This window comes from Microtus pennsylvanicus, chromosome 20, assembly GCF_037038515.1.
Source record: "Microtus pennsylvanicus isolate mMicPen1 chromosome 20, mMicPen1.hap1, whole genome shotgun sequence".
NCBI classification, from domain to species: domain Eukaryota; kingdom Metazoa; phylum Chordata; class Mammalia; order Rodentia; family Cricetidae; genus Microtus; species Microtus pennsylvanicus.
The window spans coordinates 16223126-16511483 of NC_134598.1; the positions used below are offsets into that span (position 1 = coordinate 16223126).

General features: G+C 42.2%; 5 protein-coding genes and 1 pseudogene across 11 annotated transcripts; 4 read left to right on the forward strand and 2 right to left on the reverse strand.

Annotated features, from left to right (window-relative positions):
* Positions 1-5987: 5987 nt before the first annotated feature.
* Positions 5988-42045, reverse strand: Caps2 (calcyphosine 2). 3 transcript variants are annotated; one of them, XM_075954204.1, is made up of 18 exons: positions 41980-42045; positions 39452-39563; positions 37467-37516; positions 35000-35045; positions 34789-34914; positions 33416-33589; positions 32728-32850; positions 28840-28907; positions 25666-25785; positions 20955-21029; positions 20200-20295; positions 20009-20102; positions 18200-18318; positions 17285-17361; positions 15246-15400; positions 10994-11119; positions 9109-9205; positions 5988-7016 (listed from the first exon to the last, which is right to left on the reverse strand). In XM_075954204.1, exons 2-18 carry the CDS (start codon positions 39527-39529, stop codon positions 6841-6843), a joined length of 1800 nt encoding a protein of 599 aa, XP_075810319.1. In that variant the 5' UTR covers positions 39530-39563; positions 41980-42045; the 3' UTR covers positions 5988-6840. The 3 variants fall into 3 exon arrangements, with proteins under 3 accessions (XP_075810319.1, XP_075810318.1, XP_075810320.1); XM_075954203.1 differs by lacking the exon at positions 41980-42045 and adding an exon at positions 41574-41788; XM_075954205.1 differs by lacking the exon at positions 25666-25785 and having other exon boundaries at positions 41980-42032.
* Positions 42046-44898: 2853 nt separating this feature from the next.
* Glipr1l1 (GLIPR1 like 1) lies at positions 44899-56769 on the forward strand. Its single transcript, XM_075954662.1, has 5 exons — positions 44899-45090; positions 45336-45578; positions 52388-52488; positions 54217-54302; positions 56690-56769. Exons 1-5 carry the CDS (start codon positions 44899-44901, stop codon positions 56767-56769), a joined length of 702 nt encoding a protein of 233 aa, XP_075810777.1.
* A 4211-nt stretch (positions 56770-60980) lies between these two features.
* On the forward strand, positions 60981-75071 carry Glipr1l2 (GLIPR1 like 2). The gene is made up of 6 exons (XM_075954516.1): positions 60981-61214; positions 65116-65367; positions 67082-67185; positions 68767-68852; positions 74684-74710; positions 74797-75071. The coding sequence occupies exons 1-6, from the start codon at positions 60981-60983 to the stop codon at positions 75069-75071; spliced, it is 978 nt and encodes a 325-aa protein (XP_075810631.1).
* A 19-nt stretch (positions 75072-75090) lies between these two features.
* On the forward strand, positions 75091-77181 carry LOC142838849 (E3 ubiquitin-protein ligase KCMF1 pseudogene; annotated as a pseudogene).
* A 3087-nt stretch (positions 77182-80268) lies between these two features.
* On the forward strand, positions 80269-121699 carry Glipr1 (GLI pathogenesis related 1). Of its 5 annotated transcripts, XM_075954027.1 has the most exons (7): positions 82604-82669; positions 93379-93879; positions 103715-103954; positions 108619-108731; positions 118585-118670; positions 121348-121374; positions 121460-121699. In XM_075954027.1, exons 2-7 carry the CDS (start codon positions 93706-93708, stop codon positions 121615-121617), a joined length of 798 nt encoding a protein of 265 aa, XP_075810142.1. In that variant the 5' UTR covers positions 82604-82669; positions 93379-93705; the 3' UTR covers positions 121618-121699. The 5 variants fall into 5 exon arrangements, with proteins under 5 accessions (XP_075810140.1, XP_075810142.1, XP_075810138.1 ...); XM_075954025.1 differs by lacking the exon at positions 82604-82669 and adding an exon at positions 80269-80447 and having other exon boundaries at positions 121348-121699; XM_075954023.1 differs by having other exon boundaries at positions 121348-121699.
* A 282-nt stretch (positions 121700-121981) lies between these two features.
* Positions 121982-133686, reverse strand: Krr1 (KRR1 small subunit processome component). The gene is made up of 10 exons (XM_075954022.1): positions 133549-133686; positions 130653-130825; positions 128870-129004; positions 128522-128647; positions 128357-128440; positions 127172-127228; positions 126179-126349; positions 123509-123586; positions 123335-123428; positions 121982-122513 (listed from the first exon to the last, which is right to left on the reverse strand). The coding sequence occupies exons 1-10, from the start codon at positions 133628-133630 to the stop codon at positions 122371-122373; spliced, it is 1143 nt and encodes a 380-aa protein (XP_075810137.1). The 5' UTR covers positions 133631-133686; the 3' UTR covers positions 121982-122370.
* Between the last annotated feature and the right edge of the window lie 154672 nt (positions 133687-288358).

Here is a 288358-nt window from a genome sequence, read left to right on the forward strand (position 1 = left end):
ACACACACACACACAGTGTGTGTGAGGGAACAATTACATTTCAGGAGCCTCACTCTTTCTTTACCTTGAATCCACCAAGTTCATTTCCAGTTCAGGGTTTTATTTAGCCACAGTTTCTTCTGCCTAGAATGTTCTTTCTCTTCCAGTTGTCCTGATTTAGGTTAAGTGGAATTATCTCCTCTGAGAAGATTTTCTCTGTCAGACTCTGCCCACACTGTTTGTTTTATCTCCTCTTCAAAGGACTTAACTAAAATTACCTTATTAATTTATTTGTTCACAGACTCTTTCCCCTATCCGAAGCAGGGGATTTGTGTTGATTGCTCCCAGTGGTATCTCCTGAACCTCGAATGTGGTCTGCCCACAATCCTACTCAATATGTGTGCACTGGGTGAACAACTGGATGAATTAGTTGATAAAACCTGACATCCCGGAGCCCTATCTGTGACTCAGAGGCTGGAAGCACAGTGTCACAGATATTTTCCTCTGAGAACCTGCGACCTCCCTGGGAATCTGCTTCCAAAGAACAGGACCTGAGATCATGTCTTTTGGGGTCAGAAAGAGGTGGGTTCTTTTTTTTTTTCTTCTCTTAGAAGAAACTATCAAAAATGTCCTATTCTGAGACAGGTAGATCTCTATCCATTAGTACCTACTCAAACATCACACACACACAAACACACACAATCACATACACACATACATAAACACACACAATCATTCACACAGAGAGACAGAGACAGACAAACACACACACAGACACACAGTGGAGGGGGGGGCGGTTTCAGATTCACATCCAGTTGCAATTCACTGACAGGTGAGACTCAGTTTTTCACAGTAGTTTCTGCTTCTGACTTGGAGATAACAAAACCACAAATTTGTCTCCTTCAGCCATGTCTGTACCAATCACTTTCTCCTACAAAACTACTATCTAAAATACTTTTCCTGCCTATTTTCTACCTGTAAGGAATCAAACCGATTTTGTAAACTTTAGGTTGTATTTGTTTAAGTCCCTGAATATTTGAAAAAAGGTGTTTTTAATATATTTGTTTTTATTCAAGTTCTTATGAACTTTTCCCCCTACTTGCTGTTCTGTAAGACATGATACCTTGGCAGTGTTAGCATATAAGGTTGTTTTGTTCACAAAGAAATAAATCAAGAATATAAAAAAAGACACAATCATAACATACATACAGAGGACCTAGGTCAGTCCCATGAAGGCTCCCTGGTTGTAGGTTCAACCTCTGTGAGCCCCTGTGAACCCAGGTTAGCTGAATCTGAGTTGTTTTGTGGTGTCCTTGAATCCTCTGGCTCCTACAATCCTTCTAGCCCCACCTCTACAGAGTTCCCTAAACTAGGGATTCCTAGCTTGGCTGTGGCTCTGTACATCTGTTTCCATCCGTTGCTGGATGAAGCCAGTCTGATGACAATTGGGCTAGACACCAATCTATCCGTATGGCAGAATATCATATATGTCATTAGGCATCATTACATTGATATTTTTGAGAGCTATGTTTGGTTCTAACCTAGGTCTCTGGGTCTACTGGCTCTCCAGACAGTATCAGGGGTGGGCTCCTTCTCCTGTCCTGGGTCTCTAATTGAACCAATCATTGTAAAGAATTGTTTTATCTATCCTGGGTTTTTTGTTTTGTTTTGTTTTGTTCTTCTATGAAGCTAAGTATTGTTCTTTCAAGGTCTATAAAGGAACTGTGTTGGGATTGCATTGAATCTGTAGATAGCTTTTGGTAAGATGGTCATTTTGATCCATGAGCATGCGGGATTTTTCCATCTTCTGATATCTTCTCCACTTTCTTTTTTCAAAGACTTGAAGTTCTTGTCACACAGGACTTTCACTTGCTTGGTTAGAGTTAAACCAAGATTTTTATATTATCTGTGACCATTGTGAAGGGTGTTGTTTCTCTGATTTCTTTATCTACCCATTTATCATTTGTATATGAAAGGGCTACTGGTTTTTTTTTATTGAACTATATATTTTCCCTACTCCCCTGCCTGATATTTTTTGAGTTAATCTTGTATCCAGCCACATCAATGAAGGAGTTTATCAGCTATGGTAGTTCCCTGGTAGATAGTCCCTGTTTTAAATTTGCTGCTTTTGAAGGGAAAAACCTGGCTGCCTTAAAACAAAGTTTTAATTTTAATTTTCTTTCATGAGTTCTGCCAATGAATTAAAACCTATAACAAGGATTATAAGAGACTCAGAAGGAATTGGTCTCAAATTATCTCTGCCTTAATGTTACTTTAGGCAGTAATTCATGTCACTGTCATTTGGGATAATCAGTAAATAAATAATAACAGTTTTTAATCAATCAATTATTTCAGGAAAAACAAGTAGGAGTAAACTTTGCATGCTGAACTGTGCACACTCTACACACACACACACACACACACACACACACACACACATATATATATATATATATATATATATATATATGTCTATCTGTGAATAGCTATATTTATTCAATCCGTACATCACTTGCCAGTGAGCATCTTCCCAAACACATGCAGGTAATCTGGAGAAGAACATAAGTTTGAAAACAGTATTTCAGAACTGCTAAGCCTGTCCTCCCTACCATATCAGCTATATTAAAATATTAATGCAAGTACATACTTTTCCTTGGTGGAATGGCCATCTGAAAGCTTTCTTAAAATTACTCTTTTCATATTTAGTAAAAAGTTCTTACTTCCATCTTCTCGGTAAGTGTGGATCTTGCATAAGTGACATAGTGAGTCGCCTGAGACGCACCCTTTTGATTCATATTAGCTTTAATATCATCTACGAATTCCAGGAAACTTGGTGTGCTGTTGCAAAGGCAAATGGCATTTCACTTCATCTTTAAACTAATTTAGCCGTGCCTCAGAAACCTCATTCTAACAAGATAAAAGGAAATGACAAATTCAGCAAGGTTCTGTGGCCCTTTCTCCTATATGTATAGAACTTGCCATCACATAGGAAAATTTTCATTCAGTCCTTTGAAGTTAATCTGAGTTCCTCATAACTGAACATCATGGTTTCTGAGAAGGAAACCTTAGTTCCATAATACCTAGCTAAAAATCTGAGCATGTTTATTATATTTTAATGGACAAATAGTTGTATATATTCATGGGATATATTGTTATATTTTAATTCATGTTTACAATGTAGACTAGTCAACATTCCATCACTTCACATGTTTACTATTCATTCATTCATTCATTATTTTTGTGACAGAGTCTCACTGCTGATCTCAGTACATAGCAAAGATTAATGAAGAATCAATCCTCCTACCTCTATTTTCTCTGTGTTGGGAATATAGGCATGTACAGCTGTGACAAACGACTTATTATTTGTTATTAAAAACATATTCAAAATCTATCTTCAGCAATTTTAGGTGCACAAGATGTCACATTTATTATAGTCACCATTCACTGAATAGCTCACTAGAAATCATTTCTATCTAACTATAACAGTTCACTCTGCATTGTAAATCTTCTTCATTTGCAAGGTGGAACTTGTGCGAACAAGCACATTTAGACTTCTTGCATTGTTTTTGCTAAATATTTTAATGCAAAATTGTTCAAGAGCAAGAACCCCAAATCAGCTGTTGATGGGGGTTTCTGTCCCGCCTGATCCCATAGCTGTTCAGTCCCAAAGAAATACACAGATGCCTACATTACTTATAAACTGGTTGGCCTGATAGCTCAGGCTTCTTGTTAACTAACTCTTACATCTTAAATTAGTCCATAATTTTTGTCTGTTAGCCACATAGCTAGGTACCTTATATCAGAGAGGCATTCTCGTCTTGCTTCCTCTTGGTCTGGGTGACGACTACAGACTGAGCCTTTCCTCTATATTTTCTGCCTGGCTACTGATTAATCAGTGTTTTATTAAAACAAGTGACAAATCTTTACAGAGAACAAGACCATTGTCCCACAGTAAACAGCTGCTACTCAATAAATCACACACGTTGCCTAATAACATTGGCATAACTCCTATCCCATGTGAGACACATGACTAGACACCAGGATCACAAGTATATGGTTGCTGCCCCTAAGGTATTTACCCATCTAATAGAAACACATAAGCAAAATGGCATTATAGTGTGTAGTAGCAGATACTATACTAATGATATACTTTGTGTGCAAGGGGGATCTTAGACAGCATCATTTTTGAGGTGGTACTAAAAGTCCGGAATGGATGAATTTGGATCTACTAAACAGAGATAACCATTTTGGATGGCAGTAACAGAGCATGTATGAAAGTATTGGATTTGAAATGTCAAAATCAAGTTAAAAATTTAAAGAATACATAAAAGCTAAAAGAATATGCAGAATTCTCTGAGTATATGTAGTTAAGCATCAGGAACATGTATTGTTTAGATTTTATGAGTTAGTTGGGAGATCAAACTTTTTTGAAAGATGTGGAATGTTGTGGAGTACTTTTATTCACTCCAAGATGTGAGGCATATGGCTCTGTAGGAGAATTCTTACTTAATATGCATGAAGTTTAATCCCCAATATAGAAAAAGAAAATAGTCACCCCAACAGCAATGTGTGTCACATGTTAAGATGGGAAGAGACAGAGTTGATGTGGAGAAATACACGTAAATATATTGAAAAGTGCTAAGAGTTTGGCCATGACCATTGAGGACGAAAGAAAGGACAGATTCAGAAGTAACACTTCATAGTACCTAAGACTGAATGGTATTAGTAGTATGAGAAGGACCTAGAGTATCTCCACACCCTCAGCAATTGTGTTGATGTCACTACTCAACAAATTTAATGACTATGTCACTGAATGGTTTATTTATCTAACATGCAGCAGTAATTGGTGTGGAGGAGGTGTGTGTGTGTGTGTGTGTGTGTGTATGTATGTGTGTGTTGTATATTTGCATGATGCAGACATGTGAGTGTTCACAGTGCACCCATGCAGAGACTAGAGTAAGATATCAGTTATCTTTCTTCCTCTGTTTCTGGGTCTTTCACTTTGGACTAGACTGGCTGGCCAGAGAGTTTGAGGGATGTGCCTATCTTTACTCTGGTTATGAATATCCTATGACTCTTCCGTTTTGTGAATGTCTACTCTTTCCATTAAAATAAAATCAAAAAGCCCTAGATATATCCCCATTTCCCTAACATTCAGTAAAAAGAAAGGTATATGAATAGAGACAGTACAATCAATTCACACTGCTCAATGATGTTACTGTAGTGAACTGGGGAAATGATTCTGTACTATCTTAGGCAAGTAAATGACAAATATCTAGTTAATTAGAAAATCTATTCATTACTCATGCAACAAAATCACAGTGTAAAACATTTTAAAGTTAATAGAAGGTATTTCAGAATCTTAAAGACTATTGGGAACAGGAAACACAAATTGTTGATGTTATGAATGCTTGAAAATGTCACTTCCTTCAGGGCTCTTCTATTAAACTGTATACTAAGTCATTTTTACTATACCAAGGTCTAAGAAGAATGTTGGCAGTGAAGCTAATCAAAATCAGAATGACTTACCCATATCAGAAACTCTAACAGAAATAGATGGATGGATGGATGGATAGATAGATAGATAGATAGATAGATAGATAGATAGATAGATAGATAGATAGATAGATAGAGATAGATAGATGATAGATAGATAGATAGATAGATAGATAGATAGATAGATAGATAGATAGATAGATAGATATAGATGATAGATAGATAGATAGATAGATAGATAGATAGATAGATAGATAGATAGATAGATAGATAGATAGATAGACAAATAGAAAAAAAGGTTCTCATTGGTAAGTTTCTTAACTGACATTTTTATTCCATGTTCTTTTCCCTAAAGTGTTAATTATCATTGATGATCTATATAAAAAACTAAAAACAATTTAAAAGTTATAAATCCATAACCCCAACATTGAGGACATTCCATCCAGGGAAAAGTGAAGAATGCAATTTACAAAGAATGCATGTAGAACAGAAAGAAATAAAACACCATATTTAGAAGAAAATGTTCTGAATGTTTATTGTACCAAAAGAGGTGTTTAGAATACTATGTCTTCATTTTTTGACACAAAATATGCTTTTAAATTTTGTCTAAAAAATATTGAATTGTCCTTGAGTTCTTCATGACAGTCTAAAAAAATATTTCTACATTCCAATATTTTCTACATTTTGTTGTTTATATATAAGTAACATTTGTATACAGATAATATGACAGTAAAAATGAAAAATATGGTATGCTTTTTACCACTTAAAAAAAGAGTAGTATGTAATTATGGAGACAAAAATATACCTGACAAATCTCTTTAAACGAACACTGTGAGGTAAACACTAACTGCTCAAAGTATAGTGCACAGAAAACACCTATAATCATACTGATTATGACACTGTTTTGTATATATGTTAATATTTTTGTATGTTTCAAAGAATCTGCACAGTTTCAGCCTTGATCTGAATCCCAAGTCATTACATACGTTGGCAACTATATTCTAGGAAAAGATCATAAGAAACATGAGAAAGGATAGGAAACTTGATTACTATATACAAGTCCTCACACAGTTTAATGAAGATGACTTTTCTATTAAGGCTAATTTTTAATGACTTTTCTAAAATCTAAGCATAAAGAGTAACACAAAGAGCCTGTCTTTATAAACATTTGGACAAGTAGACACGAACTTGTGCTTACAAACACATATCTACATCTGTTTCTAAGTAGGGCTTCCCAGACTCAACATTTTTGAAAAAGAATAAAAAGAATCATAGAAAAGTATACTACAAGATGATCACATTTTATATAAAATTCACCCTTTCTATAAAATATTTGGTGCCGATAAGTTTGTGCATTATTAAAGACTAAATCCCCCATGGAGTACATAAGATGCTAACAAAATCTTCATCATCTGTTATTCCTATACTTAGGCCTTCATAGTAATCTTCAAATTCACCATATGAAACTTCATCAGACTTGCTGCAGGCCTCTCTTAATGTCTCTAGAAAAGATGATTTGATTTCCTCCTCCGTTGAATGCCCTGCAGGAAGAGGAATAACTGTGAAATATTTTCCCTAAAAGTTCAGCAAAATGACGGATGATAATAAAGGGATACTTATTCATCTTATGAAATAATTTCAATAATTTCAAGTTGTATGCCAAACATTAACCAGAATTCATTTCTCCCACAATCTGCCTCTCTGTTCCTCCTCTTTCTTTCATACATTGATCTATTCTCAAGCTTTTAGTACAGGGAAAAAAAAGTTTTATAATAGTACACTGATTTAAAGATAAAAAGTCACAGAAAAATGGTCAGATAATATCCAAAATTAAAACAAATAAAAGCATGTATTAACAAAGCAAAAATGATGGCAGTAGGTAATTGATAATCTTTAAAATATTATTAAGGCAGAGGGCTGGGAAGATGACTCAGTGATCAAGGATGCTTGCTGCTCTTCCAGTGAACCCAAGCTTGGCCTCCAGCACCCACATTGCATGGCTCACTGTGGCCTGTAACTCCAGCTCTGTGGAATGGGACACCATCATCTAGCCTCAATACGTACGCATACCCACACACACAAATACAAATGCACATACACACATGTAAAAATAAGTTCAAGAAAAATATGTTGCTGTCATTTAAAAACATGCATGACAAATAGGTGATCATTTTATTAAAATGAAAAAAAGTTATGCAAAGATTATACTAGATAATAAAGTAGATTTGCGATTGTTAGTCAAAGCTAAATCTAACCAACATCTAATGTATAAGGAAACATAAATTTTCTAATTAAAACAAGTTTTACTTAAATTTATGCTTCAAATATCAAGAATTGTATAACTTCTTAAAACCTCCCACCTAGGAAATACCCGTCTCCCATTATCCGTGACAGGATTTGTTTACCTTGCTCTAACAGACTAGAAAGAGTTATGAAATTATGAAAGCATCTTTCCTCTAACAAATTACTTAAGAAAGTAAGAAATAGAGTATTTTTTATAACTTAAACTGTGAAGCCAAGCATGCGGGAGGCAGAAACAGAGGGAAGCCATGAGCAAGAGACCATCCTGGTATACGTGGCAAGATCCTGTCTCAGAATAAAGAAGAAGGAGGATGAGGAGAAAGAAGAGGAAAAGAAAGAGGAGTAGGGGGAGAAATAGACAACTTTTATCACAGAAATTGTTATGAATGTGTCATTAGATGCACGTAAATAATTAGAAATTAAAAGTCCACCAATAGAAGAATGTCTGTACACATTGCAATGTGTTTATTATTAAGTGGATAATATGTGGCAAATAAAACTAAGATGTCTCAATGTGGATTTACATGGAAATAGCTCCAAAACACACTGATCAGTCAAAAGCAAATTACAGAACAGTAACTCTAATGCAGCTTTCAAGTCAGAAAAAAAATCTGCAAACTGTTAGCAGATTATGAAAAATCAAAGAGTAAGGGCTGAGAGATATGTTACAGGGCTACAAGGTTTATTCTTTTGAAGACAAAAGAAAATGAAATTAAGGTTGTTTTCGTGGCCAAACACTGTGATAAGGTGTAGTCATAAATCAACTACACAAAAGAGTAAGAACTATAATAGGAAATAAGGACTTAAAATTACTTTAAGAAATTCAGTATGCCCTCCTCCTGTTTTTGAGGCAAAGTCTCAGTACGTGGCCTCATCTGCCCTCAAATTTGCACATCTCTTTCCTCTCACTAAGTGCTGTGTTCAGCCACACTAGGCTGGATATTGACAGATCCATAGGTGCCATTGTGTATGTAATTCCACCCCTAGATCAGACGCAAACCCTCCTCAATCCTCAAGGATGAATAACTGTATCAAAAGATGCAGTAGTTCTACAAGGGAGCCTAACAGAAGTTTTACCAAATCTCTTTTAATCCCCAATTCCTTACCTTCCAAACAAGAAACGAGAGTTCTAGCTTGATTATAACTGTCAAAGAAATCAATAAGTACAGACGAGAGAAGGGAAAATGACTCTAAAATCATTGCCTCAAACAAAATTTGTTTTATTTCCTTCCTGAATCCAGCTGATGCTTTGGATTAGTGTAATTTGAAGAAGGCGCTTTTATTATTAATAAGCACGGTAAAAGCCAAATGTATCTGGCATGTGATAGTTACCTGAAATCACATGTGGATGCTTCCTGGCACAGTAACACTTCCTTATGTCTATCACAGACACAATACCAGTTTTGTTGAAATCCAGTTTCATGAAGGCCTAAAGAAAGACAGGGTTTCTCTTGGTGAAATCGTTAGGTATGAGGAGCAATTGTGCGGCTGCTTGTTTCTGAACTGTAAACAAGACATTTTGAAGGAATTAAACAGGTGCTTGATTAAACGAGGAGGAAGGAGACTAAACCAAAAACTGGGAATCCCTCATTCAAGCATTTCATGTGTTCACTGTTGAGCATCCCGACCTACAGAAAGCAGACGATCCCACTCTCCTGCCGGGAACCAAAGAGTTGGGTCAAAGCCCTTGGCCACTTGCAGCGCCAGGACTCATGAAATTGATAAATGACCAAAACAAAGAGCTAGGAAGTTATATGAAGTTTTGTTTGATTGCTAGTTCAAAAGTGAAGCTACAAACTCAGTATCAAAAGAATCAATGAACAGATGAAACATTTATTTCTCAAAACATAACACTGACTTTCCGATTTCTGGTTCACTTACTGTCTTTCCAACCCAATGCAACTCTACATACTAAAAATACTAAGAGAGAAACAAGATACACAGACTCTCCAGTCTATCCAAAGCGGCAGCCTGTGTTTGCCAGGAGTTAAAACCAGACGCATCCTCATCACTCACAATATTTAATTCACGGCAACCTTGTACCAGCTCTAGATTCAATTGTGCCCCAAATTCCTTTCCTGAATTTTAATACTTAGATGCCCCAGAATAGGACTGTATGAGGAAGTGGGGTTTTTAAGGAAGTAATTAAGAGAAAATAGAATCATTGGGGTAGGCCCCAGTCCAGAATGATTGGTAATCGTTTAACAAAAGACAGCACAATGCACAGGGGAGCAGCCATGAAAAACAGGGGTAACAGCCACAGAGAGGCCTCAGAGGAAGCCAAGCGTGCCCACTCTTATTTGATTTCTATTCTACAAACTACAAGAAAGCAATTTGATAGACCAGTCTGATACTCAAAATTATCACCATGGTATTCAAAGAACAATTAAGTACTAAGTTATAGTATAATTTTTATTTTAAAACTTGGGGATCTGTGTATATGTGATGTATGTATAATGTGTGCATGTATGTGCGTGTGCAACACAAACATGCAGGGGGTCAGTCCTTTTATGGCACCTTGTTTGAGACAGGGTCTCTTTGTTGTTAGGTAATGCATGTCCAGGCTAGTCAACTGTGAGCCTCAAGGGATTTCCTACCTGTGCCTCTCGTCCTGTGGTAAGAGTACTTGGATTACAGACATGTGTTACGACCTCTACATTTGCACGAGAACTGAGGTCCTTCCACTTGCACTAGAGACACTTTACTCAATGATCTATGTCTCCAGCTCCAGGACTTATTCCAACTTAATAATGATCTTTGTTATTTTCCTTTTAACACTTTACATGCATCTCAGAAAAACCAGAGGAACACGTTCAGTCATCATCATAAAGGAAGGCTGAGCTCTGACACCGGAATAGTTGGGATTGCTAAGAATGGAAGCATCAGACGCAATCTCTCTACTAGCTCTGAGGAACAGCCAGCGAGGCTTAGGATTGGACACAGGAATATAGCTGGATAGCTAGTAATGAACAATACTAATCATTTATAAAGACAATTCAATTTAAGATTTTACTTTTCTTTCATCAAATCTTTTCTAGGACATATGATTTTGTTTTATTCTAGGTAGAATTGTACATATATAAGCTTGCTTACTTTAACTCTTACTAAACCCATCTAAAATGATATAATATGTTTTAAATGATGACCCATTAAAGATGCTAAACAATGGACCTAACAGTCTAATAAATGTAATAGTTTGAGGTCAGGTAACAGTTACCTTGCGAACAAATGATTTCCTATATTCATTCATTTCACCAAAAATGGCACGTTTGAATTCTCCATAATCAACCTTGTTCTTGCTGGGGCCATTGCTTTGCAGAATCAGCCAGGAAGACTCAAAATCCTAGAAATGCCCACAGAAAATGCCATCACGTGTTTTAGTTATGAAATTCACAGATCAGAGTTATTTTTTTTAACGTTGTCTATGGCCCTAGACAAGGTAACCTACTTAGGAAAAAAATTCAAAAAGTTACAGATAAACCCAGTAAATCAACTGTGGAAAGAATTCTGGGGTGAATACTTAAGCGAGGTTCAGGGCCTGTTCTGAATGACTGATAACTCACAGTATATGCTTTTGAAAAGTATGTTATTTGAGGGCAAAGAACTACTGAGGATTGAACCTAGGACCTCTTGCATACCATAAATCACTGGTCTACATTCTTAAGAATCTTATCATAATTTTTTGCTGATAAATAATAGCATATATTAGTAGCCTAACATGATATCTCAATGTACATATGCACTGCAGAAAGAACAAGTCAGGCTAAATATTATCTCTGACATTGCAGATATTTAGTATTTTTTGTAAGAATATTTAAAATCAGTTTTAGCTATCTTTACATATACAGTACATTATTCGTGATATTATTCACCATGCTGTGCAATAGACAAAACTCATCCTCTTATTAAAATGCTAATTCATGTCATCTGGTCAACCTCTTTCTTTCTCTCTATACACTGCACTCCCCACCATTCACCTTTCAGTGTCTTTTCATATAAAGTGCAATGGTTGCTGTGTACTTGGTTTTTGAATCATTTTGGTCTCCATTTTTAACTTATATCTGTGGCAATTTGAAAGCCTATTCAGGTTCTGAAATGCTGAGACTATTCATGGAGTTTCATCTGGTCTTGGGAGCATAGAAGGTTTGAATGACTTCCAAAGTATTCCCCAATTTCCACTAAATAGCATAATTCTAACTAAACACATTGTCAGTTTGTTCACTGCCATTCCCAAGTGCTTCTCTGACAAAAGTGTTACTTAATACATCCTTCTATTCCGTGATCCTGGCAACAAAAGAAATTATAGCATTCCTTTCCTGAACCTCAGATATGTTCTCAATGTTTTTAACAAACTTTAAATGAGAGTGTTACTAAAACACTCACCTTGGCAAATAAATACTCAAAAATTATTCTCTTCCACTTCCTAGCGTTTTCAAATAAGACGGTAATTAGAAAACTAAGGTTCTAATTACCCCATCCCCCCAGCAGCCAATTATCTGCACAGTTTTTACATGTAAAAATGTCTCATACATTACCAAGAAAATATGTGTATGTGCGGTTGAGTTAAAACTGAGTCTAAGTTTAACTTTTACAAATCATGAATACAATGGGCAGGAGACAAATGTGTTCACTTAACTCAAAGAATTGCAGACTTAAAGGGACCTCTAAAGGCTCAGAAAAAAATGTCTTCAAGAATTAAGAGGTGTAGACTGAGACAATGGGGATGTTCTATCGGGAACTCACCAAGGCCAGCTGGCCTGGGTCTGAAAAAGCATGGGATAAATCTGGACTAGCTGAACATAGCGAACAATGAGGAATACTGAGAACTCAGGAACAATCGCAGTGGGTTTTTGATCCTACTGCACGTACTGGCTTTGGGGGAGCCTAGGCAGTTTGGATGCTCACCTTTGGAGACCTGGATAGAGGTGGGCGGTCCTTGGGCTTCCCACAGGTCAGGGAACCCTGATTGCTCTTTGAGCAGATGAGGGAGGGTGACTTGATCGGGGGAGGGGGAGGGAAATGGGAGGCGGTTGAGGGGAGGAGGCAGAAATCCTTAATAAATAAATAATAAAAAAAAGAAAAAGAAAGAAAAAAATAATAAAAAAAATAAAAGTGCCTAAAGTAAAAGAAATATTAAGGCAATTTTAACAAAAGAATTCTAATAATTCAAATAAGGGCCTTTTTTTTGATAAGGAACTCAGGAAATAATGGCCAAGTCTTTAGGAAAATGATGGTTTCAAGTAGAAATTGCAAGATAAAACTGTGATAGGTTTTTTTGGGGGGCTTTAAGCTAAGATAACTTTTATCCAAATGGAAAATTATGAGATAGAAATAAAACTTTAAAAACTAAAAAAAAAAAAAGAATTAAGAGGTGTATCTTAAGTGACAAAAAATGCATATAACTAAGTCTACACAATGTTCAGAATGGAAGCTAATCCAGATGGACTTTTAACTTCACTGGGAGTATTTCTATATAAACTTGGTTCATTGTGGAGCATATCACTTTTTATTTAAAATCAGAGAGAATGGCTCTTTCTTTTCACAAACAGGTTCTATATACTTCTACAGTGAGACCCAGCCTCACCTCCTTCTGCATGTACCTATGACTGCACAAGCACCATGGACTCGAACCCTCTGGGGAACTAAGAGCCTTCAATTTAAATGCTTTCTTTCATAAATTGCCTTGATCATGGATTTTTGTCACAGCCACTAGAAAAGCAACTAAGACAGAAGTCTCGGGTCACTACAGTATTATTCACAAGTTATAAATATTTCATAAACATTTACAGAAACATCGAAGTAATACAGTACTTTCCCATATACACAGGGCCAGATTATCTGGACACAAGTCCTCTATCAGTTATAGATTACTTGTTTGTTTAACAAAAATATACCACAGATTTCTAACTTTTTATCATTGTTTTATTTTTCTGCCTATGAATGTAAGTTGTGAAGGTGAATGGCCCCTGAGTTGTTATCACTAGACAGGCAGCAAGATTTAATGTCTTCATCACAACCAACTAAAAGACAATTATGTCACAACACTGACATACAGTATCACACTGACACAGAATTTTATACTTGATAAAGCGAATCCCCATGTAATTTTTTATTTGCACTCCCATGCCTCCCTAAATATGGCTATTGTCTCAGAACTGCTCAGGCAAAGCCTTCAGTGAAAGTCAAAACACTTATGTAAGATTACACAACTAAGTGGCTCTCTTTTCTGGATAGTTACATGGAGTAAATACAGAAGACTTTTTGGGAATTTAAATTTTTGTGCTTTATATTAACAAAGATACATTATGGTGAGCTGTATTTCTCATCATTAATAAATATTGTATATGCTGGGGCCATGACACAGTCGGCAGAGCGCTTACATAATTACAGAAATATAGAACATGTGGCAAGATCATTTTTAGCAAAAGAGAAAAATGCAAGAGAATCTTGTATATGAAATGCTTGATCTGAATCACTCATAAACTTGTAACATACAAGCAAAATTTCCCAGTACAGAACACAAGGCGTTCACGTACCACATTTAATTTCTCCCACTCTTCTATCTACTTGCTCAAGCTATAAATGATTGGTTCCATGCTTGCTATGCTAGGTTCAGTTCAAGGTCCTAAAGAAAGATCAGGAGCAGGAGTCACCCTGGTCCCCATCTGGATGGGATGTGCCATTTTACTTACAGGCAGCTACAAAGAGCCGTGAAGAAAACAAAATGGAAGTTGCTATAGAATGGATTGGAGATCAGGTGGCAGATCTCTTCTGTAAAGGAAACCATGGCCTAAATGATGAGGAAAAAAAATTCTAGCACACACATATCTAGTGCAAGATTGTTCACATCAGAATGAGGAGTGTGTAGGAAGTGGGCCCCTGCAGCTTGGGGCAGAGCCACAGTTCATGCCTGGAACATACTTCTCCTTTCTACGAAATGATCATTGTCTGAGCCATGCTCACTCTTCATGAAGATCTGCTCTTGGCTCTCTTCTTGTCTGAGCCATGCTCACCCTTCATGAAGATCTGCTTTTGGCTCTCTTCTCTATCCCATCCATCCATTCATTCCTCATTATTCAAAGCCCAACCTGGAAGCATCCTCCTCCGGGGGTCTTGCCTTGGTCTTTCCCTCTCCTTCCTGCTGGCTTGGCTTGGAACTGAGTACCACCTGCGTTCCCAAAGCATCCTCTATTTGATGTACCTATTATTAATCATTTTCCTCATTTAAAGGTTACGAGAGTGGAGAGTATGTCATCTCAGAGGTTAGCACATGCCTGGCTGTTAAACACTTCACAAACAATAAGGGACAAAAAGTCAAAATTCTTAAAAAAAAAAATCAGTGGGAGTTGTGTTAACATTGATGGCAAAGCATTAAAAAGGAAACAAATGAGCTATTGGAATTTTATTAGAAAAGTGAAAACAGCCGTGCAAGAATGCACCCACAATAGAAAGTAATGTAAGGTACATACCTGTTCAGATACTTCTAAGTGGAAGGTTTTCAGAGCTTGCTGAAATTCTGCCTTTTCTAAAAGCCCACTGCCTTCCTTGTCCAAGTGTTGAAAGTGTTTTCCCAATCCAGTCAAAATCCGGACACCTCTCTTATGTAGCTGTTCCTTTAGTTTATCTGTTTAATAAATGGAGACGTGGAAACTATTGCTTCTGTGCACAAAGCTATCAAAATGCAGTTGTTTCTCGTTTAATAAAGCAAGTTAATAATAATGAAAATAAGGATCTTTGATATTCAATGAAAACTTTAAATTGGACTGAAAAGGGACTTTGGAAAGAAGAATGTTTTATTAAAGACAATGCCAGTACAACTATAGGTTCATAATCTGCCAAGACGACAGCACCACCATGTGGTGAAACTGTTACATTTTACATACAGATAAAATTGTCTTTACTCAGAATAATCTAAATGTTACAAATGAAATTCTAGTTTCTCTTGTTTAGACCCCTTTATCTAACTGCCCCATATCCTCACTGTCTTTCTTATTTCTTTATTTACACCAACTGAATTACAAAATTGATGCCAGGCAAATCACACACACATGCACATACAACATGCGCAGACATACACACGCACACCCCCGCACACATACACACATGCACACATGTGTGACATATACACACACATGCGCGCACACACGCACAAGTGCATATGCACACATACACGCACACAAATGTACACACACGCACACATACATACATGCACGCGCACATACATACATGCATGCGCACACATACTCACATGCATGCACACATGCACGCACACACACCCATGTGCACACACAACAGCTCAGAAATTTTTAAGTAGTTTGAAAGTTTCAAACTGGATCATGATGTGCATCTAGGTTTTGGAGTACTAGGCTGTCCACACATATTCACAATAACCATTCTTTTCCCAGAAATTCTTAGAGGTTACATGTTCTGGCTCCTAAATTCTCCATGTAGCACGGCTATTTCATTTGATGCCATCTGTATCCTATTACAATGAATACACTAGAAAAAAAGAAAAGAAAAAGTGTTTCTTGCCTCAGTAGTGACAAAAATTGTTTCTGTATGACAGAGCAGTCGGGGAAGAAATGGTGAAGGAAGAGCTGCAAAGAATCGACACTAAGTTGCATGTCTACTGGACAGCAAGATCTGTTCACAGACATCAGAACCCATTCTATAGATCATGACCTGGAGACATACAGTCAGGCACTGAACCAAGAGTCCCTTCAGGATGCCATCTGAGGCATAAAACTGGCATATAGTGGTTCATGCCCGTAATCCAAGAGCTCTGGAGTGGAGGTGAGAGGATTGCCATGAGTTCCGGGCCAGCCCGGTCTGCAGTGAATAAGTGAGTACCAATTTACCACCTAAGCTACAGTGTGAGCCTATATGTATGTGTGTGTGTGTGTCTGTGTTTCTGTGTGTGTCTATACATATATGTATAGTATTTCATACTTTATTTAGCTTATGATTAAAACCATAGTATCTAATATTTCTAAAATTACTGTTATAATACACATGCTTTTTATTTAGTATCGTTAATACAGAAAAGTCATGAAAATATTTTAATAGCTATTTTATTAGTCATATGTTTGCATGTCAAGATATATTTTATTAACTATTTACAATTTTTTTTGTCTGTGTGTGGGTACATGCACACATGCTTATGGATGATCACAGAGACCAAAAGAGGGCATGAGATCTCCCAGAGATGGAGCTACAGAAGGTTGTGAGCTACTCAGTGTGGGTGTTGTGAACTAAACTAAGGTCCTCTAGAGTAGCAACAAGGTCTTCTCTTTGCTTAATCATCTGCCTAGCCCCATAAAAAAATATTATATATTACATATAATGAAAAGATATACTTTTTTAGAATATATATACTTTCTAAGAAACAAGAATTATAAATTAAAGTCTATAAAACGTGGAAGTAATAAAAATGCTGTTTGAACTGATAACACAGAAACTAGTTGAGAGTTATAAACAGTATTTGAGAGTGGAGAAGAACACAGCATACCCTGGATGGCCAGCAGCACCTGCCGGTCCTGTGCCTCCTGGCTGGCCGTGTCTTCCTCGTGTTCCACAGAGGCAGTTCTGCAATGAGAACGGACGCTCTAAGCCGTGTTTCCCCACTCCTAAGATGCTCTCAGCAGACCTGGAGGAGTACAAGCTAGAGGAAATCCCACCTCTGCCCACTGCTATTGGTTTTATGGAGAATTAAATCCAGAGCTATGAAAGGGCCACAATCTCTGAAGACATTAGCGTTTACAACTGCTTTAACGTTTTCAAATACTTAACTGTAACTTCATTTTAAAAGCAGTTGTAGCTTGCAAAGTATAAACTGTAAAAACACTTTTATAGGCATGAAGTACAATAATAAGTGACAAATATTCTTACAACTAGACTGTAGACTGTGTTCTCTTATATATACATCAATTATTACCATTTTGATTATATGTAGGGTCAAGAAAACATTCAACAAGAAGAGTGTGTATTTCTATTACTTAAAATAACCCTTGATGTCATTGTTCGTTCGTAGCATTTTTTCACTATCTAGTCAATCAATTAATAGCATCACCATAGGGGCCATAGCTTTTCAGTGATCAAAGGCATCACACCAACCATGCAGGAAATAAGTTTTAATGTTAGTCTGACACCCTGTCTTTGAAAGCACAACTTTGATAGCATTTAGTAAAATAGCAAAAACAAATGAACAAATTATGCATACTATAAATAAAACAATTTTAATTTTACTGGTCATAACTGTTTCCAAACATGGAAGTGAATTTGATTATAATACAGAACATAAAGTAGATATATGCAGCTATTATTTGTAGATATAAACCTTAACTTTAGTAGGAGTGTTTTGTGATGGGAACACAAACTATAGTGATTTCACTTATTTTCAAAATGACAAATGCATTTGACTTACTTCAGAGAACTCAAAGCTATCTGATCAATATTTGTAATTCGAAGTCTAAATAATGTATTTTCTTTTATGCTCTTTGGAAGGCTGGGATGATCACAGCTCAAAAATGTCAAAGTTGCACCCTGAGGAAATGAACAAACAGATTTTTTAAAGCTAGAAGGCATCCAAAGTTAAAATACAACTCATTCTGATTGAAGGGATTTAATTTTTTATTATAATTGCCTTTGGATATTCTATTAGTGACCAAAATATAGTAGATTTGAAGAATAGTTAAGGACTACATGGTTCCAGCTAATACTATAGAAACATGAGCCAATTAAAAATAACCTAAAACAGTATACTTACTCCTATATAATAATCCACCTGAATAAAGGAGAATTCATATATTAAATAAGAACCACAGAAAATAATTACGTGAACTCCACTGAATGTGTGGCCATCCCTGTGGTGGTTAGTTCTGGCAACATAACATAACGCATAGTTGTTGCAAATTAGATTGGTACAATAAACAACCAGGCCAGCTCAAGAATATTTTAATGGTTATAAGGGGAAACTCACGCTATAAGAGTGGGAGGTCTGACTTTCCATCTCTCTGGTGGGAGCCGCACAGAGAGAGAAAGAGAGAGAGAGAGAGAGAGAGAGAGAGAGAGAGAGAGAGAGAGAGAGAGAGAGAGAGAGAGAACACCTGGGTCCTCATAGTTTTTCTTCCTGGGATCCAGGTAGCCACACCTTAACTAGATGTGATTGGTAGACAGAGCTTCCCATCACATAGTCATCTGGGTAAGGAGTCTCAAAGCAAGACTACCTTAGGCTGAACAATGAGCACGGATGGCAGGGGAAACTATCTTGTTAACATTGAGTTGGGAAGACCCATCCACTGTGGGTGTTATCATTCCCTAGACAGGGAATCCAGGATGTCTAGGACTGGAGAAAGCAAGCTGAGCAAATCACACTTGCCTTGCCAGTGCATTGCTCTCTGCGCCTGGCTGTGGACGTGACAGGACAGATTGCTTCAATTCCCTGCCACCTGTGATTTTCCTGTGATGATGACTGTAAACTGGAATTGTGAGCCAAGTAAACCTTCTCTCCCTTCTGTTGCTTTTATCATGGTATTTCATCACAGCTACAGCCAGGGGAAAAAACATAAGACAATCCCCAAGCCAGACCTCTTGGTTCACAGAAAGATGCTGTGTAGAATAGGGAACTCTGGGGGAGCAGAGAAAAATGTAGAGCTCAATAAAAATCAATTAAAAAAAAAGAACAGGGAACTCTGGTAGACTGATTGTACTCTTTCGCTTGGTCTTTGAATGATAGACATTACAAAACCAACTTTTAACCTGATTAGAGCATCAAAGTTTCAATGACAAAATTCCTACCAAAAATTCTTAACCCAAACAACAGAATTACTGTAACAATTTCAGAATTGCTCTCCTATACCTGTGACCAATGTAAGAGCAAATACAAACTCAATAAAAGAGGTTTCATTCTTCCTACGAAGAAAAATAAGAAAAAAAAAGGATAAAGGGGCTGTTTTCTTTTCCTCCTTCTTGGAAGAGTTCCTTTAGAAAATTAATAATTGCCATAGACACTTTCTTCTCCATTTGAGGTACATATAACTTCTTATAATATTATGCTTACGATTATGATTGGGATTTGTCTGGGAGGCAGAACCTTCTTGGGAAACAACCATTCGCCATTCACACAAATGTCTCTGCTCGCGAAAATAAACTGGACCCGCACCCCCGCTCCACACCAGAGCGATGCACATAGCCCGACACAAGGCGCGAAGTGCCAGCACACACTCAAACTTACAGTATAGAAATCGCCGAGCCGGTATTGCTTTCCTTTTCTGCGTCCACACTGATGACTATAAATGTCTTTCTTAATGAAAGGAAGCACATTTGTTCTAGAAGTTAAACAACAACAGCGGCAACAAAATGAAGGCATCCAGTTCCTCTTGGAAAGCAGTTCTCTAGGGTTCTTAACAGTGTTTCAAAGCCTACCTGTTCTTCCCGAACTTTCGATATTCATACACGGTTAGGGACTGGTCGTGGGTAAAGAAAAACCCGATCAGTTCTCTGCAGGCATCGCGTCCATTTCTAGCAAAACGATGTCAATGATTTTAAAATACGGTGATTTTAAAATTAAATATGAAACTAAGAACATTCATCTCAAGCAGCAATTACTTAAGTCTCTTGAATGTGTGGCAGTGAGTACGGGTCACACGGGTTTGTGGGAAACACACCACAGTTTGTGGAAAGCCCCGACTGAGATAGGTTTGGATCTGTCTATTATGAAAAGATGTAAGCTGAACAGCGGGAGAGTCCGGCTCTGTCACAACGCAGGTTGCTAAGCTACAGAGACTTAAGATAAAACGTTAAGCTTGCAAAATTTACAAGACTGAGGTAAAAAAAATTTAAAACGCCATCTTCTTTGTCATTGGCTCTATCAGCAATCTGTTAACTAAAACTAAATTAACCATCGGACATAAAAATTAACTTTTAAATGATTTAGAATCATCTATTCATAATACCCTTATTAATCCAATCTTTTCAAAAGTCTTACTTTTAAATATTCTTACTTAAAATATATATCTCACAGTGTCCTCTTTTATATAACAATAAAGCTATGGCTTAAATTTTTATAACCCCAAAATTCACATATTTCAGTATTAGTATAAATTTATCTAATCTTGACATTTCTATGAAAGAAGAGAATATATTATTATAAGTTAAAAAAATGATAAAGTGGCAGTTACCTTGATAAGACCCTCCCATCAAATTCTACTTTCTGAGAAAGGTCATTCTCTGTTAATGTGGAGGTGGTTCTTATCCTGCCAAAATACATGGTGTAAGTCATTGTTTTAGAGCAATCGCAATTGATACAAACGTCAAGTGCACAAAAGGGTCGTGGCAAGATTCTGAAAGGGCATAGATTAAAAATGAAAATGAAAATTCAGAGTATGAATATATAAAGACACAGAAGACATTGCGCCTGAGCTACGCCACTGTCTTCTCCTTCATTTCCTTTCCTTTGCTATTACACCCTTACTACATAGTCTGTGCTAGCCTGGCATGTGCTGGGGCTACAGACCTGAGCCTGCCCACCAGCTCAGAACCCATTTCTAACCCTGTTCTTGTGCCTTCCTCCCAGCATCTTGCTGGGTTTCTTACCACCTGCAATTGTGACCAACAAAAGCAGCCTTAACCTCACGTGAAAGATTCTTGTCCTTGTGAGATGGGAGGATGGGTAGAATTCCCTGCCTGTGAACTGTAAGGGAAGTAAGATGGCAGAATCTACAGCCCAGAGCTGTAGCACCATGAGCCGTATGACCAAAACAACATAGGCCTACTTCCAAGTCACTACGTTACTACACAGGAGGGCAAATGCTGACACCCTGAGCCCGAGCATTCAAACTGTCTGTAACAGCTGATTCTATTCCTCTCCAGGCGGTGGTGGCGCACGCCTTTAATCCCAGCACTTGGGATGCAGAGGCAGGCGGATCTCTGTGAGTTCGAGACCAGCCTGGTCTACAAGAGCTAGTTCCAGGACAGGCTCCAAAACCACAGAGAAACCCTGTCTCGAAAAACCAAAAAAAAAAAAAATGGTGAGAAAGAGTGCTGGATGAATGAACCAAGCTCAGGCTTTAAGGTCTATCAACTGTATGTCTTCATTCTCTACATTGCTGTAGAGAATTGCTGACCTTCTAAAGATTCCTAGCCCTAAAAGTCTTTAAAATATGAAGCAAAACTAGAATGGACGCCCTTGGACACCCTATACTTATGTCCTTTACCTTAAGGGATAAGAGTCAATGATAGCTAGGTGGGGGTGGCGCACACCTTTAGTCCCAGCACTCAGGGAGGCAGAGGCAGGTGATTTGCTGTGAGTTCAAGGCCAGCCTGGTCTCCTAAGTGAGTTCCAGACAGCCAGAGATACACAGAGAAACCCTGTCTCAAAAAAGGAAGAAGGAAGGGAGGGAGGGAGGGAGGGAGGGAGGGAGGGAGGGAGGGAGGGAGGGAGGGGAGGAAGGAAAGTTAATGATGTACCATTACTGTTCATCTAGCTCTATGAAAACTGCAGGAATAATGAAATAGCAACGGTATAATAGTAAGAATGCAGACAGCAGTCACTGGAAACAGTTCAAGCTTTGGCCCTCTAACACCTCTAACACCCAAAGAATAGAAGCCGGAGCTAGGAAACAAAAGTCTACTAACTCAAAGAGAGATTGGGAACGCAGGGAGGAGCCCTGAAGGCTGCAGCATCTCAATTCAGTGTAACCCACTGGAACTAATGAAGTCATCGAGCATTTGCTACGTTCCTGGAATGACTTCAAATGCTGGCAAAAGAGCAGCAGCAGCAGGACTGGCTGCCATTTATTGAGGACTTTGTAGACACTAGTCACCATCAAATCGCTTTAATATCCAGTGGCTTATTTAATGCTTGCAATAAAATTTAAAAATAAAATTGTGTGGTAAGTGCTACTATCCCTATTTAATAAACCTATTTATCGTGGAAGACAGGATAGGTCATTGCTTACATGACAGATTTGGAAACAACCTTGCTCTTATCATTACAATTTATGATTTCTTAGTCATGAGCAAAGGTGAGAGAGGTGAGGTAATTGCAACAAGGAGCCTGGAGTCATCGCAAAAGGATATAAGCAAATACATATTTATATTATGAAATGCAGAGTGCCACATTAGGTTTGAGGTGCCCACTAAATAGCACACATGCTTCCTTATGTAAGTTCTGAATCCGTTCAAAAAGAAGAATTAAGCACATTGAACGCTAGCTAAAGATAACTGTTTGACAACGTTGGTGGAAAGCATGGTTCAGGTATGCAGCAATAACAGGCTAAATGCTTGGCCCTAGAATTACACAGGCTAGCTGCTGCTTTTTCCTGGTGAAAAACCTATAAAGTGAGGCACAACAATGGAATGTGTGCATCTGCAGGAGACTGTCCCCAGAGAAAAGGGGACACTCCTCCTCCTCCTCTTCTTCTTCCTCCTCCTTCTTCTCTTCTTCCTCCTCCTCTTCCTCCTTCTCTGGTGAAAACAAAAGATTAGGAAGCCATGGATCTGAAAATCCTAATCAACAACCCCCATGGGATTTTTCTGAACCGGATTGCCTTTAAACGAGCTGTGTGTATTTGGTGTGAAGCAATACTTGGACAGGTGCAAGGAAACAGATGTGACAAAGTGTACCAACAATCTAAGAATAGGTTGGAAAATTGGTCAAACTCCACATGAGGACATCTGGATGAACAATGCACACGTGAAAATTAATGAGCATCATTAGTCTCCAATACGATGCAAAATAAAATCACCAATATGTATTCAGTATGAGAAAGACAATGGAAAAGACAGGCAACATCAAGGGCTGGCCAAAACGGACAGCAATTAGACCACTCACCCTGCCTCCGGCTCCGGGGTTACTATTTGCCAGTGTCATGTAGAGCTGAACGTGGGCATACTAAATGGTCCATAAAGGCAAAGTATTCACTCAGCATAAGGGAGTGTTCGTTTTTACCAGGAGGCATGCACAAGCAAGTTCTCAGCGGTATAATTTATGAATCACTAGGCATGTTAAGGTCTGTAAGTCATACGTTGTGATATATTCACATAATGGAATGATGGATAGAATGAGAAAAACAACTATAAATGACAGCATGGATGACATTCCTAAAGATAATATTGGGGAAAAGGCATCAGACATACTTCATTGAGAATCTTTATAAAACATCATTATATCGATGATGATGATGATGGTGATGATGATGATGACAACAGTAAAGGAGAAGAGGAAAGACAGACAAACAGATAGTATTGCCGGGGGTGGGGACTAGATCCTGGGCTAGAGAGGTGGCTCAGCTGTTAAGAACCTGAGCTGCTCTTACAGGGGATCCAAGTCTGAATCCCTGCTCCCACGCCGGATCTCTCATAACTGTGTGTTATGAGCACCAAAGGGATCCAATCTCTCTGCCTCCCCCAGGAACTGGCACCAGAGTAAACATACTCAGACAGAGATATGCATATCCACATAATAAAATTTAAAAAACTTTAAACCGTGGAGACCAAATTTTCTGATTTCTCTTTTTTTAATTTTAATCGATAGGGTTAGGACATAGTAGGAACAGGACACAGCAGTGAAGTGGAGAAGAATGAGACAGGGCAGTGGTACTGATGGGGGTATTGTTCATGCTTAGTGTCTCCATGTGGGAGTGGGACACATGAATATTGATCTGTTTGTCATGGTTCCTATATCATAATTTCAAATGTGTACACTGTTTGAAATTATGCCTCGTTGCAATTTACTTTAAAAGGAAACCACTTAAATATACAGTAGATATATTAAATATACAGTATGCATATTAGATATACAGTAGATAAGTGATGATTCACCCCCTCAAGATAGCATAGCCTAACACTCAGAACATGTGGAAATGTTAGCCATACATAATGAAAGAAACTTGGAATGTGATACTAAGTTGAAGATCCTACCATAGGGAGATTATCTGTGTTATTCAGGCAGGTTCAATACAGCCATCTGTGTGTGTGTGTGTGTGTGTGTGTGTGTGTGTGTGTGTGTGTGTGTGTTGCATGTGATAAAGTTTTATCTACAATGGAGTGTCAAAGTGGTGTGGTATCATAAGTTCTGACTTTGAAGATGGAAGAAGGGGCCATGAGTCCAAGAATAAAGAAAACCTCAGAAGCTGTGAAAGACATGACTAAGTCAGCTCCTTGTTTTTAGACTTTGTATCTCTAGAAGTATATGAATAAATTTTATTGTCTTAAAATACTGTTCACAGCAATGCATTGTTCATAGGAATGTGTTCCTGTGACAACAGGAATCTAGCACATTATCCCTCAAATATTTGAACGTATAAACAATAAGCTAAGAATGAGACAAAATGGTAAGGCAAACATTTATAGCAGTCTGAAAAGATAGAAGAGCTATTGTGTACAATAGATTTCCTATCAAATATGAGGCTGAATGTCAATTGTCAGCAAAGTCATTAAGTTCAGTGGGCTATGCCAAAGAACTGGAAAAATTCCCATTAATGGCCACAGTTAGGATCTAGTAAGACCCCTAGACTATGTGTCAAAGGCATGGTTAACCTCCTAGGGATCTAGAATGAAATGAACTAGTTAACAGGCAGGGCATGTCTGGAATGATGGTCCTTTGTATATTACATAAGTCTGATTTAGCCAGGGTATCATCCCAGGCAGAGGTGTCTAAATTACTATATTGCTCATTTTCACGTATATATTATCCTGAAAAATTGTGACTTTCCTTCTAAACTATAAATGTAGAAACTTGGAATGCAAGGACAGAAGGTAGAATAAAAATTTTAAGGAGATGGCACTGAGATCTGAAGTCTCAAAACTTTTACTGCTCTTTATATGGTTTCAAAAACAGGGACGTGTACAGAAATTTATTTTAACAATGCATCGTTAAACTTTGCTTACTTCGTTTCATGCAGAGTTCGTCTCCTAACTCGAAGTGGTGCCCTCTCTGAGTCTGGAGGGACATGAGAACTCTCTTGTTCCTCAGTGTTTAAACCTTGTTCTGGATCACTGATGACAGCCCTAGGCAGGAAGACACAAAATCTAGTGTCTAGCATGACAAAATGTGTGCTCACTTATTTTCAAGCAGTTGGAAAATGTCAGCCACCAGATGGCCATTTGTCCTGTTGTCATAAAAACACAAAAGTATAAACAGAAATACATGCAGATTCTTAAGGCCTAAGCTCAGAGCTTATATCATTTCTTTTGTTCATATATGACTTGTCTAAGTAATCAGTGACATCTTTCCTGCTGTGGTGGCTTGAAATATGGCCTCCATAGGGATGTAGGGGTGGACTTTGAGGTTTCCTATGCTCAAGCTACTCCCAGTGTGACAGTCTACTTCCTGCTGCCTGCACATCAACATTTAGCAGCTCCTTCTCCAGCACCATGTATGCCTGCATGCCACTATGCTCGCCACCAAGATGATAATGGACTGTCTTAGTTAGGGCTTTTACTGCTGTGAAGAGACACCATGACTGTGCAACTCTTATAAATGAAGACATTTAATTGGGGTGGCAGCATACAGTTCAGCAGTTCAGTCAGTCCCTTATGGCAGGGAGCTTTGTGGCATGCAGGCAGACATGGTGCTGGAGAAGTAGCTGAGAGTCTTACATTGTGCAGACACTGAGCAGTATCCTGAGTATAGGAAATCTCAAGCCCCACCCCCACAGCTGACACACTTCCTCCAACAAGGCCATATCTACTCCAACAAAGCCACACCTCCTAATAGCGCCATTCCCTATGAGATTTTTGGAAGGCAATGACATTCAAACTACCACATGGACTGAACCTCTGAAACTGTAACTTGCCACCTCAATTAAATGTTTCCCTTTATAAGAGCTGCTGTGTTCATGGAGTCTCTTTACAGCAATAGAAACCCTAAATAGGATACCAACCAAGTTTAGCCTGAAGACACATGGAAAAAAGTTACTTATAGCTACTAAATTTTGACATTTTATATAATCAAGAAATTATTGAATTTCCTGAGATTGAGCTAGGTAATTGATTAATGATTTCATCTGGCCTGTCTTCCAACTGTTTCACTCTAGTGAGTGAGTTGAGAATAAATAAATAAGATGTTAATAAAGAACCAATGAAAGCCAGGAGGAACTGAAACAAATTATCCAAGAGCTAGGAAGTGGCAACAAGAAGAAGGGTGGCAATATAAGAAATGAACTTAATTTCTGAGAACTGAGTCTTTGTCAAGTTGATATTGGAGTTGAGAAAAAGAAATGGGTCAAAGGCATCACTAAAACTTGGGGACTGAGGACTAAATAATTTCAAGAATGGAATTGCCATGGAGGAAAATTAAAAGAGCTGGTCATGTAAGAAAATTTAGATTAGAAAAAAGGGAAATCACAATCTTGAAGATTAATGATGCACTGGAATAGAGAAGAAGTTTGAAATCAGGAGGTGAATATGTTGGAGATGGAATTCGTTGACCATATCTAGTGACTATGGATGAACAAGAACTGAGAATAAGTGGCTGCAACAGGAACAGCCAAGTGAGGTGAGTGCAAGGCAGGCAAACAGAAGAACATTGCTTCAAAAAGATTAACGTTCTCAATGGGGACAAACACTGATGATGGGCGAAGACACTGAGAACCAAGAAGTCCCTTAACCAACGACATGACATCACCACTTCTCTTATGAAAAGAAAGAGACATCTTGCAGACAGTGACTTTGTAGAACTTGTCAGCACGTCAGACAACATATGGAAGGCCCTGGGTTCAAACTCCAGCACCAAATGCAGAAAAGAAAAAGAAAGAAAAGGAATAAGCTAAAGAAATGTGGATAGCCCCCAAATGAAGCATGTTTTTGTCACACTTCAATTTATTTTATGTATATTTCACACTGCTTTCTGAGGGATTTACAAGTTATTGACAATCACAGCCACAGCTCTCAACTCTACACCAGTCATCTCGGTTACCACAGTGACTCTGTGGGATATTCATTTCTAATGAATATAAAGATGAGATGCTCATCACCATTTGGAAACCATAGCAACTGGCTCAAGGGTGAGTCCTAGTTTCAGCAAGATGCCTTACTAATCTCCTTAAATGATATCACAACTTTGAAAGGCACGCTTTCTACGGGTGCTATGACAACAAACCAATGTCATGTGACAATCAATATAGATCAGAGGGTAACTCTAAATGATTCTACGGTGCCCAAAAGGAGCATACAAAAATCTAAGACTGAAATTTAAAAATGCCATCTTCTAATTTATAATGTAATTCAAATATTCATTAGCTGGAAGGAAATAATTAAGTGGTTTAAATAAAAATACTTAATAAAATCAATAAGGAGAATTTTTAACTGTGTGTGTGCGCATGCACATATGCATGTGCATCTGGGCCTGCATGCCTGTAATTACATGATCATGTGAGCACATGGGTGCAGGTGTGTGCTCATGTGAGTGTGCTACAAAGACCAAACTCTGGTGTTATTCCTCAGGATTCACCCTTCCAGTTTGGGGGGAGATGGGTTGGTTTTGTTTGTTTGTTTTTTACTTTGGAGACAGGGTTTCTTTGTACAACCCTGACTGACCTAGAACTCGCTCTGTAGACAAGGTTAGCCTTGAAATCACAGAGCTTCACCTGCCTCTGCCTCCCAGGTGCTGGGATTAAAGGTGTGCGCCACCGCTACCCAGAACACTTCTTGGTTTTTGAGAGTCTCTCACTGGCCTGGAGCTCACCAAGTAAGCTAGGCTGGCTAACAAGCAAGGCCCAAGGACCCACCTGTCTCCTTCCCCGCATGGAAACTACAGGCCACTTGCTCCCATGCCTGGATTTTTCACATTGGTTCTGAGGATTTAAAGTAGGTCCTCTTGCTTACATGGCAAGCCCTTCACAGGCTGAACTGTCTCCCCAGACTGAATGTTAAGTATTTCTACTCATCTCAGAGTGTTTTTAATTTTTTAAAGTCACTAAAATGACAGGACTGCTGTGAACAGAAAGTTTGGGAACTGCTATCAGCTAGACATTGGTTGACAAGAATATGGGTGCTTTGTATGAAAAAGATATTTTGTAATCAGTTTCTGAATACAGATTTGTTATGAGTAGCTAGTCTCACCTGGATAAGTGGTCTATCATCATTTGCTCCGTAACCATTTGCTTCTTCTTCTCGGCTGCCACGGTTTCCTGAGAAGATAAAATAAAAAATAACTTCATTACCCACAAAGCAGAACAGTTAACACATTATAAAATATGAATGTTTTTTCTGATTTTTCCCATAAGTATAGATGTTAAATTCCAATTAGTAAACCTTTTTTAAAAAAAAAAAAATGGTTTTTCAAGACAGGCTTTCTCTGGTTTCAATGTGTAGCTGTCCAGGGACTCATTTTGTAGACCAGGCTGGCCTCTAACTGACAGAGATCCACCTGCCTTTGACCCCAAAGTGCTAGGATTAAAGGCATATGCCACTACTACTCGGCTTGTTTTTTAAGACTTATTTATATATTTTATGCATATGAATGTTCTATCTGTATGTACACCTACATGCCAGAAGAGGGCACTGGATCCCAACATAGATGGTTATAAGCCACCATAAGGTAGCTGAGAACTGAACTCAGGACTTCTGGAGAAGCAGCCAGTGCTCTTAACCTCTGAGCCATCTCCTCTCCAGCCCCATTAAATCTTAACTTAACATTCGCTAAAATGAACGCACTAAAATTTCAGTACACATCATGATCCAGTTCCAACAAGTTGCCTTGCATTTCTCAGTCAGAACATCCTGGAAACCCCATCTCAACTTGCTGTAGGGAGATCCTCAACATGAACACTCACAGAGAGAGAGAGAGAGAGAGAGAGAGAGAGAGAGAGAGAGAGAGAGAACAAGAACTTCATCGAAACAAGTCACAGCAGAGAAGACAAACAATGGAAACCATTCAGTTTTCATCACAAAACTAAAGGCAGCTGATGAGGTGGCTCAGCGGGCAACGGCACCTGCTGTCAAGCCTTGTTCAATCTGAGTTCAATCCCCGGGACCCACACGATGAAAGGAGAGAACCGATCCCTGTAAGTTGTCCCTGACGCCCAGATGCTCACAGGGGCATATGCATGCCCGCATACACACACTCAAATATGCTAATTGATTAATGGAAAGAAAACTCATATCATAGAAAGAATACAATCGATTGCCTCACCCCCCCATACCCACATACATATATGGACAACACAAATCAAACTTAGTGGGTCCCCCCCCCCTCTCTCTCTTACACACACACACACACACACACACACACACATAACACATTAAAAGTTGGGAAAGGGATGTATGGTGGGAGATAAGGAGAGAAGTTGGGGGGATCAATAGGAGCAAATATGATCACATTTTATTGTCTGTGTATGAACTTCTCAAAGAAAAATTTATTTAAAAATTATAAAAATTGTCTTCCTGTTATTTTTTCACTTTCTAATTCACCTGAAAATATGTTTTGCTACATTTTAGGAAATATCCAACTGGGAGATTTTTTCAATTCCAGTTAGCTTATCAAGCAACTGCAAACGCTAAAGTGTTTCTTTTGAGAGACAGATAAAAGAGTCTCAATTTATGGAGTCAAATCAAAGAGTGTTGTGATCTCAGAATGCAGTTTCTGCATCTCTACTGCTCACGCCGATAAATAAAAAGAAAAATGATGGCCCTGTTTTAAAGAGAGGCTTTGCAACCTTAGTTTTATTTGAAGCAGACATAAAATAGCAAATAAGAATGAAAACAGATAAAAAGGAGTGTTACTGGGAGGAAGTAAACCTCCGACCTACTTGATGACGCCACTGTTAAAGAAATGAAATCCATTCATAGCCATTCAGATGGTTTGGGGTCGTGGCAAGTACAGTCTCCGTGGGACTTAGGTACCAGAGACACCTCTTTCAAGCACAGCTTCGGAGATAACAGAGTAGGACTCACGGGGACAGAATTTGGCTTCGTGAGTAGCTTTTGTTATTTTTAGGTGATAACCTTGGTAATGCTCCCTATCCCTCTAAACGTAAATAGGCACAGAGAATTGCCTGTGTGGTTCTACATACAGCGAGAACTGTAACAGATTCACATCCACCAACAAAGCCAGTCTCCCTATGCCACTATGAAATACATTGCATACAGATTGTGGATGACAGCAACCAAATGACTACAGCTTGATTATGGATCCCCTTAAATCTTGGTTCTCAACCTGTGGGTCATGACCATATTTGGGGGGGGGGGGGTGATTGCATATCAGAATGCTGAATATCAGATATTTACATTATGATTTATAACCAATAAAAAAACTACAGTTATAAAATAGTAATAGAAATAAATTTATAGTTGGGGTCACCACAGCATGAGGAACTGTATTAAAGGGTCACAGCATTAGGAAGATTGAGAACCTCTGCCTTAAATCACTAGACTTGTGTAGCTGGGTAAAGCCTGTTGCTTTGTTATTATTTAGACCATACAAACCACAACTTTCCACATTGTGGGTTGCCATGCTGGTATTTTGTCTGCCTTTATGGGATGTCTAAGATGTTAATCTCCTGGCAGTTGGGGAGGACCCAAGGACCTCACTTGTCAGCAACTTTTTCCAGTACTGCTGAACCCCCGAGAAATGTGATAATTACCTATTTATAGCAGGCCTGGCCTAAGTCAGATTCATCAGCCTAACTCATTTTGAAATAAATAAATAAATTTAGGTTTAATATTAATAGCCTGAAATGTGTGTGTGTGTGTGTGTTTGTGTGTGTGTGTGCGCGCGCGCACATATGCGTGTTCACAGGAACATCTGTGTGCAGGTAAGATGGTAAACTGGGGTATTATTCTTCAAATTCCATCTACCTGTTTTGGGTTTTGTTTTATTTATTTATTGAGTCTCTTACTGGCCGGGAGCCCCCCAATGAAGTTAAACTAGTGATTCTTAACCTTCCTAATGCTGTGACCCTTTAATCCAGTTCCTCACAATGTGGTGACCCCCCAACCATAAAATTATTTTCATTGCTACTTCATAATTGTAATTTTGGTACTGTTATGAATCACAATGTAAATGTTGAAGCCAGAGGTTTGCCAAGGGGGTGCACTGGGCTACACAGCCAGGCGACTGTGCCCCAGGATCAATGTAGCCCTACTGGAACCGCACCCAGCTCTGGCTATGTGGGTTCTGAGTTGAACTTAAGGCCTTGTGATCTCAAAGCAGGTACTTTCCTGACTAAGCCATTTTTTTGGTCACAAAGTCTAGAGCCTTAACTTTATTTAAAAAGAACCAACTTGACTCCTGGACTTTTCCATAGCCAGCCTAAATTTGTATAATATCAGTAGCTAATGAACTTTATATATATGTGAAAACACATACATTTTTGTATATGTATTGTGTTATATATTTATATATACATATATTATATAGAATTTTGTGTACACATACATATATACATATATTTGTGTGTATGTATTATGTATATTTGCGTGTATACATGTATACATATATTATATAGAATTTTGTGTACACATACATATATACATATATTTGTGTGTATGTATTATGTACATTTGCGTGTATACATGTATACAAATATTATATACATGTGTATATATGCATATATATATATATATACACACACACAGAAAAGGTTTGAGGGAGAAAGGCAAAGGGAGAAATGTAGTTAAAACATAATCTTAAACCAGAATATTAGGCTTTATTTTGTGGCAAGAAAGTGGTGCCAAATTCAGAGCATACTACCATAGTGGCCAACTAATATTTTGAGCAGAATAAACTAAATTTTCACAAATTCAATGATTCAAAAATATTTTCTTCAGAAAACATACCTAACACAAGTAAATTGTTTATAAAAACTAAGGGCTAAATTTAGATATTAATGTGTATTCCTCCTAGTCCAAATTCACTGCTATAACTCTTTATTCAATTACAACCATAAAATCTTGGGAGGGTAAATACCTTAATGACTTATCAAATAAAGGAAACTGCTGGTGGCTTACGGCATCTAATTTCCTTGTGCTGCTCCTTATATGGTGAGGGCTATCCACATAACCTTGCTGCAGGAGGGCTTTCCTATCCAGAGTCAGAAGGTCATCCATGCAGGCTTCTTCCCCCTGATCGCACTACACAAGGAAGGCAAAACACAAACCATCGGGCACGTATTCCCGAAAAGGCTGTTGGAGAATTCAGAGTACCAGCCAGTCTTGGGATGCAGGCTTCCATGTGTTCAGCTAGATGACCTCTCTGAGCCTCCTTTTGGTCATAAACTGGGAATAACTGTCGGTACTGTATCAAAAAATGACAAATGCTTATATATACCTGATATACAGTAGACATTAAGTAAAAGACAGAAATGATCGTAAACAACAAAGCAGCTAGTCAAGAACCTGCCAGGCTTTAAGAGTTTCTCCTCTTGGATTTCTTCTTACTGTCCATGTTCTTTGGAAGGTCACATATTTAAAAGTGTAGGAACCAAGTTTTCTGTACGAAAGATACCGACAGCAGCGCTTTTGGTTTGTCTTGAAAATTAACTTAGTGGATACACATAAAATACTTTAAATAGCCCTGACTTATTAAAATAAACGTTCAGCGTTAAACTTTCTAAATTGACAGCAGAAAAGATATTTCTAAGACACGGGCATTGTTCGCTTTAAGTTTCATGCACACTTTACAAGTTTCCCACGTTACCTTCTCATTCATCCTGCTTCCTGCCAGGTCTTGCTGGCTGGTAGCTTTCGCCTTTTCTGCGGTTCTCCGAATGTGCTGCTTGTAACCCTCCTTCATTTCAGCCGCATATTGCTCATATTTCTGCTTGTACTTGCCTGTGGGTGCTGGCAAATCCTCTGGGATGATGTCCTGTTCCTAGAGGCAACACACAAAGCACGCTGTGCACCCGAAAGCTGGGTCTCTCGTAATATTTTTATTGGTTCTTTGGGAATCTCACTTCATAAACCGACCACACTCACTTCCCAGTGCTCCCAGGTCCTCCCCACAACCCTTGTGACACACCCTCCTCCAACCCCCCCCCCAAAAAAAAGAGGAAAAAAAAACAAGTTCAGTTTGTGCTATCCGTGGTCAAACTCCCAGCGACCAGCCCCTTGACTCCTTCCACGCCTGCACCCACGCGGGAAGCCATCAGTCGTGGTGACCTACACTTCAACATTCTTCTCACAGAATTCTCTTTGATGGCCAGAAAATGGTATTTTGGCTTTTTGTTTCTTTGGGGTTTTTTGTTTCTTTGGTTGGTTGGTTGGTTAGTTGTTTGTTTGTCTGTTTTCCAGACAGGCTTTCTCTGTACAGACCTGACTGCTCTGGAATTTATGCTATAGATGAGGCTGGCCTCAAACTCACAGACATCCCCCTGCCTCTGTCTCCCAAGTGCTGGGATTAAAGGTGTGCACCAGCACCACTGTCTAGAAAAGTTTTTTTTTTAAGTAGTATTTTTCTTGTTGACATTGCTAGGCTTACCATTTACTTTAGCGCTTAGCTCTAAAGAAAACTACTGTAGTCTGTGTTCCAAACAGGAGGGACAATAAAATATCCAGCTGACAGAGCACAGACCACAGGGGACCTGACCAGAATGGGCGCGTGACCTCGGGAATCCTTTACTCTCTGCTCGGCTGAAGGTCTGCTCCAAAAGTGACTTGAAAGAATTAATATCAAGTTATTTTTTTTAGATATTTTATGTAGGTCATTGATTTTTTTGATCAAAACAGCCCTAGGAATTAGAGATTAACAACACTAATTAAAAGAACCGGCGCCCATTTCCAGAGTATCACCGTGTTTTATTCCCTACTATTTTGTGGCTGCTTGTCAAATTTTCGTGGTAGCAAAAGATAATAGAGTCAGTGGGTATTTGTTCTGACTTAGATGGGCACAGATACCGATATATTATATGTGTGTGTGTGTATACATATATATGTGTGTGTTGGGAATATATATGTATGATGTATGTCCAACTCTTGGAGAGTTTTGAGATGGTACAGGTATAACACAAAAGATGACTGAGGCCAAATTTAGAGCAATTGCCACTGTAACATACAGACTAAATGCATACTGACCACTTCGTTCAGATGATACTGTGTATATGGTCTTTGACATGGCGTAATCCAAGCCAGAGTCGAAGGTAACTGTGGTTGCTTGAGATGAGCGTGCATTGCACCACATGGTGCTTCTGAAAACTTATCCTAAAAAATAAAATGGAATGATAGTACATGCTCATAGGTGCTGATATTGTCAAATATTTATTATATTAAAAAAAGTTAAAATTACCTCCTCATCAGAGTCAACAAGGCTTCCCAAATCAAGTGGTGGAACCCTAAAAGAAATAATCTATGCAGCTCATAAAAATTTAAGTGAGTCTGTAATGACAGAAAAATCATTTTCAAATACATTATCTATATACAAAGTCACAATTAAGCTAATGGTATGTTGTCTACCCCTGCATAGCAAGAAGGGTTGTAGATTTTGATAAATGTTTAGTAACTTTCCAAATTGATTACGAACTAGTCATTATTTATAAAATAATAAATGAAATATAATAATAAAAGTATACAAATGCAGAATTAAATAAATTATATTTGGAACCAGGGTGGTGCTAAGGAGGTGCCTCAATGACCGAGGCATTTTCCAGGCAGGACAGTAGTTCAGAGGCCCTGAACCCACATAATATCTAGGCAGGTGTGGCAGCTGCTTGTCATCAGCACTCGGGAGGATGAGAAGGGCTCCCCAAAGTATAAAGCACACGCGCACACCACAAACATATACAGACACATGAGAAAGGAACAAAGGCAATAAGTATTCAAAGTCCACTGTCCTAATGGTTTCCTTGCTCTGCTATTGTGATGCCCTAGGGTATCTTGTGTGCTGTTGAGGTGAGCATGGAACAGGTTAGTAAGATCTATATCTGTGTCATGGTATAACTGCACACGTCCCTTTCCAAATCTGCTCACTCTAAGTCAGCCAGCCCTGGATTGTTTGCATGGAAATTAGCAAATACTAGGGATCAAGATTTGACTTACTATTTTGTTGACTTCTGAGACTTAAAAAAGTGGAGGCAGAAAATATTAATAATTCAAATAAAATGTAATACACCACGTATGTAGCTGTCTAGTGCTGGGTTACTGTCTTAATTAGGGTTTCTGTTGCTGTGACGAAACATTGTGACCAAAAGGCAAGTTGGGGAGGAAAGGGTTTTTTGGTTTAAAATTCAGCGTTGCTGTTCATCAATGAAAGAAGTCAGGACAGAAACTCAAACAGGACAGGATCCTGGAAGCAGAAGCTGAAGCACAGGCCATGGAGGGATGCTGCTTACTGGCTTGCTTCGCATGGCTTGCTCATCCCACGTTCTTAAAGAAGCCGTGATGGGCATCCCAGGGATGGCACCATCCACCATAGGCTGGCCCACCCCCTCTGATCACTAATTGAGAAAGTGTCTTACAGCTGAATCTCACGGAGGAATTTTCTCAACTGAGGCTCCTTCCTCTCAGATAACTCTAGCTTGTGATAAGTTGACACACAAAACCAGCCAGTACAGTGGCACAAGAGAATGTTCAGCAATATTATTTTAAGCATTCAACATTGGTCTCACCAAGCAACCACTCATAATATTTTATAGCAAATAAAAATATCACCCAACATTCACACTGGAATTGGCTCATCACTACAGCCATAGGCTGATTATAGATATCCAGAGAAAAACAAACAAAACATTCTGTGGGTACGAATTGCCTAAATGGATTTTATAATAGTTTACATAGTTTATGAGCTGTGAAAATTTCTTGCTATATATAATTTATGTAACAAAAGCTTTGACCAACAACATGCATTTAATTTTTATAACGAGCAAATGAAAATGTATAGTAAATATTTAATAATTTTTCACATCCACTATAAACTGTAGATTAACACACAACTGGAAGACCACTCTCTCTGACATGCCCCTTACTATTAATATTATCAATATTATCTATATTGTTTATTCAGTACATAAGCATAGCTTTTTAACTTAAACGTAACTTAAGTTTCATATCCAGCTGAAGATAAAGGTATCTACCATGTAGAAACAGATGAATTTATTGACCTTGCTTATTTTTAGTCTACAAAAAGTATTACTATGGTGTAATTCAACCTACCAAGTTACATGCCATGTAATCTAAACTACATGAAAAATAATTTTACTTTTCAAATGTATGAAACTATAATATATATGACATATTCTAAAAAAGAAAACTTTACTAATATCAATTACATTCTCAAATTAGTCAACATGACAATTTAAAATACAGGTATAGTTACTATTAGGTAACTTTTACTATGCCAATCACAAAAAGAAGAATGTCATACATTTCTTTAGAGTAAGTATACTTATTCTGATTTCTACATGTATCAAAATGCCCTATAGAATTCCTAAATTCATAGTTTTGTGATGTTATGTGTCATTTTAAATTAAGCTTGAATCTTAAAATGACAAAATGATTTTTAAGAAAGAATTTCTTTTTCCAGGAAATTGTGAGAACAGCATTAAATAAGAACAACAGAATATTGTCCATATCCCTACTATCCCATTGAAAGAGGCTGTTTTTTAAAAAAAATTCTGAAATGATAATATTCAGGCTTTCTCTATGCAGACTTTTCTGCAGTTCACAATAAAATATATGCATATGTAGTTTTTAACTACTCAAAAGTATCATAAGTATGTGCCGGTTCAGCAATGGAAATGTAAAGAAATGTAGCTCACACAGGTAGGCAGGAATTCTGGATTGCCCATGATCTGGAAGTCCATCCTTGCTTTAATAAGAGAGAGAGAGAGAGAATCAGTGTGCATTACACATTAAAAGATAAGCCATGACTGGATGCAATAGAGACAATTACATTTTCCCCCCTGTAAATGCCAGAGAAAATGTGCCTCCCGCGACTCTCATCATTGTAATGAAGATGAGAAGGAAATGATGGCTAAGACAATGACCACCTGCCCAGCACTGTCAGCTTGGGAAGATGGGTCCTCAAACAATGACAAGGCGAAAACAGCCGGAAAATTGGGATGGCTCCTGTTAGGTGAATACATGACAGGGAAGCTGTACCCATGAGACCTCAACGACGTGGTTGTTTAAGCAAGACCTGAAAAGCAACATCACCAGCTGTCAGGACGTTGAGGATGGAGGAGAGCTTTCCTGGCCCCACCCCTACATAAAGAGCTACAGGCAATTAATGGCTGGTTGAGAGAGAGAGAGCGATCCCTCTCCTCCAGGGAAAAGCCCCTGGATGAGTTAACCAATCCCAAGTAGTCAGTCCTAAGGACATAGACATATGAACAACTCTAAAGGGACTCAACGGGTTATATTTGTAAATTATATACATACATATATTACAATAAAGAGTAAGAGGCCATGTAGGAGGAAGTTTGGAGAGCATGGAAGGAGTTGGAAGGAACTGAGGGAGTAGAAACCAATATAATTATAGTACTCATAAATGAAATTATCAATAAACAAATAAAAATACCAGAGAGAGAAATTGCATTTAGTTGCTTCATGAAACATAGACAGCAGTGTCTTGAGAGTTAAGAAGGATATCTGGATGCCCTTCCTACACTACTAACATAAAAGCATAAGATTTTCTCTTCAAATACTTTCATTTGGATGGAAATACAAAAATAGCAAGTTGGTGACGGCTACATGAGCCACAGCTCTGTGGCTTGACTCTATCCATCACCAGTGTCATTAATGTCATTAATGTCTTCGCCTTTTTGCCTTTCAGAGCCCTGAACACAGAGAGTGGAGGTGTCAGTCTTATTCACTAGGTTTTTAGCCTACAGTTCACCATCTTCTCTGCTTTAGGGAGTCATGGTTTTCCTTTAAATATCTTTCCTACTTGAATTCATTACTGTTGGAATATCAATTCCATCTGTAAGATGAGAGGTTCCTTGAGCTAAGTCTTCATTTCATTGATTGTTGGACCTTTGGTACCCAGTACTATGCTAAGTGGGTTATGAGCACAAAATAAATAAGACTCAGCCGGGCGGTGGTGGCGCACGCCTTTAATCCCAGCACTCGGGAGGCAGAGGCAGGTGGATCTCTGTGAGTTCGAGGCCAGCCTGGTCTACAAGAGCTAGTTCCAGGACAGGAACCAAAAAGCTATGGAGAAACCCTGTCTCAAAAATCAAAATAATAATAATAATAATAATAATAAAATAAATAAGACTCAAGGGATTCAGTCATTGAAATTCCATTTTAAATGGTGTACAAGGTAGAGAAAGTTTAGTTTATGATATTTTAAATCTTTTGTACATGTTACACTATATCTTTTGTGAATACTAATACTTTTAGTGCATTTAATACATAAAATGATTATAGGATGTGTGATTAAGTATGCAGTTTAAAATGATGTACCAATTAACCATAAATCCACTAGCATGTAATAGTGGCAACACTGAAAAGAAAATGATACTTTCTTCTTCCTTTATATTTTCTCCTTTCTCTTATATTTTCTGCTAATATGTGGGGATTTTTTTAAATAACAATGATAAAGCAATAATCTTAAAATTAAAAAACTTAAAGCTAAATCAGTCTATTTTAAAACAATGATTACCTTCAAATTTGGTGGCCCCAGGCTTCTTAATCTAGGGAACACTGAGGCTAAATATTTGTGAGGGAAAACAGGAGGGAAAGACGGTAGAAGCAATTGAAGGGATCGTTCTATAAGAGGAAAATCCTGTGGCTTACATACTTGTAGTGAATTCTTTCGTTGAGAAATTAGGCGAGGTTGGTTCCTAGATGCAGCCACTCCTTTGACCTCTAAGTCCATTCAAATGTATGTGTTTCTCATGCAATGTGCTGCTCTTTTGAAGAGATAAAATAAATGCAAAATGGTCACTCTTACTCGAATTTTAAATAGTCCATACACAGTACACGTCCATACAGAGAAGCCGTTGTGTTTCATTGCCATGGCTAATAATGAATCATTTTTGATTTTATAAACTGAAATCAGGTTTTGGTGATGCAAATACATCGTGCTTCAAGGAAGCCTGCATGATATGACGTATGCCCAAAGAAGTCCTCATCTTGGTAGAATGAGGGAAGGTTCAGTAGACAGTAACTCTGATTATTATTTCACGTCCAGTGTAATCAAACCCCAATTCTTTTGTGCCCTATCTTTTGTGTTTTCCCCACTCCAGATCCTTCTCCTCTTTAAAAAAACCACTCACCTCAGGCCAGGAATCCTACTCTAAGAGTAAATTGCCATCCAGAAACAGCACAAATCATCAGATTTGAAAATAATCCTGAAGACACTTCAAATGGGTTTCTTTTCAGGAACCTTTCAAAAGAAGCAACTTTGGATGCTCTAATGCTCTAAGCCAAGCTCCTTTATTTGGTCATATTACAAAAGTGACTACATTTGGAGGGTAGGTTTGTATCCCACTGGTTCTGGCACTTGTCTAACACCTCCAAGGCCATGGGTTCGATTCCAGAACAAGTTACTGTATTCACCGTGATGGCTAGCAACTGAAAAGCTGTGGTGATTTTAATAAGAACTTCTCTCATAAGCTTGCATATTTGAATATTAGGTCCCCAGTTGGTGAACTGTTTAGGAAGAATTAGGAGGTGGACTTGGTGGAGGAGGTACGCCTCTAGGCTGGGCTTTGGAGTTCCAAAAGCCCACTTCAGGCTGAGCCTGATATAATCTCTCAGCTACTGCTCAAGGGTCATGTCTGCTTGCCTGCTGCCATGCTCCCTGCCACGATGGTCATAACTCACCCTCGGAAACTGCAAGCAAGTCCCAGTTAAAGGCTTTCTTTTGTAAGTTGTCTCTGTCATGGTGCCTCTTCACGGCAATAGATCAGTAACTCAAACACAAGCCGAAGTTAAGATGGAGACGACTTTCTCTCTGACACATTGCCAGCCTCCCAGCTTCACACCTTAGCAACTCTGGTTGCCATTCCAAATAACCATATGATGTTTTAAACCACTAGCCTTGGTTTGCAGTTAATAACAAGAGCAAATAAAAAAGCGAGAATGTCCTGTTCCTACTGTCCCCTGTGCTTCTCCACTGAGTTTTTAGTGTGGTATCGCAACCACAAAGGCTGGTAGTTACTGCCCTTCTTATAACATAAATTCTTTAATGAATACTTGTTGAGTCAATAGATAAATTAATGCATCATAAATGTCCATATACACTTGGTATATACCCATGTTAAATTCATTTCTCTATACCTAACTACACCCATCGCAATGCCAACATACAAGTCTTTCAGGAAACAATCCAGTAAAGTGTTTGTGGGACGAAATAGCATCAAATTACTCTTTAGTAAAACTGATTTGAAGCTTATAAAATCAATAACTCCAGTGGATGCCCACATTATATCTCAAGACTTAGGAGGAAGCCAAGAAAATGAGCAAATTCAGTCAATTAGGCATGAGCTAACTCAGAATGGCATGGCGGAGACGTGATTCGTTCACAAAAGTGATTCATCCCAATGCAAATAAGAGTGTTTAAAGGGAAATGTTGCCATAAGGGGCACACTGGAGTCTGAAGGATTAGCACCTGCCTACTAGCCTAGCCTCTCAGTTAGAGAATCTAACAATCTGGACAGAGCTTCAAAAGCTAAAATCTCCCAAGCCTCTGATTTTTACACTGAGCAAGCTGAGACCCGGACAGGTGACCGTCACTTGGCTTAACCCCATCTAATCTAGTTCATAAACAAGAGGAAAAAGATTAATAAATACAGTTTAGTACTTAAATTCCATGAGGGAAACAGACCCCACCTTGAATCCGTGGTGACAACCCACCCAAGATCTGAGATTGAACACAAAGTTGTTCCTAATTCAATTCAAATCTTACTTCACCATACCTGGGGTGTGCCAAAAGGAATCCACCTTCCACCTCACCTAGGACTCAAGGGGGACACGGAACAAGCCAAGTTGATTTGACCTAACAATGTTAGCTCTGTAAAGCCCAGACCCAGAAAAGAAGGGCTGGAAGGAGTATAAACCAGATTCCACCAAGAACTTCCTTCTGGGAGCTTCCTGTCGCCAGCCGAAAGGACAGTTCCCAGCAAACAGAGCCAGCGTCTCAAGTTGCTAGGCAACTGGCGCTGGTTCATTAAGCTTCCTCCCTGCCCTTTTCAACTTCCCTGTAAAAAAAGAGGCCTCAAAGCTACGTCCTTAGTTTCTGACTGGCCGCCTCTGGGTCTCATGCTGTGCCTCCCATCCTTCCACCCCGCCACTTCCACACCCTGCACTTTGGGGCGAACTCACCCCAAAGTCTAAAGGATTTCTGCTTTACCACACAACCTTCCAGGTCTGAGAACCCAGCTCTGCCCTAAACCCTGGACTGGAGTAAGAGCGCAGCAGGGGACTCACTCAAGCAAGCGTCTCCTGCATCAAGGAGAGCGCCAAAACCCGGCAAGGATCACAACCCTTGGTGGATTATTCATTTCCACGGTTTGAACATGGTTTCACAGAGCAACTACCAGATGTCCAGAGTCCAGGTTAATATTTAAGGAGAAAACAATATAAAAGCATCCTGTATCCCAGCCTATCACCAATTTTCTACCCAAATCTTAGCTATTTCTGCACCATGTCTGGCCCGCAGCTACCTGGCCATAAAGGAACAAGGTTAGCTGACATATTGATAAAATTCTACTCCGATAACAATTGGTGGTATCGTCACTAATGCGATGTCAGGACTGCAAACCTTGAGGCTTAAAATCGTTTCGTTTTGTTTGGCTTTTGCTGACTGCGGTAGCTTTTAAAAGCTAAGTTTCTTCCAAACATGGGTGTCAAAATATGCACATTAAAAACAGCTTTGGATTAAAAATTCAAATCTATTTTGAAGGCACAGAAACTCTACTCACTGGTGGTGATGCAGCCAGCCCGGCATGAATAAGGAGGGTATTGATCCCCAACACTTGAAAAACCTAATGGGATGGTTAAGCGTAGCACTCAGGAATCGGGGCAGAAGGCTCCCAAGTCTAAGATCAGTCTTAGCTACGTAGTGAGTTGAAGAACAACAGCTTGGGCTACAGGAGACAAAAGCAAAAGCAAACACAAAACTTAGAAGGATCCCTCTGTCTCACTACCTTTCCCCGCTGCTGGGGTTGTATTGCGCAGGTATGCAATCTTACTCCCTGGGCCATCTCCAGCACCTAGAAAATTTTCACTTGAAGCTCATGTGTTGCTTTCGATATTTATTTTCATAACCACTCAGTCTTTCACGTATTCATCATACACCAGACACACACAATCTGCTAACGTGCGAAGATTAGAAAAGGTAAAGCCATATGAGCCTAAGGATCACTGCCTTGTATCACTGACCTAATCAGTGATGTTTATTAGGCCCTTTGTACATGCAAAAGATGAATAAGATACAGTTTCTGTGGTCCAGAAGGTTAAACGCAAACAACCTAGTAGTAGCATGCTCGCTCCTTTATTCTGTCAACAAACTTTTACTGAAGGCGCAAAGGACCTGTTTTAGAGAAAATGAATGGAGAAAGTGAGGCCACTGTTTATGGGAAAGGCACAGCCTGATCGGCGGGAGCTACAGAAATGGAAGTAATTTCAATTAGCAATTGAATCAATGAAGAAATATGAACCCCTTCCTGTACAAACTGAAGAAAGATCAGGGGGAGACTTAAGAGAGAAAGGAGCATCCTTGTCAAGCTGATAGATGTCACTGAGCCAAAAAAAAAGGGATACACATAAATGGTACCAGTGTATCTTCCTAGTTGAGTTATATAATGGCAGAGGCATGTAGGTATATACACAAGCATGCACGTGGACCATTAGTCTGAGTCCATGAGAACACACATGCCTATATTTGTACCGGAGTGTGGGATGTGAGAGACCCAGCTTGCCCGTGTGTGTGACATCACAACAGTGCACGCAGAGAGCCCTCATCAGCAGATAATAAATCAGAAACACGTCCTCTCTCGCTCCATAGAAATTCTGTTAGAATCCTCGGATTTATTGCTACTGCTGTTGTTGTTTGAGTTTATGTTGTTTCTGTGTTCCTGTCATAACATAAATTTCTGCTAAAGGAAAAAAATGGTAACTGGTTTCATATAAATAAGTTTTTGGTGAATTGTTTGGCTGGTGAGGTTAGCTGATTAGGACAGAACATTCAGTGAGCATCAACCTGCATTTGCTTGAACTAAATGTCCCTGTAAATAACCAAAATATTTCATTCAACAACCTGAGTATTAGAACTACTGACCTAGAAATACTGAAAAATACCGTTAAATATTACAGAAAACTTGTGGTTTATCACCAAATAGCAGCAACTGACAACTAGATTTAAAGCATTAAAGCCAAAGGGAGTAGACTTATGCTTGGTTTTCAGGGAAGTGAGCAACCAACATACACTGTTCGAGCCATGGGTGTCACAATACAGATGATCTAGAATCTGCTGGCATCCATCCGGTAGGTAGATTCTAAATTATCAGAAGGTAAGAGTTTTGCCAGAAGAAATTCTTTGGCTGTAATTTTCCACATGGCTTATAGAATTTTCATTTTTCCAGCTAATCACTCGAAAGGAAATTGAAGCAAAATCCTGAATGTTTGACAAGGTGGTTACTGAACGCCACAGGGTTCGCCAGTTGCCTAGTCTATGTTTCCAGTGTCCGAAGAAAGGGACAAAATAATATGTACATTACTTTAAAAGCATATAAAAGCTAATCATGGAAATAGACTCTAAGAAACTCATAAATTATTTGCTCTTATGCCCCCAGCCTGACAGGATCTCAGCTCTTGACTAGCCCGGAACTCGATGTGTAGATCAGGCTGGCCTCAATCACTCTTACAGAGATCTCCCTGCTCCTGCCCTGCCTCCTGAGTGCAGTGATTAAACCGTCTGCTCCAACGTGTGCGGGAAAGTCCTGATATTTTGTTTGCATGGGCCTGAGTCTTTGTCAGCACCCTGTAACAAACATCCTCTTTCACAATCTAGATAGTTAGTTGATTAGAACTGTGCACCAGAGGGCGCTTCAGGCTTTCCCTGAGAGTGTAAGACCTACTGGCTCAGAACTCCCTGGGCGTCCGTCTCCATGGCAACACTGAAGGCAGGGAAGCAGTCTGCTGATCACTCCACAGCAGGCCAGCCTAATCAGAAGGCAGAGCCAGGGTAGAGTTTAATCCCTGTTCAGGCATATTCACCAGGGCTGTACTCTACGTCCTTCCATGGCCCTGACGAAGAAACTTAAGTGTTTCTGGACCCTAGGCCTATGTTTGGTAGTCAGCAAACTTTCCAAACTGGTCAAAGTTCCCTATGTGCCAACTATCTATGACCCGGGATTTATACACGAGTGTGTCGACCGCCATAACGAAATGCGAGGCAAGGTGACGCCCTCGGCAGCCAATATGCGATACCTGGTGAGACAGGAGGCGGGGTGCTGTCCAGAACGCTGCGTTTAAGCAGGAGAGGGCTCTTAAATCAACCGTTTGTTCTTTTTTGTCTTTCAACTGCATCTCATATGATCCCCAATTAATTACATTTTTAAAAATGATGCCTTTAGTAAAGAGCTAAAAATAGCTGAAATTTAATTTATTACAATTAGGATGATTTTATTGTAAAGAAATATGTATTAATCAATTTAATCTTTCTCTTTTTTTTTCAGCATTGGGACAAGGACTTAGCACAATTGGCTAAATCATGGACTAGAAAGTGCAAATATTCACGTAATCCCTGTACTGCAAAGCGATATAGGTGCACTGTGGATTTTGACTTTATTGGAGAAAATATGTATTTAGGGCCAATCAACAGTACACCAAAGGAAGTTATCTCTCTTTGGTATAGTGAAAGAAAATATTATAATTTTGAGGATATGACCTGTTCGAAAATTTGTGGCAATTATACACAGGTAGGTACTTAATGGGTTGTTAATTAGTTCTTGTGTTTATTTTAGTGACAAGAAACAGTTTTTGGTATTTTCGTCTATATTCATTTAAAAAAACACTCCATTTTATTGCGTATCCCATTAATTGAGTGTAGCTTTTATGATCTTTAAAAATGCTACTCTGTTGCAATTTTCTTTACGTTACTTACAAGAAATCTACTGTAACCCTCTTGTTCAGTCCTGTGGCTTTTCCACACCTACGACTGTGTTTACTTCTTTCCAGTCCTGATCAACTTTCCATGAGGTGCCGGGGTCATCTCCACCTTCCTTGGGCTTTAGAATCTTGATTTTACCATACTAAGTCTATAGTTTAAAACACATTTGCAAAATACAGGTTGCTGTTTCCTTCTCCCTTCCCTCTGCCTAGCACCTCGCTACCAATGTTGGAAGTGTGCTTGATCCAAGCCAGTTTGGTGCCTCAATTATGTTTATGGAATTTTTCTCTCTGTGATCATTTTGATAATTTTATTCCTGTGTCTTTAACTCACAATCATTTCTTCCATACGCCAATGTCACACGAATATGATTTAGTTTACTTTCTTTTTCTTTTAGACTTGAAAATATAATTATGTTATATTCCCCCATCCCTTTCTCCCCTCAATCACTTCTCCTGTCCCCCTGCTTGCTATCTCTCAAATTCATGCCCTCCATGTTTTTAATTGCTATTATATATGTATGTGTTTTCCTAAATACATAAATACAGTCTGTAAAATACTACTCATGTATATGATGTCAAGACTTGGTATTGCATAACGAATTTGGGATTCTTTTCTCAGGAAGACTATTTCTTCTACTCCTAGTGTTCCTTGCTTGCCTGTAGATCTTGATCTAGAATTGAAGTCCAGTGACATTCCTTACTCCCTCGTTAGCATATCTATAGGTGTCCTCTTTCTTCAGAGCTGGTTTAGGCATCTGTGTTGATGAAGCTTAATGGGTTTAGCTTACACTTCCTCTCCCACTATGATCCCTATACATTGTGTACAGGACCCTTGTGTACATGCATAGATGTACCAACTGAGGTTGGGCACCACATGCTCTCTGCATTGTAGTCTTCTGTACCGATATCCATCTATTGCAAGAAGACGTTTCTCGGATAAAGGGTAAGACCTATACTTTTCTGTGGATATTAAGATAAATGTGCAGAATGCAGCCAAAAAACTATGCTGCTTTAGGAAAGTGGCAGTTGGAGGTTCTCCTCCAAATTTATGATGTCACTCTCTAGGTAGCTGGCTGTGAGTTCCTTCTTGTTGATAGCACCTCATGTACTATTAGAGAACTGTTGGTTGCTGCCAAGGTATTTTTGAGATCTCTTCTGTATAATACCTTGTCACCTGCTATTAGGATACTTTGACATCTTTCCTGTTGCCTTCCCTTTGATTTCCTTCCCTTGTCTTACTGCTCCAGTTCGTACTTTGAACACGATGTTGTAAAGCAGAGGGGATAGTGGACATCCCTGTCTCATACCTGGTTTCGTTTTAGTGCTAAGTTTTTACCCACTGACGATGATGTTGGCTATACATTTCCTATTTGTGCCTTTTATCATGTTGAGGTACGTTCCCTCTAATGTTATTCTCTCTAGTCCTTTTTTGTCATTATTTTTGTATTAAAATAATGGATTTTTGTCAAAGCCTTTTTCTGCATCTATTAATACAATCCTATTATTTTTATCTTTAAGTCTATTTATGTGCTATATTACACTTATTGGCTTGTTTTGTTGAACCATCCCTGTATTTCCAGAATGGAGCCAACTTGGTCATGGTAGAAACCTTTCGTTGCTTTTGTATGTCTGCAGTCCATTTGCAAGTATTTTGTTGAGGATTTTTAAATCTATGTTTTGTATCTATGTTTTTTTTAAACATGGTTTTGATGTTACATCAGTTTTGGCTTCATAGAAACAATTTGGATATATCCCTTCTGTTTTGTTTTTGTTTGTTTATTTTTCAGTTTAAGAATGATTGGCTTAATGTAGCGTGATTCATAAAAACTCAGAGGCAGATGTTGGTGTTCAATCTGAAGATCAGAAAGGCAAAACAACCAGCCACTGGCTCTTACCTCTACTTCAGTCTCAAGCAAAGATCCTGCCCCCAGGAATCTCAGAATGAGACTGAGAGCTGTCACCCTCCCATCTTATATTCCTCTATAGAGTTGTCATTAAAAGCGTGCACCACTACCACTCAGTTTCTATGGCAAACTAGTGTGGTTATTGAGATTAAAACTGTGTTTTACCACTGCCTGGTCTGTTAGGATGACCAGTGGGGCAGTTTTACTCTCTGATCTTCAGGCAAATTTTATTTATTAAAATACGATGAAATGTCACTACATTAGATCTTCTTTGAAAATCTAATAGAATGTTGCTTGGAATCCACCTGGACTGTTTTAGTTGGAAGACTTTTGTGCCCTGTTTTAATTTCTTTATTGGTTATAGGTCTGTATAGATGGTTGATCTCTTGGTTAAGTTTGGTGGTTTGGTTGAATCTAGAAATTCATCCATTTCTTTTATATTTTCCAATTTAATGGAGCACAAGTTTTTATAATATTTCCTTATAATATTCTAAATTATAATGTTTCCTTATTCATTTCTGCTTCTTTTCATTGGAATCCCTTTTTTTCTTTCTTTTGATTAGTTGTGCCAAGTGATGGTTAATCTTGTGTCTGTCATCAAAGAACTATAGCTCTTAGATTTGTTGATTCTTTGTATTATTTTCTTTGTTTATATTTCACTAACTTTAGCTTTGATTTTTATTATATCTTGTTATCTGATTGTTTGGGTTTGGTTCGCTCTTAGTTCTCCTAAATGTTGACGTTGTATCATTAAGCTGTTTACTTGTATTCTTTTTTCTTGTTCCGCCTTTCTTTCTTTCTTTTTAGGAGAAATAATTTGTTGAGGAGGTTATTTTTTCAAAAGGTCAGAGACCACAACCTTCATGGCAGGGAGCATGATAGCAGGCAGGTAGACTTGGCACTGGAACAGCGGCTGAGAGCTCACATCCCATTCACAGAAACGCAAAGCAGAGAGCCGGCCCCATGTTTGTGCCATCTCACAATACAAAGTGTGCTTAATCCAATTTCAAAAATTCTCAGTCTTCTTCACATAAAGTTGAGTATTGTTCTTTCAAGATCTATGAAGAATATTGCTAGGATTTTGATGGGCATTGCATTGAATCTGTTAGATTGCTTTGGATAATATTGCTGTTTTTACAATGTTAATTCTTCCTACCCAAGAGCATGGGAGATCTTTTCATTTTCTTCAATTTCTTTCTTCAACAATTTAAAGTTCTTGTTATACAGGTCTTCCACTTATTTGATTAGAGTTATCCAAGATATTTTATGCTATTTGTGGCTATTGTGAAGAGTGATGTTTCTATGATTTATTTCTCAGCCCATTTATCATCTGTGTAAAGGAAGGCTACTGTTTTTTCAAGTTAGTCTTGTATCCTGTTACATTAATGAAGAGGCACATGAGTTGTAGAAGTTCGTTGGTAGAATTTTTGGGGTCACTTACGTGAACTATCATATCATCAGCTAGTAGTGAAAATTTGACTTCTTCTTTTCTGATTTGTACTGGTCTTTAATTCTTATGGATTGTTCTATCCTGAGCCTGGAGTATCTTCTCTACACATATGCTGTTTAATACTTTTGTGAGTAGATGGGAATCTCATCCCATGACAACAGTATTTTGACTACTCTAGTGTTGTTCCATCTAAAATCTCTACCTACCTTTTCTTCCTAGACTCTCAATTCAGATATCCTATGTGAATTCTTCAACTTATTTTTTATTTCCCCTCCCACACCATGATCTCAAGAGTCAGAAGGCAATAAGCTGACTGCAGTTGCATAGGTCGTATCTTTTTTGAATGGTTTAACTCATTATCTTTTGCTATCTGATGCCCAAAATCTTGAAAACACTATTTCTTTTACTTTTTCTTCTTATTTTTGTGGCTGTATATAGAAATAGAAATCTGTCCTGATTTCTGCATTTACATTTAGACATGTTCCAGAGGCTGCGAAAGCAATGGAGGAAGCTAATTTGCTTGACCAGACTCACTCATGCATCTAAGTTGTTTGGTGTCCTACCAAAATCACTTTGTTAGGTTATATCGTTTATTTGATTGTTTATGTCCTTGTTAAGGCAAAGCAGTTCCTCTGGGTATCCCCAGGGTGGAGCACAGTGACTGACTCTTATCTGCTGCTCTGTATCTGTCCTTTCAATAAGCCCAGGAATATCATGAATAGGTAGTAGTAGTATCAGCATCATGTCGAGCAAATAGTTTCCATCACTGATTCAGTGAAGAAGAAGCTCACAGTTGCCATGATTTATGAACTTCTATTTGCTTTTCAACAACAAGATGCTTTTATGTCTAGATGTTTTCCAGGACACCAGAGTAGATTCTGCTGATAAAGGTGAGTTTTTCTATTGCTCGTACAACTGGGAGGATGGGATTTGTATTCGGGCTTTTTTTCCCCCTGCCATCCAGTTCCCAAATAACCACACTGAGACTTTTTATTAAATATAATTGCTCGACCAATAGTTCAGGCTTGTTACTAGCTAACTCTTACATTTTAAATTAAACCATATTTCTTATCTACACTCTGTCACATGGCTCAGTAGAGCAAGTTCATCTCCTACTTCCTCTGCATCTCCTCAGGACTCATGAGACTCCTCCTCCTCCTCTTCTTCATGCTCTCTTTTTTGTCTTCCAGTCCCACCTAGCCTCTGTCTGTCCAGCAATTAGCCAGGCAGCTTCTTTATTAATTCAATATAGTCACACAGTGTAAAAGAATATTCTCCAGAGATCCAATGTCAAGTGTCCTGATAAAAAGAAGAAAGGCAGACACCTGAAAGACTGTGAGTGAGCTTTTGTACTTTCTCTTGTAGTCATGAAAAGAGAACACGTTCTCCAATATCCTTTACATCTTAAAACTGTTATGTCAGGCAGGGGGGATTGGTCTTCACTGCCATGTAAACGTAAACAGAATAATGGGATATTTGGTCTTCTTCACCAATATGTGATGAATGCTACTAAATAACTGGGAATAAATTTATTCCTTTTACTCATTCAAAAGTATGTCTCAATAAATGTTTCTATGCTTAAGGCAAACTGGTGCCTTGCATTTGTTATTCACTTATTTTATGAATACAACATATGTATAAGTTTTATATCTAGTCCATTCCAAGAAAGGACCACAGTTTAAAGCTATGTGCTATCAATATGTCTATCATTCTCAAACATAACAATATCACAATGTAAACAATACTTAGCAGGGCTGTGGAGATGGATGAATATTTAAGAGCACTCTGATGTGCAAGCAGAAGGACTTTGTTTTGAATACCTGGGTCCCATGTAACAATCTGGGCATTGCCATCTATGACTAGAATCCCAGGACCAGCAGGGGTTTGGGGGGAAGTATAGGTGAGACAGGAGGATCCCTTGGCTTCTCTGGCCAGACAGCCTTCAGCAGACTGAATGAGAGACCTTGCTTCCAGAGAATACGGTACAGAGCAGTAAATCAGGACTCTAACATCTTTTTGCTTATATGCGTGCAGAAACCCATGCACCTAAACATACACACAAGCAAACACCACACACCGCACACAAATACACCGAGCAAATAGAATTTTGTAGTACAGATACTAAGAAACCAGAGTCTAAATATTTCTTGAAAATATATACACTTGCCAGTGTTCTATTTCAAGAACTTTTTAATATTCAAAATGAACAGGATCCTTTAATACTTACCCTAATCTTATTTTTATTAAATGAGAAACTAGCTCAGAAGTCATCTGCCATCCTGAGCCAGGTATGTGTTGAGAAGCAAAGTTCATCTCTTGGTCCTCAGGTATCCATGCCTGTTCCTGAGCGTTGCTGTCTTCCAGGCAGTCAAATATCCATTCAAATATGTTTAGCAAAATAATGAATTACAGCTATACTTCAGCCGTGAGAAAAAGAGATTGGACTCTGAATCTGTGAAATAGTGTCATTTATTTGCTTAACAAAACTAGAAAGTTTAAAAAGTTAGAACGTCTATTTGGTTAATTTTTTTCACTGATTATTTCTTTTCTATGGAGGATATGTAAAATGTCTTCATTTGGAGAAGAGAAGATATTCAATTCTATCATTGACTGAGGAAACTGGAAATGTTCATCATTCTTTAGCTCTTGCTTATGGTCCATTTTCCCTACAAAGCTTTTACTTTTGAAAATAGTTTTTCTTACAGCTTAGAAAATATTAAAATTTGACAATCTTATGTTTGACCTTAAGAAAATGTTAAAATTTGACATTCTTATGTTTGACCTTATAATAAACTTCACATGTTCTTAAATCATATCTATCTTGTGACTTGACAAAGGTAACATTATCGTCGGAAACTTCAAAATGCACAATTTAGGAACATTTTTTTTCTGAGAAAATAGTAAATCATTGTTTTCATTCCTAGTCTGATTTTGATGTTTCTTGTAATATGCCCCTGGAGAGAATTAAAATATATTTTCTAAGTTATCTAGAAGAAATTATTTTTTAACAGTGTATTACATTATGATTTAGTTATTAAGATATCCTTTTGGTTTATGATGATTATTTATGAAAGAAAACCATTTATATTGCCCTTATGAAAGCTGCTTTAACAGAAAATAACTTAGATCTATTAGATACATCTAATATATATGTTAGATATTAGGAGAAATGTAATAAGTGTATATATGTACATATATATAGCATAATGAATTGTTTACATGGACTGTCTTAATACATTACTCTTAATTCCTTTTCTTATAGGTAGTTTGGGCCAATACGTTTAAAGTTGGATGTGCAGTTTCAAATTGTCCTAATCTCTTGGGAAGATCAGCTGCACTATTTGTGTGTAATTATGCACCAGCGTAAGTTGATTTAATTAAAAAAAAGTCCTAAGTTGATAACAAATGTTTACAAAGCTGTGTGTGATAGAGCACACCTTTAATTCCAGAGCTCAGGAGACAGAGGCAGTTGGATCTTTGTGAGGTCCAGGCAGTCCTGGTCTACATAATGAGTTCCAGGCCAGTCAGTGCTACATAGAGACCCTGTCTCAAAACAAAACAACAACAAAATGGCACAAATATTTACAAACAGTGTCTTACACTAGACCCTAAAGTATTTTTTGATGACATCTCCCTCAGCAAAACAAATTTTAGAAGTGAAAATAGAAGAGTGACAAAGTATTGCCTAAATGAAAAGCCTCTCCTCTCAGAGAAGTTATTTCTTAATTCTAATTAGGAGAGGCTGGGACGATGACTCAACTAGTAATCTGTCTGCCTTGAAAGCATTAGAAGCTGAGTTTGGTCCCTGACACCTACGTAAAAGGCCAGCACTATGGGTAAACCTAAAACACCAGCACTCCCAGTACCAAGGGCAGAGTCAGGAAGATGCCTGGTGCTTGCCGGTCCACAGGGTCATGGAAAGACTGTCTCAGAAAGCATGCTCCAGATGATTGAGAAAGACATCCAATATTGGTCTTTACACACATGTACACACACATGAACAGAGGCAAAGGTAATATAATATAAACTGCCATAAGATTACTGAAATGTAAAACTAAAAAGTCAGCAAACACCACTCTAATGAATGTTAGCAAAAGAACAAGAAAAAGAGCGATATTGTTTTCTTAAGGTTTCTTTCTTTTAAAAGAGAGAATGTCATTTTTAAATGTGCTATGCGTGGATTCTTGCTCAAATGAAAATATAAACACAATGAGGTCTAAAAATGAAATTTTAGAACTCTAACCCAAATATCTACTAATATAAAAGGGATATTTAAACAGGTGATAATGTGATTCTTCAAGAAACAAAAATTTAAAGATAGATATTTGTAAATAAAAACACAAAGAATAAATATATAGAAATGATTAAAAAAAGAAGGTAAGACATGGTATGAGGAGACAGAAATGTGATCTACCGCTGTTCTTGCTTCTGCTTTTCATTGAGCAGCTAAAATAAGAAGGACAAACACTGTCCCAACAGCTCAGGCCAAATACACTTTCTCCCAATGCAAAAAGATGGCTGCCATGCAACATCATTTTTCTTAAGAAGAAATCAAGAGGCCGGGCTGTGGTGGCACACGCCTTTAATCCCAGAACTCGGGAGGCAGAGGCAGGCGGATTTCTGTGAGTTCGAGACCAGCCTGGTCTACAAGAGCTAGTTCCAGGACAGGCTCCAAAACCACAGAAAAACCCTGTCTCGAAAAACCAAAAAAAAAAAAAAAAAAAAAGAAGAAGAAATCAAGAAAGACTAACAATTGATGAAAATCACAAAAGGGCAGTATCACTTCTTATAATTCAGGCTTTTGAAAAGAAAGAAGGGGCAAGAGGGGATTGGAAAAGATAGAGAAAAGGGAGAGAAAGATAAAGGAAGGGAAGAAAAAGAAAAGGGAAGGAAGGGAAGGAAAAATGAACAGGGAACATTTTGATGGCTTGTTAGTACATAGGAAACGGGTCTTCTATTGAAGAATAGTTGTTGCTGCTTTTTCTTTTTCACAGTCAAGTCGTGACTTAATGAAAGGCAGAAGCAGCTTGCCTAAATGTAGGTGAAAATTTAAAAGCATCATTGACTCGTGACTGGTCTCCCTTTTTGCAGAGGAAATGAGAAGAACACCAGTCCTTACATACAAGGGGAATTTTGCTCCATGTGTAAAGCGGAAGACTGCGTCAGTAATCTCTGCTGTAAGCAAAAAAGAAAAATAGTATTGTACTTAGACAGATGTGTTTCCATAACTTCATTACAATTTTACATGTGGTCCCTTCCGTTTCCAGTTTCTATAAGACTTGATTGTTTCTATGAGAATATAAAGCATTTTCTATAAGATACATATAAATACATTTAGTTCAGATAATTACACCCTTCACTATTTCCCCTTTCAAGGAAAAAGACAAAAGCAAATTAAGTACAACTGAGATCTAGTTTGCTGCTGTGCACAAAGTAGCTATTGGTTGAAGTGTCTATTTGCATTTGTTATAACCATGATCACTTACTTGTTATTACTAGAATATTCAATTATTTAGAAGTAAATACCAGGCCCCATCAGTCTTCCATCATCAGCTTTTTTTATTAATTCTATTTGCTGTTTGACAGCTTCTTAGCTCTATATTATCCACTCTCATTACTCTACACCCCCATTATCTCTCCCTCATCCCTATCAAACTCCCATTATTCCTACCAGTTCCTTCCTCACACTCAGGACTTGCACTTTTATTCTGTGAGCCATTTACTTTAACGAGAGTCATTATGTGACCACTGGACTGGAAATGCTCAATGGAGCCAATGAAGTCATCAGTGGGTACACAGTTGAAGGCAATGACTCCTCGTTCCCTGAAACTACCAATAGAAGATAGCTCAGGGGTAAGGCGTAAGGGGGTCCCTTGGCTCCTTCCTCCATTCTTCCTGAGTGTTGAAAAGACCGTTCTTATGCAAGCCAAAAAATGGTTCACAATGCCGAGAAGATAGATTCATGTCATGTGTTACTCAATCATAGAAAACTTAATTAAATCTGGGCTAGGGTCTATACAAGGCTTAATTGACTTCTGCTTCACCAGCTTCCACGGGTCTCTGGGCACGTGTACTTCCAGTTACTCTTTCTGTGGAGGGTTCTTAATGTGAAAATACCCAGCAGTTGAGAATTGCTGAAAACTTTGCTCTCCAGAGCACTTGAGCCTAGCCACTTAACTTTCTCTTTTCTTTTACCCTTCACAACTAAACAAGTCACTTGGCTATAATATGGGCATCTCGTAGATATCTCTCTCCTTGTCTTTTCACCTGGATCTTATCCTTCAGTCCTCTAAGGTTATCTGTCTAACACTGGAATGCTATTAAAAGCTCTACTGACTTCTCTCCAGCCAACCATCAGCCTCTGGCTAACAACAACAAAAGTCAAAATGTTTTTAGCCTTAATCTTGAGCCTAGAATCAACAAGTAGACCCAGGGTAAATATAGTTTATTGTATTGTATCAACTCACCCCTCTGTGGGTCTCCTGCCATGAGATCCACATTCCTCCAGTCTGCTACTTCAGTCAATTTCTTACTTTCCTTAGCATTGTTTTGTTGTGTATGATTATGATGTCATGGTTGTGCTTGATCAGAGCCTTTGTCTGTCACAAACTACTCCATCCAGAGATCCAATCGCTCTGACAAAGGGGATATAGTACCGAACCTTGAAGCTGGCTTCTTTTTTAAAAGACAGGAATATTGGCATCATTTAAATATGTAAGTGTTGAAGCAAGACAACTTGAGGAGTGATTCAGGGGACTAGATATGACAAATCATACAAAGTGATTTGAACACAAAGCAAAGGAAGGCATCAACAAATTTTAGCTGTCATTAGAAGCCCCTCATTATACTTTGCTGACTCAGTACGTATTTTCACAGTCCGAGGCATTCTGAACTGACCTCTTTTGTTCCTTCTACCCATTCCATTCAGAAATGAATGCAAGCTCTTCCTCCACTGATTTCTCTTTTCTGATAACCATGCTGGCCAAAGCTTAAAATCATGGAACATGGTAGGAAGTGAATTTTAAAAAAATCAGCGAATGGGGCAGTGAGCCAGCTAAAAGAGTGAATTTCTAACACACACATGGTCCTGTTAAAATTCAAAACTGAGGAGAAAATTTACATGTGGGAAGGAAGAGTTTGGGGCAGTACAGCAATTAAAATCGTATTTAAAATTTCACCTAAAAGAATTGAATTTTCCTCAGAAGCTTAAACTGGGCATAGTAGAATGCCAAAACAAAGTTAACTTTCTGTGGCTTTTTTCCTGTTTTAGATATTTATGCCTCGAACCCAGGAGGCATTCTAAAAATATGTATTGGCATGACACTATTGTTAGGCAATACCGTCAAGGTTTTAAATCCAGTCAAACTTGAGAGTTTTGATTTTGAAGTTCAAGAGTTTTGATTACCTTATTTTAAAAGCTAGAAAAACCAATCAATGTTTTCATCTTGTGTAACTTTTCTCCCTTTTATTAAAACTCCATAAATTATACGTGAGCATAAATATTTCAGTTATTTTTGCTTTTTGAAATTAAATTGAACTCTTAATTGTTGTGTTTTATTGACAGTTCACTTGACTGAGAGAGCAACTCAGCACAGAGCCGGTCATCTTCTCACGCTAGGTTTTATTCTTTATAGACTACTTTAATTGTTATTTCTAGTCAGAAGAAATTTCTAAATACTACAATAAAGACTATTTTCTGAGTAATTAGAACTCAAGATCTGTTTAATTCCCCGTTACATTTTCTACATTCTTGTCTAAAATTTAAATTCAACATCTTTTCACAGTCCGAGGCATTCTGAACTGACCTCTTTTGTTCCTTCTACCCATTCCATTTGGAAATGAACGCGAGCTCTTCCTCCACTGATTTCTCTTTTCTGATAACCATGCTGGCCAAAGCTTAAAACTTTTCAATTCTGTTGCAAAAAAGGATATATATATATATATATATATATATATATATATATATATATATATATACAGCTATATAGCATAAAAAATATATGAATATATAGATAGTAGATTATCGAAATTGGGAAGCAGGGGAATGAAGTTAAGGTTGTGGTTTTATTGGGGTTGTTTGCTGATAATGCACATGTGTGTGTGTCTGTGAGTAGGTGTGTGCACATGTGAAGACCAAAGTTCAGACCCTCAGCACCCATGGGTGCCGGGGTCGGCATGGAAGTCCACCTATTCCCACCATGTGGGATGTAGAGACTAAGGTTTTCAGAGCATGCTGGCTAACTAGATAGACTCCAGTCAGCAAGCTAGGACTTTAACTGAGAGGCCCTACCTCAACATAGAAGATGGAGAACAACACAGGAAGACATCTTAGCCAATGTCGGGCCAACAAACATGCACATGCACCACAAATGTACATCCACACACATGTGAACACACATGCACTGAAAAGAAAGTGGAACAGACTGAGAAAAAAGTCAACAAAATTGAAGTATGCTCCTACGATTCAGAGGACAAAGTCATACATTTGTGTATTTTTAGCTTTATTCTTTGTTTGTTCTCCTTAAACGAACATAAGTTAAATTTTCCAATTTTCATAAAATTTTAATTGTCAAGTTAAACTCCTACAAGAAAAAACTGATAATCTGAAAAGGCATATGCTTATTAAATAAATTGAAGAAATAATTAATTACCCGAACAGAAAGAAACAGGCTCAGATAAATTCACTAGTAAAACTTAACATTGAAGAGTGCCATTGTACATACACAGAGGCTGCTGGATCTCTGAATTTGAAGCCAACCTGGTCTCTAGAGTGAGTTCCAGGACAGCCAGGGCTACACAGGGAGACCTTGTCTTGAAAAACAAACAAACAAACAAAACAGAATGTTATTTTAACTGTGGTCTACATCTTTTGTAGAAGACAAAAAGAAATACTTTCAAACTCAATCTATTAGGCATTGAATTTTTGCACACAACACCAAAGACATGATCCATAACAGAAAGAACTGAGATAAGCTAAAAACAAACTCCCAAATTGCTGACAAGCAAGAAAAAGACAAAGTATTCTCAAAATCATACTTGATAGTGACTGTTATCCAAAATATGCAAATAACCTTTCAAACTCAAGAATTATTGCTAAACTTGTTAGAAAAAAAAAATGAGCCAAAGACCTTAGCCTCAATAATAAGAGAGGAAGGAAAGCATATTCAAAGACACTCTATATCCTAAATCGTCAGGGAAAGGAAGACTAAATGGAACAACTCCACACATCTATTAAAAACCTCCAGAACTTGACAACACCAAATGGGAACAAATCACATAGAGAAGCAGAAATTCTCATTCAACCCTGGCAGGAAGACAAAGGGTACAAACACACTGGAAAGCAGGCCGCCAATTTCTGAGTCAACTGATCATAAAGGCCTGTGAGGTCGCTCCTCAGGTCAAGGTACCTGTTGCACGGCATGGCAATCTGAAAGCAAGAATGGCGGAAAGGGAGAAATGACCCCCCAAAGTCATCTGACTTGCACATGTGTGCCTTCGCCACGGCACACGTGCTCGAACACACAGACACATAAACAGCAACAATAAATAATAGCAATTATAATCATATAATAATAAAACAATTATGAACACACTTCTGCCAGAAGACCGATAAGCATGTCTTTGCTTTGCCTGCAAAAGTTGACAGTCATTTCCATACAGACATCTTCAGACACGTTTGTAGCAGCCTTGTTTATAACCGCCCAAACTTGGAAGCAACCAATATGTCGTTCCTTCAGTGGATAATGGAATAAGTTGTTACACTGAGAAAATGGAATGTTACTGTGTCAAAAAGAAATAAGCAATCAAACCCTTAAAAACATGAAAGCAAATTCAGTGTAACACTGCGAGAAAGGCATCATGTGACCAGCTTACACATCGCATGGCGTCAACTGAACAACATCCTTGAAAAGACAAACTGTAAGAAGTGTGCTGCTGAGATGCTGGAGGGAGAGAGAGATGGATGCCTTGGAGGAATTTCTGAGTACAGAAACTCCTCTGTATAACACTAATATTATTCATTTTAATAGTGTGTAAGTGTAGCGATGAATCATTATACAGTTGCCCAAATCCAGAGAACGCACTGTATCCAAAATGAACCTTAATATGAACTATGAAATCTGGACAATAACGTGCCACCATGGGCTCATCAGGTGTAACAAACATTCACACTAGTGTACTTGTTTTGGTTTGGTTTGGTTTGGTTTGGTTTTGGTAGTACATGGAAGATTGTTAATGTGGGGAGGGTTTTTCACTTTGTTGCTTTGGAATACAGTCTTATGTAGTCAAAGCTGGTCTGAACTTCCTGTGTGACCTAGTCTAAAAGTCATAATTTCTTTGTCTTAGAATCCCGAGTTCTGGCATTATAAAAATATACGATCATGCTTAGCTCCAGTGAAGGATGCGGGAGAAGCCTTCATGTTTTGCAAACACAGAGATCATATTAGACACATCTGTACTTCTCCACCTACAAATTCCCTCTTAAAGAGCCTATCTTTTGTTAAAGAAATATCTAAATAAAGCCAAAAATTACCTTCAATATTCAGTGGCAAGATTGCTTCAGGCAAATTACTTGACTACCCCCCCACACACACACACACATACACGGTGACTTTCCATCTGTTTGAGGAGATACAAATGAGAAGCATTTCATAAAGTTATTATCTGACTGAGTTCATATTTTCCAACTATTTAAAATAGTGATAGACAAATTTGATGAGATAAATTTAAAATAATATTCACAAACTGCATTGTAATTTGCTGTTTGATAAATTATTTATAGCACTGGGTAGACTTGTTCCTACTTTGTTCAGCTTTTATGGCATCATGGGCTCTAACATATGGGAAGTATTAAAAAAATTATCAAGATAAGCAAGATGCCAGTAATGGCAGAGCTGCCAAGGAAATGGGGACTTTTCTTTATAATGGATCATAGGATTTGACCACCAACCGTTTTTATTACATTAGAGAATATTGCTGACAAACAGGGTGCATGCAAGGGTCAAAACACCTTCCAAAAAGAAAATCGCCTCATTCATATTTGAGAGGAAGGACTGTGTTGTATACCAGTCCTTGTCATTCGTTTAATAAGCTGCCTCGGTACATACACTGAAAGAATAAAGGTACAACCAAAATCATCCTGTGTAGGTTTACTGCCTTTTATCACGTGAATCAAAGATAATTTTTAACAATTCTTTTTATTTATTTATTTATTTATTTATTATGTATACAATATTCTGTCTTTGTGTATGCCTGCAGGCCAGAAGAGGGCACCAGACCCCATTACAGATGGTTGTGAGTCACCATGTGGTTGCTGGGAATTGAACTCAGGACCTTTGGAAGAGCAGGCAATGCTCTTAACCTATGAGCCATCTCTCCAGCCGCTTAACAATTCTTTATAGTTATGTTTGGATAAGACTTAAAGAGAATCTTATGTCCCTAGCAGAGAGAACAATAAAAACAATCACAACTCAATAGATAAGGAAGAAAAATGAGCTGGATGCTCGTCCCTAACACGTGAAGAATGCCTTTACACCATTATAAGGTATCTCGGACTTGTCAATAACTCAACACTTGGGGTAGAGACTAATGTCTTACCAGGAAACGACGACACGCCGTTCAGTGTCCAAAAAGAACTCTAGATAATGCTCAATAAGCATTGTGAAAAACGTACTCGTTTAACTCAAGTCTGACTTCGGTCAAAAAGCAGACATGGATCATGATTTTTTTTTTCCTCCCCGCCCACCCCCCCCCCTCCTCCTTCTCTTCTCACTTAAGAGCCCTCTGCCGACCCGTAGATTGGCAGGTCACCGGGGCGGCCTGGCGCATGTGCACTGGCTGGTCTTTGGTGGGTGAGCATGGAGCCGCGGCTGCCCTTGTCTTCAGTGGGGAGTGTTCCCTCGCGTCCCCTGACCCTAGGGGGTGTGCTGAAGCTGTGGCTGTGTGAGTTGTGGCTCCTACTGATGGGCTCTGGTTTGAACGCCAACTTCCTGCCTCATGAAGAGGATGTGGACTTTATCAATGAGTACGTGAATCTCCACAATGATATCCGAGGCTCCGTCTTCCCCGCAGGCTCTAACCTGCGCTTCATGGTGAGGCCGGAAGGCTGTTTCCCAAACCTCCCACCACCCAGGCCCCTTCGATAAAGTGTGGGGGAAACTGTCGCTCTGATAATATGATCAGTTCCTTGGTTTTACATAGGACCAAGTGTGGAAGAAGTAGGGGTACCCCTTAGAGGTGCAAATTTTAAGGGGCGACAATTTAAAAATGCTATTTTAATGCAATTGGTTTTTTTTTTTCTAAAAACATTAAGAATCGGTGCAACCTCATCAATAATCAAGCAAGTAACAAAACAAAGAGAGACTCCTTGGATCTGAACTAGTAGAAACTGAGATGCTCGGGGTAGGACAGATCCTATTTTATTTAAAATTTATTAAAAGATTGGATCTTTTGCCCATTGTAAATGTTTTCCCATTAATTCTGCCTTTATAAAACAAAACTTGTGCCGGGCGGTGGTGGTGCACGCCTCTAATCGCAGCACTCGGGAGGCAGAGGCAGGCGGATCTCTGGGAGTTCGAGGTCAGCCTGGTCTACAAGAGCTAGTTCCTGGACGGGCACCAAAGCTACAGAGAAACCCTGTCTCGAAAAAACAAAAAACAAACAAAAAAAAACTTGTTTATTAGGTTTTTTTCTTCCTTTTCTTTCCTTCTAGGTTTTCAGGGGTTTCGTTTGTTTGTTTTTATCACTGGTTTGATTTTTGCTCCCACGGGCTTGTCTTGGCCCCCTTGTTAGCCTGGATACTTCCAGGATCAGAAGGCATGGGGGCTGGAGGACTCTGTAATCAGCAGCTTCTAAAGCAGAGGACTTCAGGGGTCCTACTTACTACTCAGAGGGATAGGACCCGAGACAAACCTAGCCTTGGGAGGAGATGTGATTCCTCAAATGCCCAAAGGGTGATTAACTGGTTATTATCTAAAGACACATTATGATAAAAGAAAAGGACTTTTCTGACTGCTCACTGCCAGTCTAAATGGGCCTCTCGAACATCTGGGTAGGAAAACGCCCCTCATGAAAGGTGTTTGTTGTAAAGACTAGAAGTACTTAGAGTCTTTCTAAAAGGTAGATTGGCACAGTGGTTCCTTTGGCATTGCCCGCTCTCACCCCTTGAACACAGGGCTGTCGGCTCTCACATTGGATAGACAATCTTGTGTGCTTAACATTCCTATACTTCCAACGGGTTGCCTATCTGTTGGTAGTAAAAATGTTAAATGCGGGGCTGGAGAGATAGCCCGGTAGTTAAGAGCACTTGCTGCTCTTGCAGAGGACTTGGGTTTGATTTCTGCAGGCTACTGGAACCCAAGTTCCAAGGGGCTTCTTTGGACGTCAGGCATGCGGGTGGTGCCCGTATGTGCATGCAGGTGAAACATACATGTAAAAATAAAAATAAACATCTGTACAGAGTATTGAAGCTGTGATGAGGTCTACTTCCTTCATGCATATGCTTTTGGTACTGGCTTAGAAAAGGCATTACCAAATTCAATTTATTAAATTTTCCTCCACATTTGCAAATCAACAACAACAAAGAAGAATTTCAGGACTTACATTTAGGTCTTTGATCTGTTTGTGATTAATTTTTTTGATATGTTATAAGGGTCTAGTTCCGTTCTTTTTGCGTGGATATCCAACTTTCCCAAGACTTAGATTAAAGACTTAGTTTAAAGTACTGGGGTGTTTTTGTTTTGTTTTTGTTTAGTTTAGTTTTGTTTTGTTTTGCCTATTAAATGGTCTTGAGAGCCTGTGTATAAACCACTTTCCTGTGTGTGTGCAGAAATTTATTGCAGAGCTCTTTATCTCATCCCACAGCCTGCCAAGCCCTCTTCTGAGTTTATTTTCCTCCAGGACTTTTTCTTTAATTCTCTCCAGTGTCCCTTAAGACTCTGTTGGCATTACTTTTGGTGGGGGTCACACTACTTTACAGAATGTTTGATGTGGTGAAGGCATCTCAGTGTTAAATCTCCAAATCCCTAGCCATAGAAACCAGACTTTTCATTACTGTCTTCTTTGATTTGCTTTGGCAACATTCTATGCTTTTTAAAAAAAAGTTCAGTTTGGTTAAGGTTGTTATTATTTTTTAATATTATCATGACAGAATTATGTGCCCAAGTTTTCTGTTCAGATTGTTCGTTGATAATGTATATTAATTCATGTAATTGTGTATACTAATTTTATGACTTCCTGTTTTACTCAAATCATGTCTAAATTTCGTTGTAATCAAAATACATCCTTTAATAATTCTCTCAGTCAGGGTGTGAATAATGAGTTTCAGATTTCTGCATCCAAAGTAACCTTCATTTCTCACTCTGTAAAGCCTTCGCATTGGTTGTATATGTGTGTTTGTACATATGTGTGCAGGTATACGCGTGTGCATATTTGTTTGTGAGTATATGGAGGCCAGAGGAGATCGCACAGTGTCTTCCTTGGATGCTATCAGTCGAACTCTTTTGAGACAGCGTCTCTCACCAAGCTCAAAGTTTATTCTCTTTTTCTAGCAGCCAGCGAGGGACTAATAGGAAAATAACTTGAAAGGATGTCCAATTTTTTAAGTGTTTCTAAAAACTAATTTCCAAAACCTTTTTTTTAGTAACATTTTACCTTAAAACTTTCGCAGGTTGAGTTTGAGATGTCCACTGATGATTGTCAACTCGAGCTGTCTGTAAAGTAAGAGTGACCAGTGGAACGACAGACTGAGGACAGTGAGAAGGGCGTGGAGAATATGCGGCACTGGGGACATAGCTCTCAGTTCATGGTCTCGCTCTGTTGTGCTCGAGGGATAAGTCGTAATTGTGTTCTAAAGTAAAATGGCTGGCTGCTCCAGATGAGAAAGGAAATTTGTTTTAATATTTATTTATTTATTTATTTATTTATTTATTATGTATACAATATTCTGTCTGTGCATATGCCTGAAGGCCAGAAGAGGGCACCAGACCCCATTACAGATGGCTGTGAGCCACCATGTGGTTGCTGGGAACCGAACTCAGGACCTTTGGAAGAGCAGGCAATGCTCCCAACCTCTGAGCCATCTCTCCAGCCCGAGAAAGGAAATTTTAAGATGAAAACTTAATGAATAGAGAAAGTTGTCAGAAAGTTTGTAGGAAAGGAGTTTCAGGTATGCTATAGGTAGATTGCAATTGAATGTATTTATCGACAAGATGCTGTATGAATAAATTAAAATGTCAAAAGAGCTTGACACAAACTAGAGTGTGTGTCAGTGTGTGTGTGTGTTTGTATGTGATACTTGTGTATGTGTGTTTGTATGTGTGTGTATGCATGTGTGTGTGCACACGTACATGTGTGACGCTTCTGTGTGAGCCTGCAAGTGCATGCCCAAACAGGCCAGCAGAGGGCAGTAGGTGTCCTCCTCTCCACTCCTTAAAGATGAGACGTCTCCCTGAATCTAGTGTCGTATTTTTTTCAGCTTGAATGGAAGCCAGGAAGTCCTAGCAGTTCCTGTCTCTGCCCCCTCAGCACTGGAAGTGCAGCATCTTGAGGACCAAATGTACACTGACCTCTCTTATTATATCTGAAAAGAATATCCTATTTATAGTGAATGCTCACCAAATAGCTATTAGATGGATATTTTAATTTACTGGGCACAAAAACCAGAATATTAAAAATGTGTACTGTGATCAAACTGTAAATGTATTATATAATCCTGAAAAGACTATAGAAGATAGTATTAGAATGAATAGTTTACTCTCTCACTTGAATATTTCAGTTATAGATGTATTATTAATGGGCCTTTGTCTTAGGAAGTAGTCCTTTTATTTTTAATGGCATGAAAAGAAGATTTTCCTACAAATATTGCTCAGAAAACGAAAAGCAGAAAACACGTAAATAGTAAAGAGTTGTTCCAAGAGAGAAAACAAGAAAAAATATTAGAGCATTAAAACAACATGATTTTTAACTATCTTGTTTTCTCTGGTTTATTTTCAGACTTGGGATGTAGCTTTATCACGTACGGCTAGGGCATGGGGGAAGAAATGTTTGTATCAGCGTAATACTCATTTAAACAAAGCCTTCGAGTCCCATCCCGTGTTTAATGGTATCGGTGAAAACATGTGGGTTGGCCCTGAAAATGAATTTACCGCAAGCATCGCCATCAGAAGTTGGCATGAAGAAAAGAAAAGTTATAATTTTCAAAATGACACTTGCCTTGAGGATGAAAACTGTTCCCATTATATTCAGGTATCCGATTTGTATATTATCATTAAATTAGTAGATTTCTAAATTGCTTTGCCTAGTTTTCTGCTTTAAATTTATAAACTCAAATGATAAAATTACTCCTTTGTCTTAAACGTCCGCCATTCCAACTATTATGGGAAGAATACAAGAAATAAGCAGTGTCTGCATACCTGAATATCAAGGGGGTTGTTCCGAAACTAGCACATGGTAGAAATGCTGGGAGACTCTTAAAGAAGATAGTTTACAAATTGTTGACCATGAGCAAGCGTAAAAGGCGTCCTAATGCCCACAGATCAGTAGGTAGACTGTAGCTAATCGGCTGACTTCTAGTGTTATTTCCACCACCCATGCCCAGAACCCCAGATGTCCTCCTTACCCTCTAAAAAGTCTCAATCACCTTTAATTTTATGTACCCATTTCTATTATTTTACACAGTAACCAAAACACGGAGAACAGAGACCTTGTCTTTTTACCCACATATTCTCACAACAACATGACTCTGCGCAGTTTCTTCTCAGTTTATGTCAGAAATTAAAAAGATTTTGAATGAACGTGAATTTGTTTAAAACATGACATGATCTCAATCAGCTTACATCATATTCCATTTAAAACATAATTTTGAAATTATGGCTTTGAACTCCACTCTTTTTTTAACAAATGAATTCTTCTAAGAATTTTTGATCCATTCTTTTTTATTAGTTCCTCCTTATTATACATAGCAAGGCTAGACTCCTTAATATAATTTTATTCCCCTTCCTGTTACTATACTGTTTTCTCTTCTGTGATTCAAGCCGCCAAGACATTCTTGTCCCTTATATTGGACCTGGTAGACTTTGCTTCAACTCTTATATTTTATTATATTATCTTGTTATTTTTGCAGTAGTAGGAATAGCCCCCAGGGCCTCACACATGTTACTTGGCAAGTGGTCTCGCTTAGATTTTCGTCTCTTTTCTTTAATATATCACTATATTTCTTCAATAATTAAAATTTTACAACAACGTAAGTTGGTTAAAAATTAAGTAGGAGATAGAAATGGTTCCCCTTCCCCACAAGTTATGAGCCAAAAGAACTTTCTTCTTACTTGAAATTTTACTAATAATTGAGATTACACAGAGAATTTCTGGAATGTCTCTCATTATTCCAGTCCCTTTCCCCTTGTAATTCAGGGTCTGATTCTCTGTAATAGGGAACAGATATCCTCTAGGTCTTTCCTCATGGAAAGCCCATACTTTCTTTCATTTTGTGGTGCAGCTTCCTCTATAAGAGGAAAGACAGATGCTGGTGCCTTGTTACTCTCGCATCTTCCTGCCTGCCTGTAGCCCTATTATTTCTCTTTTCTCCCTTCTGCTAGAAACTTCCACCTCTACAAACTTTTCTTCTTCTCACTCTGATCTTTCTTCCTGACTGCCAAAGATGTAAAACTGTTCAATTTAATCGGGTATTGGCAAATTGCCTCTTCAGTGATGATTTCCACTGTGCATTGTCCTGCATCAGTGTTCTTCAGTCGTTTCCATCATAAGAAACTATGAGGATGTTGATGTAACTACATTTGGGAAATGCTCCCCGAGAACATGGCAGTGCTTTGCTTGGGTCGAAAAGCAATTTTGGATCATGCTTGAATTTCTTGGTTAAAGATTCTGTGTGGATGGAATATAGTGTGTATAGTGTAAGTACTGCTAAATGAATTTCACATTGCCTTTGACATGTTTATTTCAGCTTGTTTGGGACAACTCCTACAAAGTTGGTTGTGCTGTTACTCCATGCCGAAGGATTGGAAATATCCACTTTGCAGCACTTTTCATATGCAACTATGCACCAGGGTGAGTGATTTTAAAGCAATAATCCTTGCTTGTGATGTGTGTTTGAAAAGAACTCCGCAGCGTTACCCTCTGACCTCCACAGGTACACCAGGGCGCCCCATCTATGTGTGCGTGTGTATGTGTGCGCACAGCAATAACTAAATAAGCAAAATTTAATGTTTAAAGTTCTCTGAAGTTGTGTGAACTTAGCACATCTGAGAAGGGGGTAACTATGGTTAGAGGTTGAGGTGAAGAGTAGGTGTAAGTAGATAAAACCGAAAAAAGATGCCATGTTAAAGATCCTGGAATTGATTTGGGGAGTGGCAATGTCATTGGAAACTCATAAGCAATTGTCTGCCATAATCTCATTTTTACTTTGTAAGGAATGTTTTATTTTTATTACTCTAGGTGCTCCGTAGAGCGTAGACTACAGAGAGAGCATGTGCAATCAGGGTAACCCCTTAGTGCAGACACACACGGTGGTATCTGGAGTAGGGGCTTAGCACATGGACTGGTTTTCTACCGCTGCACACTAAATAGCACAAACACAGTGCTTATGAACAGCATTCCCTTGCTGTCAACTCTTAGGTCATGAGTTCTGCCACATAATGGCTGGGTTTAGTGCTTAGGGCCTCCGAGACAAAAATCAGTGTGTCTACTACGTTATCAATGGGGGCAACCTGTTCCAAACTCCTTCAAGCTGAATTCATCGAGAATTCAGTTCCTTGAGGCTTGTTGGACTCAAGGTTCCCATTTGCCTCCTGAATGTCAGCCAATGAATGAACATGCTAGCAAGCAGAGGGCAAGCATGCAAAAAGCAAAAGCTTCCTTTTTCCATGTCCAGCAGAAAGTGTAGTCCAGATTATGAGTGCATCTCCCATCCCATCCCAGGGTCCAGATCAAAGGTGTGCATCTTCCTACCTCAAAGGTCCGAACTAGAAGTGGATTCCCCCACTTTAAGCCAAGCAAAAATATATATGTGTGTGTATATATATATATATATATACATACATACATATACATATATGTGTGTGTGTGTGTATATATATCACAGGCGTAGCCACCCTTTCTGGATTTAGTTCATTCTGGATGGAGTCATATTGACCACCAAGCACAGGCATCAAAGTCTCTGCTGCCTAGAAAAGCTTCTTTGGTGAGAGTGAAAACTGCACTTTTCTGTGTGTGTAAGAATAAATCTTTAGACTGCGGTGAGAAACTACCCTGATTTAGGCAAGTGACAGCAGTAAGCTGTCCTCTGAGCTCCATGGCCTTGCCAGCCATAAGAACTCAGTGCACAGTTCCGGCCTGGACTCCTTCCTGTCAATCAGGGCTGCAGCCCAATTAGGTGGCTGCTATTGGACACCGAGGTTAGTCATCTAACAGCATTGTGAATCAAGTTTCAATGAACACTGATATGCAAATATCTCTGCCCTATATCTGCTCAAAGTTGAGTCTATTTTCTTAACGAGGTCATCTTCCTCAAATTGTAAAATATGGGAAAAATGTTGTTCAATTGGCATAAATTAATAATGTAACATAAATTTAATAAGCATTAAATGGCATAAAAACTGAGTGTTTTCTTACTTTCTACTTTTTTTCTAGAGGAACGCTGACAAGGAGGCCTTATCAAGCAGGGACAGTTTGTTCTCGGTGTGACAATGCCGACAGATGCACAGACTTTCTATGCAGTAAGATAAAATAAATCCGTAAGATGTAAGACTGTAAGAGAGCAGAGTGGCTGACACTCACTTTATTGTCCTGTTATTATTGATCCCGACTCTAATGTTGTCACTGTTCTGTCGCTATACTGTGCACCTATAGGTATTTCCAACTGCAGAGCCTTCTCTGCTCTCCTTGGCCCCATTGCTTCCTGTAAGGAAACATAGGTGTCTCAGGGTTAAGGAAAGAGAGCTAACAGTTACTCTCTCAAAGAACTTCACGTGGTCTGTCAACATGAGAAGGATGCAAATAGATCCATATCTATCCCCATGTACAAAACTCAAGTCCAAATGGATCAAAGACTTCGATATAAATCCAGCTACACTGAACCTCATAGAACAGAAAGTGCGGAATAACCTTGAACACATGGGCATAGGAGATCACGTCCTAAATATAACACTAGTAGCAGACACTGAGACCAACAATAAGTAAATGGGACCTCCTGAAACTGAGAAGCTTCTGTAAAGCAAAGGACACAGTTAACAAGACAAAATGCTAGCTTATTGAATGAGAAAAAAAAATCTTCACCAATCCCATATCAGATAGAGAGCTGATCTCTAAAATATACAAAAAAAAAACTCAAGAAATTGATCATCAACGAACAAATAATCCAATAAAAAATGGGGTACAGACCTAAACAGAGAACTCTCAATAGATCAATCTAAAATAGCTGAAAGACAGCTAAGGAAATGCTCAACATCCTTAACCATCAGAGAAATGCAAATCAAAACAACTCTGAGATTCCATCTTACACCTGTAAGAATGGCCAAGATCACTTCCTAGCTCTCCTTCTGGCTTTGTGTGTGACATAGACAGGAGACTTTGTGTTGTTCCCGCTCGGTTCACCGCACATTTGTTTTTAGTCTTTAGAGGTGGAAGGTCATTTTGTTATCCCCTCCAACATCAGAGACTCTTCCGTCATTTCTAGTTTGTTACTGAGTCCTCCCACATTACATCGTCGCGGTTGTCACTGTATTTCTCACTTCTAAATATCTTATTTGGTTCCTCTCTAAAATACAGCTGACATTTTCCGCCTGGCCTTTCCTTTGAAGGGTGTTTTCTAATAATTTCAATATCTGTTTTGTCTTGTCATTGGTGATTATTACATACCTTTCTCATTTGAGTTGAAAATTTCATGACCAAATTATATCCCAGAACTTGGAATACTTCATTATAAAATATTTGTTTCTTACTTAAAAATTTTATGTAGGATATTAATATTATTCTCTTTTGAAATTAAAATATAATTATATCATTTTATACTTTCCCTTTTCTCCTTCAAGCCCCATCCACCCCTGCTCGCTCTCAAATCCATGGCCGATATTCGCTTTAATTGTCATGACAAATACATATATATGTGTGTGTGTGTGTGGTGTATGTATATTTGTGTGTGTATATTACTAAATACTTAAATATAGTCTCCTCGGTCTATATGTTACTTGTATGTATATGACTTCAAGACTGGCCACTTGATTTTGATAAAGAAAATTGAGAGAATCTTCCCTGAGGAAGACTGGTTTCTCCTGCTTTCAGCATTCCTTAGTTCTTTGTCTAGGGTTTCCTACTCCTTCAGCCAAAAGCAGAGTCCTCTTCCGGGTTCTGCCCAAACCAGAGAGTCCACAGCGCTGGAGGAAGTATTGCGTTTCAGTGGGGAAGTACTGGAGATGGGAAAGCCAGTAGACACAGCAGTTCATCGGCACTTTGAAGCCTGAGGTTCTCTCTCAGTCTGCCTTCAGATAGTTGCTCATCAGAGTTATCATAATGCTCTCCCATGAATCCTATGCTACATGTATAGTTTTATTCTATAATGGGCAAGAAAAGTTAAAATATGGCTTCTACCATCTTCTTTAGAACCACAATTGTAAATTCAGTTCCTAAGCAGTGATTTAAGTTCCACTGTTCCGCTTTCTCTTTAAAAACCACTGGGAAAGCCGGGCGGTGGTGGCGCACGCCTTTAATCCCAACACTCGGGAGGCAGAGGCAGGCGGATCTCTGTGAGTTTGAGGCTAGCCTGGTCTACAAGAGCTAGTTCCAGGACAGGAACCAAAAAGCTATGGAGAGACCCTGTCTCGAAAAATTAAAAAAAAAAAACAAACCCACTGGGAATCAGAAGGAAGAAATAAGTATGTTTTGTCGTCATTAGAACTGAGTTATTTCTCTCACTGTCCTATATATGTCCAAAGGCCATTGGGTTTCAAGACTGTGTCTGCAGTTGTAGATCCCAAATCCAAAGGAAGACATTTTCAAGCGTCAGATAGAAGACCCGAGACACAACCTCCCAAGTCCTTTTCTCACCCAATAGGGCCAAACCACAGAGCCTGGACTCAACCTCTCATCGACATTTTTCCACCAATGAGAAACATAAGAGCCCACCTGCAGTCCAGAGAGTAATGCTCTTCAGCTTTAAGTTTCTCCAGGATGTACAGATGTTCCTTTCTGAGGAAAGGTAAGCTAGTAATTAACCAAAAATGGTTACTACTAATTATTGGTTAAGATGGGGTGATGCCTATGGTTTTGTGTGGCTACTAAGAGCAGAGAAAGGGCAACAAAACCAGCAATTCTCTCTTTCTTGAGTAACCACTAACGCTCCTGTTGCAGCAATGTCTTCGGAACTAGGCGATCTAGTTCTCCTACAGCTTCCAAATATTGCAGTTGTTCTAATGAATGGCAAATTCTAAAACTATGCAGAAGATAGCGTTCGTAGAATTCTTGATTCTGGTTTCAGCTCTACAGTAAAGATTGGGCTTTGCACAGGTGTTGCAGTAATTCCACACTGACAAGGTGACATTCTCACTTAAGGGGAAAACATCGATTTGTCTTCAACTTCCGTACTGTACGTTCAGAACAAAGAAACAGTGGAATGAGGCCTATTTTGCCTTTACATGTAGAGAGTTAACCAACAATCTATACATAGCTAAACTTTGTACACAATTTAAAGACAAATAAACATTTTTTTTCTGGGAGCAGCAGGAACTGTTGATACGCAGTTCACATGAGTGCTTCCCCAACAAACTCCTGAAGATGCTGAGGGTGGGAGAAGTTGCAGTGAAAGACATTTGTAAGAATTACATTATAATTAATAGACTTTAAAAAAACTGACCATTGTTATTACCAAGAAAAGGTAAAAAAAATAGCAAGATGGAAAATGGCATAATTAAGCCAGATGTGGTGACGCACACCTTTAATCCCAACACTTCAGAGGCAGAGGCAGGTGGATATCTGTGAGTTCAAGGTCAGCCTGGTCTACAGAGCTAGTTCCAGGACAGCCAGGACTGTTACACAGGGAAACCCTGTCTCAAAACAACAAAAGAAAGAAAATAAAGAGGAAAAAGGAGAGAGAGATAATTAACACAGTGTGCATATATGAAATTGTGAAAAAATAAAACTAAAATATAAAAATTATGTAATTAATAAAATGGGAGAAGATACAGATTTTGATGTTCATATCCTTTATATCCAAGGACCAAAATTAAGACTTAAAAGGTGATAGACATGGGCTTTAAAAAAGGCTGAGTGATCATTTTGCTCAATTGCCAGGAAGATCAGTGGTCAGGAACCTCAGTAGTCAGGAGGCTCAGTGGTCAGGAACCTCAGTAGTCAGGAGGCTCAGTGGTCAGGAACCTCAGTAGTCAGGAGCATCAGTGGTCAGGAACCTCAGTAGTCAGGAGGCTCAGTGGTCAGGAACCTCAGTGGTCAGGAGGCTCAGTGGTCAGGAACCTCAGTGGTCAGGAGGCTCAGTGGTCAGGAACCTCAGTGGTCAGGAGGCTCAGTGGTCAGGAACCTCAGTGGTCAGGAGCATCAGTGGTCAGGTGGCTCAATGGTCAGGAGCCTCAGTGATCAGGAACCTCAGTGGTCAGGAGGCTCAGTGGTCAGAAAGCTCAGTGGTCAGGAATCTCAGTGGTTAGGAGGCTCAGGAGTCAGGAGGCTCAGTGGTCAGGAGCATCAGTGGTCAGGAGGCTCAGTGGTCAGGAATCTCAGTGGTTAGGAGGCTCAGGAGTCAGGAGGCTCAGTGGTCAGGAGCATCAGTGGTCAGGAGGCTCAGTGGTCAGGAACCTCAGTGGTCAGGAGGCTCAGTGGTCAGGAACCTCAGTGGTCAGGAGGCTCAGTGGTCAGGAACCTCAGTGGTCAGGAGGCTCAGTGGTCAGGAACCTCAGTGGTCAGGAACCTCAGTGGTCAGGAGGCTCAGTGGTCAGGAACCTCAGTGGTTAGGAGGCTCAGTGGTCAGGAGCATCAGTGGTCAGGTGGCTCAATGGTCAGGAGCCTCAGTGATCAGGAGCATCAGTGGTCAGGTGGCTCAGTGGTTAGGAGGCTCAGTGGTCAGGTGGCTCAGCAGTCAGGTGGCTCAGTGATCAGGTGGCTCAGTGGTCATGTGTTTCAGTGGTCAGGAGGCTCAGCAGTCAGGTGGCTCAGTGGTCAGGCAGCTCAGAGGTCATGAAGCTCAGTGGTCAGATAGCTCAAAGCCACCAGTAACTCCAGTTCCATGAGACACCACACCTAGCCTCCCTCACCCACATGAACTAAAACCTTTTCTTCAAGAGCAGATAAACAGTGTATCTACAAATAAATTTAAATTTGTCTAAGTATTTAACAAACTACAAAAATAAAAGAAAAATGTAACAAAAGGAAACTAATGGTGACAAATGAAGAACAGTGGCAAGGAAGAAGATGCTGTGACATCGCTGCCTCTGCTAACCGGTCATTACGTGCATCACCCGTGCGGCTGAAGAGAACCTGCACACCAGATAGAGCAGGATTCCTTTTTAAGGATAATCTGATTAGGAGCCGCCTCTTAAACTGTGAAGGACCAACACCAAGATGCTAAAATGACAGCGAAGGCACAGCAGAGTTCAGGAGCCTAAGAAATAAACTCTAAACTTCACCATGGAGATGCTACCAACGTAAGACAAAGCCCTCATTGGCACTGCGCTGTCCCCCTGTGCCCACTAGTGACCCTCTCACTGCAAGTCGAGAATGATTGGCCTAGAAAAGAGAGTGGCTCCAGGTGGGAGGGGAGGCGGGGAGGAAGTAGGAGTACAGGGAGGGGAAACTGTAATCAGGGTTATTATGTGAGAAAAGAATCTGTTTTCAGTAGAAGGAAAATAATGATCTGACCCTCTCCACCCAGTTAAGCAGAAGAAAAGGAATTTGTCTACTTTCAAATGTAATTATCTCATTGAAAAAAAAAAATAACTAAAGTCAGTGAATCCCAGGTGGTGGACTTGACCTTGCTGTTTCAGAAACGAAGATGAAACATGAAGAAAACTGAGAATTACATGAGAAATGAGTAGATCCATATTACTTTGGAATAATATAAATGGGGGCGGTGCCCTTAGCCGGTCGAAGTGGAGTGTTTAGCTAAGGTGACACAATGCTTTGAGGTGTCGTCAGTCCTAGAATCCATATCTCCTTAGCTCTGTGTTTCTCTATCCAACCAGGCTGGCTTCTACAGAAACAATAATGTAGTATGCTTGGCTACTAGTCAGAACAGGACGTCAAAGACTTTAGATCCGTGGGTCTCAACCTTCCTAATGCTGTGACCCTTTAATACAGTTTCCCGTGTTGTGGTGATTCCCAGCCATAAAATTATTTCCATCACTACTTCATAACTGTAATTTTGCTACTGTTATGAATCTTGAGCTAATATCTGCTATGTAAGATATCCGATATGCGACCCCAGGTTGAGAACCACTGCCTTAGAGTCTAAGAGCGTGAAGGATGGTCGCAGTGTTGTTGGGAATATTCTTATAGAAGTAGGGGGAAAAAATGTATGCATTCCTTTACAGACTCTTTCTCTTTCTAGGTAACGCAGATCGTGACCAAGCTACATGTAGGTATTGTTGTCCTTTATTTCTTAAACAAATTCGCCATTTCCACATGAAATCTCGCGTTCTTCAAGTTCTTGTGTATTTACAGATTACCAGTTCTGGTACCCACCGTGGGAAGTGCCCCGCCCACTTGTGTGCGATCCTCTGTGCTTGTTCACCATTTTCCTGAGAGGGGCGTGTTTCATGCTGTGCGTCATCGTTGTCTTCGTCATACAGTCTCGATTTCCAGATGTCTTAGCCGAAAAGCAGATGCTCTCCGACAGTAGAAGATTCTCAACAGAGGAGGAAATGAGAAGCAAGGAAGAAGAAGGCGAGATGGAGGGGACCAGTGAGGAAGGAGAGGAAGAGGAAGATGAAGGCTAGAGAGAGGATCACCTAACAGAAGCCAAAGCCCAATAGAAAAGAAAATACCAAAGCACTGAAAATAGAATGCTGAACTTTAAGAAGAAAATATACAAACCTCAACTGTAATAGTTTTCCATTTTTCTACACTTACTTAACAAATTTAAGTTGGAAAGCACAAACAGTGTGAATTGAAAGCGTGCATTGCACAGAAAATATTAAGCTCTTCAAGACAGATAACCACAACAACAAAAGGTTGACTTAAAAGTTCTTTATGGTATCTGGTAAAAAGAGGGAATATTTATATTTCCATTTCTCTGTGTAGCCTTTTTATATGTGTTAACAAGTATCTGAAGTATTAAGTTAATGAAATCACCCACATAAATAAGGTGCTTAGAACCACTCCAAGTTTACAATAGTCATTTGATAAATATTAGCTTGTTCTTACTATTATTATTATAATTAACAGTAGTAGTGTATGTGATATTTCCATGTGATATCAAAACATAAAGTGGTGTTTATGTATATTTGTGAAACAGTTTCCTTGACACAGTTAGAAGATAAGTGTATAATTCCTACTTCGTGGTCAGTAATTCATCAAAGACTTTTGGCGGTTTTTGTCTTATAGGTCTAATAAATCCAAAAACAATTCATTGTAAATAAGCAATATGGCTATTTTAAGTGTATATGATAAAGTGCACTTCAAGTAATTATTTACAGTTAGAATGTTTAGATTCCCGACCAACTGCCGCCCCATCGCAGCCAGACGCGGATGCTGCAGGAGCACTCCCCTGCCCACCCCGCCCCTGCAGCCCAGCCAAGCCCAGGAGTTGAGTGGGAGTTGGCTGCTGGGCCCAAGAGCAGCCATAGGAGCCCGCCATGGGGACACACTGTTGGCCGGCTGGGCCCGGGAGGGGCCACACCACCACCATCTGAGCTAGGATGTCCCGACATGAAGGTGTCAGCTGTGATGCATGTTTAAAAGGAAACTTTCGAGGTCGCAGATACAAGGGTTTAATTTGCTACGATGACGATCTTTGTGCATCTTGTTATGAAAGCGGGGCAACAGCAACAAGGCATACAACTGACCACCCGATGCCGTGCGGATTATTAACAAGGGTAGATTTTGATTTGTACTATGGTGGGGAAGCTTTCTCTGTAGAGCAGCCACAGTCTTTTGCTTGTCCCTATTGTGGAAAAAACGGGCTACACGGAAACATCTCTTCAAAAACTTGTTACTTCTGAACATGCGGAAACATCAACAGAAGTGATTTGTCCGATATGTGCGGCGTTACCTGGAGGCGATCCTAATCATCTCACGGGTGACTTCGCAGCTCTTCTGACACTTGAACACAGAGCCCCTAGAGGTTTAGATGAATTGAGTGGTATTTTGCCCTGGCTGGGGGCTGGGAGGCCCTCGCCCTTGCAGATCAAACAGACACCTTTACCGTTCCACGGGCGGGCTCTCCTCTTCACCGATTTCCTACTCTCCAAGCAGTAAGGAAGCCATGGATCCTATAGCTGAGCGGTTATCTCAGTTATCAGGAGTGAGATGTTTTGAAGGAGGACAGCTTAACTCTTCAGGGCCCTTCTGCTTCTCAGTTGCAACAATTGCAGATGCAGCTGTGACTTGAGCGGCAGCATACGCAGGCAGCGGGGCAACAACGGGGAGACAGCTCGCAACGCCGCCGGTGCAGGAACACAAGCTGCATCACCACCACAATCACACAGTCCACAGCCACAGCCAACACAGCCAGCAAGGAGAACAGCCAGCAGGCTCTCCAGAACTCCCAGTCCCTATTAACAAGGTTGAATGATCCCAAAATGTCTGCAGCAGAACGCCAGTCCATGGAAAGCGAGCGCACAGACCGCGGCCTGTTTGTCCAGGATCTCCTTTCTGCCCGCTTTTATTTTTTAGTGCCTGAAGAGAGCTCGTCCTCACATGAGGATGCTTGTATTCAAGGGTCAGGTAGAAGATGGCGGATTCTGGTGCTAGGGGCTGTGTAGATATTATGCCTTTAAATGTTGCTTCAGAAAACCTAAATTTAAAAAAGAGTAATAATGAAAATGAGCCTCCACCACCTCCTCTTTGATGACCTCCCCACTCGCAGACAATGTCCTCTGTGCTGTATTTGCCAATAAAAGTGGACAACAGCTATCCTGGGTTTGTTTGGTGATTTGGTCCCATGTGTCTAGGCTGAGAGAAAGAAAGATAAACTTCTGTAGTGGCCTTTTTCCTGGGGATGGGGAGAGTCCCTGTTCTCCAGGAGGTAACCCCTCACCTGTAAGTATTCTCTGTAAGTCAGCCCGATAAATTCCTTAGTTCCCCCAGAGTAAATTTTGGTGGAATTTTACCTTGATTTGTCCTTGGGACCTTAAGAGGAGGGGTAGGCCTTGCCTAAGTCTCCCCATGGGAAGTAATTTTTAGCAACACTCAGCTTAGAGAGCAGGATCGGACAATGCTTGGCTAGATATCAGGATAGGACAAAACTCAAGGAGTTTGGTAAGAGCAATATGGTGTTGTCCCTCGTACAGGGAATGAGATAAACAAGTGAAATGAAGTTAATTTGGGGGACAATTGGAGGAGAAATTTTGACATGGTGGTTTGTTTGTCCCTATAGGACTAGTGAGGATAGTAGTTGGGACATGAATAGGGTAGAGAGTAATGGAAAAACGTCACTACAATCAGGCCATCTGGGCAGAGGCCCTCTGTAGGGGAAATGTTAGGGTGACAGTCTTATAGGTATGTTCTGGTATACCTGATTGACGGGTGAGGTCTGCCTTGGGTGTATAGGGATGCTCTGAGAACAACCGAAGGGCTGAGACAGACATCGCAAGGCCTGTGAGCATCATATCAGGGGCAAAACTACCCGCCAGTAACTGCAGAGGAAGCCTGGGTGCCGCTTTCTCAAATAAGGTCAATGCGGGTGTCAGGAGGGAACTGGAGCCAGAAACGGATATACGGTCGGACTCTCAACTCCTGGCCTCTGACTTTGCAGGTAAATTGGATGAGAGCAGAGGGAAAATGGAGGTATTTGCCTGCTGCCTCTTACAGCTGGGGCCAATGGCGGAAGATGGCCCAAATTATAGAACCTCTCTTAGGACAGCAAAACCTGTGGGCAGAGTCGGGTAGCTGAGGAAGAGAGTTACCTAGAAGTAACAGAAGGCTCTCCTCCTCCGTCATACCTACCTTTCGTCAGGAGAAAGAGAAAGCATAAGGTCCAGTATGCTGACAGAGGCCTAGCAGTGGTCTGGAGCCAGGGACTACGGTAATCCAATGCCAGGAGCTGCTGGCTCTGGGGAAGACTTCCAAACAAGCAGTGGAGAAGCCCCTCGCCCCGCAGTGTGATGCTGTGGGACATGCAGGCAGATAGGGTCAGTTTGAAAGCTGAGAGATATAGCCCAACTGTCCCTTCCTGAGGAAAAGGCTTCACAATCTAAGGCAACCAGTCCCGCATACAAGGCTCATACAAGCCTTTGTGACGAGTGCTTATCTTAGCTGAGGTCCTCGTGAATATCAGAGGCAGGAACCAATAGAAAAAGGACAGGCACTACTTAAAGAACTAAGTATGGGAAGTGGTGTTTGATGGCCAGGTCACAAACCTGGTCAAGACTGTATCTATGGGAGACTAAGAAAGAAATTAAACCAGGGCCGTGAGAACGGTGTAAGACATGGGTCGCAGTGGAGTTTACCGGGACCTGCATGAAGTGGGTCAATATAACCATTTCGGATCCGCATGCAAAAATATAAAATGTTCACGAGGTGCTAAGGCCATAGGAGCAAGTTGAGAGGAGAGGAAGCCAGGCAAAGTGCGCCTTCACATTTTCCAACTACAGACGTAGCTGGACTTGCACCTAGCCAGAATCCTTAGCCACAAAAAACTGGTGGGTAACAGAACCAGTTGGTCAGCTTATGGAGGGCTCTAAGGCCAGATCAGCGATTCATTCCAAGAGTAAAGGGGACAGGTGACCAAAAAGTGCAGGCAGTCCCTACTGTACTCCCCCTGTTGTCTGAGGTTTCTGTTCCACCCAGTACTGCAGAAGTGCAGGCCCAAATAAACACACAGAGGCCTATATTAACTATAAAACTGGTTGGCCTAGTAGCTCAGGCTTCTTATTAACTAATTCTTACATCCTACATCTTAACCCATTATTCTCGTCTGTGTTAGCCTCCTGGCTTCATACCTTTCATTGGCAAGGCATTCTCATCTTGCTTCCTCTCGGTCTGGGTAACAACTGCAGACTGACCTTTCCTCTTCCCAGCATTCTCCTGTTCTCGTTGCCCTGCCTCTACTTCCTGCCTGGTTGTTCCACTTAAACTTTCTGCCTGGCTATTGGCCAATCGGCGTTTTACTAAAAATAATACAAGCGACAGGCTGAAAGACCATTGTCCCACAGCCGGTCTCTCAGGATGAGACCCTTCCTGGCTACTCCCGTGAAGAAATGGCCAAGGTCACCGGTAGTTTTAAACTTCTGTAATAACCTGACATTCCCAGGGACCAATGGACGTTAAATTGCCTCACCAAGGATTAGCTCCACCCTCCCACTCTTCGTTTTGGGGTGGCTTGGGACTTTTCATCATTGTTCTGCCCAGCCTCTGTATAAAGGTCTTCTTACATGTGGCTGGCATAAACGCTAAACTTGGAGCGTTTTCCTGAGTCGGAGACTCCGTTAAGAGACAGACAGGCCAGTGAAGAAGTGGAAGAACCAAGCATGGGGACTTAGTTCACAACCAGCCCAAAAGGCCAGGCCAGGTGTTGCTGTGGCATTCTCCGCGTGGTTGGGAAAGATGCAAGTGATAGCCATCAAGGTAATTGGGAGAGGTTCACAGTAGCCTGGGCCTGCAGATGTTAAAGGGTATGTAAAAGGTAAAAGCGTGCTCCTAGAAGCCGAGAGGAGATGAGTTAAAATGCCAGCTGGTTTTTATGTCAGCTTGACACAAGCTAGAGTCATCAGAGAAGAAAGAACCACAATTGAAAATATACCTCCCTAAGATTCGACTGTTGGACATTTTCTTAATTAGTGATTGATGTGGGAGGGCCCAGTCCAGCCCAGCCCAGCCCAGCCCATTGTGGGTGGAGTTCTGTAATAAAGCAATAAGCTGAGCAAATCCTTGAGGGGCGGAGTTTGTAAGTACCTCCTTCCTCTGGGTTCCTGATCTGCCTGAGTTCCTGCTCCGATTTCTTTCAGTGATGACCTGTGATATGGAACTGGAAGCGAAACAAACCCTTTCCTCCCCAAGTCACATTTGGCTGTGGGACTTCACCACCGCAGTAGTCACGGAAGTAAGACCATTGGGAATCTCGGTGTTAGGAGTAAGTTACTTTCCTCGGCATTGCTGACCACAGAGGCTTTAGCGGCGGCTAAAACAGTAAAGGCTTTGCCACAGCTGTCATGGTAAGACTCCATCGCTAAAGAGATTGCATGCTTTGGCTGCCAGACTTGGAGAGAAAAAGCTAGGACTGGGATCGAAATGCCTCCCTCCTAGCTAGCTCCTGTGACACCAGAAGTTGCTAAGGACCCTGGGAGAATCAAGGTCAGAGGTCCTGTTCGACTTGGGTCCTGGATACTTCCCAACAAAAGTGCTAGGCAACGCGTGTCAAATAGCACCATGGTGGCCCGGGTGTTTCTGAGTAGACCTAGATTTCTGGTTGGGCTTAAGGACAGCGTCACGGGGGAATGTCACATCTGGTACCTGGTACAGGGAGGCCAGGGGCAAAGGTCTGTGACCAGGGAAGCCATAGGTTTCCGTGGAGAAGCTTATTTGCCACCTAAAGTCCTTCTCCACATTTGTTTATAATCATTGTTTGTTACTGCAGTCTAAATATTTGGAAATTTTTGTGTTCCTAATTTTCATCCTTTTCCTCACTCCCCCTAACTTGCTAACAGCTGTGAGGTGAAGGCAAAAGGAAAGGGCACAAGGGTTTGTTCCCTCATTGGATTTAGAGAACAGACATCTGTCACCACCCTCTGGAAACCTTGTGGAAGAGGAGGGCAGAGAATGCAAGAGCAGGGGGAAATGGTGGGCATGTTGGATGTGTAGGACTCTCTGCAATCAAACAGCCGCCATCTTGAGGTATTCAGGTGCGCCTGCTTGCAAACGGTCATCCCAGCTGGACTTGTTGACTTGTTACCTGGCCTCCTACAGGGTGAGGAGGGTCAGGAGAATCACCTGCGTACCCTGTCCTCTCCCTACCACGTGCTGTATGTTTCTTTGGCCTAACTGTACAAGTGCCCTGGAAAGGGGCTAGAGATAGCAGGACGGAGAAGGGATTAGCGTAAAGAGGGATCCATCAATACGGTTATGGGAAAGTCATCTCTACTTGACAGTTCTGGTGTGGCTTTGGAGGAGAGCTCCCACCCTCTAGCAAGTAACCCCTCACCTATGCTCAGTTAAGGAAGCCCAATAAGATTATCAGATCCCCAGGGTGAACTTTGGTGGAAGCCTGCTTTGGTTTGTCCTTGAGACCTTAGATGGAGGGTTATGTCCCCCCCACACACACACAGCATCTGCTAAGTTAATATATTACAAACATTTTGTTTAATGACTAAGATATTTGTAAGTCCAGTACAGGGGTTGATAATAAATGCCTAGTAAGGGGAATAGAGTCCAGCACAATTGGGCCCTGAGGGTTCAGCATCTTATCTCTCCACAGTTATGGAGAAGTAGGCAGGGGTGTCAACACAGATCTAGCTGCTTCAGGGAATTTCAGCTCACTTTGACAAGGAAGGGAAAGCGCTGTGACTCAGGAGCTGATGTCTCTGGGCGATGATTTCAGTGTTTCTCAGCTCCCCTTTGCCCTTAGATAGGACAGGGCAGTAAAAGAAGCCTCAGATTGGGTCTTCTCCCTCAGTCACTTCTGCCGGGTTCTGAGCAGACCCAGGAGTTGAGATTCTCTGAAATGGCCTCTGCTGAGAGAAGACCTTGTCCAATGGTAGTACTCCAGGGCACGTCAGCGTGACTGCCACACACAACTCCCCCCCCCCCCCAGAATCCAAGGAATTTTCTTCGTCTGGTATTTACAGTGAGGATCTGGTATCATTCCTGGAGATAAGCCGAGAAAAGCAGGGCTCCTGGGCTCCCTTGATTGGGTTCGCTGAGGTTGTCTGTTTTAACTACGATTTTCCTTATGTCCTTGGACAATTGTATGAATTTACACAATTAGCATTCTGGTAACTGGCACTCCATCACCCTCTCCTATCTCGCTCCTACCACCAACATCAACTTCCCTCTTCCAGACAAGCCCCCTTCTCCCGTTCATGATGTTTTGTTCCGTTTTGCAACCCCCTGAGTTTATCCTGTGATCATGAGTTTGGACCTGACCGTTGGTCCTGGGTCCCTCCCCATCCTAGCATCCAAGCCCCAGAGTATAAACAACTGGAAACAATTGCTGAACCCCCCCCCCCCACCTCACCCCTGACTGCCCAGAATCTACCAGTAGCTTATAGTTCATCCGGGAGAGGGGGAAAAGAGGAGGGACAGGGCCTCATAAGCCTCTCCCAGCCTGTGACTAATGACAGGCCCAATCTCCTGCAGGCTGATGAAGGTTTAGTCACTCAGAGCCACTCCTTGGTTCCCGTTACAGCTTTCTCACCCTGTGGCTGCTCTCCACGCTCCAGTAAGTTCTCAGTCTTTCTGTTTGGTTCTCTCTTTCATCTGCAGATCAAAACTGGCTGCCCCTGTCCTCTGTTCCTTTGTAGATCCAAAAGGAACTGCTGGCTTTTCAGTCTGTTCAGCTTCTTTCCTTTTAGGGAGGAGTAGTAACTTCCAAGGGTTTTAGGGAAGTCTCTCTTTTGGCCTTAAACAAAAATCACTCTATTTGGTTTTATAGTTAATTCATACATTATGTAAAAAGGGGAAATCAGTGAGTCTCAGTACAGCTTCCAAGTGCAGGAAATTTGCTCCTTATTTATTCAACTGGTTTCTGTGCCATCAAACCCAGCATGGGAAGCAAAGCGGGCCACCACTGACTCCCAGCTGTCACTCACTTCTTAATTTGCTCCCTCTGTGGGAACCGGCCTGCAACCTCTTTCTTTCACAGCTATTGGTTTTGGTGTTTGTTTCTTAAAGTTCTTTTCCCAGACACTTTGAAACTCTCCCTTCCATCCCTTGGCATGAAACATTCTTTCATTCTAGCCAGGACTGTATCTTAAACAGTTGTATAATTTTTTTATATTTTATACAATTATTAAGGCTTAAGTAAATGCTTGATGGCACCAATTGATGTGTTAACATCGAAGTGGCCGATGCATAAGAGTTCCTCTCTTCTAACACTAACCTTGATATCCTAAACAAAACTGAAAATCATTATTTTAAGCATCTAACAGTTACTAAACTATTCTTTTACAAGTAGACTATAATTTCAGTTTTAATGTGAGCTGATCTGTCAGTTTATGTAACTCAAAAGCAAGAAAATAATTTTGCAGATAAATGAGGAAACCTTTTCTCATCATAAAACCCCAACACTGGACCGTAAGTGATCCCTGTACTGCTGTGTCTCTGTTCTGTCAGAGAGCGATAGGAATGTTTGGTTTTGTTTGTTTTACCTCCTGGAGTCCAGAGTGGAGCCCAAGAAAGTCTTTTCTCTTAATAAATCCTGTTCTCCATTCTGTCATAAGGAGGTATCGCCCTCACCCTCCAAATCAGGACTAGGTACAGTGTTTACTAGAACTACTGAACCAAAGTACAACAAACGAGATGACTGACAAGTGTGTTCATGCTCGTTCCTGAAGGCCGGAACCCTGGAGTCAAGGGCTTGGCCAGAGTATGCGCCTTCCGGAGCTACTTTGCCAGCTGGTGCTAGCCCCAGGAATTACTTGCCTTATGGCAAAAGTGTCCACTTTCTGCCTCCATTTTTCCCATGACCCCTTCCTCCTGTGTCTGTTTTCCTGGCTCTCTTCTCCTCCTCCCCATGTCTGTCTTGTTTCCCTCTGTGTCTCTGTCCTGCTGCTCCTGTGTATCTCCTCCTCCTCCTGTCTTTCCTTCTCTCTCTGCCTCTCTCTCTCTTTCTCTGCCTCTCTCTCTCTTTCTCTGCCTCTCTCTCTCTTTCTCTGCCTCTCTCTCTGCCCCCTCTCTCTCTCTGCCCCCCCTCTCTCTCTGACCCCCCTCTCTCTCTGACCCCCCTCTCTCTGCCTCTCTCTCTCTTTCTCTGCCTCTCTCCCTCTCTTTCTCTGCCTCTCTCTCTCACTGCCTCTCTCTCTCTTCTCTGCCTCTCTCTCTCTCTCTCTTCTCTGCCTCTCTCTCTCTTTCTCTCTGGTATCTGTCTGGCCCCCTCTCTCTGCCTCCCTCCCTCCCTCCCTCTGGTCTTTGTTTCTACCTCTATATCTCTCTGTCTCTCTCTCTCCCTCTGTCTATGTGAGTGTGTGTGGGTCTGTACTCCTAAAGAGAGCAGTTATACTGGGCAATACAACCCAATGGTCTCCTTTTAACTTGATTGTACCTGCAAGGCCCTCGTCCTTCTGTGTTAGAAGAGATCAGGATTTCAAAGTTTTGAAAATTTTGCTGGTTAGTTTTGGCCAGCTGACACAAATTAGAGACACCTGGAACAAGGGACCTCAACTGAACTGCCTTCTCTATCAGATGAACCTGTGTGCATGCCTGCAGGGGCATTTTCTTAAGGACTGATGTGGGCGGGCTCACCCCTTGGCAGGTGTTCCTGGGTTATCAAAGGCAAGCTGAGTCAAGAGAGTAGCATGCCACATTTCTCTTTGCTGTCTGCTTTAGCAGTTGGGGCCTCCAGGTTTCTGCGTTATCTTCCTGGGTGATGGACTGCAAGCTAGCTGTATGAGGAAAACAGCACTTTCTTACCCAAATTGCCTCCTGGTCACGGTGTTCTCGCAGCAACAGAAAGCCAAGTTCTATCACGGGGTTTAGCTCGGGATGTCGATGTCTCTCTGAATAACTGTTCTGCAAATAACTCATTTTTCTACACACTACACAAAGCAGAAACTCTCTGTTGTAAACTCTTTCCTTTTGTATGCCTGCCTGCCGTGAGTCAGGTGACCCTGAGATAAAAACATAGGAATGGAAAGGTCACAGGCCTGTAATAAAGAAGTCAGGATACCAGGGGAGCTGAAAACGCTGCTGGTATCATATTACTGCATTGCTGGTTCTGGCTTGCCCTTGGCAGGCTTCTGACTTCTATGCTGGCTTGTCATTTAGCCACAGCGAATACGTTTTCTTGCAACTAACACACTTTTTCTCCCTTTGAGAACAACTTCTAAAGAACGAAAGTGACAATGAACCTGTCTATACTTTGAAGACTGTGTTAGTGTTTAAGTATGCAAACATTCTAAAGTCTGTTGTGCTTATTAACAGTTCAATATGGCATGTCCTGTGAGCTCCGAACAAGCAGATGACCGCTTTTTAAAAATAGTTAGTATACATTTCAATTCTCCCTCACATACACACCCAGTACAGTTTTGACTGAATTTATTATGTAAAACCGTTGTTATGCTGATGTATGATCTTTCTATGCCTAATTTGTTCATGACTTTTATCATGAAGGAATGCTGGATTTTAACAAACCCTTCGTCTGTGTCTGTTGAGATTGGATTGTGTCCATTCAGCTGAGGTGTTGTTCTGTGTCGAACCATTCTTGCCTCCCTAAAATGAATCAACTTGGTCGTGTTGCATTCCTTTTTGATGTTTTACTGAGTTTGATTTGGTAGTAATGTTGCTGGGAATTTTGGCATCTTTTATCAGGAATATTGGTCTACAGCGACAGTTCTCCGCCTGTGGGTTCCCACCCTTTTGGGGCTCAAATCAACCATTCACGGGTTGTCTAAGACCATCGGAAAACCCAAATATTTTACATTAGCGTTATGAAGTAGCGATGAAAATTTTATGGTTGGGGGTCACCACAACGTGAGGAACTGTAGTAAAAGGTTGGAGCATTAGGAAGATTGAGAAACCACTCCTCCACAGCTTCCTCATGTGATTTTCTTTGGTTTTAGTAAGAGGGTGGTGCTGGACTAATTTAATAGGTTTAAGGGAATCTCTCTCTTTCCAGTTGTTGGAAATAGAGGAAAACTGGCCTTAACCGGAGGGATCTTCACTAAGAAACTTCGGGACATTTCTGTTTGAAAGGCGGTTACAGGAACCACAGAAACGGCCTAGTTACCTGGGACACTACTAATGACAGTGATGTCTAGTCCTGGAGTGGAACTGGGCGTGTGTCAAATTCCCGGATTCTGTTGTTCTTCAGTTCCTGTTTCTAAGTTCGCTTGAATTTTACTTACTGTGCATGGCTATCTTGCCTGCAAGTGTACATGTGTACCACATGGGTGCCTGGTGCCCGAGGAGGCCAGAAGAGAGCATCAGATACCATGGAACTGGGTTACAGACAGTAGTATCAACCACCATATGGGTGCTAGGATTAAATTTGGGTCCTCTAAAAGATCACCCAGTACTCTTAACCACTTAACCATCTCTCCGTATCTCTCTGTGTGTGTATGTGTGTGTGTGTGCATGCGCATATGCGTGAAAATACTGGTATGACGTGTTAATAATTGTTGCATGCTAGCTCTGGGTTTGCGAAATGAAAAAATAGGTTAGAGTTGATGATGATAGGTTGAAAAATAATTTGAGACGCCTGAAGCCACCACCAGTATGGTGGCAGGCAGGGCAGACATTAGGCACCAAGGAGGAGAATGTTACAATGAAATGACAGAAATTGAAGGCGAAGCAAGTCTAGTTGGTAAGGCCCAAGCTACATCTCCACAACTCATTTGTTAAACCATAGAATAGAGTTGGACCAGGAGAGCACTAGATAATTCAAATAGAAAGATTTTTATAGGCCAATGCCGAAGTCTTCCAGGACCATAAAAGAGACCTGTGGATAATGATGTTAAGTGTAGTATTTGGTATGAAATGAATTCCACATATCTGAAACACTCCCAGGGCAGGCCTGGTTGTGGTGGTCTGGAAGCTGCAGTGGGAAGCTGGAAGCCCAAGATACAAATAATGAGATAACACAATTTAGCCTAGCTCTTTAGCAGGGAAAAGATATCATCAGGGGAAAAGAAGCACAGAGATGTCAAGTAGTAATTTCCCGATGTCATAGCCCAGAAACACTGGGAAGAATAGAAGAAAGCCACCAGTCTCTGTATTAGTACCAAGGTCCGAAAGCTATTTCTGCTATGAAAAAGGACAACTTGTGTTTACTTATTTCCTTTCTTTTTTTGTGTGAACGTGACTTAGTTTTCTAACTCTGGCCCTTAGAGTCTTCATCCAAAATGTGCCCATCACACGGTATGGTTGGCGAGCGCCTGAAATACTAGCACTTGGAGAATATGGGAACCAAGAGCTAAAAGTCATCCTGGCCCCCTAGCATGTTCAAGACCAGCTTGAGCTACAGAGACCTTATCTCAATGAAGTAAAATAAAATTAGATAAACGTAAAACACTACACCTATTCTACATGCTACAGTACGATTCACGAGCCGGATAAGGGGCTGGAGATTGAAACATACAAATGCAGAGAGAGAGAGGCATGGGTCATCCTTGAAACAAGAATATCCCCTTTGTTGTCAGTTTATCTAGTGCTCTGGCCATGCCCCGGCACTCGGGATCTTTCATCTGCAGACCCACCAGAAACGACTCCCCTGCAATCAGGGTCTCGTGCTCAGAGCAGCTGCAGGCTGCTCAGAGCAGAGGAAAACAAGTTGTTTACAGGAAATTCAGGGTCTGGGGGAGTCCACAGTCCCCAACAGATAAGCATTTAAAAAGTATAATGTACCTGTGTAATTCCAGGGGCATAAGGAAGAAAACATTAATAGAATATATCAGGCTATAGTGTGGCGAGTCCACAGTCCCCAACAGATAAGCATTTAAAAAGTATAATGTACCTGTGTAATTCCAGGGTCATAAGGAAGAAAACATTAATAGAATATATCAGAAGATAATGAGTGTGGGGCTACAAGGTTTTAGAGAAAGAGGAAGTTATGTTACCATGGTAACTTTACAGCAGCTCTCAACCTTTAGCAGGAGAGCTAAGTTTCCTGTACGGTTTTACATTTGTGCAGTGGTCTTCTCCGCCACTGAGAATAAAGTAACTGCCGAGGCATAAGTCTCCTCAGTAGATTTCACGGGAGAAAGTTGACAGCTCCCACAGGCAGATTCTCTTCTTACAGAAGGACGGAAAACGTCCAATGTGTATGTGAAACCCGGTTACCTGTATTTCAGCTTCAAAGGATTCATAGAGAAGTGAGAAACAAGAGACTACCAACGCCTTTTAAATACCTAAAACATACCAGTGCTATGGAAAGTCTAGAATATATTTGTAATAATTATAGCCATGTTGGGGAGTTTAGGTGTGCCTGCTATTCACCCTCAGCATAGTCTGAAGAAAATATCTCACAGGTTTATGTATTGCGGCTGCGATAGCCAGTTGATAGATTTCAGGAAACTTATTCGTAAGAAACTATTGGAGGGGGGCTGGAGAGATGGCTCAGAGGTTAAGAGCACTGGCTGTTCTTCCAAAGGACCGGAGTTCAATTCCCAGCAACTACATGGTGGTTGACAACCACCCAGGGAGGAGGGGGTCATTAGGGGTCACGCCCGGGAAAGATACACTTTTGTCCCCTGACCCTCTTCCTAGCTCACTGCTTGCACAAATGGTACGCAGCACTGTTCCTCAACACTGTATCCACACGCGTCACCTTATCCTGGCCTAGAAACAACGTGGACTGAACCCCTAAAACTCTCCTTTGAGGTGTCTTCCTGGGAATTTTGTCGCAGCAATGGAAACCCTGGCTGATACAATGACCTTCAAATTCGTGTTTTAAGCCGCTGTTTCAGTGTGAGCGCTGGTCCTGGCACCCGAAATGTTGATCTGGGAGCGCTTCTTCTTGGGGTGCAACCTCACAAATCCCAGGGCGAATGTGGAAGTTCCAGGTCAGCCCCATCTCTGGGAAAACTGTACCCCGTGATCAGCTAAAGTCGGGAAGTGATAAGCTAAAACTAGCCTGCAAAAAGGAGACGCTAAGTATTGACAAGACTCCTTGACCAAACCCCTCGGGACACGCTAAGTACTCAGCTGTGCTAGGTAGGCCTTCATCTGTGGCCCTTTGCTAGGCCTGAACAGACCAGCTTTTACAAAAAAAAAAAAATGCTTTTCTGGCAGTCTAGAGAGTGTGTCAATCTTTCCTATCTTGATATCTGAACTTCCTGTCTTGACGTCAGCACTGTTAACTCTGCTGTCCCCTTGATGTCCTCCACTTCGTAACTCTTAATTCCTCAGGGGTCTTTATTATGTTTGAAGTTGAGCCTAGTTCTATCCTGAGATTTATTTTCCTCTGTTGGACCCTAGCGTCCAATCACCGAGGAGGAGGAGTCGCCCCAAGAGACCATCTCTCATATCACAGCTGATGTAAAAGCATGAGGATTTTATTAATTCTCTCATGACAGGGTCTCCCAGCAGTCTGGAGGCTAGAAGAGCCTGAATGTCTGGTACAGGCTATTTTTAAAGGGAAAAACCACAGAAGGAAGGGGTGTCTGGGGGTTGTTCTTTAACTATTGTGATTGGCTTATTCAAAAAGGCTATTACCAATAATTGGCTGGAGAGTGGTTGCCAGATCAGATGAGGTAAAGGGAAACTTCTGAGGGTCACTTTGCCCCTTCCCAGGGACTAAGTCAAAACATCAGTAACTGGGACAACACCTAAGGCTTATCTTGCCCCTATTCAGGGAGATGGAAAGTTCCCAACATCTCAGTACGTGCATGTATAGCTGTTCTGTCCTTGGTTCCCAGGGGAGGAGGGGAAGTACTGAGTGTTGTCAGAAATGGCTTCAGAATTGTCTTAAAGTTCTACACCTCTAGTTGTTTCCAAATAAAATTTATTCTGAGCCGGGCGGTGGTGGCGCACGCCTTTAATCCCAGCACTCAGGAGGCAGAGGCAGGTGGATCTCTGTGAGTTCGAGGCCAGCCTGGTCTACAAGAGCTAGTTCCAGGACAGGAACCAAAAAGCTACGGAGAAACCCTGTCTCGAAAATCCAAAAAAACAGAAAAAGAAAAAAAAATTTATTCTGGCTTCTTCTATTCACTCTACTGTTACCTTCCAATATGATGTATATATAAGTATCTTTATTGTCTATTAAGATGTCATCTTTATAAGTACACACTAATATAAATTAGTGTAGTTCTAAAGGTAATTTCACATTATTCTCTCTCTATAAAGATTTCTACAGCATTATTTATGAAAAACTTTAAAAGAATTTGAATATGTATATATAATAGCACACAAATTATGGTGCATTCATCTGTAGAGAATACAGATCATGAAGTATTTATAAAGAGTTATTGTAACCGGGGGCTGGAGAGATGGCTCAGTGGTTAAGAGTATTGCCTGCTCTTCCAAAGGTCCTGAGTTCAATTCCCAGCAACCACATGGTGGCTCACAACCATCTGTAATGAGGTCTGGCGCCCTCTTCTGGCCTTCAGGCATACAGACAGAATATTGTATACATAATAAATAAATAAATATTAAAAAAAGTTATTGTAACCGATAGCATTCTTAAACTATGGCTATGAAAAAAAATGATACAAAATGCATAAAATTATGGCCTCCATGAAACCTTTGAATGTTTAAATCATATTTTTTAAAACACAGATATGTGTTCAAATGTGCATGTACACACGACTGAATTAACAGCAGTATGTTAGAGAATCTTGCTGGCTATGGTAGCTCACACCTTTAATCCCAGTACTGGGGAGGCAGAGGTGGGTGGACCTCCGTGAGTTCAAGACCAGTCTGGACTGTTAGTAAATTTCAGGACAACCAGGGCTACAAACTAGAGAGACCCTGTCTCAAAACAAAAGATAGAAGCCAGGTGTGGTAGCTCGTGCCTGTAATCTCAGCCCTTGAGGCAGGAGGATGACAAATTTGAGGCCAGCCTAGACTAGAGAGTAAGACCTTACATCAGACGGGAAGACCCCCAAAGTCGGAATTCCTGGTTACAAAGATGAACTGCCCAGCTTGAAAGGGTGGTGACTGAATGAACGTGGGAGCTGAAGAGACAGTCTCTCTCTAGAGCAGTGCTTCGCAACTTTCCTGATGACTGCCATCCTTGAACACAGTTCCTCATGGTGTGGTGACCACCACCCCCAACCATAAAATTATTTCCATTGCTATTTCATAACTAATTTTTCTACTGCTATGAACCATAGTAGAAATGTGGTTTTTTCTGATGGTTTAGGGCAACCCTGTGAAAGGGTCAAATGACCCATGGGGGTCACGACCCACAGATTGAGAATCGGTGTGCTGGAGGCGTTTGAGCCCAGGGCTTTCCAGAATCCAATTAGAGAGGGTAAGAGTAAGTAATGAGCCTTAAGTCATTTCTTCTCCACCCTCCCCTGCAGTGACAGTTACGATACAGGAGGGTACTAATACCCTTTCATGTGTGTACAGGTTTACCATGCCCTGTCTGTGTTAATTTGCATATGACTCTCCAAAATAACGTTTGTTTTCTTATTACAAGAGATAGTGTATTTCCACTGTAAGAAAATGAATAATCAATAAAAATGCAGAAAATTAGAAACAGAATTTGCTAAAACACCACTGTGGCAAAGATTAAAGGCATGAATCATTTCGGTATTGTGCTGGCCAGGTTTTTGTCAACTTGACAGGAGCTGGACTCACCGGGGAGAAAAACCCTCCAGTAAAGCGTGCAGCCATCAGACCAGCTGTGAGCAAGTCCATGGGGCATAGTTTTGATTTATAATTGGCATGGGAGGGCGCAGCCCACTGTGGGCAGTGCCACCCCTAGGCAGGTGGTCCTGGGGACTATAAGAAAGCAAGCCAAGCAAGGCAGTAAACAGGATTTCTTCTTAGTCTCTGCTTCAGTCCCTGCCTGGACTGCCCTCACTAACTGGGTGTGGTGTGAAAGTTCTTAGGTTTCTAAGAACTTGAGGAGTGTACTAAGCTGTTCAAGGTCTCACAGCTAGTAGCTACTCACTACAGAGAAACTCAAACGCCACCCCCCACGGCTTCCTCCCTGCCTCCTTCACCAAGCCCGCCTATGTGTGTACGTGTCTCAAAATTCTACTTTTGAATTCTTCACAGTCTTAACCACATCATAAACCCTTTCCTCCCGCAAGTTCTTCTGCCCCATGTTTGGTCCTTGCAACGGAAAGAAAATCTAGGGCAAGTTTCAAGATAAAAAGTCCTGGGAGCTGCATGTGTGCAAGGGGGGTGGGTGCTCAAACAACCATTAAATTTGGCACTGAACTTGCTTTTCGTGCTGAAAGTCACCCCACCTTAGTCCAGTATATTCATACTGTAATTTGTATCATTAGTTATTGGTCACTTAATAGTTTTTTTTTTCCAGATAAACTTTAGGTATTGCTGTCCATGTCTTAAAATCCTTTATTTTACTTAATAATGGTTTCAATACATATAGTGGTGATGCTGGCAAGTTTATCAGTAAATACCCTTAATTGTTTGCGTTTATTATTACTGTTATCTCCTAACTGTGCATACCTTGTAACTTCGACTTTACTACTACGTCCGGATGGGAAACTGTCTGTTCTCAGCGCTCATAATAAACTGGTAAAGCAGGGACCACTGTATTCCCACCACTGTTTGCACAGAGGATTCCAACAAAAAAGGTTTGGCAAAAACCATTTGCAAGTCCTTTGGTAGAGATTCATGATGGTAATCTTGGTTGTCAAATTGACTACATCTGGAACCAACAAAAACCTAGGCAGCTGGGCACTCCTGGGAGGAATTTTCTTACTCAGATCATTTGTAGCAGGGCGAGCCACTCTAAATCTGAGCCACGCCTTCTGCCTTCTGGTGCTAGCTCACATTCTTAAAAGGGGGACCGGGAAGAAAGTTGCTTTTGGTCTCATATCAATAAAGCAAAATCTAAAAAAAAAAAAAAAAAAAAAAAAAAAAAAAAAAAAAAAAAAAAGTTGCTTTTGGTTTGCCTGCCTCCACTCTTGACTGGTAAGCTCCTTCATTTCCTGTTGTGGTTGGTGTTAAACTCGGCTCCTTCAGGAGTCCAGTGTAGATGGAAAGCCAGCAGCTCTTCAGGAATCCCCCAGGGTGCCAACTCCAGAATTTGACTGCTGCAACATCCCGCCTCAGAGACTGAACATCTACCAGCGTCTGGCCTCTACTGGCATGAGTCAACCATTGTGGAACCCCTCAGGCCACATTCTCTAAGCCAATGTAACAGATCCCCCATGAATACATAGAGTCTGTCATTTCTGTTCCTTTAGAGAAGCCTGACTAACACAGGACGTATTTCTGGAGCCCACAGAAATTCCTTTGGAAATACCTCAGCTCCAAGCTTGATGCCGCCTAACAAGAATCTGTGTTTTGTAGGTGCTGTGTCACCGAGAAGCACCGACGGGGACAGGGTTAACAACAAACTGAGCTGCAAGCCATATATGGAGAAATCCAGCTCTGAGTTTCACAACAACTCAACGTTCTGCTTTCAGACTTCTCCAGCTGAGGTCAACTGTGCTTGGTGGGGCTGGTCACAAAGAACCCAAGTGCTGCAGATGTAGCTCGGGGCCAGAGCCTTTGCCCAACACAATCGACCCTGGGTTCAACCTTCAAGCACAGAAGAAAAGGTCTGAAAATAGAACCAAGCATTCTATCAGAACCCAGGGGCTCTGGGTTCTAGGTCCAACCACAACCAGAGGCATCATGCAGGCCACCCTTGCTATGATGGTCTGGATGGCTTCTTCCGTTTCTAGTTCTTCATATACCGCAAGTACTTTGCCAGATATAACCAATGAGGATTTCATCCAACAATGTGTTCAAATCCACAACCAGCACCGGTCCAAAGTGAATCCGACAGCCAGGAACATGCTGTACATGGTGAGTGTGCGAACTGTGTTTGTGGCATGCATCCATCAGAGGCAGCCTGCCTGTGCTTAGCTGGGTGTGAATTCTGGGTAATCCCAAATGTTTTTGTTGTTGTTGTTTTGCTTGTGATTGCTGTGTGCAGTACACTTGGCGTGTGATCAGAACCTACACAATGGATCCTTCCCTCCCTCCCTCCCTCCCTCCCTCCCTCCTTCCCTTCCTTCCGTCCTTCCTCTTTTCCTTCCTCCTTCCTTCCTTCCCTCCCTCCCTCCAACTCAGTCTTAAGCAATGCCACAGGCAGCATGGTTCAGTTCTTTCTGGATACTTCCCTTTCGCCAGCCACAAGCCATAGACTTCTCCTTGCTGCCACTTCTTTTCCTGTTAGTATGTGTGACGGTTCTTTCTGTGTCTTAAGGATTGTTTTTCTTTCTATCGTGTTCTGTATAAAATAATGGTGACTTCATTATGATAATTTCTTACATCATGCTTTGATTATATTCCTCCTATTGCCCTTTTGGCCTTTTGGTCCTCTGGCCCTCTGATCCTGTGCCTCTTCGGAATCTGCTCTATTTCGCTTAACATGGTGATCTCCAATCCATCCATTCTCCTGCAAATGTCCTGAGTTTGACTCAACAATACTCCACAGTATGTATAGAAATACACACACACACACACACACTTCCCTCATCCCTTCATCTATCTGTGAACAATCATATGTAACCCAGAGCTTGGATATTTTCAATAGTACCACAATAGACATGGATATGCAGATATCCCTGAAGTGTAGATTCCTGTAGATAGATGTGCCCAAAAATGCTATAGCGGAATCACATGATAGTCTTCCATCTCTATTTTTTGGTGACCCTATATACTGATTTCCATAGTGACTGAACTAGTTTGTGTTCCTGTTAGGACTTTTCTCCACCCACGTCTTCGACGCCTTTTATTTTCTGAATTAGATATTGTACTGACTCGGGTAGGATGTGCTCTCACTGTACTTTCCCTTTGCATACCGCGAATGGCTAAGGATGTTGACCCACACTTCTTCTGAGGACTCTCTTCACTTACTTCAGTTGTGTTGGTTGTTGGCTTTTTCATTCTGTTCGTGTTCAACACTTTTAATTCCTTTTGGAGATTAATCCATTGGTGGATGAGTATCTGGAAAATATTTTCTGCCTTTTATCTTTTCTGAGATACACGCTCACCAGTCCTGGCTAGCCGGGAACTTGCTATGTCGATGAGATCAGCCTGATGCGCTGCATCCCACCTTCAGTGTTGTGATTAAAGGTGTTACCATCATACTCAATTCCTCTGCCTCCTTTCGGATGCCGCTTCGCTGCGGTAGTGCCACCACTATGCCCATGGTTTTTAGTTGATGCAGCCTCACTGCCATTACTATTATCATTGTCTCTGCCCGAGCTACTGAAGCCCTACTCAGAAAATTATCACCTATGCCTCATACACTGAAATCTTAGCCAAAGCAATTAGTCAAAAAAGAAAGAAAAGCTCCAGATAGAAAAAAAAAAGGAAGTGAAACTGAGGCACTGGCTGTGGTAGTTTCAGGTCTCATCTTAAGGGTATTTTTTATTTTTATTTTTATAATATTACTACAAATTTTCACCTCCTCCCCTCCTCCCATTTCCTTCCCCCTTCCCTCCATTCCCCCTCCCCCTCACTCTCCAGACCAAGGAGCAGTCAGGGTTCTCTGCCCTGTGGGAAGTCCTAGGTCCTCCCCACTCCATCCAGGTCTAGGAAGGTGAGCATCCAAACAGACTAGGTTCCCACAAAGCCAGTACATGCAGTAGAATCAAAACCCAGTGCCATTGTCCTTGGCTTCTCAGTCAGCCCTCCTTGTCAGCCACGTTCAGAGAGTCCGGTTTGATCACATGCTCCATCAGTCCCAGTCCAGCTGGCCTTGGTGAGTTCCCATTAGATCAGCCCCACCATCTCAGTGGGTGGGCGCACTCCTTGTGGTCCTGACTTCCTTGCTCATGTTCTCCCTCCTCATTTGTACCTTGGGAGCTCAGTCCAGTGCTCCAGTGTGGGTCTCTGTCTCTATCTCCATCCATCACCAGATGAAGGTTCTATGGTGATATGCAAGATATTCATGAGTGTGGCTATAGGATAGGGCCAGTTCAGGCTCTCTCTCCTCAGCTGCTCAAGGAACAAGCTGGGGACATCTCCTTTGACACATGGGAACCCCTCTAGAGTCCAGTCTCTTGCCAACCCTAAAATGGCTCCCTTAATCAAGATATATACTTCCCTGCTCCCATATCCACTCTTTCTCCATCCCAACCGTCCCATTCCCCCAAGCTCTCCCCATCCTCCCCTTCTCCCTTCTCTCTCCCCATCTGCCCTTATCCCCACCCTACCCCTCAAGCTCTCAATTTTTGCCTGGCAATCTTGTCTACTTCCAATGTTCAGGAGGATAACTACATGTTTTTCTTTGGGTTCACCTTCCTATTTAGCTTCTCTAGTATCATGAATTACAGGCTCAAAGTCCTTTATTTATGGCTAGAATCCACTAATGAGTGAGTACATATCATATTCATCTTTTTGGGTCTGGGTTACCTCACTCAGGATAGTGTTTTCTATTCCCATCATTTGCATGCAAAATTCAAGATGTCATTGTTTTTTACCACTGAGTAGTACTCTAATATGTATATATTCCACACTTTCTTTATCCATTCTTCCATTGAGGGGCATCTAGGTTGTTTCCAGGTTCTGGCTATTACAAATAATGCTGCTACTAACATAGTTGAACAGATGCTTTTGAAGTATCATAGGGCATCTCTCAGGTATATTCCCAGGAGTGGTATTGCTGGATCCTGGGGTAGGTTGATCCGAAATTTCCTGAGAAACCGCCACACTGATTTTCAAAGTGGTTGCAGAAGTTTGCATTCCCACCAGCAATGGATGAATGTTTCCCTTACCCGACATCCTCTCCAGCAAAGGCTATCATTGGTGTTTTTGATTTTAGCCATTCTGACAGGTGTAAGATGGTATTTCAAAGTTGTTTTGATTTGCATTTCCCTGATTGCTAAGGAGGTTGAGCATGACCTTAAGTGTCTTTTGGCCATTTGAACTTCTTCTGTTGAGAATTCTCTGTTCAGTACCCCATTTTTTAATTGGGTTAATTAGCATTTTAAAGTCTAGTTTCTTGAGTTCTTTATATATATTGGAGATCAGACCTTTGTCTATTGTGGGGTTGGTGAAGATCTTCTCCCAGTCAGTAGGTTGCCTTTTTTGTCTTAATGACAGTGTCCTTTGCTTTACAGAAGCTTCTCAGTTTTAGGAGGTCCCATTTATTCAATGTTGCCCTTATTGTCTGTGCTACTGGGGTTATACATAGGAAGTGGGCTCCTGTGCCTATATGTTGTAGACTACTTCCCACTTTCTCTATCAGGTTCCATGTGTTCAGATTGATATTGAGGCCTTTAATCCATTTGGATTTGAGTTTTGTGCATGGTGATATATATGAGTCTATTTTCATTCTTCTACAGGTTGACATCCAGTTCTGCCAGCACCGTTTGTTGAAGAAGCTTCCTTTCTTCCATTGTATACTTTTAGCTCCTTTGTCAAAAATCAGGTGTTCATAGGTTTGTGGGTTAATATCCGGATCTTCTATTCTCTTCCATTGGTCAAGTTCTGTTTTTACACCAGTACCAAGCTGTTTTCATTACCGTAGCTCTGTAATAGAGTTTGAAGTCAGGGATGGTAATGCCTCCAGAAGTTCCTTTATTGTATAAGATTGTTTTAGCTAACCTGGGTTTTTGTTTTTCCATATAAAGTTGATTATTGTTCTTTTAAGGTCTGTCAAGAATTTTGTTGGGATGTTAATGGGGATTGTGTTGAATTTATAAATTGCCTTTGGTAGAAATGTCATTTTTACTATGTTGATCCTACCCATCCAAAAGCATGGGAGGTCTTTCCATTTTCTGGTGTCCTCTTCGATTTCTTTCTTCAATGCCTTAAAGTTCTTGTCAAATAGATCTTTCACTTCCTTGGTTAGAGTTACCCCAAGATACTTTATACAATTTGTGGCTATCGTAAAAGGTGAAGTTTCTCTGAATTTCCTTTCTGCTTCTCTATCCTTTGTGTGTAGGAGGGCTACTGATTTTTTTGAGTTGATCTTGTAACCTCCCACTTCACTGAAGTTATTTATCATCTGTAGGAGTTCTTTGGTAGAGGTTTGGGGTCACACTATCATATCATCTGCAAATAACGAAAGTTTGACTTCGTCCTTTCCAATTCGAATCCCCTTGATCTCCTTATGTTGTCTTATTGCTACTGCTAAAACTTCAAGAACTATGTTGAAGAGATATGATGAGAGTGAACAGCCTTGTCTTGTTCCTGATTTTAGTGGAATGGCTTTGAGTTTCTCTCCATTTAATTTGTTTTTTTTTTTGTTTTGTTTTGTTTTTGCTTTTTCGAGACAGGATTTCTCTGTGGCTTTGGAGCCTGTCCTGGAACTAGCTCTGTAGACCAGGCTGGTCTCGAAATCACAGAGATCCACCTGCCTCTGCCTCCCGAGTGCTGGGATTAAAGGCGTGCGCCACCATCGCCCGGCTCTCCATTTAATTTGATATTACCTGTTGGTTTGCTATATATTGTGTTTATTATATTTAGGTATGACCTTTGTATCCCTAATCTTTCCAAGACCTTTATCATAAAGGGGTGTTGAATTTTGTCAAATCCTTTTTTCACATCTAATGAAATTATCATATTTTTTTTTCTTTCAGTTTATTTATATGATGGATTACATTGATAGATTTTTGTATGTTGAACCAGCCCTGCATCTCAGGGATGAAGCCTACTTGATCGTAATGGATAATTTTTTAATGTGTTCTTGGGTTCTGTTTGCCAGAATTTTATTGAATTTTTGCATCGATGTTCATGAGTGAAATTGGTCTGTAATTCTCTTTCTTGGTTGTGTCTTTGTGTGGTTTTGGAATCAGGGTGACTGTAGCTTTGTAAAAAGAGTTTGGCAATGACTCTTCTGATTCTATTATGTGAAACACATTAAGGAATATAGGTATCAGCTCTTCTTGGAAGATCTGATAAAATTCTGCATTAAAACCATCAGGTCCTGGGCTTTTTTTTTTTTTTTTTGGTTGGGAGGATTTTTATGACAGCTTCTATTCCTCAAGACTTAATAGGTCTGTTTAAATTGTTCACCAGGTCTTGACTTAACTTTGGTAAGTGGTACTTATCTAAAAACAAGTCCATTTCTTTTACATTTTCCAACTTTGTGGCATATAAGCTTTTGTAGTAAGACCTAATGATTCTCTGAATTTCTTCAGTGTCTGTTATATCCCCCTTTTCATTTCTGATCTTGTTAATTTGCATGTTCTCTCTCTGCCTTTTGATTAGTTTGGATAAAGGTTTGTCAGTCTTGTTGACTTTCTCAAAGAACCAGCTCTTTGTTTCATTGATTCTTTGGATTGTTTTCTGTGTTTCTATTTTGTTGATTTTAGCCCTCAGTTTGATTATTTCCAGTCTTCTACTCCTCCTGGGTGAGTCTGCTTCTTTTTTTTTTTCCTAGAGCTTTCAGCTGTGCTGTTAAGTCTCTAATGTGAGCTTTCTCCCCGTCTTTTTTTTTTTTTTTTTTTTTTGGTGGGCGCTTAGAGCTATGAACTTTCCTCTTTTTGCATTAGGAGCAGGCGGGGCTGTGTTCCGCCACCCAGATAGCTTTACCCGAAATACTTACATGGAAACTGTATTCTTTTTTTTTTTTTTTTTTTTTTTTTTGTTTTGTTTTTTCGAGACAGGGTTTCTCTGTGGTTTTGGAGCCTGTCCTGGAACTAGCTCTTGTAGACCAGGCTGGTCTCGAACTCTCAGAGATCCGCCTGCCTCTGCCTCCCGAGTGCTGGGATTAAAGGCGTGCGCCACCACCGCCCGGCTGGAAACTGTATTCTTTTAAATACTGCCTGGCCCATTAGTTCCAGCCTCTTATTGGCTAGCTCTTACATATTGATCTAACCCATTTCTAATATTCTGTGTAGCACCACGAGCTGGCTTACCAGGAAAGATCTTAACCTGCGTCTGTCTGGAGTGGGAGAATCATGGCGACTGCCTGATTTGGCTTCTTTCTCCCAGCATTCTGTTCTGTCTACTCCGCCCACCTAAAGGTTGGCCTATCAAATGGGCCAAGGCAGTTTCTTTATTAATTAACCAATGAAAGCAACAGATTAGAAAGAAATCACTCCCACATCATCCTCTTAGCACTACTTTAATAGTGTCCCATAGGTTTGGGTATGTTGTGTCTTTATTTTCATTGAATTCAAGGAAGACTTTAATTTCTTTACTTGTTCCCTGACTCAGGGGTGGTTCAGTAGTTGACTGTCCAGCTTCCAAGAGTTTGTAGGCTTTCTGGGGGTAGAATTATTGTTAAATTCTAACTTTATTCCATGGTGATCCAATAAGACACAGGTGCTTACTAATATTTTTTTCGTATCTGTGGAAGTTTGCTTTTGTTAGTGAGTATGTGGTCAATTTTCAAGAAGGTTCCATGAGCTGCAGAGAAGAAGGTATATTCTTTCCTATTTGGGTGGAATGCTCTATAGATGTCTGTTAAGTCCATTTGATTCATTACCTCCATTAATTCTCTTATTTCTCTGTTAGGTTTCTGTCTGATTGACCTGTCCATTGGTGGGAGAGGAGTGTTAAAGTCTACTATTAGTGTGTGTGGTTTGATGTCTGCCTTGAGTTCTAGTAATGTTTCTTTTACATAGGTGGGTGCTTTTATATTAGGGGCATAGATATTCAGGATTGAGACTTCATCCTGATGAACTGATCCTGTTATGAGTATAAAATGTCCATCTCCATCTCTTCTGATTGATTTTAGTTTGAAGGCAATTTTGTTAGAAATTAGTATGGCCCCACCTGCTTGTTTTTTAGGTCCATTTGCTTGAAAAACTGTTTCCCAATCCTTTACTCTGATTAGATGTCTGTCTTTGTGGTTGAGGTGTGTTTCTTGTAAACAGCAGAATGTTGGATCCTGTTTTTGTATCCGATCTCTTAGCCTGTGCCTTTTTATACGTGAATTGAGTTCATTGATATTAAGTGATAATAATGACCAGTGGTTGTTAACTCCAATTATTTTTAATTATTTTGTTTTTGGTAGTAGAGTGTGTGTGTTTCCCTTTTTTGAGTTGTGCTGGTGAAGGGTTGCTAGATGTCTGAGTTATTTTGGGCAATGTTGGATTCCTTGGGTTGTGATTTTCCTTCTATTACTTTCTGCAAAGCTGGATTTGTGGCTACGCATTGTTTAAATGTATTTTTATCCTGGAATATTTTGTTTTCTCCATTGATAGTGAATGAAAGCTTGGCTGGGTACAGTAGTCTGAGCTTGCATCCATGGTCTCTTAGTTCCTGCAGTACATCTATCCAGGACCTTCTGACTTTTATGGTTTCCGTAGAGAAGTCCAGTATAAGTCTGATAGGTTTACCTTTATAAATTACTTGACCTTTTTCCTTTGCAGCTCTTAATAATCTTTCTTTATTCTGTATGTTTTGTGTTTTGATTATTATATGGCAAGGGGATTTTTTTTTTGATCCAGTCTATTCAGTGTTCTGTATGCTCCTTGAACTTTCATAGGAATATCTTTTTTTAGGTTGGGAATGTTTTCTTCTATAATTTTGTTGAATATATTTTCTGGGCCTTTAAGCTGTAATTCTCCTTCTTCTACCCTTATTATTCTTAGGTTTGGTCTTTTTATTGTGTTCCAGATTTCATGAATGTTTTGTGATGAGAATTTGTTGGATTTGCTGTTTTCTTTGATCAGTGCATTTATTTTCTCTATGGTGTCTTCAGATTTGGAGATTCTTTCTTCTATCTCTTGTATTCTGTTGGTTATGCTTGTTTCTGTAGTCTCTGTTCATTTACCTAGATTTTCCATATCCAGCAGGCCCTCGGTTTGTGTTTTCTTCATTGCCTCCATTTCAGTTTTCAAGTCTTAACTGTTTCCATTATCTGTTTGACTGTTTTTTTTTTTTTTGGTTTCCTAGGGTATCTTTTACAGATTTATTCATTTCTTCAAACTTTTTGTTATTCTTCTCATCCATTTCTTTAAGGGAGTTTTTCACATCCTGTTTAAGGGACTCTATCACTTTCATAATGTCAATTTTTTCTACTTCTTCTGGATTAGGATGTTCAAGTTCTGTTGTAAGATCGCTGGGTTCTGGTGTTTTCATGTTGTTTTTCAGATTGTTGGAGGAATTTTTGCATTCGTGCCTGCCCATCTCTTCCTTCAAATGCTCTCCTATGGAACTTCTGGTACAGGATCAGGTTCCCTTGCTGGCCAGGGACCTCGCTGACAAAAGGCCTACCTTGCTGCTGGCAGGCTATTGAAACAAAGGAACTCCTGCCTGGTTGCACTCACCACCCCGTCCCAGCACCCAAACAGGCTGAGCTGGGGGATCTTATGGCCCTGAGGAAGGGAGGAAGAAGGGAGGGGGTGCCTGAGAGCAAGCTGGGATGGGACAGGAAGAGAGAGGCAGTAGCAGGCGAGAGTAGCCCCTACAGAATGACCAGGAAGTTTAGGGGGTCGAGGAATGTCTGTGCTCCATTTCCCAGGCTTTGCCGCGGGTCAGGAACACACTCACCCCTCTGATGGATCTTCTGGTACAGGATCAGGGCCCCTTGCTGGCCAGGGACCTCGCTGACAAAAGTCTTAAGGTTTCTTGTAACACATTCTGACTTGGTTTTTTACACACTGGAAGAACCCAGGTTCATGCTTCCGTGTGTGCTTATCCAGTGTCCCCGGCCAGACACCATTTGTCTAGTGTCCTCTTCAAGTAGACTGTTTTCTAACCACGCTTTATATTTTTGAAGTCCAGAGTGACAATTCTTCTATCAGTGATACTTTTGCTCAGAAGTCCTTTGGCATATGGAGTCTCTTGTGTTTCTGTGTTAACTTTCTGACTTTCTTCTTTGTAGCTTTAGGAAGGAAGCATTAGCAGTGAAGTGAACCTATAAACATCTTTCATCGGTACTGCCATTTGAAAATATCAACAACAAAAACATCCATGAGCAGGAACAGTTTTCCCACTCTCTAGTGCAGTGGTTCTCAACCTTCCTAACGCCGTGACCCTTCAATACAGTTCCTCGTGCCGCGCTGACCCCCAACCATAAAATTATTTTCATTGCTACTTCATAACTGTAGTTTTGCTACTGTTATGAATCATAATGTAAATATCTGGTATGCTACCCCTGTGAAAGAGTCCTTCTCCTTCAAAAGGGTCATGACCCCCAGGTGGAAAACGATCACTCTGGTGTCTTCTACAATATCTGTCTTCAGTGTTTGGTTCTCATTGTAGAGGTCTTTCACCGATGTAGTAAGGTTGATTTTTACATAATTTATTGTCAGAGGACTACTGGAATGGAACTATTCTGGAGGTTTCTTTTTTTTTTTGTTTCTTAGCAAGTTCACTACTACATCATACAGAAGCTACCACAGGGTAGCTTACTGAATCTGTTTGCCCCGCTTCCTCACTGGACTTTTCCAGCTCTGAGCGCTTCTGGTTATCAGTCCATGTCACCTGCAGACATGGATGCTTCTGCTTCTCCTCTCCTAGTCAGATTCTCTGACCTATGACCTCGTATTCTTGTCCTAGTTAGCAGGCTGAGACTAGTTAGTTACTCTAGGCTGTAGCTCCTCTGCAATTCTCGCCACCCTTCATTTGCTGCTTTGACTCCCACTCCAAAAGGAAGCACAACCAGTTGGTAAAGTAAGTAGTATCCAGTGGGCTCTGCACATCTGGATGAGCAGGCAAAAGGCCTTGCATCGTCACAGTTTTGAGGAAGAAATTTCTTTGACTCGTATATCATTTAATTATTTTTCAGTCTTGGGACTCAGACCTAGCCCGCATTGCAAAATCGTGGGCAAAAGTTTGTCAGTTTGAACACAATCCACGGCTGAAATCACGGCTGCACCTGAACTTCACCGCAGTGGGAGAAAATATCTGGACTGGATCTTTAAGCCTCTTTTCAGTATCTTCAGCCATCTCTTCCTGGTACGATGAAGTCAAGTACTATGACTTCAGGAGTAGAAGATGCACAGGTGTCTGTGGTCATTACACTCAGGTAAGTACATCCCTACAGCCTCTTAGAATCCTCTTTTTAAAGGTGGAAAACTGAACGTGGAGTTGAGAAAATATATAGTGAGCTAGTATTATAAATATGATATTATAAATTTATAAATATGAGAGGTAAATATACTTGGAGAGTTACATGGAAAAGGTCATATGCCAGAGCCATCAGCTCAGGCAGTAAGAGATACCCGTATGAGATAGACTGAATGTTATGTTACTTAAAGCTTTGCAATGTCTCTGATAAGCGAATCTGAACTCTCCTTGCTAGGTAAGTGGCTTTAGGGAAGCATCGTAAACTCTCCAACTCGATTTGTTGACATATGGATGGTAGAACCTCCCTTCTATGCTAGTGGTAAGAACTGATTGAGTCTATCAGCCTAGAAAGGTGTAAAGCCCATGCTCACTTATAAAATGGTTGTCCAGAGTTACATCCTCTACTGAAGAGGTTAGGAGCACTAATTTGATCTCATATCTATATGAGAGATAGATATGATTTTGGAAGTCAATTTTCTCATGTCCCAAGTACAAGCCCTCCTTTTCCCCTATGGGTGTAAAGGGAGACATTTTAGGGGCGTTTCCGCTGCCTCTAGTCTATATAATATGAACCTGACCTTACTCCTCTTATTGTGACTCCCTGGGATAAGGGCATACAATACAAGTATGGCTTACAAGTCTATTATAAAGTGAGCCGTCTTCTGAGGGCCACGTATTTTGCATGCTCAGTTACTTAAAATTCAACTAAAGCACCAGGCTTATTCATATACATTGTACACCTTCTATACCTGGTTAATTGATCCTAAAGCCTTTCTTTTCATTTGACAAATTCCACTTTTCAAGAGGCAAGTCATACAACTCTTGCAGTGTCTCGTGGGACACTGTGCGGGCCCTTGGCTATATAGTTTCTGTGTCTTCTTTGCACACATGGCCTATGTCAGGTGTCTTGCACTGGGCTAGTCATGCACACATGTGTCTCCCCAAATCAGCGGGAGCTACCCTGGGAGCCAGAAACCATTTCCAACTGTATTCTGCCTTCCCTGCCTCACTCCTGTGTCTCTTGACTCATATCTCTGAGACTGCAACCCAGTAAAGTATGGGCCCATAAGTTCATTTCTCAGAGGGTGATGTGGAGGAATCTGGGCCAGTACTTGTTGGTAAGCACTTAGCAAAGATTAGCCATCAGGATCTAATTTTCTAATGAATCACGTTGGAAGAGGATGTTGCTATATCTTGGCTACAATTCCTGCTTCAGCCTTCGAGGAGACCGTGCTGTCGGTTTCAAGGCAATTCAGTCACTCCAGCTTCCTGCTGGAAAGTTACTTAAGGTAGGGATTGTAACCTCTCCTTACCCTCATCTTTATGCAAATGATGTTGTTTACATCTGTGGCCCAGTGATAGCTGGTACAGAGTATGGGGCATGAGTTCGGATTGAGTGTCTCTCTGAACAGTACAGTATTTCTTGATACTACTTCAACCTTTTACCTGTTACTGGAGACAGGCTAGCAACTTCCCATTTTTGTTTAATGGATTCACTAGGGGGAAAGTTCCAGATTCAATTTGGATCCAGATTCTGCCTTGATGCTGTGTGGCCCTGGCTTGCTCCTTTGACTCTTAGGTAAAGATAACAACAGGACCAACTCTATGGCCCAGACTGGCCTGAGATTCACCGTGTAGCCCAGGTAGGCCTTGAACTCACAGTGCGCTTCCTGTTTCAGCTTCCCAAGTGCTGGGATTACAGGTGTGAAGTACCATATCCAGTTAACCCAACTTTGAAAACTGTAAGGGTTGAGATTATCAAGGTCTCCTAAAGGCCTGTAGCACTGTAGGGAAATAGTGAAAGCTTTACTTAGGTGGGGTTCGGGCAAAGGAAGATAGGGGTATTCACTTGGAAAAGATATAGGGACTTTACCCTCTTTTCTCTCTTTGATTCACTGGACACCACAAGGTGTAACTAGTTTCTATAAACCTCATCACAGACCTAAAGGTAATGATGACAACTGAGCATATCCTGAGATCATGACCAAGAATCCCTTGAGATCATGACCTAGAACCCCCTGGGATCATGACCTAGAATCCCCCCCTGAGATCATGACCTAGAACCCCCCCCCTGAGATCATGACCTAAAACATCCTGAGATCATGACATAAAACACTCTGAGATTATATGACCTGGGACATCCTGAGATCATGGCCTGGAACATGCCTTCCCTCTGAAATTTTGTGTCAGTGACTAACAGCTAACATTCTAACTAAAGCATACCATGCATACTAAGCAATATTTGCCCATTTCTGAAAAAGCACATCCAAAGATGAAGGATCTTTAGTGTGAAACACTGAGAAAGAAAATGCTCACACAGGACTCTGCTCCATGTTTAAAGACATGTCTGTGGCCCCCAAAGAAGCTCCAGCTCAGCTCCATTTCCTGAGAGAAGTGGTCCTCAGCCCATGTATTAGAACCAGTAATAGTGAACAGAGCTCTATGGAACAGTTCCGTGATGGCCTCTGTCTGCAGGCCCAGTTCCTGCAGGTCCCAGGTGACCACTGTGCCCCCATATTTGGCACAATCCTTGGCACAAAATGGCTTGATAATTATGGCAAAAAGTTAAAGTATATTTTTGTATAAATGGCTGGTTTGTCTTAAAGAGCTAGTTAGGGTTTCAAATGTTTTGGCAATCTTTGATAATCATTCTTTTTTTTCAGACCACTGTAAAGCTTTTTATTAGTATATATTAATTATACACAGTGATGGGTTTTATTGTAATATTTTCATATATATTTTTTTATTTTTTTAATTTATTTATTAAAGATTTCTGCCTCCTCCCCACCACCGCCTCCCATTTCCCTTCCCCTCCCCCGATCAAGTCCCCCTCCCTCATCAGCTCGAAGAGCAATCAGCCCACACACTGAGACAATGGGGATGTTCTATTGGGATCATTCTTAGTCAAGATGAGCCACATGATTTACGGGAATAGGTGGGAAATGAAGAGGTGGAATGAAGAAGAGCCAGGCAGTGGTGGCGCACGCCTTTAATCCCAGCACTCGGGAGGCAAAGGCAGGTGGATCTCTGTGAGTTCGAGGCCAGCCTGGTCTACAGAGTGAGTTTCAAGACAGCCAGGACTGTTACACACAGAAACCCTGTCTTGGAAAACCGAGAGGGAGAGGGAGAGGGAGAGGGAGGACCACCGAAGGTGCTAACTATGCAGCAGCATAATAAACTAAGTCTGGAGCTCCTGTGAGTATGAGACCCAGTTTGACAGCACAGCTGTCTCCTTGGGAACCAGCTCTGTTCTCCATTTCCTCTACATCAGGGACCACATTTTACATCTGTTTAAGTGACTGTATTTCTTTAACCCAGGTTTGCAGTTACCCCATTTTTTCCTTGCCTATATGGTCTGATTTAGCCTTGCGCCCTCCAGTTTTCTATCTCTGTTGCTAACCCATCCTCTGAACTGCAGATGTTTAAGGCCAGCAGCTCTGCCTGCCTTTACTGGGCAGCCCCAAACATGTTCTGAACAGAACCCTGTGCCCACATTCCTACCCACCTTGAATATTCCCTAGTTTTCTGTCTCAATAAACATCACTTGGGTCCCAAACTCAAATGCTTCCCATATTTAACACAAAATGTTTTCAGTTACACCTGTCAGGTGTGACCTCCATCAGTTTCTAGGAATTTCATTACCCAAGAATGAGTTGCCTTATGTCCTTTCTTCCTTCCTTTTTCTTTTACTTTTCTCTCTCTCACTTTCTTTCTCTTTCCTCTCTCCTTCTTTCCTTCCTTCCTTTCTTCCTTCCTTCCCTTTTCATTCTTTTCTGTTTGAGACAGGGTTTCTCTGTAGTGATGGAGCCTGTCCTATGTTGGTATTAAAGGCATGCACCACCACCGCCCAGTGTGTGTTCATTCTTCACACTGGAAACAGCCTCCAGCATTGCCTCCTCCTTCCCTTGCTCTCCTCAGTTCACTTCCTAAGCACCAAGTGGACCTTGCTAAGATACCAGAAAGAGTATTTTGTTACTTAACAACAAATTCCTTTGGTTTGGTCCTCTCTTGAGGCTCTACTTTGTTTTTTTTTTTTCTGCAACTCTAACATGTCTAGGGACTTGCACCCCAGTAACCTTAATCTCTGAGAATGGATGTTGTCCATTGTCATGTCTTCTATGTTTCTTCTCAGTCCACATCCTCATCACTTGGTCTCACTTCAAAGGCATTTCGGGGGGCTCCCCTTAATACCTCTTTGAATCAGCTGCTTTCTTCAATCCGTCAGGTTACCCTGTTTTATTTTATTGTTGTAGCTTCCTATAGGAAGCATGGCTTAGAGCAGTGGTTCCCTTCCTTCTTAATGCTGTGACCCTTTAATACAGTTCCTTGTGTTGTGGTGACCCCCAAGCATAAAACTGTTTTAATTGTTACTTCATAACTGTAATTTTGCTACTGCTATGAATCATAATATAAATATGATATGTAGGAGATCTGAGATGTGACCTTAAAGTGGTTGTGACTGCAGTTGAGAGTTTCTGGCTCAAAGTATTCATTGGAATTTTGAGCACCCAAAATTTCCCTGGTAAAGAATGTTGTACCCTTAGAGTTTCTTCCCATAATTACGAAGCCCTGACGATAATCAATTGTTCATTTCTATGCTAAGACACTCTCCTGTGCTTTCAGGTTGTTTGGGCAGATAGTTACAAGGTTGGCTGTGCGGTGCAATTTTGCCCTAGAGTTGGTAACTTTGAAAAGCTTTCCAATGGAGCACATTTTATATGCAACTATGGACCAGCGTAAGTGCCTGAATTAAATTCAGAAATATATTATTACAGGTATGCATCTTCAATATAGAAAATGTATAAAGAAAAATGGCAAGGCCTTTAAATTCTCTACCCGGAGACATACTCCATCAATATTCTAATACATTTTCCCGGTATGTATGTGTATGTGTGTGAGCTTTTATTAACACTACGGAAGGCCTTCATCTTTAAGAGTAGTAAGATCAAAATGCTTACCAGGGACATAAATTGATATATTGATAATACAAGAAAGGAGGATTTAAATTAACTTATTTTATTAAAATAATAGAATACTTCCCATACTTAAAACAAAAATAAGGTGGAATTTCCCAATTCATATTAATTCTTTTGCCAGTTGAGTTTTTCTGGTGGAAACAGTTTGTCCCCTCTGGCAATGAGAAAAGCAATTCTACTTTACTGTGCTTGTGAGTTATACATACTCAGAAGCCTGTGGTCAGACCAGAAATAGACATTTTGCTGCTTGGTTCTAATAATTACAAAAACAGCGGTGTTGGAGGGGGGAACAGATGCACATGTGTGCAAGTATACATGTATGTTGGTGTGGGGGGTACAATACGCATGTGTGCAGGTACCCATGTACGTTAGTGTGGGGGTACAGACGTGCAGACACACAGGGATGTTTGTGTTGTGTACAGATGTATGTGTGCAGGTACCCATGTACGTTAGTGTGGGGGTTAGGAGATGCACATGTGCAGGCACACATGGATGCTGATGGGGTTAGGAGATGCTCATGTGCAGACACATGGATGCTGATGGGGTTAGGAGATGCTCATATGCAGACACATGGATGCTGATGTGGTTAGGAGATGCTCATGTGCAGACACACATGTGTGCTGATGGGGTTAGGAGATGCTCATGTGCAGGCACACATGTGTGCTGATGGGGTTAGGAGATGCACATGTGCAGACACACATGGATGCTGATGGGGTTAGGAGATGCTCATGTGCAGACACACATGGATGCTGATGGGGTTAGGAGATGCTCATGTGCAGGCACACATGGATGCTGATGGGGTTAGGAGATGCTCATGTGCAGACACACATGGATGCTGATGGGGTTAGGAGATGCTCATGTGCAGACACACATGGATGCTGATGTGGGGGTTAGGAGATGCACATGTGCAGGCACATGGATGCTGATGTGGGGGTTAGGAGATGCTCATGTGCAGACACACATGGATGCTGATGGGGTTAGGAGATGCTCATGTGCAGGCACACATGGATGCTGATGTGGGGGTTAGGAGATGCACATGTGCAGACACACATGGATGCTGATGTGGGGGTTAGGAGATGCTCATGTGCAGACACACATGTGTGCTGATGGGGTTAGGAGATGCTCATGTGCAGACACACATGGATGCTGATGGGGTTAGGAGATGCACATGTGCAGGCACACATGGATGCTGATGTGGGGGTTAGGAGATGCACATGTGCAGACACACATGGATGCTGATGTGGGGGTTAGGAGATGCTCATGTGCAGACACACATGTGTGCTGATGGGGTTAGGAGATGCTCATGTGCAGACACACATGGATGCTGATGTGGTTAGGAGATGCTCATGTGCAGACACACATGGATGCTGATGGGGTTAGGAGATGCTCATGTGCAGGCACACATGTGTGCTGATGGGGTTAGGAGATGCTCATGTGCAGACACACATGGATGCTGATGGGGTTAGGAGATGCTCATGTGCAGACACATGGATGCTGATGGGGTTAGGAGATGCTCATGTGCAGACACACATGGATGCTGATGGGGTTAGGAGATGCTCACGTGCAGACACACATGGATGCTGATGGGGTTAGGAGATGCTCATGTGCAGACACACATGGATGCTGATGGGGTTAGGAGATGCTCATGTGCAGGCACACATGTGTGCTGATGGGGTTAGGAGATGCTCATGTGCAGGCACACATGGATGCTGATGTGGTTAGGAGATGCTCATGTGCAGACACACATGGATGCTGATGGGGTTAGGAGATGCTCATGTGCAGGCACACATGGATGCTGATGGGGTTAGGAGATGCTCATGTGCAGGCACATGGATGCTGATGGGGTTAGGAGATGCACATGTGCAGACACACATGTGTGCTGATGGGGTTAGGAGATGCACACGTGCAGACACATGGATGCTGATGGGGTTAGGAGATGCTCATGTGCAGACACACATGGATGCTGATGGGGTTAGGAGATGCTCATGTGCAGGCACACATGTGTGCTGATGTGGTTAGGAGATGCTCATGTGCAGACACACATGGATGCTGATGGGGTTAGGAGATGCTCATGTGCAGACACACATGGATGCTGATGTGGGGGTTAGGAGATGCTCATGTGCAGGCACACATGGATGCTGATGTGGGGGTTAGGAGATGCACATGTGCAGACACACATGGATGCTGATGTGGGGGTTAGGAGATGCTCATGTGCAGACACACATGGATGCTGATGGGGTTAGGAGATGCTCATGTGCAGGCACATGGATGCTGATGGGGTTAGGAGATGCTCATGTGCAGACACACATGTGTGCTGATGGGGTTAGGAGATGCACATGTGCAGACACACATGGATGCTGATGGGGTTAGGAGATGCTCATGTGCAGACACATGGATGCTGATGGGGTTAGGAGATGCTCATGTGCAGACACACATGGATGCTGATGTGGTTAGGAGATGCTCATGTGCAGACACACATGGATGCTGATGGGGTTAGGAGATGCTCATGTGCAGACACATGGATGCTGATGGGGTTAGGAGATGCTCATGTGCAGACACACATGGATGCTGATTGGGTTAGGAGATGCTCATGTGCAGACACACATGGATGCTGATGGGGTTAGGAGATGCTCATGTGCAGACACACATGGATGCTGATGGGGTTAGGAGATGCTCATGTGCAGGCACACATGTGTGCTGATGGGGTTAGGAGATGCTCATGTGCAGGCACACATGGATGCTGATGTGGTTAGGAGATGCTCATGTGCAGACACACATGGGTGCTGATGGGGTTAGGAGATGCTCATGTGCAGGCACACATGGATGCTGATGGGGTTAGGAGATGCTCATGTGCAGGCACATGGATGCTGATGGGGTTAGGAGATGCACACGTGCAGACACATGGATGCTGATGGGGTTAGGAGATGCTCATGTGCAGACACACATGGATGCTGATGGGGTTAGGAGATGCTCATGTGCAGGCACACATGGATGCTGATGGGGTTAGGAGATGCTCATGTGCAGACACACATGGATGCTGATGTGGGGGTTAGGAGATGCTCATGTGCAGGCACACATGGATGCTGATGTGGTTAGGAGATGCACATGTGCAGGCACACATGGATGCTGATGTGGTTAGGAGATGCTCATGTGCAGACACACATGGATGCTGATGGGGTTAGGAGATGCTCATGTGCAGACACACATGGATGCTGATGTGGGGGTTAGGAGATGCTCATGTGCAGACACACATGTGTGCTGATGGGGTTAGGAGATGCTCATGTGCAGACACACATGGATGCTGATGGGGTTAGGAGATGCTCATGTGCAGACACACATGTGTGCTGATGGGGTTAGGAGATGCTCATGTGCAGACACACATGGATGCTGATGGGGTTAGGAGATGCTCATGTGCAGACACACATGGATGCTGATGGGGTTAGGAGATGCTCATGTGCAGACACACATGTGTGCTGATGGGGTTAGGAGATGCACATGTGCAGACACACATGGATGCTGATGGGGTTAGGAGATGCTCATGTGCAGGCACACATGTGTGCTGATGGGGTTAGGAGATGCTCATGTGCAGGCACATGGATGCTGATGGGGTTAGGAGATGCTCATGTGCAGGCACATGGATGCTGATGTGGTTAGGAGATGCTCATGTGCAGACACACATGTGTGCTGATGGGGTTAGGAGATGCTCATGTGCAGGCACACATGTGTGCTGATGGGGTTAGGAGATGCTCATGTGCAGGCACATGGATGCTGATGGGGTTAGGAGATGCACACGTGCAGACACATGGATGCTGATGGGGTTAGGAGATGCTCATGTGCAGGCACATGGATGCTGATGTGGGGGTTAGGAGATGCTCATGTGCAGACACACATGGATGCTGATGGGGTTAGGAGATGCTCATGTGCAGGCACACATGGATGCTGATGTGGTTAGGAGATGCTCATGTGCAGACACACATGGATGCTGATGGGGTTAGGAGATGCTCATGTGCAGGCACACATGGATGCTGATGGGGTTAGGAGATGCTCATGTGCAGACACACATGGATGCTGATGGGGTTAGGAGATGCTCATGTGCAGACACACATGGATGCTGATGTGGGGGTTAGGAGATGCACATGTGCAGGCACATGGATGCTGATGTGGGGGTTAGGAGATGCTCATGTGCAGACACACATGGATGCTGATGGGGTTAGGAGATGCTCATGTGCAGGCACACATGGATGCTGATGTGGGGGTTAGGAGATGCACATGTGCAGGCACACATGGATGCTGATGTGGGGGTTAGGAGATGCACATGTGCAGACACACATGGATGCTGATGTGGGGGTTAGGAGATGCTCATGTGCAGACACACATGGATGCTGATGGGGTTAGGAGATGCTCATGTGCAGGCACACATGTGTGCTGATGGGGTTAGGAGATGCTCATGTGCAGACACACATGGATGCTGATGGGGTTAGGAGATGCTCATGTGCAGACACATGGATGCTGATGGGGTTAGGAGATGCTCATGTGCAGACACACATGGATGCTGATGGGGTTAGGAGATGCTCACGTGCAGACACACATGGATGCTGATGGGGTTAGGAGATGCTCATGTGCAGACACACATGGATGCTGATGGGGTTAGGAGATGCTCATGTGCAGGCACACATGTGTGCTGATGGGGTTAGGAGATGCTCATGTGCAGGCACACATGGATGCTGATGTGGTTAGGAGATGCTCATGTGCAGACACACATGGATGCTGATGGGGTTAGGAGATGCTCATGTGCAGGCACACATGGATGCTGATGGGGTTAGGAGATGCTCATGTGCAGGCACATGGATGCTGATGGGGTTAGGAGATGCTCATATGCAGACACATGGATGCTGATGGGGTTAGGAGATGCTCATGTGCAGACACACATGGATGCTGATGGGGTTAGGAGATGCTCATGTGCAGGCACACATGTGTGCTGATGTGGTTAGGAGATGCTCATGTGCAGACACACATGGATGCTGATGGGGTTAGGAGATGCTCATGTGCAGACACACATGGATGCTGATGTGGGGGTTAGGAGATGCTCATGTGCAGGCACACATGGATGCTGATGTGGTTAGGAGATGCACATGTGCAGGCACACATGGATGCTGATGTGGTTAGGAGATGCTCATGTGCAGACACACATGGATGCTGATGTGGGGGTTAGGAGATGCTCATGTGCAGACACACATGGATGCTGATGTGGTTAGGAGATGCACATGTGCAGGCACACATGGATGCTGATGTGGTTAGGAGATGCTCATGTGCAGGCACACATGTGTGCTGATGTGGGGGTTAGGAGATGCTCATGTGCAGACACACATGGATGCTGATGGGGTTAGGAGATGCTCATGTGCAGACACACATGGATGCTGATGGGGTTAGGAGATGCTCATGTGCAGACACACATGTGTGCTGATGGGGTTAGGAGATGCTCATGTGCAGACACACATGTGTGCTGATGGGGTTAGGAGATGCTCATGTGCAGACACACATGGATGCTGATGGGGTTAGGAGATGCTCATGTGCAGACACACATGGATGCTGATGGGGTTAGGAGATGCTCATGTGCAGACACACATGTGTGCTGATGGGGTTAGGAGATGCACATGTGCAGACACACATGGATGCTGATGGGGTTAGGAGATGCTCATGTGCAGGCACACATGTGTGCTGATGGGGTTAGGAGATGCTCATGTGCAGGCACATGGATGCTGATGGGGTTAGGAGATGCTCATGTGCAGGCACATGGATGCTGATGTGGTTAGGAGATGCTCATGTGCAGGCACACATGGATGCTGATGTGGTTAGGAGATGCTCATGTGCAGGCACACATGGATGCTGATGTGGTTAGGAGATGCTCATGTGCAGACACACATGGATGCTGATGGGGTTAGGAGATGCACATGTGCAGACACACATGGATGCTGATGGGGTTAGGAGATGCTCATGTGCAGACACACATGTGTGCTGATGGGGTTAGGAGATGCACATGTGCAGGCACACATGTGTGCTGATGGGGTTAGGAGATGCACATGTGCAGACACACATGGATGCTGATGTGGGGGTTAGGAGATGCACATGTGCAGACACACATGGATGCTGATGTGGGGGTTAGGAGATGCTCATGTGCAGACACACATGGATGCTGATGGGGTTAGGAGATGCTCATGTGCAGGCACATGGATGCTGATGGGGTTAGGAGATGCTCATGTGCAGACACACATGGATGCTGATGTGGGGGTTAGGAGATGCTCATGTGCAGACACACATGGATGCTGATGGGGTTAGGAGATGCTCATGTGCAGACACACATGGATGCTGATGGGGTTAGGAGATGCTCATGTGCAGGCACACATGTGTGCTGATGGGGTTAGGAGATGCTCATGTGCAGGCACACATGGATGCTGATGTGGTTAGGAGATGCTCATGTGCAGACACACATGGATGCTGATGGGGTTAGGAGATGCTCATGTGCAGGCACACATGGATGCTGATGTGGTTAGGAGATGCTCATGTGCAGACACACATGGATGCTGATGGGGTTAGGAGATGCTCATGTGCAGACACACATGGATGCTGATGGGGTTAGGAGATGCTCATGTGCAGGCACACATGTGTGCTGATGTGGTTAGGAGATGCTCATGTGCAGACACACATGGATGCTGATGGGGTTAGGAGATGCTCATGTGCAGACACACATGGATGCTGATGTGGGGGTTAGGAGATGCTCATGTGCAGGCACACATGGATGCTGATGTGGTTAGGAGATGCACATGTGCAGACACACATGGATGCTGATGTGGGGGTTAGGAGATGCTCATGTGCAGACACACATGGATGCTGATGTGGGGGTTAGGAGATGCTCATGTGCAGACACACATGGATGCTGATGGGGTTAGGAGATGCTCATGTGCAGACACACATGTGTGCTGATGGGGTTAGGAGATGCTCATGTGCAGACACACATGGATGCTGATGGGGTTAGGAGATGCTCATGTGCAGACACACATGTGTGCTGATGGGGTTAGGAGATGCTCATGTGCAGACACACATGGATGCTGATGGGGTTAGGAGATGCTCATGTGCAGACACACATGGATGCTGATGGGGTTAGGAGATGCTCATGTGCAGACACACATGTGTGCTGATGGGGTTAGGAGATGCACATGTGCAGACACACATGGATGCTGATGGGGTTAGGAGATGCTCATGTGCAGGCACACATGTGTGCTGATGGGGTTAGGAGATGCTCATGTGCAGGCACATGGATGCTGATGGGGTTAGGAGATGCTCATGTGCAGGCACATGGATGCTGATGTGGTTAGGAGATGCTCATGTGCAGGCACACATGGATGCTGATGTGGTTAGGAGATGCTCATGTGCAGACACACATGGATGCTGATGGGGTTAGGAGATGCTCATGTGCAGGCACACATGTGTGCTGATGGGGTTAGGAGATGCTCATGTGCAGACACACATGGATGCTGATGGGGTTAGGAGATGCTCATGTGCAGACACACATGGATGCTGATGTGGTTAGGAGATGCTCATGTGCAGGCACACATGGATGCTGATGTGGTTAGGAGATGCTCATGTGCAGACACACATGGATGCTGATGGGGTTAGGAGATGCTCATGTGCAGACACACATGGATGCTGATGGGGTTAGGAGATGCTCATGTGCAGACACACATGTGTGCTGATGGGGTTAGTAGATGCACATGTGCAGACACACATGGATGCTGATGGGGTTAGGAGATGCTCATGTGCAGGCACACATGTGTGCTGATGGGGTTAGGAGATGCTCATGTGCAGGCACACATGGATGCTGATGTGGTTAGGAGATGCTCATGTGCAGACACACATGGATGCTGATGTGGTTAGGAGATGCTCATGTGCAGGCACACATGGATGCTGATGGGGTTAGGAGATGCTCATGTGCAGGCACACATGTGTGCTGATGGGGTTAGGAGATGCACATGTGCAGACACACATGTGTGCTGATGGGGTTAGGAGATGCACATGTGCAGGCACACATGTGTGCTGATGGGGTTAGGAGATGCTCATGTGCAGACACACATGGATGCTGATGTGGTTAGGAGATGCTCATGTGCAGGCACACATGTGTGCTGATGGGGATAGGAGATGCTCATGTGCAGACACACATGGATGCTGATGGGGTTAGGAGATGCTCATGTGCAGACACACATGGATGCTGATGGGGTTAGGAGATGCACATGTGCAGACAAATGGATGCTGATGGGGTTAGGAGATGCATATGTGCAGGCACACATGGATGCTGATGGGGGTTAGGAGATGCTCATGTGCAGGCACACATGGATGTTGATGGGGGTTAGGAGATGCTCATGTGCAGGCACAGATGTATGTGTTGGTATGGGGTTAGGAGATGCTCATGTGCAGGCACACATGGATGCTGATGGGGGTTAGGAGATGCTCATGTGCAGGCACACATGGATGTTGATGGGGGTTAGGAGATGCTCATGTGCAGGCACAGATGTATGTGTTGGTATGGGGTTAGGAGATGCTCATGTGCAGGCACACATGGATGCTGATGGGGTTAGGAGATGCACATGTGCAGGCACACATGGATGTGTTGGCATGCGTGGTTTTTAACCTAGGCTTGTTCATGTGTTTGGTTTCCTTACACGTTTCTATGTGTACCATGTGTGTGTGTACCTTGTGCCTTCACAGATCAGAAGAGGGTGTCGGATCCTCTGGAACCAAGGTCAGGGGTCATGGATTGTTGTGTGAAGCAACACGTGGGTGCTAGGAACTGAACCCAGGGGCTCATAGCCACTGAGCCATCTCTCGATGCTATTACTCGCTGGTCACTCAGTGAGTTCGAGACCCACCTGCCTAACTCCCTGAAGCTAGCGCTTCAGACAAGCACTGCCACTCCTGGCGTTTCAGAAAAAGCTGGGGAACGAACATGGGGTCTTTGTGGTTGCACGGCAGGCATTTTCCAGAGCTCTCCCCGTACCTTAGCTCTTTTATCACAGTAATTATCACAGTTACTAGTCACATCATTGTTTATATGCAAGTGAACTGTTTCTAGTTTTCTCATCATTTTCTTTCGGTGTTCATTACCCCCAGCCCAATAATGTATCTCTAGTATAAACTATAGTGACCTGGTACACTGACAATACAGAGAACATGGAATTGTTTTTCCAGGATAGGCAGTGTTTGGATGGAAGTAATCATAGAGGCTTTGGGTTAAGTAGAAAAAAAATTCCAACATAAGAAGACATTTCTACATTTCTTCCTGACTCATATATATAAATATAATGTGAGATTTTGGGGGGAGTTATTAACCTCCCAGACCTCGTTTCCTTACCTGCTAAACAGAAACAAAACTAATTCATTCTCAGAGTGATCATAGTTAAATGAGATGGTATAAATTATACACCCTCCAATTATTAGCAGACTTCCGCTTGGTTCCGTCTCTAGGCAGTTTATTAGCCGTCTGATTCTGGACCTGGTCAGGCATTCAGAGTAAAGCACAACTGTGTCAAGGGCCCTCCACTAACTGTCTTCTGCTTCACAGAGGAAATTACCCAACGTGGCCATACAAGCAAGGAACCACTTGCAGTGATTGCCCAAAGGATGACAGGTGTCTCAACAATCTCTGCAGTAAGTAAGATAACAATAAAATCTCACCATAGAATTAAGGTATAGGTGGTGTTTTATCCTGGTAGCTGTTTTCTAGAGACCTGTAACAAGTCAACAGCTTACTGTCCTAGGACCACACATAAGCTTAAGGGAGTGTCCTTTAAGATGTCCATTGTCCCATGGTATGAAAGGAACCTGAAGCTACCACGGTTATGCAGTTCTTTTAGTTCTTTTGTGTGCTATCTGTGACAAACTGACTCATGGGTGCAAGGCCAGGATAAGGGGTGCTCAGGAGGGAGGGGGCTGGTAGCCCAAGCTTCACTGTATGAATCTTCTCAGAAAATGTATGTGTTTTACAGTTGGAAATTGCTTTTTTATCCATAAAAAATATTTTTCTCAAAAGGGGCTCTAAAAGGGCAGACAATATAAACAGTGAATAATAACCTTAGCAAATTATGAAAAACAAAACCAAGAATAAATAACACAAAAGTAAAAAAACCCAAACTAAAAACAAAAAAAAAAAAAAAAAAGATAAGCAGCATTCTCTCACTGCAATTCCCAAGGTCCCTTCCAGACCTAAATTTTGGTAAATTGCCCCCCTTTTCCCCCATTTAAACACTAAAATTTTCAGGTATGAAATACGCACCTAACCCATTTTTCTCCTAATGTATTATTATTATTATTATTATCTTACTCATACATAGCAGCAGCCTCACCAGGAAACTTAGTAACATGCACCTATGTGCAGTTAAGTTCTTCTCAGAACCAAGGTGGTAAAAGTGCCAGTTTAATAATGTACAGTTCTACCTCTGCGACCCTGACCGTCACTCTGTCTGTACCCATCTCCTCAAGAGGAAAATGACACCACCACCTGATAGCTCACTGAATGACCACACGCCCTCTATCTCCATATCTGCCACCCTACGGAAACGCTATTGTTGTCAAAGGATGTCAGAGCTTCTAGAGCTCTAACTGGAGACAGTGTCTAAGGTTGATAAAACAGATTAGGCCTGTAGTCCAACCACAAAAATCCCTGGGCTCAAGAGAGAGAGACAAACTTGCATGGTACATACAAGACCATTTACTTTAGATGATTTAACCTCTAGGCTGTCACTCATCTATTTACAAAGTTTAATTTCTACACTTTTTTAAATGGAAATGTTGGCCTGTTTGGAAGCACTCCACTTTTTCTGTACCAATACTGAATAAGAGTGTTTCCAACTGGAAAAAAGAAAAACCACCCCACCTTTTACAGCGAGGTTTTAGGGGGTAAAAACTGTTAGATGAGAGCTCTTATTTAACCTAATGGACATATTATAGTATTAGATGAGGAACTAAAATCCACTGTTTACCATTCATTATGCGAGACTACTGTGTGAATGCCTGGACATGCTTGTCGCGCATCAGGTGGTCTTAGCCAGGGCACGGATGTCCGTTTGTTTCTGGAGTTGAAAGTAGACCTACAACTCTGCACATGCACAGGGAAGAACTAGAACAAGCGCTCAGCAAGTTCCTGGGTACAGCTGTCAGGAGATGTTAGGGTAGTGGTGGTTCAGGTACGATGGCCAGGGAGGGAAAGGTGATGGCGAGTGCCCTAACAAATTCCAGATGGTTCCATCCAGGCATTTAATAGCAGTCCATGTAGAGGAAAGCTTCTAGAATGCCAAAGCAATTAGGGCACTTTACTTTCCCAGTGCTGAGTATAAAAATCTGGAGCTCAGCAAAAGTCAGTCATGTCTCTTTCTCTAAGTCAGATGGCCCACTGCAGTGGATCATAAACAGGATCTATCGTTCTTCTTGGGGAGGGGCTTAGGAAGTAACTTTAATTGCATTATTTAAAACAAAACATGCTTTAACCTTTAGTTTCAACCATAGCCCAAAATAAGATTCATCTGGTGGCTGTGGCATAGTAAATATTTTTTCCATTAACTGTGGTAGAACACAAAAATTCACATATTTTTTCAGTCTTTTTATATGAACTGAATAAGTTGAATTAATAGCAAAAACTTGATCTCTGACAATCAGTCTTAGGGTTTCTATTGTTGTGAAAGGACACCATGACCACAGCAACTCTATAAGAAAGATTTGATTTGGGTGGCTCACTTACAGTTTCGGAGGTTCAGTCCATTGGTGTGGAGCGTGGTGGCATATAAGCAGACATGGTGCTAAGCTCCATCTTGACCAGAAGGCAACAGGAAATGGTCTATGACACCGGGAGTAGCTTCAGCATAGGAAACCTCAAAGCCCACTCCTACTGTTGGCCGAGACCCAAAATAACCGCACAGAAATTGTATTATTTGCAACAGTGCTTGGCCAATGACTCTAGCGTATTCCTAGCTAGCTCTTACGTCTTAAATTAACTCACGAGGCTCTCGGGTGTCTGTCTTCTTTTGTAGCAGCTACATGGCATCTCAGTGACTCCACCTGCTTTCCCCAAGTGTTCAATTTAGTTTTCCCTCCTAGCCTACTCTGCCCTATCACAGGCCAAAGCGGCTTCCTTATTAACCAATGAAAGCAACACGTAACAGAAGGACTTCCCCTATCACCCCCACAGAGACACACTTCCTCCAGCAAAGCCACACCTTCTATGCATGCCACCCTCTTTCAAACCACCACCATCACTGTAATTAAAGCCATATCAAGTTCATGGTTGTAAAGATGTAAATCAAAACCTAACCTTTTAATTCTGCTTTTACAGTTAACCCACGAAGAGACGGTGTCTCACGTAAGTATGCAAACTTTAAACTGTTTGACTGGGCGCTGTGGACTGGGTCAGCACATGAGAAACTAAAGCACACTCTGTTTCACAGGTTACTATTCTGGCGACTACCCAGGAAGGCCCATATATCTACGGAACAGATACACATCTCTCTTCCTCATTGTTAAGGCAGTCCTTCTCTTACTGTCTGTTATAATTACCATTTTGGTAAAGCACAAATACCCTAATTTAGTTCTTTTGGACTACTAATGCCATCGGTGGCAGGCAACTTATTAAGTGGCTATTGTAAAACATTTGAGAAAAATGTTTCAATAAAGCCTTAGAAGAACCACTTAGTTTCCTAAATGTACAAAGAGGTTAAACTCTTCTTTATGAATAAGGACTGTCTAGGTTGCCACAGGTAGGCTTTCAGCAAGAAACAAATTCCCTGGGGTTCAGATTTGCAGACTACATCTTTGGTAACTCTAAGTCCCATCGCCCTATTGGCTCAGAGGTAAAAACACCTGCTGCTCTTGTGGAGGGCCTGGCCTCTGTGGGCACATGCAGATTAGACACCCATAGACATTTTTCTGGCTCAGAGTTAAAAGTGAGAGATTTGATTTAGAGCCTTGGCTGTTTGTGGGTTGTTTTATCCTGGATAAAATTACAGAAAGAAGCCAAAATAGTTGCCAGTAGCAGTGGAAATCTTGCAATTATTTTCCTCAAAACCAAATGCTTTGGGTATGTTTATAAAGACTAACCAATGGCAAAAGACATTGGATTTGATCAATAATCTTGTTCAAAAAATCTATATAAAAGAGGTATTCCTAAAATGTCTGGACTGACTGGGCACAATGTACATGGGTACTTATCGTCTGGCAGAAACTTTAGAATACATATGAACGTATTTACAAAGACTGTCCTTGAACATGACCACGGCCAGGTAAGGCAGAGAAAGCCGTCTCAAAATCCTTTACAAAAGGAAACGCCTTTCAAAGTTCAGTTCCAGGGTTTTTTCCAGTGTTACTTTTTTCTCTTCTGTTTCTTTTCGTCGGCCTCCATCTTAAGCTTAACCTCCTCTGCTGTAAGAGCTCCCAGTTTCTTGCCCTTTGCTTTCTTAACCTTCTCCTTAATGGCCGCCACATCAATCTTTGTTTCAGCAGGAGCTGCAAAATTTTAAAATATGCAAATGTCAAATTATTTCTTTATAATTAAGAGATCATCTTAAGAGACTCGTCTAAGAACTTTGAGAAAACAAATCATACAGATAAAATGGCAAGATTATATTTTCTATATTGCACACAAAATAATTTAGAATTGCTTCCATAAAAAGTATTCAGTATAGTCCTTCTAGCTTCAGTAATTTTAACAAGGCATATTTTATTTAACATGATTTTATGTGAGAGAACCTGGTGATCTTAACAGGCCGAACTGTAGCACTGGTGTCAAAAGGCTGAACTAAATACAGAAAGCAATTTTAAAAGGGTGCAACTTTCTTTTTATAAAGGTAGTTTCCAGTTTTCCAACCACGAGAGAATCGAAAGACAAAATGTACCAGTCACTGGAGGTACAGACATTTTAGACCTCCACTCTGATGCAACTGTATTACTGTAGTAGTAATTATAATTACTGAAACTTACTTTAAAGAAGAATGCTGCCTTTGGAGGGTCGCTCTGACAAGTGTCACCAGAGGCAAAGAAAATGAACAGAATGAGGCCAGATACCTGATCGAGTCTTCCTGTGGCTTTGCTTTTAAGCTAAGGTGAAGTGCGAGCTAACACAGATATCAGCTTCCAAGCCACAGCTGGCAAAGGCCTGCGGCCTGGCAGCTGTCCTCATAGAGGCAACAGACAGCTCTCAATTTACATCTTTACAGCCCAGGGCAGAGGCTGCGGGGACCTACACGCAGCACCCCTAGATTATAAAAGCCCTGATTACGCACCACTTTGCCTAGGTGTGTGAGATGGACATGCATCTAGTTACTTACCTTCCTTTGGCTTCACAGCCGGCTTTTCTTTAGGTGGAATGAACGCCTTGTTTCTTTCCTCCTGCCTCTTGGTAAGAGCTTCTGCTTGCTTGGCCTACACCAGGGGAAACACGTTAGTAAACACAAGTGGTACCAAACTGCTGGGGATGCTGTGAGCGACCCGCGGAGCCTCACCTTGATCGCTTCCATCTTCTGCCGCTTCTTCTGTTTCGCCTTCAGAAAGTACTCGCCGCTAGCCAACTCTTTATCAATCTATCAGAGACGGGGTTCACAGTTAGACCAGAAATAATGCAGATGAAGGTGCTTTCCTAAGAAGCCACGGCGTCCTGGGCTAACAGTGTGGAATCAGCACTCTAATTAGCTGGTCACATAGGAGGGAAGTGTGCGCTGAGGCTAATACAAGCATGGAGATAGGACAGAAGCTGCTGTTCATGAAACACAAGCGCATTAACTCAGGACCAAAGTCAGGGTTTCAGAAAATGGGATCAGACAGGTTCAGGGCAGAGGGGTGGAACTTAAAACGGACAGAAGCCATGAGGATTCAAGCCAGGTGAGACTGAGCAGACCATCAGTTGTAGTACCCAGAGAGGCTAAGGTAAGCGGATGGAACTCAAGGCCAGCCACGGCGACAGGGCTAGACCCTGCTCTCAAAGGGAAGAAGAGAAGGAACACAAAGTCACTGTCTTAATTCTTGAGGTTTAACCCTCGTTAACAGCTCCACGAGGACACCGACCCACGAACACATCAGATAAAATACACTGCTCACAGTCACAGAAAGGTATGAGGACAGGTCCAAGGAGGCACTGCTGTTTCAAAACTTCTAAGCCAGAAAAATGGAGGTGCCGGGCCTTTCCCTCTTCAGAGAGTCAAAGTAACAGGTGGATTCACTGTTTTGTGGCGAATGAGCATGAATACATGGGGTATCACCAAGAGACAAAGTATTATAATATTAAAAAGCCCATAACAGCAGCCCAAGAAAAACATATCTTCTCTACTGAGCAAGGGGAGAGAATGTTCCTACTCTGCAGGGGTACAGATAAAAGAACGGACAGTAAATCAAAATTTGCAGAGACAGTTCTTCACAAATCAATACATGCTAACACCGAAGCAGAATCAAACACAAAATCCATAGTCACCTCAATGATACAGTGAAAGGAGTTAATAAAATTCAACATAAACGCTATAAATGAGAGACCCAGAGTCAGCATCACAATGGAAAACTTAAAGAATGTTCTATAAGATCAAGAACTAAAGATGTCCACTCTGAATACTTTTATTCAGCATAGCACCAGAGGCTGTAGCCACAGCAATTGGGTAAGAAAAAAAGCAAACAGGAAATCAAATGACCTGTTTACAGATGTAACTATGTAGAAAAAGCTAAGGACTCTAATACACCAGTATTAGAACTGATGAATGCATTTGGGAAAAGATCACACAAAGCCATTAGGTTTTCTACGCCCCAATAACAATTTGCTAAGTTCAAGGGTGTCCAATCTTTTCATATTACACCATGACTCATCTACAAATGCAGTGGGCTACATTCATGGCTGTCCTGGAAAACATGACCAGCAAGACTGGAAGCAATCTTACTCGTTAGAGCACACATGTTCGTACAGAACTAGAAAGTTAAGAAAGACCTCTGCAATGAAAATGATAAAACACTAATGAAAGAAACAAATACAGAAGATGAAAGCCTCTTCGCTGTTAATAGATTCAAGGTGTCAGTACTGATGAACGCCCACGCTACCCACAGCAACCTATGGAGTCAATGCAGTTAGTATACTTCACAGATGGAAAAAGCAAGCCTACAGTTCACATGGAAGCACAGATCTTAAAGAACCAAAGCGCTCTTTAAAAGGGAGAAAAGTCAGAGGCATCATAATTCCTAATGTCAGGACTTCCCACAAAGTCGTAGAAGTCACAGCATGGCACACTGGCACCCCACCCCCGCTCCAATCTCCCATCTGGTCGCACTTTCCTCCTTTCCCAGAGGAGATGCCCCTGCCTGGCATTCCCATTTTCTCACCATAATCTTCACTCTCTCTACTACCTCTCCCACCCCTGGCCTTTAGACTTTCCCTGGAAACAACAGAGGACTGTAAGGAACGGAAGATGTTCCTATCAGAAACAACCTAGTAAAGACTGGATATTTTACGGTACAGGCAAAGAGGGAAGGAATAAAGAAACAAAATTCCAGGTTAAGTAGAAATAAAATCCAAGCAGGAAGAAAGGACTGATGGGGGATCATTCTTTTCTGATGGCCTCAAACATTGTTGTCCGTAAAATGTCAGTGTTTGTGTTTGCCTGGTGTCGGAGGGAGCTGGAGAGAGACACAAAGGATAGCCACACAGGCCGAGAGAGCTTGGAGACACGAATTCTTAGTGACTTTAACCCAAAAATAGGACTTTTCTCCACTTTAATTTTTTGGCCTAAACTTTAAGATTTTGGGTTTTGCTGAAAGGGTGTGGCTGAAAGACAAAGGCGCATGAAAAAGAGATGGGGAAGAAAGGAACAGAAGTCCTGGCCATGAGCGTAAAGAACCAGAGAGAAGGTAAAAAGTGAAGGAATCCATAACTTAGAAGCAAATGGATGAGTGTTAGGACTTCTAAAATGATTCAGTACATGGTCACAAAACGTTAACTCCCTGGGCTCCTTTTACATACAGAACACTGGCTGCCTGACACCGCCCCCAACAGTTTACCACAGGTGATGATCGCTCCCCAGACCCTTGCTGTCAAGTTCTCACGTCCTGACGCCTGCACACCTACTCCCAACCTACACTCTCAGTAACATGCCCAAAACCAGGTCAGTTTCGTCTGTCCTGGCATTTACCACAACACTCACCTGACTCTCCGGCTGCGGAGGAGGGAATGGTGTGTACTCCTTCTTAACACTCTTCTTCTTCGGTTCCCTGCGTTTGTTCACATTTTTGTGCTTGAACTGTGGCAAAAATCTTTCCCAACTCTGGGTTCGTAACTCGGAATCTTTGGCCAACTCCCGTTTAATCATCAAGGTCTTTAGGCACATACATATAAATAAAATTTAAAATTTTAAAACTCATACGTTTGTTAACACACTGCTTCTGAAAAGAAAGGAGGAGCTCCTGGTGTGTTCAGGAGAATGAACCAATGGCAAGGATGTCTACTTTAAACCTGCACAGCTGGCCAAACATCAGAAATTGATCTGGATTGAGTGTAAACATGAAAATGAAGCTTAGCTTCCCTGCCAGCATTTCATTGAAGTTCAACTTGATAACAGAAGTCTTAATTAGCGGGGCTTCCTGCAGTCAAGATGCTTCAGGAGTAACTGAGGGAGCATGGGGAAAAGTCCAGTAATGGAAAGTTTAACTTTTACCCCAATCTTAGTGACTTTTCCAACTTCACATTTAAGTGCACTCCCCACAGGCTCTCACCGCAGACCGCTGTGCTACAGCAGCGTGCCGGCCCCATCGGTGACACAGCACACAGGAGCAGGACAGGCCTCTCCCAAAGGGGGCAACGATGCCAACACTAAATCCCAAAGGAAGCCTTAATGCAACCCGAGAGCCCACACTTAGACAAAGATACATAGCATGTGACTGCCATCACCTACGGTCAGTTCTGAGAGGCTTATTTTCAATGCATCAGAGCACTACAGTAAAGGACAGTATCTCCTTCCCTAGTTTGTACAAGGGCTATACAAGCACCAAAGGGTGGGGTGAATTCTACCCCCAAATCACCCGAAATAGCTTTGCCCTATCTGTGCATATTATATTTTCATAGAATGCTTCATTTTCAAAAGCAGTTTATGCAGTCAAGCCTGACAATCATTAATTAATGATGTACAATTAGCACTCACTTTAATATTATAAATTGGATGGATGTTCTTCATGGTATCAAGGACGACTTTTCGAACCTGAAATTTACAAAGGAAAATGAAGCAGTCACAAAGATTTCAATAAACTGGATAGAAGGACTAACTTACTGTAAAACATCCTATGGGTCAGGGACTAATCACGACACTGGATATAGCTTCTCAATTGTGCTGAGTGGCTTCTAGACCTCTAATATCAGGAGTCAACCGTCTCAATCAAAAAGATGTTTCATTACTGTGACCATATAGTAAACAACTAACACAACAGCCAGGACCCCAGAGGTAGTGCTTTAAAGGAAAAGGGCTGGATTTAGAGTCAAAAGGTAAGGAGGGTTCAAATCCTGGAACAGGAGCTATAGCTCAGGAGAAGAGTGCTTGCCTGTGGTGCACAAGGCCTTAGGTTTGATTGCCTGCTCTGCAAAATAGTTGATGATTTGATGACATTTGATCATCATCATCCTGGGTCTGCCACATCATGTAAAAGTCAATTAATATTCCCATTTCATCTTTATTTCTGCAAAATGGAGATAAAACTATATCTCAGATCTACTTTTAATAATTATGTAAAATTTTCAAAACCTTTTAAAACTGTGAAATATCTGATATATTACTGCTCCATTAGAAAAGAGTCAGCAATTTGAGAGGCAAACAGAATTACTACTAAAGAGCCCCAAGAGGGAAACAGCTGAACAGCTAGCTCCAGCTCAAAACAATATGAAGACCTGACAGAAAGATGTGCTCCAAGGGTATTCTCGAAACATTTGACAAGTTATAGAAAACATTCATGAAAACACTAAAACTAAAGAAAGCATGGCTTGAAGGAAGTTTTCAGAGTCTGACCTCTACTGGCTGCATACGTCACTACAAATCAAGGCCTCTGCTCAGTGCTTCAGATACGCCCACATGAGCTACTCAGATGGGAACTACCTTTAAAATCTTCTAACGGGGCGGCTGAAGATGCACAGACCTAACTCAGAATGGATGTCTCCACAGCTGTCAAAGGCTTCCCCCAAACACTTTAGACTCCAGGAGTGAAGTGGTGTACAACTTACAAATGAGAAATCAAAGCACATTCCAAAAATACAAAATGATTATCACCCAAGGAACAATTATATTACTACCAAGTTATTTCATTTTTGTCTGGTGAAAATATTAGGTCCTAGTCCTCACCTCCTTCAGGCCACTGAAAGGCCCAATGGCTGAAACAGTATTCCCCTGCACCATGACGTAACAGTTTGTTAGGAGTTCCAACGCCTGCATCAAAACAGGAAATTCAAGCTCAGTGCACAGAGAAGTCAATTACAGAGATGCTCCCGCTCCACTGATGACAAGTACCTTCAGTGTAGATCCTTTGGGACCGATAAGGCGCTGTCTTCTTTTCACAAATCTCTCTTTATTTCTCACCAGAGAACCGATTTTAATGATGTCACAGGCAACATCATCCTGAAGTATCCGTACTGCCTTTCAGGAGAAAAAAAAAACTGCATCAACATTGTTCTTATTCTTTCTATAAGCCCGGGCTAATAAAATCTAAGCACAAACATGAAAGTTGAGGGAGGGCGAGAGAGGGCGGGAAGACAGGGTACTCCAGGCTGCTGAACAAGCACCCCCCCCACCCCCGTTTCCTCCCAGGCACTGCCTCTCACTGGCCAGGAGCTCTCCAAGCTAGCTGTGCACACACACCTGTTCAAAGGAAACACTCCTCGCCAGGAGCTTTATGAGGTCTCTGGCCCTGACGATGATGTACGGGTCAAAAGTCTTCCTGGTCGTACACACGGTCATGCTACCCTCGATCAAGTCCAGCGTGGCTTTAACATGCTACAAGGAGGAGGGAAGGGTTCGCTTTTAGATGGTTACAGGGCCACGCCCACCCACCTACCAATCGCTCCGCCTTTGAGCTAACTAACAAATTTTCAACTTCCACTTACGAAGACGCTGGGCAATTAATGAGATCTGGATTAATTTCACATTTGACAAGAGATAAGAAACCAACGCAATTGGAACCAAGACTGAGAAAGGATTTTCCTTTCAAATTTCTTTCTACATTATTAAGGGACTAAATACAAAACAAATCACAGGTTACAGAGAAGCAGGCAGCAGTAAAGAAGATCTCAACAGCAATAACCAGATGTTCAGTAAATAATTTCCTCTGTGCGCATGGGAGCATGAGAGGAGGGAGTGTGCACGTTCACATAGACAGCACGTAGAGCCCAGAGCTCAACTCCCTGTGCTGCTCCCCAGACCCTGCCTAAAGCCCCCCAACTAAGTTAGCATGGCTGCTCATGGGTTCTGTCTCCTTGCCTGGCTGTTTACAAGGGTTCCGGGGATAGAACTCTTCTGGTCCTAGCACTTGACTGCCAAGCATTTTACCAACTGAGCTATCTCTGCAGCCCCAAGAACTACAGTTGAACAGAACAAAGCAAAATGCTCTTTGCGGACTTGTGACACATTCAGAGGAATCCTCAATCATGGTCATCAGTGAATATCTCAACACTACCGCTGTAGAGATTTGTCAGCAGGAAAAAAATAGGGAAACACTGGGGTATCAGCAGTTCTTGTTTAACATTAAACTTGACACATGGCCTGGCTCAACCTGGCCAAGTACACGGTAACCATTACCACCTGGAAAAGGCATTTGGAATTCTAGAAGTCACGGGTGACTTCAGACAGTCTGAGACACCTCTACATTATGAAAATTATAGGAATTTCTCACTTTATTATGCACAAAATTAAAAATGAACTGTAGGTGGCTGGAGAGATTGTTCTTCTAGTGGACCAGGGCTCAATTCCCAGCACCCACATGATAGCTCACAACTGTCTAACTCTAAGATATGACACCCTCATACAACATACAAGCAGGCAAAAGAACACCAATGCACATAAAATAAAAAGAAATAAGAAAGTTACAAAGGTTTTTTTTTTTTTTTTCAAAAAATAAACTCTAAGAATAAAGTTTGCCTTGGTTCTTTTAAATACAAAAAAACTCAAACTAACCAGATATGTCAGCATCTCTGAAACCAAAATCCACCAGCACATGCAAATTTCATAAAAAGTAAAGACAGGCTGAACTGTAGTAGTGCACGCCTTTAATTCTAGCACTCAAGAGACAGAGGCAGCCGGGCGATGGTGGCGCACGCCTTTAATCCCAGCACTCAGGAGGCAGAGGCAGGCGGATCTCTGTGAGTTCGAGACCAGCCTGGTCTACAGAGCTAGTTCCAGGACAGGCTCCAAAGCCACAGAGAAACCCTGTCTCAAAAAAAAACAAAACAAAAAAAACAAACAAACAAAAACCAAAAAAAAGAGACAGGGCAGGCAGATCTCTGAGTTCCAAGCCAGCCTAGTCTACAGAGCGAGTTCCAGGACAGCTAGGGCTAAGTATTACACAGAGAAACCCTGTTTTGAAAAACCAAAAAGTAAAGGCAAAGGCAAGACCAAAATCTCAAAAGAACGTTTAAAGTCTGCTTACATGCTCGTTCAAGGCTTTCTGCACCAGAGGCCAGCACTCCTTCAGGTAAGCCTCTCTGTATTTCGGGAACAAGGTCGCAAAGCTGCTTTCCTCCAAGAGCCCTCTGGGATTGTCCTCTTTGGAGAAAGCCGGTTCCTTCCAACCATCAGGGACAGTGAGGAGTTCCACCTCATCTGCAGAAGAAAGAATTCCACATCATAATGGTCCTTCAGACACTGAGTGCATATTCTGTGCACATCTTCATAAGCCCCCCATACACGCCTCCATGTCTTCCCCTCCAGCTTTCACATTATTCAACATCATGACCACGACTCTACCATCATTATCATATCATCATCACACCACATCAGACCATGTGAACACACTGCAGTTGCTTCATCAGAACAAATTCTTCATGGACAGGGGCACCCTTTCTTGTATCCACTCTAACTGGGATGTATCAGTAGACAGCAAATACGGCACTTCTACTGCACTGGATTATGGTTCAAACACCCCTCTATCATTTTAATAATCTGACTTTCCTGGTATACAATATCTGCATGCACCCGTCTATGTAGATTGCGTGTGTGTGTGTGTAAATGTTTTAAAAGTGGATTCTGGTGTATACCATCAATTAACAATCACTGTGATAGAACTAAGTTTTCCAAAGAGCTTTCAACACACATTTTTTGAATAAAAGAACCACTATTATTTTTTCTACTTTATGAAGATATTCAATCCAAAATGACTACCAGACCCAAAGGGCCAAAAGCTGAAATAGCCTCGCACACTGATAACTAAATAAAAATGCCTCCAGAGAGTCCCACATGACATCTTAGAACTCCCTCTCTCAGATCTTTAAAAACCACTCCAATCTAATAGCTACACACTGACTCAAAGACACCATCAACGTGAACTTGCAGCACCAGCACACGTGCGTGAGTTCACGGGAAGTGCTGTCTGGGGCTCCATTGAGACACATAATCACAATCTCTGGGTGAGGGCCAGAAACCTCTACTTAAACGATCTCATCTGGCACTCTGTAAACCACTGAGCCTGAAGAGCTGGTCTTTGGCCCACGTTATCAGCCCCAGTTAGGAAAATTTGCTTTCCGCGTTTCTCCTCACACCCACTTTGCTATTTTTCGTTTGAAATCCTAAGAACAAGCCCTCACAGACCATCCATTCTCCTGTAGCTTCTTTTTTAAAATGTGAACTAAAAGCTACAAGAACTGGTAAAATGTATGTGTGCGTCCGTGTTCCATTTAAACACGCCAAACGCTACCAGTCAGTCCATGGGAAATGGGCACGCACCAAAGCACAGAAGGGCAAAAGAAATGGAGGAGGTTTGCACAACAGAGGAAGCATAAATAGCCCCAAAACCTGTGAAACGGTGCGACTTCAACAGGGATGCCCAATTAAAAACAACCAGATACAATCTCTTACCTTCAAAACAGTGCATTTTCAAGACTGAAATGATAAAATTACTGTAAATTTGCTGCCATCAAAATCTTACCTGTGAGTGAGCCATACTGGCAGAGCTTCCTCACCATGGCTGACTATATCCTCACAGTGTGCCTAAATAAACCTTCCCTTAAAGAAAAAACCTGGCCCAGCTCCCTGTAGCAGTGTTAGCATAACCTGAACACACCCTGCAACTCAGTTTCCAATCCTACGTTCCTTACAGAAATCCTTGGGCATTCCCAGAGGACGTGCACAAAGGTGTTTACAATAGCAAAGAGTGGGCAGAACCCAAATGTCCATCAACGGGAGAATTGAAAGGTGTTTCATATAAGGCAATATTATGCAACAGCGAAAAAGAAAACAAAAAAATCACACCTGCAAACATCACCTTGGTTAATATCCAAGGAGAAGCTAAGACGCTGCAGGCATACGAGTTTCCTTTCATTCTGCTGAGGCAAAACCAAAGCACTGTGTTGAAAATGATAACGATAACGGCTGGAGAAAGGTAACAGCAAGCTCGAACGAGTCAGACTAGTCACTCCGGGTACCAAGAAGGAAAATATCCCCTATGACTGACGCGTGGAAAACGTGAACTCTTCCTAAAAGTCTGTCGGTTCCTCAAGCGTTGGTTTCATCTTTTACGGATGCCTATAGTCCCTGTCGTGCTTTACGTACTTAGTTTTAAAACGTAACAATTAAAAAAAAAACGTTTTAAATACATTTCTTTAGGATCTATTTTCATATTGAAGGTAGATTAAAAAAAATAACAACGCAAGAGAGTAACCACACTCGGGCATCAAAAATTAAACTACCAGTCAAAGCTAAAGACTGAGCTGTGTCCTCTAGTAATTTAACAATAAAAGTTCTGACAAACTTCCCAGCTCGCTCAGCCCCCACCTTTTAACGTCCTCCTCACTCCGTCATCAGCGCTCACTGTACATAGGATTATTGATCCCACCTGATTCCGATTCGTATCCTCCTAATTGCCTCTGCGCAGAGCGCTACAAAATACTGCCTCGCTTTTCACGATTTCTTTAGATCTTTTTTGTTTGTTGGAGACAGGGTTTCTCCGTGTAACAGTCCTAGCTGTCCTAGAACTCACGCTGTAGACCAGGCTGCCCTCGAACTCACAGAGATCCGTCTGCCTCTGCCTCCTGAGTGCAGGGGGGAAAAAAAGCGTACGCCATCGCCGCCCGGCTACCTTCCACAATTTCCTAACCCCCGTGTTTTTACCGGAGACAGAATGCACATCAGCTCTCCTTGTCAGGGGTGCCCCTAAAAGCACTGGGTTAGAAACACGTGGCCGGCGCAGTCCACACCCCCCAATTATCAGCAATCCCAACTGAGAGCAGTCACAGTCTAAAGGAGCTAACCCACGTCCACAGCTAAGAAAACAAAAAGACGACTGCTTTAATATCCACCAGCTCCAGGCTTCGCTTCTCACACTGTCTCACCTTGGTTCTCGCGCTTCTGCTTCGGCTTTTGAGAGTCACTTTTTCGAGCCGCTTTCCCAGGCTCGTCCGCAGAAGTTGCCATCGCAAAATTGCTTCCGGCGGTACCGGAAGTACAACTGTTCTCTAATTCCGCCGGCTACTACGTCTAAGATACAAAATGAGTTCCGGAGAATCCCGGCGAGGTCTGCGTAGTCTCAGCGCACATGCGCGCGTAGCCAGTGGCGTGGGGGGAAAAGAGCGGTACACTTCCTTCCCAGGGTGCACTGCAACCGCGGTGGTCCACAGCATGCTGGGAATTGTAGTTCTGTAGGACCAAGCTCTACATCGTAGCAGCTTGTAGCAACAGGCTAGGAACTTCTTTCTAGGGAGAGAGGAGAGAAGGGAGAGGAGGGAGTTAAGAAGGAGAGACAGAGACAGAAAGATTAAAGGCGCACACTTTTAATCCCAGCATTTGGGAAGCAGAGGCAGGTTGATCTCCGTAAATTCGAGGCCAGCCTGACCTACAAAGCGAGTTCCAGGGCTACGCAGAGGGGCCTGTCTCAAGACAAAACAGAAAGGTTCTTATTTGAGGAGGATTATTGTGTGGCTCTCACTTCCCAGATTGATTTTACGTGACTTTTCAACATGGATTTATTTATTTTGGTTTTACACGACATGGTCTTTCACTATATAGCCTCCGCTGGCCTGGAACTTGTTATGTACACCTGGCTGGCCTCAAAGTCACAATGATGTGTCTGCCTCTGATTCCAGGACATTGGGATTAAAGGCCTGCGCCACCACCGCCCGACGAAGGCTATAAAACTTATGTTACACATTTCTTTTTGTCCTTGATGAAAATAATATGATTAAATGTAGAACTATACTAACTTGATGATATTAGATATGATAATAAGTATTATAAAAGTAAATGGAGAAGCCTTTACATAAAATTAACAGAACGTTTTCCTCAATACATACATATTTTCAGTCCAATTAAAATAAAAATTAACTACGCTTTTCTACAGTAACTTAAAGAAGAGTGCAGACATATGTTTAGTGAAACTGCTTCAGACAAGTGTTTCTCAATCTGTGGGCCACAATCCCTTTAGGGGATCAAACAACCTTTTCACAGGGGTCCCTAAGACCATCGGAAAACACTGATATTTACATTATGATTTATACAGTGGCAAAATTACAGTTAGGAAATAGCACAGAAAATTATTTTATGGTTGGGGGGTTACCACAACATGAAGAACTGTTTTATTAAAGGGTTGCAGCAACCAGAAGGTTGAGAACCATTGGCTTAGACTATGTTTTAAACAAATTTGAATGAAATTTTCTGTATACAGACTGATGCCTTATAATGTAAGCCCTTAGAACATGACCCACTGAAATGTGTTCAACTAGTTTTAAGAATCAAGCATAACAGCACGTAGCATGTGTTTGAATGAGTCTGAACTCGGAGCCCCCCTCAACTGTGCTTTTCACACGTGGGGATGTTGGTCTGGGTTCCTTTCCTGAAAGCTTCTTCTTCCGAGAACTATTTAAGCATTGAAAGCACAGGAACGGTTTCAATAAATACCACAAAGTCATCTGAGGTCAACTTAGAAGGTTAGAAATTCATAGTGGTTATCAGATTGATGGCATCCACATGTCCTGTGTAATTTTTCAACTAAATTTTAGTGAGTCTGTTACTCGTTCATTGTAAAATATTAAATCAATAATTTGAAAGGTTATATGCTGCTCACCATAGTGGCCTACAGTCCCAGTACTTGATAGGCTGAGCCAGGAGGAACACCTCATGTTTGAGGCCAACCTGGTCTACACAGTGATTTCCAGGCCAGCCTGAGCGACACAGGGAGATCCTGTTTCAAAAACCAAACAAGCACCCAAAGGAAATTTATATCAAAGAAACCATGTCATAAAATTAATGATATGAAATTTGAGAAGATATTTTCATCACACTGATTTGGCTAATATTCTTGGCTTGGAATGAATAAAAAGATATAGATCACTCGATAAAAAAATTATTAATAGGCAACCTAACTGGGCCAAAGTGCCCATATATAGCCACACACTTCCTGAGACGTTTCTGTGATCCTTAGGTGAAGTTTACCTGTATGGTAGTGAGCAGGCTTTACACAATAAGTTAAGGACTGGATAGAACAATGAAGCTGACCATTCCCTCGCAAGAAAGAATTCTGCAGTAATAAGCCCTTGAACTCGAGCTTTAACTACATCTGTTTTTCTCAGGGGCAGCCAACTATCTCATCCTCACCATTTTAGACTCTTACAATTCTTTTCATATGTAAATACATACTTATTAATTATGAGAATCCACACGAATGGCTGTTTCACGCAGGACTCTCAACTTCATTACTACTGGGACAGTGTACAGACGTCACAATGAAAAATCACTTCTGGCTGGACAGTGGTGGCACATGCCTTAAATCCCAGCACTCAGGAGGCGGAGGCAGGCGAGAGGCAGAACTTTGTGAGTTTGAGGCCAGCTTGGTCTACAGATTTCCAGGACAGCCAGGGCTGTTGCACAGAGAAACACTGTCTAAATAGATAAACAAACAAAAACAAACAGATAAATAAATCACTGCTTCCCCACCAGGTTGGCAAACAGAAAAAAATCATAACAAAATTATTACAGCTAGAAGAAAGATGATTTTCAAATGTTTTTAGTGGAAATGAGCAAAACTGCCAGCATTTTGGAAAACAATCTAACAACATAAAGTGTGCACATCTGCCACACTAACCCCCCAGGAAAACAACAAAAAGAAGCAAGAACACCAAAGAAGAAATTGTTTTCAACTATCAGCCCAATTTATATTGTACATGGGTAAGGCCCTAGAATTTTGTGCCCCCAACAACAAATAACTATTTATCTAAAATGTCAATAGTCCCAAGATTGAGAAACACTGGCCGGTATATCTATGATTTGGGGTTTGTCTGATTCCATCACAAAGAGACAGGAAATGCTTTGGTCTGGAGCGAGCATGCCTCGCAGTCAAGTCAATCCATTCTTCTGTCTGTGGAGGACGAACTTATCAAAACCAAGTCCAGGAAACTGTTCGTTATTCTGCTAGGTTTTGTCCCAAAAGCCTATTACCTCTTCTTTGACAATTTCCTATATTTACCTTGTGTCTCCAATAGACTCAACCCCAGCTTCCCCTTCTCTCTCCCCTCGGACATCCCTCCATGCCCCTCTCTCACCTTCATGTCCTTACATTTTGTTGTAATCCACTGAGTCTAAGTAGTGCTTCCTGCTAGAAGATCGTTGGCTTCCCCTGAGCGAGCATTGTGCAGGAAACCCTAGCTGCAGCAATTTCATTAGTGGAAGAGACACGACCTATCTGCAGACAGTGCTTCACAGCAGCTGTGCTGACCTTCCAGCTCTGATACTCTTTCTGCTCTCATACTATGACATTCCCTGGCCCCCGAAGAGGGGGTTGGTGTAGCTGTCCCATTAGGGTCGAGCATTCAGCAGTCACTTATCCTCACCACGTTGACCAGTTATCAGTGTCTCCACTGTGACGCACCACTCAGGGGCTCTCTCTGGCCAAGTGAGAGAGCACTAATCTATGCATAGCCGTAGTATTTAGAAGGCAGTTTGACAACATGTCTATTTATCTGCTGGGTTTCTTGATGGGCAACCCTGCTCTGTTTTCTTTCATCTTTGCCTCCATCATCCGGGACTCGGTAGCCTGTTTACCCAGTAAGACTTGTAAGGACAGGGGATGTTTGGTGGCTAAAGATATCCAGCACTTCTTGAATGTTAGTCTCTTTGGGCTCTAGACCAACAGAACATTTATATGTCGCTGGGAACTTATTCTACCTTTGCCTACGTCTTTCAGTTTGATCTTTCTCTTCATGCTTGCTCTTATTGATAAGCAACAGCTTTGATTTAATTGGCAGTTATTCTTCCTCCCTAAAGGAGAGCTCGAACTCATTTCTTAGTATTAGGTTGGAGCATAGCAGCAGAGTTTTTAAAGGCCTGCACGAATATTCAAGATTTAATCAGTGGCACATGAGACATAGTGATATCGCTGAGAATTATTTGTTGCAAAGAGAACAAACTACAGTATTTTATCTCTATACCCAACACAGGAGGAATATTTGAACATCTGAGAAAGCAGATCGTTTGTCAATTGTTAAATTTATATGCATCCCCCATCCATGATGGTGGTAATTGCAGATGGTTGGGAATGAAATAAAATTTTCACAGAAAGTGTTTTAAACACTTAATGGATATACATTTAAGTAAGCCACTTCATGGTATTAGCAAACATTGTAACCTCATTTTTGCAAATTCTCCATTTAAAAAAAATCTAGCTGCCCAAGGCCCATTGGGAGAAGTTTTCATAATTATACTTTATGAGCACATGGTGATTATAACCTGCTTTTCTTTGCTAGTCCCTTTATTGATCTGATAAGTCTCCAGATTGTTCCCTAGAAAAGCACATTCAATTAAGAACACATAAGAGCACCCTTCCCAGAAGCCCCAGCAAATCAATGTCAAGTTTATGCATCCAAAGCATCATGGGAGGAGTGTCTTGAGAGCCTGGGTCTGTGAGCACTCTGATATTAGAGCTCCCTGGGATAAATTGGGACGCTTATTTACGTTAATAAATAAGATTAGATTAGTTGATTCCTCTAAGATTTTTATATGATTATTTTTAGGGATAAATAATAAAATGGTTGATCCTTTTTTTGTAACCACAAAATGTAGCCTGCCAGCAAAAACTGGCTAAGAAAAATATATTGCTTGCTTGCACTTAGATAACCTATAACAAGTTGATTAGACATGAATGTATGTGGGTCTTTGGGAATCGTTTGTTTTCACCTGTAATACATAAAACATTTAGTCATGTAAGGGAAATGAGAAACATGCGATTTTTTCCTTGTATTCTTCACAATCATTCACTTGAAAAATGGGATGTAATCACATTGTAAATTGTTTATATAAGCTGTCAGGGTGAAAATAAAATGAAGTGGAAGGAAGACATCAAAAAAGATGTAAAAAAGAAACAGCAGAAAAGAGAAAAAAGACGAGAAACCCTGACATGTTGAAGATATATGTGTGTGTGCACGCATGTATGTGCGTGCGTGTGTGTGTTCCACTTTTTCAATGGCTTCAGAGAACTAAGTTTTGCCCTCCTGCCGGCCCCAGGGAATTAAGTCCTGCTCCCTCAGAGAAAAAAGTCAATTGAATGATCAGCCCCTGACTCTAGGTCTTCTCTTCAGTTCTTGACCCGTTGAGAGCCTGTTCTCATCCGCAGCAAATTGCTATTTGAAACCCCAGTGTTTAAATAGGACCACACTTCTCTTGGCCCCTCCTCATGACCAAAATCCTCCTTTGGAGAAATGAAATGAGGTAAAAAAAAATAGTTAACACTTTGGTGAGCTGGAGTGCAGTGATTCCATCTTAGGATGTACAAATGTTAACTTCTTAAGAGCTCTGGTGAAAAAAGAACATACATGTTTTCTTTCTTCTCTAGCTCATTTATACCTAGAAAGTATTTGTTGAATAAATGGATTGCCTACTGTGCCTTGGGCAGCGTCAGGCACAAGTCTACGGTACCAAAAGGTATAGCATAGGATCCTAAAATACAAGATGAATAACAACTATAACACACACACACACACAGAGAGAGAGAGAGAGAGAGAGAGAGAGAGAGAGAGAGAGAGAGAGAGAGAGAGAGAGAGAGATCCAGTCATTCAGCCAGTGCCAGTGCCAGAGCATTTGAGAAGAGAGGGAATGCATAGTTCAGAGTCCTCCTGGGTTCATCAACAGTAATCCAATAGGTAATGGGAAAAAAGCTACCTTGATGTCTTATGCTGTAAAGAGACACCATGACCGAGGCGATTCTTGTAAAGGAAAGCATTTAGTTGGGGCAGATTACAGTTCAGAATTTTAGTTAACTGTCATCATAGTGGGAAGCATAGAGGTATGCAGGTGGACCTGCTGCTGGGGAAGGAGCTGAGACTTCTACATACAGATTGGCAGGCAGCTGCCTTGACCTTTGGATACTCTTGCCTCAGCCTCCCAAGGATAAGGATTATAGCCGTGCAGTGTGGTACCCATCTCTCTCCATATTCATTTAAAGTTATCAGTGATGCTGCAAGAATAAATTCCGTTTCCCTTTCCCCGTTCTCTCTTCTTCTCAGATAGTATCATGTCCTTAATGCAGGTTTAGTAAGTATTTCCTGCATGAGCAAATATTGGGCAAAGAAACAAATGTAATCAATTGAACCCCAGCTATGCAGGTTAGTAGCGATGCGACCTTGGTCAGGTTACTTAACAAATGTAATCAATTGAACCCCAGCTATGCAGGTTAGTAGCGATGCGACCTTGGTCAGGTTACTTAACTGTTCTACCTTTTTAAAAAAGGACAATGGTAAATGACATGTTTGCTTATAATAAAAATTAAACAATTACTGCATCAATCCCTTCTGAGGGTGGTGTCTCCAATGACCTAACCCCCTTCCCTGAAGCCCCCACTGCTTAAAAGGAATGGGACCTTTCACCTTTTCCTTAGAGACCAAGTTTCTAATGTACAAACCATGAGAAAGCAAACAACAATCAAACAGTGTGTTCTCCCCTCACCACCCCTCTGTCTGTCTGTCAGTCTGTATCTGCCTCTCTGCCTTCTCTCTCTCTCTCTCTCTCTCTCTCTCTCTCTCTCTCTCTCTCTCTCTCGTGTGTGTGTGTGTGTATACAAATACGAGCATCTTGGAAATAGTGGCTGGATGCACCTGAGATCAATAAAATGCAGTTCTTCTACCACCAAAGCTTTTTGCTTTCAGGTAAATCTGGGATAGTGAATATAACAATGATTATAATGCAATTCGAATGTGTTTTCATTTCAATAGTGACTTCAAATTCTGCGCTTTTAAAATAATTAAATTTCATGTTTGGCCAGCATTCACTGATGATAACTGAACATCTAATACAGCTTTCCAGGTCTCACCATTACTGACACTTAACAGTTTGAATACACTAAGAGCGTGGCTGAAGTCTTTTAAAGGTAAAGAGGGAGACTGACAAAAAAAAGGGGGGAACCTCATATCTTGAGTTACTTTACAGCTTATAGATGGAATGTCTGACATTACATGAATACATGATTATGTAGATGTAACTGCCACTCTTGAGATGTCTGTTATGGAAAACTCATCAAAATATCCCACGCTATCTTGGAGGAACACTGTGAGCTCTGACCTGAAACAAAGCTATTAGAAATTTTGAAAAGCAAAATTCAATAAAAGGTAAAATTGTAAAAAGAAAAACCTCACATCTGGGTAGATTGCATCATTATCTATGTTTATAACTAGATAATATCTATGTTTGTGAACTAAGAAATGGGAAGTTATTGCTCTTTAATTCAACAGATATTCAATGAGATGATTTTTAGAATATCAATTTGATTTGACGGGAGCATACAGTGGCTGAGCTTGACTGGTGGTTTAAAATGAATGACACAGAGGCAAGATGACGGTTAGGGAAAATCACCTTAAGGTCAAGATCCACCTGTTTAGACCCTAGTTTAAAGGGAAACAAAACCGTTATGTTCAGTTAAGAAGTCTACCTGTGATAGGAACGCTAGCCTGTGGGTGGAAGGATTCTGATATTCTCTTTATCACCACTAGAGGGAGCCCTTATGTGTTGTAAGGAGAACTTAAAATAACTGATGTTTCAAGACCACCACTCTTAACTCTGGCTTCTCGCCCCGCACTGAACATAGGGTTTACACTTAGACTTAGAAATAGCAACAAGTGCCTCCTCTCTCTCGAGCACATTCTTACCTTGAGTAACAAGTTACTGCCTGTTGTCCGTCCACTCCCTCACATGATTTTCTCACCGGGCAGTCTGTTCATTCGGGGCATTTCCCCCTGGATCTTAAGCAACATCTCCATTTGGGATGCAATTATAAAATGTATTCTGTCGAGGTCTCTGAAGAATTTTGCTTGGATTTTGATAGGCATTGAATTGAATCTGTAGATTTTTAACGACACTCAATTTCATATAGAAAAGCAAAAAAAACCCAGGATAGCCAAAACAATCCCGTACAATAAAAGAACTTCTGGAGGCATCACAATCCCTGGCTTCAAACTCTACTATAGAGCTACAGTACTGAAAACAGCCTGGTATTGGCATAAGAACAGACAGGAGGACCAAAGGAACTGAATCGAAGACCTGGATACTAATCCAAACATCTACGAACACAAAAGAAGCAAAAAAAGAAAAAAAGAAAAGGAAAAAAAGAAAGAATATTCAACAAATGGTGCTTACATAACTGAATATCAACATGTAGCAGAATGAAAACAGATCTATATATATCACCATGCACAAAACTCAAGTCCAAATAGATCAAAGACTTCAACATAAAGCCAGACACAGAAACACGCTTCAGTGTGTTTCTACTTCTTCCAAAGAGTAGAGAAAGAAAGCAGCCAATGGCGTTCATCCTGATCTGCTGAGATGAGCGACTTGATTTCCTAGATTTTAGTTTTCCCACACACAGCAAGCAGGACTTGAAGTGAATGGGCAGGTTCTTCGCAATGCTGAGGCAATGGGATCCGATTCAAAGGTCATGTATTCCTTTTGCAACCACACAGCTGACAAAAACACGTAATGGGTAGGAATTACATATTTTGGCTCGGGGTTTCAGAGGTCTCAGCAACTCAGGGTAGCAAAGGAATGGCAGAGCAGAGCCGTGAGTCTCATGGTAGAGAGAAAGTGGAACAAGGGAAACCCAGGAAAAGGTGAGCGTTAGACACAGCACCCACAAAGACACACGCTGGCAACTTCCGGCTAGGATCCACCTGTTAAAAAGGTGCCCATACTTTCAGTACACACTTTCTACAAATTATAGGGTGACCTCTTTTTTCATTATAGAAATATGTTTAACTGTGTTGCTAATGAATGCAACATAAAAAGCGTCAGAGGGGAGCTGGAGAGATGGCTCAGGGGTTATGAGCACTGGCTGCTCTCCCAGAGGTCCTGAGTTCAATTCCCAGATCCCACATGGAGGCTCACAACCATCTAAAGTGGAATCTGATGACTTATTATGGCATAAAGTCACACATGCAGACAAAGCACGCATAAACATAAAATAAATAAATCTAAGACAAAACAAAATGAAAAAAGACTCCAATGTCCAGCACATGAGCCTATGGGAGACATTTTGTACTTAAATCTGAATACTCCCCTTGGCAGATTCAGGGTCTTCCATGTGAGAACAGATTTAGGTCTTTTGGACAATCAACAGAGACAGCAGTTGTCTGATTGTGCCCACAACGCCAACAACGACAATCAACACTGGAATCCTAAGGTCCTCACCCATGCCGGAAAAACCCCGAGAAGGCATGTGATATCCATCCCCCAAAGCCAAGCCCTGTTTTCCTATTCCTCCATCACCACAGCTGGTACTGCCCTTCCAGTTCATCCCGAGCTGCCTCTGTTGTCAAGGTGTTACCTCAGAAGACTGTCCCCTTCATCGTCCCCTGTATTACCTCCTAGAGGTGTTGTGTCACATGCCCACACATATGGAAGCATCCTGCAACTTGCAGGGCGAATCCCAGCCGCTGACTCTGCCAGTGCCCCTCCATGACTCTACTCTGTTGCTAACGCAGGAAGATGCCAGAAATGCTTCCCAGTCTCTCTCTCTCCTCTCTCTGAGAAGGGTAGTTGTGCAATCTACTTCTCACCAAGAAGCTATGATCAAAGCTTCTGCTCTCTGCTGTGTTTCCCTGAGCCTTCCTTCCCTGAGTCGTCCTGTTTAGAATACGCCTGTGAAGCCTGGAACTCTACCAGATATCATGAAACCATGAAGCTGAAAGTTGTGTCAAAAACAGACACAGAAAGAACAGACAAAGTGAGATTTTTTTTTGACAGGGTTTCTCTGTGATGTTGCCCTGGCTGTCCCAGAACTCACTCTGTAGACCAGACTGGCCTCAAACTCCAATGTCCACCTGCCTCTGCCTCCTGAGTGCTGTGATTGAAGGTGTGTGCCACCACAGTTGGGCTGACGTATTTAATAATACCTTAGAGACAAAAAACTGTCTCAGGCTTGCAGGACCTATATCAAACATGCCACACTTATTTTATTTAGAGATTGTTTATCAGAGATTAATATAACCCTGTACTATTAATGATAAAAATAGTAATAAAAATAATGCCCATTTATAAAAAGGTATTTGGGGGATTTTTGTTTGGGTTTTTGTTTTGTTTTGTTTTGGGTTTTGACACAGGGTTTCTCTGTGTACCTCTGACTGTCCTGGAACTCGTTTTGTAGACCAGGCTGGCCTCAAATTCACTGAGATCCACCTGCCTCTGCCTCCCGAGTGCTGGGATTAAACAGACATGCCCACCATGGCCTGACTCTATACCACCACTGCCTGATTTTATAAAAGGGTCATAATCAAAATTTCCAGCTGACAACAATTGGTCAGAAGATGCTTATACTTGTTTGCGTGGTGTGAAGCCATCTTAGCAGCACTCATTGGAATAGACTGACCAAAATAAATAAATAAATAAATCTGCCAGCACCATCACCTCTCCACAGGAAGATGAAGAAAGTACTTTTTATTTTGAGAAATCCGCCACTTGAAATGGTGAAGACATGGACATAGCTTTAATGGTGACCAGTTATGTCTCATTCAGAGACAGTCTGAAACTGAGATGATGTGATTTGTTTTTTGAGACAAGATTTCTCTGTGTAACAGTCCTGCCTGTCCTGGAACTCGCTTGGTAGACAAGGCTGGCCTCGAACTCATTGAGATCCACCTGCCTCTGCCTCCCAAGTGCTGGGATTAAAGGTGTGCGCCACCACTGCTGGGCTAGATGACGTGATTTTTAAAGGTGTAAAGTTAGAGGCTGGGGAGAGGTCAAAGGGAAAGGCACACAGGAAAGAGAGGAATTTGGATTCCCAGTACTGCTTAGGAATGGCTGCCTGTTTACAATGCCAGTTCATAGGAGACAGAGATCCTCAAGCAAGTGGGCTGGTGAAGCTGGCAGCACTGGCAAGCTCTGGGTCCAGAGAAAGACTAACTCAACAGGGAAGATGGAGAACAACTGAGAAAGATACTGGACTCTGCCCTCCATATACACACGCATGCATGGCCGCCCACATGCAAACACATGTACATGTATGCACACATACAACATACACATAGGAAAAAGTGTAAGGCTGATTAAAATTGCCTACCATGGAACATATTGCCTACTTTGGAAAAAAAAAAGCTCTCAGATATGTAGATATGTGTATTATCTGTGAGACTCTTTGCCTCATATAAAACCAAGGCTCTAAAGGGCAAATGCCCAGCTGAAGTCTTTGCTGAATGTGATCCTTTAAGGAGGCTCCGTTTCCTCATGTGTTTTTTTTTTGCTTTAGATTATTATTATTATTATTAAAACAAAGTAATCCAGGCAGGGTCACTATATAAAGAAAATAATTTCTGTTTGGAGGTTCAAGTTCAAGGTGATGGCTTCCTCGAGGGCAGAATCCCTGAGGTGACACCGGATGGCACATTTCCATAAGGTTTCTTTCCACTTTCTTATAAAGCCGTCAGCTTCCAGTCCTGGGGCTGCCATCTTAATGACTATCTAGATTTAACCCCTTTCCAAAACCCTACTTCTAAAGAACATAGTTGAATTAAAGCCTCCACCTTCTTAATACCAAGTGGAAGAGCAATTTTTTGTTGTTGTTTTGTTTTTTTCGAGACAGAGTTTCCCCGGTGTAACAGCCCTACCTGTCCTGGAACTCACTCTGTAGACCAGATTGGCCTTGAACTCACAGAGATCCTCCTGCCTCTGCCTCCCCAGTGCTGGGATTAAGGGTGCGGTGCACACCGCACAGCTGGAAGAACTGTGTTAAGACCATAAAGTCCCTAGCACCTCTGGGCACCCACCCACACTGGGTCCTGTTTTGTTTACATTATTATTTGCATTATGAGAAATAAAAATAAGACTCAAATTGCCCAAGTTTACTTATTTTCTAGTTTTGTTCAAGGCAGTTAGCAGTGGTGTTAGAATTAAATTGAAGCCACTGAATTGCTTACTAAAATTAATATTTCTCTAGCAGAGAGATTAATAGCCAGAGAGAAATAAATTTTTACCCAGTTTCGAGAAGCTAATTTTTGTGTTTCTGATAATTCCATAAATAGAACCTGGGTTTTAACACTATATTGACACTCTACCAATATGTTCATCTTCCCGCAACCAAAAGTGTTCTTTGTAAACAGGCAACACTTGGAACTTTTAGACTATAATCGACCACAATTAACACATAAAGACGAAGTAACTATGGTTACAGAGGGAAATGCAAATTGCTAGGCAATGTGAACCCAATAGGTGTCCCTAATTGCCGTAGACATTCTGGAATCTTACCAGAAACTGGCGAAAGGAAACAATAGGGAATGGTTTCAAATACTGTCGTTACGAAACAGGTGGAACACAGAAACCCCCAGAGACACAGAAGTCTCCCACACTTCAGGTGAGCTAAATCCGTTTGATGTCTTGACGGTTTATTTGGTTCTCCACTTTTTTTTTAATTTATTTATTTATTAAAGATTTCTGTCTCTTCCCCGCCACTGCCTCCCATTTCCCTCCCCCTCCCCCAGTTAAGTCCCCCCCCACTCGGCCCGAAAAGCAATCAGGGTTCCCTGGTGCACCCACACACTGAGACAATGGGGATGTTCTACTGGGAACTCACCAAGGCCAGCTGGCCTGGGTCTGGAAAAGCCTGGGATAAAACCGGACTCTCTGAACATAGCGGACAATGAGGACTACTGAGAACTCAAGAACAATGGCAATGGGTTTCTGATCCTACTGCACGCACTGGCTTTGTGGGAGCCTAGGCAGTTTGGAGGTTCTCCACTTTTTGTACACATCTGTTTTTAGTGCTCTATTCTTCATTCTCTGTTTATCCTTCCATTAGTCCCTACACACCCTATGCTCACACAGCACAAGGGGTGTGCAAGAATTCTCTAGAGGAGAGTCAGTAAGGCTAATGGGCTGTGAGGACTTGCCGGATAGAATAATCTGTAAATAAAAGACACAATTCCTCTCTAGCCTTCAGTAAAGTATTTTTCTCATTAAATAAAACCAATGGGTACTTTAAAAAAAATCCTAACATTCTTAAATTGCCTATTTAATGTTAAAACTTCCAAAAATGCTGATTTGATTTTGTTATTTGAAACTCTTTTTTGTTTTAATGTTTTTTTAAATATTTATTTATTATGTATACAATATTCTGTCTGTATGCCTGAAGGCCAGAAGAGGGCGCCAGACCTCTTTACAGATGGTTGTGAGCCACCATGTGGTTGCTGGGAATTGAACTCAGGGCCTTTGGAAGAGCAGGCAATGCTCTTAATACTGAGCCATCTCTCCAGCCCCTTTGTTTTAATATTTTTATAATGAAACATTTTATTGTCCTTGTGATGGTAAGTGTGGGGACTGATAATAAGTTCAACATAGCTTTTGCTCAAAGAGCATCATGACTAGAGCCATGAGCTTGTGAAAATGGTTATAATAGTCTTTGGTAAATGCTACAATGATCATACATGATGAGGGTAAGAAGGCTGGCTTTGGAAACAAGATGTCCTGAGTTTGAACACTCAGCATCTCTGCAAAATCCAGGCATGACTGCTTATGCCTGTATCCCCAGTGTTGCTGGGTGAAGACAAGTTCTGGGACAGCCAATTTAGTTGAAATGCTGAGTTCTGGGTTTGGTAAGAGACCCAGGATTAAAAAATTAAGGTAGAAGCAATACAGGAAGGCATCGAGCATCCTTCTCTGGCCTCTGCATGTGTATGTATGGACATGCATATTTGCATACAATACATACACAAAAATAAGATAAAAATAAAAAGCAATAGAATCTTATGCCTGGAGGTATGAAGGATATATGGAAGACCTGACTTAATGTGAGCTTTAAGCTATTTTTACACAGGCCAGCTATTGTATGAGGAACTACTAAAGCACGCTGCCATTAGGCACGAACTATAAAAGGGAAGGGTGGCAGGAGAAAGATCCCAGAAGGGAACAGAAGACTGTATGGGCCAGTTTATGTTTAGACAACATGGGACTAATATGGATATCTTGCACGGGCCAAAGTAGGTAATGCTGGCTAGCCAGAGGACTATGAGTCAGGACAAAATGGCCGAGACTGTATATACAGGGAACCAAGGGCAATAAGTGTTGTAATCCATGATGTAAGATTCCTCAGACTAGTTGTAGCCATGGGTTGATTTTATATGGTTCTTTATAAATATGACCTTTATAAATATGATGGGTGCCTTTATTAGTCTTCCTACATATGTTAATCCATAGGCCTGTATGCCTACATCCAAGTAGCCTATGTGCTGGTCTACTTCTATGCATGTGCCCACCTGAGTGTAGCCTGCATGTTCTAGCATAGGCCTGGTTGACCACTTCACCTACCTGTCTAGTGGCCTGTGTGAAGGCAAGTAGAACATGTCTTATGTGTCCATGGCTCCTCAAACTCTTTTTCCCAGCTTGCTGTGACCTTCCTTTCTTGGCATGGAAGCTTGAACCTCACAACTCCCTCAGTACTTGGGAAACTTGCAGCCCATGAGGAAAAGTTAAACTTATTCTAGAGAGGGTAGACAGCCAATGAAGTTTTAATTGAAGGATCAATGTGGTCAGGTTTTGTTGAAGGAGCTGCGGGCTGCTTCCTGCCGCCCAGCTCCTGGCCACCAGCTAGCTTATGCCCCGAAATAACAATACACAAACTGTATTCTTTTAAACACTGCTTGGCCCATTAGCTCTAGCCCTTACTGGCTAATTCTCATATCCTGATCAGCCCATCTCTAATAATCTGTGTAGCACCAGTCTTACAGGGAAAGATTCAGCATGTCTGATCTGGTGGCTTGCTTCATTGCGTCTGCCCTGGAGAGCAGAGCTATCGAGTCTGAGCTCACTTCCTCTTCCTCCCAGCATTCTGTTCTGTTTACTCCACCCACCTATGTTCTAACCTATGAGGCCAAGCAGTTTCTTTATTAATTAACCAATGACCTTCCTCCATCAAGGTTTTACTCTATGAAGATGGGGCATGTGAAGGGCTGAATCTAGAGACAGAGATGCCCATGAGAAGGTCATTGCTGGATGCTAAGAAGCATGTTTTCAGATCTCCTAAACAGGTTAGCACTAGAGATGAAGGTGGAGATGATACAGGTGAGGAATATTTAGGAGGTAAAACTGTGAAGACTTGGCAAGTGAAAGGATTTAGTCAAGATGATGAGCGGGGAAGAGAAGTCTCAGGCAACTCTTCGGTAAGGAGGATGTAGGAGCCACTAACAGAGATTAGTAAGACCAGAGAAGCAGGTATGTGGATCCTAAAGAGAGTAAGCACCGAGAGCAATCCAGATGAATCTGGTGCTTGGGGAAGACGCAGAGCTATAGAAGGATAATTTGCATCATTAGGATAAAACCACAAAAAGAACTTGAGTGTATCTAAGGAGAATATGCAGGGAAGGGACTGGGAACTCCGCTGCGGAGACCATGGGCACAAATGGTCGATGAGATGAAGGGGGACTGTCACAATGGATGAAGAGCTCAATGAGCTGCAAGTGCAGAATTTTAGTGAGAAAACGCATGGAGGATGTGTACGCGCTGGCGGTGGCTGTTTCATTGCTTGTCTTATTTAGAAACTTCAACGATAACTCCACCCACTATCTTTACGTTCCCCAAGAATGTCTGGCGGAAAATGCGGACTCTTCTCTAAATGTGCAGGTATTGAAAGAGAGCAAAGAAACTTTGAAATTCCTGGATACAGATAAGTGTCTCCTTAGGCAGTCTGTTTTCCCATCAGGCAGCAGAATGCCACCATTATTGCTAATAGTTATTGTTAATGGAAGAGTTAAGAGGCTTTTTTTTGGGGGGGGGGAGAAAGATATCCTTTTACCCCTAAAGTTACCAACGAACATTCCTGGCTATTACACAAATTGAGAACCAGGAGGCAAATTTTAATTAAAAATATTTATAGACTGGGGAGAGCAGCTGCCAGTTTCTCTTACGGCTCCCGAATGCATTCTGCAGCTGGCCGTAGTTCCCCCATTCCAATCAGCTTAACCAACCGATAATAACAGCTGTTCATTAGGCAGGGGACATTCTTATTAGTGCCCATGGGGTATGTAGTCCATACTGGTAACGAAATCTTGAAGTGATTTTTAAGAGACCTACACCATGACTTGATAAATTGTTCTTGGACACCTTTTTTTTTTACTTCCTTAAAGTGTCTCCGTTTTCTATGCTAACACACTCATTTTAAACACAACATTAACCCTAACAAGGAAGAGGGTGATAGGAAAGGGAAGTGGGGAGAGCTAAAAGAATGACTTTTGAAAGGACCCTGATCTTAAACACACGGGAACCTTAACCACATCTTTGTCACGAGTGTAGAACGTCAAGGAGTCAGCTCAAATTGCCCCTTCTTGTCTGTTTGTCTTGTTGATCAGACAAGAACAAAAAATGAGGTACGAAGAAATATTAGGAAGTAAGAACAAATCCAAACAGAATTCGCGATCCTGTTGATAGGGTCAAGAAGACTAAAATAACAAATTAAAGCCCCAGGACAGCTAAAACTTAAAACTTAAATCTTAACAGACCAAATATCCAGAAGTACCCAGAAACCGACAGGCCCATCAGTTTTCTATGTTTTCAGAATTCCTTTGGTATAATTCTTTATAAAACCACCATGTGTGTCTATATTTCACTTATTACAAATTTTAATTTGGGGGCTTGGACTGTTTTATGTCAACTTGACTCAAGCTAGGGACATTAGAGAGGAGGGAGCTTCACTGAGAAAACGTCTTCAGAAGACGACACTCTGGGGCATTTTCTTCATTAGTGATTCCTTGGGGAAAGCCAACACCATTGCTAGTGGTACCACCCTGGGCTGGTGGCTCTGGGTTCTATCAGAAAGCAGGCTGAGCAAGCCATGGGCGCAAGCAAGTAAGCAGCACCCTCCATGGCCTCTGCATCAGTCCCCGGTTGAGTTCCTGTCCTCACTGCCTTTGAAGAACTCTTATGTGGACCTGTGAGTGAAATAAACCTTTTCTCCCCAACTTGCTTTTGGTCCTGGTGTTTCATCACAGCGACAATAACCCTGGAGGGATGGATGAACCAACAACTAAAAGCACTTACTGCTCTTGCAGATGTCCAGTTTCCGACACCCCACAGATAGCTCACAAACATCTATAACTCCAGGTACTGGTCACCCAATACTTTCTTCATACTTTGGTGAGTACCAGGTATATATGCATGGTGCACACACATACACATACGCAAAACACTCACACAAATAAAATAGATCTTGGTCGGGGGATGATGGTACACACCTTTATTCCCAGCACTTGGGAAGTAGAGACAGGTGGATATCTGAGTTTGAGGCCAGACTGATCTACAGGGAGAGTTCCAGGAGAGGTTCCAAAGCTATACAGAGAAACCACGTCTCAAAAAAGCAAAAAGAAATAATAAAACAGATCTTTAAAAAAAATTTAAAAGAAAGTACCATTTATGGAATTCAACGACATGTCAGATTCAACTTGATTCTTAGTTATATTATCTACATGTCTCATAAACTGAACTTTTAAATTAAAGATCCATTGAGTTGTATAATATATTTGAGTTATATATGCATATACATATATATGTTTTATATGTATGACTTAAAAATAATGAATTATTCTACTTTTTCTTGTAAAGAAAAAAACAATAAAAGATATTTCAAGACAGATTTCTTCCTCATTCATGCTTAAACATGATGTTTCTGAGCCATCTCTCTCTTTTTTTTTTTTTTTTTTTTTTTTTTTGTATTTTTGAGACAGGGTTTCTCCGTAGCTTTTTGGTTCCTGTCCTGGAACTAGCTCTTGTAGACTCGGCTGGCCTCTAACTCACAGATATCCGCCTGCCTCTGCCTCCCGAGTGCTGGGATTAAAGGCGTGCGCCACCACCGCCCGGCTCTGAGCGATCTCTTAAAAATGAAATGACACTTGAAATTGTGCCTGAGGACCAGAGTGAATAAGCCATTCTCTGGAAGAGACTGCAATTGATCCTGTAACTCGAATCTGAGGCAAGGATTTCTTAGGGCAAATTTTACAAAGACCCAGCCTGAGGTTTTTTGCTTGTTTGTTTGGTTTTGGTTTCTGGTTTTTCGAGACTGGGTCTCTCTATGTTGACCTGGCTGTTCTGGAACTCACTTTGTAGACCAGGCTGGCCTCTAACTCACAAAGATCCACCTTCCTCTGCCTCCGGAGTGATGGGATTAAAGGCCTGTGCCACCACCTGGGCTCCAGCTTGAGTTTTAACCTCGCGGATTACATTTGTAACTAAGGTTCTTCTTCCGGAGACAAATGTCACGGCTTCATTATTCGTCTCTCAAGAAGAGACTCTACCCGCTTTAAAATGCCTTTTCCTCATCAGATTATCTTCTCCAACTTTGAGTTCCTGCGTTTAAGTTGTACTAACTTTACACGGCAGGAGCAGAAATAGACTAGAAGCCACATTTGTATCCTAAGTGGGCCAGAGGAGATTCATGCTAAATTAGCCAAGAATTGGTAGAAAACAGAAATGAAGTCACTGCAAGAAATTCATAAGAGAGGGAAGCAACTGATTAATTTTTTAAAAGGGGGAAGCAGGAAAACAAAATTAAGAGGAATGAAACAGAAGGAGAACACGCAGGAATTAAGTTTTTGTTATTTCTCTTATACGCTTAGAATAACTGACTTGTTTCGGATGTTTGATCCAATCTATTGTAGTAGAAAGCAAAAGTAGAAATAAGAGCTTCTGGGATGGCGGCTTCAGCGGCAGTGACTGAGAACCTGCTGTCGTCACCTTTTCTTGGACATCTCCACTGAGACCACTTAGAAGCCGCTGTGTGAGACAATGTTCATGGTTTGCTAATCGGACCAGGCAGAATAATCAACTGCTGCACAGCACAAGTGGCTGTTCTTCCTCTCGGCCCCTAAATCCCGGGAGGATCATCAATTACAGATACAGACTCTCTCACTTTGCGATGGCAAAATTTGTGCTTCCACAAAACTTTTAGGAGCGTGACCTGTGCCTTGATTCATGAAGCTGTGTGTAAGGCATAGACCATGGAAGAGAAAGGGGACCAAATGAAGCCCTCAAGGGCTTCCTTTACTGTCCCGGCACGTGTGTTTTCTACAGAGTTCATCGTTAGATCACAAGCCATGCTTTCACGGCACTTCTGGGAGGATTCTCTTATGGTTAATAGCGAGAGAAAGAAAAGGTCAGCTGCAGAGAACATCCTTTGGTTTTCCTATCTTAATTCCAACACTTCCTGCTGGCTATGTAGACTGATGAGTAGAAGATGACCACGTGGCCTAAAATGAAAAGGACCTGAAAAGTAAGTCCTCTAGGAAAAAGAGGACAGGCAGAAGCTAGATGCAGGCTGGGGACATTAGTGAGTTCTGACACTTCTCTCCAACTATTCTAATTTATTATGAGGAACTGTATAGAAAAAAATCTAAAACGTCAGTTGTCTTATTTTTACTACAGAGATATTCTTTTATTCATTCAAACTAAATTGAGACCATCCTCAATTTCAAAAACCTTTGGAATTAATGTATTACTAGTTATTTATAAATAGAAACAACTATATAGATATGTGATTACAAATTGGCTTATCAAATTTTTCTTAGACTTGTTTTTTTCCATAGCACCTTCTCTTTAAGCAGAAGGCATGCTTTATCTTGGTGGGGAAACATCTTTCATCTTGTACTGTCATCAAGTTTTAGCAACTGTGTGTTAAATTTATGTGACATGATATTTTGTTGTCCATGAAAGCCATGAACTTTTGAAATACTGAACTTCTAGATTTCAGTTGTCCTCTTAAGCCTAGTATAAAAATGTAACAAGGAAAAATGAGTTGGGGAAAGAGAAAGCCCCATTCTGGGCATCACACACTAGAGAGCCTGAAGTTTGCCATGTGGATGAGTGAGTGTATCATGAAGAGTGTTAGACTTCGGGTAGTCAACAGAATTTCACGTAACTGAAACCCTTAGGGACTTCACCATCACAAGGCCATCAATGCATCCACATTGATTGACTTTTTACCCAGTTCACTGATAGCAAAAGTCACCAATGGGGACTTCGGGGATTCAAACATCAGGGAAATCAAGGGCAGGTCCTGACGGTATGAAAAGATACAGCATGGGGGGAGGGTTGTGGGGGGGGAGTTGAAACCAAAAAGCCTGATAGCAATGGCAAAGATCACTATGACTTTTGTTCACGGGAAAAACGTCTTCAGTAAACAAGGGCTAAAGTGAAGAGCATGACAGAATCGGGCATGTTTGGCATGCTAGGCTCTAACTGGATGGAGAAGGGCATGCGGTCTGCACAAGGTGCGTAGAAAGAAAAGACCCTGGTTAGCAGGACTTCATAGGATTTAAAGTCAGACAGGAGAGTCTGGTGGGAACGACGCCCAGAATTTGTTTAGTTTCATGTATTTCTTTTGGCCCTGGGGAGTTGTTGAGAAGAAAAGGAGTTCCATATTTATCAGATCATTAAATTAGCGCACAAGGGTCTTACTTACAGAAAATTAGAGAAATAAATTCTTCCAAAGAGCATTTGTCTTGATCTCTTCCTCGGCCTACTTGGTGATTCTCCAATAACCATCTCATTTCGGTGTATGTTCTCAAATAAATGTTTGGATGTGTTGGAAATGTCTCAGACTCTGGCTTAGAACACCCACAACTCACAGTACATTAAAGGCAGGAAGGAATTTTTTTTCCTCTGCTCCCTAAGGGTCAGTGTTAGGGAGCTTGTGAATTAAACTAACAAAATACAGAGTAAGAGCAGGGAAAAGGAGCAGAGTTTAAAAGATTTGTTTTTCACTGTGTGCATGTGTGTGTGTAAGTGTCACAGAAGCCAGAAGAGAGTGTTGGATGCCCTGGAGAGGGAGTTACATGTGGTTGTAAGCTGCCCTTTGTGGGTGCTTGGCACCAACCTGGGTCCTCTTGAAGAGCAGCAAGTGCTCTTCACTGCCGAGCCATCTCCCCAGATCCAGGAAACGGGTTTTATTTCAGAGGCTTTCTATTTGACAGAAAAGAAAAGGGAAAGACAGAGACATAGGTAAAAGTAGGCACATACACCATTGTAACCAAGGAAAAAGTTAAAGCGGTACAAGGTGGTAAAACCAAGAAGCGGTACCCGAGCCCATTACAGAAGTTTTGCCTCATGAAGTTGGAGGCAGCGGTTGCTCAAGCTGCCTTCAAACAAGGAGCGGCCACCAGTCAGAGGCCTTCATAATTCTCTACTTTATGTGCCCCGGTCCCGCTTTTTATCTGGAAATGTATTCGGCGTTCTTTTCAGGCCCAGAGTTCTCCGAACCTATCCTGGTTCTGAGGGCCGCCCAAGTCTGGAGTCGCTGATGAAACCCAGACAAGACGTTTATGCTAAATTTGTTGTAATTTTGTCTCTTAACAAACCCACTTCTGGTGACTGTGAATTAACAGGAATAAAACCATGCAGAGAGTGGGCTCCATCCTGTCAACCAATAGTCACTAAACCCTTAATACGTTCAAGACAGAAGTGGGTCTGGTGTGGTGATGTTTCATTTGTATTTTAACAAATAAAGCTTACCTGAAGATCAGAGAGTAAAACAGCCCCACTGGTCAGTCTTACAGACCAGGTAGTGGCGACACACACATTTAATCCCAGTAGCCACACTAGTTGCCGTAGAAACCGGGCAGTGCACGCCTTTAATCCCAGCCCTAGAGAGCAATGTAAGATGGGAGGAGACAGCTCTCAGGCACAGTCTCATTCTGAGATTCCTGGAGGCAGGATCGCCGTTGCAGACTGAGGTAGAGATGAGAGCCTATGACTTGCTATTTTGCTTTTCTGGCCCTCAGGTTGAACCCCAGTATCTGACTCTGAGTTTTTATGGATTGTGCTGCAGTCTGGACTATGAAAAGAATAGTCCTTTAGGAGTTTGGAGAGCTGGGCACATTAATGCATGTCTGTAATCCCAGCACTCAAGAAATTGAGGTCAGAGGTTCTTGAATCAAAGACCTGTCTGAGGTACATAGGAAGACCCTTATCAACAACAATTTTAAATTGGGCTGGGAGAAGAAAGCCAATCAACTACATAAGGATGCAGGTACAATAAACAAACGAAGCAGAGTTGATGCTAAGATGTAGTGGGTGAGTACATCTCGGCTGACTGAATGTATGTAAATCTCTTATTTCAAACTATCCATTGACATCTATGGTCACTGTCTGCAAAAGTCACCTTGGGTATTCAAACTATCCTGGGACAGTCGCATACTGATAGGTGTTTAATAGCTGCCTCTTTGGGATTAAGCTGCTGGAGAAAGGCAGCATCCACCAATTCTTGAGGGTAATGACTTTCAGTGACCACTAGAGGGCCACCCACTTTCAAGTCCCTTGACTGTTGTGAAGCCACTGAAAGGGGTTTCTACACAGGGACACACAGCACCTTCAGCGTGGCACAGTCAGAAGACGCGTAACCTGCCGCAAGGAGCAGCAAAATGACGAAGGGACTGACTTTGGTGCTGACCAAGTATTGTCGGTATCGCGTATCTGATTATATATCCCTCTTTTTTTGCTCATATTTTTAGCATGGCCAGTATCGCAAAAGTTCTAAAGGGGAACAAGAGCCTCCTACAAACTAATAGGAATTAAGTTCATCACACCACTTGAAGTCCAGGGGAAAACAGGTATAAAAAGTCAAAGACACATTTAGGCTAGACAAACAAATCTCTAGCCCATGTGAGTCATCAATTTCAAATGTGGTCGGATTTTTCTTCGGGTCACCAGCTCACAAATCACGACAAGGAGACTTATTAATTATGAAAGCTTGGCCTTAGCTTAGGCTTGGTTTTAACTCGCTCTCATAACTTAAATTACCCATCTCTATTAATCTATATTCTATCACATCCTGCTTCCTCCATGTTTCCTTGCATCTCTCATTCACCTAGATTCCTCCTCCTCCTTCCTCCCCCTCTGCCAGGAAGTCCCACCCAGACTTCCGACCTAGCTCTTGGCCATTTTACTTCTTATTAAACCAATCACAGAAATACACCCTCACTCAGTGTACAAATATCCCACCACAATCAATATAGTGGATCAACTTGCTAATAGTATTTTCTGAGAACTTACTAATGCTAAGGAGACTTCTGCCCGATTGGTTTTTTTTTCCCTTTTGCCTTCTCTCTTCTTTCCTTCCCTCCTGCCTTCCTACCAACCCCTGCCCTCCTCACTCAGGGATGAAAGGAGGCCCTCACGATGCTTAGAAGGCAAACACCCAACCACTGAAGTATATCCTCCATCCTTAAAAAAGTTTTTCACTGTAACCTTGAACTTACCTTGTAGTTCTCACAGGCTTTGACCCAGTGATCCTCCTGCCTCTGCCTCCAGAGTAGCTGGGGTTATAGCCATGTGCCTTTCAGCTTGACATCTTTGCCAAATGTCTTATTTATTCTTCATGGTATTCTTGTGAAGTTATATTATTATGAACCTTCCATATATACTTCTATACTATATACACAAACCGGAACAGCGGGAAAACTGTTTTCGGTGGGAAAGCAGGGATTAACTCTAATTTGTTTGGATCAAAACCAGATGTTTTTACACACACACACACAAAAAAAAAAAACACGTGCTAGTACTAGGGTGAGAGACCTCAGTAGTCCAAAAAAGCTGCATCAGCCTTGAACTTGAAAGTTCAATACCCTGAATCCTCTAACAGGGGCTATGAGCGAGCTGGTTTGGGAGCATCAGCCTGTACATCCCAGCTACTCAGTAGGCTGAGGCAGGAGGATCATAAATTTAAGACCAACCAAGGCAACTTATCTCAAAATAAAAAGCATGCAAGAGGCCGTAGGCTCAGTCTCTGTCTCTCTCTGTCTTTCTCTGTATGTCTCTGTCTCTATCTCTCTGTATCTCTTTCATAGACATAGGCACACATACACACACACACACAAATATCATATAGAGGAAATAGATTCTAAAATGGAAACAGACGCCTTTAGTTTGAGTCTCTTACAACTGAATTCTAAGAAGGTATTTATTTGCTCCCTCCTTGGATCCTCATGTTGTTTACTTTCCGAGTATTTATCTTAGTTCTATCTGCGATTTTTTTTTCAATTGCTGGAGAAATAAAAACAATCGGGTAAGACCAAGTGTTGTTTTGGGCATTTCCTAAATTCCCTCCAGTTGTTGTGGGAAGAGTGGGCTCGGCTCCCCCTCTGTCTGTCAGAATGATTATTTAGACTTCATTTCCGCCTGGTGTCTCCACCGTCCTTTTCTTACCCCCATGACTAATAACACTTCTACGGAGTCCAAACAAATGGCCACAGTATCTAGTGTTTATTTTTGGAAGTCCTCCCCAGCCAAAATGCGCCGACCCTCTCACAGACAGCAGGTTAGACATTCCTGGCTAGGATTCCTGCCCTGAACAGCCGCGCTTGATATGGCTAGATGGCCCGCTGACTGGCACCCTGGGTGGCATCGCGCCAGCTTGAGAGCTGTCAAGCTATCTGAATTCGAGAATAGGCCCTGAGCTGTGATAAATCCAGAGGGGCAGCCTGCTCAGCGACCCAGCGAGGGGCCCTATCTTCTTCAGGAAGTATCCCCGGGGCAGCACTAGAACGTTAATGCCACCTGTCTTTCCCTGCACTTGACATCTGTGGACACTTAGAGTGACAAAAGGAGGAAGGGAACAAGAGTGGGAAGGAAGACAGGAGGCGTTATGGGTGGGGCTAGCAAGTCAGAGACAAATGAACGACAGCCCAGGCTCCAAGCCCCTTAGGAACAGGAACTCACTGGCTATCTGGCACGTGACGCCAGTGCCAACAGGTACCTTATTTCAAGGCCGGGGATTCGCAAAATTGAAAGAAGAGGCCAGTCAGGATCTGGCTTGTCAAACTGTTCTAGTTGTGGCATAGCCTCTGCCACACACAATCATGAGTCAACATGGCTACCAAGGGAATCCTTAGGGTTGAAAAGAGGCCTAGCCAAGTCACGGGCCCAGAGAAAGGAGTTCAGAGGTGTCCTGAACCCAGAACACTGGCAAACTCAGGGAAGAAGAGTCACGCTGTTTAGACAGTTCTGGATATCCAGACAAGCCCGGCATGGCGTTTGTCAATTCTCAGTGAAATGAAGATGTCTAGTGTTCTAAATATGTGTGCGCACTTGGGATGACTTCAGATTCCAGATCTGCGGGGCTGTGACTCTGCCCTGTGGCTAATTTAAGGCTCAGGAAGGTTAACAATGAGCCCAGGGTCGTTTTACACATAATCCCCATCTGTAAACTGAGAATGAGATTCAAATCCACCCCCACAGCCTTCTCAGCTTCCCCTGAGGGGCTCTGTGCAAAGTGCTTACCAAAAAACGATCAGTCCACAGGAATCACTGTGAGTTTCTGGAATCAACTCCTCTGTATAAGTGAACTGTTACATTGATCTCCATCACTGATAATTCTGAAAAAAATCATAAAATGTGAATATGAAACACTATAGGTCATGATTGCAGTATTAGTATCACTATTACGTGTGTGGTATGTATATGTCTGCATGTGCCTGTATATGTGTGCATGTATACATGTGTCTATGTATGTATATGTGTATGTGAGTGTGTGTCTGCATGTCTCTATATATGTGTATATGTCTGTGTGCATGTGTGTCTGTATATGTGTGTATACGTTGGTATATATACAAGTGTATGTCTCTGTGTGTTTCTGTATGTAAACATGTGTCTATGTATGTGTATGTCTGTGTGCCTATGTGTATGTATGTCTGTGTGTGTATGTGTCTATGTGTATGTATGTCTCTATTTATGTGTGTGTGTGTGTGTACATGCACACATGCATGTGCTATGGGCCCTCGTGTGGAAGTCAGAGGAACTGAGACTCCGTTCTCATCTTCGACCAGGGAGTTCTGGGCCTTGAACTCAGGCTGCCAGGCTTGGCAGCAAATGCCTTTATTCCCCGAGTCGTCTCACAGCCCATTGTGTATGGTTTCCTAATGTGACAAACGGAACATCTCGCAAGCAAATGTAACTTCAGAGACACGCCTGCTCTCCCTGCTTCCTATAAACCGCGCTTTCCTGTTCCCACGGGAGCTTCATTTACAACCATCTGAGACTACTTTTTATTTTTGTTTAGTTTTATCTATTTATTTATATATTTAAAGACAGGGTCATTTTCCGTTCCCAGGCTGACTGCGAGTGAACTCAAAATCTCCTTCTCTTGTGGGATCAAGGAATCTTTGAGACATTTAAACAAGACCATCACTTGTGACTGACTGATTTCTGCCCATTTCCAATGTACACACTGTGAAGTCATTCAGGAAACGGATCGCTATACCTCCCCCTTTTCTAGCACCTACCAGAGAGTCCAGTCAGTACATAATAAAGTATGTCGAAGACACATTTAATAAACCAGGCAGTGGCGGTGCACGCCTTTAATCTCAGCCCTCGGGAGATAGAGGCAGGTAGATCTCTGAGTTCGAGGCCAGCCTGGTCTACAGAGTGAGTTCCAGGCTGGTCAGGGTTACACAGAGAAACTCTGTCTCAAAATTTAAAAAAAAAGGCACATTTAAATAAATGCATGAATATATACATAAAATGAACTCTGAGACGGTGTAAGCAAACAAAAATAAGTTGTGGCGTCTTAACACATAGAAATACCTACCCATCAAATGCTTGTCTATTTGTATCTCAGATAAATGTCAGCGACTTTGATTGACAGATCCTGGGTAGTAGGTAGCCATAGCTGCCTCCGGAGGACCCGAGTTAAGGACACTGCCTGAGGACTATTGTCAATAGAATTATTTTTAGTCTTTCTCTTTAGTGGAATGCATTCCTTTGCGGGGAATTTAAAGTGCTTCATTCTCTTGTCAGCCTAATTGCCACAATTCCAGAAGCTGTGTGGATCCAGGATTATCACCTTATTTCATGAATGAGGGAGCTGCAGAGGCTTAACTCATTCGAGGCTACTCGGGGAGCTTTTAGAAGAGAGATTAGAAACACTTTTCTTATTCTCTGTGTTTCCACTGAGCGGAACAGCCACTGACTTGAACATAGGGGCACTCAAAACCTCACCGCTGCTGAGAAACAGGAACAGCCACTGACTTGAACATAGGGGCACTCAAAACCTCACCGCTGCTGAGAAACCTGAGCAAACCCCAAGGGGCCCGCAGCTACACCTTAGAGCTGCCACAATCAATAACTTCCCAGGTCAGCTTCCTTCTACCTCCTGGCACTGACAGCTTGATACTCAGCTGCCGGGGAATTCCTTTCTCAGAGCTTGCTGCATAATTTGCAGAGCTGGGTGTAAAGCAAAAGCCTTAGCTGCTTGCTTAAAAATTACCAAGGATCTGAAGACGGACTCTGTAGGGCATTAAGGCAAGTGTGTGGCCTTTGGGAGGCTACTCACTCTTGGAAACAGCTTTTCCCATCTGTCTTCTTGTCTCCCAGGATCTGCACTGCGTTTTACCAAGTTATTGTCTGTAACATGCATGTTTTCTTCCATTTGGATTGCTAACACCTATGTAATGTAGCCTCAATGATGGCCTTTGGGATGGAATTTCTAAAATAAAAATCTGTTGTTCTAGGATCAGAAATCGTCCTAAATTTTTTAATTATTAATTATTATTGTTTGTGTATATGATTCGGGGGGCATCGCACATGCCATGGGACACACGTGGGAATCAGAAGACAACTGTGTGTAGTTGGCTCTGTCCTTCCGATCTCCTCCTCTGTCTTGGGTCATGGGTCTGTTTATGTTGTTAGACTCTTCTTGGTTTAACTTTGGTAGTTTGGATAAATCAAGAAATTTATCCATCTTCTTTTCCAATGTAATGGAGTATATGTTTTTAAAGCACTCCCTTATAATATCCTGAATTTCTCTGATGTGTGTTATAATGTGTCCTTGTGCATTCCTGATTCTGTTCATTTGGGTCTTTTCCTTTTCTGGTATGTTCCTGCTTCTACCGGAAGTCCTGACGTCTGAACTCAGGTATTCAGGATTGCGAGGCAAGAGCCTTTATTCTCTGAGCTGTATCATTTCTGTTTGGGGAAGTAGATACATTGCCTTATTTTTATTCGCAGCTGTCAGGCATGGTGCAGTGTTTGGCTTATAGCCATTGCTTAAATCATGGTGTGTGTGTGTGTGTGTGTGTGTGTTTAAGAGTAAACTACAATACTATAACACAAGTCTACAAGGAAAGGGTATTTGCTTGTGTTTTACTTACTGGAGTACATCCTGAACAACAGCAACGATGGGCAGTTAGGGGTTACACAGTAAGAATTTGCTGAGAGAATGGACCACTGGATGGAAAGCCAGCCCCCAAAGTATGCCCTAGATTCATTTCTGTCAGATGCAGCTTTAGCTGTGTTCTTTATTGGGTCTTGTATGTGGATGCCATCAGAGATACCCTACAATCACAGTGCATGTGGCCTCAGGGAAAGCTGAAGATATGAACTGCAGGAGTCCTGTAAGTTTGCTGAAATCCTTCACTTGTTTTATTATAAAAAACACAAAGGCTGGGTTAAGAGGCTAGCAGCAAATTGACCCAAATTCTCTATCGAGAACCAAGACATCTACATGCAGAATCCCCTAGAACACCTAATTCTGAGTGCCCAAATCGTTCTGGCTCTTTTTCAGCCAGGAAATGATCTAATATGGCTGCCCTGAAAATCAAAATATAGCCGTAAATGTGCAGCTGATCACTTCCTCTCTACAGTTTTTATCAGGGAGATGGGGGGTCATGAGACATTGCAATTTTCCCATGCTAATTCAGGCTTTAAGAATGTCCTCATGTATCTGAGTACCACACCACACATATTGTCCCCATGGCTGGTGCCCATGGAGGATAGAATAGGGGTACCGGATCCCCTGCAACTGGAGTTACAGACAATTGTGAGCTACCATGTGCGTTCTGGGAACCAAACCTGGGTCCTCTGCAGAAGCAGCTAGTGCTCCTAACCACTGAGCCATCTCTCCCGCCCCGCAAGAATCAAAAACGAGAATACTTCCTCCTATTAATCTAGTCTTACAAAAGCATCTGGCTTAATTCTTAGCCTTTGAGGTGACTTTGAGGATGATGCTTGCTGATGAACAGTAACCGACAAGCTGCCAGTGTGAAGCGAGAATGCTAAGGTGACCTTGAACTAGAAATGGAGTTTGCACACCTGAGTAACTCACCCTCTGAACAATCACCATCCACCATCGTAGGAACCATTAGATTGTTCCCCCTTTTTATTTATGAAACGTTTGATCACGATTCTTTCAAACCAGATTTTTGTCAGTGGCTGGAGAGATGGCTCAGCGGTTAAGAGCACTGACTGCTCTTCCAGAGAACACGGGTTCAATTCCCAGCAACCACATAGCATCTAACAACTGTCTGCAACTCCAAGATCCGACACCCTCATGCAGACAAAACACCGATGCAAATAAAAACAGTTTTTAAGAAATAGTCCTTTGTCAATCTTTATAACTGCTTTGACTCTATAGGAATAAATACGAACCACGTGACTTCCGGTTGATCTTATGCCAGAAGATCCCTGCTTATTATTTCCCCCCCACACCCCCACCAGCAGCCCAGAGAGATCTGTAAAGGAATGAGCATGAAGAAGTCAACCGACAGAGTCAGGCAGTAATGACATGCCGGGAGCAGGTGGCAGCAGCTCCGGTCCCTGTCACAGGACACTGAGCCAGAAGGAAGACTCAAGGGCACCTTTGGTAGGAGGAGCAGAAGTGCACGCTGTGAAGGGATCCCATCAGCGCGTCTCCTAAAGATGTGTAAAGACATGCCCAGCTGTGCAATTAGCCAGTGTGTGGCAGAATGGAGGCACACTGCGGTGGACAAATGCTGGAACCTATATTATAATCTTGAAGGACTTGAGACATAACACAGAGGCAATGAAAACTACAAATGCTTCACAGATTATCCCCCCCAGTCTCAGCTTCCCAGGAATCTTCTTTTACATTATCTGTGCTTCCTGCTCCCGAGGGCATAGAGGTCAGCTTGGCTATTCTGGGAACTGATGCAGAAGCATTCGGTTTGGCTATGTTTCATGGCTCTCGAGTGCGTTGAAGCAGCCATAAAATTTGGCTCCTTAATATGGAATCACACCTGATATGAAACTGTCCCCTAAGGAGGTGTGAAACACAAAAGTGTGTCCCCCCCCCAGACTAGGAAGTGTGGCCGTAGCCGAGCATGCGTGTGGAGTGCAGGCTTGTTTACGTATAGCGAAGGAAACTCTGGAATGAAATTTGAATAGTGTGCCATATGTTCCATTGAAAGAATCATTTCTTTGTGGTTCCGCTGGAAGATTCTAGGGGTTGTGTCAAAATATTATAAAAATTATTTGACAGACTACCCGATGTTCATCTAGCGTTTGTGAAGAGTTAGAAACGGCTCAGTATTTTCTCAAGTAACATCTCATGGACTCAATTTTAAATTATTACAGGAAGGAGCTATTATGGGGCCCGTGTTACCACAAAAGAAACCCATTTATAAAGACCACATAAAGAACGGGTGACCCAGGACTTTCTGTCTCTGTTGAAAATATACACACAGCTGAACCTGAGGGCATAGGCAGGTAATTCCAGGTACTTCAGGCTGAGGCAGAAAAAGAACAACTTCAGGACTTGTCTGGGCCAAAAAGTGAGTTCAAGGCCAGTCTGAGCAACTTGGCGAGACCGTGTCTTAAAAGTAAAAGGGAGGAAGGGCTCTCACCTCAGGCAGAGTGGCGGCTTAACATGAGCAAAATCCTGTATTCGAAACCCAGCTCAGGAAAAAAAAATCACTCATAGGTTCAAACAGACTGCGTGCTCAATAAAATTAAGAAATAATCATGATGGGAATGCGAAGCGTGAGGCCTAGTCCGCTGAGAGGCCGGGCATTAGGACACAGTAAGCCAGGGCAGTCTACATGTTTGCTTCACATACAGAAGTAATTTCAGAATGGCTACTTTGTCCACTCAACAGTGCTGCCTTTGAAATACGAATTTTCGAAACTGCAAGCAGCATGCCCTTACTTTTTTGCATTCCATGAAATTACTTTTAATTTCTATATATTATATTTTAATCATATTCTTTCCCCTCCCTTGAGTCCTCCCAGACCTGCCCCATCTCACTATATATCTTCCTTCATGTTCTCTCTCTCTCTCTCTCTCTCTCTCTCTCTCTCTCTCTCTCAAAACAGCAAAAACAACATAAAAGCAAAAGAAAAAAGTAAACTAAGCAAAACAAAAACTAAAAAGGCAAAAAACCACCAAACCATAACAACAACGAAAAAGCACCACACACACACACACACACACACACACACGCACGCACACACAAACACACACACACGCATGCACACACAAACACACACGCACGCACACACACACACACACGCACGCACGTACGCACGCGGCATCTGTTCTGCTCTGAGCATTAAGGCCTGCCCTGGAGTGTGGCCGATAGATACCCAGCATTACTCCATTCTAGAAAACCGATTGGCCTTTCCTGGGAGATGCCAGTTGGAAATAGCGTCTTGGTTAGGTACGGGACTTTGCACCCACTTCCTTTTCTCCGTGAGGGGATTTCATCCGGTTTGAACCTGTGCTGGTGGGTCTGGTGTATGCTACCACAATCTCTGTGAGTTCACCTGTGCTTCAACCCTCGTATCGGGAAGACACTGCTCTGTGGAGTCAGAACCACCTCTGGCTCTTGTGATCTTTCTGGCTCGTTTTTGACGCAGACCCTTGAGCTCAGAGTGCCCTTCATAACTGTCTTTTAACACTAGGCTCCCCAGATTTATGCGAAGCTACAGCCTAGTTCCTCTCGTCTATTCAGTGTTCCTGCTTCATGGGACTGTTAGATAAATGTCCCTGTGCTGTCAGGAATTCTCATTCTAAGAGTTACTTTTATACACAGAAATAACAGGGTCAATGTCTCTCCAGAAACCGCACCAAGTGAGTCAAGGGAAGGCACTTGAGCAGAAACCAGAGATGCCAATTCTGAGAACGCTAATATTTTTCCCCACTAGGGGGCAGTGCTTGAAAGAATAACAGTCCTTACCTTTGAGGTTAGGCGGGACCAAGAACAATGACCTCCTTGTTATTTCCCAACCCACCTACAGAACACAGAGATTTTCTTTCTTCGGAGAAAAGAGGAACAAAAGACATTTGCTCTAACTTGTGGCAGAAATTAACGATGACGCTGCCTTCGCTTACTGAGCTCAGAGACAGATGCCAGGAGCACTTCATATTTAGAATCACTGAAACATTCTTGAAGGAAAGTGTGGTTAAAGGTAGGGTGCACGCCTTTAATGCCAGCACTCTGGAGGCAGAGGCAGATTTCTCAGTTCAAGGCCAGCCTGGTCCACAGAATGAGTTCCAGGACAGCCAGGACTACACAGAGAAACCCTACCTTGAAAACAAACAAACAAAAAAAGAAAGTGTGCTTGTAAAAGCGAAATCTTTCCATAAACAAACTCTTAAGGGGAAGGTATTTGTCAAAGCTATGCCTAAGGGTCAGAAAAAAAAAATGACTATTCTGGTTTGGAAACTATTAAAATTTGCTATGATGAATACTTTATTTAATAAATAATATGTTTTCCTTTGTAGGTATAACAGTCACACAAGCTGCATTATACAAAACACAGGTGCTGTCTACATGGAATAACATGTGATCCTATGAAGAAAGAAAGGAATATTGGACGGAAGTGGATACAGACATAAAGGCTATAAATCCCTCGCTTATCTGCTTCAAACTTCAACAAGAACGTCATTAATTAGACTACCAAAGTGGAAGCATTGTGTCTTTTAAAGCCCACAGTCCAGGAAGGCGGAAGTATCAGTAGATTAGTCTTGCTTTGCAAAAGAAACCAGAGGGGGTGGAAGAGAGAAAGAAAGATTACAGAGAGATTTTGCCTGATTCAAAATTTCTTAGTTTTCCTAAAGCCAGTCCATATGGAATTCCCTCGTCGTCATGGAGTTATTGAGTGTGTATGGAATTACAGAACAGGAAAGCGTTGAGAGCACACAACAAGTATTGTGTGCTAATGAATGTGTTAAATATTTCTTTTTCTCCCCTAAGAATAAATGAATATAGTCAACCACACAGGTGAAGCTGGAGGGTACATGGAAAGTGGATGGCCGTCTAAAAAGAGGGTGTTACTTTAACCCCAAGCCAAACCCAACAGGCACCCTTGCTCTAAGCGCTGGCGATTAACTAGAGAGAACAGACCCTGGTCCTCACTTCACCCTCAACTCCCCTAGGAGGGAGTCCATAACACCACCATGTGAGAAGTGTTGTGGTTCATTCCCACTCATTTCTGCCTTGGACTTTAAAGGACAGGTGTTTGGTCGGAAGCATCACCTCAGCTCTCTGGCACCCTTTTATACAAAAAGTCCGGATTGTTTGACTGGGGGCTTCACCCCAGCTCCTTGCATAAGCTCCCTCCCTTGGGAGTTGCCTCACTCCAAACTACCTCCGAGAAAGCTCACCAAATGGTGAGCCCTTCCCGGGGAAGGGGTGTCAAAAAGTCTGCCAAAGGGTAACCCCTCCCTAAGGAAGGTCAAGACTTCTCCCACGGGCTACTTAAATCCCGCCCCCTTCAGAGAATGAACACGTGGTCTCCGAGTTTCACTTGGTCTCTTCCCCTCTCCACGTTTTCTCTGAGCCACCCGGGAGCACTCCATTAAACATGGGCATCTTTTAATTCAGTCTGATTTGGTTTGATTGGGATTATTTGCGTGGGTGGAGAGGTTGTCTTAAGAAAATACTTAACAACAGGGTGGAAAGCGAGTTTACGAACAAGACAAACAAACAAATTAGAATCATCTGGATGATCAGGTTTTGTTTTCCCAGTCTTCCTTAGCCGTGTGACCCAGTGTGGCCCCGCCTGGGGCTAGCCATTAGGTGACACACCATTCTCTTTGCGGAATGAGATAACAGACACGCGTGTCGAGGGATCAATGGGCAGGAAATAAGGGCAGAGGCAGCTCGTGATCTTTACAGAGCTCCGCCATTAGCCGGTCCTGATCTCATGGGCTTTGCCGATTTCAAAGGAATAGGCTGCCATGTGGAGGATATAAAATTTAGCCACAGATAATAGAGACCCACTTCTTCAAGTTCTAAAGGACCTCAGACTTAAAAAAAAAACAACCTTCAAACAGTTTTTGCTTTGCTTTTATGAGGAACGCGTTCCCATCCCGACAGTGTATAAGCTGCATTTGTAGAATGTGTGGCTGGAAGAGGCTTCAGTGATCTCTCTAGAACCCCTCCTATTCTTCTACACCCCGTGCAGCTAAGAAAATAGTTTTTTTTTTCTTTTATCTTCTTTTTTTCCTGGAGTCAACAGGAAATTTTTGGAGGAGCAGGTCTTTTGCAGCTGGGTTAGCTGAGAGCTACAAACACAAGATTAAGATCAGGCATCAAGATAAAGTGACTTCAAAACCAGTGTATGATCCAGTGAGGGTGGCTTATTAAAGAATTCTAACCTGTAGAGCTGGTCATAAACATATTTATAAGAAATATTGAAGCTCTGACACCAGAAGTAATAAAAAAAAGTACGTGTACAAATACTATTTATTATAGGTAGTCACTGAGTAACCAGCTTACTCCTTGTCTTATCGGAATCAACATGGCAATAAAATGTCTCCTTGTCCTTCCAACCTCCTTATTAAAATGCGTTAAATTTGTTTTTCTCATACATAGAGAGATAAGGTTATTAATTACACAAACTGCTTATCAGCAAAATGTAAAACAGCAGGAGAAGTTAAGGAGGAGAAGAAATGCTGAGATGAAAGAAATTTGGGGTACAAGAGAGGATGAATATGGAATCCATGCATATGAGACTTAGTTTTTAAAAATAAAATGTTTCCTTTGGAAGAGAAGTCAGGCAAAACACTAATGCACATAAAATAAAATAATTTTTTTAAAAAAACTTGAATGGAATATACAAAAATTTTTAAAAATTAAAATATTTCATGGAAAGTATTTGTAATTGAAAGACAATAAGATGACAGTGTAAAAGAATATACATAAGTATGTGTGAAATTTAGTAATTAAAGTTTGTTGCAAGGAGGCTACTTGTTCATCCAGGCTGCCTAGAATCAAAATATTCACACAGAACCTGTATTAATTATATCACTGTTTGGCCCATTAGCTCTAGCTTCTTATTGGCTATCTCTTACATATTAATTTAACCCATCTCTATTAATCTGTGCATCACCACGAGGTGGTGGCCTACCAGCAAAGTTTCAGTATGTCTCTCTCTGACTCCGCCCTTCTTTCTCCCAGCATTCAGCCTAGCTTTCCCCGCCTAGTTCTGTTCTTCGCGGCCATAGGCTCAAAGCAGTTCTTTATTCATTAACCAATAAAAGCAACACAGAGACAGAAGGACCTCCCAGACCAAAAGTTAAAGGCATAAATGATTGTCTGCCAACGCTAAAGCTTTGACAAGTAACAAGAGATGGGGTCCCCAGGACTGTGGTGGCAGAGGGCCAGCAAAGGGTGGAGGAGGGGAAACCTCAAAGTCCTCTGCGCATTCCCGATTTTGCTTTCTCTAGAAACCAGTTAATAACTGATGTTTGGGGTGACGTAATTTGTGGGAATTTCATTTCACAGTTGGCAAGAACAAGCGTAAAGTGGGCTTACCTTCTCCTCGGAGCGGTTGTCTCTCTCAGTGCTCTAGCAAGCAGAGGACTAGCCGCTAAACCCACTGCTAGCTCTCGCCTGACAATCAAGATGGTTGGGAAATGGACTCGCAACCCAGGGCATTAGCCAATGACCCCAGTTTTGGAAAAGACCATGGCAATGCACCCATTTCTGTGCATTTACATGCCGAAGTCATAGCTCTTAATTTCATCCACAAAATAAGTTAGCGAAAAATCACTGGGGTGGCACAAACAAATGCTTTGGACTAATTCTTCTGAAATACACAGATACGTATTCACTGTGTAAGCTGAGTCACAACCACAAATCACAATCACAAATCCCCCTGGCTGGAAGCATCCGGATTTGTACAACTATATATGCCTTCTATTTACCAGTTTGTCCACATGCCAACCTATATGCAGAGCTTTCTCTTCATGAAGTGCGGTTTATAAGCCCTCAGAACAATTTTTAAACCTTCTCCGAGAATGCAGCATGAGACGAAGATATTATTTTGACTGTGTCTGGGAGAAGCCCATATCCAAGCCACTTTGCCCCCGAGTGGGAGCTAAGAGAGAGACATTGTGTGGAACAGGGCCTGTGGTAGCTGCAGGCTGTGATCTTGTGGGATCACATTTAGCAATGCGAAGGGAAAACGCTCGCAGACCACCTTGTGTGACAATCACAAAGCGCCTTGATCCAGCCTTTAACAACACCAGTGAGGGAAAAAAAAATGTCATGATGCGGTTATAATAAAATATGTAATCCCCTCTTAAACTTTGCCGACCAAAACTGTAGCAAGCTTAGAAACAGTCTAAATAATTAATCTACTGTTAACTATATGTGTTTACCCCCTAGCCCATAGTAAGAGCTACCTTCTAAGCCAGCAAGGGGTATAACTAAGGAAGAATTCACTACTTGCCTTTGTGAAGAAATTACTTCCATTTATAACCTTGACCAGTGTTGGGTCCGGGGTGGGGGGGCACGCAAAGATGGGTACAAACCACCAAAGTCTAATAAACCAGAAGCGAACTTTATTTCAAAAACCAGATAACAAGAAAAAATTAAAAACTAAAAATAAAAAATCTCCATGGGTCACAAAAAGCTTATCAGCTAGCTGAGACAACAGCCAGAGATGGATTCTGTAAGGCTGTGGCAAAGGCTGGTTTCTGAACCCACCTTTTTATAGTAGGGGCACCAAGCATTAGGTCTGAACAAAGGAATTTTTACAATCTCAAGGTAAAACTCAGATTGAGATTGCCTTACTTTACAGTCTCCATTCACAGAGCTTTTCAGTTAAACTAGAGTTTGTACTTAATCTATTGTCTTCCTTGGTACGTCTAGGTAGTGTTTACTGAAGCCCTGTGCTCTCCCCTTTGATGCTGCCAGTTTCACATAGCAGGGAAGATGTGTAACCCAGAGACCGTATAACTGTCTCTTAAAAGTGAATCCAGCTCCTATCTTAATCAAGGATGGCCGGTGGCAGGGAGGGTGTTCGGCTCTCAGTTTGCAGAGATGCTTCAGCCTTGTAAATAGAGCTATAGGTTGGAAAGCAGAGTAACCCGCTGTTAATAGTTAATTTTTACAATGCTGAGAAAGCTACCGACAGTCTGTTCTCATTCTCCTAGGCTTTATATTTTTTACATTTTTATATTCTTATTCTTAGCCCCTTCAACCAGTGGTTCTCAATCTGGGGGTTGTGACCCCGTGGGTCGCATATCAGATATTTGCATCACAATTCATAACAGTAACAAAATTACAGTTATGGAGTAGACACAAAATAATTTTATGGTTGGGGGTCGCCACAACATGAGGAACTGTATTGTATTAAAGGGTCTTAGCATTAGGAAGGTTGAGAACCTCTACTCTAGACTTTATTTGAGTCTGCATTATATAAAGAAACCCACTCTGACTGGCGTCCAGTCGTACAATTGGCCAAGAAGAACTGAATCACATATTTGAGTCAGTGCTGGTTAGGGACTAGAAGCTCTCAGAGGCAGGGACTCAGGGCTGCTTAAATTCAATCCTCTGTCAATTGCTGTAGTCAAGTGTGCAGGGATGTCCTTCGGGCCAGAGCCTCTCTCACCGGTTCCGGTTCCTTTTCCTCTTTGTTTTCCCTCTGCGCCCCATAGAGAACTTTTAATGACCGAACCGCATTCCTCCCTAGAAAGATTCCACATGCAAAATTCTCCCATGGAACATCTGTCATGCGAGATGGAAAATCAAATCCATGGAGAGGATTTCTCATCTTCGCTGAAAGGATTCCAAGGTGCTTTGAAGACTTAGGGGCCCAGATGTTCCTTTCTTGAAAGATGCTCTTTCCCTTAAAGGTAACAGAACATCATAAGAAAGCCTAGCTGTACAGACTCCACAGTCCAAGCTGTAGCGTTTTATAGAAAATTGTTAGGAATGGGAGAAACAGTGGATGGGAAAACCTATTTTCTATGACAATACAACAGGCAGGCTGGTATCTTCCTCAGTGGGGCCAACATCCGTTTGAAGGCAGGGTTAGATTCCTGTGCTTTCTGCACGCAGAATGACAGATGGCTGTATCTCAGTAAATTTATATCGGAGCTTTAGTCCCAGGTCCAAAATGAGTTTTCAATCTTTAAACAGGAAGCTTAACACTTAATGAATTTCTCTTGAATTTATACATATTGAGAAGGAAGCAATAAAGGATAGGGGGAGAGACTACTAAAATAGAATAGCAATTATTCTCAGACACCTTCAAGTTTTAAATGAGCACTTACTTAGAACAGTTGGTCATCCATTCATTTGTTCAACAATTATCTGGTTTTGGATGCAATTGTGTATACATGACTGTGTGCGTGTGTGTGTGTGTGTGTGTGCGTGCGTGTGTGTGCGCGCGCGTGTGCATGTGTGTGTGTGTCCCAGAGCTCCTTACTGATGTCCACCTTAATTTTAATTTTTTCATCTTTTCCTTTTTTCCTTCTTCCCTTCCTTTTTTTCCTCCTCCTCCTTTTTTTTCTTTTTTTCTCTTTTTCTTGTTGTTTGGAGACAGAGATTCTCTATGGAGCCCTAGCTGTCCTGGAATTCCCTCTGTAGACCAGGCTAGCCTCGAACTCACAGAACTTTATTTGACTCTGCCACCTGAGTGCTGAGATTAAGGATGCACTGACTATGTTGGACTCCACCATAATTCTTGAAACAAGGTCTCTCATTAAGTCTGAAGAGCTCCAACTTGGCTGGTTTGGTGAACTGACGAGCCCAAGTACCCTCCTGTCTGTCTCCCCAGTGCACACCACTGTGCTTAGAATTTTTATGCAGGTGCTGGACTTCAAACACAGGTCCTTAAGCTTGCTTAGCAGGTACTCTACATAACAGAGCCCCCATCTCTTCACCTCAGTAATTCTTCCCTCAGATGTCTATTGAGGTCTGATGAATTCCAGGCTCAGGCACTGAGCCAAGTTTGGACGGCTCACAGGTAAGTATAAATAAAATGGAATGACCCCTGGGCAGACACTTCTTGGGTCCTGAAGGGAACAGATCAGGGAAGCTGGGAGACAGAACTGAGCTGGTGGAGGTGAACGTGAGCCCGCCAAGAGGTGTGGGGAAAAGCTAACGAGGCACCAGAATCTTAAGGTTCTTGAACCAATTGACTTTACCTGACCTTCATCAACATCCCTGTTTCTCAGGCTTTGGTCTCCTCGCATTGCCCAGTCCCCATCTGTGCGATACACAATACAATTTTCTGCGGAGGTGGGTAGCTTCGGGTTCTACCTCGGGGCCTGCGGACTCTCCCGGCATGAGGGCACATCCTTGCAGAAAAACATTATGAGGAAGAGCTGCTTGGGAGTTTTAAGTAAACCAAGGACGGAAGGCAATCTGCAGGCTAGAGAGACCCCAGACTGTGAAGGAGAAAATGACCTACAGGGAGTGAGAACAGAATAGAATAAAAGTAATTAGCGTTACCAGAGGCTCCTGCAGGCACCAGTAAGAGAAATTATAGTGCCCAGAACCAAGGGGGCAGCAGCAGGGCTTTTCAAAAGTGTTTGCAAGAAGTTGCAATTGTAGAAACAATGGGTTTGTTGTTGACTCATTCTCTTGTTTAATAAACTTTTATTGAACAACCACCATGTTCTGGGAGCTGCTGTCAGTTCGCAGCAAGAAGAAGGCAGCTTCTCTGGGGTTTATATTTTAGTGGAAAGAGACAGGCAAAGCAAAGCAAGCAAGGAACCGACTCAATCACATGAATCAGAAGTCAGTGCTCTGAAGGGAATCGCTGAGCAAAACGGCGTTTACTGAGGGAAAACACCAAGCGGTCAGCAGTGGGATTTTGAGGGTGAGCAGGGAATGAGGCAAAAATGTTGAGCAGAAGACCGTTCTGCACTGAAACCTGGATACCGGACAGGAATACTTGCCACGTTTTGCTTGTCTGTTTCACTTTGGGCAGTGCTTGATGCTATGGACGGATCCCAGAGCCTTGCAGAGCCCAGGCAAATGCTGAGCTGCACCCCTAACCCTTAGAAATCCAGAAAGAGAGGAGAGGCCACAATGCTGAGTTCAGTTTGCAGAACCCAGGAGAGTGTGTGGCCGAGAGAACTCATTTGGTTTCTGTGATAAAAATACAAAGAGATGATGGGTTAATAGAGAACATGCATGCTCAGAAGCATACATGCAACACCTACGGACTCACAGACACCCCATGGAATCCTACCCTACCCCCAGAAATGAGGTAGTCCTGACCATGGATCAAAAATTAGCAGCGAAGCCGGGCGATGGTGGCGCACGCCTTTAATCCCAGCACTCAGGAGGCAGAGGCAGGCGGATCTCTGGGAGTTCGAGACCAGCCTGGTCTACAGAGCTAGTTCCAGGACAGGCTCCAAAGCCACAGAGAAACCCTGTCTCGAAAAACAAAAACAAACAAACAAACAAATAAAAATTAGTAGCGATATGGAAAGGGGGAAGATCCAAAGAATGCCAGCAAGTGTGAGACCCACTGGGTGATATGTCATTAATTCTTTTAAAACTTTGGATTGTTACCATGCGTACAATAAATGTCGTGCTGCCTTACATCCGACACACACAGCCAATTGTTTTCCGGTCGGACTTAGCCCAAGTGCTCTTCCATTACTGAGAACAGCTCTGGAGAGAATCAACCACGGCTCTGCTCCGGGGTGCATTCCGCACAGCGTTTCCTGCCCACCTGGACTTCAAAAGGGCACCTGCGTAGTCCACAGAGAGGCTCGGAGCTATAGTAAAGCCCAGGCCTCCCCAGCAGTTCAGGACAGCCATTAGGATAATAAGGGGGTCTGCTGTTCTTCCTTTGCAAGTTCCCGAAAGTCCCAATTAGGGAATTGAAAAGCCCAGATTCCAAGGATGCATTGAGATTGAAAAACTCCATTCCCCCCCCTTCAGACAATGTGAGATAATAAAACCAGCGAGGTGTGTAAAGGAAGGAAGAAGGGGAACCAGTAAAGCCCACCCCCCCACCAGCTCTTCTATTATAAGCCCAGGTGTCACCTGCCAGGAGTACTTAGTGCCTTCATGCCGTTAGTATTTCCATTGACTTTCTGTGGGCTGTTTGGTTGGACAAAGGTTTCTCTAAGGCTGATTTAGATAGGATCTGGTCACTGGTTTATACACAAATTGTTCGAAAGTATAAAGGCCACAGACCTCACTGGGGTGGAAGGCAAACAAACAACCAGCAAACAGACAGACACATAGTCCAAGCAACGTGCCTGCAGGAAGGGACACACATGCCATCTATGAAAGCTTGTTTTTTAACGTGATGCTTTAACCTAACACGCTCACCCAAGCTGAAAGAACGGGCATGCTAGAAGAGAGTTGCTCTGATAAGCGGTTATTCAGGTAACAGATCTAGAACGATTAGACATTAAAAGAAGAGGATAGAAACTAGATGACATGTTTATTCCAGGACAGACAGACACCCAGCTGCCTTGGAAGAGCCGTTGAGGGACTCAGTGGGCTTCTCCTGCCAGTATTTGTCTTTGGTTTTCTGTCCCTCCTCCCCCCGCCCCAACTTGCTCGGTGTCCAGAGATGGCTGGCACATGCCCACACTCTGAGGCTGTTTTTATACTCTCTCAGAGTACAGTGTCATAGAAACAAAACCCCCTCATTGTCTGAGTCTAGACATGAGGGGATACCCAGGGATGGAGCACGTGAACCCATCTGTTGTCCCCGAGTCAGCTGTACTCTATGAATATAAGTCTATAATCGTCCCCTCCCAGGCCAGACTAGAAATACCTGCCACATTCTTAGTGGTTTTTTTTCTACTTTGTTTTTTTTTCTCTTTTTTGATTGAATTTTTCATTCAACATACAAAAGAGCTTTGATCATGACATTTCCATACATCCATATCATCATAATTCATTTTTAGGCACCTTCTGTTCTGTGTGTGTGTGTGTGTGTGTGTGTGTGTGTGTGTGTGTGTGTGTGTGCAGAGAGGTGCTGATGTAGCTGGCTAGCTTTGGTCTTGTGAATTCACTGCTGGTTAGGTACTGGCTCTCAGTTTTATAAACTCAAAATCTTAATATGATCCATATTACAAAATTAGTCACATTTGAGTGTATCTTTCTCCTTTAGACATTGAAAATATCTATCAATCAAGAACAGTTCTTTTTTTGGGGGGTTTTGGGGGGCCTGTCCTGGACATAGCTTCAAGAACAATCTTTAATATCTTTCTATTTCTGCTCTGTGTGTGTGTGTGTGTGTGTGTGTGTGTTGTGTAGATCAGAGGTCAGCCTTGGGTATTGTTCCTTGAGTGATGTCTCTGTCTCTCTCTGTATGGCTGTGTGTCTCTCTCTCTCTGTATGTGTTATTGTATAAAACAGAGGTCAGCCTTGGGCATTGTTCCTTGAATGATATCTCTGTCTCTCTCTCTGAATGTGTATGTATGTGTTGTGTTTATCAGAGGTCAGCCTTGGGTGTTTTTCTTTGACTGATGTCTCTGTCTCTCCCTGTATGTGTGTGTGTACATGTGTTGTATAGAACAGAGGTCAGCCCTGGGTATTGTTCTTTGAGTGATGTCGACTTTGATTTTTGATACAGTCTCTCTCACTGACCTGAAGCTAGCTAAGTAGGCTAGTCTGGCTGGCCGTAAAATCTCAGTAATTCTCCTGTCTCTGCCTCCTGAGCCCTGGGATTTCAAATGTATGCCACCATGTCTCACTTTTTCATGGGGTTCTTGGTATCAAACTTGGGTCCTCATGATTGGCAACGCAAATACTTCGCCAACTGAGCCATCTTTCCAAGCCCCAAACTTGAAATTTATAATAAGGATCACATTCAAGTTGAGAGAATAATTATTAACCTGGTCGATTCATCCTCTTCCTATCTATACAGAGAAAAACATCACCACACAGAATTCTGACCAGAATAAGCATGATTTTGTATGTTGTTTAAAAAAATACTGCATCAGATTCCAACAGCCGACCTCACAATGAGGAGTTGATACTAAGCCAGCCCACTAAGATCCAAGTCAATCTTAAGTGCTAAGATCTACTGTCAGTGTTTGCCTCTGGTGTTTTTACTAATGCTTCTTTGATTAGAAAATCCTCTTTAATCTACTACATTAGCACAGTTAATTAGACTATTGACAAGCCTTGAGGCCACTAATTTATTTGTTATTTATTGATGTATTTATTTTAGGTTTCTTGAGAGCTTTTTGTGTTTAACCACTGTAAGTTTACCTTCAGATCATGGGCATTTACTCAATCCCAAATGAGCCTCCTAAGCCTCCTGTTGTGGTTTGGAGGTAAATTGTCCTCCACAGGCTCATGGGTGTGCATGCGTTTGAACACCTGATCCACAACCAATTGGCATTGTTTTAGGTGGTTACAGAAGGACCTTACTGGTTAACATTGACCACTGTGATTGGGCCTTGAGGGTTGGAAGACTCTGCTTTCAGACTCGAACTCTCTTCTTCTTTGCCCAGCAAATGTAGGGATTATGACATCACATTCTGCCAGTCTAGAATACACTGTCCAGACTGCCAAGTCTTCCCTGTGATGGATCGGCTCTGAAACCATGAGCCAAAATAAAATCTTTGTCCCTTATGCGTTTCTGTCACGGTGATGGTGATGAGGAAAGCATACCTGGAAGAAGAAGAAGAAGAAGAAGAAGAAGAAGAAGAAGAAGAAGAAGAGGAGGAGGAGGAGGAGGAGGAGGAGGAGGAGGAGGAGGAGGAGGAGGAGGAGGAGGAGGAGGAGGAGGAGGAGGAGGAGGAGGAAGAAGAAGAAGAAGAGGAGGAGGAGGAGGAAGAGGAGGAAGAGGAGGAGGAGGAGGAGGAAGAAGAAGAAGAAGAAGAAGAAGAAGAAGAAGAAGAAGAAGAAGAAGAAGAAGAAGAAGAAGAATCCCAAAACAGTCTATATGGATGCACAGCTTCCTAGGCCTGGATGTTGGGGAGGGAGGGCCTTAGACTTCCCACAGGGCAGGATTCCCTGCCCTCTCTTAAGCAGGGAGGGGGAGGGAGAAGGTGAGTGGGCGAGGGGGGAGGGGATTGGGAGGAGGGGAGGAAGTGTAAATTTTTGAATGGAAAAGTAAAAAATAATAATAATAAAAAAAAAGAAATGAAAAAAAAACTGCTCAGGGCTTTGTCTCCTCCCAAGACAGCAAAACAAATGCAGTTTTTATTGCATTGATAAGTTAGACAATAAACAACACATGAAGACAATAGTGATTCTGCATGCAAATGATAGTTTATGTGACACAATTGTCTCTTAATCTGCGGCTCATTGAGAAAATTTCCAGGCAGCTCATTTGTAGCATAAAACCTATTCTATAGGAGAAACTTCTCGTAGGGAATTATGCACAGTCCCAAAAGAAAGCCCCGAAACCGTGGTTTGGGAGGCTCAACTTAATTGTCATCTGTCGGTAAATACGACAGAAGAATTTGCCACCACTCTAAGAAGTTAATGGCTGGCAGCTTTCCAGACAGAATTACTCAAAGACAGGACAGCACTGTAGGGACCGCAAATACTTCCACAGAGGACACGGCTCACGCGTGAGGCAAAGCAAGGGCATGCATGAGGAAAAAGTGCTTCCAACCCTGCTACACATATCAGGAGAAGATTAAGAAAAGTCGATGCCACTGCACCAAGGAAGGCTGCATCCAGCCCGCACATCTCACCAGCACAGAAAAATATCAGTACATGGCACACCTCAGAGAAACCCAGCAGCTTCCAATCAGGGTCACCTTCTAAAGGCTGGGAAGATGAAAGAGAGATAATGACCGGTAGCCATCACTGTGTTTCTAGTGGCGAGATAAAGAAATCAATGGGAGCAACTTAGCCTCTTTCTCCGTTTCAGAAATGGAGGCAGAACAGAACACAGAGCGAATGGAGCAGGGCCTAAGGGAGCTGGGCCCACAGGTGCACCACATTGGCTGGCGCAATTCCGGCAGGAAGAGCCCCCCTCCCCCCCCAAACAACCCTGCCTTTATTCTCTGTCAGGGAAATTCCGTGGTGGAATTTCTCCATGAGAACACTTTCTATACAGACTCAAAATACCGTGGGGAGGGGGAGATAAACCAGGAAGCAGCTGCCGAGCAGTTCCTTAGAAGAAAATAATTCCAGCAACATTTGCGTGAGCAAGGTTTCTGTACCAGGGCCCTGCGGTAGCTACGGGGAACTGCGGGGTGATGCCTTGTCTCGTGGATCTTGGGATTTAGTTGTGGGGGGCCATTAATTGAATCACCCCTGGATGGAGTATGTAACCATAGACCAGGGTAAAAGCAGTGCACAGGGAAAGCAGGGCTTAAAAAGTATATGACATCATCTAGGCTGAGGTCTCTGGGGATTTCAGAGGGCGTGGTCACTGAGCTCACTGTGGAAGGATGTGCAGGAGATGAGGGGAAGACACCAAAGAAAAGTCACTGAGCGAGACGACAGTATGTTCAGTGCCCGACAAAGCGCAGTGTTACTTCTACAGAAGAAATGGGTTGCTGAGAAACTTGAAGCATGAGTGAAACTTGAAGACATTCTGCTAAGTAAAAAGCCAGAGAGACAAACATTTCACTTAAATTCAATATCTTTATTAGGAAACTCTGCAGATGCAAACATCCATTCCCAGCACTGCCAATAAAGAAACAGAGAGACAAAAAAAATGATTTGTTTGTATACTTAGATGATAATGTTTCTTTCTGCATGTGCACTCATAAACATACACACACACATGCACACGAGCACACAGACACAAATATATACACCAGCACATGCATATACACACACAAGCATATGCATACATATACACACATTTAAACACACACACACAGGCACATACACAAATGTATGCATATACACACACACAAAAGCACACACACAAGCATATGCATGCATACACATACATGCGCATGCACACATACATGCACACACACACACACACACACACACACACACACACACGAGACTCTTTTTAGAGGCCAGATCCTAACTGGGCTACCATGCTGCTACCTACTGGAAGGCTGGCACTGTGTCTCTCACTCCCCACTGCTTTGGCTGTCTTTCTTCACTGCGGCCTCACAGTTCCTGGAAGGCACTGTGTTCACTCTGCCAAAAGGAAAACCTTTGAATATACTGCTCTTTAAAAAAAAAAAAAGGCAAATACCAAGACATACAATTCACTTTTTAAAGCATTTTAAAACAGACAACTCGATGGAATTTCAGAACATTCCCAATGTTGCCTAAAAGTCAGATTCATAGTTACCAGGCTCTTGGAATGGAGGAAAGAGATAGACCTATATATGTAAGATAGACTGTGAATAGACCAATATATAAAAGGCAGACTATTGATAGACCTATATATGGAAGGTAGACGGTGGATAGAACTATATATGGAAGGTAGGCTGTGGATAGACCTATATATGGAAGGTAGACTGTGGAATATATATATATATATATATATATATATATATGGAAGGTAGGCTGTGGATAGACCTATATATGGAAGGTAGACTGTGGAATATATATATATATATATATATATATATATATATATATATATATATATATGGAAGGTAGACGGTGGATAGACCTATATATGGCAGTGGGCAGTGCTGAGATTAGTGTAACCAGGCAGGAAGTTTCAGAGCGATGAGAAGCTGGGACTTAGATATGTGGTACACTGTGGGAAATTATTTTAATATGTAAAAGTAGAAGAGTGTAAAGGAGGAAAGGAGGTGCACTTTTTCACGTGGAAGGGCCTGCTCGGTGTGCAATACAGGTGTCAGTGGTTCTTCACAGTGAGGACTCGAATGAAGGGAGAATGAATGAACAGTAAGACAAGGGTGAGCTCTGGAGTGCAGTTCGGACCGTCAATCAAGACACCAATACAATTTTAGCTTTTTTCCTTCCTTCCTCTCTCCGTCCCTCCATCCCTCTCTATCTTCCTCCATCCCCCTCTTCTTTTCCTTTCTTTTTCTCTATTCCCTTGTCTTTCCTCCCCACCCCTCTCTTTTTCTTTCTAGAATCTTTTGTAGTCCAGGCTGGCCAAGAGCTTATTATATCGCTCAAGATGACATTGAATTCTTGTCCTTCAGCCTCCAGAATTCTGGAGGTGGAGACATATATCACACCGTCAACTGGTTCATGCAGCACTGGAGGTTAAAATCATGGCTTAACATACAGCTGGCAAGCATTATACCACCTGAACTATATCCGCAGGACCACATTTTTCTTTTGTTATGTTTCTGCATTGTCACAAAATTCTTGAGGATGGATCAGAACTTCTGGACATTTGTGGATGCCTGTAGACTCACCACAGGGTCCTGACTGCCTTACCTCTCTCAGATAAATCTAGATGCCCTACTGGGGGCTCTGGGCTTAAAAAGGTGATGTAGATCATATTGACCTACCATTGTTAGAAATTATAGGCCTGCTACACACATGATTTATTTACTCATTTGATCTCTCCTTTCTTACACAGCAGGTGTTTGTTGAGTATAGTCTGCTATTGGACACCATGTTATGCGTAGGTCCATAAGGATCTAAGTAAAACTAGAAAAAAAACTAGAAAAAAAATCTGTGAACATTAAGAAATTATGTTTATTTATGATATATGGGAATATAGCTTTCTGCTGCGATGACAATGCTATAATCAAAGAATTTTGTTTACTTCCTATGAAACACATATTGTATAAGAATTACTTTTCTCAACGAACAGAGGATTTTTAATGACTATGTTGAAAAAGAGCCTTTTGACTGATGCTATATTCCCGTCAGTTTCTATCCCCCACTCCCATGGTGTTATGTTTATAATATCAGAAAGAGTCTCATGCAAAATTTGAACATAAGCAAAAAGACAAGAAATTCTTTGCATGTTAAATTTTATACACAACTTGTGTCATCACATGTCATTATAAGATATGAGAATTTTGAGAACCTCTTGACAATGGAATAACACACATTTGGTGGCAATCCGTGAAGCAATTTCCTTGTGATAATTGTTTCCAGAAGTCTAGTTGTCTAGTTCCCACAGAAATAACGTACCTCTGCATAACGTTCCCCAGGTTGTCAGCTTTGTTACCTGGCTCTGTCCTAGAAAGGCTTTTCCGTCATACTCATGGGAAAATGCTCAGAGCTCCCATCTTTCTAAGGAATTGGCGGTTGGTCAAAACATCAAGAGGCATTCTAATTAGAAAGTTTCCCAATGACTTAAAACATTGATAAGGGCAGAACTGAAAATAAATGGTAATAATAAAGGAATGCCCTTTAGGAAGCTTAAACATCCTAAATAAATAGCAAAAAAATCTTTTAATCAATTTTACAAGTTAAAACTGATGGAAAAATTTGATTTCAAGAAAAATATTCATTTTAGATGATTAATTGTAACTAAAATTATTGGCATGTATAACAAGTCTAACACTATGGGCATTTACATTAAAAAGAATATTATAAAGAATAACCTCGTGGGTGTCTAAAGAAAATACACAGTCTCCTCAGACCATTTACTCCAAAGAATAAATTAGAAAGGCAATGAAAATCAGAGACAATATTTCCAGTTCTGGATCGCTGGCACAAACTAAAGCCTCACCTAAAAAAGCGAGATTCTCTTCATTGAGTCATTCTTGTTACCACGGTGACTTGGAAAAGAAATGTCAATAATCTGAGGTTCCTGAAGCCCTAGGCTAGCGAGCAGTTTGCTCTCGGGTGACCTGTGAACTCCATCCCTCATCAAACTTTACGCTAAATACCACATACATTTGTATTGATCAGTTTGGCTAAATTGGAAATGTATTTCCCAGAAACCAATTCTCTGCAGAATTCTATGATACCATGGGCTTTGAGACCATTTTAAATAATATTTCTAAATGGGGGTGCAGCCCTTAGCTGTCCTTCTTCATGCTTAGAATGTGGGTGCAGAGTATTGAGCATGGTTGGAGCTGTAGACACTGCCGTTTATCTGCAGGCTCACCTTGTTGGCACAGGACAGCACCTGGGCGCTTGCCAGCTCCTCCTGCTGGCTTAGCTCCCTTGAATCCTGGACCAGATGCATCTTTAGCTCTGTGATGGAAAAGACCAGCTTCTCGTTCATCAACTGGCTGTTGACTTCAGGTGCCAGCAGAAGCAAGATCTTTACATCCTTACTATGAGTTCTTAAGCAGCTCTCATTATAGTATAATGTAAAAAATGGACATCCCGACTTGGGGTTGGATTAGCTCTTGGTGGCTTGTTCCTGAAGGAGATTGGCTCTCCCTCTCTCGGAAGTTATTGTCTGTAGCTCTTCACCTAGGGCTACAGTCTTGTAAAATTTTTCCATTCCATGCTGGCATGGCATGCTGACTGGTATAACCATAACAATTAAAGAAGAAGAGATCATTGACTCGAGAGGAAGTAGGGACACTGGAGAGTTGGAAGGAGAAAGGGAGGGGCAGAAATGATAAAAGAAAAAACATTACTTGTGTAAAATCCCCAAAGAAGTTTCCAAGTAAAGAAAAGGGGAATAACCGGAGGAGGGTTCTATAATAAAGTACATTATGTATATGAATAAAATTATGAAATATATCATACATTTTAAAGATGAAAGAAATGACACAGTTTGTTAATGAGGGAACTAAAAAGATGGTAATGATTCAAAGGCAAGTGATGAAAAGGAAGTAAAAGAAAGAATGACAGAATGTGACTGATAACATCCGTTCAGCCAATCACGTGACAATCAAACACAGCCTTTCAAGTTAGCAGCCTTCTAGAAAAACATCATCTGTATCTCAACTTGATAAAAATAGCAAACTGGTGAAGAAGAGTACACCACCCAGGCTCTAGTCAATGGCTAATAATAGGGCAGATGAAACCACTACCCTAGGAGCCTGTGCCTCTTGAGTTACCAAACGCTACTCTAGTAAAACTTTGATATTGGATTATATTAGTTGACTTTCTAATGCTGTGACAAAACAGTATGACCAAGGAAACTGGTAAAGGGAGTTTTATTTGGACTAAAAGTTCCAGGAAGTCCCTAACAGTAGGGACAACACAGCAGCGGGCGGCAGGCATAGCTGCAGCAGCCTGACAATGAACGCTGGGGTCACACTTCTTGAACTTCAAGCAGGACGCAGAGAGGGGACTAGGAATGGCTTGAGGCTTTCAAACCTCAAAGCCCCCCCCCCCCCCCAGTGGTGTACTTCCTCTACAAGGCCACATCTCCGAGGCATTCCCAAAGTGCTGGCTAAGTGTTCAAACGCCAGAGCCTATAAGGGGCGTCTCATTCAAACCACCAGAGACACTGTTGTCTTTTTTTAATTTATTTCTTAATTTTGGGGATAGTGTTTAATATGTATATGCATTTGCTGAAGGAAACAGCCATATTCTATACTGAAAAGCTTTGTAAATTAAAAATAAACCACACACACACACAATGTACCTCTGATCAAAAAGAATAAGATATAATGGATCCCAGCCAAATTCTCGTTGCAAAAACAAGACACACCTGCTTTATTCTGGCAGCTCTCTTTAGTGAGATCACTTCCTTGTGCTGCTTCTTTGAGTCGCTCGGATTTCTAAACAACAGCTCTATAGTCTATTAAAATGTGCTAGCACTTTAAACCCACCCCATTGTTCATCTACCTTGCCTTCAGTGATAATAGCCAGCGTTTACTGAGGACTTCCTTGGGCAGTGTCTCTAAGCTCCCCAGCCGCCAGTCACGCCGTCCTTTTGACTCTAACACTGCCCTGGTGCTCCATAGAAAGAATGCAACGGAGGCTGGTTTCACTCGAAGCCACTGTGTAGATATTTAGACTCGGACCTGTTGCATTTAACCGGCAGTATCTTGTCTTGGCTGGAGAATACTGAAAGACGAGTATGCTAACGCCATTACTACTGCTTGCTGCCTTTGCAGTCAGGATACAGGATGCGCACACTGCCCGGCTGGCTGGTACCGAGGAGCTATCCACAACTGTCAGTGCTCTGTCCCTTACAAACTGAGGGTTACTAGTCCCCTGGTCACCTCTTCTCTTTTACCTCTACAACTGTTTAATATATATAGTCATAAAAAATGAGTCTCACATCAAAACTACTTCAAAACCCAAATCACCGTCAATTGCTTGCTTTCTCCATGAATGGCTCTCCTGCAGTTTCAAACAGCAACCCAAATAAAACACACTGCTCTCCCCAGCCCCCCAAGACACCTTCTTTGTGTTCTCTTGTACTACAGTGAAACTGAAACTAATTTTTCCTGCTTAATGTGAGTCTCTCCTACTGGGTCTGGTTGTGTGTGAACCAGTGTGTGGGAACACCAGTTTTACCCAACAGTAAAGTATCAAGTGCCTCTCTAAGATGCTCTATGCGTCATTCTCCTGCCTCTCAGGATCTTGGGCAAATGCCAGCTCCCTAACGGGCAGCCTGACCATCTCATCTAATTTGTCCCCTTGGCCCTTCCAGTTTTCTTCCCCAGGCTTTATTGATTTTTCTTGAGCACTCATGTCCTACTAATAACCTATGCATTTGACTTACATATCATTTTACAATCTTTTCAGAAAAATTTCAGCTCCAGATTTTTGTTCCCCATGCTAATAGTTTCTCGCCGCTTCCCAGAGCAAGAGGCACAGTTGGCACTTATGCAAATATTTGTTCAGTGAATAAATGAGTCCCCGGAGGAATTTTATAGCAATGAAAGCTATGAACTGCAAGGCTTCTATGAATGGAAGGTGTCACACATCAGTGAAAAATACTTAATTTTTCCCCTGTAACTTGATGTACATTTTTCATGTAGACAAAAGAAGTTAAGGAAAAATTCTAGGGCAATATAGATGCAGATCAGGAGCTGGGGCCATGGCTTAGTTCATAAAGTGATTGTCATTCAAGACTGAGAATCTGAGTTCAAATCCCTGGAACCCATCTAGAAAGCAGGCCAGTAACCCAGTGCTGTAGGGGAGGGTGGAGGTGGAGCTGTGGGTGGAGACAGACAGAGACAGCATCTACCTCAAAAAAGAAGGCTGAAGCCGGGCAGTGGTGGCGCACGCCTTTAATCCCAGCACTCGGGAGGCAGAGGCGGGTGGATCTCTGTGAGTTCAAGGCCAGCCTGGTCTAGAAGAGCTAGTTCCAGGACGGGAACTAAAAAGCTACAGAGAAACCCCGTCTCGAAAAATCCCCCCCCCCCCGAAAAAAGAAGAAGAAGGCTGAGAGCAAGGGAGAAACTACACCCGACATTGACCATTGACCTCTGGCCTCTAAACATACTTCCAGGCATATAAGCGTACAACTGCCACTACCTTCTAAAAATGCAAATTAGCATGACTTGCCATAAATAGAAGCCAACCTTACAAAATGATGTAATGATTGACACACATATCACATACATTCCATTTTAAATCTGCATTCTACTCCTAACACAAATTCTATACTTTAGGGAATTTGGTTCTATAAAGATTTTTATCTAGATGAAGGGTTGCCAGCTCTTTAACCTAATATGAGATTTGTAGAAAACTGGCTCATAGAAATAAATGGGAGACGAAAAAGGGGGTTTAATTGGCTTGTTTCCAGCTACAAGTTGGTGCGGACGGGCCTCTACCACCTTCTTTTCCCCCCCCTCTTTAATTAATTGATTGATTGGTGTGAGTGGTGTGGTGTGCATATGGGGTATGCACTTCTAACACAGTGTGTGCACACACAGGACTGTGCACGAGGAGGCCAGCGCTCCCTGCCGGGTGTCTCCCCAGCAGGGTCTCTCTCCGAATCTGGAGCTCATCCACTCGTCTGCACTGGCTGAGCATCAGCGAGCTACACTACAGTGAGCCTGGGAGACCTGGGTGTGAGCTTTCAGGTACCAGTACTCCAGGTTTTCTAAATAAAGAGTTCTAGGCATTCGGACTCAAGTCTTCACGCTCCCGCAGCAGACAGGATGACCTGAGCCATCTTCCCTGTCCTCAGCTACATTCTTCACAGCCTCTCCATGGCACTGAACACAGGATAAACATGTTTGCCATTCACCCCTCTGGAGCTATCTACCTGCCTCTGAGGCTACCGGATATACCAAACATGCCTTTTGTTTTCTGGCTCTTTTGCCCTTATACCAGCTGCATCTCAAACACATTGTTCTCTGCAAATGTTGCAAGCTTCTATTATCGCCTTTACTTCTGCCTTTCTGCTTTATCCGCTGTTAGTTTTTTTGTTTGTTTATTTTTTGTTTTTGTTTTTTCGAAACAAGGTTTCTCTGTAGCTTTGCAGCCTGTCCAGGCTGTTAGTTTTGTCCTTGTCTGATATTTACACTTCTTGAGCTCCAGAGCAGAAACAGCCTGATTTGTAAAGTTTCTAGGATATTTACTGTTGTGTTTTGACGAGCAAGACACTGCATATGTACTTTGAACTCGACACGATTTCTACAACAAACTGAATGTTATCTTCTGACTACACGGGCACAGGAGCCTGGACAGGGAGATGCTGGTGGTCTTTCTACGTTACGGGGCCCATCTGTTTGCCATCACCTGCTGTCATGACCACCACAAAACTCCATCTGCTACCTCTCCTCTTCCAAGCGAGATTTGACACCGAAATCTGTTAGGTTCTACAGCAGAGTTGCCTAGTCAGCACTGCGTCCCCTTAGTGGTTTTCACTAATTGCCAACTTTCCGGTTTCTTTTGTTTTGTGTTTGCCTCCCGAGAACTTCTCTGAAGTGTGAACCAAGTAACCAATACTGAATCAGGACACTATGGCAGCACCATTCGGCACAAAGGCGCTAAAACGAGCACTCAGATTTAGGAAGTTACAGATGGCAGAATGTGACCTTAGGAGGTTAGCTCTCCTTCCCCGGTTCCTGGTGTTCCCGCCTTTAGGAGAGAATTGAGCACCGGCGTCTCTAAGTCCTACTCAAACAGGGCATCTCACACAGCAAGCCTTTCTTTCCTGTGCTGTTTCCTGACCTCTCTCCTGATAAAAAGGAGTCCCACAAGTCCTACAGTGCGTTTATCTTCCCCTTCTTTCCCTGCCCTGTGCCCTGTTCTATCCTGCACTGAGCTGTGCCTTTCTCTGTTACACAGCCCTTTTCTGTCGCAATGGGTTCTTAAAAGTGGTCCCAGAGCCACTGGCTTTCCTAAATACCTCCCAGAGTGCAGATAGTGCGTTCTCTACACGATAACTCTTTGTTGGCCAAAAGAATGAAGGAACCGAAAGAAATGCGGCAACATAATTTGCTGCGGCCTGCAGGAATCATGCAATGAGATTGCAGCTGATCAGGCAGAAGGCTGATCCACCAGAATGACTGCGTTCTGATGGAGGCAAACCCAGTTCACAAGGCGCTGAACCTACCATCTTTTGCATACGGACTGATTCTTACAGTGGATATCTGGTGAAGCCATAAGCACTCTCCCTTGGTGCAAGATTCAGCAGAATATGGATTATTGGGCACAATCCTTTCCCATGTACTGGTATATTGTGTCATCTCCCTCCAGTCTGTGGGGCTTCCAGTGGGACATTTAGTCAGGCACTCAATAACCTCGGTTCCCACCGTCTAATCTCCGCTCCGATCCCTGAGATACATTAGAGGCCACCTCCCTGCAACTGTCTTCTTCCATTTGGCAGGACATGCAGTCAGGAAAGGGGTCTGTCATAGAGACCACATTGGGGACCTTCAAAGATAAGGGAGGTCCAAGCTCAGAGAATCAATTACCTTTGTTTTGCTTGTGTATATACTCTGGAAACTTTATAGAAGAGGAGAAGAAAAGCAGGAGAAGAATAAAGGAACTGATACAGAAATGTACGTAGTGGAGAATTTATTTTGCCCTCAGAACTAAGTCCCGTGCTTGCTGTGCGTCTTCTTTTGGACCCTGAAGAGGACACTGAAGCTGGCACTCAGAGGTCCCCGATATTTTAGCACTCTGCAGCAAGTTAAAAACAATGCTACAAAATGGAGTTAAATTAAGAAATGTGAGCCAGAGATTAGAGAGATGGCTCAATGGTTATAAGCACTGTCAGCTCTTCCAGAGGACCCAGGTTCGATTCCCAGCTCCTATGTGGTGACTTAGCCATCTCTAACTCCAGTTCCAGGGACCTTACTCCCTCTTCTGGTCTCCTTGGGTAATGCAGACTCATGGTAAACATGCAGGCAAAACACCACACTCATCCAATAAGTAAATCTTAAAACGATAAAAGTAATTTTTAAAATGTGAGCCAGGGTTGTGAATATTTGTAGCTCCGGAAAGTGACTCCATAAAATGAACAGGAGATAAAATAGACATGATAGCAATAGACAGTAAGTTTAATGTGTAAATGAAGAAGATTGCAGAGAGGAAGGATGATGGAGAATAAAGATAGTAAGATGATGCCTGACTTTCATTTTGACCCTGTGTTTGGTCTGTGCAAAGTTATGGAACTTTGCCTCAACTTTATCATCTGTACTATGACGGTATGTAGTTCACAGACTTACTATGAAGATTAAATAGCCCATTACCTCTGATTTGTTCATAAATACCTACCCCTACTACAGCTGGCACTAAAATGTTCCCAGATGTCTTATCCTTTAGGACATAAGAACAGCAATAATAGTGGAAGCTTTTCTAGATGTGTTCAACTCTTATGATTATTACTTTATTATCACTACTCACATCTTATTAGTCAAAAAAAAAAAGCTTAACTTAAAAATAGCCAAAAAGCACGAGGCATTTTAAGGGTACTGGATCATTCCAAGATGCTGTATTTTTCTTGATGAGAATCTTTTAATATTTTCTTGTTTAAAACTCAGAAGAAATATGAACCAGGTGCTGTACCGATCTTCTCGATACAGTTTGCATATGAGGAAGAAAATACGTGAGCATGTGATTGTATAGACCCACACACAAGAAAAAAGACTGATCATAGGTGACAGTTTTAATCACAAACACGTGTTCCCCCACACTTCTGGAGCTGCTGGGCTGAGGCAGTGAAGGATTCAGTGTGTGGTGAAGGCTGCTTCCTGACTCACAGCAGCCATCTTGCTGTGTTTCCACATCGAGGAGGGGTAAAGGAGTTCCTGAAGTCTTTTTTATAGAATCCTATTGAACGATACTACGTATCACTAAAATCTCTACTTCCAAAAACTTGACCATAAGGGTTGTGTTTCGACCTAAATTTGGCAGCAAACAACATTTCTTCTGCAGCAAAGATGAAGACTTCTCCTTGTCATTTCAGAAAGAAACTGATACAGTATTTTTACTTCCTAAGCATCTTCCTTTCCAGGACAATGAAGTCCTTTTTCCAAAAACAGTATTATTAATGGTTAATTGCAGTTACAGGCCTGGATGGACCAGAGTCCTTTCTCAGCCTGTGAATGGGAACATGTTACTCTACCTTCCTAAATAGAAACATCTCCATCAGCAACATAATGATAATAAGGTATAATATTATATAATTATATAAGAAATAATGATAGAATATGTCAATGTCTTTATCCCAGAGGTTACTATAAGAATTATGATCAAGCCAAAGATACCAAGTGTGGTTCATTGTAGAGAATCAGCATAGCACAGCTCATAATGAAAATATAGAAGGAAAATAGTTCAAGTCCCTTTGGGAAGGGTGCGTTTCAGAAAGAGGTTCCGGATTGCTACAATATGAATTGATTGAACAATCAGAGGCATGTTCTATGAGAGGCGAATTTTTGATTGAGCATTGAATAGCCTTTTAAACAAGGTTTTTGCATATCCTGGGATAATGAGACTACCACAATGAGTCTCAGTGCCATCTCTCTCCGTGCTGAAAGACTGCCAATATACAAAATCGTTGCTTGAAATAGAATCAGCTAGGCTTTCAGCGTACCGGGCAAAGAACAACGTATTCTAGGAGGAAATGAGAGGGGGTATTTTGTAGCAGAGATCTGCGACCTTGCGCACCTGAAGGAATACGAAATCTCTAGCATTCCCACGGAAAAGAGAAGGGGCCGCCTCAAGGTCAGCAGGAGCTTGTACAGCATCCTTCCATGACCCCTGCCTTCTGGCTTTTCACTCCGTCCACCACGCATGAAAAATTCAACACTGCAGCAAATCCCAATCATAGCACAAGGTGACTTTACCATCAGCTTCAACAGGAGTGCTTTCTGAGACCCAGGAAGTATTAAAGTAAGTAGTCTGAGAAAGCGTATTTTTTTATAGTTTGGGGGCAGTAGGTGGAAGGTTTTAGATCCTGAAGTGCGGTGGCAAGAACTCCAGGTTTAATAACGAGTGGAGCCCATCTGATTTCCGTGAGCCTCCGAGCTCTGCTTCGGTTCACAGGGTTCCGTTGACAGCTCAGCGAGCTGCGTGGGCACAGCCTTTCACTTCTGCGCAGGCGTCGTGCTCAGAAGCCAAGGAGCTGCTTCCAAATGCCAGGCTCCCCGCTGCCCCTCTCCTAAGACACAGCAGCTCCTGTCCTTTCTTCCCACATTCTCATATTGGCTCCTATGCCTATGGAATTTTTCATGGGGCTGAGGCTGTCATAAACTTTGGTTGCAGACAACCCATTACCAGACCCATCCCCCGATTTGCTCACAGGAAATGTGAGCATAAGGAAATGTTGCAAGAGAAAAGTGGGATGGCTAAAGAAAATGACATAAAAAGGTATTTATTAAGCTCTACAAATGAAAGGTACTAGAGTCTACTGTATCTTGTTTTCATGATTAGATCATTACGCCAGGGAAAGCCAAGAAGCACTGGGTCTGAGTACTGATCAGACCGTAACTACTGAGCACTGGTTTCCCTAGCACTTATAAAAACAGGGACACAGTGACTGAGAGCCCATGGGACAGTACAGATTCTGCTTTCTGTCGTGAGTGTGTCTCTGTGTGTGTTGAGGAGGTGCCATTGAGCCTATCTATGAGAAAGGAGGCCAGTGCGTGTGTGTGTGTGTGTGTGTGTGTGTGTGTGTGTGTGTGTTGAGGAGTTCCGATTGAGCATATCTATGAAAAGGGAGGTTAGTGTGTGTGTGTGTGTGTGTGTGTGTGTGTGTGTTGAGGAGTTCCTATTGAACCTATCTATGAGAAAGGAAGCCAGTGTATGTGTGTGTGTGTGTATGTATGTGTGTGTTGAGGAGTTCCTATTGAGCCTATCTATGAGAAAGGAGGCCAGTTTAGATTTGGCTGTTGAGGCTCTTCGTAAGGTCTCCATCCCCAGCACAAGGCAAGGCAATGGAAATATCTATACTCCTACTGTAGCCAATGACTTCTTTGCCCTTTTCATTTACCTCCAGGAACACCAGGGTAGATCCAATTCGAGACCTGCTGGGATCTCAGGCAATGAAACCCTCAGCGGCACGCCCCAATGTGTTTACTTAGTTCAATTTTATTGCTGGGTTCATAAGATAATCACTTTTCTATACAAAGAATCCTAAAATCATTCTAGAAAAACAAATGAAAAAACATGTGGGTTTTGGGGTACAGAGGGGACACAGTCAATACAGTGCTCGCTAAAACATGAAGAAAGACCTGAATTCAAGCCCCAGAACAGATATTAAAAAACAAACAAAAAACCAAGCATGGAGCCAGGCATGGTAGTACACGACTTTAATCCTAGCACTTGAGAGGCAGAGACAGGAGGATCTCTGTGCATTCGAGACCAGCCTGGTCTACAAAGTGAATTCTGAGCCAGCCAAGGTTACACTGTGAGACCTTGTTTTAAAAACAAAACAACTGAATATGCCTGTAAAATTCTGCCACCAGGAAAGCCGGGTATGAAGGATGCCTAGCTGAATCAATGAAACCCATGCTAACGAGAGACCCTGTCTCAAAGTAAGGGAAAGAGTAGTCGAAGAAGACACCCAACGTCAACCTCTGACCTCCACATGCGTCTACATACATGTGTACCTATGCATATACATCCATCCACATCCACACAGCATACAAATGGTAAATATTAAAATGTCGCATCCTTTCATAAAGAAGAGCATGGCATAACCACAGTGAAGTCTGAACTATGACACACCCCGCTGCTCTCGCTCATTTTCGTCTGTCAGGTGTCTCACGCTCTTCCCACCTTCCCTGCTGATGGGTCTTGTGTGAGTGGAAAATAAAGGCTTTCTAAAGGAACGGTGAAAATGACAGATATCACCTTATCTAGATTTGGTAGAAATAACCCAACAAGACCATCACCTCCCACAGGGCAATGTGGGAGCGTGACAGGCAGGCATCTCTTCATCTTGGCTTATAGCAGCCTCCGTCTGGAATATACCTCCCTCTCCTCTGTCCGTAGAGCCCCAGACATCTGCCAGCATTTGATTATGCCCTGAGAGGTCTGTTATCATCAAACTAGGTAGCAGTCCAGAACACAGGGGGCTGTGGCTGGAGAATTACGAGCTCCAGGCCTGTCTAGACTACACAGTGATAACTTCTTTTTTTTTAATCATTTAAATAAATAAAAGCAAAAAGTTGATGGGTTGAAAAATAAAGGAAACTATTCAATTGCTTTTCTCAATAGAAGAAAGTTCAAACCATCAGTTGTTTTTCCCCACCCTTCTTTTAATTAAGCTTTCTGAAGATCTGCCTCCCTCTTGTTGGTCAGCCTGAGCTACTACGGAATGTCAGAAAAGTAAATGTTTCTCCCTGCTCAGTTTTTTTTTTCCCCCAGTTAGGGTTTGGGCTAAGCCTCTAGTCTTTTAAAATGTGAACTGGTGAGTCACAGACTTAACCTGAAGGAGTTCCCACATCTGATGTTCTCAGTGTCCCACAGTGCACCGCAGCTCAGTGTCCCACAATGCACTGCAGCTCAGTATCCCACATTCGATGTTCTCAGTATCCCACAATGCACCACAGCAGCCTGATCCAGGGTATTTTCAGCATTCACAGACAGCTTGTCATCTCCACCATGACGTTAAAAAATGTCATATTTATAAAAAACATGATGGAAAAATCGAGGACATTAAATGTCTACAGTAAACAGATAATAGTGTGTAAATAAATGTGTGTTGGGTGTGTTCTCTCTTTCACTCTCTCTCACATGTACAATGCCCATGCAACAGGTACCTACATGTGCAAAAAAAAAATCAAACAAAGAAGAAAACTGAGACTGGTTTTGGTACACTATAAACATAGTGTGTGTGCACACACAAGCATGCCTGTGTCACGAGTCTGCACAGAGATTCTTGTTAACCCTGTAGAATGGCTTGATCTCTCCTCTCTCATAGCTTTTATAACGACTAAGGACTTCATCAGCAATTGCCACACTTGCAAGAGATAATCATTCCAATTTTGAACTACCTTAGTATTTGGGTTTCGCCATTGAAACATGCCTGTTAAAGGACATCTCATAGTTAGGGTTGCACAAGTTCTTGCCAAGGACACAGGGTACCAGACATATCCTTCCACTAGAGAATGCCTTGCTGTTGCTCTTGGTAGTGACAACTCTCATCCCAGCTCCCAGTTTACAGGAAGCTTGAGTAGCCAATCTGAGATGCTAGTAAGTCAAAGCAAACTTGGTAACTTATTTTCACGTGACTCTGACCATGACATTCTCCAGTTCAAAGGCCTAACAGCAGGGGTGGGGAGTAGTCTGTTAGTCAATTGTTGCCTAGGCAAGCAAGGGGACCCAAGTTTGATCCCCAACACTTGTGCAGAGGTCAATGTGCTGACAATGTTTATCTGAAAACCTAGCAACGGGAAGGCCTCGACCGGCAGAGCCCTGGAGCTTGCTAGCCAGCGAGTCTAGCTAAGTTGGTGAACCCTAGATTCAGGGAGACACTGTCTCAAAACAAAAGAAAACATAAACAAAAACCAACAATGTAGAGCTATTGAAGAAAGAGAGCCAACATTGACCTCTTCCTTCCACGTGTATACACAAATGTGCATGCTAGGGTACACACACTAAATAAATAAATGAATGAAGAAAGAGAGAGAGAGAGAGAGAGAGAGAGAGAAAGGAAGGAAGAAAGAAGGAAGGGAGAGAGAGAGAGAGAGAGAGAAGGAAGGGAAGAAGGAAAGAAAAAGAGAAAGTCAAGAGTAGTGCTGGCACATCATATATATATCATATATGTGCTATCTAATATATATGTGAATATATAAATAAATAAAATATAAATAAAATGGATGAAGAGACTCCACACCCAAAGCTGGCCACTGTTGTCCTTTTCAAAGCTGCCTTGACTCTGATAAGGTGTTCACTCCCCTTGAGAGGAGAGCACAGCACGGTAAATTATCTTCCATGCTGCTCCGTGCCCCTCCCCTCTCCAGCACAGATAACACCTCTTCAAACTTAATAAAAGTGACTTTTAATTTAGCAGCTGCGAAGACTGAAAGCACTTATTGAGTTCTCGGCATCCCATCTCTCTGTGGAGGCAGTGGATTCGGTCCTGCGGCAATAAGGAAGGAAATTTGATTATCTGAGAAACAATCACCTGTCTGGGGGAAACATGAAAACATTTTTGGTTGATAGCTCCCATAGGACCTGTTGCACACTTTAGAAAGCGATGCGGAAGCCGAGCCAGAGTCCCAATGTCACTCAGGTTCTTCCTGCTTTCGCTGAGTGTCTAGAGACTTCGCGGGGACCACTCTGAAGCGTTTGTTTCCTCCCTTTTCTCGTCAGTGCCAAACAAGAGGCTGCTCGTTCCCTCAGCCATCCTCCCTGGATGAACTAAACGAAGCTCTCAGGATTAACATTCTGCTGCTCCTGGTTTCCGTTCACGTTATTGCGGTCACATTCCTGCTGGGGCCTCGAAGCTGAAGGAGAAGTGGGAATTACCCGGAGCCAAGAAGGTCTTGCTGAAGGAAAGGGTACCGAAGCCTCTCGATTCATCAACAAAGCACATTCTGAGAGGTTTGGGGTTGAAAGAATGAACTGTGTGTAAAAGGCAGTGCAGGGGAGGAGGGGAATTGCAATTCTGCAGTTTGTAAAGGCACCCAGTTTACAATCCTACTCCCCTGAAACTCGGCACAGTGAAGAACATGAGGGATATAATTTAAACTGTCCTAAATTACTAAAAGCAATTTCAGTGGGAACAAATTATTTTGAATTACACACACACACACATGCATGTATGCACACAGGCACACATGTGCACGCACACACTCATACTTTAACACACATTGTTTCAAAAGTCTTCAGATATTAACGACAGCTAATAATTACGACAGCTAATAGATTTTCAACACAGTCATCAGAAAGGCAGATCATAGTCTAAGTCGGGCTGGCCTTCTGCTTAAAGATGGGCAATTTACATTACCACGTCACTGTTGACAAGAGAAAGAAGGCAGGGCCCGCCACACAGGCTCTCCGTGGAAGCAATCTTGACAGTGCAACAATGTTGTAGATACATGCGGCTCAGAGCAACTAAACAAAGGATAACCCACGCCTGTAGTTACTCCCAAAATAAACCCAGTGGTCCCTTCAAGAGATGGAGCTCTCCTGAATTCTTTGTCTTCCTGAAGTACATACAAAGTAGCACAGGGAAGCCCAGAAACTACAAAAGATAACAGCGGAAGAGCCTGAGCTTCGGAACAGGGCGGGAGCAGGACCAGGGTGGTCTCTCACTTCCACCACATACGAACGCTGTGATAACCTCTAAAGAGCTCTCACCCATCTCTGTCTCTCTCTGTCTCTGTCTCTGCCTCTCTCTCTCTCTCTTTCTCTCTCCCCCCACACACCTCGATGCTTCTTTTAAACCGATGTGTCACAGAAATTTCAAACCCGTGTTGCTTGCCTGACAAATGATTTTGACACGAAGAAGAATCTGAAAAAGCCACCGGGAACAGTGGCCTCAAGTCGCTCTGAGACTAGTGGAAAAGTCACGGATTTTCCGAAAGTTCATAAGGATGGTGGTACTGACACGGATGGCTGAGTAATCTATACAGTATGGCCCTCTAGGACAGACTGGAAATGAATGTAAATGAAACCTTTTTTCTTTAAAGGAAGCTGGGTTTGTGGTGCATGCCTTAAATTCCAGAATTTGGGAAGCAGAGGCAGGTGGATCTCTGTGGTTTCAAAGAGATATATCCAGTATATCCGCTAGTTCCAGGCTAGCCAAAGCTTATTAAGTTTTTTTTTTTTAAAAAAAAAATGGTATCAAATGAAAGAGAAGATTCTTTTGCCTGAAAGATCAGTTATGATTTCTGGCTGAGGAGAAGTCCTTTCCACTTGGAAAGGACTCAGAGAGAGGACGTATCTGACGTCACAGCCTCTCCCTCAAAAGTTGCCCTCAGAACCGCAGATGCCCTCAGTCTGCACCTCTGGACCTCATCTCGACAGCACACTCCTTTCCAGCCCCCTGCTCCGATGCTGCAGTGGGCAGTCCTGACTTTTCTCTTTCCCTCAGCGTCAGAAGATAATGGATTATCACCGTTGCTAGTGCGCATGCGCGCGCACAAAAGCCAGAGTCATTATGCCCACGTAAGGTCAGAGGACGACTTTCAGGAGTCAATCTCTCTCCCTCTTCCACTAAGGATTTTAACGGAGTCCGGTTGCTGTGTTTTTGTGGCAAACATTTTTACCCAGTGAGTCATCTCATTGGCTGGATTTTTGTTTGATTTTTTTTTTCATTTGTGCGATGGTGCCCAGGCTGGGCTTGAGTTCATGAACCTCCTGCCTCAGTTTCTTGAGTAATGGAATTTCATTTGTGAACCACTGCCCAGCTCTTCTTCTCTTAGGCTGTGTGGCCCTGGGCAAAGGCCACTCCCACAAATTCCTGGAGCACTCCCGGCTGGTCTTCAGTCTGTCATTATCCCTTACCACATGTGTTTTGTACAGTTTCCTATTTGGATCCCCCACAAAATTATAGGCTCATTAAGGGCTAAGGTTGTGCTTCCCCTGCTGGCCGCTAATTCCTCAGTAATTGCACCATGCAAGCGATCTCGGGTGTGTTCGGTAAACAATCTTGGTATTGCTTACATGAAGACATCTTGTTAGAGCTAATCAAAATGTTTTCTTCAGAAAAATGGACCTGTGCAATATCCTAAGCTTTCTATTCAACTTAACATCCTTCACTAAGGCCTTGATTTTAAAGAAAGAGATCGGAATAAGAGATAGCATGATTGCTTATCCCTTTAGTTGTGAAAACTCTGCTTTTGAGCACCTGGGATTGTTATGTTGCTGAATAAACTCCAATCCATTCCCCTTAATCTCAGAAATTAGCTCTTTTTAACAGCAGGAATATAAAAAGAAGTGTTTCTGCTATTTTGAAAGTATAAGGAAAGCTTAAAGCAATGGTTCTCAACCTGTGGGTAGTGACCCCCTTTGTGGGGGGGGGGTCAAAAGACCCTTTCACAGGGGTTGCTTAAGACCATCAAAAAACACAGATGTTTACATTATGATTCATAACAGTCGCAAAGTTACAGTTATGAAGTAGTAGCAAAAATGATTTTATGGCTGGGGTCACCACTCTATGAGGAACTATATTAAAAGGTCACAGAGTTCGGAAGGTTGGGAAACACTGGGTTGAAGAGTTTAGATTTTACTTACTCGTCCAATCATCCAAAATGTGTCTGCAATGCAGGAGAGGTCTAAGAACTGGGAAGACAGTTGGAACGAAGAGAGGATGCTAGGGATGGGCAATAAACATGTAAACCAGTACTAGCCAAGAAGAGCATTTCACAGTAAATACTATAAAGCATAAAATGGGAACACATATCCTTGTACCCATAGACTAACGCCACCCTCACGGCTCATCAGAGATGCTTCTTCATGCAGCAGATGGGGGTTGATACAGAGACTCACATCGGACAAAGTGCCGAGAATGAGTGACCGCAGAGTGCTTAGTCCTAAAGGGACACTGATGTCACACCCTTTTATCCCCAAGGTTCAAGGAGCATCAAAGGACAGAGAGTAGGAAGTTTGTGAGAGTCAGAGACTGGGAGCAATAGCTATGAAATAATGTCTTCTTGCTGGGTGGTGGCGGTGCATGCCTTTAATCCCAGCACTCAAGAGGCAGAGCCTGGCAGATCTCTGTGAGTTTGAGGCTAATCTGGTCTACAGAGTGAGTTCCAGGACAGCCAGGACTATTATACACAGAGAAACACTGTCTCAAAAAACGAAGAAGAAGGAGGAGGAGGAGGAGGAGGAGGAGGAGGAGGAGGAGGAGGAGGAGGAGGAAGAGGAGGAGGAGGAGGAAGAAGAAGAAGAAGAAGAAGAAGAAGAAGAAGAAGAAGAAGAAGAAGAAGAAGAAGAAGAAGAAGAAGGCGAGAGAGAAAGAGAGCGGGAGGGAGAGGAAGGGAGGGAGGGAGAGAAGAAGGGAGGGAGGGGTGGAAAGAAAAAAATATAAATCTGTTGAAAGCTTTCATGAATGCCAGAAATCCCTCCCCCCATCTTCTTTCTCTCACATAGAACCACCGTTTATTCAGGAAATCACATCACCTGGTCAGAGGAGCAGAGCCCTGGATGCAGAGGTATTGCGGCTTCTTTTCATGTTTTATCATTCAATAAAGCCCAGAAGTCAAATGTTAGGGAATAAACCTGATTGATCCATGGAGCAACAGAGCAAAGATCATTTCACCCTCCCTCTTCCCCAACTTTCTGGTCAAAAAGACTGCGCATCTATTTAGCCCCTCCTTTTTCTCTATGTCCTTCTATCTCCTTTGAGTCAACCAGAAAACTCTATGGTCCACTCCATGGGTGGTCCTGGAGTGAAAACACAAACAAATCTCCCCTTAAGAGATTTGTATCTTTAAGAGGTTATACATATCCATGCATTGCTGTTTCTCTTGCCCAGTTTCTTAGTATTTGGGAGGTAGAGGCAGGCAGGTGGACTCGAAGTTCAAGATCATCTTCAGATACATAGTAAGCTTGGGGTCAACCTGAGCGGGTGACATGAGTCTCTGCTTAATAAAATAAAATAATAAAATAAATAGATGAAATGCTACCACCGCTGGCTTATGCACTTCTAGGGATGGAGGCCAGGGTGTCTTGTGTGCCAGGCAAATGCTCTAGAAACTGAGGTGCATCCTCCATCCTCATCTTTCTTTGTCTTTATAATCTCTCTGCCACCTGACACATTTCCTTTAATAAATTTTAATCTTCAGACATGGCTGACTTTCATAAGAGAATGATTTTCGGTGGAAGCATCAGAACTTGGTTCTCCCCTGCCCTGTTTTCTTTGTTGATTGTTGTGCTTTGTCACTGAAAGGAAAGAGGGTTTGTATTCTTGTTTCCCCTTTTTTGGGAAAGCAGGGTTGGGGAGGGTGGTGGCTTGTTTGGTTTGAGACAGGATCCTACTATGTAGCCCTGGATGTCCTAAAACTCACTCTATAGATCAGGCTGACCGCAACTCACAGAGATCCATCTGCTTCTGCCCCCCAGAGTGCTAGGACTCAAGGTATGCACCACTGCACTAAGTCTCTTCTTTTGATTTTTATTCTAAAGAGAGAATTAGCCTAAAAACAAAAACAAAACAAAAGACTGGAGGCTTCAGGGAGTGGCAGTCACTTGGAAGCACGGGACTAGGAACATTCCTGACCTTGCCGACCCTGCTGACCCTGCTGACCCTGCTGACCCTGCCCTGCATGTGATGACTGTGTGGATAGGCAGAAGACCCTCAGAATGTTCCAGATATAGATCTCAGTAAAACCACACATTCAGCCCACCAACACATCTTCAGAGAGGCTGGTCTGAGCCTGCTTTTATGTTTCAGATACAAAAGCTGTCCCAAGCCACAGTGGCTCACAGCAGTCAGGTATGCCATCCAAAGTGACGTGCTGCAATTCACGGCCTTGATCACAATCCTGAGGGCCCCCTGAAGAGCAACGAGGATTCATTTGAGCTTTCTGTTTAGCTAAATGTGTAGTTTTGCTTCTGGTAATTAAATCATGTACCCCAGGGAGCGGAATAGCTTGTCTTACCATCCAGCTGGGAGCTGTCAGAGGGTAGATGCTTGATGTCATGGTCCTTGGCTTTCACTAGGTTTATATCATCTGTAACAACCTCTGCTGTCTAAGAGAATTTCCTGCCTTGCCCAGATTTGGGGCTTTCAATTCTGTCTCAGTACATTTCATGGAGCAATACAATTTTGGCATCCTAAAACAGCTTTTATTCGGATCGTCATCCTACTATCAATTTTAGAAGAAAATTTACACAACTGAGATATGAGTTTAGTTAAAAGTTCACCAGATTCTGGTATGATTAAACACTAACATCTTAATCAAGATGCTGATTAGAGGATCGATATACTACATTTTGGAATTTGTGTATAAGCTGTTCTCCTGGATGGCAGGCAAGTCTCATTAGAGATTGATAAAAAGGTATATCCAGAAACTTAAGGCAGAAAAATAAAAAGGTTATCTTGCAATGAACAAACATCTTAATCTTAGAATTAGAATTTTAAGTCCAAGTTTCACATTTTAATGGGTATGCTGGTATGTGACGACTACAATTAGCTGAATTTATCTGAAAAGGAGAATTGTGTCTTATATAGAATTTTAAAATAAAATAAACTTTATTATTATGTAGATAGCAGGGTAGGTTTTTTGAATTAATAAAATTGTTATTTATATCACATTTAGTGATATTCTTTTAATTTTTGTAGTGCTAAGTATTGGGACCCAAGCCTTCAATCACTTGAGGTAAGTGTTCTGCATCCTCGGGCTTCATCACACATACTTGTACAAATAATTAGCATATTCTTTATATTGTCCATTTTTCTCTAAATAAAGGAGGCATAAAATAACTAAATAATCAAAGTATAACTTTCTTTGTCTAGATCAGTGGTTGGTTTTAAACCTTCCTAATGCTGAAATATTTTAATACAGTTCCTCATTTTGTGGTGGCCCCCCCAACCATAAAATTATAACATTGATGCTTCATAACTGTATTTGATACTGTTATGAATTTCACACTTGTGAAAACCTCAGCATTGATCAAGAGATAGATATGTATTTATTAGACACGAGCTACAGAGTTGTCTATTACTAGAGTGAATACTAGAAATTATTTAAGTTTATTTGACATTGGAAAGGTCTGTGCCACAGTCATAACCTTAGAATACATCCACAATTTGACAACTTCCACCCATCCCATCAGCTGCTTCTACTAGTGTGCCACTGCCTAGCTCATTCATAGGTCCGGGTGGATGGATGAACCATTCTTCAGCCACACCAGACGAAGAGGCTAGACGCAAAGGATGCACAGAATGTCCTTACCCTGAGCTGCACACTTTACAGGTTATTAGTCTTCACCTAGCATAGCTTTGTAAGTGTAACAAGAACAGGGAAGAAGATAGGAAAGCAGAAAGGACGAGAATGTTTCTGAAGCTTAAAGTAGCTGGCATCTTTGCTTCATTTGAAATAGTCTTTTTCCAACAGTGAACGTTCATTGGTGTTGTCAGAGTTTTCACCATTTGTTGACCCAGGTTTCTGTCCTGCCCAGTTCCCACAGTCATTAAATCCCAAAGAAATCACACAGAGGTCGACATTAGTTATAAACTCATTGGTCTAGTAGCTCAGACTTATTAACTCTTATAACTTATATTAGCCCATTATTCTTGTCTATGTTAGCCACATGGCTCTGTACCTTTTTTGGAGAGGCCGTCACATCTTACTTACTCCATGTCTGGATCACGAGTGCAGAATGTGCTTCCCTCTTCCCAGAATTCTCGTTGACCTGCCTCTACTTCCTGCCTGGTCACCCCCCCCCCCTATACTTCCTGCCTGGCTACTGGCAATCAGCATTTATTTAAAATATAAGTGACAGGGTACAGACCATTGTCCCGCCGCACATTGGGATGGTGGTCAAGTTCCCAAAAGGCCACAGATCATCTCATCAGTCTTGTAGAAGGCCAGTAGCAACTATGCATCCGTTGTGCTGTTGGATCTGGCCTCTGAAACGTCATGCTCGGGTTTTGTCAAGGTGAAAGTCTCTTGGAATTTATGCCCTGGCCTCTGAAAGCGTCTGAGTACAGCTTCAGTGACAGAACCATTGGTAACCAATGCGCAGGCGCAGTCCAGCCTCCAACGCTACGGTGCACAGGGCCATACAAAAGCCACTGCCTACATGTAAGGCAATGTGTAAGGACCACAGTTCAGGGAGAATTAAAAAGGAAGGGGCAAATGGAGAGAATGTTATAAAGAAAGACAAGAAAAAAACATTGTCCATTTTCAAAGTGGAAGGGAAAAGAAGGGAAATCAAAAACTGTTTTCCTTAGGGCACTGAAGAAATAGTAAATATTCCAGCGCCATTACTAACACAGAGAATTAGGAGAGCCACAGAAGGGCTAGGATTCTGACTTAAGAGACATGAGGGGTCAAACCAGTGTCTCATTGGTGCATGGAAGATGCAAAATAAAACTCAAGGAACAACAGTGGTGTTTACACCCAGATATCAGCAGACACTGAGGACTTCATGCGTCCTGCAAAGGAGAAGGTATAAAGATTTGCTCTTCCTTAGGCAGCTGAGAATACATGTTTCATAAATACTTAAACATCTATCAGCGGGGAGGCGTAGGCATGGGAGAAAGCAGTGCCTACTGCTATTCGGTGAGTGTGCCAAGAGGGTCAGCTGGGTCAGCGATGTGTTTAAAGACCAAGGGGAATTTGAAGGCAGATGACAAGATGATGAACACAGTGGAAAGGAATTAAAGCAGCCGGTGATAAATTGAAGGGAATTTGAAGGAGGATCCTTTGGTGATGGTCCTCCAGGGACTGGGCCAGGGACACCTTATATTTCACATCCAGCTCAGCCTGAACAGATGGCACAGACAAGACACTCTTCCTAGGAGGTTTCATCTGGATTTATAACCTAGTCAGTCTGACTTCCTATTGCCTCCAGATGGACTCAGGGCAAAGCCCATTTCTGTTCCCAGGAGAAACAAAGAAAGCTCATTACCAAGATGTCTGGAATGGCCCTGCGTGCAGTTTTCTGGAAAACCCGTGAATTAGCTGTACAATATGTTGTGGCGTATGATCTCTCCTAACTGCAGAGTCAGGATTTACTGTATGACAACACAGCCATATTTTAAGTGTGATAAATGGTGTCAAAATGGTCAGGCTCCGGCATATTAATATTTGTGCTTAAAACCCAAGCTGAAAAAAATTATCTTCACTTCAAATATCCAGATGGGTTTTCTCTAAAGATAAAATTAACAGACTTTCTTAATTTTCAAATTTTGCAAGTCACAAACCAAACTTTTCTATACACATCTCTAGAGGAGAACAAAGTCTTCCCTAGTATACCTTAGAGGTTTGAAATAATGCTTGATATTAACACAGTTCCGTTCTGGACAACAAGTCCAACATCCACCTCTTGTACAGTTCTTCTTCATTTTTATGTTTGTGTCCTGAATTTTACTGTCGCTGCTTTGAGCACTTTATCATATTTTACTATACTGTAAGACACGTTATAAATGTATAAATGTAACTGGAGAAATAAGACTATGAATTGATTAATTATAGTCCAGAGGTAATAATAATGCCTTTTCTATTTTAATAGAAGTACTTCTTTCACAGACATAATTCTTATGCCTAGGCAATGGCCTGCATTTTCCAGAGCTGTACCTGGTCGTCACCAATTAGCACTGTGTTGAATTAGCCCTTCTCCTTTCCCAGTAAAGGTGAGTGGCCAAATCAAGCACAGGAATGTGGTTGGGCTCCGAAAAGAAACTAGAATGAGCCAGATTTTACCCATTTCCCTTTCTGTGCATACAGTTGGTCACTCTTTTCTCCAAAGCTTAGCTTTCTGTGCTTTGAGTCAGCACATGAAACGCAGAGACCATAACCTCTGACCTGCGTGTTGGTGAGCTATACGTGCTATGAGAACCTAGTCTGCCGAGTAGTAAACCTATTGCAGATTTGGCCACAGGCCAATTAGACTTTAAAAACTTAATTTGCTTTTAAGAACTACAAGCATAACTATTATTTGCATCTACTTGAATATTTTTATTAAAACCATCATTATCTTGGTGAGGTGAAGCACTCTGGTTAGCTTCAGGAGACTTGACGGGGGAAGCGGGTGAGCAGGAGGACATGTTTTGGAAACCGCAAGCTATGTGGTCTGAGCTAATTACTGGTTGATGGAGGGAAAGTTAAAGCTTAAGATTCTTGGTTGTTGAAGAAAATAGTTGAATCACTAACTTTGCACCTTTATGTTTGTGTTCCTCCGCTGCAGAAACCAGACGGAGAGGACTCATCTTCCAGGGCCCCCTGAAGCCACTGGAGACCCTGCTGCTCAAGTCTGGCGTATAAGTGGATAACAGTTGACTGGTTCTGGCTCTGCTGTCCCCTTGGTGTCTGGCAAGCTTGAAGGATGATGTACAAAAAGAGAAATGGAAAGTCGCACGCTGCTTAAGCTTAGAATTCCTGTTGCACAGGCAAATGACTTCTTTCGTGCATAGGAGCCACTTTGTGGTATTCTTCTGGAGTTATCACCTGGACACAACCCATTGGATATGGCCTTCTTAACTCAACACACTGGGAAATGCAAGGCTAAGCCCAGGTGCCTAAAAGGAGTTAAGTTTTACTGCAAATCTTGGGTCCTTGCAAGGGCTGATGTTATGATACATAACATCAGCAGGTCTGCAAGATGCCCAGGTACCTGATTGAACACTATTGTTAGCTCTGCAAGGACCCTTCTGGAAGAGCTGCTGAGTGCATGCGCTGGTTATAACAGCTAGCCTGTCTTAGTAAGGGTGATCCTCATCCAACCATCTACAAACCAGAACAGAACTAAGGGGCAGATTAAGAGGGTACCCCCTCATGCCTACCCTGAGAGCTAAGAGCTGGCATTGGACTCAACCTGGAGTGGCATCATGAACCCACTCACCGCCCATCTCAGAAATGCTCGGTCTCTATACCCACGAGGGGCGAACCTTTCTCTCTCACATACATGCATACTTCGACTTAGATAATCGTAGATAATACATACATATGTAATTTCCAGTTGCTTTGGAGGATACTGACCCTCTGAGGGGATCTGGATAATATGTCACCTTCATCCTTACCTTGAGGGTGGATTAAGTTACGGATCCTGAGATGGAAGATTCTTCTGGGGAGACCAAATGTAGTCGCAACAAGCTTCATAGAAAGCAAATGGGAAGATGAGAGGCAGGGGCAGAAGACATGGAAACGGAAGCAGAACTCAGAAGAACGAACAGATGGCCCACTCCTGACACGGAACATAGACTAGCAGACTGAGGCTCGGTGCTAACTAAAACATGAAAATGGGTCTTCCGCAGCACTCCCAGGAAGAGGACCCATTTTAGACTCTGACCTTCATAATGTCAAAATAATAAACCTGAACTGTTTCCCTGCAAAGCCTATGGTAATTTGCTACAGGGAGTGTAGGAAACTAACACAGCTGTATTGTTGCAAAAATCCCCAAGGAATTACACAATCTCTAAATACTCCTAAATCTATTTGAGACACCGCAGGGCAATTGGGAGGCTATACCCTGCCGGTAGATTTCCTCTGTGATCCAACGAGACAGGCAGTGTAGGCATACCGGCAAATCTGGACTCTCTTATCCAAGCCTGATTTTTTATTTTTAAACTCAGCTACCCACAGGCTTTGTGACTAGGCTGCATCCACCGAGTAGAGACTTCACTTGTGTGACATCTAATATAGCACTCTCTGGAATGCATGATTAATTCTTGCAGATCAGATATTAACTCATTATCAGATTTAGAGAAGGAGGCTACGCAATTAGAAAACAGCCCTTTTCAGCACCCTCTGCCAGACTATTTCCCTGCCAGATCATTGCGCTCTGGGAAACAGCACGTGACCTTACCCAAGGCAAGTTGGATCTCATGAGCAATCGGTTCAAATAATTGCATCTTTATTATTGACAGCTCCCCGAGGAATTCTGGGTCTCGCGTTCTGCCCCGAGACTGCAATTCATTAAGGTTTTTCATCTTGAGCCAATTTTAATTAAACCATGCTCCTTTGCTCTTCGTGTCCCGTAGCTCGGTTTTCTCAGCAGGTCCTAGTTACTGTAGAAATCCAGCTGTCAAGTTAATCTGACATCCCTGCTCCCTGTGGTCACTGCAGGAAACTTCCCTTTGGGTTTACATTAAAATTTCAGACAAAGTAACAGTACAGTCAAAAGGCAAAGATTAAGAAAAAGCAAGATCAAGTTATCTTCTTTTAATGTAAGATGCATTTTACATGCGAAGATGCAGATAGGGTAACATTGAGTAGGAAGAAAAAAAAACAGTCTGCAAGCAGAAATGCTGACATGCCTAATATCCATCAGGAAAGCATTTGCCATACAAGTTGGAAGACCTGAGTTCAAATCCCCAGAAGCCATGTAAAAAGCAGGATGCAGTAGCATGCAGCGGTCACCCCGGCATTACATGCATCACATGCCGTGCATTTTGGGCATAGGGACAAAGGTACCTAATGCAACCAACAACCAAGACGACCTTTGCAGCTTTGCAAGCTGCTGACGAACGTGGCATTGGGCTCAAACTGTCAATACAGGTACGAAAAGGAATCACCAGGTCTATGACTTGCTTGCTTGCATTAATATCAAAGTTTACTAGAAATTGGTAGTAACCAAGGAAATAGAAGTAAACAAATATACCAACAGAACATAGTGGAAAGGGACAACAAATGCCTTTGTGTGCAGAACACTTGACAGTCAATGAAATAGGTACTGAAGAAGCCTGGAGAAAACTCAGTAATGAATGGCTCTGACCATCCAGTTGGAAACAAAACAGGATCTTAATTCCCTGCCTCCTAACACACACAAAATCAATTTCTGGGAGACCTCACAACTGAAATATGACACACAAAACTTTAACTTTCTACAGCAAGACATATAGAAGATGTTTTCAGGAGCTAGACTCTTTCCTCCCCTTTTCTCCCCTTCCCTCCCTCATCCTTCCTCTTCTCTCCTATCCTTGTTTCACCTGGCCTCTCCTTCCCCCTTCCCTTTTCCTTCTCTCTCCTCTTCTCTCCTCCCTTTCTCCCACCTCAATCCCTTCTTCTTTTATTTTCTCTTATCTTCCCCTCCCTTCCCCTCCTACTTCCTCCCCTCCCCTCTCTCTCTCCCCTCTTCTCCTCTCCCCTTTCCCACCCCTCCTTTTCTCTCCTATCTGTTTCTCCTAGCCTCTCCTTTCTCCCCTTCTCCCCCCCCCCATTCCTCTCCTCTCTTCTTCTCTCCTTCCTCTCTTTAATTGAGAAGATCTCAGTACTGCCTGGTTTTGGCTGGACCCACAGTTACAATGAACATTACCAAGCCTGGTCATCTAAGCTGCTTCTTAAACAGGACATGAAAGAACCTTCCCAGAGATCAAAGATGACACAACGTTGGGCTGACATTCCTGTTGAAACTTCTTTTTATCAAGACATTTTTAGAATACGGAAATTGGAGATGGCATTTGCTTGCAGATCACATAACATTAAAGGATGGCATCTAAAAGACATATTTCAAAATTCCTCAGACCACTAAGGCAAAGAGGGACTGGAGAGAGTAGTGAAAAGGAGTCGCTGCTCTTGGATTTGGTTCCCACATGGTGAGTCACAATTGTCTGTAACTCCAGTTCCAGGGAGTCTGACGCCATCTTCTGGCCTCCCCCGGCACTACATGCACACAGTGTGCTTACAGGCATGTGGCCAAAACATACTTGTAAAATAAAAGTGATTTTTAAAAAGTAAGACAAAGATTAGGCAATATGGTAAAAAGATAAGCAAGAGAAGTAGATCTCTAAATGTATGTAAATCCAACAAAGAATAATCATCTTCCTTAGGAAAATGAAAAATTAGCACTTAGTTGTGATACCATTATACAGCCACTCAGTGGCTTCAAGAGGATTATTACAGAGCATGGGGGCTCTGATATATTGCTGGATGCAATATAATTTGGCAGAATCCCTTTGGAATACGATGGTACACTAGGTTAAAAATATGCAAAACCCAGAACCAATGACCCATCGCTTCTGCTCCTAGCTATGTGCCCAATGCAAATGCATGCACCATTTGTCAAAGCTGGACACAAGGAGTTTATATAGTTCAATATAACCTATAATAAGCAAAAGCTAAAAGCATCTCCAGTATGTATAGACTGTAAAATGAATAAATGTTCAATATACATATAATAAAATAGCATACGTTAGTAAAATTTAATCAACCTCAGCTTATTCAACAGTACTGGAGAATGTCATGAATATACTCATCAAAGGACATCTTCTAAAACTATGTATAATGATATCATCATGCTTAGGAATATATTGTTATGTATAAAACTGTATAAAAAGAAAAAAAACAAAAGAATAATCAGAGCTTGAGAGATGGCTTACAGATTAAGAAAATTGTTGCTCTTATAGCGGACCCAGGTTCAGTTCCCAGCACTCACATGTTGGCTCACGACTGTCTGTAACTCCAGTTCCAGGGTAGTCGATGTCTTCTTCCAGACATGCAAATGGTATAACATCCATGTAGACAAAATACTCATACACATGAAATAAAATTAAATATGTTTTACAAGGAGAAATTACCATAAAAGTTATTATAGTGATAAGGAAACAGAATGAAGAGGATTGTGGATATAGGAAATCACACTGTTCATGCCCAAGATGATGGATCCATCGGTTTTCTTTGTAATAGATATATGAACTTGATTTTTTTCATTTCAACCTCTTTCTTCTCTGTGTTATTTAATATTCGGGAGATTTTATTTTTAAGGAAGGGGACATGGAAGTCTATCCATTCATTTTCAAATGCTACAGAAAGATCAAATAGAAGTAAGAAGATCAATCAGCCTTTCAAAAGGTAACCTTTGAGAGTCTGAGGCAGTCCCTTGAGCAACTTTGGAGACGTGAAGGAGACAAGAGGTCAAGCCAGCAGGGGTCAAGAATTAGCGACAAGTATGAGGATAAGAAGCTAGAATCGATACCTAATCTGGAGGGGAAGGAAGGAAAAGGGAGGTGTGAGCAAGAAGGGTGGCCATGTCTGGAGTGACAGGGACTGACACAGCACTTGCGAGCGAAGGAAATGAACCAGTCCAAAGGAAATCTGAAGGTTATGATGAAGTGAGGCGATGTTTATTGGATTAATATCCCCTGCGTTGCCATGGTCCAACTCTTCCACCCCAGCTGTGGCCTCCTGTGCTTTCCCCAACTCTCAGCAGAACAGGAGGGAAATGAGGAAGAAATGAAAGAAACTAAAGGACCAAGACAGCGCACAGCTTGCGTAGCCTAGCAAAGGCTTCCCGGGCTGGCGTACCAAGGAGGCAGAGGGGCACAGTCTCACCGTGCATGAGAGATGAACATTGGGAAATGCACGAACTAGAGAGTTGAAGGTTTGGATGGGGAATGTCTTGTTTCCACCTTGGATTGCTGTAAGAAGCAACAGTTCCACTAACAATGAGGCACTGGGGGAAGGATCAGGCAGACATCCAGCAAACCCCGAAGGGCAAATGGGAGGAGGAAGCTTCAAGAATCCCTTGTGCTGAGCGGTAGCTGTAATGAATCCTGACGCACTGGTTTTTCCAAATCATTGCCAATAGATTTAAATGGTTTTTTTTTTTTTTGCCACCAATAAGTATGATTTATCATTTAGCTTGATTTAATCACTTCATGAACATATATCAAACATCACATAATACTGAATAAATGTAGAGTTGTCAATTAAGAATCCAATAAAAGGGACTGGAGAGATAGCTTGATTGGTTAAGTTATTGCCATGAGATATTGCCTCACAAGGGGCTAAATTTGATGCCAGGATGCATGAACAAAGTCAGGCATGGTGCTGCATGCTTGGCATCCAGTGATGGAAAGGTAGAAACAGAAAGATTCCTGGGGCGAGCTGGCCTGTGAGCCTCACCAAATGGGTAAGTTCCAGGCCAGGAAGAGAGCCTGTGAACATGGAGAACAGCTCTTAAAGCAACATGGAGCAACAGCTAAAGTTGACCTCTAGTCTACACACACACACACACACACACACACACGCACATGCACATGCATGCACACGCATGCACTTGCAACCACCCTCCAGGGACATGCACACATATGCAGGCACACACACATAAAATATAAATGCCCCAGGATGGAGAGACCACTCGGTGGATAATAGTTCATACTGCACGTGCCCAGGACCTGAATGGTGACTTCCAGCTTCATATCAGGGGGCTCACAGTCACCTGTAACACCAGCTCCAGGGCCTCTGACCCTCTGCCACCTCCATGGGCACCTGCACTTGTCTGCATCGAGCCCCTACTCCCAACATATGCATAATTAAAAATAATGAATCTTTAAAAGATATACAAATACAATAAAAATCTGGGTGTACAGGAGTATACCTGTGCTCTCAGCATGTGGGAAACAGAGGCAGGAGGATCAGAACTACACGGCCAGCTACGCAGCAGGTTGGACTATGTGAGACCCTGTGCCAAAGGCTTAAAAAACTGAAAAGTAAAAATAGCAACACTTAAGAGATGCTGCTGAAAGAGCAGGGAAGCTCGTCAACGATTCCGCTACCATGGCTACCGTGGGTACCACTCAGCATCTCCCTCCATAGCTCTTCAGAGTGGCAGCCCTGATTTTCTTGTGTGCTGTTTGATGGCTAACCACACATAGCTCAGTTTCTCTTGGGGTTGCTGCAGAACAAAGGCAGTCTTCCTTCTGATGTTGCTGCACCCACCAAGGGATACCCAATGCCCACCAACGGCATTCGGTATGACAGGTCCCTTGACTCCAGGCCACCCTTGGAAGACACCATAAAGACCCTCCCAACTCTGCAGCTCTTGGGCCTTGTCTCGACTCCCTCCACCCCCAGCTTCTCCTTTGACCTCGGAGTTTCTCAGACTCAGCACTATATTATCCGTTGAGCGGGCTCATCCGTTATTATGATGGCCACACTGTGTATTATAGGGTATTCAGGAGTGACCTTGGCCCCCACCTACCAGATGCCAGTATGTCTCGAGACATTGCTAAATATATTGCAAATCATGACGCAATCCTGTCTGCTTTATTCCCCACAGGTGTTGATCCGAAGAGCAGTCCCAGTAAACTTCCTGTGCAGAAACCACTGGCTCTCTGGAGCCTCCCAATGAATGGGCCACTTAATAAAATATGAGTATTTATTTATCGCAAAATTATACCTGCATTATCGTAATTATATTATGAACTCTATAAAAACAAAAAACAATTTAAGGTGAGATAAAAATAAACGTAATTAGTGGGTCTGGCATTTCCTCTACTTCCCAAAACAATGTTTACTCGCCCTTCCCAGAGATCCTCAGCACCTCCCAGAGATCCTCAGTTAGCATTCCAGAACAGAGCCCTGGGAACTGGGAGGAAAAAACACAAAGAATCTAGGCATGACTTAATAACTTCGGAGTCAGGGGGAAAGGAAGGAAGAGTTTTAGCAAAGATTTGGGGGAGTTTTATAGTCCTGAATATCAAGATAGAAAAAGTCACCGGCGACGACATCAGATAGAGAGAAGATATAAATAGTGCCACCCAAGGGCACTCCATGGCTAGCCAGCACAGGACTGGGCATGTTGGAGGACACTTAGAACTATCCATCATTTTTAAATGCAACAGAATCTTCAAAACAGACAAGTATCCATAGATTGCAAAGATACGAGGTAGCCACGAACCAAAGTTCAGAAGAGATTTTGTTTTACTGTATCATTACCGGACTAAAGGTATATTCTTGGTAAAATAGTATCACATTGTTAGAAATAAAGGGACCCTCCTCACGTCCACACAGACTTGCAGGTGATTATAGTAAGAGATTGGGTTCACCAGTGCATTCCTGGATGGAGCAGTAAAAACAGAAGCTTTGGGTACAATGAACGGTGGTGCAGAAGATGTCATTCCTGTGCATTTATGCAGAAGTTTCCAGCTTCTCTTGCAGTAGTCCTCAGGTTCAGGGCAATGTCCACATGTATGTCTTCCAGGCCAGACACCTCAATAATGGAATACAGACTTCCATAACCTGCAATGCACTGGAGAAGCTTTTCCCTCAAATGAAACCATAATATGTAGAATGTGCAAGGTTGTACCAAAAATTTGAGAGAGAGAGAGAGAGAGAGAGAGAGAGAGTTAAGAGCCACCAGATTAAAACATGCTGTTTTGTTTCTCTTTTTGGTAGTCAAAAATACCACCCCCGCCACCAAAATCCACAACAAAAAACAAAATAAGATTTGTAAGCTAAACTACTCAAAGCCAAACAATTACAATAAATAAAATATTCACTATTTTAAAAGGAAAGAAAAACTAAGCCAGGTATGGTAGAACAGTAAGCCCAGGGCTCAGTAAGACCTTGTCTCAAAACAACAACAACAAAAGACAAAATACAAACCCCCAAAAAAATCACCCAAACAAAGCAAAAGTAAAAAACACATTGGACATTTTATGACATTTTATTCTCCAAAGAAATCTTAAAATGTAACTTTATATTAATAAATAGTAAAGTTGGTGTTCTTAGACTGTACCTCGCCATAAATGACTTGTAAATATTATGATTCTAAAGGCTGTATTTGTATTTTAAAATCCTGGGGCTGTGGATGTTGGTAAAGTGCTTGCCTAGCATCCCAGAGGCCTGGGTTTTGCCCCTGGCACCACATAGCTCAACGTGGCGGCTCAGGACTGTAATCTTAGAAGAAGGTAGAGGCTGCGGAAGTTCAAGGCCCTCCTCGGTTACATAACAAGTTCAAGGCCCTCTTGAGTCATATAAGAAGACTCTGTCTTAAAAGAGACTTAAAAATATGGGGGTGGGGCATAGAAATTATTACAAACAACTTAGAGATGATCTCTACCAAATGTTCAAACATTGGATTGCCTCAGTCTTGCCATAAATCTCTAATTTGAATTCTCAGTAAATTCCAAAATACATGGAAAGCTAAACCAGAGAGGAAATGCTAGTAAGAATGCATATATTTTAAAAAGTGCTAACCACTCTAGTATCTAAAACTTTAAATCAAAAACCACAATTAGATGCTGTTTGTTTGCTTCTCAACTTTGCAGTCATCTTGTGGGTGATACACTGAAGATGGGTAAGAGAACAAACTGTTAACAACATTCATGGGGGAAAAACCCACATGAAGTTGGCACAATATGGCAAGAGCCTTGAAATACATACGTTGGGGCTAAGGAGATGGCCCAGAGGGTAAGAGTGCTTGGTGTATAAGCACAAGGACCTGAGTTCAGATCCCAGCACTGACCCCATGGAGAAGGTCAGTGTAGCCCAAGTCCTAGCTCTGTGGTGGTGTGGAGATATGAGGCTCTCTGGGGCTCGCGGGTTAGCAAGTCGGGTTCCAGTTTCAGTAAGGGATCTTATCTCAAGGAGTAAGATAGGGAGTAGGGAAGGACAAGAAATGTCCTCTGGCCTCTATTTACATGGTAATACACACCTACAGTCATACATGTATAACACACGCATACAAAACATAGATTTAAAATAGAAAAAAATGGGTATTTCTAATTATTTTTCTTATAGAAATATATTTTTATAATCAGAAATGTAGGAAAATAGGGACCTGTTTTATAATATGGTTAAAACTAAGACTAACTGATTAAAATTAAATTATCCATAGGTGGGGGGGATGATTAAATATATTATAGTATGTATAGTCAAAAGATTCGTTTGCACCATATTAATAATACAAAGAATTGAAACCTTTGAAAAACACATAAGGATGAGAAAAATGACAATAATACAATATTACTGAGATATAACAGACTACAAAACTGGATATAGAACTTAATCTGAATTTAGTGAGGATAGTGCTCGCTTCGGCAGTACATATACTAAAATTGAATTTAGTGAGGATAAAAAGCACTAAAGGAAAAGGAATGAGAGAACCAAAACAATCCTAGATACCATTTTTATGTTGCTATGAATATGTATAATATTTAATATTTTCCATTTCTTTTCCTAAAGTCTTCTACAACTACATATCACATAGTTAAGTTTTAATAATGATACTGATTTTTCTTTGTGTACATATTTCTAAGTGACTTAATGAACATATCTGCGGAGTGTAGCATTTAGGAGAAGTTAGGTGATGCAGAACGGGGTGGGGGGATCTTTGACTTCTCATTCTATTATAGGAAACTTAGCAAGAAAACATATTGAAAAAACAAACTATTTGAGACCGGAGACGCAAATTGAACCATGGTTACACCACTTACCATTTGGGAAGCCTGGGGAGCTTCTTCATCTGCAGGCTACAGGTCTTTCCCTGCAGGACTCCAGTCTGACCCCAAAGTGTTAATAAATTTGATGGGCCTGATAGAATATCTGACACAGAATAAGGTGTCTATGAAGTCAGATCTGCCTCTTTGCTAAGGCCTGAAATCAATCTTTTGCCTAAGATTGAGTTGACATTGCCATGATTTTTTTTTTAAACTGTGAACAATGAAAACTTGATTCTGCAGGGACCTAACACGTAAGGTGAGTTTAAAGCATTTGACACACTTGAATATAAAGTACATCTAATTGAAGCCTATATTAAAGGAAGAAATAACTCACTTCCAGCGGACTGAAAACTGTTAACTGAATTGACAACCATCTGACCGATACAACCACCCATTCCTCTTAGGTGTCAAAGCAGCCATATGTGGAGATGATACAACTGAGTCATTTTGTTAACTAGGTAATGCCCTAATTACCTCACTTGTTTCTCCACTAAGGATTCTAAACAGGACCAAAATATCCTGGATTGTTATGAAGGGCACCACAAGACCTCTTGCTTGAGCTGGTCTCACATGCTCTTCCTTTCGTCAAGATCAGAAATAGCTTCACAGAGGCATTAGCAAGGTCAAATAAATAGTGATATGGAACCAATATTTGTGCTTGATAACTTTTGTTGATTTTACTGTGTTTATTATAAAAGAACGGGAGGGAACCGCCAAGCACGTGTTTCCAAAATATCAGCCTGTTTAAACACACGCAGCTTGTTTAAAAACACACTTAGGCGCTGCACACTTGGGCCTAAGTATTCCAGATGAGGGCAGCTGCTTCCATGGTGGCTTTCTGTTGGCATATTTTTTTTTTAAATCATGTCAAGAAAACATTCTTTGTCATAAAACCTTGAATTAACCAAGAAAACAAACTCGGCGTGAGGAAAATGAATTGTGTTTCTCGAGGGCGTTATAGTCTCTTGCTGGCACAAAGCTAAAAAAAAAAAAAAAATTGAGCGGTGTTTTTCTGCTTGCTTATTTCAGCTGAATGGAATGGAAAATTACACAAAATTGAACAAAGAAACTCCGCTGACCTTCTCAATTGCTTGGAAATGGAAGTGTTTATCCAAGCATTTACATGGCGGCTCTGGCGCCTGGTGCCCTTGAATTAATATAAACTATTTTTTTGTTTTTTTTTTTTTTTTTTTGCTGAGGGGCCAGATGAGCTGCCTTCAGCAGTCTGTCTCTGCTCTGTGTCCCCACCTAGTCTAATAGAGACAAAAAGTCCCGTCGGAAAACCCTAGTGTCTGTTCCAGGTCACCCGGACTCCTGCGCCATGCACCCGACAGGGCTACTGGCTTCTGCCTCGCTCTTTGACGACGTACCGCCACAGATGTCTGAGCTGTTCTTTCTCCGTGTGAACAGGAGTCTCATTCCCTTTCTTAAAACCCACGAGTGGCTATATTCTGAACTCTTCATAGCTTGCAAGATGCGCATGGGTCAGGTCTGCCTGACTTCATCTTCCGCTACCGGCCTCTTCCATACCTGGACAGACCGTAGTATCCTTTTACTGCCGGAACACCCATCTCTTCCCACTGAAGGATTGATGGTTGTTGCTCACGGCCTGTATCCTCTTTCCCCCGTCTGCCTTATTTTCCACATTCAGGTCTCACATAGCATCTTTTCAGAGAGATCTTCTAACCTGGTAATACAAGGTAGCCCCGCCCTGTCCCCTAGTTTCTTCCCCGTGGGCCCATTGCTATTTCCATTTATTACCCACTGACATCGTTTTATTCATTTATTGTCTTTTCTATTGGGCTTGTATTTCTTACTTCTTTCCATTAAGACAAGTATCTTGTGGATCATGCTCACTGCTACGTCCATAACACACAGAACGAGGCCCATACTTTTTTTTACATAAATTAAGTTCATTCATGTGACGATCCACCAGGACATTATTGCAAGCAACGGAAATCAATTCTAGCCATTTGAAACAGAAAGGACTCTATTGGAAGATAATGATGGCTATACTATTTTTTTATATTTTAATTTGCATAGCCCACTCTGGGTCCAGATATTTGGCCACATTTCTGAGTGTGGTTCTGGATGAGACTAATGTGTTAATTGGTAGAATGATCAGAACAGATTGCTTGCCCTTCCCACATGGGTAGATTCAGCCAACCAGATGAAGGTGTCCATAGAGCAAAAAGAGCGAAAAGTCTGGCCTGACCTGAGAGAGAGAAAAGACTCCCCATCTGACATCTTTGGGATACTGACTTCTGCCCTGTTTGCAACTCCAGCTGGATACTGGTTCTTCATGGGGCTCCAACCTCCTAGGCTTCAGACTAAAACTCTTATTTATCTGTGTCTCCAGCCTGCAGAGATTGGGACTGACTAGCTTTCACAATTGTATAACTCCATTTCTACACACTTAGGCACACACACACACACACACACACACACAACGGCTTCTCAAACCTGTCAAGGGCTCACAGAAGAGCCAGGATTGCTGGAGATATGCTCAGAGAAGAGTAAGCCCAGCCTGGCCAGAACAATGATCCCTTTGTGGCCACCAGATACCCTACTAGCATTGCCCCAACTACTGCTGCCATCGCTAGATGCTAGATGCTAGGGGACACATCATCAGACTGAATATTTGCTGTCCTTCCTTCTTTACTTCCCCTTCTTCAGTAACTATCTGAGCCATATGTTCACAGCCCTTAGTTCCATTCAGAGAAGAAGTGGCCTCATCTCTCCATGGCCTCCTGTCTTAACGACATCACACAGCCTATTAAGTTGCAGTGCCTGAATTTGGGGGAGAACACGTTCAGGTCCATAGCAGCTGCCAGGTACCTCTCGCTGTGAGCTCTAACTGTCATGGTCTCTTGGCTGCTTAGAAATAAATGTCACACATCTTCTGGGTTCTCCCAAGGGACCTCCCCTTTCTCTCGACTGCAGGTTCCATATGGAAAGGATTTACAATTTAACTACTCAATCCAGGCCTGCTTTCACAGAATAGGGGGATTCGCTTGATGCGTTTGGAGCAGAAGAGAGAGACGCCCTTTAGACTAATAGGCTAGCGATACATTTTCCTCTTAAATACCACCTTGGTCATTTTGTGCTATTTATTACTTGATTATATCTCTGTAGGAAAATCGATTCTTCCTGTAATTAGTATATCTACAGAATTATCTATATGCCCTATCTCAGTCTTTGTAATATATCTTGAAGTTTTGATTAATTTTAAGTCTTGGAGTTTCTATTAATCCTAGCTATTTAACGCACAGGGTATTTCATACATATTAACTCTCAGCAAAGGTATTCTTATAATATTTTAGTACTTCTACTTTTATCTACGGCCTAAGGATCAGAAACCTTTTCATCTATCTGGGAACAGCTGAAACTAATAAGCCTTCATTCTAATTTGCTAACACGGTAAAACATGAAAAACACGACATATTAAAGAATAAACATGGGTTGTGGCGGTCAGGGCGCAGGAGAATCACGGTGGGAAGATGGTTTGTAAAAGCTCAGCTCATCAGGGAATAGAAAAAAGAGACCAGATCGCCTCTGCCTGGCTAGAAGCCTTCCTTTGTGTGCAATTTCCGGGCAGATGAAAAGCCGAGCTGCTCCAGCGTGGTGGCTCCTGGGGTTTGAAGGGAACAAAAGAAAGTCACCCATCTCCTGTTTCCAAGAAAGACATCTAAGTAGAAGAGTCGTCTTTCTCTTTGTTTCTTCTTTCGTCTTTCTTAGTAAACCAAAAGATTACTGGGAAGGTTGAAATCCTTTTAAAAAATGAGTTTTAGTCTGCGGCAAGAGTTTTAGTATTTCAGTAAAAATTGCAAGAGGGTTTATTTTGTTACCTTTCATCAAATCGTCTAATTTGAAATTCAGTTGTTAATTCCTGAGGAAGATTTTACTGGCTTTTTTTCCCCCTCACGCGGCAATTAAAATTTAGCACCTCTAGTTTTCTCCAATGAGATATTATTGGTAATGCTGTAAGGACAGCCCTAATTAATGCAGAATATTAAATGACTTCCCAGTCTAACCTAACATATCCAAGGGTTTACGCCTAGGACTTCAAACTCCTATTTTACTGTGAACTGAACGTCTGTGGCTACTCCCCTAAAATGTAGACACTGAAATTCAAATCCTTGAAGAGCTGGAATAAGGAGGCAAGAACTTTAAAAAGAGTAGAGCGTTAAGATGATGTTCTCAGGGAAATAAGATAAAGTCCAAGTCTTGGCCAGGATGCAGTGGGCCAGTACTCAGTGTGGGCCAAGCACTAGGTTCAAGCTCCAGCACCACCAAGACAATGGCAAGGCAAGGTCTTGAAAATAAAAGAGGCCCAATTAAAAGATGGCTTCCCACCTCTACCATACGGGCTCCAGGAACAAGGAAGCAACTGTAAATCAATAAATGGCTGTTTGCCAATTCTTCTCATGCTTTTGCTTTTTAGACTTCACAGTCACTAGAACCATGAAAAATTAATTTCTGTTTTCCTAAGATGTCCAGCCTATGGTATATTTTATTAGCAACACCAACAGACTAAGATTTACCTACTTTAATGATTTACGATGAGTAGCCAAGACTTGGTCAGACTGCAAGACTAAGAATAATGTCACAGTTGGGTGTAATGGCACACACCTTTAATCCCAGTGCTTGGGAAGCAGAGACAGGCAGATCTCTGTGAGTTTGAGGCTAGCCTGGTCTACATATTGATTTCCAGGACAGCCAAAGCTACATAGTGAGACTCTGTCTCAGGGGAAAAATTATTGTCATACCTTGTTTATTTGATCGTCTGGGTTATGGGGTTGTGTTTGTTTGTACGTATCAGGGCTGTAACCTAAACTGTCCTTGAATATATACAGTCGCGATACCTCAGCTTCCTGAACTGTGGCATTAAAAGCGTGCGTTGCCATGCACCCTGGTTCATGTCACATTTGAATTTAGGACCAGCCAGCCAGCCAGCTCCACCCGTGAGAAATAATTTGAGATCTTCCAGTGGGTGGATAAACTCACAACAGACTGCTCAATCCCAGCTGCCTCTCAGGGCATCCACGGCTACCCTGTCCCATGGACAGTATCCCACATGAGATTAACAAAAGAGGAGGGATCACTATCCTAATCAACTAAAAGGTGCCATTGGGAAAATCATGTATGGATACTATAGCTAGCACTTCCCTCCATTATACTTGACTGCTAACCCCTCCCCCCACAGACATCTTTCTCTCTCTCTCTCTAATCCTTTACTTATATTTCCTCTTGTCAGCAGGGGTCAGGCACTGAGATGAGTCATCAGAGGAGATTAGGATCTTCTCTGACAGTTTTGCTAATTAGTTTCACATAGTCCTTTGTCTTAAATAAACCATTCGGCCTGTATTGAATGCTCTTGACCCCTTGGGTTTTAATATTATAGGCTTATGGATTTGCTGTTAATAGTTTTAGTATCTTTCTAGGCAGCTTTCCCTTCTGTTGTAAACTGTTACTGTCTCCCCGTCACGCACGGTTCCAGTGCTTTCAGGATCCTACTGATATGAGAGAATAATCACAAGGTTCTCTTTTTAATTTCCCATCATGCATGCAGTAAAGAAGTACTTTTCACTAGCAAACACATAAGCCCAGTCTTTTTTTTTTAAAGATTATAGATTTCTTATGTATACAATATTCTGCCTGCATGTATACCTGCACCCCAGAAGAGGGCACCAGATTTCATTACAGATGGTTGTGAGCCACCATGTGGTTGCTAGGAATTGAGCTCAGGACCTCTGGAAGAAGGGTCAGTGCTCTTAACCGCTGAGCCAACTCTCCGGTCCATAAGGCCAGTCTTAAGTAGCTGCTGATATTTAGTGTCACGAGATAAAGGGTAGCTGAGACCACGGGGAAGCAGGATGCAACTCCTTCCTGGCTCAGTCAACGCAGCCAGTAGAGACTAGAACTACTAGCAGAGATTACCCATTTTTAAAAAAAAAATATGAAAGTTCAGATTTTTGGAATATGTGGTATCTAAAGTTTTACTTAAGCATAGCACGTGTACATGCCAAAATGAGCTGCCAAGAGAACCTTTCTCTTGCCATAATCGTTAGTGGCCACCTTTCTGCACGGTCTGCTTCAGTTGACTAAAGACAGTGAGAGTTAAGTTCCACAGATGAGTCTTTTGGGGCCTCATGGCACCAGTCTAAGGGTCATTTAAAAACTGAGTAGAATTCCTAAGGAGAAAAGAAAACTGACAACAATAGAAAGCCTTGTGTTTGATAGGGTGTGTCTCATGACCATACACATGTAAACTATCTTTTCTTGATGGATTTAAAGTTCATCGCTTGCTTGCTTGCTTGTTTGTATCAACTTGACACAAACCAGAGTTATCTAAGAAGAGTGAAACATAGTTATTAAGCAAATGCCTCTGTAAGACTGGCCTGTCATCAGGCTTTGTGGGACATTTTTAAAATTAGTGATTGGTGTGGGAGAGCCCGGTCCATTGTGGGTGAAGCTGCCCTGGCTTCTAGGATGTTTAAGAAAGCAGGCTGAGCAAGCCATGGAGAGCAAGCCAGTAAGCAGCACCCCTCCATGCCTCTGCATCAGCTCTTGCCTCCAGGTTCCTGCACTGTTTAGTTCCTGCCCTGACTTCCCTCAGTGATGAACTGCTACCGAGACACTAACCAAATGGCCTTATTATACTCTACTACTCTCAATTGTGACTTAAATGCCAGTGATGGTTAAAGGCATATCTGAGGGCAAGATTTTCCTCTTGAACTTCACAGCCCTGTATTTTTAATTCTTTCCTGGAAATTATCAAGTAACTATTCCACAGAACTCATAAATACACTAAGATACAATTTTTTTTTACTTTGCATAAGAGTAAATTTTAAAATTGTAAAAATATACAAGATCAGCTGAGTGGTGGGAGGTGCATGCTTTTAATCCCAGCATGTGGGAGGCAGATGCAGGTGAATCTCTGTGAGCTCATGACCAGCCTGATCTACAAAGCTAGTTTCAGGATTACACAGAGAAATCCTGTCTCAAAGAACCAAATGTGTGTGTGTGTGTGTGTGTGAGAGAGAGAGAGAGAGACACGTCAAAACACAAAATAATAGTCATGCATTTGAGGTTTCGAGAAAGAAATTAAAAGCATCTTTTGAACCCATAAGATTCATCTCTTAAAATAATGTCCTTGGTAATCAGACGCATCTGCATTTGAGCCTGGGGATTTCTCCATTTGTTTTCTCATCCTGAAAATCAAGATAAATGGACTGTCTAAAAGAGGTCTTCAGAATTTGCTCTTAAAGCAGTGCCTGATGTGCACAAAAAGACAAGCAAGCATTGCTCCAGCGAGAACGACGCTCCAGGTCTTGCTGCAGCCTCCAGCTCTTGATTAGAAAACCTGGCTCTTCCATTCAGCATAGTACTGCTATTCAGTCGCTTGGGAAAGGAAGTTGAAATAAAAAAAAAATGTGTCCTTTATGTTTTGCTGGACACGCAGCCATGCTTTTAAGACGTATCCGATCGGGATGGCTTTCAAATAGTCTCTTTGAAGTTCTTCATCTCATGACTACAAGGATGACCTTCTTCCTGCTTGGGTCAGCAGCTCGGCTCTCCCCTCCTGAGTGTCCCAAGCTCTTCCTGCCCTCGATGGCCACGAGGCAATTTTGAGAGGTCTTAGCTGTATAGTAGAGAAAGGAGAACCTGCAACGCTGTTCGTGAAAGAACTGGGGTACAGGGCTCCCCGAGCTGATGAACGTGATGAGTGTTTTGTTTGTTTGCTTGTCCTGTGGGTCCCTTGTGAAGCTTTCTCACGGTGGTCCCATTAATAGACATGTGCATTGGGAGATGTCTTCAATCAGAACCGCGCCATAGTCAGTGTCATAATAAATATGATGACAGTCATGAGGAGGCTGAAGTAACAACAGACATATCACTTCCCCGCTTCCATTGCCTACACACCGCCTTCCTAAATTTCTATCTCAATGCAGCACACTATTGATCCAGCCGTCAGGATCTGGTTTTGGACTTGATGTCCTCTGTATCCCGCTTTTCACATTTTGTCTCTTCGTTACCACACACCCTAAGTCCTACAGAAGACTGCTTCCTGACCGACCTTCCTACTGATGAATCCATCCTGCCTACCATACTTTTCTCTATTTTCTGACATAGCTTCATTTTGTAGTCCAGGCTAGCCTTGAGCTCACAGCAATCCACCTGCCTCAGACTCCCAAGTACCATAGCATCTTATGATTCCAAGGATCATTGGCAAAAGTCACCCTGTTTGACTCTTTCCCCTCTGTTATAATATATCCTTCATCCTTGATTGCCAATTCAACTGTGCTTGGAACCATCTGGGGGATACATCACTAGGCATGTCTGCAAAGGAATTTCCAGAGAGATTTAATTGAGAAGGTAGAATCCACTGTGAACGTGGGAAGTCCAACTCTGAGTATGGGAGGCACCATCTTATAGATCAACATACATGGAAGCCGACATGTGAATACCAGCATTTCCTGTTTTATAATTACCCACCATGCTGAGTACCATCCTGGGAAACCACGAACTGAAATAAGTATTTCTCCCATGGCTTTTTGTTAGGTGTTTGAGCCCAGCCACACAACATTTAAACCCCAGCTTCTTCATTTGTCCACCCACCAATGATGCCCCATCATTACCTGTAGAAAGTTTAAGTTCTCACTAATCCTACCCCTGTTCAGCACTCATGAGTTATCTCAAATTCTATTGGGCTTTTAAATACTTTCAACGCTTGTTGTTACTTCTGGGCTTCTTGTATCAACCATGCTTTCTCCTGGAAAGATTTTGCTACCCTCATTTCTCCTATTTTCTACTCCTCTACTTCCATCCTTCAGCTGGGCATTATCCCAGTTAGGTTTCTGTTCCTGTGATGGGGCACGGACTCAACCAACTTTGGGTAGAAAACACTTTTTTCCTCTTTCAGGCTACCGTCCATTATTGAGGGAAACCAAGCTAGGACTTAGAAGCAGAAACCACAGTGGAGCGTTGTTTACTGACTCACCTCCTGCAAGAATCAGAATCCCTAAGGTTAGCACTGCCCACATTAGGCTGGGCCCTCCCACATCAATACTAATCAAGAAATTCTCCCACAGTTATGTACACAGGCCCATCTGATGGAGGCATAGTCTCAGGTGAGATTCTCCCTTCCCAAGTGACTCTACTTTTGTATCAAAAATTCAACTAGCCCAGGTATCTTGTGAACTTGTTTATTTTCATTCTTGTCTCCTTTCTGACGATTCTTTTCTTATTTCTATAACAATTAAAATAATTTCCTAATATGCAAGAGGTCGCTTTATTTGTTTTTGTCTTGTTGCTATAACAAATTATCATAAATACGATGCCTTAAAACAGTATACTGTATTTTCTTCTGTAAGGCAGGAGCTAAATCCACTTGAGCTGGCAATGAAGATTAATTGTCGAGGAAGGGAGATATATTATAATAGGGAGAATAGAGTCAAGCCTGGCGGGGCTTGCCTGTCTTATTATCCTATGTCAATGGTCAATCTGGTTAAGATTAAGGTAACACATCACATCCAAAGCATCAGCTAAAATTAAGACAGCAAGAGCCTGAATCCTTTGCTGTAGACTGGGTAGGCTATCTCTTCACCCTTCCCAACTCCTAGGGGCCACTCACATTCTTCACCTTGCTGCCTTCTACTTTCTATTTTCATAACTAACCAAAGGAAGGTGAATCTTTCTAAATTGACTCCACTCTGATCTCTTTTTTTGTGTCCCTCTTCCACTCGGAAGACCCTTTATAAGTACACAGAGCCTGGGAAATTCAGGGCAGTCTCTTCATTTAAAGTCCTCTGTCTGTGACACCACATTTCCCCTCTAGCATGAAAAGTAATACATGAACATCTGGGATTAGGACATGGAGGCATTATTTAAGGTATCGCAGCCCCTGTAGAGGGCTCATTCATGGATATATGCTAAATATTCAGCAGATCCTTAGAGTAGCTATTGTCGTGGTAGCTGCGTCTATTGCCTTGTGTAAGTTAACTGAATAAAGGTAACAAGAGTTGCTATAATACATGATGCCCTCAAGTTTCATTTCCCTAATGTTTTGTTCACTTAAAGCTCCCATGAGCCTTTCTGGTTTAGCTGCTTTCAAATAGTTCAGATAAGTGGTTCTCGATCTTCCTAACGCTGTGACTCTTCAGTACAGTTCCTCATGTTGTGCTGACCTCCAACCATAACATTATTTCATTGTCACTTCATAACTGTAACTTTGCTACTGTTTGGAATTGCAATGTATATTTTTGATATGCAGGATATATGATATGTGAGCTCAAAGGGGTTGTGACGCATAGGTTGAGAACCTCTGATTTAGAGATTGCAGAGACTTGGGATCCTTTATGACTTTACCAAGTACAAGATATAGTTGTCAATAATCTGGAAATATTCTTTTGCCTACTCAACTGGGAAAAGTGCAGGGATATTCAGGAGATGTTTATCGATTATCTTAGGAAGACACACATATCATCTCTGCTAATTATCGAAGGACTAAATGGCAGCCTTGACTAACAAGCAAAGAGAATAGAAATGTGATCCAGCCATTCCCCCCCAAAAAAGAAGTGGGGAGGTCACCTGCCAGCTTCTGACACTGTGGGATTGCTCAACCACACTATCCATGATCCTGAGATTGCTCAACCACACTGTCTACGATCCTGAGATTGCTCAACCACACTGTCCACGATCCTGAGATTGCTCAACCACACTGTCCACGATCCTGAGATTGCTCAACCACACTGTCCACGATCCTGAGATTGCTCAACCACACTGTCCACGATCCTGAGATTTCTCAACCACACTGTCCACGATCCTGAGATTGCTCAATCATACTGTCCAAAATGCTGAGATTGCTCAGCTACTGTCCACGATCCTGAGATTGCTCAACCACACTGTTCATGATCCTGAGATTGCTTAACCACACTGTCCACGATCCTGAGATTGCTCAACCATACTATTCACAATGCTGAGATTGCTTAACCATACTGTCCACGATACTGAGATTGCTCAATCATATTGCCCAGGACACTAACAATGCTCAACCAGACTGTCCATGATGCCGAGATTGCTCAACCATACTGTCCTCAATGCTGAGGTTGCTCAACCATATTGTCCAGGCCGCTAACATTGCTCAACCATACTGTTCACGATGCTGAGATTACTCAACCATATTGCCCAGGCCACTAAGATTGCTCACCCATACTGTCCAGGCCACTAAGATTGCTCAACCATATTGCCTGAACCACTGAGATAGCTCATAAATACTGTCCAGGCCACCCTTGCTCAACAGTACTGTCCAGGATGCCCTTGGCAGAGGTTGTACCTAGAACATAGATTAAATCAATCAGAAAATAAACTCTGAAGAATTGTTAACCTTGGTTTAGTTAGAGTAATTAAAAAAACATATCTCAGCAATTTAATTAATCAAGAGATTGTGGATCCAATTTTAGGTGTCTGAGGTCTGCTAAGACTGACATATCAGCTCACTGTGATGACCAGGGAGCCAGGTCACCCCTACGTCCTAGCAGGCACCGTGTCTGTGACTTTGAGCAATAATAAAGGGTAAATATACATACAACCCTTTCTAGTAACACAGAGATTAATTTTTCTCACCATGGAAAATTAATTGAGCTCCATCTTATCAGAAAGGTAGTATTTCCTCCAAAGACTATTAGGTGCTATGATAACCCGGCCTATTCTGCCACAGTCTGCTGCAGCTCTTTTTGATTTATTGAGAAACAATAGGCGTAGCTAGCAGGTTGTAACTACCGAGTAGCTAGTTTAGAGAACTGTTGGAAGGGCTGGGGAGACAGGCTCAAGACTCACCTTCAGGAGCAATTCCCAGAATCAGAGCAAAGAACTGGACTGAGTAGGAAGTTCCCACGGCTCCCACACCTCACCTCACAATTCCCAAATGCTTTCTTCCGGCAGCTCATCTGGGAAGTCAAGTTCTTGCCCTTCCTCTGACTCAGCCCTGAAGTCTCACCACAAGGACTTTTTTGGCTTTGTTCTGTTCAGACAACCTCAGTAAGATGGGGCTCCAAAAATCAACGTCAGTGAAGAGAGATGGTTCGGAGCACGAGGAGAACCTGACAGGGAGAATTCAAGATGGTTCTCACATCGCCACTTCCCGCAGTGACACAAGACTAAGGTCATCAAAACTCTTAAATCCTTTACTTTCTGTTCACAAAAGAGCCTGACCTCATAGGTGATCCTGAAAGAGGGGATGTACCCTTCCTGAGAGAAGACATGATGTAGAAAGAGGTTTTCCTTCGTGTGGAAGATATTAAGTCTGACGACTGGAGGAAAATGAACCCTGCCAATGATCACATACGCTTGACAGGTAACATTAAGCTGGTTACGGTAGCACAGTCAGGGATCCCATACACTGGAGAGGCAGAGGCAGAAGGTTTGCTAGTTACAACCTGTCTCGGACACAGAGTGAGTTTAAAGTTGGCTTAGGCAACTTAGTGAGACTCAGTCTTTTTGTTTTGTTTGTTTTGTTTTGTTAAGTTTTCAAGACAGGGTTTCTCTGTGTAACCCTAACTGTCCTGAAACTCACTCTGTAAACCAGGCTGGCCTTGAACTCAGAGATCTGCCTGCCTTTACCTCCTGAGAGCTGGGATTAAAGGTGTGCACCACCACCGCCTGGCAAGACTCTGTTTTAATGTAAAACTAGGGTTGAGGATATAGTGGAATATGGGGATTATCTAGCATGTGCAAAGCCCAGCTTCAACTCCCAGCATTAAAAAAAGAATTAAAGGAAAAGGAGAGATAGGGAGACAGAGAGAGAGAGAGAGAGAGAGAGAGAGAGAGAGAGAGAGAGAGAGAGAGAGAGAGAGAGAGAGAAGAGAGAAGAGAGAAGAGTTCTCTTAGATTAGACAGCAGCCTCAGCTGAGATCTTGATTTTTATCCTCTCCAGATCTTGAACAGAGAACTGAGGTATGACCTGCCCTGGCTTCCGATTGAACTTTGAGATAATAGCTTACTTTATAGCTAATACGCTTGTGGCAACTTGTCATTCGGCCATGGGAAATGAATATGGGCAGCAAGAACAGGTAGCTCGCCCAGGTATCACGTATCATTCCTGGGGTGGTCAATCATTAACAGTCTTGGTAAGCAGTTCCAAACGGCAAAATAATTGTAGCAAAAAGAATTTCTATTTTCACTTGAAAACTACTCTTAATGCCTGTATGCCAAATGATCACTCTCTGGTAAACACCGAGATTTAGAGACAAAACAAACAAACAAAAAGCCCAGTTATTTAATGGTTTGGTTTTCTTTTTTACTATAATGCATTATATAAATATTTTTATATAAGAATTAAATATTATGATAAACTTAAATATAATTTTGACATTATAATACTTATCAACAAAATATTTTTCTTGGAGAAATATGGAGGATGAGCAACTTTATAGGGGGGCTAATCAACGTTTTGACTGTGGAATAATCAATCACATGGCTTTAGGAACGTTTATAGTCTCGTTAAATGATCTTATCAACCATGAGGCTAAAAAGCAAACTGGGTCCTGTTTGGGAACAGACGTCTTTTATTTCTTCCTTAAGAGATTCTTTAGCGACATCCGGGAAGACAGAAGCCCAAGTCTACAAAGCAAAGATGGCCAGAGTCCCTCCCTATTGGCTCACATCAGGTAGGTCAGGCTATCATTCTCGCAAAGAAAGTAGGGAAAGTGGTATTAAACTCATTCAGCTCCGCCAAACAAAACAAAATGAAAATAGTATATGCAAAGTATGGAAAGACTTGAGACTTAAAAGAAAAACACAGACACGCAGACAGACAGACACACACGCGGGGGAGAGGGGGGAGTGTGCAACTCTGAAGCCTGAACTTCAACCTGACATTCAATGACTTGTTTTTAAGAAAGGAATAGTAATTTGTGGTCCTTCTTCCCAGAAACGAACTGTGAAGACACCGCAGTCTGAGATGTAGGAATGTATGAGCCGTCGCTCTCTGGAGATTATCGCTGAGCTGAGACTCGTGTCTGTGCTGGTGTGGCCACTGGGAGCACACAGCTAGTAAACTCTTAAGGACTGTTGAGTCCAGGTTAGGATTGGAGAGAGGGAGAAAATATAGGTCAGGTTTGGAGATCTGATACAGGGAGAAAAGCTCAACAATAAATTTTATAGCTAACAGATGCTGAAATTATATGCACCAGTTAAATAAAATAGATGAGTCATGTCATTCATTTGATTCCTTTTAATATTTTTAAAGCTGTGCCTCTTTGATAATTTTAAACATCACACATTACATATCTATACCACAGCAGTGATTTTATACACAAATTCCATGTGTTTTTTTTTTTTAGGAAGTGCATCATTTCTTATGGAATCGTATCTTCCTAAGTCATTTAAAGTAAACTTCATTTTGAAAGGTCACATGGCCTACCAAAATTATCCCTGCAGAGTCTCTGGTAGCTTTTAGCAGCAGCCCAAACATCAGCTCTCCAGCTCTGGGGTCCAGGATGACAAGAGCAAAGATACAATGGGAGACCCAGAATTTCCTTCGAATGTTCCCCCAACACGAACCAGAATGCAAACACAGGGCCCAGTGTATCTACAACCTTCAGACTGATAATACTATTGGTATTTAACAAAGAGTCAGTAGGTGGTAGGAAGGCGTGAAGGAGCTGGGGAGGGGAAAATATGGAAAAAATTTTAAAGGAAGAAAAAGAAATGGACATTTTCAGTCTTGGCATGCTGCATGGAATCCACCTTTCCTTGGGCAAACCGTTTGTTCACCCTCTTGCATCCCTGTGGGTTAGGTGAGGCTGATCACAGCTGGAACTCTGGGAGAGGGGCACAGATGGTAAAGTCTGTGCAGTGTGGTCAACTGGGCATGAAATTATCTGGGAAGAAAAGCTGCTCTGAGCTCTGCAACTATCAAACAAATGGCGTAAGTTATGTGAACATTCTGAAAAGAAAGCATAGTCCCCAATCACGTGGAATAAAATCTAACCCATGCCGCAACATTGTCCAGTTATGTTCCCATAGTCAGAGCACAAGAGACGGCTGGACATCTCAAACAACTGGATTTAAAGCACCATCGTTCAAACAACCCTAGTAATTTCTGTCGGTTGTTTTTAACTTAAACTATGAAGCACTGTATTCATCAGCCCCTAATCCAAGTTGTCCTTGGATATCAGGCTTCACTAAGGCCAGCATCAACAAACAGATCTAAATAACTCTAGCTGATTGGCTGATTCTTGGTTCAACCATATGTGTGTCATAAACACATTAAAACATCTGGAAGTCAGAGACTTTTTTTTTCTTTTTTGACCTTGAGGCAGTGTACTCTTTTTTTTTTTTTTGGTTTTTCGAGACAGGGTTTCTCTGTAGCTTTGGAGCCTGCCCTGGAACTAGCTCTGTAGACCAGGCTGGTCTCGAACTCACAGAGATCCGCCTGCCTCTGCCTCCCGAGTGCTGGGATTAAAGGCGTGCGCCACCACTGCCCGGCAGTGTACTCTTGTAGACCAGACTGGCCTCTCTCTCTCAGCAATCCTCCTGCTCAGCCTCCCAAGGGCAGAGAGCATAGGCACACGCTGCCAGGTCTGCCTTAGTGACTTCCTAACGAATGTCTGTCTCTGCAGCCTCCCAAAACAGCGCCCTAGTTTCAAGCCTTGAAAAACTGAGGCTGAGTGTCGAAGAAGGTGTCGTGGAAGGCTCTTAGAGAAAGGGTTATGATATTGCAGGGGGAATGTTAACAAGAAGCATCTGTCCCTCACAGATTTTCATTATGGAGTTGTTTGGTAGCCCAGATGGACTCACTATTGGCTGCCAACAACTATGATAAGAAAAAAAAAAAAAAAGGCTGGAAGTCTTCTGAAACTTCCTCAGGACTCCGATTTAGGTATTAGGGAGAGGTGGGTTAGAAAACGAAAAGTGAGAACAGTATGTAAACCCTAACATTCAAGGAGAGCGAGGCTAGTGTTACCCTAAATCAGAAAAAGTGATGAACCTTTTAAAATAAAAATTCCAAACTTACACCTTTGACGCTGGAACCCTTTGACACGAGTTCTCGCTAATGAGCCTGGGTCCACACTAATCAGGGCCTCTGGGGCAGTTGCGAGTGTGAAGGTGGAAAGCGTGAGGTCTTGTAGGTGGCCAGTAGGCGGTAAATAGAGAATTCACCTTTGTGTCAATCCCGATTTCAACAATTCAGCAGACTATGTTTGTTTTCGGTGTCTCCCACCCAGCTCCATCTATCCTAGGCTCCTCCTCTCTTCTTCAGTCTCTTTATGTCTCCTCCACTCCGCCCTTGTCACCACCCCCTCTTTTCTCACTGGGCTATTTCAGTTATGAGAATAAGAGCATCTGACACATGACCTTAAACAAGGATGAGTGACCCTATTCGTCCCGAACTAAAGGAAGCTTCCTGAAAGTACACAGTTCTCTACGTGGCGTAGTAGTCCGAAACTTGTCTCTTATTGTCTCTTCCCTGGGTGGACTCCCAATGAACTTGCTAGCAAAACCTCTCACCTCTTAGTATTAAGAAAACAAAAATGTACGTACGTTTGCCCCACCCCCAGAAGAGAATCATATAGAGTTTAGATAATCTGTAAATAACTCAAAGAAAAATAACATGAAATTAAATCAAGTTGTCTACGTTATGGGCTCTGAGGGATCCAACATCTTGCCTGATTAGAAAGAAAGTTTGTGCAGGCAAACAGGATGGCTCAGCAGGTACAGGTTCTTGCCACCAAGCCTGATGACCTGAGTTCAGGCATCAGAATTCAGTCCTGGAAGGAGAGAACAGGATTCTGCCCTCTTACCTCCGTGCTTGCGCCTCTAAATACGCACGCACTTACATGTACTCACTGATACATAAATAAATGATTTTAAGTTATTGCTAAAATTTTTCCCTGACTACTAAATCTCAGGCCTGTAAACACAGATTTCAATGTCAAGGGAAAAAAAGCGCTTGTTAAGCAAGTTCAGGGATATCTGTACAAATTTCTCGAACAGATGGTTAATAACAGTTAATCATCACATAATATTTATAGCCCGCACCACATCATTTTTACCCTCTCACGTGCTTAAATAGCTCTCGCCTTTAGAGATTTCCCCATCGGATAGAGAATTATAAACAAACACTTCAATAGTGATATTTTGTGTTGTGTTCTAGCAGACAGGCTCAAGTTTCCATAGCAATGTAATGATGGAGCGACCCTGCCTGGCCTAGGAGGAGAGGAGGTGAGATAGGAGAACCACCAGGACTCTGATAAAGGAAATGTGCTTTCCCCAGGAGAAAATCTGGATGGTTCAAGGGCGTGCTCTTTAAGAATAAATAAATAATATATATCTGATTGTGGCTGACAATGAGGGCTGACTGAAAAGCCAATGATAATGCCACTGGGTATTGATTCTACTGCATGTACTGGCTTTTTGGGAGCCTAGTCTGTTTGGATGCACACCTTTTGTAGATCTGCATGGAAAGGGGAGGGCCTTGGACTTCCCACAGGGCACAGCACCCTGACTTCTTTTAGGACTGGAGAGGGAGCGGGTGGGTGAGGAGGGAGGGAAATGTGAGGGAAGAAGGAGGTGGAGATTTTAATAAATAAATTAATTAATTAAGAAAATAAAGCCATGAAGCAGACTATAAATCAATAGAAATGATTTAATTTAAGTTACAAAAATTAGTGAGAAACAAGCTTAAGCTATTGACAGAGCTTTTATAACTAATGACTCCATGTCATTTTTTGTGACCCTAAAATAAAATTTCACCTACAATATTGTAAAAAAATAAAATAATAGATGTAATAAAAAATAAAAACAAAACTGGTGATGATCTAGTTGGAGGAAACAGATCATGGGGACATACTTGAAGGGATATATGTTGTCATTTACACTATCTTGTTCATCTGTCCTCATGAGTGACCATGGATTATAACCTATGAAATTGTAATAAAATAAATATTACCACCCTGAAAAAAAAAGAATAAATAAATAAATAAATTTAAAAAAATAAGAAAGAAAATAGGATGCTGCAGGTAGAGACAATTGACGGAAGTACAATTTAGACAAATAAACTACCAGGAAAATAAAAAAAAAAAAAGAAGAGCCTATCGACTAGGTATGGTGGTGTGTACCTATAATCCGAGCACTCAGGAAGCAGAGGCAAGTGGATTTATGGGAGTTTGAAGTTAGCCTGGCCTACCCAATGTCTCAGGCCAGTCAGGGAGACATATTGAGACCCTGTCTCAAACAAACAAACAAAAAAAACCCCCAACAAAATAACAACAAAAACCCAGCATAGGTAAAAACTTAGGAAAACCCAAAACTTTCCATTTGGAAAAATATTTTAATCCTTTTGTTATTAGTTTGTTAAGAAAGCACTTCCAAGTTTTTGGTAGTATTTGACAATTGCTATATACTTTATTATAAAAAATACTTGCAAAAAAATTAAAAATTAGACACCACAATCAATTAGATCCAACATCTCTACAATGCAATGAACTTCAAAATAACTAGAACAGGCATTCGGAACACTCAGGTTTTTTTCACTTGGGTGAAGAAAAGCAGGGCTCCCTCCAGTTGCTGCCTCCTTCACCACTGTCTCCAGAGACCAGCAGAAACACATCCCCTTATTACAGGGAGTGACCTTCACAGCACACAAAACAACTCACGAAACCTAAGACAAAAACAATGAATTGCGTGCAGAACTACAGGACATGATCATGAAACCTTGAAGCTGTGTGTGAGCTCATTTTGGGGGCATTTACAATCCTTCTCCCTATATTTGGGGGTTATAGCTATGCAGAAGAAAACAAGCAAATCCTAAAAAACCCAAAAGGTCATTCAAACGTGGATCTGAAGTACAAACAAAATAAAGGATTTATCACACGTGGTTTAAATGCGCCTAAACAGGAAACTCTCAGTGCACATTAAAATGTAACTTCCAGGACTTTGAAGACTCCCTGCCCACCACTGCTAGTGGCGTAAAGAGATTATCTGATTAATTCAGGTGGAAGAATCCTATCCTTTAATTGCTGCCTCATTAACTTGACATAAGCTGCAGCGTGCTGCTCTTAATTACCCAAGGTACAGTTTTTGGCCGGAAATTGATACATTTCAAGAAATAGGACACATAATGGGAAAGTAATTGCTCCAGGAAAGATTGTAAAATTTATAACTCCAGGAAGGAAGGAATCCGCCTGGGCTGAGTTCCAGTACTCCAGATCCACAGTTACCCAAAGGAAGTCCCCCAGCAGCAGGATGGGGAATGTTGAGTGTCTTCACACACGCCCTAGAAGTGACCCAGAGTTCTCAGATCCCACGTAGGGTGATGTCCTACCATGGGGCAACATCCCCGTCCCCTTGGAACGTGTTTTCTTCATAGCAATCTCATTAAAATACATGCTGCGACTGAAGGCTGAGTGGGAGCCAGAGGAGCAAAGACAGTCCCGGAGAAAATGGAGTTCTAGAACACTCCCTTTCCTCAGGCTGCTGAGGGCTTTGAGCCCTAGACAAGCATAAGGGCGGTTTACAGTCTATGTGGAGAAAAGGAGATGCAAGATCTCGCTTGTCTGTCACCTTTCTGCTTCAGGACATTTTATTACTACCCTTTACAGGAAAGTGTTAGATAAATGGAACCCCAGTTTTTCATGGAACTCTTATGTTAAGTATTTTTCTTTCTTCCGGACAGCCTTCCTTCCTTCCTGCTGCCTGCCTCTCTTCCCACCTGCCTGCCTGTCTGCTTTCTTTTAATATTTTCTTTCTTCCCTCCCTCCCTCCCTCCCTCCCTCCCTCCCTCCCTCCCTCCCTCCCTCCCTTTCCTTTTCCATTTCTTCTCTGTGAGACTGGGCCTCATACAGCCCAGCATCAGTTGGAACTTATAATGTTGCTGAACATGGTCTTGAACTTGTGATTCTCCTTCCTCGCTCTCCCTCTTTCCGTGCTGGGACAACAGGGATGCATGATCACACCTGGTTTCAGCTTGCTCTAAAAGAAAATCGATCTGACAGAACCAGGCAAGAAAGGGACTGGAATGTCGTTGGTATACACATTTTGCAATCTGACATGTTCAAATACTGCAGACCTTGTTTATAAACGTAATACATTCCATTCACTACAAAGTCAACACGTCTGATTGACAAGCTCTTCTGAAATACAATACAGCTCAGATAAATCGAATTAACTGTATGACTATGAAATCTGAGTTCCGTTTTAGTGCTATATATCATCAGAACACGGTCTGGAACAGAGCCGTGGAAGGAGAATTCTGCGTGCTTGTGAGAACACTCTGAAGAAACAAGAGTCTTGGAACCCCCGTTTTGTCAAAACATAGAATTGGACTTGGAATGTGTTTCGAGCTCCTCACGGGTGTAGCGGATAGGAGTGAGTATATTTCAGATACTCATTATTGCTTGCTGCTGTTTTTCAGTTAAGTGTTTAAACGATCCTTTATAGGCCTGTGTGGAAAACTATGCTTTTGTCACGTGTGACTGGTTCTCCTGATCTTGGACTCATGAGAACTTTATCCATGTGACTCTTCTTAACACTCAGAGTATAAACCGTCTCAGGCTCTAAATAAAGTTGGCTACAGCATGAGATTCTAGTCTGCCTCATTTATCAGCTCCCAGGTCCCACAACTTCTAGAGAGGTGACCATATTATATCCATAGTAATAGTCACTATAATCAATTATTCTGTTAAACTTAATTTATAAGCTCGCCATTCTAATATAACATTTCCTCAAATGTATGAAACGACATATACTTTGGTATAATATAAACACCACGGCTACGATCATCTTTGCCATTCTCCCATCAGTTGAAATTCTTCCCATAGTTCCTGCTGCTTCTCCCTGGGGTGGGGAGTTTGTATTCTCCGTTAATCAGGTCACTTTTGAGGGGCAGCTTTGCCCGGGAATGAGGCTGTCAATTGCAGATACCCAGGCGGGCCTCTCCTTATCACCTCTTTCAGCCAGGAGTATTCAAGGACTCATCTTAGCATGCTGTGGACCGGCTAACAGATACAGGCTTTGCCCAGATCTCATGCTTAATCTATAGAACTCATAAGCTCACTTCTACTACATACACGGCAGGGTCCAGGACATCCCTGGGGTTCCTCAGAATCATCTACTCAATCTGGAGCCCCATTCCCACTATTTCTCTTACTCACAAGACCTCTCCCTTGCTTACCCAATCCTACCCACACCGCTATCTTATTTTTCCTCTTCTTCCTCTCCTCCTCCCCCTTTGTCCTCTTCTTTCTCTTCTTCATTCTTCTTCCCCCTCTCCTCTTATTCTTATTTACTTTTATTCTTACTCTTTTTGGAGGTGCTAGTTAAGGAGCCCAGGCCCTTGTCCATGCTAGGCAAAGCCTCTGCTACCGAGCTATCTCTTTGACCCTTGGTTTTTAAAGATGGGGTCTTGCTGTGCAGCTCATCGTGACCCCGAATTCCCTGCTTACCTGTATGCTCCTCTTTCTGAGTGCTGAGATCACAGGCACACACACCATAACCAACCACACCAGTGTTTTTGCTGTTCCTGGAACTTCCCAAGTGTGTTCCTGTCTTTGGGTCTTTGCACTGGCTCTTTCTTCAGCTTGAAATGCTCATTCTCTAAGGGGTACACATAGCTTGCTTCCTGATGACCCTCAAGCCTTCGCTCAAAAATCATTCTGCCAACCATTGTATTCAAACCTCCAATCTTGGCCTCTCCCTTCTCCTCCAATGTCTCCTTGCTCTCTTTCTATTTTTTTTAAATCCTCAATAATATATATTATACTTTCCTTGTTTTGCACAGATTGCCCCTGAAGCTCCACAAGGATTATTTTCTTCTTTATTTGGTATTGAAACCTCATCACCAAAACCAGTGCATTACATGACACCGAGGCACTGCTGGGTGAAGAAGGCACAAATGCAACAAATGCAGCAGCTACCTCTGCATGCCCCAGAGAGCATCGAGTTTCTCTGGCTGGTTTAGAGGGGAGTTTCATCTGCTACTTCAGCAGCAAACCCAGCAAGCGTTATGTACGATTTAGAGACAGCATTGTCTATTCTGATGAGACCTCTGCCTGTTCCTCCTCGTTATGAAAGTTATTCACGTTCGAATATAATGTAACATTTCTCTCTCTAATCATAATTTTTACTGCATAAAATCAGTCTTTCATCAGTGCAAAGCGGCATGGAGGCGGGCGCCCCAGCGCCATTCATTTGGCTTCTTCACCGCGAGCTCCCGTTCTCTCGTTTGTTCCATTAGCTGTAAGTGGGGCTGAATTGTTCTCTCACGATGAACGGTCTGAATCCGCTAATTAGGTCAGTCGATTCCCAGAGTGCAAAGGCTAAATTTCCTTTCTTAGGCGCGCACTGTATATCTGCAAACTGCAGCCCGGTGAGACGTCCGCTATTCTGCCGACGTTCCTACAAGGAGTGCCACCGGGGAGGCTCCGGAGAGCTCAGGAAGGATTTTGCCCACATGATTGCTGTGCAAGCAGAGAATGGGGAAGAGAAAACCATTCCTCAACTTCTCTCTTTAGGACTACAGGAAGAGAGCAAACCTATAGCTGGCCCCGCCCCCTGCTTGCAGCTCTGAGCATCCAATCACCACAAGGTACAATGCCGGCTGAGAAGCAGATGCACTTAGTATTGATCTTCCTGCATTAATATTCATTACGTAGGAGTAAGAACATCCTGCTGTTTCTGGCTGGTATTACCCTGGGAAGGGCCAATTAAGCTTCCTTAATAAAAACAGTTCTTAAATGTCTTATATCCTAAGCCAGCCTGGCACTTCCCACCACAGTGTGGGCTCAATGAAATCTCAGCAAAACTACAACCTGGGCAAAACATAAAGGTTCAGTAGCATTATGGAGACACAGTTAGGCCCTCTTGGGGTTTTCAAAGCCATGCTTCCTTAGACTCCTTTAAACCAAAATTGAAGGTGTAAAATTTGAATGTCCGTAGTTGCTGTATTTGACAACAGGAAGAAATAAACCAAATATTGGCTTGTGACCCTGTCGGTGATTCTTCCTAGCTTTGTTGTTGACCAAATAAATGTATTTTAAACAAAGCCTCTTGTTTTTTAAGACTAGATTTCATTATAGCGTGGATAAGAAGACACAAATACCTGATCCCCAATACACTCTTCCAAGATAGGGCCTTGAGAGGTGCTGGATCATGAGGACATCAACCATCAACTTCATCAGGAACCAGTAGTGGAATGGTTACGAGGTGGGCCTCGTTGGTCACTCAAAAGCAGTATCCTTAAAGGGTCTTTTGGTGTTCAAGGGCAGCATGTCAGCAGTAACAGTCAAGCAGAAAGCCTCCAGAGATACATTGTCCAGAATGGAAGGAGCTGGGAAATGTGAGGTCACTGCAGTTGCCTGCTGAGGCTCAGGGTAGGCATTAGGTTGTCACGATTTGTCTGCCTCTGTCCATATCATTGCATTCCTCACTCTCCAGGATGCAAAACATGGCTCTTTAACCCAAGTTCCCGCATCTGCTCTGCCATCTCAATATGTCACTCATCCCCGCCTCACCATCGAGACTACCCAAGCTGAGCAGTTTACCGAAGACATTTATCATGCCAACCTTGAATTCTCTTTCCCCTAGGTTTAGGAGTGATGGCCCCGTCTTAAGTTTACTCCAGCCTCTCCTGGATTCTCCCTCTCCTTTACTGGATCATCTTCCCCACCATTCCCATGATGCATCACTTTCTTACTTTCTCTCTGAGCTCAATAGCATATAGTCCTTATCAGTTCTCACCTTCCATCACAGGGGTCTTAGTCGTGTGTGTGTGTGTGTGTGTGTGTGTGTGTATGCATGTGTGCATGTGTGTGTGTGTGTGTGTGTATATATATATATATATATATATATATTACACACCTTAACCATTACTTTCTTATTAACATCCAAAACAAATCAGTTCATTTTATTACTCTTTCTGTAGAATGCCTGTCCCTTACAATTTCCCTGGATGCCCTGTCTGCCTCAGCTGTAATGATACATACCATCTTCAATAGATATTAGACGAATAAGATCTGTATCAATCAGTAACTTTTATATCTAATGTTTTATGCTTGTTTGCATTTTGTCCTTGATATGTTTCCCGGCGTAGAACAATTCCTCAAACATACTTGCTGGATAAAATGCCCCAGTCCTTAGTAAGCCACTGGGTCAGGAAGCTGGAGCCTTGGAAAGTCGCCCACCACCAGCAACATACCAGCATTTACAAAGATATTGTTGTTGCAATTTGTTCAAAGAGTTCTCAGACACCAAGGAAGTCAGGTTGCATTAGTCCCAAACCTCACAACTCAGCAAAATTCACAAAACACACACTACTGCAGTGTGACCCCATTTTCTTCCGACACAACTGAGAAACACTAGTCATATAATTCAAGGCATTTGCATCCCTGTGTTTATATGAATCTCTAAAAGGTAATTGGGATTTTTACCTCCCTAGAGACTACCATTTTCAAACTGAGTCATGGATCAATTATTACCTTCTTCATCCAACAAAAATGTATGGTAAACTCTTAATACATGAGGTTCAAAGTTACCTTTCAGTGTATGTGTTTACTAAAAATGAAATCATGCTAGGATGCTGGATTTGTCTCCTTCTTTAATGAAATTATACGACAGTATGCTTACAAAAATCAGATGCCCAAGAAATAATTAGGAGCACATAAGCTAAGGTAGTTTAAAAGACAATGTTCCCAATAATCTAGGGTGTTAATACTTGGTCCCAAGTTGGTGGAATTATTTGGGAAGGATTAGGAGGTGTGGGCTTGCTGGAGGAAGTGTTTCACTGGGGACAGGCTTTGAGGTTTCAAATCCTCTCTCCATCCCAAGTTTGCTCTCTCTTCTCTATGCTTGAAGTTCAAGGTGTGAGCCCTCAGTTTCCTGCTCCTGATAACCACATCTTCCTTCCACCATCATGGGCTCTAACCCTCTAGAAATGTAAGCCGAGATAAACTCCTTCTTTTGTAAGGTGCCTGGTTCATGATATTTTATCACGACAATGGAAAAGTAACTAATGCATAAGATACGATATAAATTAAAATTCTACTTTTCTGACTTCTCAGTATTACCAACCTTCTAACAAGTTTCCTAAACCACAGCCTGAGTGATCATTTTTCACTGGCGCCTTCCCCTTCTCACTGCCTTATGATCTGTGATCCTCTCTCTGTTAGTATTTATAAATATCTTTGGAGATAGGGTTTCCCATAGCCTACCCTAGCCTCAAATGCTCTCTGTAGGTGAGGATGACTTGGAACATTTGATCTTTCTGCACTTGCCTCTAGAGTGCTACTATTACAGACATGTACAGGTTGGTGTGTGTTGAGGGTCAAACCCAGGGCTTTGAGCGAGCTAAGTACGCAGTCTACCAACTGAGCTACATCTCATTCCTTTAACTTCCTTGTCAAACTTGTCCAAACCAAATTTCAATTTGGGCATGTACCCTATGCCTGTAGTCCACATACTGGAGGTGAGCATGATAGTAAGAAATAATTCCGGGGAATCAGTCAAACAAGTAGAAGAGAAAAACTAGCTTTTTTCCAGATGACTCCTCTTCTGCGCTAAGCCTAAGCAAAGCCTGCAAGGCTAAGGCAGACAAGAAGGGAAGAAGGAAAGATGGACTGAAAACAGAAAGCTGAAGAGAGGAAAGTGGGAACAATACAGCACCAACCCCTGGGGCTTGGCATGAACACAACAGCCCCAGTGATAAAAGAGAGGCAGGAGCGGGCTCTCAGGGAAGGGAGATAAGAGGCGAAAGGCACGGCAGAGTGGTACCCAGAAGGCCTTTGAGGTTCAAAGCACAGATCACATCTGGCACATGTTGTAGGTGAAAGGTGGAGGAGGAAAAGAAACAAAAGGAAACAGAGAGGTGACAGCAGACAGAGGTTCAGTAGAAACTTCTGGGTGAGTGAGTGAGTGCCACCATCTTCAGAGTCTTCAGATGACGGGATGGGACACACTTGCCCTGGACAGGTGTCAAGTGATGCCGTCATATCCTTTATCTTTCCCTGGTTTCATACCAACTTTCAGTGCAATGTTTCCTCATACGCTAAGGATTGCTGAGTCAGCACTTCGAGATCATATTGACGCTTAATATATTCTTATCAATATAAGGCATTATATTAATTAGGCAGATACGGAGATTGTCACAGCCAAGATTTATTGGTTTACTAAGAACCAGATTCTTTCTGTTCTTTTTTTTTTCAATTAATGAATTCTGTGTGAGTGCACCTCATGTGTGCATATGCCTACGCGGGTGCCCTCAGAGGCCAGAGGTTATCAGTTACTGGAGTTATGGGACATTGAAAACTACTTCATGTGGGTGCTGGAAACACAATCCAAGTCCTCTGCAAGAACAGTGAATATTCTTAACGTTTGAGTCATCTCTCCAGCCCAAGAAACAGGTTTGTTTTTCAAGACAGAGCTTCTCATACAAAGCTAACAATGAATATACTGTTATCATTTCTGATGTATATAAAACCTTAATTAATAATTCCTACCACTTTCCATGATGCCTTGCTCCTTCATTGGGCAACATCCAGCTCACTGCCTTCTGTCACAGTGGCGCACCAGGGCATAGTATTATGTAGTATTTACTCCACAGCCTCAGCCACACATACTGAGGTGCAGCAGACCAAGGAAGACTTCGAAGCATCTAATAATTTTGTAATACATATAATTTATTTCATTGTACATTAATATGCTTCAATATTTAATAATGGCTGTGTTAACCAACCTGCTCATAAAATTCTTTAAAACTCAATGATCAGCCCTGGCAATCTGGCCTGAACCACCTTTAGCATATACATTCTTGTCAATCCACTGTGGTTTAGACTCCACTCTCTGCCATAACAATCCAGTTTCTAGCCATTTAAAGAAAACAATGTGTTGTTCAATATCCTAACTCTTGAGTGATTAAGGTCTCAATATTCTCGCATTTCAGATTCTGTCTTAGGGCCTCCAGGAGATCTCAGTGGTGGGGCATGATGTTATCAGAGCCACATTTGGGAGAAAGCCATGAAGACAGGATGCGTATAGGTGAGGAATAAGTGAGTAGCAGGGAGATCAACCCACTTTCAAGTAGACCTGAACTTAATGTAAAGATAGATAGATAGCCTTATCCACTCAGACAGGGCTACAGCTAATCCCACAGCTGTAGGGATTGGAACCCGCAGGGAACATCAGGTTGACTTGACAAGATGGATCTTGAGGTTGCCTCTCCAACAGGCAGGCTGCTTTCCTTACCCCCATTTTTGCCACAGGGGAAGACAAGAGCTTTAATGATGCTGACTTCTTTCTAAAAGGCATACTTTTAGAAACTGATAGAATTAGCTATTCCCACTGTCTGGATCCACGTGTTTGGCCAACAAAGAGGAAAGAGGTTTGCTGGGACCGTGGAGTAAATGGCATCTGACTGCTTGGGTGGCAGAAGTGTATAGACCTGGTACATGTCAGCTCTGCAGGGACAGGGGCATGAAAGCCTTAGCATGAGACTGCCCTTCTGGAAGTCAGAGAAAGGGGAATGAAGCGGCTCTTTGCTGGGGCAGTCGTGCCGCGGGAGCAAACCTTGTAAACTTTTGAGCTTCCAACGAGTTTATAAATCATATGGCTAAGGCCAGTTTGAACTGTGATTTATGACAGCATGCACACCCATGACTGCTACAATCCTCAAAGGGACGAAGTACCTGCTCATTGAAAAATGGCATCTGCTGGCCGGAAACAGAAACCGGCAAACTTGCAGGGGAAACTAGGGGAGCTGAAGGGCAGGAAGGCCGGGAGACCTAGCAACGACTGCATACAAGATTGCAGATGGAAAACAGTTCTTTCTTTCGGGCTGAGTGGTGGCCCTAGTATTGTGTCATCTTGCTGAGTCTCTTGGTCGGGAGATCGATTAGGACAGCTTATGAAAACAGAACACCGGGTAAAGGCAAGAGCCCTCCAACCTGGACCTGGGGACACCCAGGGCAGCTGGGAGATAGAGACGTGAATGAATCGGGACAGCACAGTATTCGGGACCACCAACAGCTTCATTTGAGAAATCCATCTGGCTTTCTCTTTTGATTTGGTAGTTTATAATTAGTTAATAAAAATGTCTAGACACTGCCGTGCATGATCAACTCCTGTGTCCAGTACTCAGGAGGCAGAAGCAAGAGGGTCATGAATTCAAGGCCAGTCTGGCATGATTGACGTATACAGCGAATCAATTAAACTCCTTGGTCTGGAGAAGCAACTGTGTGACAGGTTCAAAAACAGGTATTAAAAAAGAGAGAAAGGGGCTAGAGTCCTGGTATCTCCTTCAAAGTGTGTTAAAATAATTTCCTTCCACTAGGACCTACTTTCCAAGGCTCACGGTGGTCCCCGTCACGAGAACAGCAAGAAAGCAAAGACTGTACAATACGTAGAAGCCCTGGAACATCACACTGAGTTTGGCATAACTGTGGTCCCTCCGGTTTTCAAGAGGCAATGAAAGGACAAAGTGTGAACCTGCCCCTCATAACTTAGCCACGTGACTCCGTCTCCGGCTCTGTAAGTCGGTACAGCCATCATTTCCGATCCCCGTGCCTCTGCTGGCAGATGCTCTTTTCCCAACAAGCCTCCCTTTCTTTGCCATTAAATATGTCTCTGTTTTCCTTTCCCCTCGGCAGCCTGAGGATTCTTGGGAAAGCCTACATCAGAATCTGACTAATAAATTACCCCTCCACTTCTCAAGAAAGGCAACTGAGCCAGAATGCGCGGCCCTGGCAGGAGACAGAAAATCCTCCCAGGTGCTGGAAGGCTGGGAGTCTCAAGGCCAGCCTGCACAGCTGGAAGGAACAACCACTAAAGTCCCCTACATCGTGGATGACCTTCCGGCACCCAAATGCCTCTCCATCTCTGTACATATAAGGAGACCTAGGCCCGTTTTCAGAACTATGAAATGGTTTCCTTATAAATATGGGTTTGGGGGATGCTGTTCCCCTTCTTACTTTGCTTGTCACAAAAGACACTTTTGGAGGGTCAAGTTGTAATGGAGGGAACTCAGACTCCACAGCTACCCAGAAATGAGAATGCATTGAAGCCGCTCCCTGACCGGCTCAGTGCCTTGTGACTTGGCTTTTTGATGTCTCCGGCCCTTGCTCTGCTGTGTTATAAAGATAGGCAGTAAGAAGCTTGCATTTAGGGGATGTTAAAATGGACAAGAAATCACCTTCAAAAAAAACCCCACCCAGCTCAGTGGCTGGCACAAAGCAAGCATTATTAAGTCATGCTCGTCCTTTTCAAAGTCAGCTCTTCCGTTCACACTCTCCTGGTGACCAGAATTATTTTGCCCGTAGACATTTTCTCTATTTATACACTCCAGTTATGGATTTATGAATTAAGAATGATGTAGTTAGCTTAAAAGCGCATGCTAATAAATTGCCCCACAAGGAGAAACAATCAAGCTTTCCATTAAGACACATCCAGCAACCCCTAAACCACAAAGAACCAAACAAAGGTGGGTGCCCCATTCTCTCCACGCATGTGTGACTCATGCTCTGTTTCAAAAGGGCGCACAGGAAGGGAAGGCTCTCTTTTACCCACAAGACTGTTCAGAGAGCCGCAGGACAGACAACACCCCGCTCATCTTTTGCACATTCAAGCAAAATGCTGTGTCCTTCCTTGATGGACCAAGTCCCATTTTTGCAGGTGTGTTTTCTCATATGCGAGACTGAAAGCAGGGAGGCCGGTCCTGTGGGGATGCATCCCAGCCTAGGTTAAGAAAACACATCCTCTTGGATTTTGTTTTTCCTGTAACTTTCAGAACACTGGACAGCCTTCCAACTGTGCAAGAGAAGCGAGAGAGCACAAGGCCAAAAACATCAGGAAAACGAACACGACACTGGAGAGACGTCTCAAAAGGACAGGTGTTCGGTTCAGGAAGTCTTTCCCTCCGCAGCGGGAGCTTTGTGTCCAACCCGGATGTGGCTGATACCCCAAGGTTCTCCTCCTTCGCGTCCCGATATCATCTTCGTCGTGCCTCTGGGAAGATAACGCCCCCATTGTGTTGGGCAGTTGAGCCTGTGGCATTTAGCAGCCACGTTCTCTGATTTCACTAGCAAATGTGCGGACATGGCGGCATTTGAAACCCAAGCCTCCCCGTGCTTCGGGGTGGAGCCGCAGCCAGGCGACAGTGAGCAGCGGCCCCAGCTCTCCCCTCTCTCCAGCCTCCAGAGCGCCACAAGAGCTCCTGTGGTCCAGGGAGGAAGGAATTCTGCTCCCAGCTAGACAATGGCTGTGAGGAAATGTCCCTACCATCGCTGTTCCACAGAAACAGATTTCGTTGCAAATGAGCCCTCAAATTGTAAACACCTACATTTATCTCGCGGTGGTCCTCTTTCAGGTCTTAGGCAAAGCTGAAGGCCCCCAAGGTCACCATCACACAAAGGACTGGAGGAAGGAAAATATGTTTTCTGGGATTTTTTTTTTTTTAGTTTGCATTCAATCTGTGAAATGAAAACTCAGATACACACGGCCACACCACCCACCACCGTCATAGAGGAAGGGATGGATTGGAGGACTATAAAGTCAGGTCTTTGTCCTGTCATGATATTTCTTTCTACCTTCCAGCAGCAGCAGAATTCTCTCCTATTTTTTTTTTCTCCCACTCCTGGCCTTTGTCCTCTTTAGTCAGGACTGGGCTGAGCTGCAATCTTTTTATCATTCCCCAGAAATTATTTCTCCATCTGCTTAATCATTCCACGTACTTCTGACTTCACCAGTGTGCCTATATCCCTTAAACACTGTCTCCAAACTGGGGGCCCTGAGGGAGGCCAGGCCACACCGGGGTGGCCTGGTAATAGAATGTATCCTCTATAGAAACACTGTGGGATTCTTTAATTACATCGAAGCTTGTAGCAACTTGTAATCTATATCAAGGCTCCAGGGGTGGCACTGGGAAAAAAAATGAGCTATTTTGGATGCCAGTCACTCCTGAGTTCAGACCACAGCTTCCCTATCTAGTATCTAAGTAACTCGAAGCAAGATCTTTAGCCTATCTCAATCTTAGATTCTTTTTTTTTGAAATAGCCCAAGGAAAATACTACTTATACCATAGACTTTTTGTAAGCGTTAGTTAATATCAGTCAATGATGTATCTGTCGATTTGTGTATATCCACACAAACCCACATGTATGCACAGTAGGTTCGATATGCCCACCTACCCATTCCATTCAATTAGCCAGAACTTCCTTATCTACCTTTTTGGTTGGTGGTGTTGTTATTGTTCTATGTTCATCCATTTCTTTCCGGTGATCACAACTGGGTTAGCCACCACCTGAACTAAAGCACCCTCATTTCTCACAGGAGTCTTCCAATAGCCTCCTGCCTCACCTTCCTGCTTTCGTCCTTGCCCCTTATAGATGATGCCACCTTTTAAAAGATGAATTAGATCAGGCTATACCCTTGTACAAGAATTAGACTCCTTACCACGGAGCACAGGACCTATGTCATCTATCTCTGCCTGTATCTTGTTCCCTCCTCCACACACTCCCATCATCCTTCAGCCTTTAACTACACAGGCTTCTTTATTTCTCAGATTTACTAAGCCTATTCCACGCCTGGGAACTTAGCCCTTGCCATGTCTGAGCCTACTTTCTCTTTTCTCCATTCTTCGTATAACTGGTCCCTCCTTCTCATTCCTGTCTATGACTCAATGGCACTGCCCCGCATGAAGCCTGTCCTAACCCCTAATCTTACCACGTCTCATCTTGCTCTAGCACATGCTTTTCTTATTTTCTTTATGCTGTGTAACCATCTGAAATCATTTAGTTAATTTTGAGAACCATTTAGCTAGTTTCTCCCAATGAAATGTCAGCAAGGAGGACTCCGTCTACCTTACTTACGTCAATATGATCAACTCCTAAAGTAGTATCTGACGCGAAACAAAGATTCAGTAGATATTTTACAAATGGGCAAATAGGAATTTTGAGACATGTCTTAGACGAATCGAGCTCTGTCATCTTTTCCCTAAAATTGAAAGCACCAGAAAAGATCCAAAACTCTTAAGGTGTTCACATCAAAATTTGGTATCTTGACCGTGAATTTTGCCTGGCCAGAAAATTCTGGAGCAACACTAATATGTACCCATCAGGAACTACAGACACAGGTCAGTGGTAAGACTGCTCATTCTGCAAGCTGGCCATGGCAGAGCGTGCCTGCAATCCCAGCACCGGGGCCAGTGGCAGGTAGACACCAGAAGCCCGCTGGACAGCCAGCCTAGCGGAAGTGGTAAGCTTCTGGTGGATGTCTAGTCACCAAAGTGAAACTGACAGGGGAAGACACTCGGTGTCCTCCTCTGGCCTCCACACGCACACACTCACTCACTAGCTTGCACCAAGCTTATACAATATACACCACAAACAAGCACACACAGAGAAAGATAAGAGAGGAGCTGGAGAGATCACTTAGTGGTTAAGAGCACTGGCTACTCTTCTAGATGACCCGGGTTCACTTTCCAGAACCCATAGAGCAGCTCACAACCATCTATCACTCTAGGTCTAGGGGCTCTGGTAGTCTCCCCTGGTATCCATGCTCACCAGACACACACATGGTGCACAGACACGCGTGCGAGCAAAACACCCACACATGGAACATAAAAATAAAATTGCAAAGAAGATGAATTAGGAGGAGGAAGAGAAGGGAAAGGAGGAGGAAGAGGAGAAGACGGAGGAGAAAGAAGAGGAGGAGGAGGAGGAAAAAGAAGAGGAGGAGGAGAAGGAACTTTTGTTCACAACATGGAGCATATTTTATCCCTAGCATCGTCGCTTCCTATCTGTGCAACCTTGCACAAACCAGTTAGCATTTTAAACTGATTTCCTCATCTAGAAATATAAGAATAATAAGCAAGACATTAGGGAGCTCTGTGAGGATTAAGTGAGCTAAGCTTTCTGCCCGGTTCCTGGAACACTGTGCACCATGAATAAACAGTGGTATTATTATGGTTATTGTTACTACAGTAATTAATTCTGGCTCCACACTGCACACGGAACACTGGCGAATTGAAGCCCATCCAGAAGGGAACAAACAGTCTAGTGAAGGATCTGGAAGCCCCAACTTGTGAGGAACAATGAACAAACTGAGGATGTTTGCCTTGGAAAAGACACATTTTTAAGAGGAATATGATAGCTGAAAGAAATGACCAAGAGCTCCTTTATAGATGAGGGATTAGAGAGATTTGATATTGTTCTAGAACATGCCACCAGAGCCAACTCTTTAATGACCTAACAGCCAAACTGTCCAAAATCAAACTGAAAGTGAATTCTCTCTTTAAATATCAAAACATCTTAAGAGATGGTTTTCATGATGTTTGAATAAGGAAATTACAGAGAGCCATTTGAAATGGCGATGATAAGGTTTTCTGTCAAATATTAAAACCTATGTGTAGGGACAGTGAGATGGCCCAGTGAGAAAGGCTCTTGCTTTCCAGGTTGATTGACACCACCAGCCTGAGGGTGACACCTAGAACTCACGTAAAAAGTGGAAGGAGGGGACCAACCCCTCAGAGTCGCCTTCTTATGCCACAAGCATGCCGCCGGTACTTATACACACAGTAACAATAAATAGGATTAAGTTTTTAAATGTTTAGAAATGTCATGTCAATTGCAAAAGATGTAAACCATTAAATAGATGCATATATTCTCTGGTCTGAGAGGGAGGAGAAAAAGGAAGGAGGTAGGGAGAAGAGGAAGAGAGGAGAGAAAGGGTGAGAGAGAAGAAAGGAAGGAGAGGTGGAAGGAGGAAGAGAGAGATAAAAGGAGAGCAGAGAGAGAAAGGGAGAGATCTATTGGGAGATAGAGAGAGCAATTAAAAACAGGATAACAAAACAAAGCCTGGAGAGAGAGAGAGAGAGAGAGAGAGAGAGAGAGAGAGAGAGAGAGAGAGAGAGAGAGAGTAAAACCACAACGCCAGCACAAACGAAGCACAGGGCCACCCAAGCAATCAGGAGGAGCAGTGTGAGTGAGGCCATGTGCTAAAGGAACACAGGCAGAATGAAGGCCTGGACAGGCCTCCATCCCAAAGTCCCAGTCTTTGCTCTGTTGAACTGTGCTGACACAAAATGCTACATGAAAACCTTGCCAAGGCTCCCCAGCATCTTCATTTCTTCCCCGTTAGAACAGTGGAAAATATGTCATTCCAAGAGATCCGAAAGTCTGGACCTTATGATTCCATGGGGCATTGTGGGATAAGGTAATGAGTACTTCTGCTCACCACCTTTCTTTTGCCCCGGCAAGAGCCCATCAAACTCTCTGAACTCCACCTTCCATCTCCTTCTTGAGAATGAAAGCCTATGAGTCATCTAGATTATTCTATCTGATAAATATGAGCTTAATAGGGAATGAAAAACCACCGGAACTTTGTAAATAAGAATTTTCTAAGGTCACTAAGGAGGAAACAACCTCAGGAGTTTGGTCCAAATGTCAGGGGTGGTCATTGTTCCTGCCAAAGTCGAAGATTGCTAAATGATCCACTTCATACGTGGATGAGTAAAACGTTCAGGACCTGTGACAGGTATCCAAGGTGGTGGTGGCCTGGAAGGAAGGTCAGTATTGAGCCCACAAGGAGCCATTCCACAGTTGCCTGAACTAGTTCTTTAGTCTTTGATGGGAAAGCTGCTTCCCTTCACTACTAAACTCCCAAGCAGAACTTTCTAGAAGGGCCAATGAGAACACTGCTGGTCTCAACCATTTGAGAACACCGTCTGACCCTTCTATGATGCAAACCTGCTTCCTAGGCTACAATTCAGTGCCTTTCAGTGGCGTCAAAACATACACTTGGAACCGTGCGTGCTTTCTCAACCAGGCTAAGGGTTCTGCAAATCAGTAAAGCCCCCAGCATTTACACGAGGTCATGAAAGATACAGTCACTCAGGACGCTGGAGGATGGTGGCAGTCTCTTCAGGTCCTCCCTTATCCTTCACAGACTGTCTTGTGACAACGGAGCAAAGGAAGCCTCGCTGTGCCATGCTCCGCTCCTGAGAGCTGTCTGTGGCCTGCATTGTGGATGAAGGAGTCATTGTAACAGCACAGCGGTCAAGAGGTCCCTGCCCTGATGCACAGACATGACTTGGTGCCCTCAACACAATAACCTCAGCCCCTCACACCTCAGTGGAAAGGAAGCTTCTCCCTTCAATTTAGAATTCTTCTGTTGTTAATAATAACAGGAGTAAAATTCCAAATAAACCATTACATAAGCAGCAACTCAGATAATTTAGTATGTTCATAATATTACACAGCCATCACCTCTGCCTAGATTAAAAAAATTTATTCTTTTAAAATATAATCTTCTACTTGCCCAGTTCCTGGCAACTGTCAGTGAGTTTTCTGTGCCGAAAGATTTATCTCCTCTGGATATTAAATATAAATGGACTCATATGTAATACTTGGCCTTTTGACTCTGGGAAGATATTCCATTAATCATTCCTCGTTATTAACTTTAGGAGGCAGCCACATTTTAATAATGAATTACATAATTTTGTATCAATTGACCTAACACGCTTTTTCATTTGCAAAACATCTAAAATGCCTTAAGAGCAAAAAATATCTATTAACTGGCTTGACTCAAAGATCTGTCTTAGCAGAGTGTTGTATATATGGGGACTGAGAGTCACATATGGCAAACCATGTTTTAATCACCTTTTAGCAGCCAGGGTGTGACATACAAGAGAAGTTTGGAACAGTGAGATGCTTTTACATCCACATCAAAGAATGAGATTAGTATTGGTTAGGGTTTGTCCATGTTCTAGAAACTCAATTGATCAGCTTAGCCCTAGGATGGAGGAATGCCTTATGGGGCTGGAGGTAGGGCTCACAACCTACGGTAGAGAGGACAGAGCTCAAAAGCAAAAGAAAAATTCTGAAATATCCCTTTCTTTTTCTGATGTCTTAGCCCCCTAGGAATACTGTAACGCAGTGCCACTGGCCAGATGGAACAGAAACGGGAGAAACACGCTTCTTTCCTTTCTAGCTGAGGAGGCTGAGACCAAGGCTCAACAGAGGTCTGTATGAAGTTCTATCTCCTCACAGATAGCTGCCTATGAACAAGTGGGGGTTAGGATTTCAGTCGTCATATCTGGAATGGAACACACACATGTAACCACTGTGACTCCTGTGCCTACCTCACGGTCAATCCATTCTTTGCTCTCTCCTAACACGATGGACCAGAGATAACTACCCCACAACCCGCAAATCTGTTCAAAGGACTTTGTGTCACACAAAGTCAGAACATGGCTTCCAAAGCCCAAATACTGAAAGTGACTCGTGGTATTGGGCACAGTACTTCCCCAGTGCAGCCTCAGCTTCCTCGTCTGTCATAACACAAAGTTTCTAAGAAACTTCACTTGACAGACAAAAGTTCATACCCAGCACAAAAGTCTTCAATAAATATTCATTCTTTCATATTAATGTTGTCACTATTATTAAAAGCAGCCAGGCAGGAGTCAAGTTTTCATCACAGATACCCATTTCTGGGTCACACACAGTTCTCTCAGTTACAGCCAGAGGTTAGAGCGCAGGGTGACATTCCTGCACCAGGAAGAGTAGGGACTATCCGCAACAGAGCCCTAGGGACAGGAAGCCAGGAAGGAGAGAGCTGAGGTTACTGGTGAGCAGTCAAGGCCTCTGCTCAACACAGACGACAGCCAGTGGCCACTTGAACCCCGGCCACCGCAGGAGCACCCAGCTCTTTGGCTGGAGCCCAAGGACACTCCCCACTGGTCTTTGGACCGTGTGTGGCTTACTTAGTTCAGCTGGTGTTGATTAGCCAACCTCCTGGGCTTTGAAATCATTGTTTACTTTTTTCCTTAATCACATTAGCTTGTTGGTTTGTTCTTTTGTTCTCTCTGACCTTTAGTTTTAAATTATATGTTATCATAATGATCTTAGTTTATGGTTCACTTTATTTTCCTTTCCTTTTTTTTTTCTTTTCTTTTCTTTCTTTCTTTTTTTTTTTTTGGTAGACATAGTTATCATTCAAACTAGTTTCTTACTTGGGGGGGGGGGCGGGAGTTTCAAGACAGGGTTTCTCTGTGCAGCACAAGCTATTCTAGAACTTGCTCTGTAGACCAAGCTGGCCTCAAACTCACAGAGATCCATGTGTGTCTCTGCCTTCCTGAGTACTGGGATTAAAGGCATGAGCTACCACCACCTGGCTATTTTACACTGTTTTGTCTATAACTGTATTATTTTGATAAATTATTCTTATTCTTATTATTAGGCCATTTTTAACTGTCTCTTATTTGTCTGTGATGTTTGCTTCTCTGAGGTTGTACCAGAGAAAGTTAAATGTAGAGAGAGTCCATCTGGGAGGATGGGCTCTCTCCTGTAGAAAGTGCTCCTGGGAATTCATCTCCAGTAAGTTGTGCTTCAACAGATTATGTCTGGCCTGTGTTCCTCTGGCCACATGTGGTCAAGGATGGCTACGAATATGGCCCAACACAAAACTGTAAACTTACTTAAAATATTGAGGGTTTTGTTGTTGTTTGTTTTGTAACTTCATTGTAGAGTTCTTGAGCATAAACTTTATTGATGATGACCCTGGGTCATAATGCCAAAGGATGGACCTGCCTACAGGTAAATAGGGACCTCTGTCCTCAAAGAAACTCATAGAGAAGCATCCGATTCCCCTTTAAGGGGCTCCTCTACTAGATATTTTCCTTCAGGTTCTTTCTCTACCTGGGAGGAACAGAAGCCAGCTGTTGCTCCCACCTACTCTAGAAACCATCCCCCAGCCAACAGAGTGACTGTTATTCCATAAAACAAAAGTCTTGCAGTTCTCTCTACCTGAGAACTGGCCTGCAAGGAATACACTGTTTTCAGATGCATTCACCTTCAATGGGGACGGAGCTGTCTGCGTTCCAAATTGTGCTTTCAAAGCACAGCCCCACCCCACCCCTCCCCCGAATTCCAGAGAGCCTCCCACTTGACATCTCAATTTAGCATCTGCAAAACTAAACCAGTTATTCGCTCCATCACCAGGCAACCAGCTGAAGCAGCTCATCTCCGATTCATTTCCCTCTTCTAGTCAACGCAGGCAAAACCCTACAGGTGATCATCTACTGCCTCTTCCTGTTTATAACCCACACCCAGTTCGTCAGCAAATCCTGTGGGCTCCACTTCAGATTTTCACGACATTTTACCTAGAGTAGCATTTTCGATTACAGTGTGTTTAGGAATGGGGGGAGAAAAGTAGAAAGGAAGCTGCACACTGTTGACAGGACTCGCACTGTGTGCCTGCCAGGCACTGTACTGGGGACCGGCTTAGGAGTTGTTACTATCCGAAACTTCTAACATACATGACGATCTTGGCTCAGCTCTATTGTGCTCTCTGGAATTCAGCTCCCAGTCTCTATCTTTTCACCCAAGTAGGAGTGTCCAAGAGACTGAGACTTCAGAAAGTATGTCCATTCATATCCATTTCAAGATTTCCATTTTTTTGCTATGAAAAAAAAAAACCAAAGAGGGTGACCATATCCAATCCTGGGGAATTCAAAATACAGTGTGAAGCATGAACAAGGGTATGATGATATATTTGGGGTATATAATGAAAGAAAGAAGTATTCTCAGTGTATGGTATCAAATACTACCTTCAGGAGAAGGTAAGAGTTTGATGTGCACAATAATGAAGAAATTTGTTATAAGACAAGAATTAATGTATGATTAATGACAAACTCTATCAAAAGGCATGTGTGTAACAAATCTTCAGGCAGATATCATAGACACATTCTAAGACTGGTTCTCAACCCGTGGGTCGTGACCCCCTTGGGGCATGGCATATCAGGTATTTACATTTTAATTCATAACAGAAGCAAAATGACAATAATGAAGCAGCAATGAAAAGAATAAAATATGATTGTGTGTCACCACAACCTACAGAACTGTATTAAAAGGTCACAGCATTGAGAAGGTGGAGAACCACTGGTCTAAGATCATAAGAGACCCTTCCCATCCCACCTGCTGATATATACCCTGGTGTAACACTTTCATTTGAATGTGATTGCCACCTATGGCTTATTTCCAGTCAATAATTTCTGGCAGAGGTAAGGTGATGGCTTATGCTGGTTGTCAACTTGACAACCTGAAATCGGCTCAAACTCAAGCAGCTGGGCAGACTTCTGAGGAATTTTGCTTGCCTGGATCCACTCTTTGCTCCTTTCTGGTGTCAGCCCACAGAAAAGGACATAGGAAAAAGGAAGCTTTTGCTTTTTGTCCGCTCACCCTCACTCTTGCTGCAGGTTCATCTATCCCGATATGGAGGCACTCTTTCGCTGATGTTAGAATTTACTCCTTTTGGGGTCCAGCATATCCTGAAGACCTGCTGAGACATCCAGCCTACCAGATTCTTGGCCTTTTCATCCAGAGACAGCCATTGTTGGACTAGCTGAACCACAGCCTGTAAGTCATTCTAATAAATCCCCGTTTACTACAGATACATTCTATCAGTCTGTCCCTCCAGAGAACCCTGACCAATACAGGTAGGTAGGCTACTTTCCTATTTAGGTTACCTAAGATGGTGGCATCTATCTTGCTAGCGGACTATCTGTTGCCTTGCCAGTTCATGTGTGTTGGTGAAACTGGCTGTTGTGTTAGAGAAATCCATGTTCCAAGAAACCGGTGAGTGTCTAGTCGATTAAAAGCAAGAGGTAAAGCCCTCAATCTGTCATCCTTCCCCCAGTTGGGCCTTCAGGTGAGGCTTCAGTCCTTTTGAGGGACCTCCAAGGACACAGCAGAGAGCCTCCAGATATGCACAAAGAAACAGTGCCATAAGTGTGTATGTTATAAATTGCTAAGTCGTGGCGTCATTTGTCACAAGGCAAGAAATAACTAATTCAGCTGGAGAATAATAAAAAAAATGATTCCCTATATCTTTTTTATAGCAAACTTTCTAATTTGTAATCTGAACATTTGTTTAATAAATATTGTGAGCTTTCTTTATGTGATTATTAGTGGTAGAATTATTACACAACCTAGGCAGAGCCATCAGAGAAGACTCTCGACCTTCACGGGAAAGAGAGGTGTGCAGATTAATAACTATTAAAAAGGTAAACGGACTAGAGAAGTTGGCGATGTGCCATGGTGGAGGGGCTTACGGGCTGGGTGCAGAGTATCAGGGCTGGACATACAGGCAACAGTATAAACCAGAACATAGACGGGAGGGTTTGTGGTGTGCCTACAACAGACAATGATTCCTTTGATTACAGAAAAGAAAACATTCCGAGTATTGGTACATGCAGGTAAGAGAGAATTGGAGAAGTAAGTTTGGTTCATACTATGAAGCTCCCAGAACTCCATGCAAAGGGCTAAGAGTTGGCACAGTTTTAGAAAATACATCGTTCAAACTCCATTGCCAAAAATAATACAGTCACCGTTTCCTTCATGAAACCTTCCTCATGCCAGTGCCGATGCTTTTAGATACTGAGCCAAAAGGAAAACTTCCTATACTTTGATCGTGTCCCAGTTCATTCAAGAATATTTTGTACCAGCTCTCCAGAGACGCTCGCTGCATTTTATGATACAATTTGAAAACTTGAGCATCGCCGAAATCAAGAGATTAGCATCTATAAAGTATTGCTTTTGTTTTTGCTATGAATGAACCAGCTTGTTCAATGTCTTCACTTGTTTCTTGTTTAGAAAAGAATCCCTTCCTTTATTCCTCCCATTTTTCAGCTGTCACTTGCTTGGAGTTGTCTCATTTAATTCACCAGAGTTTGAAGGTAGATCACAGGGCTGTGAAATACGTATTTATGTCTAATTTGTACACAGTCTTTGCTTGGTACTTCACAGAAGGTAGCTACTATGGTACTTGAACAGACGGTTTCCTCTTGTACTTTTACCAGCGTGCAATCACTTGGGAAATCCGTTCAAGATCATCTTGATGTTAATCTTGACTGCAACTCTCCACACAATTCCTGCTTGTACAAAACTCTGTACGGGTTCTCAAGATGTCTCAAAAGCTCTGTGTTTGCCCGGCAGGATGGATACGCCTCGATTTTCAATCTTTCATATATTACTTCAGAGAACCAGACAAGCTTACCTCCTTCCTTACTTGATGCTGAAATTCCTCAGGGCAATTGGGTAGACAGCCGCAACACTGATTGGAGTTGAGTCCCGAGATCCTTTGCAATGGTGTTCTAACAGCCATCTCAGTGCCTAGATCAACACACATTTACGTCTTCCCCAGGCTTTTACAGAATCAGCAAAGAATATTTTTGACCTTGCCATTCTCAGTGTTGTACAGTGTGTATCTAAACACAACTAAAGCTCGAAGAACCTATGACACTGACCCCTTCAACAAACACATTAACCGTCTCCCACGTGTTCCCTGCTAAAAATGGCTCGCTTACAATTTGCCGGCACAGTTCGATTTTTACTTTGACTAATGTTATTTAAGCAGCTGGGAGAATTAATGTAGTTCAGCAAAGGCCACAGTCTTAACCAGGGTTTGCAATTGAAATCTGCGGGCTGTCGCCTTTTCCATCTTGAGAGGGAATCTAATTAGTATAGCCTTTGTGTCCACACCAGAAAGGAGGAGGAGGAGGAACCTGAGGAGGAAAAGCAGGAAGAGGAGGAGGAGGGCAGCCCTGAAGTCTCCTGAGGGTCTGAAAGAAGTTGGCTCTTTTACTGGCTTGAAGATTCCCTAGAAACAAGAGATGTGGAGTGCATATAGAAGGATCCTTCGAAAGCACTGCTTACAATGTAAACTATCATTCTTCAGGGAGTGGTTGACTCTCATGTACGTATAGGCACAGAACATGAATTTATCTTCTTAAATTATGGTAGCTTGTCAAGAGACTTCATCTCAAAGCAATCATAAAGAGTAACAGTTTGACTTAAAGGGACATCACGATATGACTGATGTAAGAATAATTCGTGTTAATAATTCCTCTGAAGGACCATAATTTGATTGTTTTCTTCTCCTTTTTTTACGCATCTGATTTTTTTATTAAAAACCTTTTAATTAAAATATAATTGCATTACTTTCCCCCTTCCAACTCCTTTCTTGTCCTCTCCTCCAACTCCAATACTTCAACTGAAAAAAAAAATATTTATTTGTGCCGGGCGGTGGTGGCGCACGCCTTTAATCCCAGCACTCGGGAGGCAGAGGCAGGCGGATCTCTGTGAGTTCGAGGCCAGCCTGGTCTACAAAGGGAGTTCCAGGACAGGCTCCAAAGCTACAGAGAAACCCTGTCTCGAAAAAAAAAAAAACAAAAAAAAATATATTTATTTGTGTATACTTAATAAAATAATATAATATCCGAGAAGCTCAAAGACCAGCTTTATATCATATAATTTATTTCGTAGAGACCAGGCTGTGGAAAAGACCCAGAGGAAACAAGCTGTTGGACATAGTATGATTGGAAGGGATTCACAAATCTGTCAATTATGAATGCATTTTAATTTGTTTCTGATTTGTGAAACAGTTTAGTAACAGGTTACTTCTTATAATCCCTTCATGCATGCTTTGGTTCCTTCACTTTCAAATGCATTGCATAAAATAAAAACACTTACTCTGAGTTTCTGTACTTTTTTGGTTTGTATTTATGCATGCATGTGTGCCAGCCGGCAGAGGCCAGAAGGGTGTTGGGTCCACTAAGAGCTGGGGTTAAAGGCAGTTGTGAGCCACTGAACTTGGGTGCCAGGAACCAAACTCGGGTCCTCTGCAAGTATTTTAACCCACAAGTCGTCTCCTGAGCCCCCAACTCTGAGTCTCCACTCTTGATTACTCAGATGTGCTTTTAATTTACCTGCTTAAGGTTAAAAGAATGCTTGCCATTAATTTTGCCATGACAATATGGACTTCAAATCTTTTGAGTGCTCGGTTCTTAAGAACTGCTTATTATGGTAAAAAAAATTGTTCCTTACCTAACCCTTTTAAATCATCAATTTTTTAAATCTACAACGCTCAAGTATAACTTCACAATCTATATTTTAATTCAAAATTCTGCCTATTATTTTACCTAATCTAGTACCCAGAAAATAAGTACATATATTAGATCCATCTATTTCAAGCACTTGAATATGTTTCTAACTACCAAAGGTTAAAATAATTCAACTAATCTGGCTCTTTCTCTGTTACCATGGCAGGAAAGTGGAGTCTTCATGGTGGTCAAGACTCAGTCTTACCCATAAGCTACCGCCATGGTCAAGGAAGGTCTTGCTGCTGGAGGTGAAATGGACATTAGTACTGCTTTAGGCACTGTGCTGAAGACTGCTGTCAACTGTGATGGTTCAGCACAGTGGTTGTTCCACCTGTGGGTCACGCCCCTTTGGGGTTCAATGACCTGTTCACAGGGATCGCCTAAGATAGTTGGAAAGCATAGATGTTTACATTACAATCCATAACAGTAGCAAAATTACAGTTACGAAGCAGCAACGAAAATAATTTTGTGGTTGGGGTCAACCACAACATGAGGAATGTGTAGTAAAGGGTCCACACACTAGGAAGGTTGAGAACCGCTCACTGTTCTGGCACACGAGAACAGCGAAGTTGCCATGGCCTTCAATAAGCGCCAAGCCCAGCTTTGTGTGCTTGCCTCCGATGGTGATGAGCCTACGTACATCAAGTTGGTAAAGGCCCTTTGTGCTGAGAACAGAATAAGCCTAATTAGGGATGCTGACAAGAAGAACCTAAGGGAACAGGCAGGCCTCTGCAAAACTGATCAAGAGGGGAAACCCAGCAAAGTGGTTGGTTGCGGTTCTATAGAGGTTAAGGAATGTGGCAAAGAAGGCCATCAAAAACTACTTCAAAAGCAAGAAATGAACAATTAAAGAACCTGGCTCAGGCTATTGGAGATGGCACGGTGGATACAACATTTACCAGCAAACATAAGCACCTGAGTTGAGACGCCCTAGCAACCCCGCAATGCCTGACCCTGTAGCGCATCTGTGACCCCCAACACTCCTGCTCAAGACGGGAGCAAGAGACAGGAGTGTCCCTGGATGCTGGTCAGCCATATAGCCTGATGGTAGCAGAAGCAAACAAGAGACGCTATTTCAAGCAAGAGGATGGTGAGACCATGACATGCAAGATTGTCCTCTGACCTTTATGCTGCACGGCAGCACGTACGTACCTACTCTCGTGCATGCAAACAAGCACACACAATTGGATATTTTTTCCTCAAAAAGCCAAACCTGATTTTACTACCAAAGTTAGAATAAATCTGAATGACGCAATCAGGAATTACCCTCCTTGTGCAAATGTGTGTAGGACCACATATTATTGCTAACTTTTATATTCCGTGTGAAGAGCAAACTTCCTGTCACATATAGGGCGTTCAGCATGTCTATGCAGAACAAATGAAGTAATTTTTCACATTTTATTGATGAGGTCACTTCATTATCAAGTAGTAGAGGCAAGATCCAAACCCAAGCAAGGAGCTGACATTGGTAATCATTACGTAAGGTTGCTTGTCTTAGAGATGAATGGAAGGCACCAGAAAACTCCACTACCTTCTATATACTGGGTATTAATTATGGGACATTAAGTACAAGGAAAAGGAATTTATAGCACTAGTTATATATTTTAATGTGGTATATAATCTCCCTCAAGCATGGAAAGCTGAGTTATAACCTTGGGGGGAGCCATCCACACGAACATTTTCTCTAAGGCATTGTAACTGTAGGCTTGCAGAAAGAGAATAGGAACAATGGAGGGTCCTGTTCAAAGAGTGGAAGGAAAGTCAGGTAGATACTGTGCTCTTACTGCTGGGTTTGCACATCAGAGGAGCCATCTGCAGCAAATGCCAAGCCACAGCAATGGAAGTCAGAACACTCAGCACACAGTCGGCTTCATCTCCAAGACAACAGACAGTGGAGCCTAAATACTTTTCTTTCTAGGCAAGAGTGTGGTGAATTTTCATTGCAAAAGCTCAAATTTATCTTGCACTGTGGGTTTCTTTGTAGATTGCATAATGTTGCCCCGTGGCTGAGAGTCAAGAACCCCAATACTGGGTACTAGTTTCTAAAGGCCAATAGCTACTAAGCCCTGAAATTGCTTTGCACTTGTGATAGTAATGTCCTAGAAGGTCACAACACACAGAAGACACCAGCAATATTCCTACACAGAAGACAAAGCAATCATTTATGGCCCTAGTGGGCAATATTTGATTCTATGTAGATATAGTTAATTAAAAAGTTTCTTGGATGATGGCTTCAGATTGCCCTGGCATAGGGTGTCATGGCATAATGCTTCATTCCTGTAATTCAGCCGTTAGAGAGTGGGAGTATAGCATCCAGGACTGGCAATGGCTTCCATGGTTATTCATAACCATGGCTGTTATGAGGCTGTTTATCTGTACACTAACTCTCAGATCTGAAAAAGACTCAGTCTTAGAAAGCACCCCTAATCTAGAAAAGGGGGCACGGCAATTGGGCCATTAGCGCTGCATTTGGGTAGGATTTTGAAGTAACCAAGAGCTAAAAGTACCACTACTAGGTCTTGCGTTTGGGAAGCCGAGGACTGCTTTTTGTCGGCTGGTAGTTTGAGGACACCAGGAATGGTCCTCTCCAGAATCAAGCGGTCTCTGCACAAGGCAGAAAGCAAACTAGCATTCACACAATGTAAATGCTGGAGCTGAGTGGAAGCCAGGAGGAAGGACAACTGAGCCCACTCTGGAAACTCTTTGAGAAGAAGGCTTAGGAGTCTCAGAAGGGGAAAATTTTCTGCAGGTCTAAAGAGGCAGACACCACCTTCTGCAAGACAACTTATAAATTAAAATACAGCTTTATTCAATCAACTTGTCAAGATATCTTAATGAGATTAGGATGGAGATTGGGTCTTGTTTGGGTCTCCAACAGTGACCGGTCCATTCATAAAACCTTATAGAGTAACTAGCTTACATTATATGTACTATATTAATAATTATCAAATCTTTACTGAGCATGGGTCCTGTTTTATGGGTAGAGAAATTGAAGCACAGAAAGCTGCCTAAATCTGCATCTATAATGGAACTTGTGTTGAGACTACAGTGTTCTTATCAGGGCCACTTCCCAGGTCATCTCTGTGAGCTTTTTCCTAACAGGGCCTTCCAGAATCAAGAGTTTAATTTTCCCAGCAGTCAAATGGTGCTCTGTTCCTCCAAATGTAGCTCTTCTGAGAACTATAAATAGCACCTGTACATTCTTGAGATGACTTTCTTCCCTGTTTATGTGAATCAGATAACAAAACTTGTGGTTGCTTGCCCCTCAAGTGCCTGATTAGTAAGACTTCTCCCAAGTTCATGAATAGCGGATTGTTATAGAACTGTCCTCTGATCTAAGGCAGCTGCCTACTTTAAAAGACCATCTCCATATTAATATTCTATTATAGAAAGAGGAGGTGGGGAGAATCATTGCTCCCTCGCCAGAGACTCCAGTTTCTGTATTCTGTATCTCCCATTTGTTTGTATTGCAGTTCTGCCCTGATTAACATGACCTAGAGGTCATAGGAGGTGATGGAGTACCATGGGCTGGAGAAATGTCTCAATTGGGGCTTTCTATCGCTGTGAAGAAACACCATGACCAAAAAACAAGTTGGGGAAGAAAGGGTTTATTTGACTTACTCTTCTACATCACTGTTCTACATCAGTGAAGGAAGTCAGGATAGGAACGCAAACAGGGCAGAAACCTGGAGGCAGGAGCTGATGCAGAGGCCATGGAGGGATACTGCTTACTGGCTTGTTCCTCATGGCTTACTCAGACTGCTTTCTTAAAGAACCCAAGACCATCAGCCCGGGATGCAATGGGCTGGGCCCTCCCTCTGGGCCCTCCCTCATCAGTCACTCATTAAGAAAATGTCCTTAAGCCAGATCCTCTGGGGCGTTTTCACATTAGTGGTTCCTTCCTTTCAGCTGACATTTGCTTGTGTCAAGCTGACATAAAACTGGTCATCACAGGAAGCTTAACTGAAATGGAAGCCCCATCAACAAAGCCACAGGGAAGCCAGAATCCATCCTGGGTAAAGGACATCTGGCTCAGCAGCCTTGGAGTCACCCACACTCCTGGAAGCAACCTTTTATCCATGCTCTATAAGAAAGTCCCGATCCCCCAGAGCCAACTTCGGTGGAATGTACTTTTGTTTGTTACTGATATTACAAGGAGGGGGCGGGGGTAAGACATTGCTTATGTCTCCCCAGGAAAGGAATTCTCAGAACGCGAGTGAAGCTGCAAGTTTCCTCCAATACCAGCATATTAACAGTGTTTACCTTCTTTATAATGAGGTCTGAGTTAGAAAAAGATGCAAACTTCATTTGTATTAAACTGCAGCTAAATTCCCTCAGTGATAAATGCATTCTAAACAACCGTATTTAGCAGATTACAGCAGGGTATACTCAGAGGAACACTTAGAAGAAACATACGCTTCAGAACGAGAGCCTTTGTGTGAATTACTAAGTCCCAGCTGTGTCCCTGAGACAGGAGAAAAAGGGCTAGCTGGGCCCAGGAGGGCATGGCATTGTGCTCACCGGGGGGTACTGTAAAACGCTGTTTTAGCACAGTTTCAGCAGGGCTGTTGAATTCGCAAGCTCTGTTATGGCTGAGGAATAGAACAGGTCATTTGTCTCTGTTGCCTGATCAACGTTTTTAATGCCTCCTATGAAACAGAGATGAATGTCCTGACCAATGCTGCAAATGAAAAGTTGGAGATCAGGAACAGTGTCTTTTTTTTTATTTTTATTTTTTACTATTTATTTATTTATTAAAGATTTCTGTCTTTTCCCCACCACCGCCTCCCATTTCCCTTCCCCTCCCCCAATAAAGTCCCCCTCCCTCATCAGCCCAAAGAGCAATCAGGGTTCCCTGCCCTGTGGGAAGTCCAAGGACCACCCACCTCCATCCAGGTCTAGTAAGGTGAGCATCCAAACTGCCACCAAGGCCGGCTGGCCTGGGTCTGAAAAAGCCTGGGATAAAACCGGACTCGCTGAACATAGCGGACAATGAGGACTACTGAGAACTCAAGAACAGTGTTTTTTTTTTTTAAGCAGAAAAAGGGCACAGTGTGAAAGGTTGTTCGGGGCTCAGGAAGACCGGCCGGCGCCATTGTTCTGGTGGCTCGGTGTCTGGGACCTCTGCAGACCAAACCTTCCCTGCTCCTGGTCCTTGGCAGCACACCGGAAGGTCTAGTCCTTCAGCTAAAAGTGTTGAGTCCTGGGAACCTGAAAATCAGCTATCTGCCATGCTATCCACTTAGAAGCTAATCTTCCAGGATCCATGAGAAGCATGGTTACAAAATATTAAATGGATTTCTCTGGTATCTTAGAATATGAGTAGAAGCCTAATTACCGAGCTCAGTTAGGTACAAGCCAGTTAAGTAGACACCACTAATTCAGAGCTGGGACCCTGTATTACTTGTTAAATACGCCTTGGACCATCCAAATACAAAGCTGGGCTCACGACTTGTACTTTTTTTCTTATACAATATTTTAAAATTTTATTACTTTTATTTTATGTGTTGGGTGTTTTGCCTACATGTTTGTCTGTGTACCATGTGTGTGCCTGGTACTCTCAGAGGCCAAGAAAATGTGTTGGAGCCCATGGAACTGGAGTTACAGAGAGTAATGCGCCACCAGGTGGGTGCTGGGAATCAGGACTCTGGATCCCTTGGCACAGTGATATTAGAGGCAGGAGGCGTGTGTACTCCCCTACCAACCAACGTACCTGAATGAAGAATGTGCCGGAGAACCATCCAGAACCCTGTACCCAGGTACTCCAAATGTTCTGTGCCATGCTCTGTTCTATCTGACTTAATCCTGAAAAAAGGCTTGACTACGGAAGCTAATTCAATGTCCCTAAGGGCGGAGTAAGAAGAGAGGGCTACCAAGGAAGTAATTATACCCACTGCACATGACGGAACAAAGGGCAAGTATTCTAAGAAGCAGCCAAAAGTGAGAGAGGAGGAGAGAGAACGTGGGATAAGAACTTGTCTACCAAACTAGATACGACTGTTTCACACTTAGAGGTGATAATGAACGCATTGCAAAACCATGGAGCAGGCCTGAGGTATGCTCAAGGGAAGGACAGACAAACATCAAGAGGACAAACTGAAAGGGCCAGGGGTGGGGAAGGCGGAAGCTGCTGCCAGCTCGGTTCCCTCAGGTGTAGTTCTTCTGACGAGGAGATACATTGTTGCTGTTCTCATCTGATAAGGAGTTACATTGTTGCTATTCTCATCTGCTAAGGAGTAACATTGTTGCTGTTCTCATCTGCTAAGGAGTAACATTGTTGCTGTTCTCGTGGGACATAGAGTTACATTGTTGCTGTGCGAACCATCTGAGACTGGTGCTTCAGGAACAGAATGCTCATCTCTACTGTAATAGCAGCAATAGCACACGATTTTTGTGGACAGCTTGTATATACAGACTCTGCACTCAATTCTTGAACAAGTGTTCTCATTTGAGCTTAATTCTCACAAGAAACTTGTTATACCCATTTTACAGAGAACTCACTCGGCCAAACAGACAGCTAAGTAAAACCTGAACTCAATCAATCTCCAAAGCCTAAGTTCTTAACCGAGAGGTTTCCCCTGCAGAATACTGGACTAGGAATCATTCAGAATAATAAAGTATGTAATGTTTTGGCATCTATATCTTTCTTTCCTATGGCCATTTATCACATTATTTTCTTTTTACGATATTAAAAGTGTCACATCAACACTTTTACCTACCCGATAAGAAGACAATTTTCAACAGTGACAGAAAAGTCCTGAACTGTGGCATTCAAGACCATAGCCACACAGAACTGCAAAATACATAAATGTGCCTCCTACATCTGAGGGTCTGAAACTGTAACTTAATTTGAAATATCATTCAAACAGTCCTAAGTGGCTAGTGGCTACAGTATTTGGAATCATCAAATATTATGTTGTAGTCTTATCTTGGTCTATCTGCCAGCTTTTGGGTTTTAATTGCAGGCTGAAGATACATTGTAGAGACTCTGTGTTACCTAAAGGAGAAAGTTCTAGATCAGATAGACACTAGTTGACTCATTTTAGCCCTAAAAAAGCCCAAGAAAATCTCCATAATATCTAGGATGTTGCCAGATTTTCCAAGATTCTTTCTGATTCAGCAATTAAGATTTTTTCAGTGTTTCGGAGTGTTCTCATCAAGTCCGGCAGATGAACAGATCCTCACTATTTAATTAGTTTAAAACATGAGAGGGGGTTCAGTAGGTACCTCAGTGGGTAAGGTACTTGCTATACCAACATGTGGACCTGACTTAAAATCCTTAAGCACCTATGGCAGAAAAAGTCATCCACTGCATAGTGTACTTGCAATCCCAGAACTGGCAGGCAGGGACAGAAGGATCATGGGGAACAGTTGACCAGGTCTAGTGAGAATCCTAGGAATCCTACCTCCAGGAATAATAGAGGCAGATTCAATATCAATCTCTAGCTTCGACACACTCATGTATGGATGGGTCCCCCAACACACACACACACACACACACACACACACACACACACACACAGAGAGAGAGAGAGAGAGAGAGAGAGAGAGAGAGAGAGAGAGAGAGAGAGACCTTTTCAGCATTAAAATATCTCTATCCCGGTAATGAGTCTCAAAAAAAAGTTGAAGTGAATATTTATTCTCTGATAATCAGGTCATCTCCCTCACCAGCTAGAACATTATACTGACATAGGCAAGACTTTAAGAAAGACAGAACAATTCTGAAGACAATAATCAGAACAGAGTAAGACCATGAAATCATTAGCCTAGAACGATCATATGGGTGCTGCCTTCAAGTCATTCAGTGTTTACCATGTGGGAGAAGGAACCAGGCTATTCCGCACAGCTGCAAAGAGCAGGGCTAAAATCTAGAGGCAGAATTTGAAGGCAGCCACATGGCCCCAGTGATGGCAAGGGCAGGAGGTTGAGCAGCTCAGAGAAATTTATTACCAAAGAAGTCATGAACTCCCACCGTAAATTGTGTTCAAAACAGAAAAAGTTCACTTTCCAAAATCTGAAATTATACTTAAATCTAGAGCTTATTTATACGTTTTGATGATTCTGAGGTGGGGAGGGGTGTCATTAAGACATTAGGAACAACAGCAACAACAACAGACTGAAGTTAGTAGCAATTCTTTGTTGCTTGGGAGTGTGTGTGTGCGTGTGTGTGTGTGTGCAAAGTATGAATATTTATGAATATTTTGCTTAGCTATTATTGGCCATCAGATTTAGCTTGTAGTCATATGTAAGTATTTTGCTTAAGAGAGAAAAGCAACATTGTCATTGCATTGTATGACTTAATGGTTAATGTATATATATATAGAGAGAGAGACTTAATAACACTACTTAATAATAATAACATACTTAATGTATAACTTTAAACCAGTGAATATTGACAGTATGGCTTTACAGTTCTAGGAATTTGTTGCAAATTTCAGCTTTCAGAGCATAGTTGGAATTTTATTTTTTAGAAGAGGCAGAGTTTGCTCATCAATCTTGCAAAACTTAATTCAAAATACTGTTGCTACAATTTAGGCTGTACAAAGTATAATTGCTAAATAAATTCTTTAAAGAATTAGGAATGCAGCCAAAGGCATTCTTCCTTGTAAATATTATTTTTCAAGTAAGATAAATGTGACTCAAAGATGAATCTTAAGACATAATACCAAACCTCATTTTTCAAATGTTATTTTCCCCTCCTCCCAGATTTGGTCTCTTTCTCCTTCCTAGCTACCCAAGTCTCGCCTGTTCTTCAGAGCCCAGTGCAAGCCTCCTTACCATGAAGGTCTATGATTATCTCTTATGTGCTTATGCCATACGCCTATCTGTTTCTCTATCCCACAATTTCTATAATAGTTTCATTTCCTCTGGGTTGTGGTTTGAATGTGCAATGTCCTCCATAGGCTCACCCATGTTTGGGATACTTGGTCCCCAGCCAGTGGCATCATTTTGGAAGGTTGTGGAACCTTTAGGGGCAGAGCCTTGCTGGAAAGAAGTGAGCACTGGGGGCAGCCCTGGGGTTTTACAGCCTTGCGTACTTCCTGTTCACTTTCTGCTTCACCCACTGCCTCTTGCTCCCACCCCTACCCCTCCACCATGGAATGGATCCCTCAAACTGTAAGCCAGAAGAGATCTTTCCTTCCTTACACTGTTTACTGATGGGTATTCTGCTCAACGGCAGAAACAGTAATCAGTGTGCCCTGTGTTTCAGTTTGCGGATCGCGTATTATACTTGTTGTAGCATGGCATTTTGCAAACTACATCCATGGTAGATACTGGATTTGCTGAGTACTTGGGGAAATTTATACATGGAGAACTGGCCAGATAAGGAAGACTTTCTACCCCAATTATATTTGCTACCCCAGAACTTGGTACCTTCTACCAGCCGCTATACCCAACAGATGATCAGCAGTTTGAAAGGGCACACTGGGGCTGGCCTTGTGCCATGAGGACCGGAGTCTCTAATGAGAAGACGAAGACTGTGACAGATTCATTTGCCCCAGCTAGGATTATCTGATTTCACCCATATGGATCCTGTTCAAGCGGGAATGACTCAGAGGCTAAGACCGTTGTGTAGAGCACTGGCAGGAGGCGCCCCTGTGTGACTTGGCATCTTCAGGGAAGACAGACAGACAGCACTCCCAGTCAATCAAGTGACAGCCCTTCCTGAGCTCTCAAGTCGGTGTCACCTCCATTCTCTGTTAGTTGACACAGTCACAAGTCCATCCAAAGCCAGAATCCTCTTTATGGGTGTAGTCTACAGGCCATGTTCTCACAAGCACACAAGAGGAGAGATATTACTGTAAGCATCTTTGAGAAGTATAACTCGACAATGCTCACGTTCTTTGAAAAACACAAAATAGCCACCTGTGGGGTACAGCTCACTGCAGTATTTAGACATGCTCAGTCCATGACTGAATGTTCTGGAAATAGATGGAGTCCAGGCCCAGAACATCTTGCTAGTAGCAATAGCATGCACAGACTGTTGACACACTGTTGAATACTCACCAAGTGCTGAATGTTCTGGAACTAGACCAAGTCCAGGCCCAGAACATCTTGCTAGTAGCAACAGCAATAGCATGCACAGACTGTTGACACGCTGTTGAATACTCACCAAGTGCCTTACACGTATTTCTCAATTCTTCAGAACAGCTTTTTGACTAAGGGGGCTCGTTATGATCTCATCTTATAAACAAAAAAACTACGTCATAAAATTGCCGAATGACATAGCCAAGGGCATGAAAGTAAAGGTCTGTCCAACTCTGGAGTCCAAGTTTGTAACCTGGATACGTCTCTATAAATGACGTTGTCGTTTTCAGTTCTTTGCCATGGCTCTTTCTAAATACCTGCATCCACCCAGAAAAGCATGTTTCCAACAATGACCCCTCAGGAAGTGCACTGTCACCCTTGATTGTGACCCCATGCAGAAGGCACCCTAGATACTTTGTAACATTGTTTTTCATTTGGCCCCTTGAATCACAGCTTGAACGCAATTCCTTTTGGAATCTGTTTTCCTTGGCTTAGAAGTGTGATTTCTTGCCTGTAAGAGCAGAGTCAAAGCAGCGAGCAAAAACACAGCTGGCGTATTTTTATCTTTGAAGAATGACTTTTGTGTCTGTGGTTGGGGGCACTTTGGGGCTCATCCCTGTTTGGAAGGGGATATATCATGATCTGCATTTTCAAGAGGTTTACTTAGGTGCTTGCATGTTGGTTTTCTCTGATGTATTGGGGCCAGACAAAACGGCTTCTATTGCCAGAATTTTACCCAGCTAGTTAAAGATAAATTAGAGAAACCTGAGGTCCTCCAAGGACCAATTAAAGAGAAACTGCCAAACCTTTGGAAATTTGAATTTCCACATCGATTCCCCTACCGCTATGCTTATCAATTTGGATCAGACTGAGAACACGTACTCCAAGTGGTGATTAATGGTCTCAGTGAAACCGCACATGTGCACAAAAGAGCGTGTTCAACACGCCAACCCCAGACAGTATGGCTGTGGATAAACAGCCCTGTATTTCTCTCCTAGGAGGCTGAAATGAGATGAGACTAAGCAGGCCCTCCACTAAAGCGATGCTTCACCCTGAAAAGAAGTTTTGTCCATACTTGCCAAATCCCTTTTTGGTTCTGCCTGACATCTATCCATCGCACAGCACGAGAACAGAAAGCTGTGCATTGCCTAAAGGCAGGTGGTCTAGCTTTGAAAGATACCCACGCTCCTCCTCAGCCCGACTCTCCCAGGTTGCTTCATTGAACTTGGCCTTGTTTGCTTAGCCTTAGGAGGGAGACAGAAATCTGTCTTCCTTTCTGCCCCAGCACCGGGGAATGGGTGCTCTGGGTAGCGACTTAAAAGCCAAGTGCCAAGAGGAGACATTTCAGGCAACACGGCAGTCTCCGAGGCCTACAGAACACTATTACTGGAAATGTCTTGGGGAGCAGAGGAACAACGCACAGAAAGCTACGAGCAAGCACTGCTTCCTGGGTGAATCTTAAGCAGTTTGTTCTAAAACACTGTGTGGATACATCCGAGCAGAAGGCACACATCTGAGACAATCAAAAATTGACTAGACAGAAAGAGAGAGAAAGGAGAGAGAGGAAGTAATAGTCACCGAGCCACAGCAATCCATGGATTGGAAGAATTATCGTTTAGTGGATTCCATTGGAAATTTAACAAGGCAATGTATAGTATACTTATTTTAAGGCTCCTGCATTGGTAGAATACAATAGAAGGAATCTAAAAACAACTTCCTGCACAGCCTCTTTATTTTATATTTCATTAGATGATGAGAGGGCAGAAGGTAAGGTAGATGATATTGGGAATGTTAGCCTCCCAGACATCCAGCTCGGGCTATTACTCTTCCTTATAGGTTTCGGCATCTTTACTTCTTAGGGAACATGACAGTCTTTCATAGGATATGTTTGACTTCTTCTGTAAGAAGCCTTTATTGGCATAACTGCAAGCAAGCAAAGGAAGCTTGGGGTCTAATTGTTAGATACATAGGTAATGATCTAAGCAAGATCAGACCTCAGGCCTCCCTCTTTCTAGCTTATATTTTTCTTAGCTATCCCAGATAAAGATATTTTACATTTTGTAAGTGTGTATGTGTGTGTGTATCTCCAGAAATTCAATGAGTATGTCGGCTGACTATTACAGAGTATAAATACTTGTGATGTCATGTACTATAAATGATACCTGTGCACGCCCATGCTGTGTGTGTGTGAATGAGTGCATTCCTGTGTGTGGATGTGTGTGGGGGAGGCACGAATATACTAGGTTCTCACATGGGTTAGAGGGAAACCCTGAGTGTAGGTCCTCATCTTCTGCCTTGCCTGACATGGGGTTTCTTTATTGTTTCCCTGCCGCATACGCCAGGCAAGCTGGCCCACAAGCTTCCTAGGATTCTTGTCTCCACCCCTCATCTCCCAGTTGGGAGTCTAGGATCACAGACCCTAACCTTACATGTCCAGTCTTTTCGTATGAGTTCTGGGGACTCAAACTCAGCCTCACTGTTGTGGAACTAGCCCTCTTTCCCACTATCTCCCCAGTTTCCAAATTATGTCCTTCCAAACAAGTTATATAGTAAAAGAGCCCATGATAGATAAGCAAATATAAACATTAAAGACAGACAGTGGGCACACAGCTGGAAATATATAAAAGTGAACTCCCAGGTCCCCCCTCCGCACACCACCACGCTATCTCTGCCTCTCTCCCCCAACCCTCTCTATTCCACATCATTTTACTTTGTCTAAACTATCAATATGACAGAGGCACGATTGAGCATCCTTTGGATATATACCCCAAAGTGGTCTAAATCCTGGTCCATCTTTGGAGGCCCCTCTCCTGTGCCCCTTGCACCTTGACCCCTCCCAGAGGAGGGTCAAGGTAGCCCACCAAACCTTGAGCCCTCCCCAGGAAAGGACAAGACCACTCCCCCAGGCTATTTAAACTGCCCCCCCCCCAAATAAACACATGATCTTTCCCCGGTGGTCCCATTGGCGGCTTTCCCATTCCCCTTGAGGTCACCAGAAAGCACAGGAGTCCAATTAAACCTGGATAATCTTTTAATTTAGTTTGCTTTGATTTGGCTTGATTGGGATTTTACGACAGCAGAGAGTTCGTGTTAGAAACTGGGAGGGGGGTGCTTCCCTAGGAAGAAAAGAATGGCATCCCCACTGTCAGTCTTCAGAAAGGTCAGTTCAACACAAGAAGGGGTAGGCTGGGAGATAATCTCCATCCCAAAGGATAAGAGTATCTAGTCCTTTTTCTAGAATCAGGGACTTAACATCACAAGAACCTAAATGCTGGTACACTAATGCAAGTGATTGTGTAAAGGTCCATTATCCCTGGCTACTAGAAATGAAGCAAGGACCGATGACAAAAGGAATCTCTAGAGATTTGGAATAGCGATAGGAATTTCAAGATGGGCCACATATGTAGCATTCCCCTTCTTTTTGCCACAATCTCAAAAACATTCAAAATTCTTTTTATGTGTATAAGTGTTTGCCTGAATGTATGTTTGTGCACCACGTGTGTGTAGTGCCCTCAATGGCCAGAAGAGACTATTGGATACTCTGGAACTGGAGTCACAGGTAGCTGTGAACACAATGTCGGTGCTGGGAATTGAAGCAGGGTCCTTTGGGAAAGTAGCTAAGGCTCTTAACTGCCGAGCCATCTCTCCAACCCCAAATCTTCTTAAAATGAGAAAATGTTCTGCAAGGACTTTGCTTTGAGAAGACAAATGGAAGAAAAAAATAGGTCCACTTGTAGCAAACCTATGACCAGTGGAGCTGTCTGGCCTTTTCCGAGGCCTAAATGGTTTTGGCAACAGTGAACTTCTTGGCAGGAATTGTATCCACCATGTAACATTATCACGAAATCAGTGTGGCAGGCATAGACTGGTGGCAGACAGATTCTGGGCGTGTCTGCATCTTGAAGCAGCAGTTATAGATGCCCCTGTCCTGAATCTCCATGCAGTAAGCAGCGAGGATGATCTCAGAGTCTTCCTTAGAATGTCTAGTGCACTTGTACCAAGGGTGCTGAGTCACAGCGCATCATCACTGTGGTTTGGACCCTTACGGAGTTTGAAGTAGTTTTTGTTATTACCCATTGTTTAGTTTACATCTGGGGCGGCTCATCGGTTCAAGACGGGAATCACGAGTCCCGGTGATGTTGAAATACCCATTTACAAGAAATGGTGAAAACATAAGCCTATAAATTTTCTCAGCATTTTCTTTCCCAGATTCACAGACTGCATTTAACTAATTCAAATATTTACAGGATACACGAAGAAGACGCCAGCTCCAGAAAATCTTGTTAAAGGGGAAAACATTTTGCCAATAATATTTGTCTTTTGTTTACTAGGATTAAGGACGATTCCCAACAAAATGTTTTATTTGAAAATAAATGCTGGCCAATCACTATTATTTTCTCACAGCTTGTATTTTAGGAGCAGAAACATAAACATTGTGCAAATAAAATACAGTTTTCAAAGGAAAATCGCAAGAACTGCAAATTTCCAATTTTGATGAGAATGCCACACATAGTTGTATTTATATCTATATTTTTTTGAGATGTGGTGATATTTTTATTAATCCTTTGGAAGTGTTATACAATTAATTCTAATCATTATTAACCTCACCCTGCCCAAACTCTACCCAGACCCAACCCCCCTACCTTTACCTCCCTACCCACTTAACTTCTGAGTTTTCTTTTTTTTTCCCCAAGCCCATCAAATCCACTGTGTGTTGCCCAGCTACTCATGGTCATGGGACCTGCCTTGGAGTGTGGCTAAACTAGCAAGGGGCACAACATTAAAGAAAATGGATTCTCCCTCTTCTAGCAGCTACTAAATATCAACAGTTCCTCAGCAAGGTGTGGGACTCGATGCCTGCCTCCTTCTTCCATGTTGGCATTTCTTCTGGCTTAACCTTGCCCGGGTCTTGTATATGTTCTCACAACCTCTCTGAGTTCATGTACGCAACCGACCTGTTAGGTCTGGAAAGTACTGCTTCCTTCAAGTTATCTACCACTCTGCCTCATGCGATCTTTCTGCCTCCTCTTCTGCAATGACTCCCAATTCTTGGTGAAAGGGGTGTTATTTGTATATCCCACTTAGGGCTGAGCCCTCCACAGCTCTTATTCTCTATACGTTGACCAGTTGAGGAGCTTATGTTAATCACCATTGAGAGAGGCACTGATACATCGAGTGTAGCAAGAAGTCCCTGGGAGTCATTTGAATATTATATCCATTTAGCAGAGTAATAGTATTAGGCCATAAGGCCTATGACATAGGTAGACCCAGGCTTTTGGCCTTACTAACAGTGCCTCGTGTGAGTTCTATATCATGCAATGAGCCTAAGACACAATCATAAAATGGTTGGTTACTCCTATAACATTTGGGCCACTATTGAACTAGCAGAGATCGCCTATCAAACCAGTCATTGTGGTAGCTCTCTGTGGTCACACCTGGGTGAGATTGTTAGATTGCCTGTCTTTTCCTGGAGTGTGCATAGCACCATGCGGCATTATGAAAGCCGGACCATAGAAAAAAGTTTCAGGTCAGAACCAAATTGATTTGTCTATGTTCTACATGTTCTATGACTCATGAATGTTGTGTCTTCAGCAATAGGGTCTTACTATCATGTTTTGGATGATAATAAAGAGACTTGCCAATAGTCTGTAATGTTTAGGAGTCTGTGGAACCCCATTGGTAACAACTCCATAAGACACAAACCATTCCTGATACTGGTATTTTTTTTCTTTCTTCTTTTTTTTCTTTCTTTTTCTTTTTTTTTCTTTTTGGCTAGCATGTGGCATCTAATCAAAGGTGTTCTTCCCCCATTATAGGAAAATTACATTTAAATTTTTCAATATATGTATATATTTAGGAAGCCCATAGTTAGTAGACTTCCATATGGGTATTTCAAAAGGTCTTTCTTGTAAGTTACCCCTCTCCATATTCCTTCCTATTTAAGGCACATGGAAATCTCCAAGTAAACGTTCATTAAAGTTTTTCATTTAAAATTTTGGACCCTTAGCAGCACTATTTCTATAACTAGTTTCATGACATATATAATGAAATTACATATAACTGTGGAAAGTGTTTAAACAAAAAAAAACTCGGTGAGAGATACTTTAAATGGATTATGTTATTTAAATCAAATCCCTTCATAAATGAAGATACTAAAACTAAACATTCTAAATGTCATGAGTGATGAATAGTATCTGCTAAAGTTTGGACCTAGAATGTTCTCCAAAAGCATGTATGTCACATGTTTGGTCCATAGCTTGTGGTATATTGGAGAGGTGAAATCTTTAGGAATGAGTCCTAGCGGAAGGAGGTCAGGTCATTAGGGATGTGCCCTTGAAAGCTATATCAGAACCCAGTCTCTCTCTGACTTGATGAGCAGCCTTTCCCACTTCTTCGATTACAATGACCTACACGGTCATGGGTAAAATCGTAAGGGCCAAGTGACCATGGATTGAAGCCTCTGCGTCAACATGCAGAAACAAACCCTATCCTTTCTTTATCTCCTCAGCTCTTGTGTCATTGAACTAGAAAGCTAATAGAGCAACCACATGAGAGGAAACTGCCCTGAAATTACAGCTGTTTTCTGGATGGCAGGTGCCCTCTCTGTGGCCTTGATTAGAAGAGTGAACCAAAACGCTGGAATATAGCTTTTAAAGGTTAGTTGCTAAAGCTCTGACAACTAAATGTCAAGTAATTAACCCTCTGAATAAAATTAATGAGAAATAGTTTTCAGGTTGGTGATACCGTTCAGCGTGGAAAGGCTCTTGTGGACAAGCCCGACTGTGTGAGTTTGATTCCCAGGACCCACCTGGTGGAAGGAGAGAACCGATACCCAAAAATTGTCCTCTGACCTTGATGGCATGCTTGTACATTCATACACACAAACACACATGTGTGTTCACGCACATACATACACAAGAATGCAAAAATATTTAAATAATAATAATGCTCACTGTAAATATTCTTAAGGGTTTTGGATCATATCAGTTCACAGAACCAATTTTGCTAAGGGCATCAGAAGTGCGAAAGAAACTTCTGGACTGGGGACCTGGGCAGTTAGTAACTTAAATGATTCACTATCTAGAAGGTAATAAGAAAGGCAGGCTCTCACACAACAAAATCTGTGCCACCCAGCCCGTGGCACGATAACTCACATAAGCATCCTTGGCTAGGTTGGGAAGACTGCACTGAAAGAGTTATAAACATGTGTTCAAATCTCAAAGACCTAAAATAGAGGGAAGAAAAGCCAATCTACATCCATGAACCAAATATGGTTGCTTTGCAGGAAGCGTTTACAGCAGGGACACTGAGAGGCGGCTGACACAATGATCTCTAGCATCCGGTTCCGCTTTCATTCTCATTCTGTCTATTTGCAAATAGGACAAACCGCTAATACAGGAGTGTTTAGCAACTGAGAAGGGGCACATTGGGGGTCTATACAAGAAGACACAACTTATACTACTGAAGGACAGGAAGGTTATCCTGAGGCCAGCCTGGTCTACAAGAGCTAGTTTCAGGATAGGCTCTAAAACTACAGCGAAACCCTGTCTCAGGAGGCAGAGGCAGGCAGATCTCTGTGAGTTCGAGACCAGCCTGGTCTACAGTGCTAGTTCCAGGACAGGCTCCAAAGCCACAGAGAAACCCTGTCTCGAAAAACCAAAACAAACAAACATACAAACAAAAAAAAAGATAAAGTGATTTTGTCTTCAATGGTTCTCGGTCTTCCTATTGCTACTATTCCTTAATACAATTCCTCGTAGTATGGGGACCCCCAATCATAAAATTATTTTCATTGCTACTTCCTAACTGTAATTTTGCCACTGATATGGATCATAATATAAATACCTGTGTTTCCTCCTGTGAAAGGGTTATTTGACCCCCTATAAAGGGTCCCAACTCTTCTCAGGGTGGTGATATGGCTTAGAGAACCTCTGAAGGAGGAGATCCATCTATAGCAGTTTCATAAAGTCCATTCTCAACTGATATACTCATTTCCTCCGCGAGAGCGTTTCTAATACAGTGAGGACAGAATGGAAAGCGGTAAATCTGGGCATCACAGAGCATTTACATGGACAATGGAATGATTATGGCATAATTGCAGTATACTAGTCGAAACAACGGTGGTGGGGGCGAGCTGTGTTGTATCTAATTAAAGAACAAAGAGAAGAAAGTAAGAGGAATCGTAAAAAAAGGCGAAACACAACAATAGTGACGAAGTAGCCAATTGTGGCGCTCAACGGAAAGCCCTCCCACTGTGGTTTAGAGTAGTTTTCCTTGCCTTGGTTTCTTTTGCTTCTACGGTTGAGTATCTGGCTCAGCCACTGGAACGCTGCCCTGGAGAGAATGCAGACCTGGAACACCATACTCAGCTTTTGAAATAAACAGGACGACTAGCAAGCATGCTCACATAGAGCAAGCCAGCAGAACGGTTCGTTTCCAAGGACATTCAAGATCATCTCGGAAAATACTTCTCACATAAGACCATGGAGAAAATAAGGGGGTATTAAAAGAGACCAGGGAACCCTGGGAAGTCTGGTAATGAGCTGACAGCTGTTTAAAAGAGCTCGCTGGCATTTCATAACCTTTGCGGCTGGCAAAGTGCTTCTCCGTAGGTTCTATTATTACCCGCTCTACAAGACGCAATTAATGAAATGGAGAAGAAGGAAAACTCAATCCATCAGAAAATTGCCAGCTCACAGGACAGGGATTAAGAACATAATTATAATTTGAGAGAAAGCATGAATGATTAAAAACACAAGATGCTCCATCTTTTAAAAACCCATGGAGTAAGGAGTTTATGATGAAAATTATAGCTTTTATTAACTACGGGAAGAAAAGACGTTACCCCTGAGGATGCAAACTTTTAAAATAGGATAGGCTACCCATTTCTCCTGTCACCCCAATTTCATATTCATTTTTGGGGGGGTCTGGCCACCACTATTTCTACTATCAGCCATTCACTGACTCTTGTAAGCCTCCAAAATGAAAATGTAAATATTATCCTTGTGCTAAAAATACATCTTAACCATGGAATCTCAGTATGAATTGAGTGCTGGGTATGAAACAATGAAAACCAACTTTGCCAGTCACTACTTCAGCCCATACCTTCATCTTAGTATTGATTTATCACCTCTGAGAAAATCTGCGATCATCACAGGTACACAGCAGTGTTTGTCACTTTCTCTACCATGTTTCAATGGCTTGTGGCAAAGGCTTCCAGAGAAATAGCAGAATTAATGAACACAAGGTCACATCAATTCTATGAGCAATTCCCGCAAAGTGTATGCGCTCCACTTCTTCAGGTCAGACCCAGGCTGACTCAGCTCACATTCTAGTTATTAACAGACGGGGAATACTCCTTGGTACTTTCCGCTTAAAGCATCTTAAGACATCCCAGTACTCACTAACTGACTCTAACACGTAAAGGTCTTCACCATGATCAGTAGGAAGTCATCCCAGGGACATGAGGATGATCGAACATCTGCAAATCAATAAATATGATGCACTTATCAGATACGATAAACATTTATGACTATTTCAATAGATGGAGAAAAGGCTTTGGTAACAAACCAACACCGTTCATGTCAAAAATTCTGAACAAATCAATGATAAAAGTTAGATTTATCAACACACAAAAAAAGCCATAGAATAAGGCAAGAGCTAATGCTATAGTGACTAGGGACACCTGAAAGCTTTTTGGCAATCTAGAACAAGGATGCCCACTGTCACCACTTAAAAAAAAATTAAAGGGTTAAAACGGCACAAGAGCATGCATTGCCTTCGTTCCTCCACATGACTGATTTCTCATTATCCTCAGGCAGCTCCTTCTCTAGAGACGGGGGTCAGTGTCCATCGCCTTCTCTGGAGACAGTCCATAAACTATGCCCTCAGAAGTGCTTTCTGAACTCTGAGATGTGCTGGCTCACACAGGGACAACGGGATGGAGACTGAAATCGAGTTTCAGTAAGTCTGAAAGAGAGTGTGCTCATAATTCGTGAACTGGGCATTTCATAAAACATAAAGACAACTATTTCCACAACTTTTAATGATAACCCTTCAAGTAATTACAAACCGTGTGCCAACCCAGTGTAGCTGGCTCTGCACTGAGTCTAGTCTCACCTGGGAAACAATGGGATGGCAGCAAGAGACTGAACCGTATTTGTCTATATTTCCAATAGACTTGTGTTCAATTTCCAGGCATGCACAAAAAAGATAACTTGTTATATCTTATTATTTTAAATTAGTAAAAATTGTAGCAAAAAAAGGAAACAAACTTCAGTGGTTCTGCTTGTTCGTTTGTTTGTTTGGGCTTGGTTGGGTTTTGGTTTTTGTTGTTGTTTTTCGAGACAGGTTTTCTCTGTGTAACAGTTCTGGCTATCCTGGAACTTGCTTTGTAGACTACACTGGCCTCAAACTCACTGATACCTGTCTGCCTCTACCTCCCAAGTGCTGGGACTAAAGATGTCCACCATCACAGCCCAGCAAGACACAAGGTTTTTAAATATCTCAGTTCGCCAAAATGCTAAGTCCAAGTATGACAATTTTTGTTTTTGTCAGTTTTTCTAAGAATCAGAAAGAGCAGAACTGATTGGGGGAAAAAAACCAAAACAAACAACAACAACAATGACAAAAACCCCAATAGCACAAAACTAGAATACACACAAAAACTTGTCTTTGTCAGGGTTTTTATTGCTGTGAAGAGACACTCAGACCATGGTAACTCTTACAAAGAAGACATTTAATTGGGGTGACTCATTTACAGTTTCAGAGGTTCAGTCCGTTATCATCAGGATGGGAAGCATGACCACATACAGGCAGATGTGGTGTGGGAACTGACCCCTGCAGCTTGTCTCAGAGGCAACAGGAAGTTGACTGACCGTCACACTGAGGGAAGCTTGAGAAATAGAGATCTCAAATGCCGCCCCCACAGTGACACACTTCCTCCAACAAGCCCACACATCCTAATAGTGCCACTCCCTTTGGGGACCATTTTCTTTCAAACCACCACAGAAGGGTTGGCTGTTTTGGAAACATTGATACTCAGCCTGTGCTTTGTATTACCATCACGAGGTAGTTGCAGAAAGCCCCGAGTGTAGAGACAGTGTAACCAATTTGAAGTTTAAACATCAAGGATATAATAGCATCATTATATCATTAGTATATCGAATTATATTGACTATATAATTATATCACTGATAAAATCTAATAAAATAGTGTTAATCCTATTTTTTAAAAATAATATAAAATTCTAACACAAAGGGGGAACCTGAAAAGATTGGATTAATCCATAGCAGCAGCAGAAAGAGATGAAATTGAGCTTTAATTTATATTGAGATGTAATTTATATGGAGACAGTCTCATATTTCCCAGGCCAGCCTCACGCTTGTTCTGGAGCGGAGTTTGATCTTGAAAGGGATTCCAGATCTTGCACAAATTCATTCTTCCTTATTTAGGTATTCTATGTCAGGTTTGCCATGAAACTGAAGTGTATGTAAGAAAAATCCTTCTACTATATGAAACTTTACACTTGCGGGAAAATTCAATATGGTTGTGCAGGCTGATATTTCTGCAGGCATCCTCCCACGTTCCCCAGAGAAGAGGCTCTTGTCCTCATTAGATACTGGCCTGAGCTAACTATTTGGGACTACTCAATTAAATTGCTCCCAAGAATTTACCAGCAGTTAGTTCTACATTCTGCAATATATTCTTTACTTAATGTTATCAAAAAACCGTTTCTACTTTGTATGAATGTTTTCTGCAACAGCAGTTAAAGTTTTTCTTCCTCAAGTGGAGTCCTTTAAGAAAATGATCCCCGTCATCATCTGTGTGGGAAGAGTTTGCTCATCGTCCCTGCCCTTGTCATCCTTTGTCTTCCCAGGCATCATCTGGGTGGGACTAGTTTATCCATCATCCCTGCACTTCTGGTCCCTTAGTTTCTTCCCTCACGATGCTGTCTCCTCCCCCAGATTCCTTCTGATTGGCACAATGTGGGTTTATATACTAATCTTATACTCCAAATAGGGAAAGGCGGAGAGAAGGTACCTAGACTTATTTTTCTTTCAGAGGCATGAAGATGTGGCCTCCTTTTGATTGGTAAAGGCGCTTTTGGAAGATAAGTGAGGAAAATGAATGAATGAAAAAAAACTAAAGATCTCTAGTAATGATTAGCAGAGAAAACCCATTAAGAATTATAGATGGAGGAGAAGCTGGCCCCAATGGGAAGCAAGGCTACGCAATGCTCCTCGGTAGATAGCCTCTGATGGAGGGTCACGTCTTTACTAACATGCTAAGTGGTACTCTGAAAAGATTCCTCACACCGGGGTTAAGTTTGGGGAGTTATCGTCCATGCCCTAGACTCAGTAAATCCGGGCACCTTGGACGTTCCCCTCAGTATTTCCCTTCCAGCTGTCATTACCATTTGCTATTAATTTCCACCAATGAAATACTACAAACTTCAGGTCACAGCTGATCAAATGCTTTCCATTTTGTGTCTTAAAGTCTTAAAAACTGTGATGTATTTGAGCTGTTCTGAGTTTATATCTTATTGTATGGTCTTGAACATAGTACATGTGATGTGGGAATGTCATATCTGTTGATTTCATTAGCTAAGCAATAAAGAAACTGCTAGGCCCATTGGATAGGCCCACCCTTAGGTGGGTGGAGTAAACAGAACAGAACACTGGGAGGAAGAGGAAGTGAGGTCAGACTCCACAGCTCTCCTCTCCGGAGCAGACGCAGGAGAGACGCCATGCTACCCGCTCCCAGGCAGACACACGCCATGCCCCAGCTCCGACCCAGGATGGACTTAGGCTAGAATCTTCCCGGTAAGACCGGTGCTCACAGATTGTTAGAGATGGGTTGATTGGGATATCAGAATTAGCCAGTAAGGGCTAGAGCTAAGGGCCAAGCAGTTTATAAAAGAATACAGTGTCTGTGTAATTATTTGGGGCATAAGCTAGCCGAAGCCGGAGGCTGGGGTGTTGGGGGACGCAGCCCCGCCGTCGCCCCTATTACAACAAATGACGCCCAGACGTGTGGCTAACTAAACCTACTTAAAAAACCTGAGAAGGCTTAAAAATAAGGGAGAGAGAGTTTAACACAGATTTTTGCTGTTTGTTGGTGGCGTGCTGTAGAGAGATTTCCTGATTCGGCAACAGCAGCAGAAAAAACGCTGTGTCATTTCAAAGCGTGGCTTCCTGGGGCTGTGCCACCAGTGCAAACTCTGGCTTTATGTTTGTGTTCCCGCTTGGGATCCTAAGGAGAGTGCTCTGAGACCGTGAAGATGACTCAGAGCTCCCCGCCTGCTCCTGGGCAGAAGGCAGAATCAGGCTTAGGCAGGCGGAAGAGCATGGCGGATTCCTGCCGCCAAACAGGGACGTGTTTTCAGACTGAGCAGTGCTCTGCATGTCAGATTTGGATGTAACTTGGATGAAAAGAATTTCTGTGCTGCACGCTCAGTCTCAGAATTAAAGTGCTGAGTGCCGCTCCTACCTGGTAGCCCCAAGAGGCTTCCTGACTCAGCTTTAGCTGCAAAACCCTGCGGCTCATTAAGAGGTCCTGCCACAAAACACTTAACCGGTGGTGACGAAAAGCTGAACGCATGCTTTTCGGTTTTCAGCCGTAGCAGGAAAAAAGCTGCGCGTTTAAAAATGCCGGCTTTCTGGGCCATCCTGCCAGGGCAAACTCTGACTGTTTGAGGCAGGAGGGCCGGCTACCGAGAGAGGACTTGAGTGTTGTCTGTTGTAGCTGGCTGGCTGGCAGGGACCTTGAAATGCTATAAACATGGCTACAGCCTGTACATCAGCCATGAGGCTGGAAAGCTAAGGAATGGACTGGATCTAGCTGGCAAAGCCACGCCTTTAGTCCTACTGATATTGCTTGGTAAATTAAAGGCTCTTGTGGTCAGAAAAAAAGAGATATACAGTAAAGAGAGATTCAAAGACAGAGAAAATTTCTGAATGGTTTAAAGTGTGTTAAAAATATATGCAGATTAAAAGTTAAAATTCTTAAAGTAAACCTCTGTGACTTCAAGGTGTGGTAGCACACGCCTTTAATCCCAGTGCCTAGAAGGCAGAGACAAACAGATCTCTGTGAGTTCAAGGTATAGTAGTATACACCTTTAATCCCAATGCCTGGGAGGCAGAGACAGGCGGATCTCTGAGAGTTCAAAGACAGCCTGGTCTACAGATATACGCTCAAAAAGCAAAAAGTTAACCTAGAAATGTCGCAGCTTAGATTCTTAAGCGTCTAGTGATTTAAAGGCGCAAATCAAAAGTGCTCCTGGATAGTAAAAAATTGCAGATTCACAATAGGACAGATTCAGACCACTAAAGGAGTCACACTGTTGGATGAATGTACGTTGGCTTGGGAGAGAAAAGAAAAAGAATATAGAGAATAAAGTTAATGGTTTAAAAAAAAAAAAGTAAAAGTAAAGTCTTTAAAGAGACAGAGTACAGATAGTTATAGATATAAATAAAAATAAGCCGCGTAAAGATGAAAAATTCACAGAGAGTCTGGATTCTTTGTATTATTGTGTTTTCTTTAAAATTTTTGACTGTGAAGGAGCTAAGTACAGAGAGACATTTCATTACATGGGCTGCCAAGTGTAACCAGAACGGATATCATGAGCGTATGATTTCAGAATTTGGATCTAAGGATATGATACTTTGGAAAAGAGATTCTTATTTTGTTTTCACAGAGGATGAGACCCTGTTCATTTCTTCAATTCCGATTTGGTATGATGGACCACGTCCTCCTGAAGGGTTGGTGTGAACACCTTCAGAAAATTGCTTCGCTCAACTGCCAACTGAGATGAAACTAGCACACAGGTTATACCAAGAAAGACTTAATTAACGACACCCCCATTCAGCAGGAAGCAGTTTGGAGAGAAAAAACTGCGCCCATGTTCCCAAATATAGTTTATAAATGTTCTTTTACATTTAAAGGGGGAAATGATATAGGTATAAATAATTTGTATTGATAGAGATTTACGGTCAATTTTGTTACATGTATAAATGTTTCTGATGTAATTTTTACTTGATAACTGTTTTGTTATATGTAATTTTGCTATGTTAAGGTTAAAGCCTTCCTTTTTTGTTTAAACAGAAAAAGGGGAAGTGATGTGGGAATGTCATATCTGTTGATTTCATTAGCTAAGCAATAAAGAAACTGCTAGGCCCATTGGATAGGCCCACCCTTAGGTGGGTGGAGTAAACAGAACAGAACACTGGGAGGAAGAGGAAGTGAGGTCAGACTCCACAGCTCTCCTCTCCGGAGCAGACGCAGGAGAGACGCCATGCTACCCGCTCCCAGGCAGACACACGCCATGCCCCAGCTCCGACCCAGGATGGACTTAGGCTAGAATCTTCCCGGTAAGACCGGTGCTCACAGATTGTTAGAGATGGGTTGATTGGGATATCAGAATTAGCCAGTAAGGGCTAGAGCTAAGGGCCAAGCAGTTTATAAAAGAATACAGTGTCTGTGTAATTATTTGGGGCATAAGCTAGCCGAAGCCGGAGGCTGGGGTGTTGGGGGACCCAGCCCCGCCGTCGCCCCTATTACAACATACATGCACCCAGGATGTTCTTGAACTCACTATGTAGCTAAGGATGTCCTTGAACTTCAGGTCCTTCTACTCCCAAATCCCACGTGCTGGGATTGTTGGCTTACAGGCAAATATCACCATATCGCTGGGGATGAAACTCAGGGCTTTCTGCATGCTATTCAAGTGTTCTACCAACCGAGTTACATCCCAGGCCCTGGTCTTCCTTTCATTATGACATCGCATCACTAAATTAAATGAATTGTATGTTATTCAGATACCCATTCATGTTATTCAGATACCATGTAGCAGAATGTATGAATGGATGAGATATAACATTCTGAAGGTATTCACTAGGAATAGTCCAGACATAAGGGCCCTCAAGAGTTGTTATCCTGTAGACTGTGAGGTTTAGACTGCTTAGGAAAGAGCAAAGTTGACTCAACATGATTTTTGTCATCACAATATTCTCTTGACACTTTCTGGATTGATATACTGACATTTTGTCCCTTCTGTATTTATAAATGGAATAAATGCCTTTTTCTGTTTCTAAATAAAGAATCCACTCATTTTGAGACTAGATGTTTGGATACTATTTTGCCTTTAAGCATGCTGCTGATTGAATATTTCACTGAGGAAATGTCAATCAGCTTCATGAATTTGACTCTGTATAAACTGAGTACCTAATAGTTGTACCAACACTTACGGTACAATTTATTCTTGAACAGTATCCCCAGTATTTTTATGACATTTATTAGTTTGTTTCTCCCCACCTCTAGTAGAATCAAGAATTCTGATGTTGAAACTTGTACAAATTTATATGGAACAAAGCCCAGATAAATGAAAATTGTAGATTGAATGGCGAAATACCCTAGGATGACAGATTAGGAAAAATTCGGGTGTCAAAATTTCTCTCTTCAGAAAGAAAACATAATTGGTGTCGTAATTTCTCTCTAATCAGTTGAAATATATTTCTGTTCCACAACGTGAGTTTCAATAAAAGTTTACTTAATTCATAAAACAGAAATTAAGGGAAATTACAAGATATTACATTTTAGCAAAATTCTATGCAATATATAGTCATCTAAAATACTTATATATTATTTAGTTCTCACTAAAAATTTAATAAGATGCATGCCATAGGATCAGTAAGCATTTCTTACCCAATCTTCGGGAATAAAGAGCTTACATAATTGGTCAGAAATTTGGAGATATTATCATTTAATATGGCCTGAAATTTTTGCAAATAATTTAAAATCTAATGAAGATTAAGAGAATAACACAAGGTTTTCTTTAAAGAAGGTAGATTATCCTGTTTGTGCATATGAATGCTCTTCTGCACACATATATATGTCTAGCAAGTGTGTGCTTGTATGTGCAGGCTTAGAGCCACCTGAGGCCAGAAGAGGGCATCAGATAGCCTGGTGCTAGAGTTCCTAGTGGTTATGTGCCACCACGTGGATGCTAGGAACCGAATTTGAATCCCTGGAACTTAATTTGGGTTCTCTGCAAGAACAGAGGGTCAGGACTCTACAGGATACCGTGAGCCGTATGTGTGCGGCTGTGATCAAGCTGATACTTTTTAAGAAATGAAGAAACACCAGAATCTTTGCTGCCACATCAGAGCGCATGCGTTCTCTGTACCGGGGAAACAAATCCTCTTCAGGAACCCATCGGCCATTGGCTTGATTGCCCACAAGTAAGAGAAAAGGAACATTTGCATTCCCTCAGTCTGGTATATTGTTAAGGGCCCCTGAGCTTGAGCATCACTGAATGTTAGTGTTGTGATGGTTGGCGCCTAAACCACCCTCTCGAAGACTCATCCATTAAAGGCTGCTAGTGATGGGAGGTGGAGCCTTAAAAAGCTGAGGCCCAGGGGAAGGTCTTCCAGTCATAGGGGGTTTTTCCCTCCAGCTCTTCTCTCTCTTTCCCTTTCTTGACACCACTAGGTGAGATGCTACACTCATCAGGAGATCCTGCCAGGATGTTCAGCCTCACCAGAGACCCAAATATGCCAGAGCCATCCAACCAGGGACTGAAACCTCAGAGTCCAAGTAGACATTTTCTCTTCATGCTACCTCAGATACCTGGTGAAGCAATGAAAAGCTAACACCAGGGCCAATTTGCTATCCGAGTGAAGGTAACATTTTAATACTTTTAGAGAAATAAAAAACTCAGAGAATGCACTACCAGCAGGCTGATGCTAAGGGATACTCAAGGGCATTTTGGGCAGAAGAAAATAAGCAGACGAAGTTAAAAGACAAAGATGAAAAGGAAGAAGAGGAGAAAGAAGAGGAAGGTGAGGAAGAGGGGGAGGTGGAAAAGGAGAAGAGAGAAAAGGGAGAGGAAGAGGGGAGGAGAAAAGAGAAGTGATGAGAAAGGGGGGAGGTAAATTAGGGAGTAAATGTCCTTGATTTTTTGATTACATAAAATATTTTAAACTAACAACAAAAGTAACTTGGGGGAAAGTACAGTATTAAGATATTCTAAGATTACCAAGCTTCCGGAAATGCACTAAAAGTAACAGTTAATTTTTGATAAGCCAAGGCTTCCTTTATAATCCCAAGGTTGCCACGAACACTATCTAACATCCAAGGTAATGAATGCATAAGTGAAAAGTCACTAAAAATCATCCAAAAAGGGGAGAAGAAATAAAAGACGGGACAAATAGGGAGCATATGATCAGATGGTAGATTTAAATCCCGGTACAGCTAAATTACAATAAACTTAAGTATTAAATGCTTCAATTGAATGATGAACTATTCAAATGGATTTAAATAGCAAGCCTCGGCAGGATTCTAAATATAAGAAACATATTCAAATAAAAGAAGATATAAGATGAAAGGATGGGTAAGACTAAAGTAATATGATGACATTTACTAGCTGGAGAGATGGCTCAATGGTTAAGAATACTTGTAGTAGCCGGGCAGTGGTGGCGCACGCCTTTAATCCCAGCACTCGGGAGGCAGAGGCAGGCGGATCTCTGTGAGTTCGAGACCAGCCTGGTCTACAAGAGCTAGTTCCAGGACAGGCTCCAAAGCCACAGAGAAACCCTGTCTCGAAAAACCAAAAAAAAAAAAAAAAGAATACTTGTAGTACATGCAGAGGATCTGAGTCCAGTTCCCAATACACATCAGGAAGCTTGCAACTGCCTGTAATTCTAGATCCAGGGAATCTGATGTCTTTTACTGGTTTCCTCAGTACCTGGATACCCATGGTGTGCACACAAGTATGTGCACACACGTGTGCACACACATACATTAAAAATAAATATTTTATCTTAAATTTTAGCATTTAATAATTAATACTATTCATCAATAATATGAATGAAAGTTTCAAAGGCCCCATTGACAAGGACAACTCTAACTCTTTACAGTGACTGACAAAGGTAAATGCCTATCCCCAAATCTAAACAGTGAGACCAGCATACACCACACATACATACACGCATGCACAGAAAAGGCATATGGAGCCAAGAAATGCTACCAGGCAATATAAAGGACTGTACTATCAATTCATCCAACCACATGAAGGTCTGCAGTGGCGTGTTGACAGCTGACTGCAAAGAACAGAAAGATAAGCAGTATTTGCCAATTTTCATGATGGAATATTCTCTCCATGACCCACGTTAGGCTGAGAAGCAAGCAAGCCAGTTGAGTCTCCCAGTATCACTGGATGAATCTTGCAGACATTTTAGAAGCAAAACAGACTAGACACGAAAGAGTAAATTTGTACAATTTCCCATATGTGAGGTCCTAGAAAGCCAATTTAAAATAAAAAGAAATCAGGAGAGTGGCCACATCTGGGGAAGTGAGGTGGGCACACTCCAGGAACAAACACAAGAGGATTTTCTCAGGAGATGATAATGTTCCTTTGGATGGCGCTAAGGAACTCTACAGCTATCTCCAGCTTCCAAAAGTGTGCACTTTCAAAGCATATAAACTTTACCCTCAGAAAATGGACTTGGCGTTAAGAATAAGTACTGAGTGCTCAGCCTTAAATGGAGCATCGTTATCATCCCCTATCCTCATCAAGGTTCAGAGATCATCGTAGAAGAGAAGGCTGAAGGATTGGTAGAGGTGCTGTGGGATGCAGTCTTCTGAATATGTCATGGGTACCACACCAATGAATTCACACCAGTTGCCACCTGGCCAGGCATAATTATAAATACTTTAGCTACCTAAAAGTATTGTAATTTTCTATTACACTAAATTAGTTGCCATGAAATCAATGAGTATCCTTTATGCTAGTCATATTACCTTGATTCAGATAACTTTAATATTTTAAGACCTTTGTGTGTGTGTGTGTGTGTGTGTGTGTGTATACACCAGAAAGAGTGTAGGATCTGCTGGAGCTAAGATAGGGCAGTCAGGAGCCACCTGATCTGGGTACTGGAATCCAAAATCGGGTCTTTTGCAAGAACAGCAAATGCTTTTATGCACTGAGTAGCTTCCATGAAACTAAACCCCTCCCCACCCCTAAAAGCCGAAGAAGCCACGACCTGGGTAATTAATATGATGTTCAAGAAACCTTATTAAAAGAAAAAAGAACTCTAGGAATGGTCATCTAGGAGGAAGTAGCTGGCTTCCTGGGAAAACACAGGAGTGAGCATCCCGTCCACAGGAAGGGCTATCAGTCCGAAAAATGGGGCCTTGGGAGGGATAATGTTGTGCACTCATCTGAAGGACAGAAAGGAAGAGAAAGCTGGGCACCGCTCTGTTGATCTGTTTATCTAGGCTGAGAGCACCTCAGACAAAGGTGCTGACAAACCACCATTGTTTTCCTTCCCGGGGAGGAAGTTGGGATATGAATAAAGAAAGATGGCTTTTGTTCAGTAAGTGACCCAGGTCAGCAATTCTGGCCAATGGATATCCTCAGGTGGATAACAAGGTGCTCCCCTTTGGTCCTTTAAAAGTCAAGAAAACAGGACAGACTAACAGCCCCATGACTGACAGGCCCTCAGAACATCTCCGAACACGTGTGCAGACAGCCCAAAGGTTTCGGTTCCATTCATGTGAACCTTTGAAAAATCTCAGTTCTCAACACTCCTAACACTGCAACCCTTACGGTTAGTTCCTCTTGCTGTAATGACCCCTGATCCCCCAACCATAAGATTATTTCCACTGCTACTTCATAACTACAATTTTGCTGCCGTTATGAATCATAATGTAGATATTTGGGGGAGATAGAGGTTTGTCAAGGGGGTCATGACCCACAGGTTGAGAACCACTAATCTAGGCATCTCTCTCAAGTTAAAAAGACTTAAC

Excerpts from the sequence above, each read along its gene's own strand:
- Caps2 (XM_075954204.1), bottom strand. The coding sequence starts at position 39,529 with ATGGACTTAGAGGTCAAAGGAGTGGCTGCATCTAGGAACCAACCTCGC. Across the intron at positions 37,517-39,451 it reads AACGAAAGAATTCACTACAA|CAAGGATGGACTTCCAGATC; the intron begins GTATGTAAGCCA and ends CTCTTATTAAAG. Across the intron at positions 11,120-15,245 it reads ACTTAGAAGTATCTGAACAG|GATTTTGAGTCTTCCTGGCT; the intron begins GTATGTACCTTA and ends GGGCATTTCTAG.
- Glipr1l1 (XM_075954662.1), top strand. The coding sequence starts at position 44,899 with ATGGCCCTGACGAAGAAACTTAAGTGTTTCTGGACCCTAGGCCTATGT. Across the intron at positions 45,579-52,387 it reads TTTGTGGCAATTATACACAG|GTAGTTTGGGCCAATACGTT; the intron begins GTAGGTACTTAA and ends CTTTTCTTATAG. Across the intron at positions 52,489-54,216 it reads GTGTGTAATTATGCACCAGC|AGGAAATGAGAAGAACACCA; the intron begins GTAAGTTGATTT and ends CCCTTTTTGCAG.
- Glipr1l2 (XM_075954516.1), top strand. The coding sequence starts at position 60,981 with ATGGAGCCGCGGCTGCCCTTGTCTTCAGTGGGGAGTGTTCCCTCGCGT. Across the intron at positions 61,215-65,115 it reads GCTCTAACCTGCGCTTCATG|ACTTGGGATGTAGCTTTATC; the intron begins GTGAGGCCGGAA and ends GTTTATTTTCAG. Across the intron at positions 65,368-67,081 it reads ACTGTTCCCATTATATTCAG|CTTGTTTGGGACAACTCCTA; the intron begins GTATCCGATTTG and ends TGTTTATTTCAG.
- Glipr1 (XM_075954025.1), top strand. The coding sequence starts at position 93,706 with ATGCAGGCCACCCTTGCTATGATGGTCTGGATGGCTTCTTCCGTTTCT. Across the intron at positions 103,955-108,618 it reads TCTGTGGTCATTACACTCAG|GTTGTTTGGGCAGATAGTTA; the intron begins GTAAGTACATCC and ends CTGTGCTTTCAG. Across the intron at positions 108,732-118,584 it reads ATATGCAACTATGGACCAGC|AGGAAATTACCCAACGTGGC; the intron begins GTAAGTGCCTGA and ends TCTGCTTCACAG.
- Krr1 (XM_075954022.1), bottom strand. The coding sequence starts at position 133,630 with ATGGCAACTTCTGCGGACGAGCCTGGGAAAGCGGCTCGAAAAAGTGAC. Across the intron at positions 130,826-133,548 it reads GCAGAAGCGCGAGAACCAAG|ATGAGGTGGAACTCCTCACT; the intron begins GTGAGACAGTGT and ends TTTCTTCTGCAG. Across the intron at positions 129,005-130,652 it reads AGAAAGCCTTGAACGAGCAT|CATGTTAAAGCCACGCTGGA; the intron begins GTAAGCAGACTT and ends TCCTCCTTGTAG.